General features: G+C 45.5%; 3 protein-coding genes across 4 annotated transcripts; 1 reads left to right on the top strand and 2 right to left on the bottom strand.

Annotated features, from left to right (window-relative positions):
• Nucleotides 1-63,144: 63,144 nt before the first annotated feature.
• On the bottom strand, nucleotides 63,145-147,194 carry LOC143768161 (uncharacterized). The gene is made up of 12 exons (XM_077256850.1): nucleotides 147,155-147,194; nucleotides 118,193-118,341; nucleotides 117,893-118,063; nucleotides 117,687-117,810; nucleotides 117,506-117,603; nucleotides 115,921-116,011; nucleotides 113,440-114,521; nucleotides 69,456-69,620; nucleotides 69,250-69,373; nucleotides 69,069-69,166; nucleotides 67,484-67,574; nucleotides 63,145-66,084 (listed from the first exon to the last, which is right to left on the bottom strand). Exons 2-12 carry the CDS (start codon nucleotides 118,268-118,270, stop codon nucleotides 64,997-64,999), a joined length of 3,210 nt encoding a protein of 1,069 aa, XP_077112965.1. The 5' UTR covers nucleotides 118,271-118,341; nucleotides 147,155-147,194; the 3' UTR covers nucleotides 63,145-64,996.
• Nucleotides 147,195-147,483: 289 nt separating this feature from the next.
• On the top strand, nucleotides 147,484-193,744 carry LOC143767350 (uncharacterized). 2 transcript variants are annotated; one of them, XM_077255601.1, is made up of 12 exons: nucleotides 147,484-147,676; nucleotides 155,678-155,818; nucleotides 186,501-186,647; nucleotides 186,777-186,956; nucleotides 187,039-187,162; nucleotides 187,246-187,343; nucleotides 187,997-188,146; nucleotides 188,276-188,455; nucleotides 188,538-188,661; nucleotides 188,745-188,842; nucleotides 191,177-191,267; nucleotides 192,284-193,744. In XM_077255601.1, exons 3-12 carry the CDS (start codon nucleotides 186,570-186,572, stop codon nucleotides 193,480-193,482), a joined length of 2,322 nt encoding a protein of 773 aa, XP_077111716.1. In that variant the 5' UTR covers nucleotides 147,484-147,676; nucleotides 155,678-155,818; nucleotides 186,501-186,569; the 3' UTR covers nucleotides 193,483-193,744. The 2 variants fall into 2 exon arrangements, with proteins under 2 accessions (XP_077111716.1, XP_077111715.1); XM_077255600.1 differs by lacking the exon at nucleotides 155,678-155,818 and having other exon boundaries at nucleotides 147,508-147,676.
• A 51,890-nt stretch (nucleotides 193,745-245,634) lies between these two features.
• Nucleotides 245,635-266,969, bottom strand: LOC143768160 (uncharacterized). Its single transcript, XM_077256849.1, has 15 exons — nucleotides 266,914-266,969; nucleotides 265,431-265,580; nucleotides 265,122-265,301; nucleotides 264,915-265,038; nucleotides 264,734-264,831; nucleotides 264,452-264,542; nucleotides 261,207-262,136; nucleotides 260,990-261,120; nucleotides 251,746-251,781; nucleotides 249,611-249,760; nucleotides 249,302-249,481; nucleotides 249,090-249,213; nucleotides 248,911-249,005; nucleotides 248,624-248,714; nucleotides 245,635-247,151 (listed from the first exon to the last, which is right to left on the bottom strand). Exons 1-15 carry the CDS (start codon nucleotides 266,938-266,940, stop codon nucleotides 246,211-246,213), a joined length of 3,348 nt encoding a protein of 1,115 aa, XP_077112964.1. The 5' UTR covers nucleotides 266,941-266,969; the 3' UTR covers nucleotides 245,635-246,210.
• Nucleotides 266,970-288,358: the final 21,389 nt, after the last annotated feature.

Genomic DNA, 288,358 nt, shown 5'->3' with positions numbered 1-288,358 from the left:
CTTTAGCCAAACGACCACCAGTTTTCAATGCCTATTATAAAGTAAATTAAGATTGACAAGCTTCAGTAATAAGAATTAAAAGTTTTTGGCATTAAAATGGGTACTGTTGGTGTTTTCCTGTCCTCCACTTACTGCCTACTTTGATTCCCCATTGACTTGAATTGGGTTTCGTGTTTCAGTCGGACCCCGACTTTTCGCAATAATCGGCCTATTTCACCCGACCTGACTTTTGACAAAGTCGGGTTTCGCGAAAACCGACTCGATCCAAAAAAAAGTAAAAGTCGCTCAACTCTATTCAATACTAAACATCGGGCTTGGTATTATCTATCTATAGATTCATCTATTATCTATCTATGTGTGTGTAAACATTATTCTTCAATGGAGTATATAAAGGAAAAGGTTGAACAAAAAATTACATCACTTTTTTGGGGGGTTAAATAATAGATCTTTATTTAGCTTACAAAAACGCACACAAAGCCGCATGAAAATCAGCATCAGATCTGCACGGATTTTTCTGCCAAGAGATGCCAAATCTGCACAGAAAATTCCACAGGCAGAACTGCAACGTGTGCACATACCCTAACACACATCCCCCCCCCCCCCAAATTGGTGCGAAAACAGGGTGCATCTTATAATCTGAACCTTTAAAAAAAAAAAAAAATTACTGAGGGGGGTTGCGGTGATGCAGCAGTGATGCATGCCCCCTCACACCAGCCCCCTGGATGCCCCTCTACATAACCCATGCCCCCCTCACACTATGCAACACAGCCCCCTGGATGCCCATCTACATACCCCCCCTCACACCAGCCCCCTCTACATACCCCATGCCCCCTCACACCAGCCCCTTGGAAGCCCCTCTACATGCCCCCTCACACCAGCCCCCTGGATGCCCCTCTACATACCCCATGCCCCCTCACAGTCACCAGCCCACTGGATGCCCCTCTACATACCCCCTCACACCGGCCCCTCACACTATGCAACAGAGCCCCCCCCGGATGCCCCTCTACATACCCCATGCCCCCTCACAGCAGCCACAAGGCCCCTTGGATGCCCCCCCATACACCAGCCCCTGGATGCCCCATCACCTACAAACCCCATGCCCCCTCACACCATCCACACAGCACTCTGGATTCCCCATGCCCCCTCTACATACCCCATGCCCACCCCTCACAACAGCCCCCTGGATGCCCCTCTACATACCCCATGCCCCCTCATAACAGCCACAAGGCACCCTGGATGCCCCTCTACATACCCCATGCCCCCTCACAACAGCCACAAGGCACCCTGGATGCCCCTCTATATACCCCATGCCCCCTCACAACAGCCACAAGCCACCCTGGATGCCCCCTCACAACAGCCACAAGGCACCCTGGATGCCCCTCTACATACCCCATGCCCCCTCACAACAGCCACAAGGCACCCTGGATGCCCCTCTACATACCCCATGCCCCCTCACAACAGCCACAAGGCACCCTGGATGCCCCTCTACATACCCCATGCCCCCTCCACAACAGCCACAAGCCACCCTGGATGCCCCTCTACATACCCCATGCCTCCTCAACAGCCACAAGGAACCCGGGATGCCCCCCTCTACATACCCCATGCCTCCTCACAACAGCCACAAGGAACCCTGGATGCCCCCCTCTACATACCCCATGCCCCCTCACAACAGCCACAAGGCACCCTGGATGCCCCTCTACATACCCCATGCCTCCTCAACAGCCACAAGGAACCCTGGATGCCCCCCTCTACATACCCCATGCCTCCTCACAACAGCCACAAGGAACCCTGGATGCCCCCCTCTACATACCCCATGCCTCCTCACAACAGCCACAAGGCACCCTGGATGCCCCTCTACATACCCCATGCACCCTCACAACAGCCACAAGGCACCCTGGATACCCTATGCCCCCTCACAACAGCCACAAGCCACCCTGGATGCCCCTCTACATACCCCATGCCCCCTCACAACAGCCACAAGCCACCCTGGATGCCCCTCTACATACCCCATGCCCCCTCACAACAGCCACAAGCCACCCTGGATGCCCCCTCACAACAGCCACAAGGCACCCTGGATGCCCCTCTACATACCCCATGCCCCCTCACAACAGCCACAAGCCACCCCGGATGCCCCCTCACAACAGCCACAAGGCACCCTGGATGCCCCTCTACATACCCCCATGCCCCCTCACAACAGTCACAAGGCACCCTGGATGCCCCTCTACATACCCCATGCCTCCTCAACAGCCACAAGGAACCCTGGATGCCCCCCTCTACATACCCCATGCCTCATCACAACAGCCACAAGGAACCCTGGATGCCCCCCTCTACATACCCCATGCCTCATCACAACAGCCACAAGGCACCCTGGATGCCCCTCTACATACCCCATGCACCCTCACAACAGCCACAAGGCACCCTGGATACCCCATGCCCCCTTACAACAGCCACAAGCCACCCTGGATGCCCCTCTACATACCCCATGCCCCCTCACAACAGCCACAAGGCACCCTGGATGCCCCTCTACATACCCCATGCCCCCTCACAACAGCCACAAGCCACCCTGGATGCCCCTCTACATACCCCATGCCCCCTCACAACAGCCACAAGCCACCCTGGATGCCCCCTCACAACAGCCACAAGGCACCCTGGATGCCCCTCTACATACCCCATGCACCCTCACAACAGCCACAAGGCACCCTGGATACCCCATGCCCCCTTACAACAGCCACAAGCCACCCTGGATGCCCCTCTACATACCCCATGCCCCCTCACAACAGCCACAAGGCACCCTGGATGCCCCTCTACATACCCCATGCACCCTCACAACAGCCACAAGGCACCCTGGATACCCTATGCCCCCTCACTACAGCCACAAGCCACCCTGGATGCCCCTCTACATACCCCATGCCCCCTCACAACAGCCACAAGCCACCCTGGATGCCCCTCTACATACCCCATGCCCCCTCACAACAGCCACAAGGCACCCTGGATGCCCCTCTACATACCCCATGCCCCCTCACAACAGCCACAAGCCACCCTGGATGCCCCCTCACAACAGCCACAAGGCACCCTGGATGCCCCTCAACATACCCCATGCCCCCTCACAACAGCCACAAGGCACCCTGGATGCCCCTCTACATACCCCATGCCTCATCACAACAGCCACAAGGAACCCTGGATGCCCCCCTCTACATACCCCATGCCTCCTCACAACAGCCACAAGGCACCCTGGATGCCCCTCTACATACCCCATGCACCCTCACAACAGCCACAAGGCACCCTGGATACCCCATGCCCCCTTACAACAGCCACAAGCCACCCTGGATGCCCCTCTACATACCCCATGCCCCCTCACAACAGCCACAAGGCACCCTGGATGCCCCTCTACATACCCCATGCCCCCTCACAACAGCCACAAGCCACCCTGGATGCCCCTCTACATACCCCATGCCCCCTCACAACAGCCACAAGCCACCCTGGATGCCCCCTCACAACAGCCACAAGGCACCCTGGATGCCCCTCTACATACCCCATGCACCCTCACAACAGCCACAAGGCACCCTGGATACCCCATGCCCCCTTACAACAGCCACAAGCCACCCTGGATGCCCCTCTACATACCCCATGCACCCTCACAACAGCCACAAGGCACCCTGGATACCCCATGCCCCCTTACAACAGCCACAAGCCACCCTGGATGCCCCCTCACAACAGCCACAAGGCACCCTGGATGCCCCTCTACATACCCCATGCACCCTCACAACAGCCACAAGGCACCCTGGATACCCCATGCCCCCTCACAACAGCCACAAGGCACCCTGGATGCCCCTCTACATACCCCATGCACCCTCACAACAGCCACAAGGCACCCTGGATACCCTATGCCCCCTCACAACAGCCACAAGCCACCCTGGATGCCCCTCTACATACCCCATGCCCCCTCACAACAGCCACAAGCCACCCTGGATGCCCCTCTACATACCCCATGCCCCCTCACAACAGCCACAAGCCACCCTGGATGCCCCCTCACAACAGCCACAAGGCACCCTGGATGCCCCTCTACATACCCCATGCCCCCTCACAACAGCCACAAGCCACCCTGGATGCCCCCTCACAACAGCCACAAGGCACCCTGGATGCCCCTCTACATACCCCATGCCCCCTCACAACAGCCACAAGGCACCCTGGATGCCCCTCTACATACCCCATGCCTCCTCAACAGCCACAAGGAACCCTGGATGCCCCCCTCTACATACCCCATGCCTCATCACAACAGCCACAAGGAACCCTGGATGCCCCCCTCTACATACCCCATGCCTCCTCACAACAGCCACAAGGCACCCTGGATGCCCCTCTACATACCCCATGCACCCTCACAACAGCCACAAGGCACCCTGGATACCCCATGCCCCCTTACAAAAGCCACAAGCCACCCTGGATGCCCCTCTACATACCCCATGCCCCCTCACAACAGCCACAAGGCACCCTGGATGCCCCTCTACATACCCCATGCCCCCTCACAACAGCCACAAGCCACCCTGGATGCCCCTCTACATACTCCATGCCCCCTCACAACAGCCACAAGCCACCCTGGATGCCCCCTCACAACAGCCACAAGGCACCCTGGATGCCCCTCTACATACCCCATGCACCCTCACAACAGCCACAAGGCACCCTGGATACCCCATGCCCCCTTACAACAGCCACAAGCCACCCTGGATGCCCCCTCACAACAGCCACAAGGCACCCTGGATGCCCCTCTACATACCCCATGCACCATCACAACAGCCACAAGGCACCCTGGATACCCCATGCCCCCTCACAACAGCCACAAGGCACCCTGGATGCCCCTCTACATACCCCATGCACCCTCACAACAGCCACAAGGCACCCTGGATACCCTATGCCCCCTCACAACAGCCACAAGCCACCCTGGATGCCCCTCTACATACCCCATGCCCCCTCACAACAGCCACAAGCCACCCTGGATGCCCCTCTACATACCCCATGCCCCCTCACAACAGCCACAAGCCACCCTGGATGCCCCCTCACAACAGCCACAAGGCACCCTGGATGCCCCTCTACATACCGCATGCCCCCTCACAACAGCCACAAGCCACCCTGGATGCCTCCTCACAACAGCCACAAGGCACCCTGGATGCCCCTCTACATACCCCATGCCCCCTCACAACAGCCACAAGGCACCCTGGATGCCCCTCTACATACCCCATGCCTCCTCAACAGCCACAAGGAACCCTGGATGCCCCCCTCTACATACCCCATGCCTCATCACAACAGCCACAAGGAACCCTGGATGCCCCCCTCTACATACCCCATGCCTCCTCACAACAGCCACAAGGCACACTGGATGCCCCTCTACATACCCCATGCACCCTCACAACAGCCACAAGGCACCCTGGATACCCCATGCCCCCTTACAACAGCCACAAGCCACCCTGGATGCCCCTCTACATACCCCATGCCCCCTCACAACAGCCACAAGGCACCCTGGATGCCCCTCTACATACCCCATGCCCCCTCACAACAGCCACAAGCCACCCTGGATGCCCCTCTACATACCCCATGCCCCCTCACAACAGCCACAAGCCACCCTGGATGCCCCCTCACAACAGCCACAAGGCACCCTGGATGCCCCTCTACATACCCCATGCACCCTCACAACAGCCACAAGGCACCCTGGATACCCCATGCCCCCTTACAACAGCCACAAGCCACCCTGGATGCCCCTCTACATACCCCATGCACCCTCACAACAGCCACAAGGCACCCTGGATACCCTATGCCCCCTCACAACAGCCACAAGCCACCCTGGATGCCCCTCTACATACCCCATGCCCCCTCACAACAGCCACAAGCCACCCTGGATGCCCCTCTACATACCCCATGCCCCCTCACAACAGCCACAAGCCACCCTGGATGCCCCCTCACAACAGCCACAAGGCACCCTGGATGCCCCTCTACATACCCCATGCCCCCTCACAACAGCCACAAGCCACCCTGGATGCCTCCTCACAACAGCCACAAGGCACCCTGGATGCCCCTCTACATACCCCATGCCCCCTCACAACAGCCACAAGGCACCCTGGATGCCCCTCTACATACCCCATGCCTCCTCAACAGCCACAAGGAACCCTGGATGCCCCCCTCTACATACCCCATGCCTCATCACAACAGCCACAAGGAACCCTGGATGCCCCCCTCTACATACCCCATGCCTCCTCACAACAGCCACAAGGCACCCTGGATGCCCCTCTACATACCCCATGCACCCTCACAACAGCCACAAGGCACCCTGGATACCCCATGCCCCCTTACAACAGCCACAAGCCACCCTGGATGCCCCTCTACATACCCCATGCCCCCTCACAACAGCCACAAGGCACCCTGGATGCCCCTCTACATACCCCATGCCCCCTCACAACAGCCACAAGCCACCCTGGATGCCCCTCTACATACCCCATGCCCCCTCACAACAGCCACAAGCCACCCTGGATGCCCCCTCACAACAGCCACAAGGCACCCTGGATGCCCCTCTACATACCCCATGCACCCTCACAACAGCCACAAGGCACCCTGGATACCCCATGCCCCCTTACAACAGCCACAAGCCACCCTGGATGCCCCTCTACATACCCCATGCACCCTCACAACAGCCACAAGGCACCCTGGATACCCCATGCCCCCTTACAACAGCCACAAGCCACCCTGGATGCCCCCTCACAACAGCCACAAGGCACCCTGGATGCCCCTCTACATACCCCATGCACCCTCACAACAGCCACAAGGCACCCTGGATACCCCATGCCCCCTCACAACAGCCACAAGGCACCCTGGATGCCCCTCTACATACCCCATGCACCCTCACAACAGCCACAAGGCACCCTGGATACCCTATGCCCCCTCACAACAGCCACAAGCCACCCTGGATGCCCCTCTACATACCCCATGCCCCCTCACAACAGCCACAAGCCACCCTGGATGCCCCTCTACATACCCCATGCCCCCTCACAACAGCCACCAGCCACAAGCGACTCTGGATGCCCCCTCACAACAGCCACAAGGCACCCTGGATGCCCCTCTACATACCCCATGCACCCTCACAACAGCCACAAGCCACCCTGGATGCCCCCTCACAACAGCCACAAGGCACCCTGGATGCCCCTCTACATACCCCATGCCCCCTCACAACAGCCACAAGGCACCCTGGATGCCCCTCTACATACCCCATGCCTCCTCAACAGCCACAAGGAACCCTGGATGCCCCCCTCTACATACCCCATGCCTCATCACAACAGCCACAAGGAACCCTGGATGCCCCCCTCTACATACCCCATGCCTCCTCACAACAGCCACAAGGCACCCTGGATGCCCCTCTACATACCCCATGCACCCTCACAACAGCCACAAGGCACCCTGGATACCCCATGCCCCCTTACAACAGCCACAAGCCACCCTGGATGCCCCTCTACATACCCCATGCCCCCTCACAACAGCCACAAGGCACCCTGGATGCCCCTCTACATACCCCATGCCCCCTCACAACAGCCACAAGCCACCCTGGATGCCCCTCTACATACCCCATGCCCCCTCACAACAGCCACAAGCCACCCTGGATGCCCCCTCACAACAGCCACAAGGCACCCTGGATGCCCCTCTACATACCCCATGCCCCCTCACAACAGCCACAAGGCACCCTGGATGCCCCTCTACATACCCCATGCCTCCTCAACAGCCACAAGGAACCCTGGATGCCCCCCTCTACATACCCCATGCCCCTTCACAACAGACACAAGGCACCCTGTATGCCCCTCTACATACCCCATGCCCCCTCACAACAGCCACAAAGCACCCTGTATGCCCCTCTACATACCCCATGCCCCCTCACAACAGCCACAAGGCACCCTGGATGCCCCCCTCTACATACCCCATGCCTCATCACAACAGCCACAAGGAACCCTGGATGCCCCCCTCTACATACCCCATGCCTCCTCACAACAGCCACAAGGCACCCTGGATGCCCCTCTACATACCCCATGCCCCCTCACAACAGCCACAAGGCACCCTGGATGCCCCTCTACATACCCCATGCCCCCTCACAACAGCCACAAGCCACCCTGGATGCCCCTCTACATACCCCATGCCCCCTCACAACAGCCACAAGCCACCCTGGATGCCCCCTCACAACAGCCACAAGGCACCCTGGATGCCCCTCTACATACCCCATGCCCCCTCACAACAGCCACAAGGCACCCTGGATGCCCCTCTACATACCCCATGCCCCCTCACAACAGCCACAAGCCACCCTGGATGCCCCTCTACATACCCCATGCCCCCTCACAACAGCCACAAGGCACCCTGGATGCCCCTCTACATACCCCATGCCCCTTCACAACAGACACAAGGCACCCTGTATGCCCCTCTACATACCCCATGCCCCCTCACAACAGCCACAAAGCACCCTGTATGCCCCTCTACATACCCCATGCCCCCTCACAACAGCCACAAGGCACCCTGGATGCCCCTCTACATACCCCATGCCTCCTCACAACAGCCACAAGGCACCCTGGATGCCCCTCTACATACCCCATGCCTCCTCACAACAGCCACAAAGCACCCTGTATGCCCCTCTACATACCCCATGCCCCCTCACAACAGCCACAAGGCACCCTGGATGCCCCTCTACATACCCCATGCACCATCACAACAGCCACAAGGCACCCTGGATACCCCATGCCCCCTCAAAACAGCCACAAAGCACCCTGTATGCCCCTCTACATACCCCATGCCCCCTCACAACAGCCACAAGGCACCCTGGATGCCCCTCTACATACCCCATGCCTCCTCACAACAGCCACAAGGCACCCTGGATGCTCCTCTCCTCACATGGCTCCATGCTGCAGCCCCTCGTTCCTCTTCTCACACGGCTCCATGCTGCAGCCCCTCGGTCCTCTCCTCACACGGCTCCATGCTGCAGCTCCTCGGTCCTCTCCTCACACGGCTCCATGCTGCAGCTCCTCGGTCCTCTCCTCACACGGCTCCATGCTGCAGCTCCTCGGTCCTCTCCTCACACGGCTCCATGCTGCAGCTCCTCGGTCCTCTCCTCACACGGCTCCATGCTGCAGCTCCTCGGTCCTCTCCTCACACGGCTCCATGCTGCAGCTCCTCGGTCCTCTCCTCACACGGCTCCATGCTGCAGCCAGCCTCTCATTTCCCGCGTCTCTTCTCCAGCAGTAACTTCCTTGCTCTCGGCTCGTCATAAAGGAGGCCCCGCCCCTTCCGGTGACATCATGATTTCAAGGAATCACTCCTCCCCCTCAAGAAATCAACTCCAATCTAGCCTCTACCGTAGTGTCTCCCCCTCACTAAAAGCAGACCCAGTGGGCTATTAAATGCATAAAGCGTGCGAGAGCATAATACAAGGAGCCTGGTTGGGCTGAAAGTTTGGATGCAGGGATAGTTAGGTTAATGCATTGAGGCAGTAGGCCAGTCTGAAGAAATACGTTTTTAGGGAACGCTTAAAACTGTGAGGATTGGGGATTAATTATATACAGTCAGCACAGCTGTAGTGGCTCCCGGGACACTGATAGAATGCTGTGCGGTGTATGTGTGGAATCGGCTGTCAGTGTGGCAGGGAGGGATTACAGCCCATTCACTGTATAGTGAGCGGTGACGGTAACAGCTCTCTGCACCACCCCGATGACTGGAAGCAGTGGCGGCAGCGAGATGGAAAGAAAAAGAGGAAAGAGAAGGAAAAGAGGAAAAACAGACAGACGCAAAAGAGAGAGAGAGAGGAAAAGATAGAGGAACAGATAAAAGAGAGAAGTAGTGTAGTAGACTACGCTATTGTATTACATTATTTGTACAAGCGTAGTTTTATAAAAAAAATCATAAATTTTGTTTTGTTAAAAAATATACGTAATATCCAAATCAAATAATGAATGTGGTGGGTAATACGAGTGGTGGGAATATGGTTCAGTCTCCGCTACTGAACATAATCATGCATAGCAGAGCTGAACATCACATACTGTAGTTGAACCATGTTACAACCATGAGATCAATGAAGACTTCGTAGGGAAGAGAGAGGACCCCACTTATCAAAAGAGCCTACACTCTACAGGAGAAATACAGAGAAGACCCCGGCTACCATAACATCTTATACTCTACAGGAGAGAGAGGAAACCCTACTGACCATAAGAGCTGACACTCTACAGGAGAGAAATGACTCCATTGACCATTAAAGCTTACACTCTACAATAGAAAGAGAGAAAGGACCCCATCTACCATAACATCTTATACTCTACAGGAGAACGAGCGAACACTGCTTACAAAAGGACACCTGTTGCTCAGTAATGGCGGACTATATGGCGGTATTAAGAGAATACACACACAGGTTAGCTTCACCCGGTATGAAGGAAGCGAACCCTGCTGCGTCACAGGGCCGCGATACCACACAGAGAGCGCAAGCAAGGACTCACAGAATTCTGCCCCAAGACTCAGGGTCAGAGTCCCTCGAGACCTCTTGCGCTCGACACCGCTACAGTGGTGTCAGGAGTAAACTAAACTCAAAATAGATTTAGCGCACTGGGTGCACGCAACGCCCCTCTGGGGAACACCACTAACTGCCCTAACTAGGGACAGGTAAGCGCACTGGTTGCGCACGGTGCCGCAGTGGCTAACGTTGCTGATAGACACTGTAGATTGTGCCTGGTGCTGGGTGGCAATGACTGGCGCTAGACAGCTCCAACATTCGTGAGCATTCATCAACACTAGGGATGGGAATGATTCAGAGCTTTCACCAGAACAGGCATACATCCACACACACAATAACTGATTTATACTAGCGCATGGCCATGCGGCCATGTGAACCTTTTATAGCTGTAGCTCTCCAGGACCTTCCTAGTGATCCAATAGGAGCCGCTACAGGACCTGAGCATGTGACCCCGACCTTCAATGAGAGGTCGACTCGTGGGCATGCTCAGTAAGGTTCAAGCAGGACATAGTGGCTGGAACGTCTGCTCCCCACTGATCAGTGCTGGCTACAAGGGCTGAGCCTGGAAAGGCAGCAGTAACTAAGCGCACAGTATCAGCTTTAGCCAGATGCTGGGCTCAACGTCTCAGCTGAGCAGGTTCCACTGCGGGTGGAGGAGAATGGGAGACCCCAGCGGACATGGTTCGAGATTCCCCCTGTGCAGTGGTGGGAACTCGACACCTAACAGGAGGTGTTGCATTGTATGTTAGAAAAGTGTATATCTACACAGAGATTGAAGCTTCAGAGACTGGGAGTTCTGTGGAAACTGTTTGGGTAAGATTACAAGGAGAGAACAACAGAAAGGACACCATTGTAAGCATTTACTACAGGCTGCCTGTGCAAGCTGAAGGTATGGATGAACTCTTTATTCATCAAATGGCCAAGATCTCCAAAAAATATGACATAATGGTCATGGGAGATTTCAACTATCCAGACATTTGTTGGGAATCTCTCTCAGGCAACAGTAACAGGTCAAGCAAATTCTTATCCTCTCTTGCTAACAACTTCATCTTCCAAAAGGTAGGGGAGAAAACAAGGGGATCTAATCCTTAGAAACAGGGGGAAATGGTTGAGGAGGTAAGAGTGGCTGGGACCCTAGGAGGTAGCGACTATGCTATTTTAGAATTTTGGATAACTAGAGGAGGAAGACCTGTGAAGACTCAGACTTCAAGGTTAGATTTCAGAAAGGCAGATTTTAAGGGACTCAGAAAGAGAATCAGAGGTATCCAATGGCTGGATATCCTTAACCCCTTCACCCCCAAGGGTGGTTTGCACGTTAATGACCGGGCCAATTTTTACAATTCTGACCACTGTCCCTTTATGAGGCTATAACTCTGGAACGCTTTGACGGATCTTGGCGATTCTGACATTGTTTTCTCGTGACATATTGTACTTCATGTTAAAGGTAAAATTTATTCGATATAACTTGCGTTTATTTGTGAAAAAAATGGAAATTTGGCGAAAATTTTGAAAATTTTGCAATTTTCCAACTTTGAATTTTTGTGCCCTTAAATCACAGACATATGTCACGCAAAATACTTAATAAGTAACATTTCCCACATGTCTACTTTACATCAGTACAATTTTGGAACCAAAATTTTTTTTTGTGACGGAGTTATAAGGGTTAAAAGTTGACCAGCAATTTCTCATTTTTACAACACCATTTTTTTTTAGGGACCACATCTCATTTGAAGTCATTTTGAGGGGTCTATATGATAGAAAATACTCAAGTGTGACACCATTCTAAAAACTGCACCCCTCAAGGTGCTCAAAACCACATTCAAGAAGTTTATTAACCCTTCAGGTGTTTCACAGGAATTTTTGGAATGTTTAAATAAAAATGAACATTTAACTTTTTTTCACACAAAATTTATTTCAGCTCCAATTTGTTTTATTTTACCAAGGGTAACAGGAGAAAATGGACCCCCAAAGTTGTTGTACAATTTGTCCTGAGTACGATGATACCCCATATGTGGGTGTAAACCATTGTTTAGGCGCATGGCAGAGCTTGGAAGGGAAGGAGCGCCATTTGACTTTTCAATGCAAAATTGACTGGAATTGAGATGGGACGCCATGTTGCGTTTGGAGAGCCCCTGATGTGCCTAAACATTGAAACTCCCTACAAGTGACACCATTTTGGAAAGTAGACCCCCTAAGGAACTTATCTAGATGTGTGGTGAGCACTTTGACCCACCAAGTGCTTCACAGAAGTTTATAATGCAGAGCCGTAAAAATAAAAAATCATATTTTTTCACAAAAATGATCTTTTCGCCCCCAATTTTTTATTTTCCCAAGGGTAAGAGAAGAAATTGGACCCCAAAAAATGTTGTGCAATTTGTCCTGAGTACGCTGATACCCCATATGTGGGTGTAAACCATTGTTTGGGCGCATGGCAGAGCTTGGAAGGGAAGGAGCGCCATTTGACTTTTCAATGCAAAATTGACTGGAATTGAGATGGGACGCCATGTTGCGTTTGGAGAGCCCCTGATGTGCCTAAACATTGAAACTCCCTACAAGTGACACCATTTTGGAAAGTAGACCCCCTAAGGAACTTATCTAGATGTGTGGTGAACACTTTGACCCACCAAGTGCTTCACAGAAGTTTATAATGCAGAGCCGTAAAAATAAAAAATCATATTTTTTCACAAAAATGATCTTTTCGCCCCCAATTTTTTATTTTCCCAAGGGTAAGAGAAGAAATTGGACCCCAAAAAATGTTGTGCAATTTGTCCTGAGTACGCTGATACCCCATATGTGGGTGTAAACCATTGTTTGGGCGCATGGCAGAGCTTGGAAGGGAAGGAGCGCCATTTGACTTTTCAATGCAAAATTGACTGGAATTGAGATGGGACGCCATGTTGCGTTTGGAGAGCCCCTGATGTGCCTAAACATTGAAACTCCCTACAAGTGACACCATTTTGGAAAGTAGACCCCCTAAGGAACTTATCTAGATGTGTGGTGAGCACTTTGACCCACCAAGTGCTTCACAGAAGTTTATAATGCAGAGCCGTAAAAATAAAAAATCATATTTTTTCACAAAAATGATCTTTTTGCCCCCAATTTTTTATTTTCCCAAGGGTAAGAGAAGAAATTGGACCCCAAAAAATGTTGTGCAATTTGTCCTGAGTACGCTGATACCCCATATGTGGGTGTAAACCATTGTTTGGGCGCATGGCAGAGCTTGGAAGGGAAGGAGCGCCATTTGACTTTTCAATGCAAAATTGACTGGAATTGAGATGGGACGCCATGTTGCGTTTGGAGAGCCCCTGATGTGCCTAAACATTGAAACTCCCTACAAGTGACACCATTTTGGAAAGTAGACCCCCTAAGGAACTTATCTAGATGTGTGGTGAGCACTTTGACCCACCAAGTGCTTCACAGAAGTTTATAATGCAGAGCCGTAAAAATAAAAAATCATATTTTTTCACAAAAATGATCTTTTCGCCCCCAATTTTTTATTTTCCCAAGGGTAAGAGAAGAAATTGGACCCCAAAAAATGTTGTGCAATTTGTCCTGAGTACGCTGATACCCCATATGTGGGTGTAAACCATTGTTTGGGCGCATGGCAGAGCTTGGAAGGGAAGGAGCGCCATTTGACTTTTCAATGCAAAATTGACTGGAATTGAGATGGGACGCCATGTTGCGTTTGGAGAGCCCCTGATGTGCCTAAACATTGAAACTCCCTACAAGTGACACCATTTTGGAAAGTAGACCCCCTAAGGAACTTATCTAGATGTGTTTTGAGAGCTTTGAACTCCCAAGTGTTTCACTACAGATTATAACGCAGAGCCGTGAAAATAATTTTTTTTTTTTTCTCAAAAATGATTTTTTTAGCCCCCAGCTTTGTATTTTTACAAGGGTAACAGAATAAATTGGACCCCAAAATTTGTTTTCCAATTTGTCCTGAGTACGCTGATACCCCATATGTGGGGGGGAACCACTGTTTGGGCGCATGACAGAGCTCGGAAGGGAAGGAGCGCCATTTGGAATGCAGACTTAAATGGATTGGTCAGCAGCCGTCACGTTGCATTTGCAGAGCCCCTGATGTACCCAAACAGTACAAACCCCCCACAAGTGACCCCATATTGGAAACTAGACCTCCCAAGGAACTTATCTAGATGTGTTTTGAGAACTTTGAACCCCCAAGTGTTTCACTAAAGTTTATAGCGCAAAGCCGTGAAAATAAAAATTCTTTTTTTTTTTTCACAAAAATGATTTTTTAGCCCCCAGTTTTGTATTTTCACAAGGGTAACAGGATAAATTAGACCTCAAAAGTTGTTGTCCAATTTGTCCTGAGTACGCTGATACCCCATATGTCGGGGGGAACCACTGTTTGGGCGCATGACAGAGCTCGGAAGGGAAGGAGCGCCATTTGGAATGCAGCCTTAAATGGATTGGTCTGCAGGCGTCACGTTGCATTTGCAGAGCCCCTGATGTACCCAAACAGTACAAACCCCCCACAAGTGACCCCATATTGGAAACTAGACCTCCCAAGGAACTTATCTAGATGTGTTGTGAGAACTTTGAACCCCCAAGTGTTTCACTACAGTTTATAATGCAGAGCCGTGAAAATAAAACATCTTTTTTTTCCCACAAAAATGGGGATTTTTTCCCAAATTTTTATTTTCCTAAGGATAACAAGAGAACTTGGACCCCAGAAGTTGTTGTTCAATTTGTCCCGAGTACGCTGATAACACATATGTTGGGGTAAACCCCTTTTTGGGCGCACGGGAGAGCTCGGAAGGGAAGGAGCACTGTTTTACTTTTTCAACGCAGAATTGGCTGGAATTGAGATTGGACGCCATGTCGCGCTTGGAGAGCCCCTGATGTGCCTGGACAGTGGAAACCCCCCAATTCTACCTGAAACCCTAACCCAAACACACCCCTAACCCTAATCCCAACGGTAACCCTAACCACACCCCTAGCCCTGACACACCCATAATTCTAATCCCAACCCTAATCCAAACGTAAATGTAATCCAAACCCTAACCCTAACTTTAGCCCCAACCCTAACTTTAGCCCCAACCCTAACTTTACCTCCAACCCTAGCCCTAACCCTACCCCTACCCCTAACCCTAAACGTGACTGAAATACGTGGCACTGAAATACGTGGCACTGAAATACGTGGCACTGAAATACGTGGCACTGAAATACGTGATACGTGGCACTTAAATACGTGGCACTGAAACACGTGGCACTGAAATACGTGGCACTGAAATACGTGGCACTGAAATACGTGGCACTGAAATACGTGATACGTGGCACTGAAATACGTGGCACTGAAACACGTGGCACTGAAATACATGGCACTGAAATACGTGGCACTGAAATACGTGGCACTGAAATACGTGGCACTGAAATAAGTGGCACTGAAATATGTGATATGTGGCACTTAAATACGTGGCACTGAAATACGTGGCACTGAAATACGTGGCACTGAAATACGTGGCACTGAAATACGTGGCACTGAAATACGTGGCACTGAAATACGTGATACGTGGCACTTAAATACGTGGCACTGAAACACGTGGCACTGAAATACGTGGCACTGAAATACGTGGCACTGAAATACGTGGCACTGAAATACGTGGCACTGAAATACGTGCAACTGAAATACGTGGTACTAAAATATGTGGCACTGAAATACGTGATACGTGGCACTGAAATACGTGGCACTGAAACACGTGGCACTGAAATACGTGATACGTGGCACTGAAATACATGGCACTGAAATACGTGGCACTGAAATACGTGGCACTGAAATACGTGGCACTATGACTGTCAGAAAATGTTCATTAAACGGTTAGGGGTGAGGTTAGGGGTAGAGTTAGGGTTAGGGTTTGGATCTCTATCACCTTGATGGTGGTGGGTGGCTTTTCAGTGTGTTTTCTGTTTTTTTCGATAAAAATGCATGCGTTTTTAACGCAAACAAACGCATGTGCTTAAAAACGCAAGAAAATACTGCAGGTTGTATTTCTGAAAATGAACGCATGCAGAAAAAAACCGCATGCGTTTGAAAACGCGACCAAACGCGTACAAAAAAAATGCATGCGTTTTCAATGTTAAATATAGGGAAAAAACGCATGCGTTTTTTTGTGCAAAAAACGCTGCAGACAAAAACGCAAGTGTGAAACCAGCGACGCTTTTTATAGCAAAAAAGTTTTTGCGTCTCCACATTTTGAGACCTATAATTTTTCCACATTTGCTCCACAGAGTCATGTGAGGTCTTGTTTTTTGCGGGACGAGTTGACGTTTTTATTGGTAAAATTTTCGGACACGTGACCGTTTTTGATCGCTTTTTATTCCGATTTTTGTGAGGCAGAATGACCAAAAACCTGCTATTCATGAATTTCTTTTGGGAGAGGCGTTTATACCGTTCCGGGTTTGGTAAAATTGATAAAGCAGTTTTATTCGTCGGGTCAGTATGATTACAGCGATATCTCATTTATATCATTTTTTTATGTTTTGGCGCTTTTATACGATAAAAACTATTTTATAGAAAAAATAATTATTTTGGTATCGCTTTATTCTCAGGACTATAACTTTTTTATTTTTTTGCTGATGATGCTGTATGGCGGCTTGTTTTTTGCGGGACAAGATGACGTTTTCAGCGGTACCATGGATATTTATATCAGTCTTTTTGATCGCGTGTTATTCCACTTTTTGTTCGGCGGTATGGTAATAAAGCGTTGTTTTTTGCCTCGTTTTTTTTTTTTTTTTTCTTACGGTGTTTACTGAAGGGGTTAACTAGTGTGGCAGTTTTATAGGTTGGGTCGTTACGGACGTGGCGATACTAAATATGTGTACTTTTATTGTTTTTTTTTTTAATTTAGATAAAGAAATGTATTTATGGGAATAATATATATTTTTTTTTTCATTATTTTGGAATATTTTTTTTTATTTTTTTTTACACATTTGGAAATTTTTTTTTTTACTTTTTTACTTTGCCCCAGGGGGGGACAATACAGATCGGTGATCTGCATAGCACTCTGACAGATCACCGATCTGCGAGAAGTGCAGGCTGCTTCACAGTGCCTGCTCTGAGCAGGCTTCTGTGAAGCCACCTCCCTCCCTGCAGGACCAGGATCCGCGGCCATCTTGGATCCGGGTCTGGAGCAGGCAGGGAGGGAGGTAAGACCCTCGCAGCAACGCGATCACATCGCGTTGCTGCGGGGGGCTCAGGGAAGCCCGCAGGGAGCCCTCTCCCTGCGCGATGCTTCCCTGCATCGCCGGCACATCGCGATCATGTTTGATCGCGGTGTGCCGGGGGTTAATGTGCCGGGGGCGGTCCGTGACCGCTCCTGGCACATAGTGCCGGATGTCAGCTGCGATATGCAGCCGACACCCGGCCGCGCTCCCCCCGTGAGCGCGGCCGATCGGCTATGACGTACTATCCCGTCGGCGGTCATACGGGCCCACCCCACCTCGACGGGATAGTACGTCAAATGTCGGGAAGGGGTTAAGAACAAAAATTTCCAGGAAGGATGGAAAATCTTGAAAAATGAGATTCTCAAAGCACAATCATTAACAATTCCAAAAAGAGGGAAGAATATGGAGCTTTTAAGGAAACCAAGATGGATTAACACAGAACTTAAACACATGCTAAAAAGGAAGAAATAAATGTTTATTAAATGGAAAGAGGGAGGCATATATAAAGAAGAATATAATGCTGTCTGCAGAACCTGCAGGGCACGAATCAGATTATCTAAGGTTAGTTTCACATTTGCGGTTGAATCCACAGCGTATCTTCCACAAACTGAAACGCACGATAAACCGCATGCAAACGCAGCGGTTTTTAGATGCATAAGCTTACGCATGCGGTCAAAAAAAAGCAGCGTTTGCCTGTTTTGCGGTTTTTGTGCGCATGGTGGTAAATTTTACAGGAGAAAAATCTAAATAAACAGACACCGCCAATGGGACAACAGTGGACACGTGTTATAGAATATCTTTATATAGACCCTTAGACAGCTGAAATCTTCAGAGTTTGCTACTGTATCCTGTGTCACGATGGATCTTCGCATGGAGAGCTTTTATTTCAACCAGGATTTAAGTATAAAGCTGTTTTTTGCCTATGTGTTTACTTGTGAGCAACAAAGAAATAGAGAAAGACAGAGAAGAACACGGCATCAGCGTTACTGAAGACACCCCATTATTGAAGTCCGGGAGAGCCGTGGAGCCTACCACACCCTATACAGCTCAATGCCAACCTGGACAAATTTCCGGAATATACCAGGATGTCTCAAGAGACCTTTTGGGATTTGCTTGGTCTTGTCCAAGGAGCCATCCGGAGACAGGTCATGTGCATGGGTTCACAAAATGCCGCACCACAGAGCACCGCAGCCATTTTCACCCACAGTGTCGCACATGGGAACACCCCCTCATCACAGCCTGCAGCCTGGATCAATACTCCACTCTTGCCTCCTCCAGCAGGGACCCTGCTCCAACGTGGCCAGTAAGATACACTCACCGGCCACTTTATTAGGTACACCATGCTAGTAACGGGTTGGACCCCCTTTTGCCTTCAGAACTGCCTCAATTCTTCGTGGCATAGATTCAACAAGGTGCTGGAAGCATTCCTCAGAGATTTTGGTCCATATTGACATGATGGCATCACACAGTTGCCGCAGATTTGTCGGCTGCACATCCCAAGGATGCTCCATACAAGGCAGGATGGATCCATGCTTTCATGTTGTTTACGCCAAATTCTGACCCTACCATCCGAATGTCGCAGCAGAAATCGAGACTCATCAGACCAAGCAACGTTTTTCCAATCTTCTACTGTCCAATTTCGATGAGCTTGTACAAATTGTAGCCTCAGTTTCCTGTTCTTAGCTGAAAGGAGTGGTACCCGGTGTGGTCTTCTGCTGCTGTAGCCCATCTGCCTCAAAGTTCGACGCACTGTGCGTTCAGAGATGCTCTTAGGCCTACTGTTGTGAATCCGCTTTTGGGCTCCCCTGGTGGTTGCTGGTGGTACTGGTGACTTGTGTGTCTTTGCTGTCTCAGTTCACCTGCTCCCATCAGTGTTTGGGAGTTTCCTATTTAGCCTTGCTCTCCAGTCATTTCCTTGCCGGTCATCATTGTAACCAGAGCCTTCGGTTGCATGTTCCTGCTACTAGTCTGCTGATCAGCTAAGTGGACTTTGTCCTTTTGTTTTGTATCTTTTGTCCAGTTTGCAGTTTTGTTATTCTCTGTAGCTGGAAGCTCTTGTGGGCTGAAATTGCCACTCCTGTGTCATGAGTTGACACAGGAGTCTTAAAGTAATTTCAGGATGGTTTTTTGATAGGGTTTTTAGTTGACCGTGAAGTCCTCTTTTGTATCCTTCTGCTATCTAGTAAGTGGACCTCTCTTTGCTAAATCTACCTTCATACTGTGTATGTCTTTTCCTCTAAACTCACCGTCATTACATGTGGGGGGCTGCTATCATCTTTTGGGGTATTTCCCTAGAGGTAAGCCAGGTCTGTTCCTTCCTCTACCAGGGGTAGTTAGTCCTCCGGCTGGCGCGTGGCATCTAGGGTTAATCAGGTATGCTCCCTGGCTACTATTAGTTGTGTGGTAGATTTAGCTCACGGTCAGCTCGAGATTCCATCACCCAGAGCTCGTCCGTTATCTTTGTGTTTTGATGTTTCCCTGCCATTGGGAATCATGACAGTATGACCGGCCCGTGTTAAAGTTACTGGCAGAAGAAAGGAGAGAAAAAGAAGTCTGTAGAGTTTTTTTTTTTTTTTCCTATGTTTGCTCCATAGTTGGATCAGTTGTATTTCAGCTCTAATTACAGCCTTTGCCTTTCTCTCCTTCTAATCCTTGAATGGCTCTGATCTCACCTGTTTAAAGATGGATCCTCAGAGCTTGGCTGCAGGTTTAAATAATCTTGCTACTAAGGTTCAAAATTTACAAGAATTTGTTATACATACTCCGATGTCTGAACCTAAGATTCCTACACCAGAGGTGTTTTCCGGAGATAGATCTCGGTTTCTGAATTTCAAATATAATTGTAAATTATTCCTTTCTCTCAGACCTCACTCCTCTGGAGATCCTGTCCAGCAGGTTAAGATTGTGATTTCTTTGCTGCGAGGTGACCCTCAAAACTGGGCATTTTCATTGACACCAGGGGATCCTGCGTTGCTCAATGTGGATGCCTTTTTTCTGGCTTTAGGCTTGCTTTATGAGGAACCTAATTTGGAGATTCAAGCTGAAAAAGCTTTGATAGCCCTATCTCAAGGGCAAGATGAAGCTGAGATATACTGCCAAAAATTTCGTAAATGGTCTGTGCTTACTCAGTGGAATGAGTGCGCCCTAGCGGCAAATTTCAGAGAGGGCCTCTCTGATGCCGTTAAGGATGTTATGGTCGGGTTCCCTGCGCCTACAGGTCTGAATGAGTCCATGACAATGGCTATTCAGATTGATCGGCGTTTGCGGGAGCGCAAGCCTGTGCACCATTTGGCGGTATCTTCTGAAAAGTCGCCAGAGAATATGCAATGTGACAGAACTCTGTCCAGAAGTGAGCGGCAGAATTACAGGCGTAAAAATGGGTTGTTTCTATTGTGGTGATTCTGCTCATGTTATATCAGCATGCTCTAAACGCACAAAGAAGGCTGACAAGTCTATTTGCACTTTACAGTCTAAATTTATTCTGTCTGTAACCTTGATTTGTTCATTATCAGTTATTACTGTGGATGCCTATGTGGACTCTGGCGCCGCCCTGAGTCTTATGGATTGGTCCTTTGCCAGGCGCTGTGGGTTTGATTTAGAGCCACTGGAAGTCCCTATACCTCTGAAGGGTATTGATTCTACCCCTTTGGCTAGTAATAAACCACAATTCTGGACGCACGTGACTATGCGTATGACTCCAGACCATCAGGAGGTGATTCGCTTCCTTGTGTTGTACAATTTACATGATGTTTTAGTGCTTGGATTACCATGGTTACAATCTCATAACCCAGTCCTTGACTGGAAAACAATGTCTGTGATAAGCTGGGGATGTCGGGGGGCTCATGGGGATGTACCTTTGGTTTCCATTTCGTCATCTACTCCCTCTGAGATTCCAGCATTTTTGTCTGATTATCGTGATGTTTTTGAAGAGCCTAAGATTGGTTCTCTCCCTCCCCACAGAGATTGCGATTGCGCCATAGATCTGATTCCTGGCAGTAAATTTCCAAAGGGTTGTTTGTTTAATTTATCTGTGCCTGAACATGCTGCTATGCGAGAGTATATTAAGGAGTCCCTAAAAAAGGGACATATTCGTCCTTCTTCATCTCCTTTAGCAGCTGGTTTTTTCTTTGTGTCTAAGAAGGATGGCTCTCTGAGGCCTTGTATTGATTATCGACTCCTGAATAAAATTACAGTCAAATATCAGTATCCGTTGCCTTTGTTGACTGATTTGTTTGCTCGCATAAGAGGGGCTAAGTGGTTCTCTAAGATTGATCTTCGTGGGGCGTATAATTTGGTGCGAATTAAGCAGGGGGATGAGTGGAAAACCGCATTTAATACGCCTGAGGGCCATTTTGAGTGTTTAGTAATGCCTTTCGGCCTTTCAAATGCACCTTCGGTCTTTCAGTCCTTTATGCATGATATTTTCCGTGAATATTTGGATAAATTTATGATTGTGTATTTGGACGATATTTTGATTTTTTCTGATGACTGGGAGTCTCATGTTCAACAGGTCAGGAGGGTTTTTCAGGTTTTGCGGACTAGTTCTTTGTGTGTAAAGGGTTCAAAGTGTGTTTTTGGGGTTCAAAAGATTTCTTTTTTGGGGTACATTTTTTCCCCTTCTTCTGTTGAGATGGACCCTGTTAAGGTTCGGGCTATTTGTGACTGGACGCAGCCTACTTCTCTTAAGAGTCTTCAGAAATTCTTGGGCTTTGCTAATTTCTATCGTCGATTTATAACTGGGTTTTCTGGTGTTGCTAAACCTTTGACTGATTTGACTAGAAAGGGTGCTGATGTTGCCGATTGGTCCCCTGCTGCTGTGGAGGCCTTTCGGGAGCTTAAGCGCCGCTTTTCGTCTGCTCCTGTGTTGCGCCAGCCTGATGTTTCTCTTCCCTTTCAGGTTGAGGTCGATGCTTCCGAGATCGGAGCAGGGGCGGTTTTGTCGCAGAAAAGTTCCGATTGCTCAGTGATGAGACCTTGTGCGTTCTTTTCTCGTAAATTTTCGGCCGCCGAGCGAAACTATGATGTTGGTAATCAGGAGCTTTTGGCCATGAAGTGGGCGTTTGAGGAGTGGCGTCATTGGCTTGAGGGTGCCAGACATCAGGTGGTGGTTTTGACTGATCACAAGAATCTGATTTATCTGGAGTCTGCCAGGCGCCTGAATCCTAGACAGGCACGCTGGTCGTTGTTTTTTTCTCGGTTTAATTTTGTGGTCTCATACTTACCGGGTTCTAAAAATGTGAAGGCAGATGCTCTTTCTAGGAGTTTTGAGCCTGACTCTCCTGGGGATTCTGAACCTGCTGGTATCCTTAAGGATGGGGTGGTTTTGTCTGCTGTCTCCCCAGACTTGCGACGTGCTTTGCAAGAATTTCAGGCAGATAGACCTGATCGTTGTACACCTGGTAGACTGTTTGTTCCTGATGATTGGACCAGTAGAGTCATCTCGGAAGTTCATTCTTCTACTCTGGCAGGTCATCCTGGAATTTTTGGTACTAGAGATTTGGTGGCTAGGTCCTTCTGGTGGCCTTCCCTGTCTCGAGATGTGCGTGTTTTTGTGCAGTCTTGTGATGTTTGTGCTCGGGCCAAGCCTTGTTGTTCTAGGGCTAGTGGGTTATTGTTGCCCTTGCCTATTCCGAAGAGGCCTTGGACGCACATCTCTATGGACTTTATTTCTGATCTCCCTGTTTCTCAGAAGATGTCTGTCATCTGGGTGGTGTGTGACCGTTTTTCTAAAATGGTCCATTTGGTGCCATTGCCTAAGTTGCCTTCCTCATCTGAATTGGTCCCTGTTTTTTCAAAATGTGGTTCGCCTGCATGGGATTCCGGAAAACATTGTTTCTGACAGGGGAACCCAGTTCGTGTCTAGATTTTGGCGGACATTCTGTTCCAGGTTGGGAATTGATTTGTCTTTTTCGTCTGCATTCCATCCTCAGACTAATGGCCAGACGGAGCGAGTTAATCAAACTTTGGAGACTTATTTGAGGTGTTTTGTGTCTGCGGACCAGGATGACTGGGTTGCCTTTTTGCCGTTGGCAGAGTTTGCTCTTAATAATCGGGCTAGTTCTGCCACTTTGGTTTCCCCTTTCTTTTGCAATTCAGGGTTTCACCCTCGTTTTTCATCTGGTCAGGTGGAATCTTCGGATTGTCCGGGAGTTGATGCTGTGGTGGATCGGTTGCATCGGATTTGGGGACAAGTGGTGGACAATTTGAAGTTGTCCCAGGAGAGGACTCAGCAGTTTGCTAACCGCCGGCGTCGTGTTGGTCCTCGCCTTCGTGTTGGGGACTTGGTGTGGTTGTCTTCCCGTTTTGTCCCTATGAGGGTTTCTTCTCCTAAGTTTAAGCCCCGGTTCATCGGTCCTTATAGGATTTTGGAGATTCTTAACCCTGTGTCCTTTCGTTTGGACCTCCCGGCATCTTTCGCTATCCATAATGTATTCCATCGGTCGTTGTTGCGGAGGTATGAGGTACCGGTGGTTCCTTCTACTGAACCTCCTGCTCCTGTGCTGGTAGGGGGTGAATTGGAGTACGTTGTGGAGAAGATCCTGGACTCCCGTATTTCCAGACGGAGACTTCAGTATCTGGTTAAATGGAAGGGCTATGGTCAAGAAGATAATTCTTGGGTAACTGCCTCTGATGTTCATGCCTCGGATTTGGTTCGTGCCTTTCATAGGGCTCATCCAGATCGTCCTGGTGGTTCTCGTGAGGGTTCGGTGCCCCCTCCTTAAGGGGGGGGTACTGTTGTGAATCCGCTTTTGGGCTCCCCTGGTGGTTGCTGGTGGTACTGGTGACTTGTGTGTCTTTGCTGTCTCAGTTCACCTGCTCCCATCAGTGTTTGGGAGTTTCCTATTTAGCCTTGCTCTCCAGTCATTTCCTTGCCGGTCATCATTGTAACCAGAGCCTTCGGTTGCATGTTCCTGCTACTAGTCTGCTGATCAGCTAAGTGGACTTTGTCCTTTTGTTTTGTATCTTTTGTCCAGTTTGCAGTTTTGTTATTCTCTGTAGCTGGAAGCTCTTGTGGGCTGAAATTGCCACTCCTGTGTCATGAGTTGACACAGGAGTCTTAAAGTAATTTCAGGATGGTTTTTTGATAGGGTTTTTAGTTGACCGTGAAGTCCTCTTTTGTATCCTTCTGCTATCTAGTAAGTGGACCTCTCTTTGCTAAATCTACCTTCATACTGTGTATGTCTTTTCCTCTAAACTCACCGTCATTACATGTGGGGGGCTGCTATCATCTTTTGGGGTATTTCCCTAGAGGTAAGCCAGGTCTGTTCCTTCCTCTACCAGGGGTAGTTAGTCCTCCGGCTGGCGCGTGGCATCTAGGGTTAATCAGGTATGCTCCCTGGCTACTATTAGTTGTGTGGTAGATTTAGCTCACGGTCAGCTCGTGATTCCATCACCCAGAGCTCGTCCGTTATCTTTGTGTTTTGATGTTTCCCTGCCATTGGGAATCATGACAGCCTACCTTGGTTGTAACGGGTGGCGATTTGAGTCACTGTTGCCTTTCTATCAGCTCGAACCAGTCTGCCCATTCTCCTCTGACCTCTGGCATCAACAAGGCATTTCCGCCCACAGAACTGCCGCTCACTGGATTTTTTTTCTTTTTCGGACCATTCTCTGTAAACCCTAGAGATGGTTGTGCGTGAAAATCCCAGTAGATCAGCAGTTTCTGAAATACTCAGATCAGCCCTTCTGGCACCAACAACCATGCCACATTCAAAGGCACTCAAATCACCTTTCTTCCCCATACTGATGCTCGGTTTGAACTGCAGGAGATTGTCTTGACCATGTCTACATGCCTAAATGCACTGAGTTGCCGCCATGTGATTGGCTGATTAGAAATTAAGTGTTAACAAGAAGTTGGACAGGTGTACCTAATAAAGTGGCCGGTGAGTGTATATCCACAATATAAGATGCACCCCCATTTTCCCCCCAAGTTTGGGGGGAAAAAAAGTGCGTCTTAGAATCTGAAAAATACGGTACATTCACATTGCAGGAAATGAAGACATTAACATTGGTAAATGACAAAGAACCGCATGTAATCCATGTGAACAGTGTTAAAAGAGGGGGAGGCATGTGACAACCTTGGTCATCTCCTTACACTCCCATCAGCAGCCGCCTGCTCTCGCTGCTATTAGCGGCAGCAGGCGTTGGCTGAGGAAAGTAGTAGTCCCATCAGCCGCACCAGTGACCGGAGGTAAACTTTTCACCTCCGATCACAGCTGCGGGCTCACACTGTCATTTGACAGTGTGTGAACCACTGCTGCATGACTAGAGGTGATTATTTTACCGCCAATCAGGAGCAGTGTTTGCTGTGCTGTCATGCACATGATAGCGTGACAAACACCCGGTGTCCAGTGGGCCAAAGCCAAACAGTAACACAGAGTTCCTGGGGAAGTACGTATTCGGTGTCTGTGCCCAAGCAATAGTTGTTTAGTACGGACACTGAACTTTACTGATCGAGTTCGCCCATCTCTAGTAACAAGTGAGAAAAAAAAAATTGTCTACTGCCTCTCTTCCTCTGAATCTGACGTGGGGAGATGCTACTGTACAGCCAGACAACTATTTGGTTCTCATCTGGTCTTATCCAGTGGCATACCAGCAATGATGACAAACCATGCTGCCACTATGAGGCCTAAAAGCTGGAGGGCTGTAGGCCCAATCCCGAACAGCCAGCTTCTCAGTTTCAAAAGGTTATACATTCTCATCTTGTAAGGGTATGTGCACACGTCAGGATTTCTTGCAGAAATTTCCTGAAGAAAACCGGAAATTTTCTGCAAGAATTCCCCCTTTTTTTTTTTTGCGATTTTTCCCCGTTTTTTTCGCGTCTTTTTTAGCATTTTGCAAGCGTAATTAGCTTGCAGAATGCTAAAGTTTTCCAAGCGATCTGTAGCATCGCTTGGAAAACTGACTGACAGGTTGGTCACACTTGTCAAACATAGTGTTTGACAAGTGTGACCAACTTTTTACTATAGATGCTGCTTATGCAGCATCTATAGTAAAAGATAGAATGTTTAAAAATAATTTAAAAAATGGTTATACTCACCTGGTTATCCTCAGCGGCGTCCGTTCCTAGATGGTGTGGTTCAGGACCTTCGATGACGTCGCGGTCACGTGAGCGGTCACATGACCGGTCTCGCGACCAATCACAAGACAGCGACGTCATCGCAGGTCCTGAACCACATCATCTATAGGAACCGAAGCGGCAGCATGCAGCGGTGAGAGGCGGGAACACTCCGGGGGCCATCGAAGGTGAGTATATCACTATTTTTTATTTTAATTCTTTTTTTTTGACCAATTATATGGTGCCCAGTCCGTGGAGGAGAGTCTCCTCTCCTCCACCCTGGGTACCAACCGCATATAATCTGCTTACTTCCCGCATGGTGTGCACAGCCCCGTGCGGGAAGTAAGCAGATCAATGCACTCCTAGGTGTGCGGAATCCCCGCAATTCCGCATTTTTAATGAACATGTTGCTTTTTTTTCCGCAATGCGATTTTTTCGCGGAAAAAAATGCAACATTTGCACAAAAAATGCGGAATACACTGTAAATAATAGGAGGCATATGTTAGCATTTTTGTCGCGTTTTTATCACGTTTTTATAGCGAAAAAACGCGAAAAAAACGCGAAAAATACTGAACGTGTGCACATGGCCTCAAGTTTATGATAAGTCTAATTGGGAAGTCACAGACATTTTTCACTGGGGTGTGTGTACTTTTTCCCCTGCATGATCTTGTCGAACCATAAACACGTGTTGTTATACAGTGGAAAGAACACTCTCTCAGAGGGTCAGAAGAATTTGTCTTCTCCTATGAGATGTAATGATGGACAGCTCTGCTCTCAGCTCTGATCTGTGCAGCTATTGTGCAGTATAGAGCAGAGTTGAGTGTAAATATAAACACCTCCAGCTTTTATCTCAAGCAAACAGCCTGTGTGGGGGAGGTAGAGTAAAGCTAAACTGAGTGTGACTACAAACACCTATTGCAGCTCACCGCTCACAGCACTAGCAGCTCAGCTGTGTCCTTCTCCAAAGATAAATGCGAAGAGGGATGATGATAATCAGGATTGAAAATAATAAGGTGCTATGAGAGAAGCCCACACAGCTGCTATGAGGAGAGCCTGTTACTGAATGGCCCTGCCCACTACGCGAGCGTTCCAATTTGAAATATTCATGTTTTCTCAGACTGCAGATATTGCTGAAAACAATGGTGGAGCAGGAGCCTTCAGCTCGTTCTGACCCATTCAGCCTGTGTGTCTGAGTTCCAGAGCAGCAGGCGTGATGATATCACTAGATCATGCCTGTTGCACAGAGCATCAATCCACATATAGCACAGACTAGATCATTGGATTGTGTGAACAATGATAGATACTTTTTGGACAGTACATTTTTCTGCAAGGTGAGTAGAGTACACCATACTGCGTTAGGGAGCATTTTAGGGTAATCACTGTATTAGAGAGCATGGTAGGGTACTCATACAGTACTGAGGAGCAAGGTTATGGCTTCAAAATATATTGAGATTCACTGTGGGGGAATTCAACTGTATTAGGGGTGACATACTGTACTAGGGAGAATGGAAATGGTCTCATACTGTAGTTGGGGCACTGTTAAATATTAATTAATTGAATTATTCTTAATCTCAATCCTGTACTGAGCACATTGCTTCTTGCTGACATTACAAAGAGCTATTTCTGTGTATAAAGCTCAGAGTATGAGTCAACACCATATACAGAGAACACATGGTCTGTAGAAAACATATATAAACGTCTCTTAGGAGGGTGTGGGGGCTTTTGTCACGTGGGACTGTCACCTCCTGCCTTTACCATCATTCTCTATGGACATCAGACAAGTCACTCAAGGAAGCAACAGCTGTTAGCTGGTAGCCATCATGACCTTCAGACTTCACACAGACGGCTTTTACCATTCAAACTTCGGGAAAGATGAGTATCAAGTGCTGATATCTACACATGGACAATCTGTTCGTAACTATTTCATCTATTTTTGTTTCACTAAATTGTGGTTTTTCTGTGGACAATTCAATAAACCACTACCTTTTTTATGAGAATATCATGACATTTTTCTTTAAGAGTAATGCACCTGGTGAATAGTCTTGATTAAATAAATGTGCAAAATAAGCATATTTAACATTGGCCAAGCCAGCCAGTTTTGATTTTTTGTGCTATTTTTGCGTGAATTTCCTTCTTCTTGCACACGGGGAACGAGTGAAGAGCTTCACTAAATATTGTGCAAGTTTTCAGGAATTCCACTTCAAAACTTCAAGTCACAAAGATCTCATACAAGAACCTAGGAAACTTAACAGAGACTTTAACAGGTGTCAGACGGATTGACAAGCACTAGCATTGGAAGTGCTGAAAATAGCCGTGCTGAAGTCCAGAGTCCAGCGTTGTAAAGACAAGCTGAGATATTTCAAAGGAACTCAAGGTAAGAAATGGATTTGATTAATTCATATGCTAAATCAAGTCAGATAGAATTTGTAAGTTCGTACAAATCTAGCTTAGAAATAATTTGGCTTAGTTTATTTGCAGAATGCAAGATAGCAAATCTAAAGTTAGATTCTAAGCTAATGTCTAGGAAAAAAGAAAAAGCAACTGAAAAATATATTACATATGGTTTATGTATTTAACGAGTTTGTTACAGAGAAGTCCAAAAAAGACTGTGTAGAAAGAATTTCTAAGGAAATGGAAATTAATGATGTTCCCAAGATTGACTGTGATGTGGAGAGTGAACAAGATGTGATGCACGTGTCATTAATGGCCACTCAAGGTGACTTTGTGTCTCATGATGAAAAACAAGATGGAGGACACGTAGGAGACATGACAACTGACAAAGATGATGTAGAAGGGTCACTAAAAATAGAAGACGACTCAGAGGCCCAACTCCAAACTAAATCTAGGAAAATCTTATTGCAATTATGCAAAATCATTCCTGCATATGATGACAAAATCCATGTGTGCAGAAATTCAGAGATATTTGAGAGTTTTGCTGATAAGTTTGATTTGACTAATCAACAGAAAAATCAATTGTTTAAAATTTGGCTTCCAGTAATTTTTTCCAGAAAATTCTCATTAAGAATGCAGGATGAGTTCCATGAAGAAATGACTGATGTAGAAAGATTAAAAATTTTGATATTTTGGGAATTAAAAGAAAATTATCCAGATCTTGATATTCTTCTAAAATTGAGGATTGGCTGGAAAGAATGTAGTTTTACATTCATGTCCATTTTTGAAAGGGTGTACAAATTGGTCATTACGAATTCCAAAAAACAATCAATGATAAATTGTTTTGTAAACAAATTTAGATTCCTAAATCCTGTATCTCGTGTTATTGCGTCACAAAAAGATTCTTTATTTGAATGTGCGCAATCCCTTGATTTTTCTAGAAAACATGAGAATCTTGAAAGGAAAACAAATCATACTAAGTTTTTGAAACCAGGCAGAATTATATCTTATCAGAAGCCAAAATCAAAATCTCCAAAACTGACCCAAAATCAAATCTATGAAGTACGAAGAAAATTACATATTTGCTACAAACCCTATGAGTCCATTAAAGAAGTTGCTCTGAAAGTGTTAAAAGCTGAAGGTTCAGATCTGTCTGTAAAGATGGCGGATAATGACAGACGGAAGCAGGTGAGTATAGGGGGTGCTCAGCTGAACACTCCATTATCACAGCTCTTCAAAGAGTCCATAGAGTTAAAAATGACCTTATTAACCCCTTAGTGACAGAGCCAATTTGGTACTTAATGACCGAGCCAATTTTTACAATTCTGACCAGTGTCACTTTATGAGGTTATAACTCTGGAACGCTTTATCGGATCCCGCTGATTCTGAGATTGTTTTTTCGTGACATGTTGTACTTCAAGTTAGTGGTAACATTTCTTCGATATTACTTGCGATTATTTATGAAAAAAATGGAAATATGGCGAAAATTTTTAAAATTTTGCAATTTTCAAACTTTGTATTTTTATGCCCTTAAATCAGAGAGATATGTCACAAAAAATAGTTAATAAATAACATTTCTCACATGTCTACTTTACATCAGCACAATTTTGGAAGCAATTTTTTTTTTTGTTAGGGAGTTATAAGGGTTAAAAGTTGACCAGCAATTTCTCATTTTTACAACACCATGTTTTTTTTAGGGACCACATCACCTTTGAAGTGATTTTGAGGGGTCTATATGATAGAAAATAACCAAGTGTGACACCATTCTAAAAACGGCACCCCTCAAGCTGCTCAAAACCACATTCAAGAAGTTTATTAACCCTTTACGTACTTCACAGGAACTAAAACAATGTGGAAGAAAAAAATTAACATTTTACTTTTTTTTGCAAACATTTTACTTCAGAACCATTTTTTTTAATTTTCACAAGTGTAAAAACAGAAATTTAACCACAAATTTTGTTGTGCAATTTTTCCTGAGTACGCCGATACCCCATATGTGGAGGTAAACCACTGTTTGGGCGCACCGCAGAGCTTGGAAGTGAAGGAGCACCGTTTGACTGTTTCAATGCAGAATTGGCTGGAATTGAGATCGGACGCCATGTCGCGTTTGGAGAGCCCCTAATGTGCCTAAACAGTGGAAACCCCCCACAAGTGACACCATTTTGGAAACTAGACCCCCCAAGGAACTTATCTAGATGTGTGGTGAGCACTTTGAACCCCCAAGTGCTTCACAGAAGTTTATAACGTAGAGCCGTGAAAATAAAAAATCGCATTTGTTTTCACAAAAATGATTTTTTCGCCCACAAATTCTTATTTTCACAAGGGTAACAGGAGAAATTAGACCACAAAAGTTGTTGTGCAATTTCTCCTGAGTACGTCGATACCCCATATGTGGAGGTAAACCACTGTTTGGGCGCACCGCAGAGCTTGGAAGTGAAGGAGCACCGTTTGACTTTTTCAATGCAGAATTGGCTGGAATTGAGATCGGATGCCATGTCGCGTTTGGAGAGTCCCTGATGTGCCTAAACAGTGGAAACCCCCCACAAGTGATACCATTTTGGAAACTAGACCCCCCAAGGAACTTATCTAGATGTGTGGTGAGCTGTTGTGAATTTGGATTCTGGGCTCCCCCGGTGGCTACTGGTGGAATTGAACTTGTGACATCATCTTCCCTGTTCACCTGTTCTGATTAGATCTGGGTGTCGCTATATAACCTGGCTTCTCTGTTAGATGCTTGCCGGTCAACAATGTTATCAGAAGCCTCTCTGTGCTTGTTCCTGCTCCCAGACATCTACTAGATAAGTTGGACATTCGTCCATGTTTTGTTTTTGTATTTTGGTTCCAGTTCACAGCTGCAGTTTCGTTACTGTGTCTGGAAAGCTCTTGTTGATCAGGAATTGCCACTCTGGTATTATGAGTTAATGCCAGAGTCCTAAAGTAATTTCTGGATGTGTTTTGTTAGGGTTTTCTACTGACCATGAAAGTATGCTTTCTGTCTTCTGCTATCTAGAAAGCGGACCTCAAATTTGCTAAAACTATTTTCCTGCTGCGTTTGTTGTTTCATCTCATATCACCGCCAATATATGTGGGGGGCCTCTGTCTCCTTTTTTTGGGCATTTCTCTAGAGGTGAGTCAGGTCTTATATTTCCCTCTGCTAGCATTATTTAGTTCTCCGGCCGGCGCTGGGCATATAGGGATAAAAAGTAGGACATGCTACCTGGCTACTTCTAGATGATGCGGTAGGTTTAGTTCATGGTCAGTATAGTTACATCTTCCAAGAGCTTGTTCCTATAGAGGCTTATGCTAGTTCTCTGGCCATGGAGATCATGACAGTTTGACCGGCCCGCTAAAGGGTTAAAATCCTTGGCTGAGAAAGGAGAGAAATAAGAAGTCTGCTGAGAGTTTTTTTTTTTTTTTTTTTTTTTTTCTCTGTGCTCTTAATTGGATCACTTGCCAGTCTGTCTATGCTGCAGTCTTTCTTTTTTTTTCTCTCTCCTTATAATCTTTGAATGGCTTTGTGTTCACCTGTTAATAATGGATCTTCAGAGTGTAACTGCAGGTTTGAATAATCTCACCACGAAAGTACAAAATTTGCAAGATTTTATTATTCATGCTCCGGTATCTGAGCCGAGAATTCCTTTGCCGGAATTCTTCTCAGGGAATAGATCTAGCTTTCAGAATTTTAGAAATAATTGTAAGCTATTTTTGTCCCTGAAATCTCGTTCTGCTGGAGACCCTGCACAGCAGGTTGGGATTGTGATTTCCTTGCTCCGCGGCGACCCTCAAGACTGGGCTTTTGCATTGGCACCAGGGGATCCTGCGTTGCGCAATGTGGATGCGTTTTTTTTGGCCTTGGGCTTGCTGTATGAGGAACCTCATTTGGAACTTCAGGCAGAAAAAACTTTGATGTCCCTATCGCAGGGGCAAGATGAAGCTGAAATTTACTGCCAAAGATTCCGTAAATGGTCTGTGCTTACTCAGTGGAATGAGTGTGCCTTGGCGGCTACTTTCAGAGAGGGTCTCTCTGATGCCATTAAGGATGTTATGGTGGGGTTCCCTGTGCCTGCGGGTCTGAATGAGTCCATGACAATGGCGTCTGCGGGAGCGCAAACCAGTGCACCATCTGGCGGTGTCCACTGAGAAGACGCCAGAAAGCATGCAGTGTGATAGAATTCTGTCCAGAAGCGAGCGGCAGAATTTTAGACGGAAAAATGGGTTGTGTTTCTATTGTGGGGATTCTACTCATGTTATATCAGCATGCTCTAAGCGTACTAAAAAGCTTGATAAATCCGTTTCCATTGGCACTTTACAGTCTAAATTTATTTTGTCTGTGACCCTGATTTGCTCTTTGTCATCTATTACTACTGACGCCTATATCGACTCTGGCGCCGCTTTGAGTCTTATGGATTGGTCCTTTGCCAATCGTTGTGGGTATGATTTAGAGCCTTTGGAAACTCTTATTCCTCTGAAGGGGATTGACTCCACCCCATTGGCTAATAATAAACCACAATACTGGACACAAGTGACTATGTGTATTAATCCGGATCACCAGGAGACTATTCGTTTTCTGGTGCTGTATAATCTACATGATGATTTGGTGCTGGGATTGCCATGGCTGCAGTCTCACAACCCAGTCCTTGACTGGAGAGCTATGTCTGTGTTGAGCTGGGGATGTAAGGGGACTCATGGGGACGTACCTTTGGTGTCCATTTCATCATCTATTCCCTCTGAAATCCCTGAGTTCCTGTCTGATTATCGTGACGTCTTTGAAGAACCCAAGCTGGGTTCACTACCTCCGCACCGTGAGTGCGATTGTGCTATAGATTTAATTCCGGGTAGTAAATACCCAAAGGGTCGTTTATTTAATCTGTCTGTGCCTGAACATACTGCTATGCGAGAATATATAAAGGAGTCCTTGGAAAAGGGACATATTCGTCCATCGTCATCTCCCTTAGGAGCCGGTTTTTTCTTTGTGTCAAAAAAAGACGGCTCTTTGAGACCATGTATTGATTATCGGCTTTTGAATAAAATCACGGTTAAATATCAATACCCATTGCCGTTGCTGACTGATTTGTTTGCTCGCATAAAGGGGGCCAAGTGGTTCTCTAAGATTGATCTCCGTGGGGCGTATAATTTGGTGCGGATCAGGCAGGGGGATGAGTGGAAAACCGCATTTAATACGCCCGAGGGCCACTTTGAGTATTTGGTGATGCCTTTTGGTCTTTCTAATGCCCCTTCAGTCTTCCAGTCCTTTATGCATGATATTTTCCGCGATTTTTTGGATAAATTTATGATAGTGTATCTGGATGATATTCTGATTTTTTCGGATGACTGGGACTCTCATGTCCGGCAAGTTAAGAGGGTTTTTCAGGTTTTGCGGTCTAATTCTCTGTGTGTCAAGGGTTCTAAGTGCGTTTTTGGGGTTCAGAGAATTTCCTTTTTGGGATATATTTTTTCTCCCTCTTCCATTGAGATGGATCCTGTCAAGGTTCAAGCTATTTGTGATTGGACGCAGCCCTCTTCTCTTAAAAGTCTTCAGAAATTTTTGGGCTTTGCCAACTTTTATCGTCGATTTATTTCTGGTTTTTCGGATGTCGTTAAGCCATTGACCGATTTGACTAGACAGGGTGCTGATGTTGCTAATTGGTCCCCTGATGCTGTGGAGGCCTTTCAGGAGCTTAAGCGCTGTTTTTCTTCTGCCCCTGTGTTGCGTCAGCCTGATGTGACTCTTCCTTTTCAGGTTGAGGTCGACGCTTCTGAGATCGGAGCTGGGGCAGTGTTGTCGCAGAAAAGTTCTGACTGCGCCGTGATGAGGCCTTGTGCCTTCTTTTCCCGTAAATTTTCGCCCGCTGAGCGGAATTATGATGTTGGGAATCGGGAGCTTTTGGCCATGAAGTGGGCGTTTGAGGAGTGGCGCCATTGGCTCGAGGGGGCCAGACATCAGGTGGTGGTATTGACTGACCACAAAAATTTGATTTATCTTGAGACCGCCAGGCGCCTGAATCCTAGACAGGCGCGCTGGTCATTATTTTTTTCTCGGTTTAATTTTGTGGTATCGTACCTACCAGGTTCTAAGAATGTTAAGGCGGATGCCCTTTCTAGGAGTTTTGAGCCTGATTCACCTGGCAACTCTGACCCCACAGGTATTCTTAAGGAGGGAGTTATCTTGTCAGCCGTTTCTCCAGACCTGCGGCGGGCCTTGCAGGAGTTTCAGGCGGATAGACCGGATCGTTGTCCGCCTGATAGGCTGTTTGTTCCTGATGATTGGACCAGTAAAGTCATCTCTGAGGTGCATTCTTCTGCGTTGGCAGGTCATCCTGGAATTTTTGGTACCAGGGATTTGGTGGCAAGATCCTTCTGGTGGCCTTCCCTGTCACGAGATGTGCGAGGCTTTGTGCAGTCTTGTGACGTTTGTGCTCGGGCCAAGCCTTGTTGTTCTCGGGCTAGTGGATTATTGTTGCCCTTGCCTATTCCTAAGAGGCCTTGGACACACATCTCGATGGATTTTATTTCAGATCTGCCTGTTTCTCAGAAGATGTCTGTCATCTGGGTGGTGTGTGACCGTTTTTCTAAGATGGTTCATTTGGTTCCCCTGCCCAAATTGCCTTCTTCTTCCGAGTTGGTGCCCCTGTTTTTTCAAAATGTTGTTCGTTTGCATGGTATTCCTGAGAATATCGTTTCTGACAGAGGAACCCAATTTGTGTCTAGATTTTGGCGGGCATTTTGTGCTAGGATGGGCATAGATTTGTCTTTTTCGTCTGCTTTTCACCCTCAGACTAATGGCCAGACCGAGCGGACTAATCAGACCCTGGAGACATATCTGAGGTGTTTTGTGTCTGCTGACCAGGATGATTGGGTTGCTTTTTTGCCATTGGCGGAGTTCGCCCTCAATAATCGGGCCAGCTCTGCCACCTTGGTTTCCCCGTTTTTCTGTAATTCGGGGTTCCATCCTCGATTTTCCTCCGGTCAGATGGAATCCTCGGATTGTCCTGGAGTGGATGCGGTGGTGGAGAGATTGCATCATATCTGGGGGCAGGTGATGGACAATTTAAAGTTGTCCCAGGAGAAGACTCAGCTTTTTGCCAACCGTCACCGTCGTGTTGGTCCTCGGCTTTGTGTTGGAGATTTGGTGTGGTTGTCTTCTCGTTTTGTCCCTATGAGGGTCTCATCTCCTAAGTTTAAGCCTCGGTTCATCGGTCCGTATAAAATATTGGAGATTCTTAACCCTGTTTCCTTCCGTTTGGACCTCCCTGCATCCTTTTCTATTCATAACGTTTTTCATCGGTCGTTATTGCGCAGGTATGAGGCACCGGTTGTGCCTTCCGTTGAGCCTCCTGCTCCGGTGTTGGTTGAGGGTGAGTTGGAGTACGTTGTGGAAAAAATCCTAGACTCCCGTGTTTCCAGACGGAGACTCCAGTATCTGGTCAAGTGGAAGGGATATGGCCAGGAGGATAATTCTTGGGTCACTGCATCTGATGTTCATGCCTCTGATCTGGTTCGTGCCTTTCATAGGGCCCATCCTGATCGCCCTGGTGGTTCTGGTGAGGGTTCGGTGCCCCCTCCTTGAGGGGGGGGTACTGTTGTGAATTTGGATTCTGGGCTCCCCCGGTGGCTACTGGTGGAATTGAACTTGTGACATCATCTTCCCTGTTCACCTGTTCTGATTAGATCTGGGTGTCGCTATATAACCTGGCTTCTCTGTTAGATGCTTGCCGGTCAACAATGTTATCAGAAGCCTCTCTGTGCTTGTTCCTGCTCCCAGACATCTACTAGATAAGTTGGACATTCGTCCATGTTTTGTTTTTGTATTTTGGTTCCAGTTCACAGCTGCAGTTTCGTTACTGTGTCTGGAAAGCTCTTGTTGATCAGGAATTGCCACTCTGGTATTATGAGTTAATGCCAGAGTCCTAAAGTAATTTCTGGATGTGTTTTGTTAGGGTTTTCTACTGACCATGAAAGTATGCTTTCTGTCTTCTGCTATCTAGAAAGCGGACCTCAAATTTGCTAAAACTATTTTCCTGCTGCGTTTGTTGTTTCATCTCATATCACCGCCAATATATGTGGGGGGCCTCTGTCTCCTTTTTTTGGGCATTTCTCTAGAGGTGAGTCAGGTCTTATATTTCCCTCTGCTAGCATTATTTAGTTCTCCGGCCGGCGCTGGGCATATAGGGATAAAAAGTAGGACATGCTACCTGGCTACTTCTAGATGATGCGGTAGGTTTAGTTCATGGTCAGTATAGTTACATCTTCCAAGAGCTTGTTCCTATAGAGGCTTATGCTAGTTCTCTGGCCATGGAGATCATGACAGTGAGCACTTTGAACCCCCAAGTGCTTCACAGAAGTTTATAACGTAGAGCCGTGAAAATAAAAAATCTCATTTTTTCTACAAAAATGATCTTTTTGCCCCCAAATTTTTATTTTCACAAGGGTAACAGGAGAAATTAGACCACAAAAGTTGTTGTGCAATTTCTCCTGAGTACGTCAATACCCCATATGTGGAGGTAAACCACTGTTTGGGCGCACCGCAGAGCTTGGAAGTGAAGGAGCACCGTTTGACTTTTTCAATGCAGAATTGGCTGGAATTGAGATCGGATGCCATGTCGCGTTTGGAGAGTCCCTGATGTGCCTAAACAGTGGAAACCCCCCACAAGTGATACCATTTTGGAAACTAGACCCCCCAAGGAACTTATCTAGATGTGTGGTGAGCACTTTGAACCCCCAAGTGCTTCACAGAAGTTTATAACGTAGAGCCGTGAAAATAAAAAATCTCATTTTTTCTACAAAAATGATCTTTTTGCCCCCAAATTTTTATTTTCACAAGGGTAACAGGAGAAATTAGACCACAAAAGTTGTTGTGCAATTTCTCCTGAGTACGTCGATACCCCATATGTGGAGGTAAACCACTGTTTGGGCGCACCGCAGAGCTTGGAAGTGAAGGAGCACCGTTTGACTTTTTCAATGCAGAATTGGCTGGAATTGAGATCGGATGCCATGTCGCGTTTGGAGAGTCCCTGATGTGCCTAAACAGTGGAAACCCCCCACAAGTGATACCATTTTGGAAACTAGACCCCCCAAGGAACTTATCTAGATGTGTGGTGAGCACTTTGAACCCCCAAGTGCTTCACAGAAGTTTATAACGTAGAGCCGTGAAAATAAAAAATCTCATTTTTTTCTACAAAAATGATCTTTTTGCCCCCAAATTTTTATTTTCACAAGGGTAACAGGAGAAATTAGACCACAAAAGTTGTTGTGCAATTTCTCCTGAGTACGTCGATACCCCATATATGGGGGTAAACCACTGTTTGGGCGCACCGCAGAGCTTGGAAGAGAAGGAGTGTCGTTTTACTTTTTCAATGTAGAATTGGCTGGAATTGAGATCGGACGCCATGTCACGTTTGGAGAGCCGCTGATGTGCCTAAACAGTAGAGACCCCCCACATATGACACCATTTTGGAAACTAGACCCCTTAAGGAACTTATCTAGATGTGTGGTGAGCACTTTAAACCCCCAGGTGCTTCACAGAAGTTTATAACGTAGAGCCGTGAAAATAAAAAAATCGCATTTTTTCTACAAAAATGATCTTTTTGCCTCCAAATTTTTATTTTACCAAGGGTAACAGGAGAAAATGGACCCCAGAAGCTGTTGTACAATTTGTCTTGAGTACGCCGACACCCCATATGTGGGGGTAAACCACTGTTTGGGCGCATGGCTGAGCTCGGAAGCAAAGGAGCGCCATTTGACTTTTCAATGCAAAATTGACTGGAATTGAGATCGGACGCCATGTCGCGTTTGGAGAGCCCCTGATGTGCCTAAACAGCAGAAACCCCCCAAAAGTGACCCCATTTTGGAAACTAGACCCCCCATGGAACTTATCTAGATGTGTAGTGAGAACTTTGAATGCCCAAGTGCATCACAGAAGTTTATAATGCAGAGTCGTGAAAATAAAAAATATATATTTTTTAACAATAAAGATTTTTTAGCCCCCAAGTTTTTATTTTCACAAGGGTAACAAGAGAAATTGGACCCCAAAAGTTGTTGTCCAATTTGTCCTGAGTATGCTGGTACCCCATATGTGGGGGTAAACCACTGTTTGGGCGCATGGCAGAGCTCGGAAGGGAAGGAGTGCCATTTTGGAATGCAGACTTTGATAGAATTGTCTGCGGGCGTTATGTTGCCTTTGCAGACCCCTAATGTAACAAAACAGTAGAAACCCCCAACAAGTGACCCCATTTTGGAAAATAGACCCCCCAAGGAACTTATCTAGATATGTGGTGAGAACTTTGAATGCCCAAGTGCTTCACAGAAGTTTATAATGCAGAGTAGTGAAAATAAAAAATATTTTTTTTCCCACAAAAAAGATTTTTTTAGCCCCCAAATTTTTATTTTCACAAGGGTAACAAGAGAAATTGGACCCCAAAAGTTGTTGTCCAATTTGTCCTGAGTATGCTGGTACCCCATATGTGGGGGTAAACCACTGTTTGGGCGCACGGCAGAGCTCGGAAGGGAAGGAGCGCCATTTTGCAATGCAGACTTTGATAGAATTGTCTGCGGGCGTTATGTTGCGTTTGCAGACCCCTAATGTACCTAAACAGTAGAAACCCCCACAAGTGACCAAATTTTGGAAACTAGACCCCCTAAGGAACTTATCTAGATATGTGGTGAGAACTTTGAAAGCTCAAGTGCTTCACAGAAATTTATAATGCAGAGTAGTGAAAATAAAAAAATATATTTTTTTCCAACAAAAAAGATTTTTAGCCCCCAAGTTTTTATTTTCACAAGGGTAACAGGAGAAATTGGACCCCAAAAGTTGTTGTCCAATTTATCCCGAGTACGCTGATGCCCCATATGTGGGGGTAAACCACTGTTTGGGCGCACGGCAGAGCTCAGAAGGGAGGGAGTACCATTTGACTTTTTTAGCGCAAAATTGGCTGTCGTGTTTGGAGACCCCCTGATGTACCTAAACAGTGGAAACCCCCCAATTCTAACTCCAACCCTAACCCCAACACAGCCCTAACCCTAATCTCAACCCGATCCATAATCCTAATCACAACCCTAACGATAATCACAACCCTAACCCCAAAACAGCCCTAATCTCAACCCTAACCATAACCCTAATCAAAACCCTAAATCCAACACACCCCTAACCCTAATCCCAACCCTAACCCTAATCCCAACCCTAATCCCAAACGTAACACTAATCCCAACCCTAATCCAAACCCTAATCCCAACTCTAACCCTAACTTTAGCCCCAACCCTAACTTTAGCCCCAACCCTAACCATAACTTTAGCCCCCGTCGTCACAAAAAAAGTTCAATGTAACCTTTTTTTTGTACGTCGCGTCCGCCATTTCCGCGGATGCGTGGCCGTAACTCTGCCCCCTCCTCCCCAGGACATAGACTGGGCAGCGGATGCGTTGAAAAACTGCATCCGCTGCCCACGTTGTGCACAATTTTCACAACGTGCGTCGGTACATCGGGCCGACGCATTGCGACCGCCCCGTACCGACGCAAGTGTGAAAGAAGCCTTAGGCTACTTTCAGACATAGCGCATTTTTGAGCGCTATTTTGCGGGCGCTTTTCAAAAATGCGCAATGTCATTTTCGTCTGCCGGCAAAGTGAATGAGAAATTCACTTTGCCGTTCAGACACACCGCAAAAAAACGCGGCGCTTTTGTCTGCAAACACGCCGGCGTAAAAAGAATTGACATGTCAATTCTTTACGCAGCGGCGTGTCTGCGTATCCCCCTAGGGCCCCATATTACCTTCCACACACAGCGCCTTTGTCCTGGGTGTCGGCGTCTTTGTACGGAGGGGTTGACACCCAGGACCGGACGTGACGTCGGACAGGAAGAGGGAAGCCCCCGCCCCCCAGTGAAGCAGCATGGAGTCCTTGTGTGCGTGTGTGTGCGTGTGTGTGCGTGTGTGTGTCCCCATGCGACGCTAGTGCCACCATTGTGCTAAGTCGCCGTATGGGACTACTACTCCCATCCGGTATTAGGATGGGAGAGTTGTCCCTGTGTCCGGCGACTTAGCACAATTGTAAAGTTACACAAAACACCTACACACAATACACATACATGACACACAGTACATACAACATATAACACAGAGTATATACTCACCAACAGCACACTTGTAGGCGAAGCCCTCGATCCTCCAGGAAAAAATCCAAAAATAATAAACCAAATTCATACTCCCTGTCCGCAGAATCCATAAAACGAGTGTCCCACGCCGATCGGCTGCTCTCCGGCGATACACTGCCAGGAGCGAAGCTCCTAGCAGTGTATCGCGTACTGTTCCGGAGTTCAATGACTCCGGCGTCTCGGTTAACAGCAGTACAGCTGCGTTGAACTTTCCCACGCAGCACTGCCGTTAAGCGAGAGTGCCGGGGTCAATGACCGCCGGTAAACTCGCTCGCGCATGCGCAGTGACACACCGACAGGAACTATGGCTCCTGTCAGTGTGTTGCTGCAGCCGTGGAGAGCAGACATATCTCTGGATGTGTCTGTTCTCCATGGAAAATCTTGATACGTGGCACTTAAATATGTGGCAATTAAATACGTGACACGTGGCACTTATACGTGATACGTGTCACTTAAATACGTGGCACTGAAATACGTGATACGTGGCACTTTGATACGTGGCACGTGTCACTTAAATACGTGGCACTGAAATATGTGGCACGTGGCACTTTGATACGTGGCACGTGTCTCTTAAATACGTGGCACGTGGCACTGAAAGATGTGGCACGTGGCATTTTGATACGTGGCACTTTGATACGTGGCACTGAAATATGTGGCACGTGGCACTTTGATACGTGGCACTTTGATACGTGGCACGTGGCACTTTGATACGTGGCACGTGGCACTTTGATACGTGGCACTGAAATATGTGGCACGTGGCACTTTGATACGTGGCACGTGTCACTTAAATACGTGGCACGTGGCACTGAAATATGTGGCACGTGGCACTTTGATACGTGGCACGTGTCTCTTAAATACGTGGCACGTGGCACTGAAAGATGTGGCACGTGGCACTTTGATACGTGGCACGTGGCACTTTGATACGTGGCACGTGGCACTTTGATACGTGGCACTGAAATATGTGGCACGTGGCACTTTGATACGTGGCACGTGTCACTTAAATACGTGGCACGTGGCACTGAAATATGTAGGACACGTCGCACAAAAAAGTTACATGTAGTTTTTTTTGTGTCGACGGTCCGCCGAAGCACGACGCATCCGTCGCACGACGGATGCGACATGTGGCAATCCGTCGCAATGCGTCGCTAATGCAAGCCAATGGAGAAAAAACGCATCCTGCAAGCACTTTTGCAGGATGCGTTTTTTCTCCAACGACGCATTGCGACGGAAGCCAAAAAACGCTAGTGTGAAAGTAGCCTAACCCTAACCCTAGCCCTAACCCTAAATTTAGCCCCAACCCTAACCCTAACTCTAACCCTAACCCTAACCCTAACCCTAATTTTAGCCCCAACTTGTCTTCTCCTGCCGGCCGGCAGATGGCAGCAGATGGCGGGCGCACTGCGCATGCGCCCGCCATGATGAAAAAGCCGGCTGGCAGGAGAAGACAGAAGAGGACCCAGGGACCCCGGGTGAGTATGATAGGGTCCCCGAATCCCCCTATTTCTCTGTCCTCTGATGTGCGATCACATCAGAGGACAGAGAAATAACTGATCGCTTTTTTTTTTTTTTTTTTTTTTTTTTGCGGTCGCCGGTAAACTGTTAATTACCGGCGATCGCAAAGCAGGGGTCGGTGCAAATCGACCCCGATCATGTTCTTTGGGGTCTCGGCTACCCCCGGCAGCCGAGACCCCAAAGAACATCCGGGTGCCGGGCGGCGGGCGCACTGCGCGTGCGCCCGCCATTTTTTCCCGGAAAAAAGATGGCGGCGCCCATGGGGAGACACGAGGAGCACCGGGGGAGGTAGGTAAGTATTGGGGGGCTATTGGGGGCCATCGGGGACCACATTTCTCTGTCCTCCGATGTGCGATCACATCGGAGGACAGAGAAATTAAACGGCAAATCGCGTTTTTTTTTTTTTTGTTGCGACCGCCGGTAAACGGTTAATTACCGGCGATCGCAACTCGGGGGTCGGTAAAAAACCCCCGAATCATGTTCTCTGGGGTCTCGGCTACCCTCGGCAACCGAGACCCCAGAGAAAATCCGACTCTGGGGGGCGCTATTCACTTTTTCCACAGCGCCGTTAATTAACGGCGCTGTGGTTTAAGTACCCTTAGCGGCCGCCGTTAAAAGGCGTATCGGCGGTCGTTAAGGGGTTAAATAGTGCTTTCCAACAAATTATTGACAGGGAGTTGAGATTTGGTTTAGGAATTGGCTAAAAATGTAATTATATGATGTGTAAATGAGTTATACAATGTATTATTTATTAATATGTAATTATTTTATACAATATAATTCTACAGATATATACTGTATATATTAATATAGTATATAGTAAATACTGTAGCATATTTATATAAGTAGAGATTATATTAACTGTATTTTTATATGTATAGTGAAATAATTAAAATTTACTCCAGTAATAATACTTAGAATTACATTAATTACATTTATTAAATATATACATATGTATAAGATATTTAAATGATTTTGTTTTTAAATAAATATGAAATTAACCTTGTCTTTTATTTTTCCTTAGAGCTTTCATTTCAAAGCAGGAATTGAAAAAAAACAAACAAAAAACTTCTTACATTTATGTCTTTTTTCACAGGAAGTTATAATAACTGCATGATTTATATATTTAATACTTAAGAAAAAATAATACATAACTAACAATCTAAAATTTGTGTACTGTAATTTTTGTTCTATAACAATTTAAAACATGTTTTTTTCCTCCACTGCATGGCATGACATGTCACACCGTTTTAATTTAGAGCTGTAAGAAGAAGCTTTAGAAGTTCCATGCCCTGTACCAGAAATAGCTGTGGAACAAACAAATGCTCAAGTTTTTTATGGATGAGTCCTATCTATAGGTTAGAACATAGTGTTAGTATTTGGGGAATATTCAAAAAAATATTAGAATATTAAATTTAATAGATTACAATGGGCATTGATTGATAATTAGGATACAATATTTTGGGTTAATATACATGTATTCTTATTCTTTGTATGTGAAATATGTAGTCTCAACTTCTATGTGTGTCAGTCTGAGTGACAGATAACAGATGAGCGTATGAGCAGCTGCTAGGAGTGCACTTAACGTAAGAGTGAAGTTAACGAAGGAGTGAATATAGCGTGAAATGTGCGGTATGTGAGAGGCCTCATGATTTATGGTATGTTGGAAAAAAAAAAAAAGGAAAAACTTGTGTTTATAAAATAATAAGATTCAGTTACCGTATATACTCGAGTATAAGCCGAGATTTTCAGCCCAAATTTTTGGGCTGAAAGTGCCCCTCTCGGCTTATACTCGAGTCACGGTCGGCGGTGGGGTCGGCGGGTGAGGGGGAGAGGGCGCTGAGGCATACTCACCTAGTCCCGGCGCTCCTGGCGCTCCCCCTGCCTGTCACACTGTCTTCGGGTGCCGCAGCTCTTCCCCTGTTCAGCGGTCACGTGGGACCGCTCATTAGAGAAATGATTATGGACTCCACTCCCATAGGGGCGGAGCCGCAAATTCATTTCTCTGATCAGCGGTGCCGGTGACCGCTGACAGAGGAAGAGCTGCGGCACCCGAAGACAGTGTGACAGGCAGGGGGAGCGCCAGGATCGCCGGGACTAGGTGAGTATTTTATATTCACCTGTCCACGTTCCAACCGCCGGGCGCCGCTCTGTCTTCGCGTCCTCTTGTTCTGACTGTGCAGGTCAGAGGGCGCGATGACGCATATAGTGTGCGCGCCGCCCTCTGCCTGATCAGTCAGTGCAGAGAGACGCCGGGACGGGACGCTGAGGAGCTGCAAGCAAGAGAGGTGAGTATGTGTTTTTTTTTTTTATTGCAGCAGCAGCGTTATATATGGTACAGCTTTATGTGGAGTATCTATGGGGCAACGGTGCAGAGCACTATATATGGCACAGATTTATATGGCACATCTATGGGGCAACGGTGCAGAGCATTATAGATGGCACAGATTTATATGGCACATCTATGGGGCAACGGTGCAGAGCATTATAGATGGCACAGATTTATATGGCACATCTATGGGGCAACGGTGCAGAGCACTATATATGGCACAGATTTATATGGCACATCTATGGGGCAACGGTGCAGAGCACTATATATGGCACAGATTTATATGGCACATCTATGGGGCAACAATGAACAGTGCAGAGCATATATGGCACAGATTTATATGGCACATCTATGGGGCAACGGTGCAGAGCATTATAGATGGCACAGATTTATATGGCACATCTATGGGGCAACGGTGCAGAGCATTATAGATGGCACAGATTTATATGGCACATCTATGGGGCAACGGTGCAGAGCACTATATATGGCACAAATTTATATGGCACATCTATGGGGCAACGGTGCAGAGCACTATATATGGCACAGATTTATATGGCACATCTATGGGGCAACAATGAACAGTGCAGAGCATATATGGCACAGATTTATATGGCACATCTATGGGGCAACAATGAACAGTGCAGAGCATATATGGCACAGCTTAATAAGGAGCATCTATGGGGCAATAATGAACAGTGCAGAGCATATATGGCACTGCTTTATAAGGAGCATCCATGGGGCCATAATGAACAGTGCAGAGCATATATGGCACAGCTTTATAAGGAGCATCTATGGGGCAATAATGAACAGTGCAGAGCATATATGGCACTGCTTTATATGGAGCATCTACGGGGCCATAATGAACGGTGCAGAGCATTGTATATGGGGCATCTATGGGGCCATAATGAATGGTGCAGAGCATTATATATGGCACAGCTTTATAAGGAGCATCTATGGGGCCATAATGAACGGTGCCGAGCATTGTATATGGCACAGCTTTATATGGAGCATCTATGGGGCAATAATCAACGGTATGGAGCATTATATATGGCACAGCTTTATATGGAACCTCCTTTGGGGCAATAATGAACGGTATGGAGCATCTATTTTTATTTTTGAAATTCACCGGTAGCTGCTGTATTTTCCACCCTAGGCTTATACTCGAGTCAATAAGTTTTCCCAGTTTTTTGTGGCAAAATTAGGGGGGTCGGCTTATACTCGGGTCGGCTTATACTCGAGTATATATGGTAAATTATTAGAATATTAAGATATATTTAAATATTATTTACTCAACATATAGTTCTATATTTCTTTAGTAATTATTATTTCTTGATTTAGTTAATAGTGAATAAGTGCAATCACACATCAATATGGTTTATCAAGAAAATCTACATTTAGAATAATTTTTCCAAATTATAATTTTATGATATTCAGTGTTTTTTTAATGGTTACATAGATGGGTAGACATTTTCAAACAAATTTATGGCACAAGCTGATATGACAGTTCTAAAAATGATTATTTTTTAATTTTGGTTTTTACAAATTAATTTTTTCATAAAATATTATTTTTTGATATTAAGGGGGAAATGTGTTTTTGATCTTGATTACATCATCACATTTCATCAATACCTCTTTTTCACACATTCTAATAAAGAAGAAATGTTAATAAGGTATTATTGGGTATAATAACATTAAGTGTTATAAAAGTCATTTTTCCTCTAATGAAGGATATTACATGCAAAGCTGCATAATTTCAATATTTCAGTAATCCAAGGTTATGACAACATCTAAATGATGAAAATATTAAGGGAATGTGTTATTGAGACATAACCTCTGCATTTATCATCAACATATAAAGGCCTTATTCTTATTTTTATTCTCATTATTATTTTTCACTTATTCTTATTTTTATTTTTTCTCATTTTTATTTTTAATTTTTTCACTTTTTCTTCAATTTTTATTCTTAATTTTTATTTTTTACTCCAAGAAAAAAAAATATCAATATTTAATAAAGTAATGTCTAAAACAAGAATATTGCTTTATCAAATATAGTGATCATATGGTTTCATTATATAAGAAATGTTTCAATTCTGAGTTAAATACAACAATTCTTTCACTCATTCATTCATTCATATATTTATATATATTCTTATTTTGGTTCATGGCTACACATTCTTACATATTATTGGTCTAATACATATAATTTATTAATAAAATTTTAGTAATAAAATACTTGTTACATAAAAGACACACTGACATCTATGGGTTCAAAAGGAAATTACACCTATGACATAAAAATGTCCTATCACATAAAGAATATGGTTAATAATGTATTATCATTTATTATTATTATTTTATTTTTTCCAAATATAAATTCCATATTAATATTCTTATAATAATTATATGAATATTATTGATTGCTATGGTAAGCTATGATATTATAGGTTAGGAAAATCACCAGATTTGGTATAGAATAGGGAATGAAGACTTCCATCAAGATACTGAAGTTACGTTAATACTTTTCATATTTTTAAATTCAATTGATTCTTAAAAGTTGCAAGAAGAAAGTCTTAGTTACTCACCGGTTAACGGTGTTTTTCGGAGTCCATGACAGCACTACGGAGAGAGGGGATCCGCCCTTAAGGAACAGGAAACCTACAGATACATAAGGGTGGCACCTCTCCCATGCATCAGTTGGTTTACAGAGCACAAGAGGACCACCAAGGTTAATAGCATATATAATAAACAATGATACAATAACTAACTATTCACTGCCCGTGAATTATATAAACAAAGGAAGAGGTGTACACCCAGCACTTAAGAAGATGGGAGGGTATGTACAGGTGCTGTCATGGACTCCGAAAAACACCGTTAACCGGTGAGTAACTAAGACTTTATCGATCGTCCATGACAGCACTACGGAGAGAATTACAGAGAGTAACTAACTAGGGAGGGACTACAGCTTGCAGCACCCTTACACCAAAAGAGAGGTCAGAAGAGGCACCCAGGTTCAACCTATAGTGGTTATAGAATGTGTTTGGGGAAGACCAAGTAGCAGCCTTACAAATTTGGTCGATCGACACCTCCAATCTTTCCGCCCACGAAGCCGCCATAGCTCTAGTGGAATGCGCTTTCAGACCTTCAGGCGCCGGCTTGCCCTTTGAGATGTATGCCAGCAAGATAGCCTCCCTGATCCATCTAGCTAAAGTAGATTTCGATGCTCTATGACCCTTCCTACTACCCTGATAGGACACGAATAGGGCGTTATCTATCTTTCAGGGATCAGTTACTGCTAGATATTCCAGGATACATCTTTTTACATCTAAAGTGTGTAGCTTCCTTTCCTTATCGTTAGTAGGATTGGGGAGGAAAGATGGAAGAACTATTTCCTGTGTTCTGTGGAATCTGGACACTACTTTAGGAAGATATGCTGGATCAGGGGATAGTATCACTCTATCATCCCTAAGCTGCATGTAAGGGGGAACCATGGATAATGCTTGGATGTCGCCTATCCTACGCGCCGATATAAGGGGCACCAGGAAGGCTACTTTAAAAGATAAATTTTTAATAGAGGCTGAAGAAATTGGCTCAAATGGGGCCTCTGTCATGGCTGAGAGGACTAGGTTAAGGTCCCATGGCATGACCCTATTCTTCACCATTGGCCTAGACCGTTTTGTCGTCCTGATGAATCTGCTGACCCAGTGATTCTCAGCAATGTTGCAGCCAAAGAGGGCCCCTAAGGCTGATACCTGCACTTTAAGAGTATTTGGGGATAACCCCATATCTAACCCCTTCTGTAAGAATTCCAAAATATGGTCTATCGGTATTGACTTATAGGAAAACACCGTGTGCACAGTCACGTTGTGGTGCATAGACTAGGTTCCCAAACCGTTGATATCAACAACAAAGAAGTCTAGCACTCAACTTCAGTGAACGTAAGTAACGTTTTATTTTGTAGCACTCGAAACGTTTCAGTCCTATCTTGGACTTTCATCAGTCACTACAATACCATAAAGAATAAAGTAAAACAGTACAGCCGGTACAAAAAAAATTATAACTCACTCACTTCTACAAGCGGCGACATGGTATCCCTTGTTATACCGGTACTAACTGGTGTCCTATTGCCCTCCCAGCTTATAGGTGCTACGTACCACCTTAGGTACTTTCTCTGACTTACCATTATTTTCTTTTCTGTGATGTATTGCATTTTATCACAGACCTTGGCCTACAGCCCTTACTTCCTCTCGTCTTACTGGCCCCTCAAGCCCACACTGGCACGGTATGTCTGAACTGCTCTTGTGTATCACGTTTTTTCGCTCCTCAGCACCATTTTCCAATCAATATCTGAGCCTATTTACTTGTTACTTTCCACTGCATACATGTGTCTTCCTCGCAGTGCAATATATTTTGACCTTTACTTCAAGTGAACCCTGCTTGTTTATTTGTTATGTTTATTATGTTTGTTGTATTGTATATACTTTATTTATAATTTTTTTTGTACCGGCTGTACTGTTTTACTTTATTCTTTATGGTATTGTAGTGACTGATGAAAGTCCAAGATAGGACTGAAACGTTTCGAGTGCTACAAAATAAAACGTTACTTACGTTCACTGAAGTTGAGTGCTAGACTTCTTTGTTGTTGATATCGGTATTGACTGACCAGCTATTACTCCCGAGTTCTGAAGAAATCTCTTCCAGATCCTGACATAAATTTTTGTGGTGATTATTTTTCTGCTCTTCAGCAGAGTGTTAATGAGGCCCGAAGAGAACCCCCTATCCTTTAACAGTGCCCGCTCAAAATCCACGCCGTCAGATGAAGGCCAACCGTCCGAGGATGGTAGACTGGGCCCTGGGATAGGAGATCCGGGATGTCTGGCAAGACCCATGGGTCGGGTATCGACATAGCCCTTAGGCATGGAAACCACGTCCTTCTGGGCCAGAAGGGGGCAATTACTATCACTGTGGCTTTGTCCTTCCTGATTTTCCTCACCACCAGAGGAAGTAGAGACAGGGGAGGAAAGGCGTAGGCTAGCCTGAAGTTCCAGTCTATGAGGAGGGCGTCTATTGACAGAGAATTTTCTCTGGGGTTCAGAGAGCAGACAAACAGGTCTACCTCCGGTTGACCCCACCTTTCCACGATGAGGTTGAAGATGGAGCCGTTCGGGGACCACTCTCCCTGCCTCAATGTGTTGCGGCTTAAGAAATCCGCCATAGTGTTTTCTGCTCCTCTTATGTGAAGAGCCGTCAATGAGAGAAGATGTTGCTCTGCTAGCTGGAACAGACGATCTGCTACGCACATTAGGGATTTGGAACGGGTCCCGCCTTGGTGGTTTATATATGCCACGGTGACCCGATTGTCCGAGAATACCCGCACGTGGTGGCCCTGTAGATAGACAAGGAGTGTTTTAACTGCCTGTTCTACTGCCGTTAACTCCTTCAGGTTGGAGGACATTTCCATCTGACACCGATCCCAAAGCCCCTGGACCAATGTATCCCCCATGTGAGCCCCTCACCCAGAAGGGCTAGCATCCGAGGTGACTATACGAGTTACATTATATTCCCAGGGGACCCCCGTGGACAGGTTCTCTCGGTCTAGCCACCATTCGAGGGATACAATAGCGTCTTGGGATAGGGTCAGCAGGCTCTCCAAACATCCCCCCAACCTTTTTTGTTGTAACAGCACCTCGCCCTGAAGTATCCTCGTATGATACTGGGCCCATCGGACCGCTGGAATACAGGACGAGAGAGAACCTAACAGAGACATGGCTCTTCTAAGGGATATGGTGGGGTTTTTAGAGGCGTTTAGCACCTGAAGGTGCAGGCGATCAATTTTCTCATGAGGCAAATGGCATTCCTGAACCTGGGAATCCAGGGTCAGGCCTAAAAATCGCTGCACCGTCATGGGCTGTAACCCATTTAGCATTTAACATTTAGCATCCACCCCAGACACTCGAGGGCAGACATTACTTTATGTAACTGCTCCAGACAGTGATCCGCCGTTTTACCTACGATAACGAGATCGTCCAGGTAGGGGATTATTAGAATGTCAGACTCATGTAGGTGTGCCATAACTTCAGCCATTACTTTGGTAAACACCCAAGGGGCGACCGATATACCAAAGGGGAGGGCCCTATGCTGGAAGTGTCTGACTACCACATCCAACCGTACCGCCACCCTCAGGTATCGTTGGTGTCCTGCATAAATGGGGATATGGTAATAGGCGTCCTTTAAATCCAATACTACCATAAAGCAGTTTTTAAACAGTAGCTTTATTGCGGTGTTAATAGTTTCCATTTTAAATGATTGTACGGTCAGGAAATTGTTAAGAGCCCTAAGGTTAATAATAGTTCTGAAGGAGCCGTCAGGTTTACGTATTAGGAATAGAGGAGATTAGAATCCTCTACCCCGTTCTCCTTCCGGAACCTCTGATAGGACATTCTTATTGAGCAGGTCGTGAACTTCCGTTTCCAGGGCCGCCTGTTCTGCTGGAGAGGATCTGAGTGGGGTAATTCTTAAGAAATTCTGAGGGATAGAGGAGAACTCAAGCCGCAGACCCGTAGCTATTATCCCCAAAATCCAATCGCTACTGGAGATTTTGGACCAGGCCGGGTAGAAGGCAGATAGTCTACCTCCCACCAGGGCGACTAGTCATTGGGGTGGTTTTTGGACCTCATGGGATGGCTCCTGACGTCCCCCTCCAAACATAAATCCAGTACCTTTCTTCTTTTTATCGTCCCATCTGCTCTGGTCTCTAGCTGGTCTCCTTCGAAAGAATCTTCCCTGCGAAGGGGCGCCTGTAAAAAGTAGTCGGTAGACTGGGAAATTTCTTCTTCTCGTCTCCGGCTTTCTCCAGCAGTTCGTCTAGGACTGTGTCATGTTCCCAATGGCAGGGAATTAAACACATAACACGGGCAAAAACAGGACGAGCTCTAGGGTGATGGAACCTGAGCAGACCGCGATCCTGAACCTCAACTGTTGTGAATTTGGATTCTGGGCTCCCCCGGTGGCCGCTTGTGGAATTGGACTTGTCATCCTCTTTCCTGTTTCACCTGGTTCCATCAGTAGTGGGTGTCGCTATTTAAGCTCATTTCTCTGGTGGTTTCTTGCCGGTCAACAATGTTATCTGATGCCTCTCAGTGCTTGTTCCTGCTTCTAGACAACTACTAGATAAGTTGGACTTTTGTCCATGTTTTGTTTTGCCTATTTGTTCCAGTTCACAGCTGAAGTTTTGTTACTGTGTCTGGAAAGCTCTCGTTGATCAGGGATTGCTACTCTGGCGTTATGAGTTAATGCCAGAGTTTAAGGTAATCTCTGGATGGTGTTTTGTTAGTGTTTTTCTGCTGACCATGAAAGTATACTATCTGTCTTCTGCTATCTAGTAAGCGGACCTCAAATTTGCTAAGACTATTTTCCTGCTGCGTTTGTTGTTTCATCTGAACTCACCGTCATTATATGTGGGGGGCTACTGTCTTCTTTGGAATATTTCTCTAGAGGTGAGCCAGGTCTTATATTTCCCTCTGCTAGCTATTTAGGTCTTAGGCCAGAGCTGGGCATCTAGCGATAAATAGGAAATGCTACCTGGCTATTTCTAGTTGCGCGGCAGGCTTAGTTCATGGTCAGTATAGTTCCATCTTCCGAGAGCTTGTCCCTCTATAGGCTTGCTATGATCTCTGCCTGCAGAGATCATGATAGTTTGACCGGCCAATAAAGTGTTAAAGACCCAGGTTGAGAAAGGAGAGTTATAAGAAGTCTGCTGGAATTTTTTTTTTTTTTTTTTTTTTCCTCCAGTCTGCCTTGCTGCAGTCTTTTTTCTCTCTCTCCTCCTAATCTCTGTATGGCTCTGTGTGCACCTGACAATAATGGATCTCCAGAGTGTAACTGCGGGTTTGAATAATCTCATCACGAAAGTACAAAATTTACAAGATTTTGTGGTACATGCTCCGGTATCTGAGCCGAGAATTCCTTTGCCGGAGTTCTTCACAGGGAATAGAGCTAGCTTCCAGAATTTCCGAAATAATTGTAAGCTTTATTTGTCCCTGAAGTCTCGTTCAGCTGGAGACCCTGCTCAGCAGGTTAGGATTGTGATTTCCTTGCTCAGGGGTGACCCTCAAGATTGGGCCTTCTCATTGCCAGCAGGGGATCCTGCGTTACGCGATGTGGATGCGTTTTTTCTGGCCTTGGGCTTGCTTTATGAGGAACCTCATTTGGAACTTCAGGCAGAAAAAACTTTGATGGCACTATCTCAGGGGCAAGACGAAGCTGAAGTTTTCTGCCAAAAATTCCGTAAATGGTCTGTGCTTACTCAGTGGAATGAGTGCGCCTTGGCGGCAACTTTCAGAGAAGGTCTCTCTGATGCCGTTAAGGATGTTATGGTGGGGTTCCCTGTGCCTGCAGGTCTGAATGAGTCCATGACAATGGCTATTCAGATTGATAGGCGTCTGCGGGAGCGCAAACCGGTGCACCATCTGGCGGTGTCTATGGAAAAGACGCCAGAAAGTATGCAGTGTGATAGAATTCTGTCCAGGAGCGAGCGACAGAATTTTAGACGGAAGAATGGATTGTGTTTCTATTGTGGGGATTCTACTCATGTTATATCAGCATGCTCTAGGCGTACAAAGAAGCTTGATAAGTCTGTTTCCATTGGCACCATTCAGTCTAAGTTTATTTTGTCTGTAACCCTGATTTGCTCTTTGTCATCCATTGCCACGGACGCCTATGTTGACTCTGGCGCCGCTCTGAGTCTTATGGATTGGTCCTTTGCCAATCGTTGTGGTTTTGATTTAGAGCCTTTGGAGACTCTTATTCCTCTGAAGGGGATTGACTCCACCCCATTGGCTAATAATAAACCACAATACTGGACACAAGTAACCATGCGTATCAATCCGGATCACCAGGAGATTATTCGTTTCCTGGTGCTGTATAATTTACATGACGATTTGGTACTGGGATTGCCATGGTTGCAGTCTCACAACCCAGTCTTGGACTGGAGAGCAATGTCTGTGTTGAGCTGGGGATGTAAGGGTATTCATGGGGACTTACCTTTGGTTTCTATTTCGTCGTCCATTCCCTCTGAAGTCCCTGAGTTCCTCTCTGATTATCAAGACGTCTTTGACGAACCCAAGCTTGGGTCGTTACCTCCGCACCGTGAGTGCGATTGTGCCATAGATTTGATACCGGGTTGTAAATATCCAAAGGGTCGTTTGTTTAATCTATCTGTGCCGGAACATGCTGCTATGCGGGAATATATAAAGGAGTCTTTGGAAAACGGACATATTCGTCCATCTTCTTCTCCCTTGGGAGCTGGGTTTTTCTTTGTCTCAAAAAAAGACGGCTCTTTGAGACCATGTATTGATTATCGGCTTCTGAATAAGATCACTGTTAAGTATCAATACCCATTGCCATTGCTTACTGATTTGTTTGCTCGTATAGAGGGTGCTAAGTGGTTCTCTAAAATTGATCTTCGTGGGGCGTATAATTTGGTGCGGATCAGGCAGGGGGATGAGTGGAAGACCGCATTTAATACGCCCGAGGGCCACTTTGAGTATTTGGTCATGCCTTTTGGTCTTTCTAATGCCCCTTCAGTTTTCCAGTCTTTTATGCATGATATTTTCCGCGATTTTCTGGATAAATTTATGATAATATATCTGGATGATATTCTGATTTTTTCTGATGACTGGGACTCTCATGTCCAGCAGGTCAGGAGAGTTTTTCAGGTTCTGCGGTCTAATTCTTTATGTGTGAAGGGGTCTAAGTGCGTTTTTGGGGTCCAGAAAATTTCCTTTTTGGGGTATATTTTTTCTCCCTCTTCCATTGAGATGGATCCCGTCAAGGTGCAAGCTATTTGTGACTGGACTCAGCCCTCCTCTCTTAAGGGTCTTCAGAGATTTTTGGGCTTTGCCAACTTTTACCGCCGATTTATTGCTGGTTTTTCGGATGTCGTTAAACCACTGACTGATTTGACCAGACAAGGCGCTGATGTTGCTAATTGGTCCCCTCATGCTGTAGAGGCCTTTCAGGAGCTTAAGCACCGTTTTGCCTCTGCCCCTGTGTTGCGTCAGCCTGATGTGAATCTGCCTTTTCAGGTTGAGGTTGACGCTTCGGAGATCGGAGCTGGGGCAGTGTTGTCGCAGAGAGGTTCCGACTGCTCCGTCATTAGGCCTTGTGCCTTCTTTTCTCGCAAATTTTCGCCCGCAGAGCGGAATTATGATGTTGGGAATCGGGAGCTTTTGGCCATGAAGTGGGCGTTTGAGGAGTGGCGCCATTGGCTCGAGGGGGCTAGGCATCAGGTGGTGGTATTGACTGACCACAAAAATTTGATTTATCTTGAGACTGCCAGACGCCTGAATCCTAGACAGGCGCGCTGGTCTTTATTTTTTTCTCGCTTTAATTTTGTGGTGTCATACCTACCGGGTTCTAAGAATGTTAAGGCAGATGCCCTTTCTAGGAGTTTTGACCCGGACTCTCCTGGTAATTCTGAACCCACAGGTATCCTTAGGGAGGGAGTAATTTTGTCGGCCGTTTCTCCTGATCTGCGGCGGTCCTTGCAAGAGTTTCAGGCGGATAGACCGGATCGTTGTCCGCCTGATAGACTGTTTGTTCCGGATGATTGGACCAGCAGAGTCATCTCTGAGGTACATTCTTCTGCATTGGCAGGTCATCCCGGAATTTTTGGTACCAGGGATTTGGTGGCAAGATCCTTCTGGTGGCCTTCCCTGTCACGAGATGTGCGAGTCTTTGTGCAGTCATGTGACGTTTGTGCTCGGGCCAAGTCTTGTAGTTCTCGGGCTAGCGGACTGCTGTTGCCCTTGCCTATTCCTAAGAGGCCTTGGACACACATCTCGATGGATTTTATTTCAGATCTGCCTGTTTCCCAGAAGATGTCTGTCATCTGGGTGGTCTGTGACCGTTTCTCTAAAATGGTCCATTTGGTTCCTCTGCCCAAGTTGCCTTCTTCTTCTGAGTTGGTTCCTCTGTTTTTTCAGAATGTTGTCCGATTGCACGGTATTCCTGAGAATATTGTTTCTGACAGAGGTACCCAATTTGTGTCTAGATTTTGGCGGGCATTCTGTGCTAGGATGGGCATAGATTTGTCTTTTTCATCTGCTTTTCACCCTCAGACTAATGGCCAGACCGAGCGGACTAATCAGACCCTGGAGACATATCTGAGGTGTTTTGTCTCTGCTGACCAGGATGATTGGGTTGCTTTTTTGCCATTGGCAGAGTTCGCCCTCAATAATCGGGCCAGCTCTTCCACCTTGGTGTCCCCGTTTTTCTGTAATTCGGGGTTTCACCCTCGATTTTCCTCCGGTCAGGTGGAATCCTCGGATTGTCCTGGAGTGGATGCGGTGGTGGAGAGATTGCATCACATCTGGGGGCAGGTTATGGACAATTTGAAGTTGTCCCAGGAGAAGACTCAGCGTTTTGCCAACCGTCATCGTCGTGTTGGTTCTCGGCTTTGTGTTGGAGATTTGGTGTGGTTGTCTTCTCGTTTTGTCCCTATGAGGGTCTCTTCTCCTAAGTTTAAACCTCGGTTCATCGGCCCTTATAGAATATTGGAGATTCTTAATCCTGTTTCTTTCCGTTTGGACCTCCCTGCGTCCTTTTCCATTCATAACGTTTTTCATCGGTCGTTATTGCGCAGGTATGAGGTACCTGTTGTACCTTCAGTTGAGCCTCCTGCTCCGGTGTTGGTTGAGGGTGAGTTGGAGTACGTTGTGGAGAAAATTTTGGACTCTCGTGTTTCCAGACGGAGACTCCAGTATCTGGTCAACTGGAAGGGTTACGGCCAGGAGGATAATTCTTGGGTCAATGCATCTGATGTTCATGCTTCTGATCTTGTTCGTGCCTTCCATAGGGCTCATCCTGGTCGCCCTGGTGGATCTGGTGAGGGTTCGGTGCCCCCTCCTTGAGGGGGGGGTACTGTTGTGAATTTGGATTCTGGGCTCCCCCGGTGGCCGCTTGTGGAATTGGACTTGTCATCCTCTTTCCTGTTTCACCTGGTTCCATCAGTAGTGGGTGTCGCTATTTAAGCTCATTTCTCTGGTGGTTTCTTGCCGGTCAACAATGTTATCTGATGCCTCTCAGTGCTTGTTCCTGCTTCTAGACAACTACTAGATAAGTTGGACTTTTGTCCATGTTTTGTTTTGCCTATTTGTTCCAGTTCACAGCTGAAGTTTTGTTACTGTGTCTGGAAAGCTCTCGTTGATCAGGGATTGCTACTCTGGCGTTATGAGTTAATGCCAGAGTTTAAGGTAATCTCTGGATGGTGTTTTGTTAGTGTTTTTCTGCTGACCATGAAAGTATACTATCTGTCTTCTGCTATCTAGTAAGCGGACCTCAAATTTGCTAAGACTATTTTCCTGCTGCGTTTGTTGTTTCATCTGAACTCACCGTCATTATATGTGGGGGGCTACTGTCTTCTTTGGAATATTTCTCTAGAGGTGAGCCAGGTCTTATATTTCCCTCTGCTAGCTATTTAGGTCTTAGGCCAGAGCTGGGCATCTAGCGATAAATAGGAAATGCTACCTGGCTATTTCTAGTTGCGCGGCAGGCTTAGTTCATGGTCAGTATAGTTCCATCTTCCGAGAGCTTGTCCCTCTATAGGCTTGCTATGATCTCTGCCTGCAGAGATCATGACACTCAACACTCAACTAACAGCAGCCGGGGAACGTTCCTGGGGGGACTCTAGACGTCTCGCGCCAGCCGGAGATCTAGCTACCCCTATCAGAAGAATCACAGACCTATCTTGCCTCCAGAGAAATATTCCCACAGAAATAGCAGCCCCCCACATATAATGACGGTGAAATGAGAGGAAAGCACAAACGTAGTTATGAAAACAGATTCAGCAAAATGAGGCCCGCTTAAGCTAGATAGCAGAGGATACAAAAGGTGAACTGCGCGGTCAGCTTAAAACCCTTCAAAATACCATCCTGAAATTACTTGAACTCATGTGCCAACTCATGGTACGTGAGTGGTAATTTCAGCCCACTAGAGCAACCAGCAGCAGAGAATTACATATCTGCAAGCTGGACTAAAAACATGAAAGCAAACATGAAACAGGGAAATCCAGACTTAGCTTGTCTTGAAGGCCTAGGAGCAGGTAGCAAAGGTAACAGAGACACACTGATACATTGATAGCCGGCAAGGGAATGACAGGAAAGCCAGGTTAAATAGGAAACACCCAGCCTCTGATGGACAGGTGGAAACCAGAGACCGCAACCCACCAAAGTCACCCAGTACCAGCTGTAACCACCAGAGGGAGCCCAAAAACAGAATCCACAACAGGACTGGACCGAACAGGTATTCCCCTTCGCATGGGATAGAGCACAGACGGGATCTGGATTGAAGGTCACTCGGCCAACATTTCAGCCATAGGGCCCTGCGTCCTGCGTTTGATAATCCTGCCGCTCTAGCCGCCATTCTTGCAGAATCTGCAGATGCGTCCGCGAGAAAGGCAGCGGCATTCTGAATTGTTGGCAGGAATTTTAACATAGAATCTCTGGAGACTCCCTCTTCCAATTTGGACCCTAGTTGATCCAGCCAGATTGATCTGGCTGCCCATGTCGCAGTTACTGCGGGTCTCAGGGCACCCGCCGACATCTCCCATGTCCCTTTAAGAAATGAGTCAGCCTTCTTATCGAGAGGATCCTTTAGGGAAGCCATGTCGTCAAAGGGAATAGATGATTTCTTAGACGCTTTAGCCACCGCTGCGTCCAATTTTGGTGCCTTGTCCCATGTGTTCACCAGGGGGTCCTCAAAGGGATATCTACGTTTAAAGGCCGGTGGAAAGGAACCTTTTTTCTCTGGCTTTTTCCATTCCCTTTTGATAAGGTTCTGAACCTTGTCATTAAGTGGAAATGACCTACGCTTTTTTGGGTCTAGACCGCCAAACATTAGGTCCTGCGCTGAAAGTTCTGGCCTTTCGTCAGCCACCCCCATGGTGGATCTAACTGATTTAATCAGTTTGTCCATCTGGTCCAACGGGAAACAGAAACGATTAGAATCCTCTTCCGAAGAGGACGCGGAGGAGACAGAGGTGTCTGAATCATTCTCTCTTCTAGGGCCAACGGACGTATCCGAATCTTCTTTTGGAAGGCTCCCCCCGGACAGGGATTTCAGGGAATCTTTCACCTCCTTCCTGATAATCTCCCGAAGATTTGACGTAAAATCAGGAGACTCTTCCGCCACCTATGGGAGCGGAGAAAAAGGCTATGTAATTTATCCGGTGCTACCGCTATCAGTGTTCCCATCAATCTATTCCCTACCGTCTGCCGCACACACGACTGACAAAGTCTCTTAGGGTAGGCGTCTGGCAAAGGGCAAGCGCATAGCGCGCACTCCTTGTTTTTTACCTTACCAGCGCATTTTTTCCCCTGCGGAAATAAACATAGGAAAAGACTGCATCAGGGTTCATTCACGAAGATCTCTAACCCAGGCAGTAGCGGTAGGTACCGCATTACTGGGGGGTTGGTCCAGATCCTTCTGTTTAGATCTGCGACTGGGCTGATCACTGCGTCCGCGGGTCTTCGGCTGGGGGTTCGCAAGGGACCTCTCAGAGGATCTGTCCTGCTCCTGCTCAAGCAGACCGACGGTAGCTTCCGGCTCATCCATAGCTGCAGATGGGCTCACAAGCAGCCCTGCAGCGTTCTGTTTGGCTATATATAGCCCTTCCCCCGGATCCGGAACATGTGTAGGTGCGTGGCCAAATCCACCCCCCACTCGCAGATCCCTGCTCCACCCCCCTCCGCCTCCAATCGCTCCCCCCTGCCCCCGCTGCATGCAGGACAGCGGCGTTCTTAGCAAAAAGCCGGTGTTTGGTTTCCGGTCCTGGCCCCACTCCCTGCGCGTCAACTCCGGTATCGGGCAGTGAGCTCAGGGATGCACCCGGAAGCCGGGGAACGGCGCCGCCGGACTACCCAGCCGCCCGCCGCTATACCATCGCCGCCTGCGGCCGCAGCACAGCAGCGATAGCGGCAGAAGCCGGCGTCCGACCCCCGGCTCCGGCCCCGCCCCCCGAACTGAAAGGAGGGCACAGGACGCTGCACCGCACCGACGGGGACCAGAGGCGGGGAAGACCGAGGTCCAGGGGGGTAAACGGACCCCGGGGGGACATACTCACCTCGCTGGCCACTGGGGACGGACCTCCTCCGGACGCCGCTCCACTCTGCACCGCTCACTGTTGTGGAGTCCTACCCGGACCCACCGTGGCGCTTCCAGGGACCCGCACTACCCGAGGTAGGAGACCCCCTCGCTACCTGGGTCGGACAGCCGGCCTGGGTATTGATAGGTGAATGAAATTGTATCTGAAGGGAATCCTGTCCTCCAGGAACAGGAAACCAACTGATGCGTGGGAGAGGTGCCGCCCTTATGTATCTGTAGGTTTCCTGTTCCTGAAGGGCGGATCCCCTCTCTCTGTAGTGCTGTCATGGACGACCGATAAAAAGCCGTTATCCAGAACTTCCACAAGGTAACAATGCCATGATTTCTCAATAATAATAGACTGTGTCAAATACAATTCATGTCACCACTCACAACTACAGCATCCATCACTGACAAGTATGAGTACAGTATCTAAACTGACAATCACAATTGGGACGATGATCCTATGATGCTAAGATGAACTGTGTTATTACGTTCCAGTGGTTTCCTATCACCTGTAAGACTTCCATGAAAGCTGGTGAACAATCAGGTAATGGTCAGGACGTTACAACCCTGACATGTGTCCTGTGCACTAAAGACTGGTTATGGTGCTATGTTTAGCAAGGAAGAGTCAATGTAACCCTTGCTTTGATGACCAAAGACGTCACACCTGTTCCAAGACCAATGCGGATGATATGGAAGAATTCCAGATGATTTCCAAGGCGAACCAATGTAAGTTCAGGTCTCTAAAGGTGACACTGCACAGATATTAAAGCTACATTTCATCTATGAACTTTGTTTTCTTATCAACATTTGAATCTATGGACTTTGACACATGACACAGTCTCTACAATATCTACATGCTATCATCTATTTCAAAAGAATTATAATAAAGATTGTTTTAAAAAGAACCAAGAAGAAGACATCAAGATGAAGACCAGATGACATCAGATGATGATCAGACCGGAGATGCTTCAAGTAGATATAGGGAAGTATATATATAAATTTTATATGAATATTAGTCACGGCTTACCATAACATGAATTTACATATCATTATATTATTGAGTACGTATAACAATATTATTATTATTATTTATATTATTATGAACACTAAACTATTTTGCCAAAGAAGAAGGAAAGAAGAAAGAAGATCTTATTAATATATTTTATTTGAGGGTTCCAATCAATGTCTGTCACCCTCAAAAGGGGGAATTGTTAAATATTAATTAATTGAATTATTCTTAATCTCAATCCTGTACTGAGCACATTGCTTCTTGCTGACATTACAAAGAGCTATTTCTGTGTATAAAGCTCAGAGTATGAGTCAACACCATATACAGAGAACACGTGGTCTGTAGAAAACATATATAAATGTCTCTTAGGAGGGTGTGGGGGCTTTTGTCACGTGGGACTGTCACCTCCTGCCTTTACCATCATTCTCTATGGACATCAGACAAGTCACTCAAGGAAGCAACAGCTGTTAGCTGGTAGCCATCATGACCTTCAGACTTCACACAGACGGCTTTTACCATTCAAACTTCGGGAAAGATGAGTATCAAGTGCTGATATCTACACATGGACAATCTGTTCGTAACTATTTCATCTATTTTTATGTTTCACTAAATTGTGGTTTTTCTGTGGACAATTCAATAAACCACTACCTTTTTTATGAGAATATCATGACATTTTCTTTAAGAGTAATGCACCTGGTGAATAGTCTTGATTAAATAAATGTTCAAAATAAGCATATTTAACAGGCACTGTGGAGGCCTCATACTGAAGTAGGAGCACTGTGGTGGTCTTATAATGTATTGTGTGGCACTGTGTGGGAATCATAAATTTTGAGTAGCACTGTGGGGTCTATATGTGCGTGAAGGTACTGTGTAAAGAATCATATTGTGTGAGATGGAACTTAGGGTGGGCATTGATATGGAAAGTTGCTCTGCTAGCAAAGACCTGATTTTCACAAGCGATTTGTAGAAAAATAAATTTATTTAGAATAAGAGTTACAATTATAAAGGGATAGGATAAAGGAAGAGATGAAAAGAAATAACTGTCTATGGAGAGTAGTCTACTTTGCTGCCTAAAGCCTACAGTGTTTAAAAGGGAACCTGTCACCTGATTCATGGTGCCCAAACTGCAGTCAGCATGAATTAGAGCCAAGCTGTATAATTGCAGCCCGGCATATTTTTCTCTGAAATGCTCTTCAATTTCAGAGAAAATATACTTTAAAAATCCACCTGATGACCGTAGCAAGAGATGAGACTAGTCAGGCTCTGCCCCTGGCCAGATTTTCCCAATGACAGGTGATTGACAATTCTCTCCCATAGTGAGAGACCTGTCAATCACTTCTAACAGCTCTGGGAAAATCTAGCAGAGGGTGACTATGGGAGAAACCTATCAATCACCTGGAGCAGAGCTGGGAGAAGCTGGACAGAGGCAAAGCTGGACTAGTCTTGTCTCCAGGGAGATCTTTAAAGTATGTTTTCTCTGAAATGGCAGAGAATTTCAGAGAAAAAAAAAATACCTGGCTGAAATTGAAGAGTCAGGCTTTGATTCATACTGCCAATGGTTTGGACAGTCAGTCAGGTTTGGAGTCAGTTAACAGGTTCCCTTTAAATCAAAATTCTCACAGCTGTGAGGTCTCTGAACTCGCTGAAACCAAAATATTTTGCACATTAGCAACAATTAATTGGTGTATAAAAAACCCACTCTTCTCATCAGTCAACAATGTTTGTCACAGACAATAAGTCATTCTTATCAAAACATTTTCACAGTTCAACAGAGAAAAGTACAACGTAGCTTATATATATATATATATATATATATATATATATATATATATATATATATTGTAAGACTATTCCTACTGAGTGTGTTGGGGGACACTCGCTTGGCCGCGATATTCAGCACACGGGCACGGGTTTTTAAAACAGAACAGTCCATACGGTTTATTATGCCTCATAAACCATACCATGAGCAGTCCATTTACATACTGAACCCGGACATCACTTCAGGTTTCAGGCCCTTATTCTGTGGTAACTAAACACGCTGGTCCTCCCTGACCAGTTGCCGTGGGTTACCATACAGTTCATGTTACAAGCACCAATAATTCATGGAGATACCTTATGGGAGCTCCTGCTCCGTCTGCTGACTCCTGGTCAGTCCTCTCTCCTGGGGAAACTGCCTTACGGGGTTCACCAACTTGCCTGGCCGGCACACCTCAGTCAGTCCAGAGCCACCGAAGGCCGGTAGCTTCCCCAACACCGATCAACGATCATCCAGATCCCCAGTCTCTCAGGTGCTCCAAGAAGACTCCACTCACAGGAGCTTCTAACACAGACTGTCCGGGACCATGATCACACTGTGGTCTTCAGAACGTCCATCCCACCTGGGACCGTCCAACCACAGAGGCATGTGGCCTGTCTGGGTGTTATTCAGGACTTAGTCCAACACCACAGGCCACCAGGTCCAAACCATGTGCTTTCCAGGAAGCCTCCTCCCAGGTCTTCCAACACAGGCTTCCAGGACCTTGCACTTGGACCTAACAGATCCAAACACTGGAACCACACAGGAACCACGTGACCCACACCCTGGCCACATTATGTACCCGTAAGCACACCCACAGTAATGGATCACCTGGGCTGGTCACGTGATCCTGACATCACTGCAGGTCGATTCTCATGGCCTCAATACGACTCCGTGCACATACCAGGGAGACCATGCAGCGCCCCCTACCTGTTACAGGGGTCACTGTATCACAATATACACTAGAAAGAACATATTAATTGAATAACAAGCAAATTAAATAATAGATATACAATAATTATTTTCATTATTAGCATCCACTGTGGGAGCATCATACTGTATGGGGGAATAATCCATCAGGGGCATCATAATGTGCATGTGGTGAATACTGTAGGGGAAAGATCTATGGATGCATCATACTGGCTAGAGGGTAGTGTGAGGGCATCATACTGTGTGGATAAAATCAAAGGGGTATTGTAGTGGGTGGTACACTAAAGATAAACACTTATGGTGCTACTTCAGTGTATTAGCCACAACACATCCCCCCCCCACAAGTTTAAAAGCTGGAAAGTAATATTTTCCATGACAGCACCTGAGCCAAGGATTCAGTACACAGGAACAGCAATGTCGTTTGAAGGAATAAGCAGGAATCATAGTCGAGGAAGCCAGAGGTCGATATCTGGAGCAGCAATATCGTTTGAAGAAGCAGCAGGTGGAAGGGAGCTTGACTAGTGGCTGGCAGCTCAATAATCACACAAGGAAAGGAGAGCAAAGCCAGGTTTAAATAGGATGTTCAATAAGGATGGAGACAATCAGAAACTCAGGGTGGTGACCAACATGAACTCAGGGTGGAGACATCAGCAACAACATAGGTATAAATATTTGGGTTAGCACAGAGCTGTCAATCGAGCTGAATAGCTCAGAGGGAAGAGCTGCTGTCTCATGCACAGGAGCTGCTGGGTTTGAATCCTGACAGCGCGTAGGCAATGTGACCCAATTTAATAATAGCTTCAGGTGTATTATTTGGATATTAGTTGCTCTTCCATAACAAAAGGTAATTGTATATATTTTTTAATGATCATTTAGTGCTCTACATAACTAACATTCCCCTTCTCTTGTAGACATGTGTCTTTACTTGACTATAAAGTTTATTCTTGTACATATTTGTCAATTAAATTGTACAAAAAAGAAAATGGCTACTTCCCTGTGTGAGTTCTTTGATGTCTAATAACATTTGACTTTTGATTAAAACACTTCCCACATTCTGAACATGAAAATGGCTTCTTTCCTGTGTGAATTTTAAGATGTGAAACAAGGGATGGTTTATTTATAAAACACTTCCCACATTCTGAACATGAAAATGGCTTCTCCCCTGTGTGAATTCTCTGATGTGTAACAAGATTTGATTTCTGATTAAAACATTTCCCACATTGTGAACATGAAAATGGCTTCTCCTTAGTGTGAGTTCTCTGATGTGTAACAAGATTTGTTTTCTTTGTGAAACATTTCCCACATTCTGAACATGAGAACGGCTTCTCTCCTGTGTGACTTCTCTGATGTATAACAAGATTTGTTTTCTCTGTAAAGCATTTCCCACATTGTGAACAAGAATATGGCATCTCCCCTGTGTGAATTCTCTGATGAATAACAAGATTTGCTTTCTCTTTAAAACATTTTCCACATTCCAAACATGAAAATGGCTTCTCCCCTGTGTGAATTTTTTGATGTTTAACAAGATTTGTTTTCTCTGTAAAACATTTCCCACATTCTGAACATGAAAATGCCTTCTCCCCTGTGTGAATATTCTGATGTTTAAAAAGATTTGTTTTCTCTGTAAAACATTTACCACATTCCGAACAACAGTATGGCTTCTCCCCTGTATGAATTCTCTGATGTATAATAAGATTTGTATTCCACTTAAAACATTTCCCACATTCCAAACATGAAAATGGCTTACCCCCTGTGTGAATTCTCTGATGTGTCACAAGTTGGTATTTCTCACTATAACATTTCCCACATTCTGAACATGAAAATGGCTTCTCTGTAATGTGAGCCATTTGATGTTCAGCAGTCCTGCTGTGACTTTTGTTTAGCATATCAGTGTTTGATGAAGCAGAAGAAATGACTTGTTGAAAAGGATTAGATGAAATATTTTTTCTTTGAAGGACTTGAGGCTTATCTGGGATAATGGCATTTTCTTCACATGTATCTGGTATAATACCATGATCTTCTGCTATGATATCTGAAAATATCAGAAATCCCCCTGGACTCTTGGTACAATCATCTGCCAAGAATTAAACAGATTTTTTTTTTTAATAACAGCCTGGAAAATACTGTATTTCATATATTTTATAATATTTCCTTACACATTTTAATGCAATTCGATTATTAACCCTAGAATGCATAACCCTGGCCTTTTAGGCCCAGTAGCTTACTTTTTGCAAACAATTATAATTACAATACGGTGCATTTTTCATATCTTACTTTGCAATTTTGAAATAAACTTGTAAAAGTTAATTTATTGGAGTTCCTCCATATGATTTGCACAAGGGCCTAAAAGGCCAGGGTTATGTGAAAGTGTATATTTCAGACGTCATGCGTAAGATAGCGGATTACAAAGCAGAGACAATTAAATTAAATTACGCCACCAGGTTGTGCTGTTTCAATTGTTCACAGCTCTTCTGAAGCCGTCTTTTCTATAGGTTCATGTTTCCTTGTGCCTGTCACCAATTATATACAGTTATATATTCACTGGAGTATCTTAATCCTCATTCAGATATACTTTTTTAAAATTATATATAAAAACTTACTGACTTTTCAATGTGATGGATCCATTTTTGATCTATGTTTCAGGTTTTTTTTTATCTATCTGACATCTTTTTTCTCATATATAAAAAGCCATAGGCTGTGTTCACATTTGGATTCTGGAGTTTTGTTTGTCTGTTCCATTTTAGAAACAATCAGAATTTATGTTCAAAACTGATCTGTTTCACAATTGAAGCAGATGGATGTAGAGTGGCCCCATTGATTATTATGGAGTCCATTTGGATTCAGTTATGTGCCATTTTACTGAAAGGGAAAAAGTTCTGAATTATGAGTTTTTATCACTCTAAAAAGTGAGCGATATAAAAGCAATTGTGCCATATTTATTCACGTCTTTTACGGATGACTAATAATATGTTCAATGTATGTTTATATTTATTGTAATTGTTTAGGAGCTTTAAAACTAACAGTAACTCTCGTAAGTTTTTACACGTATATTGTACCAGTGCATAGAGACGTATCTGTAGACACCAGTATATTTTGCATATAAAGAAGAATGCTATTGAGGTTTTTATGCTGAGAAAATTCTCATATATGACAGTGCATCCTGTGGTTAGTCGGTAATGTTTTTATCTCCGTTTCTCATTGGTCCTGAATTAGAATCTGTGAAAAGAACAAGCTTCAAAACTATATTTAGAGACAGCCACTGAGCACAACGTTCATGTTAGACAGTACTGTTAATGCCTAAGTATCTCCATACAGAACAGTGCAAGAAATTTTTCTTTAAAAAAGGAACTTTTCTGAGTAAAATCCACATGAAAAAAATGCCATGCGAACCTAAAAAATGTAACACAGAATTCTACAAGCCAGTGATCGAGAAAAAATTTGACTTCTCTTGACATCTAGTGGTCAATACTCACCGGAGTCATCATCTGCAGGAATCTTCTCCTTACAACGCTCAACACCCCTCACGCACATCTCTGTAGTATTATTATACGTCAGATCTTCACCCTAAAACAAATATTTACAGGTCACAGATGGAGAAGTCATGTTAAATGATTTTGAACAACGTAAAATGTAAAAGATCATAAATGAACATAATGATCAAAAATGCCTTGGCAGCAGTAGTTATCATATAGCTGTAGGTCTCCTGCATAAATTCAACCTGGCGGCTCCTAATTGTAACCAGTATTCTCCATAACCAGAGATTGTGAGAAGATCCTGACATCTAATGTCTATGATCAGTTTTATCCTGTCATCTCCACCAAGTAAAAAACATACAATGAATGGTCGCTTTACTAGAGACAAGTATATAGTATTGTATTGGACCTCTTCTGACCTTCAGAATCTCAGCTATTGATTGACTCTTAAATTGTACTAGGTGTTGAAATAATTCCGTATGAATATTGGCCCGCACTGATATGATGACTTCTTATACATGATGCAAACTAGAAGGAGAGTCTGATACACTCTGAACAAACCGCTCTACCTTCTTCCAGAAATGCTCTATGGCATTATAATCTGGGGACTGTGAAGGCCAACGAAACAGGAAAAACAACACTGTCATGTTCTTGGAAGCAATCCATGACTATGTGACCAATGTGGCATGGTGCACTGTCCTTCTACATAGGGTAAACGTCGGTTAATATGAAGTGATGAACTCAGTAGGCCAAAAATGGTTAATTAAACTCCAGTGTACAAACATCCATCAACAGTTATCAGAGGACCAAGTAAGAGCCATGAAAACATTCCCTGCAAAATTACTCCACCTCCAACAGTCTGACATGTTGTTACCTGAAACTAAAGAATACATGGAAACATGCTGTTTGTGCCAAATTCTCACACTCTCATCAGGACAGTGCAACATAAATCTGAATTCATGTGACCAATGTTTTTCCGCTGCTCAATAATAATAACCTTTCCTCTCTTTTCTCCTATTAAGTTTTCTTTTTTTTTCCTTTAGACAGCAATGGCACTGGCACTTGTCATCAGATGCTATAGCCCATTTATGTGAATCAACACCTAGTGAATTTGGACAAGTTAGTTGCTTTGTTTAGCTGCAATTTACGCAACCTGTTCCTAAGAATGGTTCTTGATATCTTCCTCGACAAGTTGTTTATGTGCACAAGATCCTCTTACATTGGATGCTTTTCTTCAATCACAACATTCTCAGTATATTCTAGACATTGCACGTAAAAGGGCAAATGGCAATTATTGAAGAAATGTCTGGGTTAATATATTATCAATTAGCATGCACTGTCGAAGTAACTCAATCTTCCCATTCCAGTGTGAATTCACATTGAAAACTGATCTTGTAATTTTATGCTTGACTCTGGAGTCCTGTGTCCATTGTACAGGAAGGTTTCAACTAAGAATGGACTGATATTTCTAATAAATTGGTCGTTCTGTATAGAATATTGATGGATAAAACAAGACTGAGCACAAGATCTTCACAGCCTTCTAAACATCATAGGGGAGACCTCATGACACCTTCTCTCCATCTACCTGATGGTCTTCAGGAACATTGGGATTTTCTTGCTTACAGTATTGTGGAAGAAGAGGATGGGGACATCTCTCTGGTGTTGTCCTCTTACTGGAAAGAACTAGAGGAAACACATACAGGGAGTGAATTCTTTCTTTACATACAGATAATTATAGGCAGTGTGTATTTAGTCCTGTCTATTACCTGGTGATGTGAGGGGCCGGGGAACCTCCATCATGAAGTCCTTGTACTGATCTTTGTGTGCTTCTAAATACTCCCACTCCTCCATGGAGAAGTAGACGGTGACATCCTGACACCTTATAGGAACCTGACACATGCAATCACACGGTCATCCGCAGATCTCTTAATAACATTACTGTATAATGTCACAGAATTCCCAGCAGTGTCACCTCTCCAGACAGCAGCTCAGTCATCTTGTAGGTGAGTTCTAGTATCGTCTGGTCCTTATGTATTAGCGGGTGAGGTGGCAGTCCAATGATTGGGCTCAGGGGTCTTCCCCATCCCTCAGACACAGGGTCCTGACAGTGTTCACTAGAGGTCTTCTTCACTACTGTATAATCCTGGTTATGGAGAGACACATTAATAAACCTCACTACAGACATTCCCAGAGTCCTCACCTCTCCAGTTCTGTTCATTTGTTATTCCCATAGATAAGAATGATGTAATGTGACGTCATCAGAATCTCTCACCTCTCCAGTAAGCCGGAAGAGGATCTCTAGGGTGAGGTGTAATATCCTCTCTGCCATCTTTTCCCTGTTCCTGTCCATTCTTCACAGGTCAATTTGGAAATTCTCTTATATAGAAAATCTCCACTGAGAGAATTCGATATTGTAGGGACCTGAATATGGAGAAGATGAGCAGATGTAACATCATAAAGAATCCCATGTAATAATACAATTATTAGTAGAGATGAGTGAGGACTAAAATGATTGGATGCTTGTTACTCGAACCAAGCAAATTGTAATGCTCTAGTGCTTGTTTCGAGTAACAAGTATAATGGAAGTTAATGAGAAATCCGAGCATTTTTTCGGCAGACCCTACAAAGAGTTCTAGGGGCTATGATTAATTTTAGGAGAACTAGAGTTTTTTTGTATAAAAATATTTTTTATTAGTTACAAAAAATTACAAGAAAAATAAATATATCACATAATATAAATATTTGACATGGATATAGAAGAACAGTGTGATCCCAATAGGTGCAAACGCACAGCGGTCACAGCCCTCGGCTGATAGGAGCGGCTATCAATAATATAACTAAAACATGGCCATGGCTGGTGGCATAGAAATAGCCATTACTACACATATATAAGTAAGGCAAGAGTTTTCCACCCCTCTGTTAGTACAGATATTGTAAACCAAATTGCCACATGTATTAATAAAGATTGCCGCCCAAAAAGCAATAAAGAAGTAAGAGGTTAATGGAGCGCCCCCACACCACCGCAGGGCCGAGGGGATACCCGGAGCCGGGCCTCTAATTCTCAGTCTCGGGGTTGTCACGGTGGCTAGACCCGGTCCGTGGCCCTGTCCGTCAGTGGGGGACGTCCGGTGTAATAGGTGGTAGTAACGGTAGCGATGGAGCGGTGCAGTTGTGGGGTGTAAGTCGCGGTAAATAACGAGGACACCAGGTTGCAGTCTCTTTACCTCTTTACTGGAGATCTCTGAGTCCTCAGTCCGGAACACGGTTCACCAGGCTACGCAAGTCCGGCCGGTCCAATGGCACCTCCAGAGTTCTCCTCTCAGGTGGAAATCTGTGCCTTCCTTCTAGCGCTATGTGTTGTAGTCCTTCCCTGCTGTGCTCATGGAAAGTAACCCCACAACGGTTGTGTCTGTTTCTTAAGTTCCCTCACAACTCGATTTGATGTTCCTCTGTAATCCACCCCTTCCCTGTATTCAGGTTGGAATGGCACCCGTTTGTCAGGTAGGCCTGGAGTTCTTCCGGGACCCTAGAGTCGCCCCTCTCCCGCAATTGCCCCCCAAGACTTCATAGGTGATATGTGGTAGACAGCCCGCCTGAGACCGACTGTCCTGCCGCTGTTTGGAGTATGGCTTGAAGCTGTATTCTAATCCACTCCCTCGGCGTTCCGGCCACCGGTATTGCGCCTCAGCAGGGTGCTGCCTCTTTCAGCACAACCCCTGCTGGTATTCTCCTTCTGCTTGATCTCGTTTCTCACTCAGCACAATCTATCTCGCTTCTAGTCCTTTCTTGAGTCCCGCCGCTTCCAGGAGCCTGCGCGGACCCGTTACGTTCTTTCAATGCCAAGCCTCTGCCAGGATCCCACCCTTGGCAGAGACCCTACAGTCTCTCCCTTCACAACACCCCCTGCCACAGGGTGTTGTTCCGTTCAATCCCGTCAGCGTTCTCTCTTAACTTCCTGCCTGACCCCCAGTTTACCCACTATGGTGGGGAGTGGCCTAATGAATAGCACCCTTAGCTCCCCCCGGAGGCCCAGCTGTGAAACATATTGGTGTCTGTGATACCTGATTGGAGGAACTCCTTCAGTGCCATCGAACGTACCATGGCTCCCCTTAGTGGCAGAGCCACAGTACTGCAACGACCAGAACTCTGGGGCGCTGCACTCCCCCCTGGTTAAACACAGTACTCCGGGACTGGGAAGAAAAACAACAATACAGATTAGCAAAAAGACATACAATTTTGTTGAGTGCAAACGATAAGTATACTTGAACAGGCTTCCCTTTATGGGAGGTGAGGACACTTTTAACGTTACAAACATGGTCAACATTATAAATTACAGGCTATGCATAACTCCTGTTACCCAACCGGGTATTCTACTTAGTGCAAATTCTGGAACAATAAGTTAACATTGCCTTTAAGAAACATACACTCTTAGTTTACCAAAGGCCTTCCTATAATCACATTACAGGGTAAGGTAACTTCACATTCTCCTACTTTGAACCTGCAGGACCGCCTGTCCCTATGGCACCAGACCTACTGCCTCTCCTTTCTTTTACAGGACCGCCCTGTTCATCCAGGGCCTACTGCCTTTCGCTACTATACATAGTATAGACATAACATTCCTTTCGTTTAAAGAACTCTGAGCCCGCTCTACTCGGCTCCTTTAAGGACTCACTCTCTAACCCCTACGGGTTCACTCTCTGTCCTTAGTAACAAAGTAACTTTCAATGGGGACGCGGGGTTTACCTTCTATCCTCACCTTCATTATTACTTCCTTACTTTCAGCTATGCAGATCTCTATCTCTACCCCTACGGGCTCTCTGCATCTTTTCTTTCTGCAAAACATTATTTAGATTTCACATTTCAACAAATTCAACACATATAACTTAGCATGTAAAACAGTTACATTTCTTTTCAAAGCATCATTATGGCATTACTGTTCTGCAACAGTATCTCTCTCAAGTTCAGTTTCTCACATCCCCTTTAAGAGGGGACCAAGTCTTTCTGAGGTAGCTCGTTTTCTCAGCCTACCAGTCCATGCAAAGGTTCCGGTATGGTATCTTCGCAAAGTGTCTTTAACTAGAACCGGTAGGAAAGGTATCTTCACAAAGTGTCTTTGGCTCAAACCAATAGGGCAAATATCTTCGCAAAGTGTCTTTGGCTAAAACCAGTAGGGAGCACCTTTAAGAAGGTGCAAACTATTTACAAAGGAAGTTCGAATCATGCACAGTCCATGATTTCTGCAGTTCTTTAAACTTTTGTGCAAAAACTTCAAGAAAAAGAAAAAAACAAACAAAGGGGATCCCAGGTCAACAAAGGGATCCATTAACCCTGGACAGGTTTAGCAGCAACTTTAAAAGAACAAACAGTAACTATTTACATTTTCACAAAGCGAAATCTTACTCTTCTTTCAGAAGTTTCCATGAGGCGCCACCTGGCGGGCGGACCCCTGCAATTCAGGTTTCAGGTCCACTCCCACTGCCAGATACACCCCATGGGTTCGGGTCTGTTGCACGACCAGGTCGTGCGCGGCGATCAAGGTCTGTGTCCCCACTTCTCTCTGTGCTGGTACATCCGGAACATCGGTCACTCGAAGGGGCACCTCCTTAGGCACGACGGTGGTGGCGGCGATCGGGTGGCAGATCGCAAGTTCTGTGGTCAGGCAGGTGGGGCCGACCAGGGTGGTTACAGATCGGTCACACGGCGGCACTTTGGCCACAGGGGCTGGTTTCTCTTTCTTGTAGACGTTCAGAGCGAACCACCCCTTTTCCCCAAGATGCCGGGTGTAAGTAACACTGTCTCCCGGATAGAGGTCTCGATCGGGGTGACCCTCTCTAAGGTGTGACTCGACATCCCGTCGGTTGACAAAGACCTCCGCATATAGCCCCGGTTCTTTAATGAAGCCCCAGCCTCCTTGGAGTTTAAAGATGGTGACGATGCCCTGCCTGCGCGGGGCCTGGTGAGTGGTGGGGTCCTTACGGGCCCGGTCCTTGACCGCCAAATCTTTTTGATGGTAGGCCTCCCGTTTAGCCTGATGTGCTTCCTCTTCCTCTCGCCACCGCTGTTCTAGTTGGATCTGGTATTCTTCCCAGCTTAGGGCCTGTACCATTTCTCCCTTCTGGGTCTCCACCCCGGGGAACCCCATGAGATTGGATCCAGGGTTCACCCAGCGGCACACCGTGCGCTCCGCGCTGACCTCACACGGCAAGGGAGTAGGGGTGATTGGGGCTCGCATACGGTGTTCCATGCCCGTGGCTTCCTCCCATGGTAACAGGCGCTGAAGTCTATGGGTCCCCGGGAGAGGTGGTGCTGCTACGGGGCCCACTAACACACCCTCTGCTGGTGGGGCAGGATCGGCGGACTCACCCACTGGTACGATTCCACTTTCCGCAACAGGTCCCGCTGGTTCTTCCGATGTCCGGGAATCCACTGCCGGTCCCACCTGATGCGGGGCCTGGACTCTTACGTGCAGTTGGAGGAGCTGGTTATATAAATCCTCCATCTCGGCTCTCAGGAATTTGGTGTTATCCACGGAGGACAGGCTGCTGGGCTCATCCGGGTAGTCAGGGGAGACTTCCACTTCAACCCCGCTGTCGGGTTCGGAGCTGCTGGCCATAGCGTCCTCCACGTGGGTCGCTTCCTGGTCTTTTTCCCGCTCTCTCCTGCGTGAGCAGTTTCGTTTTCTCTGCCTCCGCCCCCCATTAAGGATTAGGAGGCGGATCTCTGCTGCTGACGGACACGTCCTCACTGCACAGAAATATTTAGACTGGGCGGCCATTACTGTTCGCGCTCTCCAGCTCGTCTACGCCCACTCCACGCCCCTCTTCTCTTCCTGCGCTCTCCTCAGCGCTGCAATGGCGGCGGATTTTGGCGGCAAATGGCACAGCACACAGTCTTGCAATAAAGTACAGTCCAAGCACAACAAATCACAGTCTCTAGGCACACATGACCTGATTCTTCAGGCTTAAGTAGATCCTGTTCGTGACGCCAAGTTGGAGCGCCCCCACACCACCGCAGGGCCGAGGGGATACCCGGAGCCGGGCCTCTAATTCTCAGTCTCGGGGTTGTCACGGTGGCTAGACCCGGTCCGTGGCCCTGTCCGTCAGTGGGGGACGTCCGGTGTAATAGGTGGTAGTAACGGTAGCGATGGAGCGGTGCAGTTGTGGGGTGTAAGTCGCGGTAAATAACGAGGACACCAGGTTGCAGTCTCTTTACCTCTTTACTGGAGATCTCTGAGTCCTCAGTCCGGAACACGGTTCACCAGGCTACGCAAGTCCGGCCGGTCCAATGGCACCTCCAGAGTTCTCCTCTCAGGTGGAAATCTGTGCCTTCCTTCTAGCGCTATGTGTTGTAGTCCTTCCCTGCTGTGCTCACGGAAAGTAACCCCACAACGGTTGTGTCTGTTTCTTAAGTTCCCTCACAACTCGATTTGATGTTCCTCTGTAATCCACCCCTTCCCTGTATTCAGGTTGGAATGGCACCCGTTTGTCAGGTAGGCCTGGAGTTCTTCCGGGACCCTAGAGTCGCCCCTCTCCCGCAATTGCCCCCCAAGACTTCATAGGTGATATGTGGTAGACAGCCCGCCTGAGACCGACTGTCCTGCCGCTGTTTGGAGTATGGCTTGAAGCTGTATTCTAATCCACTCCCTCGGCGTTCCGGCCACCGGTATTGCGCCTCAGCAGGGTGCTGCCTCTTTCAGCACAACCCCTGCTGGTATTCTCCTTCTGCTTGATCTCGTTTCTCACTCAGCACAATCTATCTCGCTTCTAGTCCTTTCTTGAGTCCCGCCGCTTCCAGGAGCCTGCGCGGACCCGTTACGTTCTTTCAATGCCAAGCCTCTGCCAGGATCCCACCCCTGGCAGAGACCCTACAGTCTCTCCCTTCACAACACCCCCTGCCACAGGGTGTTGTTCCGTTCAATCCCGTCAGCGTTCTCTCTTAACTTCCTGCCTGACCCCCAGTTTACCCACTATGGTGGGGAGTGGCCTAATGAATAGCACCCTTAGCTCCCCCCGGAGGCCCAGCTGTGAAACATATTGGTGTCTGTGATACCTGATTGGAGGAACTCCTTCAGTGCCATCGAACGTACCATGGCTCCCCTTAGTGGCAGAGCCACAGTACTGCAACGACCAGAACTCTGGGGCGCTGCATTAATTACCCATAGTATGTTGGGTTCAGACCAGGACCGGGTCGCACTCCCCGACGTGCGTTTCGCGAGAATTACTCTCGCTTCCTCAAGGGGGCGTGGTCTCAAATGAATAAAGGTCGGCTTTAAATACACGGTCGTTCCGGTCAGATGACTAGGAAAAGGCCAATTGTATTTCTTGCCCTCGCGCATGCGCGGACGCAATTCCTCCGCACCGAAGCTGCAACCCCGCGTCACCAATGCACATGCCGGATACAGCGGCCGGTGCCGAGCCGCATTGTACCCGACACGAGACAAGGAGGCGCAAGGGGCACTGACGGCCAGGAGGAACTGCGTGCGCGAAGAAAAGAAGGACAACACATCAGGAAATGAGTCAATCATATATACAGAACATAAACAACGTAATAGATAAGTGTGAAAAACTCATGTTGGTATTATTAAAATAGATTACATACAAAGTGTACAATATTAACAATATTGTGCTACATGAACATGTTGTAAAAAAAAGGAAATATGAAATCACGTGCTTATTTGTAAAATTCACAGAATATCTCTATAAAAACAGAGAATATTATAGCTAAATCTGCACATTAATCCAAAATAAAAAATAATAATAATGATAAATTAGTGCGACACTGATACATAATAATGGCTTGCCATAATATTGTGAAATTGCCATAAAAGGTGACATAAAACCACCATGATTCATTTAAAAGACTGTGCTAATAGTGCATATCTAAATAGTGCAAATGAATAACAAGTGCCAACAATGCCAATTGAAAACTAAAAAATAGTGTAGTTACAAATACATAACGTATATACTCGAGTATAAGCCGACCCGAGTATAAGCCGACCCCCCTAATTTTGCCACAAAAAACTGGGAAAACTTATTGACTCGAGTATAAGCCTAGGGTGGAAAATGCAGCAGCTACCGGTGAATTTAAAAATTAAAAATAGATGCTCCATACCGTTCATTATGGCCCCATAGATGCTCGACATAAAGCTGTGCCACATATAATGCTCTGCACCGTTCATTATGGCCCCATAGATGCTCCACATAAAGCTGTGCCATATATAATGCTCTGCACAGTTCATTATGGCCCCATAGATGCTCCATAGAAAGCTGTGCCATATACAATGCTCTGCACCTTTGATTATGGCCCCATAGATAGCTGTGCCATATACAATGCTCTGCACCTTTGATTATGGCCCCATAGATAGCTGTGCTATATATTACCTCTGCACCTTTGATTATGGCCCCATAGATAGCTGTGCCATATATAATGCTCTGCACCTTTGATTATGGCCCCATAGATGCTCCACATAAAGCTGTGCCTTATATATAGTGCTCTGCACCGTTGCCCCATAGATGCTCCACATAAAGCTGTGCCTTATATATAGTGCTCTGCACCGTTGCCCCATAGATACTCCACATAAATCTGTGCCATTGCTGCTGCTGCTGCAATAAAAAAAACAAAACACATACTCACCTCTCTTGCTTGCAGCTCCTCAGCATCCCGTCCCGGCGTCTCTCCGCACTGACTGATCAGGCAGAGGGCGCCGCGCACACTATATGCATCATCGCGCCCTCTGACCTGAACAGTCAGAACAAGAGGACGCGAAGACAGAGCGGCGCCCGGCGGGTGGAACGAGGGAAGGTAAATATGTAATACTTACCTGCTCCCGGCGTCCCGCTCCTTCTCCCGGACAGCTGGTCTTCGGTGCCGCTGCCGCAGCCTCTTCCTCTGTCAGCGGTCACCGGCACCGCTGATTAGAGAAATGAATTATGCGGCTCCGCCCCTATGGGAGGTGGAGCAGCCTATTCATTTCTCTAATGAGCGGTCCCATGTGACCGCTGAACAGGGGAAGAGCTGCGGCACCGAAGACCGTGGGACGGGCAGGGGGAGCGCCAGGAGCCCCGGAAGCAGGTAAGTATGCCTCAGCGCCCTCTCCCCTCACCCGCCGACCGTGACTCGAGTATAAGCCGAGGGGGCACTTTCAGCCCAAAAATTTGGGCTGAAAATCTCGGCTTATACTCGAGTATATACGGTAATTCACAACATGACCACATAAATGCTTACACATAGACATTAATAATCATATATAATAATAATAAAGAAGAGGAAACTGTGATGAAATTAATGGATGAATTTTCCTGAGGATCGTCACTTGCGTAAAATGATGTTGAACCATTTGTTTAGTGTTTTTACATATTCGGATCACAATAAAGTATGAAACTAAAAAAGAAAGGCAAGAAAACAGAAGATTAAAAATAATAGTTAAAACATAACTTAAAAATGAGACCGAACCTAACAGGAGATGGCATATCTGGAGAAAGGTCAAACACCAAGAGGAAGGGGGGGAAGAGGAGAGGGAAACAGAGTACGCAATATCTATAAAAAAGAGGAGTAGCCCATAGTTTCATTTAATCCCTCCGGCACCATTGTGCCGAGAGTGAATATCCATTTACATTCTTTTTGGGCCAGGAGACGTTTGATGTCTCCACCCCTAACACCACATTGGACGTGTTCAATGCCTCTCACGAGAAGGTGTTTTGGATTGCAGTTATGAAATAAACGGAAATGGCGGGGTAGAGTATTTAAAACTGAAATTTCAGTTTCTGCTTCCGCAGCCACAATGTCCCGGACATGCTCGCGTGTACGGGTACCCAAACGTCTGGATGTCAGCCCAACATATATTTTTGGGCAAGTGCAAGTTGCATAGTAGATTACTTGTGTTGTATTACAAGTAATGTGTTGCCTGATGTTAAATAGCTTTTTTCCATCTGCTGATTGAAAATTTACTGAACGAAAAATGTTTTTACAAGCTATGCAATTTCCACAGGAAAAACATCCTTTGATGGGACCACCAGAACGAAGAAAAGTTCCACTGCGAGCTATGGCCGGGACATAATGGCTGCTCATCAGCAAGTCCCCCAAATTTCTACTTCGTCTTGGCGTCATAAGAGGGAAATCACCTACATTTTTAGCCAGTATCGGGTCCGTTTTTAATACACCCCAATGTTTTTGGATACAGGCTCTCATTTCCCGCCATTGTCCGTTATATGTTGAGATGTACCGAGTTTTATTTTCCATCCCAATTGGTTTAACCTTTGGACGTAAAAGATCTTCTCTTGCACATACTTTGGCCCGATTGTAACCTGCCTTGACACATTTTTTAGAATACCCTCTCTCTAGAAATCTTGCACGAAGATCATTAGCTTGAAATTGAAAATTAGACTCAGAGGAACAGATCCGCCTCATCCTAAGGAACTGACCAACTGGGATGGCCTTAATAGTATTGTAAGAATGACTAGAATTTGCATGCAGCAATGAATTAGTTGATGTAGGTTTTCTATAAACATCAGTTTGCAAAAAAAGATCTTGATCAACATAAATATTAATGTCCAAAAAATTGACTGAGTTCCTGCTAGTAAAATATGTCAATTTGATATTGAAATTATTGCAATTCAATTGCTGCATGAAATCTTGTAATTGTGTTTCCGTTCCTTGACAAATAATGAATAAATCATCAATATAACGTAGCCAGCACTGCACATGGTCCGCGCCCCTGGCGCCATCCCCGCCGAAAACTCCCTGTTCCCAGTAACCCAGAAAGAGGCTGGCGAAAGATGGCGCACAGGCCGCGCCCATGGCAGTGCCGCGTTTCTGTAAATAAAAAACATCTTTAAATACAAAAAATGTTTTGGTTAAAACAAAATCCAACAATTCTAAAATGAATTCACATGTTGGGCCATCCCAGTTGCTGGTTCCCAGGAAGAAGCGGACTGCCTCCAAGCCATCCTCGTGCCGAATACACGTATATAGGGTTTCTATGTCTGCGGTCACTAAAATCATATCCCCCTCTAACTGTATCCCATTAATTCTCGTCAGGACGTGAGATGTGTCTCTGGCATAGGAGGGAAGCGACTCATGTGTGAGTTGGTCAGTTCCTTAGGATGAGGCGGATCTGTTCCTCTGAGTCTAATTTTCAATTTCAAGCTAATGATCTTCGTGCAAGATTTCTAGAGAGAGGGTATTCTAAAAAATGTGTCAAGGCAGGTTATAATCGGGCCAAAGTATGTGCAAGAGAAGATCTTTTACGTCCAAAGGTTAAACCAATTGGGATGGAAAATAAAACTCGGTACATCTCAACATATAACGGACAATGGCGGGAAATGAGAGCCTGTATCCAAAAACATTGGGGTGTATTAAAAACGGACCCGATACTGGCTAAAAATTTAGGTGATTTCCCTCTTATGACGCCAAGATGACGTAGAAATTTGGGGGACTTGCTGATGAGCAGCCATTATGTCCCGGCCATAGCTCGCAGTGGAACTTTTCTTCGTTCTGGTGGTCCCATCAAAGGATGTTTTTCCTGTGGAAATTGCATAGCTTGTAAAAACATTTTTCGTTCAGTAAATTTTCAATCAGCAGATGGAAAAAAGCTATTTAACATCAGGCAACACATTACTTGTAATACAACACAAGTAATCTACTATGCAACTTGCACTTGCCCAAAAATATATGTTGGGCTGACATCCAGACGTTTGGGTACCCGTATGTTGTGAATTTGGATTCTGGGCTCCCCCGGTGGCTACTGGTGGAATTGAACTTGTGACATCATCTTCCCTGTTCACCTGTTCTGATTAGATCTGGGTGTCGCTATATAACCTGGCTTCTCTGTTAGATGCTTGCCGGTCAACAATGTTATCAGAAGCCTCTCTGTGCTTGTTCCTGCTCCCAGACATCTACTAGATAAGTTGGACATTCGTCCATGTTTTGTTTTTGTATTTTGGTTCCAGTTCACAGCTGCAGTTTCGTTACTGTGTCTGGAAAGCTCTTGTTGATCAGGAATTGCCACTCTGGTATTATGAGTTAATGCCAGAGTCCTAAAGTAATTTCTGGATGTGTTTTGTTAGGGTTTTCTACTGACCATGAAAGTATGCTTTCTGTCTTCTGCTATCTAGAAAGCGGACCTCAAATTTGCTAAAACTATTTTCCTGCTTCGTTTGTTATTTCTTCTAAAATCACCGCCAATATATGTGGGGGGCCTCTGTCTCCTTTTTTGGGGCATTTCTCTAGAGGTGAGTCAGGTCTTATATTTCCCTCTGCTAGCATTATTTAGTTCTCCGGCCGGCGCTGGGCATATAGGGATAAAAAGTAGGACATGCTACCTGGCTACTTCTAGATGATGCGGTAGGTTTAGTTCATGGTCAGTATAGTTACATCTTCCAAGAGCTTGTTCCTATAGAGGCTTATGCTAGTTCTCTGGCCATGGAGATCATGACAGTTTGACCGGCCCACTAAAGGGTTAAAATCCTTGGCTGAGAAAGGAGAGAAATAAGAAGTCTGCTGAGAGTTTTTTTTTTTTTTTTCTCTCTGTGCTCTTAATTGGATCACTTGCCAGTCTGTCTATGCTGCAGTCTTTCTTTTTTTTCTCTCTCCTTATAATCTTTGAATGGCTTTGTGTTCACCTGTTAATAATGGATCTTCAGAGTGTAACTGCAGGTTTGAATAATCTCACCACGAAAGTACAAAATTTGCAAGATTTTATTATTCATGCTCCGGTATCTGAGCCGATAATTCCTTTGCCGGAATTCTTCTCAGGGAATAGATCTAGCTTTCAGAATTTTAGAAATAATTGTAAGCTATTTTTGTCCCTGAAATCTCGTTCTGCTGGAGACCCTGCACAGCAGGTTGGGATTGTGATTTCCTTGCTCCGCGGCGACCCTCAAGACTGGGCTTTTGCATTGGCACCAGGGGATCCTGCGTTGCGCAATGTGGATGCGTTTTTTTTGGCCTTGGGCTTGCTGTATGAGGAACCTCATTTGGAACTTCAGGCAGAAAAAACTTTGATGTCCCTATCGCAGGGGCAAGATGAAGCTGAAATTTACTGCCAAAGATTCCGTAAATGGTCTGTGCTTACTCAGTGGAATGAGTGTGCCTTGGCGGCTACTTTCAGAGAGGGTCTCTCTGATGCCATTAAGGATGTTATGGTGGGGTTCCCTGTGCCTGCGGGTCTGAATGAGTCCATGACAATGGCCATTCAGATCGATAGGCGTCTGCGGGAGCGCAAACCAGTGCACCATCTGGCGGTGTCCACTGGGAAGACGCCAGAAAGCATGCAGTGTGATAGAATTCTGTCCAGAAGCGAGCGGCAGAATTTTAGACGGAAAAATGGGTTGTGTTTCTATTGTGGGGATTCTACTCATGTTATATCAGCATGCTCTAAGCGCACTAAAAAGCTTGATAAATCCGTTTCCATTGGCACTTTACAGTCTAAATTTATTTTGTCTGTGACCCTGATTTGCTCTTTGTCATCTATTACTACTGACGCCTATATCGACTCTGGCGCCGCTTTGAGTCTTATGGATTGGTCCTTTGCCAATCGTTGTGGGTATGATTTAGAGCCTTTGGAAACTCTTATTCCTCTGAAGGGGATTGACTCCACCCCATTGGCTAATAATAAACCACAATACTGGACACAAGTGACTATGTGTATTAATCCGGATCACCAGGAGACTATTCGTTTTCTGGTGCTGTATAATCTACATGATGATTTGGTGCTGGGATTGCCATGGCTGCAGTCTCACAACCCAGTCCTTGACTGGAGAGCTATGTCTGTGTTGAGCTGGGGATGTAAGGGGACTCATGGGGACGTACCTTTGGTGTCCATTTCATCATCTATTCCCTCTGAAATCCCTGAGTTCCTGTCTGATTATCGTGACGTCTTTGAAGAACCCAAGCTGGGTTCACTACCTCCGCACCGTGAGTGCGATTGTGCCATAGATTTAATCCCGGGTAGTAAATACCCAAAGGGTCGTTTATTTAATCTGTCTGTGCCTGAACATACTGCTATGCGAGAATATATAAAGGAGTCCTTGGAAAAGGGACATATTCGTCCATCGTCATCTCCCTTAGGAGCCGGTTTTTTCTTTGTGTCAAAAAAAGACGGCTCTTTGAGACCATGTATTGATTATCGGCTTTTGAATAAAATCACGGTTAAATATCAATACCCATTGCCGTTGCTAACTGATTTGTTTGCTCGCATAAAGGGGGCCAAGTGGTTCTCTAAGATTGATCTCCGTGGGGCGTATAATTTGGTGCGGATCAGGCAGGGGGATGAGTGGAAAACCGCATTTAATACGCCCGAGGGCCACTTTGAGTATTTGGTGATGCCTTTTGGTCTTTCTAATGCCCCTTCAGTCTTCCAGTCCTTTATGCATGATATTTTCCGCGATTTTTTGGATAAATTTATGATAGTGTATCTGGATGATATTCTGATTTTTTCGGATGACTGGGACTCTCATGTCCGGCAAGTTAAGAGGGTTTTTCAGGTTTTGCGGTCTAATTCTCTGTGTGTCAAGGGTTCTAAGTGCGTTTTTGGGGTTCAGAGAATTTCCTTTTTGGGATATATTTTTTCTCCCTCTTCCATTGAGATGGATCCTGTCAAGGTTCAAGCTATTTGTGATTGGACGCAGCCCTCTTCTCTTAAAAGTCTTCAGAAATTTTTGGGCTTTGCCAACTTTTATCGTCGATTTATTTCTGGTTTTTCGGATGTCGTTAAGCCATTGACCGATTTGACTAGACAGGGTGCTGATGTTGCTAATTGGTCCCCTGATGCTGTGGAGGCCTTTCAGGAGCTTAAGCGCTGTTTTTCTTCTGCCCCTGTGTTGCGTCAGCCTGATGTGACTCTTCCTTTTCAGGTTGAGGTCGACGCTTCTGAGATCGGAGCTGGGGCAGTGTTGTCGCAGAAAAGTTCTGACTGCGCCGTGATGAGGCCTTGTGCCTTCTTTTCCCGTAAATTTTCGCCCGCTGAGCGGAATTATGATGTTGGGAATCGGGAGCTTTTGGCCATGAAGTGGGCGTTTGAGGAGTGGCGCCATTGGCTCGAGGGGGCCAGACATCAGGTGGTGGTATTGACTGACCACAAAAATTTGATTTATCTTGAGACCGCCAGGCGCCTGAATCCTAGACAGGCGCGCTGGTCATTATTTTTTTCTCGGTTTAATTTTGTGGTATCGTACCTACCAGGTTCTAAGAATGTTAAGGCGGATGCCCTTTCTAGGAGTTTTGAGCCTGATTCACCTGGCAACTCTGACCCCACAGGTATTCTTAAGGAGGGAGTTATCTTGTCAGCCGTTTCTCCAGACCTGCGGCGGGCCTTGCAGGAGTTTCAGGCGGATAGACCGGATCGTTGTCCGCCTGATAGGCTGTTTGTTCCTGATGATTGGACCAGTAAAGTCATCTCTGAGGTGCATTCTTCTGCGTTGGCAGGTCATCCTGGAATTTTTGGTACCAGGGATTTGGTGGCAAGATCCTTCTGGTGGCCTTCCCTGTCACGAGATGTGCGAGGCTTTGTGCAGTCTTGTGACGTTTGTGCTCGGGCCAAGCCTTGTTGTTCTCGGGCTAGTGGATTATTGTTGCCCTTGCCTATTCCTAAGAGGCCTTGGACACACATCTCGATGGATTTTATTTCAGATCTGCCTGTTTCTCAGAAGATGTCTGTCATCTGGGTGGTGTGTGACCGTTTTTCTAAGATGGTTCATTTGGTTCCCCTGCCCAAATTGCCTTCTTCTTCCGAGTTGGTGCCCCTGTTTTTTCAAAATGTTGTTCGTTTGCATGGTATTCCTGAGAATATCGTTTCTGACAGAGGAACCCAATTTGTGTCTAGATTTTGGCGGGCATTTTGTGCTAGGATGGGCATAGATTTGTCTTTTTCGTCTGCTTTTCACCCTCAGACTAATGGCCAGACCGAGCGGACTAATCAGACCCTGGAGACATATCTGAGGTGTTTTGTGTCTGCTGACCAGGATGATTGGGTTGCTTTTTTGCCATTGGCGGAGTTCGCCCTCAATAATCGGGCCAGCTCTGCCACCTTGGTTTCCCCGTTTTTCTGTAATTCGGGGTTCCATCCTCGATTTTCCTCCGGTCAGATGGAATCCTCGGATTGTCCTGGAGTGGATGCGGTGGTGGAGAGATTGCATCATATCTGGGGGCAGGTGATGGACAATTTAAAGTTGTCCCAGGAGAAGACTCAGCTTTTTGCCAACCGTCACCGTCGTGTTGGTCCTCGGCTTTGTGTTGGAGATTTGGTGTGGTTGTCTTCTCGTTTTGTCCCTATGAGGGTCTCATCTCCTAAGTTTAAGCCTCGGTTCATCGGTCCGTATAAAATATTGGAGATTCTTAACCCTGTTTCCTTCCGTTTGGACCTCCCTGCATCCTTTTCTATTCATAACGTTTTTCATCGGTCGTTATTGCGCAGGTATGAGGCACCGGTTGTGCCTTCCGTTGAGCCTCCTGCTCCGGTGTTGGTTGAGGGTGAGTTGGAGTACGTTGTGGAAAAAATCCTAGACTCCCGTGTTTCCAGACGGAGACTCCAGTATCTGGTCAAGTGGAAGGGATATGGCCAGGAGGATAATTCTTGGGTCACTGCATCTGATGTTCATGCCTCTGATCTGGTTCGTGCCTTTCATAGGGCCCATCCTGATCGCCCTGGTGGTTCTGGTGAGGGTTCGGTGCCCCCTCCTTGAGGGGGGGGTACTGTTGTGAATTTGGATTCTGGGCTCCCCCGGTGGCTACTGGTGGAATTGAACTTGTGACATCATCTTCCCTGTTCACCTGTTCTGATTAGATCTGGGTGTCGCTATATAACCTGGCTTCTCTGTTAGATGCTTGCCGGTCAACAATGTTATCAGAAGCCTCTCTGTGCTTGTTCCTGCTCCCAGACATCTACTAGATAAGTTGGACATTCGTCCATGTTTTGTTTTTGTATTTTGGTTCCAGTTCACAGCTGCAGTTTCGTTACTGTGTCTGGAAAGCTCTTGTTGATCAGGAATTGCCACTCTGGTATTATGAGTTAATGCCAGAGTCCTAAAGTAATTTCTGGATGTGTTTTGTTAGGGTTTTCTACTGACCATGAAAGTATGCTTTCTGTCTTCTGCTATCTAGAAAGCGGACCTCAAATTTGCTAAAACTATTTTCCTGCTGCGTTTGTTGTTTCATCTCATATCACCGCCAATATATGTGGGGGGCCTCTGTCTCCTTTTTTTGGGCATTTCTCTAGAGGTGAGTCAGGTCTTATATTTCCCTCTGCTAGCATTATTTAGTTCTCCGGCCGGCGCTGGGCATATAGGGATAAAAAGTAGGACATGCTACCTGGCTACTTCTAGATGATGCGGTAGGTTTAGTTCATGGTCAGTATAGTTACATCTTCCAAGAGCTTGTTCCTATAGAGGCTTATGCTAGTTCTCTGGCCATGGAGATCATGACAGTGAGCACTTTGAACCCCCAAGTGCTTCACAGAAGTTTATAACGTAGAGCCGTGAAAATAAAAAATCTCATTTTTTCTACAAAAATGATCTTTTTGCCCCCAAATTTTTATTTTCACAAGGGTAACAGGAGAAATTAGACCACAAAAGTTGTTGTGCAATTTCTCCTGAGTACGTCAATACCCCATATGTGGAGGTAAACCACTGTTTGGGCGCACCGCAGAGCTTGGAAGTGAAGGAGCACCGTTTGACTTTTTCAATGCAGAATTGGCTGGAATTGAGATCGGATGCCATGTCGCGTTTGGAGAGTCCCTGATGTGCCTAAACAGTGGAAACCCCCCACAAGTGATACCATTTTGGAAACTAGACCCCCCAAGGAACTTATCTAGATGTGTGGTGAGCACTTTGAACCCCCAAGTGCTTCACAGAAGTTTATAACGTAGAGCCGTGAAAATAAAAAATCTCATTTTTTCTACAAAAATGATCTTTTTGCCCCCAAATTTTTATTTTCACAAGGGTAACAGGAGAAATTAGACCACAAAAGTTGTTGTGCAATTTCTCCTGAGTACGTCGATACCCCATATGTGGAGGTAAACCACTGTTTGGGCGCACCGCAGAGCTTGGAAGTGAAGGAGCACCGTTTGACTTTTTCAATGCAGAATTGGCTGGAATTGAGATCGGATGCCATGTCGCGTTTGGAGAGTCCCTGATGTGCCTAAACAGTGGAAACCCCCCACAAGTGATACCATTTTGGAAACTAGACCCCCCAAGGAACTTATCTAGATGTGTGGTGAGCACTTTGAACCCCCAAGTGCTTCACAGAAGTTTATAACGTAGAGCCGTGAAAATAAAAAATCTCATTTTTTTCTACAAAAATGATCTTTTTGCCCCCAAATTTTTATTTTCACAAGGGTAACAGGAGAAATTAGACCACAAAAGTTGTTGTGCAATTTCTCCTGAGTACGTCGATACCCCATATATGGGGGTAAACCACTGTTTGGGCGCACCGCAGAGCTTGGAAGAGAAGGAGTGTCGTTTTACTTTTTCAATGTAGAATTGGCTGGAATTGAGATCGGACGCCATGTCACGTTTGGAGAGCCGCTGATGTGCCTAAACAGTAGAGACCCCCCACATATGACACCATTTTGGAAACTAGACCCCTTAAGGAACTTATCTAGATGTGTGGTGAGCACTTTAAACCCCCAGGTGCTTCACAGAAGTTTATAACGTAGAGCCGTGAAAATAAAAAAATCGCATTTTTTCTACAAAAATGATCTTTTTGCCTCCAAATTTTTATTTTACCAAGGGTAACAGGAGAAAATGGACCCCAGAAGCTGTTGTACAATTTGTCTTGAGTACGCCGACACCCCATATGTGGGGGTAAACCACTGTTTGGGCGCATGGCTGAGCTCGGAAGCAAAGGAGCGCCATTTGACTTTTCAATGCAAAATTGACTGGAATTGAGATCGGACGCCATGTCGCGTTTGGAGAGCCCCTGATGTGCCTAAACAGCAGAAACCCCCCAAAAGTGACCCCATTTTGGAAACTAGACCCCCCATGGAACTTATCTAGATGTGTAGTGAGAACTTTGAATGCCCAAGTGCATCACAGAAGTTTATAATGCAGAGTCGTGAAAATAAAAAATATATATTTTTTAACAATAAAGATTTTTTAGCCCCCAAGTTTTTATTTTCACAAGGGTAACAAGAGAAATTGGACCCCAAAAGTTGTTGTCCAATTTGTCCTGAGTATGCTGGTACCCCATATGTGGGGGTAAACCACTGTTTGGGCGCATGGCAGAGCTCGGAAGGGAAGGAGTGCCATTTTGGAATGCAGACTTTGATAGAATTGTCTGCGGGCGTTATGTTGCCTTTGCAGACCCCTAATGTAACAAAACAGTAGAAACCCCCAACAAGTGACCCCATTTTGGAAAATAGACCCCCCAAGGAACTTATCTAGATATGTGGTGAGAACTTTGAATGCCCAAGTGCTTCACAGAAGTTTATAATGCAGAGTAGTGAAAATAAAAAATATTTTTTTTCCCACAAAAAAGATTTTTTTAGCCCCCAAATTTTTATTTTCACAAGGGTAACAAGAGAAATTGGACCCCAAAAGTTGTTGTCCAATTTGTCCTGAGTATGCTGGTACCCCATATGTGGGGGTAAACCACTGTTTGGGCGCACGGCAGAGCTCGGAAGGGAAGGAGCGCCATTTTGCAATGCAGACTTTGATAGAATTGTCTGCGGGCGTTATGTTGCGTTTGCAGACCCCTAATGTACCTAAACAGTAGAAACCCCCACAAGTGACCAAATTTTGGAAACTAGACCCCCTAAGGAACTTATCTAGATATGTGGTGAGAACTTTGAAAGCTCAAGTGCTTCACAGAAATTTATAATGCAGAGTAGTGAAAATAAAAAAATATATTTTTTTCCAACAAAAAAGATTTTTAGCCCCCAAGTTTTTATTTTCACAAGGGTAACAGGAGAAATTGGACCCCAAAAGTTGTTGTCCAATTTATCCCGAGTACGCTGATGCCCCATATGTGGGGGTAAACCACTGTTTGGGCGCACGGCAGAGCTCAGAAGGGAGGGAGTACCATTTGACTTTTTTAGCGCAAAATTGGCTGTCGTGTTTGGAGACCCCCTGATGTACCTAAACAGTGGAAACCCCCCAATTCTAACTCCAACCCTAACCCCAACACAGCCCTAACCCTAATCTCAACCCGATCCATAATCCTAATCACAACCCTAACGATAATCACAACCCTAACCCCAAAACAGCCCTAATCTCAACCCTAACCATAACCCTAATCAAAACCCTAAATCCAACACACCCCTAACCCTAATCCCAACCCTAACCCTAATCCCAACCCTAATCCCAAACGTAACACTAATCCCAACCCTAATCCAAACCCTAATCCCAACTCTAACCCTAACTTTAGCCCCAACCCTAACTTTAGCCCCAACCCTAACCATAACTTTAGCCCCCGTCGTCACAAAAAAAGTTCAATGTAACCTTTTTTTTGTACGTCGCGTCCGCCATTTCCGCGGATGCGTGGCCGTAACTCTGCCCCCTCCTCCCCAGGACATAGACTGGGCAGCGGATGCGTTGAAAAACTGCATCCGCTGCCCACGTTGTGCACAATTTTCACAACGTGCGTCGGTACATCGGGCCGACGCATTGCGACCGCCCCGTACCGACGCAAGTGTGAAAGAAGCCTTAGGCTACTTTCAGACATAGCGCATTTTTGAGCGCTATTTTGCGGGCGCTTTTCAAAAATGCGCAATGTCATTTTCGTCTGCCGGCAAAGTGAATGAGAAATTCACTTTGCCGTTCAGACACACCGCAAAAAAACGCGGCGCTTTTGTCTGCAAACACGCCGGCGTAAAAAGAATTGACATGTCAATTCTTTACGCAGCGGCGTGTCTGCGTATCCCCCTAGGGCCCCATATTACCTTCCACACACAGCGCCTTTGTCCTGGGTGTCGGCGTCTTTGTACGGAGGGGTTGACACCCAGGACCGGACGTGACGTCGGACAGGAAGAGGGAAGCCCCCGCCCCCCAGTGAAGCAGCATGGAGTCCTTGTGTGCGTGTGTGTGCGTGTGTGTGCGTGTGTGTGTCCCCATGCGACGCTAGTGCCACCATTGTGCTAAGTCGCCGTATGGGACTACTACTCCCATCCGGTATTAGGATGGGAGAGTTGTCCCTGTGTCCGGCGACTTAGCACAATTGTAAAGTTACACAAAACACCTACACACAATACACATACATGACACACAGTACATACAACATATAACACAGAGTATATACTCACCAACAGCACACTTGTAGGCGAAGCCCTCGATCCTCCAGGAAAAAATCCAAAAATAATAAACCAAATTCATACTCCCTGTCCGCAGAATCCATAAAACGAGTGTCCCACGCCGATCGGCTGCTCTCCGGCGATACACTGCCAGGAGCGAAGCTCCTAGCAGTGTATCGCGTACTGTTCCGGAGTTCAATGACTCCGGCGTCTCGGTTAACAGCAGTACAGCTGCGTTGAACTTTCCCACGCAGCACTGCCGTTAAGCGAGAGTGCCGGGGTCAATGACCGCCGGTAAACTCGCTCGCGCATGCGCAGTGACACACCGACAGGAACTATGGCTCCTGTCAGTGTGTTGCTGCAGCCGTGGAGAGCAGACATATCTCTGGATGTGTCTGTTCTCCATGGAAAATCTTGATACGTGGCACTTAAATATGTGGCAATTAAATACGTGACACGTGGCACTTATACGTGATACGTGTCACTTAAATACGTGGCACTGAAATACGTGATACGTGGCACTTTGATACGTGGCACGTGTCACTTAAATACGTGGCACTGAAATATGTGGCACGTGGCACTTTGATACGTGGCACGTGTCTCTTAAATACGTGGCACGTGGCACTGAAAGATGTGGCACGTGGCATTTTGATACGTGGCACTTTGATACGTGGCACTGAAATATGTGGCACGTGGCACTTTGATACGTGGCACTTTGATACGTGGCACGTGGCACTTTGATACGTGGCACGTGGCACTTTGATACGTGGCACTGAAATATGTGGCACGTGGCACTTTGATACGTGGCACGTGTCACTTAAATACGTGGCACGTGGCACTGAAATATGTGGCACGTGGCACTTTGATACGTGGCACGTGTCTCTTAAATACGTGGCACGTGGCACTGAAAGATGTGGCACGTGGCACTTTGATACGTGGCACGTGGCACTTTGATACGTGGCACGTGGCACTTTGATACGTGGCACTGAAATATGTGGCACGTGGCACTTTGATACGTGGCACGTGTCACTTAAATACGTGGCACGTGGCACTGAAATATGTAGGACACGTCGCACAAAAAAGTTACATGTAGTTTTTTTTGTGTCGACGGTCCGCCGAAGCACGACGCATCCGTCGCACGACGGATGCGACATGTGGCAATCCGTCGCAATGCGTCGCTAATGCAAGCCAATGGAGAAAAAACGCATCCTGCAAGCACTTTTGCAGGATGCGTTTTTTCTCCAACGACGCATTGCGACGGAAGCCAAAAAACGCTAGTGTGAAAGTAGCCTAACCCTAACCCTAGCCCTAACCCTAAATTTAGCCCCAACCCTAACCCTAACTCTAACCCTAACCCTAACCCTAACCCTAATTTTAGCCCCAACTTGTCTTCTCCTGCCGGCCGGCAGATGGCAGCAGATGGCGGGCGCACTGCGCATGCGCCCGCCATGATGAAAAAGCCGGCTGGCAGGAGAAGACAGAAGAGGACCCAGGGACCCCGGGTGAGTATGATAGGGTCCCCGAATCCCCCTATTTCTCTGTCCTCTGATGTGCGATCACATCAGAGGACAGAGAAATAACTGATCGCTTTTTTTTTTTTTTTTTTTTGCGGTCGCCGGTAAACTGTTAATTACCGGCGATCGCAAAGCAGGGGTCGGTGCAAATCGACCCCGATCATGTTCTTTGGGGTCTCGGCTACCCCCGGCAGCCGAGACCCCAAAGAACATCCGGGTGCCGGGCGGCGGGCGCACTGCGCGTGCGCCCGCCATTTTTTCCCGGAAAAAAGATGGCGGCGCCCATGGGGAGACACGAGGAGCACCGGGGGAGGTAGGTAAGTATTGGGGGGCTATTGGGGGCCATCGGGGACCACATTTCTCTGTCCTCCGATGTGCGATCACATCGGAGGACAGAGAAATTAAACGGCAAATCGCGTTTTTTTTTTTTTGTTGCGACCGCCGGTAAACGGTTAATTACCGGCGATCGCAACTCGGGGGTCGGTAAAAAACCCCCGAATCATGTTCTCTGGGGTCTCGGCTACCCTCGGCAACCGAGACCCCAGAGAAAATCCGACTCTGGGGGGCGCTATTCACTTTTTCCACAGCGCCGTTAATTAACGGCGCTGTGGTTTAAGTACCCTTAGCGGCCGCCGTTAAAAGGCGTATCGGCGGTCGTTAAGGGGTTAAATAGTGCTTTCCAACAAATTATTGACAGGGAGTTGAGATTTGGTTTAGGAATTGGCTAAAAATGTAATTATATGATGTGTAAATGAGTTATACAATGTATTATTTATTAATATGTAATTATTTTATACAATATAATTCTACAGATATATACTGTATATATTAATATAGTATATAGTAAATACTGTAGCATATTTATATAAGTAGAGATTATATTAACTGTATTTTTATATGTATAGTGAAATAATTAAAATTTACTCCAGTAATAATACTTAGAATTACATTAATTACATTTATTAAATATATACATATGTATAAGATATTTAAATGATTTTGTTTTTAAATAAATATGAAATTAACCTTGTCTTTTATTTTTCCTTAGAGCTTTCATTTCAAAGCAGGAATTGAAAAAAAACAAACAAAAAACTTCTTACATTTATGTCTTTTTTCACAGGAAGTTATAATAACTGCATGATTTATATATTTAATACTTAAGAAAAAATAATACATAACTAACAATCTAAAATTTGTGTACTGTAATTTTTGTTCTATAACAATTTAAAACATGTTTTTTTCCTCCACTGCATGGCATGACATGTCACACCGTTTTAATTTAGAGCTGTAAGAAGAAGCTTTAGAAGTTCCATGCCCTGTACCAGAAATAGCTGTGGAACAAACAAATGCTCAAGTTTTTTATGGATGAGTCCTATCTATAGGTTAGAACATAGTGTTAGTATTTGGGGAATATTCAAAAAAATATTAGAATATTAAATTTAATAGATTACAATGGGCATTGATTGATAATTAGGATACAATATTTTGGGTTAATATACATGTATTCTTATTCTTTGTATGTGAAATATGTAGTCTCAACTTCTATGTGTGTCAGTCTGAGTGACAGATAACAGATGAGCGTATGAGCAGCTGCTAGGAGTGCACTTAACGTAAGAGTGAAGTTAACGAAGGAGTGAATATAGCGTGAAATGTGCGGTATGTGAGAGGCCTCATGATTTATGGTATGTTGGAAAAAAAAAAAAAGGAAAAACTTGTGTTTATAAAATAATAAGATTCAGTTACCGTATATACTCGAGTATAAGCCGAGATTTTCAGCCCAAATTTTTGGGCTGAAAGTGCCCCTCTCGGCTTATACTCGAGTCACGGTCGGCGGTGGGGTCGGCGGGTGAGGGGGAGAGGGCGCTGAGGCATACTCACCTAGTCCCGGCGCTCCTGGCGCTCCCCCTGCCTGTCACACTGTCTTCGGGTGCCGCAGCTCTTCCCCTGTTCAGCGGTCACGTGGGACCGCTCATTAGAGAAATGATTATGGACTCCACTCCCATAGGGGCGGAGCCGCAAATTCATTTCTCTGATCAGCGGTGCCGGTGACCGCTGACAGAGGAAGAGCTGCGGCACCCGAAGACAGTGTGACAGGCAGGGGGAGCGCCAGGATCGCCGGGACTAGGTGAGTATTTTATATTCACCTGTCCACGTTCCAACCGCCGGGCGCCGCTCTGTCTTCGCGTCCTCTTGTTCTGACTGTGCAGGTCAGAGGGCGCGATGACGCATATAGTGTGCGCGCCGCCCTCTGCCTGATCAGTCAGTGCAGAGAGACGCCGGGACGGGACGCTGAGGAGCTGCAAGCAAGAGAGGTGAGTATGTGTTTTTTTTTTTTATTGCAGCAGCAGCGTTATATATGGTACAGCTTTATGTGGAGTATCTATGGGGCAACGGTGCAGAGCACTATATATGGCACAGATTTATATGGCACATCTATGGGGCAACGGTGCAGAGCATTATAGATGGCACAGATTTATATGGCACATCTATGGGGCAACGGTGCAGAGCATTATAGATGGCACAGATTTATATGGCACATCTATGGGGCAACGGTGCAGAGCACTATATATGGCACAGATTTATATGGCACATCTATGGGGCAACGGTGCAGAGCACTATATATGGCACAGATTTATATGGCACATCTATGGGGCAACAATGAACAGTGCAGAGCATATATGGCACAGATTTATATGGCACATCTATGGGGCAACGGTGCAGAGCATTATAGATGGCACAGATTTATATGGCACATCTATGGGGCAACGGTGCAGAGCATTATAGATGGCACAGATTTATATGGCACATCTATGGGGCAACGGTGCAGAGCACTATATATGGCACAAATTTATATGGCACATCTATGGGGCAACGGTGCAGAGCACTATATATGGCACAGATTTATATGGCACATCTATGGGGCAACAATGAACAGTGCAGAGCATATATGGCACAGATTTATATGGCACATCTATGGGGCAACAATGAACAGTGCAGAGCATATATGGCACAGCTTAATAAGGAGCATCTATGGGGCAATAATGAACAGTGCAGAGCATATATGGCACTGCTTTATAAGGAGCATCCATGGGGCCATAATGAACAGTGCAGAGCATATATGGCACAGCTTTATAAGGAGCATCTATGGGGCAATAATGAACAGTGCAGAGCATATATGGCACTGCTTTATATGGAGCATCTACGGGGCCATAATGAACGGTGCAGAGCATTGTATATGGGGCATCTATGGGGCCATAATGAATGGTGCAGAGCATTATATATGGCACAGCTTTATAAGGAGCATCTATGGGGCCATAATGAACGGTGCCGAGCATTGTATATGGCACAGCTTTATATGGAGCATCTATGGGGCAATAATCAACGGTATGGAGCATTATATATGGCACAGCTTTATATGGAACCTCCTTTGGGGCAATAATGAACGGTATGGAGCATCTATTTTTATTTTTGAAATTCACCGGTAGCTGCTGTATTTTCCACCCTAGGCTTATACTCGAGTCAATAAGTTTTCCCAGTTTTTTGTGGCAAAATTAGGGGGGTCGGCTTATACTCGGGTCGGCTTATACTCGAGTATATATGGTAAATTATTAGAATATTAAGATATATTTAAATATTATTTACTCAACATATAGTTCTATATTTCTTTAGTAATTATTATTTCTTGATTTAGTTAATAGTGAATAAGTGCAATCACACATCAATATGGTTTATCAAGAAAATCTACATTTAGAATAATTTTTCCAAATTATAATTTTATGATATTCAGTGTTTTTTTAATGGTTACATAGATGGGTAGACATTTTCAAACAAATTTATGGCACAAGCTGATATGACAGTTCTAAAAATGATTCTTTTTTAATTTTGGTTTTTACAAATTAATTTTTTCATAAAATATTATTTTTTGATATTAAGGGGGAAATGTGTTTTTGATCTTGATTACATCATCACATTTCATCAATACCTCTTTTTCACACATTCTAATAAAGAAGAAATGTTAATAAGGTATTATTGGGTATAATAACATTAAGTGTTATAAAAGTCATTTTTCCTCTAATGAAGGATATTACATGCAAAGCTGCATAATTTCAATATTTCAGTAATCCAAGGTTATGACAACATCTAAATGATGAAAATATTAAGGGAATGTGTTATTGAGACATAACCTCTGCATTTATCATCAACATATAAAGGCCTTATTCTTATTTTTATTCTCATTATTATTTTTCACTTATTCTTATTTTTATTTTTTCTCATTTTTATTTTTAATTTTTTCACTTTTTCTTCAATTTTTATTCTTAATTTTTATTTTTTACTCCAAGAAAAAAAAATATCAATATTTAATAAAGTAATGTCTAAAACAAGAATATTGCTTTATCAAATATAGTGATCATATGGTTTCATTATATAAGAAATGTTTCAATTCTGAGTTAAATACAACAATTCTTTCACTCATTCATTCATTCATATATTTATATATATTCTTATTTTGGTTCATGGCTACACATTCTTACATATTATTGGTCTAATACATATAATTTATTAATAAAATTTTAGTAATAAAATACTTGTTACATAAAAGACACACTGACATCTATGGGTTCAAAAGGAAATTACACCTATGACATAAAAATGTCCTATCACATAAAGAATATGGTTAATAATGTATTATCATTTATTATTATTATTTTATTTTTTCCAAATATAAATTCCATATTAATATTCTTATAATAATTATATGAATATTATTGATTGCTATGGTAAGCTATGATATTATAGGTTAGGAAAATCACCAGATTTGGTATAGAATAGGGAATGAAGACTTCCATCAAGATACTGAAGTTACGTTAATACTTTTCATATTTTTAAATTCAATTGATTCTTAAAAGTTGCAAGAAGAAAGTCTTAGTTACTCACCGGTTAACGGTGTTTTTCGGAGTCCATGACAGCACTACGGAGAGAGGGGATCCGCCCTTAAGGAACAGGAAACCTACAGATACATAAGGGTGGCACCTCTCCCATGCATCAGTTGGTTTACAGAGCACAAGAGGACCACCAAGGTTAATAGCATATATAATAAACAATGATACAATAACTAACTATTCACTGCCCGTGAATTATATAAACAAAGGAAGAGGTGTACACCCAGCACTTAAGAAGATGGGAGGGTATGTACAGGTGCTGTCATGGACTCCGAAAAACACCGTTAACCGGTGAGTAACTAAGACTTTATCGATCGTCCATGACAGCACTACGGAGAGAATTACAGAGAGTAACTAACTAGGGAGGGACTACAGCTTGCAGCACCCTTACACCAAAAGAGAGGTCAGAAGAGGCACCCAGGTTCAACCTATAGTGGTTATAGAATGTGTTTGGGGAAGACCAAGTAGCAGCCTTACAAATTTGGTCGATCGACACCTCCAATCTTTCCGCCCACGAAGCCGCCATAGCTCTAGTGGAATGCGCTTTCAGACCTTCAGGCGCCGGCTTGCCCTTTGAGATGTATGCCAGCAAGATAGCCTCCCTGATCCATCTAGCTAAAGTAGATTTCGATGCTCTATGACCCTTCCTACTACCCTGATAGGACACGAATAGGGCGTTATCTATCTTTCAGGGATCAGTTACTGCTAGATATTCCAGGATACATCTTTTTACATCTAAAGTGTGTAGCTTCCTTTCCTTATCGTTAGTAGGATTGGGGAGGAAAGATGGAAGAACTATTTCCTGTGTTCTGTGGAATCTGGACACTACTTTAGGAAGATATGCTGGATCAGGGGATAGTATCACTCTATCATCCCTAAGCTGCATGTAAGGGGGAACCATGGATAATGCTTGGATGTCGCCTATCCTACGCGCCGATATAAGGGGCACCAGGAAGGCTACTTTAAAAGATAAATTTTTAATAGAGGCTGAAGAAATTGGCTCAAATGGGGCCTCTGTCATGGCTGAGAGGACTAGGTTAAGGTCCCATGGCATGACCCTATTCTTCACCATTGGCCTAGACCGTTTTGTCGTCCTGATGAATCTGCTGACCCAGTGATTCTCAGCAATGTTGCAGCCAAAGAGGGCCCCTAAGGCTGATACCTGCACTTTAAGAGTATTTGGGGATAACCCCATATCTAACCCCTTCTGTAAGAATTCCAAAATATGGTCTATCGGTATTGACTTATAGGAAAACACCGTGTGCACAGTCACGTTGTGGTGCATAGACTAGGTTCCCAAACCGTTGATATCAACAACAAAGAAGTCTAGCACTCAACTTCAGTGAACGTAAGTAACGTTTTATTTTGTAGCACTCGAAACGTTTCAGTCCTATCTTGGACTTTCATCAGTCACTACAATACCATAAAGAATAAAGTAAAACAGTACAGCCGGTACAAAAAAAATTATAACTCACTCACTTCTACAAGCGGCGACATGGTATCCCTTGTTATACCGGTACTAACTGGTGTCCTATTGCCCTCCCAGCTTATAGGTGCTACGTACCACCTTAGGTACTTTCTCTGACTTACCATTATTTTCTTTTCTGTGATGTATTGCATTTTATCACAGACCTTGGCCTACAGCCCTTACTTCCTCTCGTCTTACTGGCCCCTCAAGCCCACACTGGCACGGTATGTCTGAACTGCTCTTGTGTATCACGTTTTTTCGCTCCTCAGCACCATTTTCCAATCAATATCTGAGCCTATTTACTTGTTACTTTCCACTGCATACATGTGTCTTCCTCGCAGTGCAATATATTTTGACCTTTACTTCAAGTGAACCCTGCTTGTTTATTTGTTATGTTTATTATGTTTGTTGTATTGTATATACTTTATTTATAATTTTTTTTGTACCGGCTGTACTGTTTTACTTTATTCTTTATGGTATTGTAGTGACTGATGAAAGTCCAAGATAGGACTGAAACGTTTCGAGTGCTACAAAATAAAACGTTACTTACGTTCACTGAAGTTGAGTGCTAGACTTCTTTGTTGTTGATATCGGTATTGACTGACCAGCTATTACTCCCGAGTTCTGAAGAAATCTCTTCCAGATCCTGACATAAATTTTTGTGGTGATTATTTTTCTGCTCTTCAGCAGAGTGTTAATGAGGCCCGAAGAGAACCCCCTATCCTTTAACAGTGCCCGCTCAAAATCCACGCCGTCAGATGAAGGCCAACCGTCCGAGGATGGTAGACTGGGCCCTGGGATAGGAGATCCGGGATGTCTGGCAAGACCCATGGGTCGGGTATCGACATAGCCCTTAGGCATGGAAACCACGTCCTTCTGGGCCAGAAGGGGGCAATTACTATCACTGTGGCTTTGTCCTTCCTGATTTTCCTCACCACCAGAGGAAGTAGAGACAGGGGAGGAAAGGCGTAGGCTAGCCTGAAGTTCCAGTCTATGAGGAGGGCGTCTATTGACAGAGAATTTTCTCTGGGGTTCAGAGAGCAGACAAACAGGTCTACCTCCGGTTGACCCCACCTTTCCACGATGAGGTTGAAGATGGAGCCGTTCGGGGACCACTCTCCCTGCCTCAATGTGTTGCGGCTTAAGAAATCCGCCATAGTGTTTTCTGCTCCTCTTATGTGAAGAGCCGTCAATGAGAGAAGATGTTGCTCTGCTAGCTGGAACAGACGATCTGCTACGCACATTAGGGATTTGGAACGGGTCCCGCCTTGGTGGTTTATATATGCCACGGTGACCCGATTGTCCGAGAATACCCGCACGTGGTGGCCCTGTAGATAGACAAGGAGTGTTTTAACTGCCTGTTCTACTGCCGTTAACTCCTTCAGGTTGGAGGACATTTCCATCTGACACCGATCCCAAAGCCCCTGGACCAATGTATCCCCCATGTGAGCCCCTCACCCAGAAGGGCTAGCATCCGAGGTGACTATACGAGTTACATTATATTCCCAGGGGACCCCCGTGGACAGGTTCTCTCGGTCTAGCCACCATTCGAGGGATACAATAGCGTCTTGGGATAGGGTCAGCAGGCTCTCCAAACATCCCCCCAACCTTTTTTGTTGTAACAGCACCTCGCCCTGAAGTATCCTCGTATGATACTGGGCCCATCGGACCGCTGGAATACAGGACGAGAGAGAACCTAACAGAGACATGGCTCTTCTAAGGGATATGGTGGGGTTTTTAGAGGCGTTTAGCACCTGAAGGTGCAGGCGATCAATTTTCTCATGAGGCAAATGGCATTCCTGAACCTGGGAATCCAGGGTCAGGCCTAAAAATCGCTGCACCGTCATGGGCTGTAACCCATTTAGCATTTAACATTTAGCATCCACCCCAGACACTCGAGGGCAGACATTACTTTATGTAACTGCTCCAGACAGTGATCCGCCGTTTTACCTACGATAACGAGATCGTCCAGGTAGGGGATTATTAGAATGTCAGACTCATGTAGGTGTGCCATAACTTCAGCCATTACTTTGGTAAACACCCAAGGGGCGACCGATATACCAAAGGGGAGGGCCCTATGCTGGAAGTGTCTGACTACCACATCCAACCGTACCGCCACCCTCAGGTATCGTTGGTGTCCTGCATAAATGGGGATATGGTAATAGGCGTCCTTTAAATCCAATACTACCATAAAGCAGTTTTTAAACAGTAGCTTTATTGCGGTGTTAATAGTTTCCATTTTAAATGATTGTACGGTCAGGAAATTGTTAAGAGCCCTAAGGTTAATAATAGTTCTGAAGGAGCCGTCAGGTTTACGTATTAGGAATAGAGGAGATTAGAATCCTCTACCCCGTTCTCCTTCCGGAACCTCTGATAGGACATTCTTATTGAGCAGGTCGTGAACTTCCGTTTCCAGGGCCGCCTGTTCTGCTGGAGAGGATCTGAGTGGGGTAATTCTTAAGAAATTCTGAGGGATAGAGGAGAACTCAAGCAGCAGACCCGTAGCTATTATCCCCAAAATCCAATCGCTACTGGAGATTTTGGACCAGGCCGGGTAGAAGGCAGATAGTCTACCTCCCACCAGGGCGACTAGTCATTGGGGTGGTTTTTGGACCTCATGGGATGGCTCCTGACGTCCCCCTCCAAACATAAATCCAGTACCTTTCTTCTTTTTATCGTCCCATCTGCTCTGGTCTCTAGCTGGTCTCCTTCGAAAGAATCTTCCCTGCGAAGGGGCGCCTGTAAAAAGTAGTCGGTAGACTGGGAAATTTCTTCTTCTCGTCTCCGGCTTTCTCCAGCAGTTCGTCTAGGACTGTGTCATGTTCCCAATGGCAGGGAATTAAACACATAACACGGGCAAAAACAGGACGAGCTCTAGGGTGATGGAACCTGAGCAGACCGCGATCCTGAACCTCAACTGTTGTGAATTTGGATTCTGGGCTCCCCCGGTGGCCGCTTGTGGAATTGGACTTGTCATCCTCTTTCCTGTTTCACCTGGTTCCATCAGTAGTGGGTGTCGCTATTTAAGCTCATTTCTCTGGTGGTTTCTTGCCGGTCAACAATGTTATCTGATGCCTCTCAGTGCTTGTTCCTGCTTCTAGACAACTACTAGATAAGTTGGACTTTTGTCCATGTTTTGTTTTGCCTATTTGTTCCAGTTCACAGCTGAAGTTTTGTTACTGTGTCTGGAAAGCTCTCGTTGATCAGGGATTGCTACTCTGGCGTTATGAGTTAATGCCAGAGTTTAAGGTAATCTCTGGATGGTGTTTTGTTAGTGTTTTTCTGCTGACCATGAAAGTATACTATCTGTCTTCTGCTATCTAGTAAGCGGACCTCAAATTTGCTAAGACTATTTTCCTGCTGCGTTTGTTGTTTCATCTGAACTCACCGTCATTATATGTGGGGGGCTACTGTCTTCTTTGGAATATTTCTCTAGAGGTGAGCCAGGTCTTATATTTCCCTCTGCTAGCTATTTAGGTCTTAGGCCAGAGCTGGGCATCTAGCGATAAATAGGAAATGCTACCTGGCTATTTCTAGTTGCGCGGCAGGCTTAGTTCATGGTCAGTATAGTTCCATCTTCCGAGAGCTTGTCCCTCTATAGGCTTGCTATGATCTCTGCCTGCAGAGATCATGATAGTTTGACCGGCCAATAAAGTGTTAAAGACCCAGGTTGAGAAAGGAGAGTTATAAGAAGTCTGCTGGAATTTTTTTTTTTTTTTTTTTTTTCCTCCAGTCTGCCTTGCTGCAGTCTTTTTTCTCTCTCTCCTCCTAATCTCTGTATGGCTCTGTGTGCACCTGACAATAATGGATCTCCAGAGTGTAACTGCGGGTTTGAATAATCTCATCACGAAAGTACAAAATTTACAAGATTTTGTGGTACATGCTCCGGTATCTGAGCCGAGAATTCCTTTGCCGGAGTTCTTCACAGGGAATAGAGCTAGCTTCCAGAATTTCCGAAATAATTGTAAGCTTTATTTGTCCCTGAAGTCTCGTTCAGCTGGAGACCCTGCTCAGCAGGTTAGGATTGTGATTTCCTTGCTCAGGGGTGACCCTCAAGATTGGGCCTTCTCATTGCCAGCAGGGGATCCTGCGTTACGCGATGTGGATGCGTTTTTTCTGGCCTTGGGCTTGCTTTATGAGGAACCTCATTTGGAACTTCAGGCAGAAAAAACTTTGATGGCACTATCTCAGGGGCAAGACGAAGCTGAAGTTTTCTGCCAAAAATTCCGTAAATGGTCTGTGCTTACTCAGTGGAATGAGTGCGCCTTGGCGGCAACTTTCAGAGAAGGTCTCTCTGATGCCGTTAAGGATGTTATGGTGGGGTTCCCTGTGCCTGCAGGTCTGAATGAGTCCATGACAATGGCTATTCAGATTGATAGGCGTCTGCGGGAGCGCAAACCGGTGCACCATCTGGCGGTGTCTATGGAAAAGACGCCAGAAAGTATGCAGTGTGATAGAATTCTGTCCAGGAGCGAGCGACAGAATTTTAGACGGAAGAATGGATTGTGTTTCTATTGTGGGGATTCTACTCATGTTATATCAGCATGCTCTAGGCGTACAAAGAAGCTTGATAAGTCTGTTTCCATTGGCACCATTCAGTCTAAGTTTATTTTGTCTGTAACCCTGATTTGCTCTTTGTCATCCATTGCCACGGACGCCTATGTTGACTCTGGCGCCGCTCTGAGTCTTATGGATTGGTCCTTTGCCAATCGTTGTGGTTTTGATTTAGAGCCTTTGGAGACTCTTATTCCTCTGAAGGGGATTGACTCCACCCCATTGGCTAATAATAAACCACAATACTGGACACAAGTAACCATGCGTATCAATCCGGATCACCAGGAGATTATTCGTTTCCTGGTGCTGTATAATTTACATGACGATTTGGTACTGGGATTGCCATGGTTGCAGTCTCACAACCCAGTCTTGGACTGGAGAGCAATGTCTGTGTTGAGCTGGGGATGTAAGGGTATTCATGGGGACTTACCTTTGGTTTCTATTTCGTCGTCCATTCCCTCTGAAGTCCCTGAGTTCCTCTCTGATTATCAAGACGTCTTTGACGAACCCAAGCTTGGGTCGTTACCTCCGCACCGTGAGTGCGATTGTGCCATAGATTTGATACCGGGTTGTAAATATCCAAAGGGTCGTTTGTTTAATCTATCTGTGCCGGAACATGCTGCTATGCGGGAATATATAAAGGAGTCTTTGGAAAACGGACATATTCGTCCATCTTCTTCTCCCTTGGGAGCTGGGTTTTTCTTTGTCTCAAAAAAAGACGGCTCTTTGAGACCATGTATTGATTATCGGCTTCTGAATAAGATCACTGTTAAGTATCAATACCCATTGCCATTGCTTACTGATTTGTTTGCTCGTATAGAGGGTGCTAAGTGGTTCTCTAAAATTGATCTTCGTGGGGCGTATAATTTGGTGCGGATCAGGCAGGGGGATGAGTGGAAGACCGCATTTAATACGCCCGAGGGCCACTTTGAGTATTTGGTCATGCCTTTTGGTCTTTCTAATGCCCCTTCAGTTTTCCAGTCTTTTATGCATGATATTTTCCGCGATTTTCTGGATAAATTTATGATAATATATCTGGATGATATTCTGATTTTTTCTGATGACTGGGACTCTCATGTCCAGCAGGTCAGGAGAGTTTTTCAGGTTCTGCGGTCTAATTCTTTATGTGTGAAGGGGTCTAAGTGCGTTTTTGGGGTCCAGAAAATTTCCTTTTTGGGGTATATTTTTTCTCCCTCTTCCATTGAGATGGATCCCGTCAAGGTGCAAGCTATTTGTGACTGGACTCAGCCCTCCTCTCTTAAGGGTCTTCAGAGATTTTTGGGCTTTGCCAACTTTTACCGCCGATTTATTGCTGGTTTTTCGGATGTCGTTAAACCACTGACTGATTTGACCAGACAAGGCGCTGATGTTGCTAATTGGTCCCCTCATGCTGTAGAGGCCTTTCAGGAGCTTAAGCACCGTTTTGCCTCTGCCCCTGTGTTGCGTCAGCCTGATGTGAATCTGCCTTTTCAGGTTGAGGTTGACGCTTCGGAGATCGGAGCTGGGGCAGTGTTGTCGCAGAGAGGTTCCGACTGCTCCGTCATTAGGCCTTGTGCCTTCTTTTCTCGCAAATTTTCGCCCGCAGAGCGGAATTATGATGTTGGGAATCGGGAGCTTTTGGCCATGAAGTGGGCGTTTGAGGAGTGGCGCCATTGGCTCGAGGGGGCTAGGCATCAGGTGGTGGTATTGACTGACCACAAAAATTTGATTTATCTTGAGACTGCCAGACGCCTGAATCCTAGACAGGCGCGCTGGTCTTTATTTTTTTCTCGCTTTAATTTTGTGGTGTCATACCTACCGGGTTCTAAGAATGTTAAGGCAGATGCCCTTTCTAGGAGTTTTGACCCGGACTCTCCTGGTAATTCTGAACCCACAGGTATCCTTAGGGAGGGAGTAATTTTGTCGGCCGTTTCTCCTGATCTGCGGCGGTCCTTGCAAGAGTTTCAGGCGGATAGACCGGATCGTTGTCCGCCTGATAGACTGTTTGTTCCGGATGATTGGACCAGCAGAGTCATCTCTGAGGTACATTCTTCTGCATTGGCAGGTCATCCCGGAATTTTTGGTACCAGGGATTTGGTGGCAAGATCCTTCTGGTGGCCTTCCCTGTCACGAGATGTGCGAGTCTTTGTGCAGTCATGTGACGTTTGTGCTCGGGCCAAGTCTTGTAGTTCTCGGGCTAGCGGACTGCTGTTGCCCTTGCCTATTCCTAAGAGGCCTTGGACACACATCTCGATGGATTTTATTTCAGATCTGCCTGTTTCCCAGAAGATGTCTGTCATCTGGGTGGTCTGTGACCGTTTCTCTAAAATGGTCCATTTGGTTCCTCTGCCCAAGTTGCCTTCTTCTTCTGAGTTGGTTCCTCTGTTTTTTCAGAATGTTGTCCGATTGCACGGTATTCCTGAGAATATTGTTTCTGACAGAGGTACCCAATTTGTGTCTAGATTTTGGCGGGCATTCTGTGCTAGGATGGGCATAGATTTGTCTTTTTCATCTGCTTTTCACCCTCAGACTAATGGCCAGACCGAGCGGACTAATCAGACCCTGGAGACATATCTGAGGTGTTTTGTCTCTGCTGACCAGGATGATTGGGTTGCTTTTTTGCCATTGGCAGAGTTCGCCCTCAATAATCGGGCCAGCTCTTCCACCTTGGTGTCCCCGTTTTTCTGTAATTCGGGGTTTCACCCTCGATTTTCCTCCGGTCAGGTGGAATCCTCGGATTGTCCTGGAGTGGATGCGGTGGTGGAGAGATTGCATCACATCTGGGGGCAGGTTATGGACAATTTGAAGTTGTCCCAGGAGAAGACTCAGCGTTTTGCCAACCGTCATCGTCGTGTTGGTTCTCGGCTTTGTGTTGGAGATTTGGTGTGGTTGTCTTCTCGTTTTGTCCCTATGAGGGTCTCTTCTCCTAAGTTTAAACCTCGGTTCATCGGCCCTTATAGAATATTGGAGATTCTTAATCCTGTTTCTTTCCGTTTGGACCTCCCTGCGTCCTTTTCCATTCATAACGTTTTTCATCGGTCGTTATTGCGCAGGTATGAGGTACCTGTTGTACCTTCAGTTGAGCCTCCTGCTCCGGTGTTGGTTGAGGGTGAGTTGGAGTACGTTGTGGAGAAAATTTTGGACTCTCGTGTTTCCAGACGGAGACTCCAGTATCTGGTCAACTGGAAGGGTTACGGCCAGGAGGATAATTCTTGGGTCAATGCATCTGATGTTCATGCTTCTGATCTTGTTCGTGCCTTCCATAGGGCTCATCCTGGTCGCCCTGGTGGATCTGGTGAGGGTTCGGTGCCCCCTCCTTGAGGGGGGGGTACTGTTGTGAATTTGGATTCTGGGCTCCCCCGGTGGCCGCTTGTGGAATTGGACTTGTCATCCTCTTTCCTGTTTCACCTGGTTCCATCAGTAGTGGGTGTCGCTATTTAAGCTCATTTCTCTGGTGGTTTCTTGCCGGTCAACAATGTTATCTGATGCCTCTCAGTGCTTGTTCCTGCTTCTAGACAACTACTAGATAAGTTGGACTTTTGTCCATGTTTTGTTTTGCCTATTTGTTCCAGTTCACAGCTGAAGTTTTGTTACTGTGTCTGGAAAGCTCTCGTTGATCAGGGATTGCTACTCTGGCGTTATGAGTTAATGCCAGAGTTTAAGGTAATCTCTGGATGGTGTTTTGTTAGTGTTTTTCTGCTGACCATGAAAGTATACTATCTGTCTTCTGCTATCTAGTAAGCGGACCTCAAATTTGCTAAGACTATTTTCCTGCTGCGTTTGTTGTTTCATCTGAACTCACCGTCATTATATGTGGGGGGCTACTGTCTTCTTTGGAATATTTCTCTAGAGGTGAGCCAGGTCTTATATTTCCCTCTGCTAGCTATTTAGGTCTTAGGCCAGAGCTGGGCATCTAGCGATAAATAGGAAATGCTACCTGGCTATTTCTAGTTGCGCGGCAGGCTTAGTTCATGGTCAGTATAGTTCCATCTTCCGAGAGCTTGTCCCTCTATAGGCTTGCTATGATCTCTGCCTGCAGAGATCATGACACTCAACACTCAACTAACAGCAGCCGGGGAACGTTCCTGGGGGGACTCTAGACGTCTCGCGCCAGCCGGAGATCTAGCTACCCCTATCAGAAGAATCACAGACCTATCTTGCCTCCAGAGAAATATTCCCACAGAAATAGCAGCCCCCCACATATAATGACGGTGAAATGAGAGGAAAGCACAAACGTAGTTATGAAAACAGATTCAGCAAAATGAGGCCCGCTTAAGCTAGATAGCAGAGGATACAAAAGGTGAACTGCGCGGTCAGCTTAAAACCCTTCAAAATACCATCCTGAAATTACTTGAACTCATGTGCCAACTCATGGTACGTGAGTGGTAATTTCAGCCCACTAGAGCAACCAGCAGCAGAGAATTACATATCTGCAAGCTGGACTAAAAACATGAAAGCAAACATGAAACAGGGAAATCCAGACTTAGCTTGTCTTGAAGGCCTAGGAGCAGGTAGCAAAGGTAACAGAGACACACTGATACATTGATAGCCGGCAAGGGAATGACAGGAAAGCCAGGTTAAATAGGAAACACCCAGCCTCTGATGGACAGGTGGAAACCAGAGACCGCAACCCACCAAAGTCACCCAGTACCAGCTGTAACCACCAGAGGGAGCCCAAAAACAGAATCCACAACAGGACTGGACCGAACAGGTATTCCCCTTCGCATGGGATAGAGCACAGACGGGATCTGGATTGAAGGTCACTCGGCCAACATTTCAGCCATAGGGCCCTGCGTCCTGCGTTTGATAATCCTGCCGCTCTAGCCGCCATTCTTGCAGAATCTGCAGATGCGTCCGCGAGAAAGGCAGCGGCATTCTGAATTGTTGGCAGGAATTTTAACATAGAATCTCTGGAGACTCCCTCTTCCAATTTGGACCCTAGTTGATCCAGCCAGATTGATCTGGCTGCCCATGTCGCAGTTACTGCGGGTCTCAGGGCACCCGCCGACATCTCCCATGTCCCTTTAAGAAATGAGTCAGCCTTCTTATCGAGAGGATCCTTTAGGGAAGCCATGTCGTCAAAGGGAATAGATGATTTCTTAGACGCTTTAGCCACCGCTGCGTCCAATTTTGGTGCCTTGTCCCATGTGTTCACCAGGGGGTCCTCAAAGGGATATCTACGTTTAAAGGCCGGTGGAAAGGAACCTTTTTTCTCTGGCTTTTTCCATTCCCTTTTGATAAGGTTCTGAACCTTGTCATTAAGTGGAAATGACCTACGCTTTTTTGGGTCTAGACCGCCAAACATTAGGTCCTGCGCTGAAAGTTCTGGCCTTTCGTCAGCCACCCCCATGGTGGATCTAACTGATTTAATCAGTTTGTCCATCTGGTCCAACGGGAAACAGAAACGATTAGAATCCTCTTCCGAAGAGGACGCGGAGGAGACAGAGGTGTCTGAATCATTCTCTCTTCTAGGGCCAACGGACGTATCCGAATCTTCTTTTGGAAGGCTCCCCCCGGACAGGGATTTCAGGGAATCTTTCACCTCCTTCCTGATAATCTCCCGAAGATTTGACGTAAAATCAGGAGACTCTTCCGCCACCTATGGGAGCGGAGAAAAAGGCTATGTAATTTATCCGGTGCTACCGCTATCAGTGTTCCCATCAATCTATTCCCTACCGTCTGCCGCACACACGACTGACAAAGTCTCTTAGGGTAGGCGTCTGGCAAAGGGCAAGCGCATAGCGCGCACTCCTTGTTTTTTACCTTACCAGCGCATTTTTTCCCCTGCGGAAATAAACATAGGAAAAGACTGCATCAGGGTTCATTCACGAAGATCTCTAACCCAGGCAGTAGCGGTAGGTACCGCATTACTGGGGGGTTGGTCCAGATCCTTCTGTTTAGATCTGCGACTGGGCTGATCACTGCGTCCGCGGGTCTTCGGCTGGGGGTTCGCAAGGGACCTCTCAGAGGATCTGTCCTGCTCCTGCTCAAGCAGACCGACGGTAGCTTCCGGCTCATCCATAGCTGCAGATGGGCTCACAAGCAGCCCTGCAGCGTTCTGTTTGGCTATATATAGCCCTTCCCCCGGATCCGGAACATGTGTAGGTGCGTGGCCAAATCCACCCCCCACTCGCAGATCCCTGCTCCACCCCCCTCCGCCTCCAATCGCTCCCCCCTGCCCCCGCTGCATGCAGGACAGCGGCGTTCTTAGCAAAAAGCCGGTGTTTGGTTTCCGGTCCTGGCCCCACTCCCTGCGCGTCAACTCCGGTATCGGGCAGTGAGCTCAGGGATGCACCCGGAAGCCGGGGAACGGCGCCGCCGGACTACCCAGCCGCCCGCCGCTATACCATCGCCGCCTGCGGCCGCAGCACAGCAGCGATAGCGGCAGAAGCCGGCGTCCGACCCCCGGCTCCGGCCCCGCCCCCCGAACTGAAAGGAGGGCACAGGACGCTGCACCGCACCGACGGGGACCAGAGGCGGGGAAGACCGAGGTCCAGGGGGGTAAACGGACCCCGGGGGGACATACTCACCTCGCTGGCCACTGGGGACGGACCTCCTCCGGACGCCGCTCCACTCTGCACCGCTCACTGTTGTGGAGTCCTACCCGGACCCACCGTGGCGCTTCCAGGGACCCGCACTACCCGAGGTAGGAGACCCCCTCGCTACCTGGGTCGGACAGCCGGCCTGGGTATTGATAGGTGAATGAAATTGTATCTGAAGGGAATCCTGTCCTCCAGGAACAGGAAACCAACTGATGCGTGGGAGAGGTGCCGCCCTTATGTATCTGTAGGTTTCCTGTTCCTGAAGGGCGGATCCCCTCTCTCTGTAGTGCTGTCATGGACGACCGATAAAAAGCCGTTATCCAGAACTTCCACAAGGTAACAATGCCATGATTTCTCAATAATAATAGACTGTGTCAAATACAATTCATGTCACCACTCACAACTACAGCATCCATCACTGACAAGTATGAGTACAGTATCTAAACTGACAATCACAATTGGGACGATGATCCTATGATGCTAAGATGAACTGTGTTATTACGTTCCAGTGGTTTCCTATCACCTGTAAGACTTCCATGAAAGCTGGTGAACAATCAGGTAATGGTCAGGACGTTACAACCCTGACATGTGTCCTGTGCACTAAAGACTGGTTATGGTGCTATGTTTAGCAAGGAAGAGTCAATGTAACCCTTGCTTTGATGACCAAAGACGTCACACCTGTTCCAAGACCAATGCGGATGATATGGAAGAATTCCAGATGATTTCCAAGGCGAACCAATGTAAGTTCAGGTCTCTAAAGGTGACACTGCACAGATATTAAAGCTACATTTCATCTATGAACTTTGTTTTCTTATCAACATTTGAATCTATGGACTTTGACACATGACACAGTCTCTACAATATCTACATGCTATCATCTATTTCAAAAGAATTATAATAAAGATTGTTTTAAAAAGAACCAAGAAGAAGACATCAAGATGAAGACCAGATGACATCAGATGATGATCAGACCGGAGATGCTTCAAGTAGATATAGGGAAGTATATATATAAATTTTATATGAATATTAGTCACGGCTTACCATAACATGAATTTACATATCATTATATTATTGAGTACGTATAACAATATTATTATTATTATTTATATTATTATGAACACTAAACTATTTTGCCAAAGAAGAAGGAAAGAAGAAAGAAGATCTTATTAATATATTTTATTTGAGGGTTCCAATCAATGTCTGTCACCCTCAAAAGGGGGAATTGTTAAATATTAATTAATTGAATTATTCTTAATCTCAATCCTGTACTGAGCACATTGCTTCTTGCTGACATTACAAAGAGCTATTTCTGTGTATAAAGCTCAGAGTATGAGTCAACACCATATACAGAGAACACGTGGTCTGTAGAAAACATATATAAATGTCTCTTAGGAGGGTGTGGGGGCTTTTGTCACGTGGGACTGTCACCTCCTGCCTTTACCATCATTCTCTATGGACATCAGACAAGTCACTCAAGGAAGCAACAGCTGTTAGCTGGTAGCCATCATGACCTTCAGACTTCACACAGACGGCTTTTACCATTCAAACTTCGGGAAAGATGAGTATCAAGTGCTGATATCTACACATGGACAATCTGTTCGTAACTATTTCATCTATTTTTATGTTTCACTAAATTGTGGTTTTTCTGTGGACAATTCAATAAACCACTACCTTTTTTATGAGAATATCATGACATTTTCTTTAAGAGTAATGCACCTGGTGAATAGTCTTGATTAAATAAATGTTCAAAATAAGCATATTTAACAGGCACTGTGGAGGCCTCATACTGAAGTAGGAGCACTGTGGTGGTCTTATAATGTATTGTGTGGCACTGTGTGGGAATCATAAATTTTGAGTAGCACTGTGGGGTCTATATGTGCGTGAAGGTACTGTGTAAAGAATCATATTGTGTGAGATGGAACTTAGGGTGGGCATTGATATGGAAAGTTGCTCTGCTAGCAAAGACCTGATTTTCACAAGCGATTTGTAGAAAAATAAATTTATTTAGAATAAGAGTTACAATTATAAAGGGATAGGATAAAGGAAGAGATGAAAAGAAATAACTGTCTATGGAGAGTAGTCTACTTTGCTGCCTAAAGCCTACAGTGTTTAAAAGGGAACCTGTCACCTGATTCATGGTGCCCAAACTGCAGTCAGCATGAATTAGAGCCAAGCTGTATAATTGCAGCCCGGCATATTTTTCTCTGAAATGCTCTTCAATTTCAGAGAAAATATACTTTAAAAATCCACCTGATGACCGTAGCAAGAGATGAGACTAGTCAGGCTCTGCCCCTGGCCAGATTTTCCCAATGACAGGTGATTGACAATTCTCTCCCATAGTGAGAGACCTGTCAATCACTTCTAACAGCTCTGGGAAAATCTAGCAGAGGGTGACTATGGGAGAAACCTATCAATCACCTGGAGCAGAGCTGGGAGAAGCTGGACAGAGGCAAAGCTGGACTAGTCTTGTCTCCAGGGAGATCTTTAAAGTATGTTTTCTCTGAAATGGCAGAGAATTTCAGAGAAAAAAAAAATACCTGGCTGAAATTGAAGAGTCAGGCTTTGATTCATACTGCCAATGGTTTGGACAGTCAGTCAGGTTTGGAGTCAGTTAACAGGTTCCCTTTAAATCAAAATTCTCACAGCTGTGAGGTCTCTGAACTCGCTGAAACCAAAATATTTTGCACATTAGCAACAATTAATTGGTGTATAAAAAACCCACTCTTCTCATCAGTCAACAATGTTTGTCACAGACAATAAGTCATTCTTATCAAAACATTTTCACAGTTCAACAGAGAAAAGTACAACGTAGCTTATATATATATATATATATATATATATATATATATATATATATATATATTGTAAGACTATTCCTACTGAGTGTGTTGGGGGACACTCGCTTGGCCGCGATATTCAGCACACGGGCACGGGTTTTTAAAACAGAACAGTCCATACGGTTTATTATGCCTCATAAACCATACCATGAGCAGTCCATTTACATACTGAACCCGGACATCACTTCAGGTTTCAGGCCCTTATTCTGTGGTAACTAAACACGCTGGTCCTCCCTGACCAGTTGCCGTGGGTTACCATACAGTTCATGTTACAAGCACCAATAATTCATGGAGATACCTTATGGGAGCTCCTGCTCCGTCTGCTGACTCCTGGTCAGTCCTCTCTCCTGGGGAAACTGCCTTACGGGGTTCACCAACTTGCCTGGCCGGCACACCTCAGTCAGTCCAGAGCCACCGAAGGCCGGTAGCTTCCCCAACACCGATCAACGATCATCCAGATCCCCAGTCTCTCAGGTGCTCCAAGAAGACTCCACTCACAGGAGCTTCTAACACAGACTGTCCGGGACCATGATCACACTGTGGTCTTCAGAACGTCCATCCCACCTGGGACCGTCCAACCACAGAGGCATGTGGCCTGTCTGGGTGTTATTCAGGACTTAGTCCAACACCACAGGCCACCAGGTCCAAACCATGTGCTTTCCAGGAAGCCTCCTCCCAGGTCTTCCAACACAGGCTTCCAGGACCTTGCACTTGGACCTAACAGATCCAAACACTGGAACCACACAGGAACCACGTGACCCACACCCTGGCCACATTATGTACCCGTAAGCACACCCACAGTAATGGATCACCTGGGCTGGTCACGTGATCCTGACATCACTGCAGGTCGATTCTCATGGCCTCAATACGACTCCGTGCACATACCAGGGAGACCATGCAGCGCCCCCTACCTGTTACAGGGGTCACTGTATCACAATATACACTAGAAAGAACATATTAATTGAATAACAAGCAAATTAAATAATAGATATACAATAATTATTTTCATTATTAGCATCCACTGTGGGAGCATCATACTGTATGGGGGAATAATCCATCAGGGGCATCATAATGTGCATGTGGTGAATACTGTAGGGGAAAGATCTATGGATGCATCATACTGGCTAGAGGGTAGTGTGAGGGCATCATACTGTGTGGATAAAATCAAAGGGGTATTGTAGTGGGTGGTACACTAAAGATAAACACTTATGGTGCTACTTCAGTGTATTAGCCACAACACATCCCCCCCCCACAAGTTTAAAAGCTGGAAAGTAATATTTTCCATGACAGCACCTGAGCCAAGGATTCAGTACACAGGAACAGCAATGTCGTTTGAAGGAATAAGCAGGAATCATAGTCGAGGAAGCCAGAGGTCGATATCTGGAGCAGCAATATCGTTTGAAGAAGCAGCAGGTGGAAGGGAGCTTGACTAGTGGCTGGCAGCTCAATAATCACACAAGGAAAGGAGAGCAAAGCCAGGTTTAAATAGGATGTTCAATAAGGATGGAGACAATCAGAAACTCAGGGTGGTGACCAACATGAACTCAGGGTGGAGACATCAGCAACAACATAGGTATAAATATTTGGGTTAGCACAGAGCTGTCAATCGAGCTGAATAGCTCAGAGGGAAGAGCTGCTGTCTCATGCACAGGAGCTGCTGGGTTTGAATCCTGACAGCGCGTAGGCAATGTGACCCAATTTAATAATAGCTTCAGGTGTATTATTTGGATATTAGTTGCTCTTCCATAACAAAAGGTAATTGTATATATTTTTTAATGATCATTTAGTGCTCTACATAACTAACATTCCCCTTCTCTTGTAGACATGTGTCTTTACTTGACTATAAAGTTTATTCTTGTACATATTTGTCAATTAAATTGTACAAAAAAGAAAATGGCTACTTCCCTGTGTGAGTTCTTTGATGTCTAATAACATTTGACTTTTGATTAAAACACTTCCCACATTCTGAACATGAAAATGGCTTCTTTCCTGTGTGAATTTTAAGATGTGAAACAAGGGATGGTTTATTTATAAAACACTTCCCACATTCTGAACATGAAAATGGCTTCTCCCCTGTGTGAATTCTCTGATGTGTAACAAGATTTGATTTCTGATTAAAACATTTCCCACATTGTGAACATGAAAATGGCTTCTCCTTAGTGTGAGTTCTCTGATGTGTAACAAGATTTGTTTTCTTTGTGAAACATTTCCCACATTCTGAACATGAGAACGGCTTCTCTCCTGTGTGACTTCTCTGATGTATAACAAGATTTGTTTTCTCTGTAAAGCATTTCCCACATTGTGAACAAGAATATGGCATCTCCCCTGTGTGAATTCTCTGATGAATAACAAGATTTGCTTTCTCTTTAAAACATTTTCCACATTCCAAACATGAAAATGGCTTCTCCCCTGTGTGAATTTTTTGATGTTTAACAAGATTTGTTTTCTCTGTAAAACATTTCCCACATTCTGAACATGAAAATGCCTTCTCCCCTGTGTGAATATTCTGATGTTTAAAAAGATTTGTTTTCTCTGTAAAACATTTACCACATTCCGAACAACAGTATGGCTTCTCCCCTGTATGAATTCTCTGATGTATAATAAGATTTGTATTCCACTTAAAACATTTCCCACATTCCAAACATGAAAATGGCTTACCCCCTGTGTGAATTCTCTGATGTGTCACAAGTTGGTATTTCTCACTATAACATTTCCCACATTCTGAACATGAAAATGGCTTCTCTGTAATGTGAGCCATTTGATGTTCAGCAGTCCTGCTGTGACTTTTGTTTAGCATATCAGTGTTTGATGAAGCAGAAGAAATGACTTGTTGAAAAGGATTAGATGAAATATTTTTTCTTTGAAGGACTTGAGGCTTATCTGGGATAATGGCATTTTCTTCACATGTATCTGGTATAATACCATGATCTTCTGCTATGATATCTGAAAATATCAGAAATCCCCCTGGACTCTTGGTACAATCATCTGCCAAGAATTAAACAGATTTTTTTTTTTAATAACAGCCTGGAAAATACTGTATTTCATATATTTTATAATATTTCCTTACACATTTTAATGCAATTCGATTATTAACCCTAGAATGCATAACCCTGGCCTTTTAGGCCCAGTAGCTTACTTTTTGCAAACAATTATAATTACAATACGGTGCATTTTTCATATCTTACTTTGCAATTTTGAAATAAACTTGTAAAAGTTAATTTATTGGAGTTCCTCCATATGATTTGCACAAGGGCCTAAAAGGCCAGGGTTATGTGAAAGTGTATATTTCAGACGTCATGCGTAAGATAGCGGATTACAAAGCAGAGACAATTAAATTAAATTACGCCACCAGGTTGTGCTGTTTCAATTGTTCACAGCTCTTCTGAAGCCGTCTTTTCTATAGGTTCATGTTTCCTTGTGCCTGTCACCAATTATATACAGTTATATATTCACTGGAGTATCTTAATCCTCATTCAGATATACTTTTTTAAAATTATATATAAAAACTTACTGACTTTTCAATGTGATGGATCCATTTTTGATCTATGTTTCAGGTTTTTTTTTATCTATCTGACATCTTTTTTCTCATATATAAAAAGCCATAGGCTGTGTTCACATTTGGATTCTGGAGTTTTGTTTGTCTGTTCCATTTTAGAAACAATCAGAATTTATGTTCAAAACTGATCTGTTTCACAATTGAAGCAGATGGATGTAGAGTGGCCCCATTGATTATTATGGAGTCCATTTGGATTCAGTTATGTGCCATTTTACTGAAAGGGAAAAAGTTCTGAATTATGAGTTTTTATCACTCTAAAAAGTGAGCGATATAAAAGCAATTGTGCCATATTTATTCACGTCTTTTACGGATGACTAATAATATGTTCAATGTATGTTTATATTTATTGTAATTGTTTAGGAGCTTTAAAACTAACAGTAACTCTCGTAAGTTTTTACACGTATATTGTACCAGTGCATAGAGACGTATCTGTAGACACCAGTATATTTTGCATATAAAGAAGAATGCTATTGAGGTTTTTATGCTGAGAAAATTCTCATATATGACAGTGCATCCTGTGGTTAGTCGGTAATGTTTTTATCTCCGTTTCTCATTGGTCCTGAATTAGAATCTGTGAAAAGAACAAGCTTCAAAACTATATTTAGAGACAGCCACTGAGCACAACGTTCATGTTAGACAGTACTGTTAATGCCTAAGTATCTCCATACAGAACAGTGCAAGAAATTTTTCTTTAAAAAAGGAACTTTTCTGAGTAAAATCCACATGAAAAAAATGCCATGCGAACCTAAAAAATGTAACACAGAATTCTACAAGCCAGTGATCGAGAAAAAATTTGACTTCTCTTGACATCTAGTGGTCAATACTCACCGGAGTCATCATCTGCAGGAATCTTCTCCTTACAACGCTCAACACCCCTCACGCACATCTCTGTAGTATTATTATACGTCAGATCTTCACCCTAAAACAAATATTTACAGGTCACAGATGGAGAAGTCATGTTAAATGATTTTGAACAACGTAAAATGTAAAAGATCATAAATGAACATAATGATCAAAAATGCCTTGGCAGCAGTAGTTATCATATAGCTGTAGGTCTCCTGCATAAATTCAACCTGGCGGCTCCTAATTGTAACCAGTATTCTCCATAACCAGAGATTGTGAGAAGATCCTGACATCTAATGTCTATGATCAGTTTTATCCTGTCATCTCCACCAAGTAAAAAACATACAATGAATGGTCGCTTTACTAGAGACAAGTATATAGTATTGTATTGGACCTCTTCTGACCTTCAGAATCTCAGCTATTGATTGACTCTTAAATTGTACTAGGTGTTGAAATAATTCCGTATGAATATTGGCCCGCACTGATATGATGACTTCTTATACATGATGCAAACTAGAAGGAGAGTCTGATACACTCTGAACAAACCGCTCTACCTTCTTCCAGAAATGCTCTATGGCATTATAATCTGGGGACTGTGAAGGCCAACGAAACAGGAAAAACAACACTGTCATGTTCTTGGAAGCAATCCATGACTATGTGACCAATGTGGCATGGTGCACTGTCCTTCTACATAGGGTAAACGTCGGTTAATATGAAGTGATGAACTCAGTAGGCCAAAAATGGTTAATTAAACTCCAGTGTACAAACATCCATCAACAGTTATCAGAGGACCAAGTAAGAGCCATGAAAACATTCCCTGCAAAATTACTCCACCTCCAACAGTCTGACATGTTGTTACCTGAAACTAAAGAATACATGGAAACATGCTGTTTGTGCCAAATTCTCACACTCTCATCAGGACAGTGCAACATAAATCTGAATTCATGTGACCAATGTTTTTCCGCTGCTCAATAATAATAACCTTTCCTCTCTTTTCTCCTATTAAGTTTTCTTTTTTTTTCCTTTAGACAGCAATGGCACTGGCACTTGTCATCAGATGCTATAGCCCATTTATGTGAATCAACACCTAGTGAATTTGGACAAGTTAGTTGCTTTGTTTAGCTGCAATTTACGCAACCTGTTCCTAAGAATGGTTCTTGATATCTTCCTCGACAAGTTGTTTATGTGCACAAGATCCTCTTACATTGGATGCTTTTCTTCAATCACAACATTCTCAGTATATTCTAGACATTGCACGTAAAAGGGCAAATGGCAATTATTGAAGAAATGTCTGGGTTAATATATTATCAATTAGCATGCACTGTCGAAGTAACTCAATCTTCCCATTCCAGTGTGAATTCACATTGAAAACTGATCTTGTAATTTTATGCTTGACTCTGGAGTCCTGTGTCCATTGTACAGGAAGGTTTCAACTAAGAATGGACTGATATTTCTAATAAATTGGTCGTTCTGTATAGAATATTGATGGATAAAACAAGACTGAGCACAAGATCTTCACAGCCTTCTAAACATCATAGGGGAGACCTCATGACACCTTCTCTCCATCTACCTGATGGTCTTCAGGAACATTGGGATTTTCTTGCTTACAGTATTGTGGAAGAAGAGGATGGGGACATCTCTCTGGTGTTGTCCTCTTACTGGAAAGAACTAGAGGAAACACATACAGGGAGTGAATTCTTTCTTTACATACAGATAATTATAGGCAGTGTGTATTTAGTCCTGTCTATTACCTGGTGATGTGAGGGGCCGGGGAACCTCCATCATGAAGTCCTTGTACTGATCTTTGTGTGCTTCTAAATACTCCCACTCCTCCATGGAGAAGTAGACGGTGACATCCTGACACCTTATAGGAACCTGACACATGCAATCACACGGTCATCCGCAGATCTCTTAATAACATTACTGTATAATGTCACAGAATTCCCAGCAGTGTCACCTCTCCAGACAGCAGCTCAGTCATCTTGTAGGTGAGTTCTAGTATCGTCTGGTCCTTATGTATTAGCGGGTGAGGTGGCAGTCCAATGATTGGGCTCAGGGGTCTTCCCCATCCCTCAGACACAGGGTCCTGACAGTGTTCACTAGAGGTCTTCTTCACTACTGTATAATCCTGGTTATGGAGAGACACATTAATAAACCTCACTACAGACATTCCCAGAGTCCTCACCTCTCCAGTTCTGTTCATTTGTTATTCCCATAGATAAGAATGATGTAATGTGACGTCATCAGAATCTCTCACCTCTCCAGTAAGCCGGAAGAGGATCTCTAGGGTGAGGTGTAATATCCTCTCTGCCATCTTTTCCCTGTTCCTGTCCATTCTTCACAGGTCAATTTGGAAATTCTCTTATATAGAAAATCTCCACTGAGAGAATTCGATATTGTAGGGACCTGAATATGGAGAAGATGAGCAGATGTAACATCATAAAGAATCCCATGTAATAATACAATTATTAGTAGAGATGAGTGAGGACTAAAATGATTGGATGCTTGTTACTCGAACCAAGCAAATTGTAATGCTCTAGTGCTTGTTTCGAGTAACAAGTATAATGGAAGTTAATGAGAAATCCGAGCATTTTTTCGGCAGACCCTACAAAGAGTTCTAGGGGCTATGATTAATTTTAGGAGAACTAGAGTTTTTTTGTATAAAAATATTTTTTATTAGTTACAAAAAATTACAAGAAAAATAAATATATCACATAATATAAATATTTGACATGGATATAGAAGAACAGTGTGATCCCAATAGGTGCAAACGCACAGCGGTCACAGCCCTCGGCTGATAGGAGCGGCTATCAATAATATAACTAAAACATGGCCATGGCTGGTGGCATAGAAATAGCCATTACTACACATATATAAGTAAGGCAAGAGTTTTCCACCCCTCTGTTAGTACAGATATTGTAAACCAAATTGCCACATGTATTAATAAAGATTGCCGCCCAAAAAGCAATAAAGAAGTAAGAGGTTAATGGAGCGCCCCCACACCACCGCAGGGCCGAGGGGATACCCGGAGCCGGGCCTCTAATTCTCAGTCTCGGGGTTGTCACGGTGGCTAGACCCGGTCCGTGGCCCTGTCCGTCAGTGGGGGACGTCCGGTGTAATAGGTGGTAGTAACGGTAGCGATGGAGCGGTGCAGTTGTGGGGTGTAAGTCGCGGTAAATAACGAGGACACCAGGTTGCAGTCTCTTTACCTCTTTACTGGAGATCTCTGAGTCCTCAGTCCGGAACACGGTTCACCAGGCTACGCAAGTCCGGCCGGTCCAATGGCACCTCCAGAGTTCTCCTCTCAGGTGGAAATCTGTGCCTTCCTTCTAGCGCTATGTGTTGTAGTCCTTCCCTGCTGTGCTCATGGAAAGTAACCCCACAACGGTTGTGTCTGTTTCTTAAGTTCCCTCACAACTCGATTTGATGTTCCTCTGTAATCCACCCCTTCCCTGTATTCAGGTTGGAATGGCACCCGTTTGTCAGGTAGGCCTGGAGTTCTTCCGGGACCCTAGAGTCGCCCCTCTCCCGCAATTGCCCCCCAAGACTTCATAGGTGATATGTGGTAGACAGCCCGCCTGAGACCGACTGTCCTGCCGCTGTTTGGAGTATGGCTTGAAGCTGTATTCTAATCCACTCCCTCGGCGTTCCGGCCACCGGTATTGCGCCTCAGCAGGGTGCTGCCTCTTTCAGCACAACCCCTGCTGGTATTCTCCTTCTGCTTGATCTCGTTTCTCACTCAGCACAATCTATCTCGCTTCTAGTCCTTTCTTGAGTCCCGCCGCTTCCAGGAGCCTGCGCGGACCCGTTACGTTCTTTCAATGCCAAGCCTCTGCCAGGATCCCACCCTTGGCAGAGACCCTACAGTCTCTCCCTTCACAACACCCCCTGCCACAGGGTGTTGTTCCGTTCAATCCCGTCAGCGTTCTCTCTTAACTTCCTGCCTGACCCCCAGTTTACCCACTATGGTGGGGAGTGGCCTAATGAATAGCACCCTTAGCTCCCCCCGGAGGCCCAGCTGTGAAACATATTGGTGTCTGTGATACCTGATTGGAGGAACTCCTTCAGTGCCATCGAACGTACCATGGCTCCCCTTAGTGGCAGAGCCACAGTACTGCAACGACCAGAACTCTGGGGCGCTGCACTCCCCCCTGGTTAAACACAGTACTCCGGGACTGGGAAGAAAAACAACAATACAGATTAGCAAAAAGACATACAATTTTGTTGAGTGCAAACGATAAGTATACTTGAACAGGCTTCCCTTTATGGGAGGTGAGGACACTTTTAACGTTACAAACATGGTCAACATTATAAATTACAGGCTATGCATAACTCCTGTTACCCAACCGGGTATTCTACTTAGTGCAAATTCTGGAACAATAAGTTAACATTGCCTTTAAGAAACATACACTCTTAGTTTACCAAAGGCCTTCCTATAATCACATTACAGGGTAAGGTAACTTCACATTCTCCTACTTTGAACCTGCAGGACCGCCTGTCCCTATGGCACCAGACCTACTGCCTCTCCTTTCTTTTACAGGACCGCCCTGTTCATCCAGGGCCTACTGCCTTTCGCTACTATACATAGTATAGACATAACATTCCTTTCGTTTAAAGAACTCTGAGCCCGCTCTACTCGGCTCCTTTAAGGACTCACTCTCTAACCCCTACGGGTTCACTCTCTGTCCTTAGTAACAAAGTAACTTTCAATGGGGACGCGGGGTTTACCTTCTATCCTCACCTTCATTATTACTTCCTTACTTTCAGCTATGCAGATCTCTATCTCTACCCCTACGGGCTCTCTGCATCTTTTCTTTCTGCAAAACATTATTTAGATTTCACATTTCAACAAATTCAACACATATAACTTAGCATGTAAAACAGTTACATTTCTTTTCAAAGCATCATTATGGCATTACTGTTCTGCAACAGTATCTCTCTCAAGTTCAGTTTCTCACATCCCCTTTAAGAGGGGACCAAGTCTTTCTGAGGTAGCTCGTTTTCTCAGCCTACCAGTCCATGCAAAGGTTCCGGTATGGTATCTTCGCAAAGTGTCTTTAACTAGAACCGGTAGGAAAGGTATCTTCACAAAGTGTCTTTGGCTCAAACCAATAGGGCAAATATCTTCGCAAAGTGTCTTTGGCTAAAACCAGTAGGGAGCACCTTTAAGAAGGTGCAAACTATTTACAAAGGAAGTTCGAATCATGCACAGTCCATGATTTCTGCAGTTCTTTAAACTTTTGTGCAAAAACTTCAAGAAAAAGAAAAAAACAAACAAAGGGGATCCCAGGTCAACAAAGGGATCCATTAACCCTGGACAGGTTTAGCAGCAACTTTAAAAGAACAAACAGTAACTATTTACATTTTCACAAAGCGAAATCTTACTCTTCTTTCAGAAGTTTCCATGAGGCGCCACCTGGCGGGCGGACCCCTGCAATTCAGGTTTCAGGTCCACTCCCACTGCCAGATACACCCCATGGGTTCGGGTCTGTTGCACGACCAGGTCGTGCGCGGCGATCAAGGTCTGTGTCCCCACTTCTCTCTGTGCTGGTACATCCGGAACATCGGTCACTCGAAGGGGCACCTCCTTAGGCACGACGGTGGTGGCGGCGATCGGGTGGCAGATCGCAAGTTCTGTGGTCAGGCAGGTGGGGCCGACCAGGGTGGTTACAGATCGGTCACACGGCGGCACTTTGGCCACAGGGGCTGGTTTCTCTTTCTTGTAGACGTTCAGAGCGAACCACCCCTTTTCCCCAAGATGCCGGGTGTAAGTAACACTGTCTCCCGGATAGAGGTCTCGATCGGGGTGACCCTCTCTAAGGTGTGACTCGACATCCCGTCGGTTGACAAAGACCTCCGCATATAGCCCCGGTTCTTTAATGAAGCCCCAGCCTCCTTGGAGTTTAAAGATGGTGACGATGCCCTGCCTGCGCGGGGCCTGGTGAGTGGTGGGGTCCTTACGGGCCCGGTCCTTGACCGCCAAATCTTTTTGATGGTAGGCCTCCCGTTTAGCCTGATGTGCTTCCTCTTCCTCTCGCCACCGCTGTTCTAGTTGGATCTGGTATTCTTCCCAGCTTAGGGCCTGTACCATTTCTCCCTTCTGGGTCTCCACCCCGGGGAACCCCATGAGATTGGATCCAGGGTTCACCCAGCGGCACACCGTGCGCTCCGCGCTGACCTCACACGGCAAGGGAGTAGGGGTGATTGGGGCTCGCATACGGTGTTCCATGCCCGTGGCTTCCTCCCATGGTAACAGGCGCTGAAGTCTATGGGTCCCCGGGAGAGGTGGTGCTGCTACGGGGCCCACTAACACACCCTCTGCTGGTGGGGCAGGATCGGCGGACTCACCCACTGGTACGATTCCACTTTCCGCAACAGGTCCCGCTGGTTCTTCCGATGTCCGGGAATCCACTGCCGGTCCCACCTGATGCGGGGCCTGGACTCTTACGTGCAGTTGGAGGAGCTGGTTATATAAATCCTCCATCTCGGCTCTCAGGAATTTGGTGTTATCCACGGAGGACAGGCTGCTGGGCTCATCCGGGTAGTCAGGGGAGACTTCCACTTCAACCCCGCTGTCGGGTTCGGAGCTGCTGGCCATAGCGTCCTCCACGTGGGTCGCTTCCTGGTCTTTTTCCCGCTCTCTCCTGCGTGAGCAGTTTCGTTTTCTCTGCCTCCGCCCCCCATTAAGGATTAGGAGGCGGATCTCTGCTGCTGACGGACACGTCCTCACTGCACAGAAATATTTAGACTGGGCGGCCATTACTGTTCGCGCTCTCCAGCTCGTCTACGCCCACTCCACGCCCCTCTTCTCTTCCTGCGCTCTCCTCAGCGCTGCAATGGCGGCGGATTTTGGCGGCAAATGGCACAGCACACAGTCTTGCAATAAAGTACAGTCCAAGCACAACAAATCACAGTCTCTAGGCACACATGACCTGATTCTTCAGGCTTAAGTAGATCCTGTTCGTGACGCCAAGTTGGAGCGCCCCCACACCACCGCAGGGCCGAGGGGATACCCGGAGCCGGGCCTCTAATTCTCAGTCTCGGGGTTGTCACGGTGGCTAGACCCGGTCCGTGGCCCTGTCCGTCAGTGGGGGACGTCCGGTGTAATAGGTGGTAGTAACGGTAGCGATGGAGCGGTGCAGTTGTGGGGTGTAAGTCGCGGTAAATAACGAGGACACCAGGTTGCAGTCTCTTTACCTCTTTACTGGAGATCTCTGAGTCCTCAGTCCGGAACACGGTTCACCAGGCTACGCAAGTCCGGCCGGTCCAATGGCACCTCCAGAGTTCTCCTCTCAGGTGGAAATCTGTGCCTTCCTTCTAGCGCTATGTGTTGTAGTCCTTCCCTGCTGTGCTCACGGAAAGTAACCCCACAACGGTTGTGTCTGTTTCTTAAGTTCCCTCACAACTCGATTTGATGTTCCTCTGTAATCCACCCCTTCCCTGTATTCAGGTTGGAATGGCACCCGTTTGTCAGGTAGGCCTGGAGTTCTTCCGGGACCCTAGAGTCGCCCCTCTCCCGCAATTGCCCCCCAAGACTTCATAGGTGATATGTGGTAGACAGCCCGCCTGAGACCGACTGTCCTGCCGCTGTTTGGAGTATGGCTTGAAGCTGTATTCTAATCCACTCCCTCGGCGTTCCGGCCACCGGTATTGCGCCTCAGCAGGGTGCTGCCTCTTTCAGCACAACCCCTGCTGGTATTCTCCTTCTGCTTGATCTCGTTTCTCACTCAGCACAATCTATCTCGCTTCTAGTCCTTTCTTGAGTCCCGCCGCTTCCAGGAGCCTGCGCGGACCCGTTACGTTCTTTCAATGCCAAGCCTCTGCCAGGATCCCACCCCTGGCAGAGACCCTACAGTCTCTCCCTTCACAACACCCCCTGCCACAGGGTGTTGTTCCGTTCAATCCCGTCAGCGTTCTCTCTTAACTTCCTGCCTGACCCCCAGTTTACCCACTATGGTGGGGAGTGGCCTAATGAATAGCACCCTTAGCTCCCCCCGGAGGCCCAGCTGTGAAACATATTGGTGTCTGTGATACCTGATTGGAGGAACTCCTTCAGTGCCATCGAACGTACCATGGCTCCCCTTAGTGGCAGAGCCACAGTACTGCAACGACCAGAACTCTGGGGCGCTGCATTAATTACCCATAGTATGTTGGGTTCAGACCAGGACCGGGTCGCACTCCCCGACGTGCGTTTCGCGAGAATTACTCTCGCTTCCTCAAGGGGGCGTGGTCTCAAATGAATAAAGGTCGGCTTTAAATACACGGTCGTTCCGGTCAGATGACTAGGAAAAGGCCAATTGTATTTCTTGCCCTCGCGCATGCGCGGACGCAATTCCTCCGCACCGAAGCTGCAACCCCGCGTCACCAATGCACATGCCGGATACAGCGGCCGGTGCCGAGCCGCATTGTACCCGACACGAGACAAGGAGGCGCAAGGGGCACTGACGGCCAGGAGGAACTGCGTGCGCGAAGAAAAGAAGGACAACACATCAGGAAATGAGTCAATCATATATACAGAACATAAACAACGTAATAGATAAGTGTGAAAAACTCATGTTGGTATTATTAAAATAGATTACATACAAAGTGTACAATATTAACAATATTGTGCTACATGAACATGTTGTAAAAAAAAGGAAATATGAAATCACGTGCTTATTTGTAAAATTCACAGAATATCTCTATAAAAACAGAGAATATTATAGCTAAATCTGCACATTAATCCAAAATAAAAAATAATAATAATGATAAATTAGTGCGACACTGATACATAATAATGGCTTGCCATAATATTGTGAAATTGCCATAAAAGGTGACATAAAACCACCATGATTCATTTAAAAGACTGTGCTAATAGTGCATATCTAAATAGTGCAAATGAATAACAAGTGCCAACAATGCCAATTGAAAACTAAAAAATAGTGTAGTTACAAATACATAACGTATATACTCGAGTATAAGCCGACCCGAGTATAAGCCGACCCCCCTAATTTTGCCACAAAAAACTGGGAAAACTTATTGACTCGAGTATAAGCCTAGGGTGGAAAATGCAGCAGCTACCGGTGAATTTAAAAATTAAAAATAGATGCTCCATACCGTTCATTATGGCCCCATAGATGCTCGACATAAAGCTGTGCCACATATAATGCTCTGCACCGTTCATTATGGCCCCATAGATGCTCCACATAAAGCTGTGCCATATATAATGCTCTGCACAGTTCATTATGGCCCCATAGATGCTCCATAGAAAGCTGTGCCATATACAATGCTCTGCACCTTTGATTATGGCCCCATAGATAGCTGTGCCATATACAATGCTCTGCACCTTTGATTATGGCCCCATAGATAGCTGTGCTATATATTACCTCTGCACCTTTGATTATGGCCCCATAGATAGCTGTGCCATATATAATGCTCTGCACCTTTGATTATGGCCCCATAGATGCTCCACATAAAGCTGTGCCTTATATATAGTGCTCTGCACCGTTGCCCCATAGATGCTCCACATAAAGCTGTGCCTTATATATAGTGCTCTGCACCGTTGCCCCATAGATACTCCACATAAATCTGTGCCATTGCTGCTGCTGCTGCAATAAAAAAAACAAAACACATACTCACCTCTCTTGCTTGCAGCTCCTCAGCATCCCGTCCCGGCGTCTCTCCGCACTGACTGATCAGGCAGAGGGCGCCGCGCACACTATATGCATCATCGCGCCCTCTGACCTGAACAGTCAGAACAAGAGGACGCGAAGACAGAGCGGCGCCCGGCGGGTGGAACGAGGGAAGGTAAATATGTAATACTTACCTGCTCCCGGCGTCCCGCTCCTTCTCCCGGACAGCTGGTCTTCGGTGCCGCTGCCGCAGCCTCTTCCTCTGTCAGCGGTCACCGGCACCGCTGATTAGAGAAATGAATTATGCGGCTCCGCCCCTATGGGAGGTGGAGCAGCCTATTCATTTCTCTAATGAGCGGTCCCATGTGACCGCTGAACAGGGGAAGAGCTGCGGCACCGAAGACCGTGGGACGGGCAGGGGGAGCGCCAGGAGCCCCGGAAGCAGGTAAGTATGCCTCAGCGCCCTCTCCCCTCACCCGCCGACCGTGACTCGAGTATAAGCCGAGGGGGCACTTTCAGCCCAAAAATTTGGGCTGAAAATCTCGGCTTATACTCGAGTATATACGGTAATTCACAACATGACCACATAAATGCTTACACATAGACATTAATAATCATATATAATAATAATAAAGAAGAGGAAACTGTGATGAAATTAATGGATGAATTTTCCTGAGGATCGTCACTTGCGTAAAATGATGTTGAACCATTTGTTTAGTGTTTTTACATATTCGGATCACAATAAAGTATGAAACTAAAAAAGAAAGGCAAGAAAACAGAAGATTAAAAATAATAGTTAAAACATAACTTAAAAATGAGACCGAACCTAACAGGAGATGGCATATCTGGAGAAAGGTCAAACACCAAGAGGAAGGGGGGGAAGAGGAGAGGGAAACAGAGTACGCAATATCTATAAAAAAGAGGAGTAGCCCATAGTTTCATTTAATCCCTCCGGCACCATTGTGCCGAGAGTGAATATCCATTTACATTCTTTTTGGGCCAGGAGACGTTTGATGTCTCCACCCCTAACACCACATTGGACGTGTTCAATGCCTCTCACGAGAAGGTGTTTTGGATTGCAGTTATGAAATAAACGGAAATGGCGGGGTAGAGTATTTAAAACTGAAATTTCAGTTTCTGCTTCCGCAGCCACAATGTCCCGGACATGCTCGCGTGTACGGGTACCCAAACGTCTGGATGTCAGCCCAACATATATTTTTGGGCAAGTGCAAGTTGCATAGTAGATTACTTGTGTTGTATTACAAGTAATGTGTTGCCTGATGTTAAATAGCTTTTTTCCATCTGCTGATTGAAAATTTACTGAACGAAAAATGTTTTTACAAGCTATGCAATTTCCACAGGAAAAACATCCTTTGATGGGACCACCAGAACGAAGAAAAGTTCCACTGCGAGCTATGGCCGGGACATAATGGCTGCTCATCAGCAAGTCCCCCAAATTTCTACTTCGTCTTGGCGTCATAAGAGGGAAATCACCTACATTTTTAGCCAGTATCGGGTCCGTTTTTAATACACCCCAATGTTTTTGGATACAGGCTCTCATTTCCCGCCATTGTCCGTTATATGTTGAGATGTACCGAGTTTTATTTTCCATCCCAATTGGTTTAACCTTTGGACGTAAAAGATCTTCTCTTGCACATACTTTGGCCCGATTGTAACCTGCCTTGACACATTTTTTAGAATACCCTCTCTCTAGAAATCTTGCACGAAGATCATTAGCTTGAAATTGAAAATTAGACTCAGAGGAACAGATCCGCCTCATCCTAAGGAACTGACCAACTGGGATGGCCTTAATAGTATTGTAAGAATGACTAGAATTTGCATGCAGCAATGAATTAGTTGATGTAGGTTTTCTATAAACATCAGTTTGCAAAAAAAGATCTTGATCAACATAAATATTAATGTCCAAAAAATTGACTGAGTTCCTGCTAGTAAAATATGTCAATTTGATATTGAAATTATTGCAATTCAATTGCTGCATGAAATCTTGTAATTGTGTTTCCGTTCCTTGACAAATAATGAATAAATCATCAATATAACGTAGCCAGCACTGCACATGGTCCGCGCCCCTGGCGCCATCCCCGCCGAAAACTCCCTGTTCCCAGTAACCCAGAAAGAGGCTGGCGAAAGATGGCGCACAGGCCGCGCCCATGGCAGTGCCGCGTTTCTGTAAATAAAAAACATCTTTAAATACAAAAAATGTTTTGGTTAAAACAAAATCCAACAATTCTAAAATGAATTCACATGTTGGGCCATCCCAGTTGCTGGTTCCCAGGAAGAAGCGGACTGCCTCCAAGCCATCCTCGTGCCGAATACACGTATATAGGGTTTCTATGTCTGCGGTCACTAAAATCATATCCCCCTCTAACTGTATCCCATTAATTCTCGTCAGGACGTGAGATGTGTCTCTGGCATAGGAGGGAAGCGACTCATGTGTGAGTTGGTCAGTTCCTTAGGATGAGGCGGATCTGTTCCTCTGAGTCTAATTTTCAATTTCAAGCTAATGATCTTCGTGCAAGATTTCTAGAGAGAGGGTATTCTAAAAAATGTGTCAAGGCAGGTTATAATCGGGCCAAAGTATGTGCAAGAGAAGATCTTTTACGTCCAAAGGTTAAACCAATTGGGATGGAAAATAAAACTCGGTACATCTCAACATATAACGGACAATGGCGGGAAATGAGAGCCTGTATCCAAAAACATTGGGGTGTATTAAAAACGGACCCGATACTGGCTAAAAATTTAGGTGATTTCCCTCTTATGACGCCAAGATGACGTAGAAATTTGGGGGACTTGCTGATGAGCAGCCATTATGTCCCGGCCATAGCTCGCAGTGGAACTTTTCTTCGTTCTGGTGGTCCCATCAAAGGATGTTTTTCCTGTGGAAATTGCATAGCTTGTAAAAACATTTTTCGTTCAGTAAATTTTCAATCAGCAGATGGAAAAAAGCTATTTAACATCAGGCAACACATTACTTGTAATACAACACAAGTAATCTACTATGCAACTTGCACTTGCCCAAAAATATATGTTGGGCTGACATCCAGACGTTTGGGTACCCGTATGTTGTGAATTTGGATTCTGGGCTCCCCCGGTGGCTACTGGTGGAATTGAACTTGTGACATCATCTTCCCTGTTCACCTGTTCTGATTAGATCTGGGTGTCGCTATATAACCTGGCTTCTCTGTTAGATGCTTGCCGGTCAACAATGTTATCAGAAGCCTCTCTGTGCTTGTTCCTGCTCCCAGACATCTACTAGATAAGTTGGACATTCGTCCATGTTTTGTTTTTGTATTTTGGTTCCAGTTCACAGCTGCAGTTTCGTTACTGTGTCTGGAAAGCTCTTGTTGATCAGGAATTGCCACTCTGGTATTATGAGTTAATGCCAGAGTCCTAAAGTAATTTCTGGATGTGTTTTGTTAGGGTTTTCTACTGACCATGAAAGTATGCTTTCTGTCTTCTGCTATCTAGAAAGCGGACCTCAAATTTGCTAAAACTATTTTCCTGCTTCGTTTGTTATTTCTTCTAAAATCACCGCCAATATATGTGGGGGGCCTCTGTCTCCTTTTTTGGGGCATTTCTCTAGAGGTGAGTCAGGTCTTATATTTCCCTCTGCTAGCATTATTTAGTTCTCCGGCCGGCGCTGGGCATATAGGGATAAAAAGTAGGACATGCTACCTGGCTACTTCTAGATGATGCGGTAGGTTTAGTTCATGGTCAGTATAGTTACATCTTCCAAGAGCTTGTTCCTATAGAGGCTTATGCTAGTTCTCTGGCCATGGAGATCATGACAGTTTGACCGGCCCACTAAAGGGTTAAAATCCTTGGCTGAGAAAGGAGAGAAATAAGAAGTCTGCTGAGAGTTTTTTTTTTTTTTTTCTCTCTGTGCTCTTAATTGGATCACTTGCCAGTCTGTCTATGCTGCAGTCTTTCTTTTTTTTCTCTCTCCTTATAATCTTTGAATGGCTTTGTGTTCACCTGTTAATAATGGATCTTCAGAGTGTAACTGCAGGTTTGAATAATCTCACCACGAAAGTACAAAATTTGCAAGATTTTATTATTCATGCTCCGGTATCTGAGCCGATAATTCCTTTGCCGGAATTCTTCTCAGGGAATAGATCTAGCTTTCAGAATTTTAGAAATAATTGTAAGCTATTTTTGTCCCTGAAATCTCGTTCTGCTGGAGACCCTGCACAGCAGGTTGGGATTGTGATTTCCTTGCTCCGCGGCGACCCTCAAGACTGGGCTTTTGCATTGGCACCAGGGGATCCTGCGTTGCGCAATGTGGATGCGTTTTTTTTGGCCTTGGGCTTGCTGTATGAGGAACCTCATTTGGAACTTCAGGCAGAAAAAACTTTGATGTCCCTATCGCAGGGGCAAGATGAAGCTGAAATTTACTGCCAAAGATTCCGTAAATGGTCTGTGCTTACTCAGTGGAATGAGTGTGCCTTGGCGGCTACTTTCAGAGAGGGTCTCTCTGATGCCATTAAGGATGTTATGGTGGGGTTCCCTGTGCCTGCGGGTCTGAATGAGTCCATGACAATGGCCATTCAGATCGATAGGCGTCTGCGGGAGCGCAAACCAGTGCACCATCTGGCGGTGTCCACTGGGAAGACGCCAGAAAGCATGCAGTGTGATAGAATTCTGTCCAGAAGCGAGCGGCAGAATTTTAGACGGAAAAATGGGTTGTGTTTCTATTGTGGGGATTCTACTCATGTTATATCAGCATGCTCTAAGCGCACTAAAAAGCTTGATAAATCCGTTTCCATTGGCACTTTACAGTCTAAATTTATTTTGTCTGTGACCCTGATTTGCTCTTTGTCATCTATTACTACTGACGCCTATATCGACTCTGGCGCCGCTTTGAGTCTTATGGATTGGTCCTTTGCCAATCGTTGTGGGTATGATTTAGAGCCTTTGGAAACTCTTATTCCTCTGAAGGGGATTGACTCCACCCCATTGGCTAATAATAAACCACAATACTGGACACAAGTGACTATGTGTATTAATCCGGATCACCAGGAGACTATTCGTTTTCTGGTGCTGTATAATCTACATGATGATTTGGTGCTGGGATTGCCATGGCTGCAGTCTCACAACCCAGTCCTTGACTGGAGAGCTATGTCTGTGTTGAGCTGGGGATGTAAGGGGACTCATGGGGACGTACCTTTGGTGTCCATTTCATCATCTATTCCCTCTGAAATCCCTGAGTTCCTGTCTGATTATCGTGACGTCTTTGAAGAACCCAAGCTGGGTTCACTACCTCCGCACCGTGAGTGCGATTGTGCCATAGATTTAATCCCGGGTAGTAAATACCCAAAGGGTCGTTTATTTAATCTGTCTGTGCCTGAACATACTGCTATGCGAGAATATATAAAGGAGTCCTTGGAAAAGGGACATATTCGTCCATCGTCATCTCCCTTAGGAGCCGGTTTTTTCTTTGTGTCAAAAAAAGACGGCTCTTTGAGACCATGTATTGATTATCGGCTTTTGAATAAAATCACGGTTAAATATCAATACCCATTGCCGTTGCTAACTGATTTGTTTGCTCGCATAAAGGGGGCCAAGTGGTTCTCTAAGATTGATCTCCGTGGGGCGTATAATTTGGTGCGGATCAGGCAGGGGGATGAGTGGAAAACCGCATTTAATACGCCCGAGGGCCACTTTGAGTATTTGGTGATGCCTTTTGGTCTTTCTAATGCCCCTTCAGTCTTCCAGTCCTTTATGCATGATATTTTCCGCGATTTTTTGGATAAATTTATGATAGTGTATCTGGATGATATTCTGATTTTTTCGGATGACTGGGACTCTCATGTCCGGCAAGTTAAGAGGGTTTTTCAGGTTTTGCGGTCTAATTCTCTGTGTGTCAAGGGTTCTAAGTGCGTTTTTGGGGTTCAGAGAATTTCCTTTTTGGGATATATTTTTTCTCCCTCTTCCATTGAGATGGATCCTGTCAAGGTTCAAGCTATTTGTGATTGGACGCAGCCCTCTTCTCTTAAAAGTCTTCAGAAATTTTTGGGCTTTGCCAACTTTTATCGTCGATTTATTTCTGGTTTTTCGGATGTCGTTAAGCCATTGACCGATTTGACTAGACAGGGTGCTGATGTTGCTAATTGGTCCCCTGATGCTGTGGAGGCCTTTCAGGAGCTTAAGCGCTGTTTTTCTTCTGCCCCTGTGTTGCGTCAGCCTGATGTGACTCTTCCTTTTCAGGTTGAGGTCGACGCTTCTGAGATCGGAGCTGGGGCAGTGTTGTCGCAGAAAAGTTCTGACTGCGCCGTGATGAGGCCTTGTGCCTTCTTTTCCCGTAAATTTTCGCCCGCTGAGCGGAATTATGATGTTGGGAATCGGGAGCTTTTGGCCATGAAGTGGGCGTTTGAGGAGTGGCGCCATTGGCTCGAGGGGGCCAGACATCAGGTGGTGGTATTGACTGACCACAAAAATTTGATTTATCTTGAGACCGCCAGGCGCTTGAATCCTAGACAGGCGCGCTGGTCATTATTTTTTTTCTCGGTTTAATTTTGTGGTATCGTACCTACCAGGTTCTAAGAATGTTAAGGCGGATGCCCTTTCTAGGAGTTTTGAGCCTGATTCACCTGGCAACTCTGACCCCACAGGTATTCTTAAGGAGGGAGTTATCTTGTCAGCCGTTTCTCCAGACCTGCGGCGGGCCTTGCAGGAGTTTCAGGCGGATAGACCGGATCGTTGTCCGCCTGATAGGCTGTTTGTTCCTGATGATTGGACCAGTAAAGTCATCTCTGAGGTGCATTCTTCTGCGTTGGCAGGTCATCCTGGAATTTTTGGTACCAGGGATTTGGTGGCAAGATCCTTCTGGTGGCCTTCCCTGTCACGAGATGTGCGAGGCTTTGTGCAGTCTTGTGACGTTTGTGCTCGGGCCAAGCCTTGTTGTTCTCGGGCTAGTGGATTATTGTTGCCCTTGCCTATTCCTAAGAGGCCTTGGACACACATCTCGATGGATTTTATTTCAGATCTGCCTGTTTCTCAGAAGATGTCTGTCATCTGGGTGGTGTGTGACCGTTTTTCTAAGATGGTTCATTTGGTTCCCCTGCCCAAATTGCCTTCTTCTTCCGAGTTGGTGCCCCTGTTTTTTCAAAATGTTGTTCGTTTGCATGGTATTCCTGAGAATATCGTTTCTGACAGAGGAACCCAATTTGTGTCTAGATTTTGGCGGGCATTTTGTGCTAGGATGGGCATAGATTTGTCTTTTTCGTCTGCTTTTCACCCTCAGACTAATGGCCAGACCGAGCGGACTAATCAGACCCTGGAGACATATCTGAGGTGTTTTGTGTCTGCTGACCAGGATGATTGGGTTGCTTTTTTGCCATTGGCGGAGTTCGCCCTCAATAATCGGGCCAGCTCTGCCACCTTGGTTTCCCCGTTTTTCTGTAATTCGGGGTTCCATCCTCGATTTTCCTCCGGTCAGATGGAATCCTCGGATTGTCCTGGAGTGGATGCGGTGGTGGAGAGATTGCATCATATCTGGGGGCAGGTGATGGACAATTTAAAGTTGTCCCAGGAGAAGACTCAGCTTTTTGCCAACCGTCACCGTCGTGTTGGTCCTCGGCTTTGTGTTGGAGATTTGGTGTGGTTGTCTTCTCGTTTTGTCCCTATGAGGGTCTCATCTCCTAAGTTTAAGCCTCGGTTCATCGGTCCGTATAAAATATTGGAGATTCTTAACCCTGTTTCCTTCCGTTTGGACCTCCCTGCATCCTTTTCTATTCATAACGTTTTTCATCGGTCGTTATTGCGCAGGTATGAGGCACCGGTTGTGCCTTCCGTTGAGCCTCCTGCTCCGGTGTTGGTTGAGGGTGAGTTGGAGTACGTTGTGGAAAAAATCCTAGACTCCCGTGTTTCCAGACGGAGACTCCAGTATCTGGTCAAGTGGAAGGGATATGGCCAGGAGGATAATTCTTGGGTCACTGCATCTGATGTTCATGCCTCTGATCTGGTTCGTGCCTTTCATAGGGCCCATCCTGATCGCCCTGGTGGTTCTGGTGAGGGTTCGGTGCCCCCTCCTTGAGGGGGGGGGTACTGTTGTGAATTTGGATTCTGGGCTCCCCCGGTGGCTACTGGTGGAATTGAACTTGTGACATCATCTTCCCTGTTCACCTGTTCTGATTAGATCTGGGTGTCGCTATATAACCTGGCTTCTCTGTTAGATGCTTGCCGGTCAACAATGTTATCAGAAGCCTCTCTGTGCTTGTTCCTGCTCCCAGACATCTACTAGATAAGTTGGACATTCGTCCATGTTTTGTTTTTGTATTTTGGTTCCAGTTCACAGCTGCAGTTTCGTTACTGTGTCTGGAAAGCTCTTGTTGATCAGGAATTGCCACTCTGGTATTATGAGTTAATGCCAGAGTCCTAAAGTAATTTCTGGATGTGTTTTGTTAGGGTTTTCTACTGACCATGAAAGTATGCTTTCTGTCTTCTGCTATCTAGAAAGCGGACCTCAAATTTGCTAAAACTATTTTCCTGCTTCGTTTGTTATTTCTTCTAAAATCACCGCCAATATATGTGGGGGGCCTCTGTCTCCTTTTTTGGGGCATTTCTCTAGAGGTGAGTCAGGTCTTATATTTCCCTCTGCTAGCATTATTTAGTTCTCCGGCCGGCGCTGGGCATATAGGGATAAAAAGTAGGACATGCTACCTGGCTACTTCTAGATGATGCGGTAGGTTTAGTTCATGGTCAGTATAGTTACATCTTCCAAGAGCTTGTTCCTATAGAGGCTTATGCTAGTTCTCTGGCCATGGAGATCATGACACCCGTACACGCGAGCATGTCCGGGACATTGTGGCTGCGGAAGCAGAAACTGAAATTTCAGTTTTAAATACTCTACCCCGCCATTACCGTTTATTTCATAACTGCAATCCAAAACACCTTCTCGTGAGAGGCATTGAACACATCCAATGTGGTGTTAGGGGTGGAGACATCAAACGTCTCCTGGCCCAAAAAGAATGTAAATGGATATTCACTCTCGGCACAATGGTGCCGGAGGGATTAAATGAAACTATGGGCTACTCCTCTTTTTTTTATAGATATTGCGTACTCTGTTTCCCTCTCCTCTTCCCCCCCCCCCCCCTCTTGGTGTTTGACCTTTCTCCAGATATGCCATCTCCTGTTAGGTTCGGTCTCATTTTTAAGTTATGTTTTAACTATTATTTTTAATCTTCTGTTTTCTTGCCTTTCTTTTTTAGTTTCATACTTCATTGTGATCCGAATATGTAAAAACACTAAACAAATGGTTCAACATCATTTTACGCAAGTGATGATCCTCAGGAAAATTTATCCATTAATTTCATCACAGTTTCCTCTTCTTTATTATTATTATATATGATTATTAATGTCTATGTGTAAGCACTTATGTGGTCATGTTGTGAATTATGTATTTGTAACTACACTATTTTTTAGTTTTCAATTGGCATTGTTGGCACTTGTTATTCATTTGCACTATTTAGATATGCACTATTAGCACAGTCTTTTAAATTAATCATGGTGGTTTTATGTCACCTTTTACGGCAATTTCACAATATTATGGCAAGCCATTATTATGTATCATGCATGTAAAGTAAGCTGCGGAGACACCATCACGTGTTTCTCAACGCAAGCAATGAATAGCCAGGCCTTTCTCCGGGAAGGAAGAACCACGGGAAGGGCAGCATCCAATAAAGGAGAATATCCAATAAAGGAAGACCACCTATGCCAAGCATGGTATCCATCCACAAACAGCTGTTTCGGGGTTTTTGCCCCTCATCAGTGTGGAGTAGGAAACTGGCTATTAGGAGCAGTGCCTGGTGAAAGGCTATGGAGGAACAGATGAATGACCTCGGGGAGACCAAAACATCCAACACTGCGGAGACACCATCACGTGTTTCTCAACGCAGTGATCCAGAACACTGCCCCCATCCCTTATGGGAAATATGCAAACGCATGTAAAGTAAGCTGCGGAGACACCATCACGTGTTTCTCAACGCAAGCAATGAATAGCCAGGCCTTTCTCCGGGAAGGAAGAACCACGGGAAGGGCAGCATCCAATAAAGGAGAATATCCAATAAAGGAAGACCACCTATGCCAAGCATGGTATCCATCCACAAACAGCTGTTTCGGGGTTTTTGCCCCTCATCAGTGTGGAGTAGGAAACTGGCTATTAGGAGCAGTGCCTGGTGAAAGGCTATGGAGGAACAGATGAATGACCTCGGGGAGACCAAAACATCCAACACTGCGGAGACACCATCACGTGTTTCTCAACGCAGTGATCCAGAACACTGCCCCCATCCCTTATGGGAAATATGCAAACGCATGTAAAGTAAGCTGCGGAGACACCATCACGTGTTTCTCAACGCAAGCAATGAATAGCCAGGCCTTTCTCCGGGAAGGAAGAACCACGGGAAGGGCAGCATCCAATAAAGGAGAATATCCAATAAAGGAAGACCACCTATGCCAAGCATGGTATCCATCCACAAACAGCTGTTTCGGGGTTTTTGCCCCTCATCAGTGTGGAGTAGGAAACTGGCTATTAGGAGCAGTGCCTGGTGAAAGGCTATGGAGGAACAGATGAATGACCTCGGGGAGACCAAAACATCCAACACTGCGGAGACACCATCACGTGTTTCTCAACGCAGTGATCCAGAACACTGCCCCCATCCCTTATGGGAAATATGCAAACGCATGTAAAGTAAGCTGCGGAGACACCATCACGTGTTTCTCAACGCAAGCAATGAATAGCCAGGCCTTTCTCCGGGAAGGAAGAACCACGGGAAGGGCAGCATCCAATAAAGGAGAATATCCAATAAAGGAAGACCACCTATGCCAAGCATGGTATCCATCCACAAACAGCTGTTTCGGGGTTTTTGCCCCTCATCAGTGTGGAGTAGGAAACTGGCTATTAGGAGCAGTGCCTGGTGAAAGGCTATGGAGGAACAGATGAATGACCTCGGGGAGACCAAAACATCCAACACTGCGGAGACACCATCACGTGTTTCTCAACGCAGTGATCCAGAACACTGCCCCCATCCCTTATGGGAAATATGCAAACGCATGTAAAGTAAGCTGCGGAGACACCATCACGTGTTTCTCAACGCAAGCAATGAATAGCCAGGCCTTTCTCCGGGAAGGAAGAACCACGGGAAGGGCAGCATCCAATAAAGGAGAATATCCAATAAAGGAAGACCACCTATGCCAAGCATGGTATCCATCCACAAACAGCTGTTTCGGGGTTTTTGCCCCTCATCAGTGTGGAGTAGGAAACTGGCTATTAGGAGCAGTGCCTGGTGAAAGGCTATGGAGGAACAGATGAATGACCTCGGGGAGACCAAAACATCCAACACTGCGGAGACACCATCACGTGTTTCTCAACGCAGTGATCCAGAACACTGCCCCCATCCCTTATGGGAAATATGCAAACGCATGTAAAGTAAGCTGCGGAGACACCATCACGTGTTTCTCAACGCAAGCAATGAATAGCCAGGCCTTTCTCCGGGAAGGAAGAACCACGGGAAGGGCAGCATCCAATAAAGGAGAATATCCAATAAAGGAAGACCACCTATGCCAAGCATGGTATCCATCCACAAACAGCTGTTTCGGGGTTTTTGCCCCTCATCAGTGTGGAGTAGGAAACTGGCTATTTATTGGATGCTGCCCTTCCCGTGGTTCTTCCTTCCCGGAGAAAGGCCTGGCTATTCATTGCTTGCGTTGAGAAACACGTGATGGTGTCTCCGCAGCTTACTTTACATGCGTTTGCATATTTCCCATAAGGGATGGGGGCAGTGTTCTGGATCACTGCGTTGAGAAACACGTGATGGTGTCTCCGCAGTGTTGGATGTTTTGGTCTCCCCGAGGTCATTCATCTGTTCCTCCATAGCCTTTCACCAGGCACTGCTCCTAATAGCCAGTTTCCTACTCCACACTGATGAGGGGCAAAAACCCCGAAACAGCTGTTTGTGGATGGATACCATGCTTGGCATAGGTGGTCTTCCTTTATTGGATATTCTCCTTTATTGGATGCTGCCCTTCCCGTGGTTCTTCCTTCCCGGAGAAAGGCCTGGCTATTCATTGCTTGCGTTGAGAAACACGTGATGGTGTCTCCGCAGCTTACTTTACATGCGTTTGCATATTTCCCATAAGGGATGGGGGCAGTGTTCTGGATCACTGCGTTGAGAAACACGTGATGGTGTCTCCGCAGTGTTGGATGTTTTGGTCTCCCCGAGGTCATTCATCTGTTCCTCCATAGCCTTTCACCAGGCACTGCTCCTAATAGCCAGTTTCCTACTCCACACTGATGAGGGGCAAAAACCCCGAAACAGCTGTTTGTGGATGGATACCATGCTTGGCATAGGTGGTCTTCCTTTATTGGATATTCTCCTTTATTGGATGCTGCCCTTCCCGTGGTTCTTCCTTCCCGGAGAAAGGCCTGGCTATTCATTGCTTGCGTTGAGAAACACGTGATGGTGTCTCCGCAGCTTACTTTACATGCGTTTGCATATTTCCCATAAGGGATGGGGGCAGTGTTCTGGATCACTGCGTTGAGAAACACGTGATGGTGTCTCCGCAGTGTTGGATGTTTTGGTCTCCCCGAGGTCATTCATCTGTTCCTCCATAGCCTTTCACCAGGCACTGCTCCTAATAGCCAGTTTCCTACTCCACACTGATGAGGGGCAAAAACCCCGAAACAGCTGTTTGTGGATGGATACCATGCTTGGCATAGGTGGTCTTCCTTTATTGGATATTCTCCTTTATTGGATGCTGCCCTTCCCGTGGTTCTTCCTTCCCGGAGAAAGGCCTGGCTATTCATTGCTTGCGTTGAGAAACACGTGATGGTGTCTCCGCAGCTTACTTTACATGCGTTTGCATATTTCCCATAAGGGATGGGGGCAGTGTTCTGGATCACTGCGTTGAGAAACACGTGATGGTGTCTCCGCAGTGTTGGATGTTTTGGTCTCCCCGAGGTCATTCATCTGTTCCTCCATTATTATGTATCAGTGTCGCACTAATTTATCATTATTATTATTTTTTATTTTGGATTAATGTGCAGATTTAGCTATAATATTCTCTGTTTTTATAGAGATATTATCTGTGAATTTTACAAATAAGCACGTGATTTCATATTTCCTTTTTTTTACAACATGTTCATGTAGCACAATATTGTTAATATTGTACACTTTGTATGTAATCTATTTTAATAATACCAACATGAGTTTTTCACACTTATCTATTACGTTGTTTATGTTCTGTATATATGATTGACTCATTTCCTGATGTGTTGTCCTTCTTTTCTTCGCGCACGCGGTTCCTCCTGGCCGTCAGTGCCCCTTGCGCCTCCTTGTCTCGTGTCGGGTACAATGCAGCTCGGCACCGGCCGCTGTATCCGGCATGTGCATTGGTGACGCGGGGTCGCAGCTGCAGCGCGGAGGAATTGCGTCCGCGCATGCGCGAGGGCAAGAAATACAATTGGCCTTTTCCTGGTCATCTGACCGGAACGACCGTGTATTTAAAGCCGACCTTTATTCATTTGAGACCACGCCCCCTTGAGGAAGCGAGAGTAATTCTCGCGAAACGCACGTCGGGGAGTGCGACCCGGTCCTGGTCTGAACACAACATACTATGGGTAATTAACCTCTTACTTCTTTATTGCTTTTTGGGCGGCAATCTTTATTAATACATGTGGCAATTTGGTTTACAATATCTGTACTAACAGAGGGGTGGAAAACTCTTGCCTTACTTATATATGTGTAGTAATGGCTATTTCTATGCCACCAACCATGGCCATGTTTTAGTTATATTATTGATAGCCGCTCCTATCAGCCCAGGGCTGTGACCGCTGTGCGTTTGCACCTATTGGGATCACACTGTTCTTCTATATCCATGTCAAATATTTATATTATATGATATATTTATTTTTCTTGTCATTTGTTTGTAACTAATAAAAAATATTTTTTTACAAAAAAAACTCTAGTTCTCCTAAAATTAATCATAGCTTTAACTGAGTTAGTATATTGATTAAGTTTTGCATCTTGCTGGTTTTCCGTATATATTAAAGAGTTCTAGGGGCAGTGGAAATTTTGAAATGGATGGAAAAAGTGATGAAATTAAGGAGAACAGGATGGGGAAGACCCCTGGAAGCATCTCAGACTCCCAGATCGCTGCTGAGAACAATCATGTCACATTATTACTCCACTTTAAGGACTGACAAAAAAAGACATTCAAAATTGACAAGAAATTGGAGTTTACAGGAAAAAAAAAGTTAAGAAACATTCTTTCCTGTACAACTACTTTTATATAAGGCAAAATTTGAAAGGGATTTAAAAAAAATAAATAAATAAATAAAGTAAGTAAACCAAAACTGCAATTTTAAGTAAAAAATTGGAAATTTCAGTGTAACTTATGAAGGAAGACATAACTGCCAAAATGTGATGTATGAGGGACTGAGGTACCCACTGTTTTAGTCATATAGGGAGGCCTCATATTCATTCTGTTCAAATTGTCATGTAGTGGCACTCCTAGACTCATAAAGGCTATGCACTAAGTGCAAAGACTGCCGAAAATTACAAGCAAGGTTATCCATTCACCATTGAGGGCACCAACTGTAGTGCCTCATTCAATTTTTGTGAGCAAAGTATTGTTATGGTACTGCTACACTCCTAAAAGTTATGCAGAGTGCAAAGCCTTCCAAAAATTACAAGCAGGGTCGCCCTTGAAGGCAACAACTGAATGGGCTTATTAAAATATTAAGAAAATATACATCTGTAGCAGGAAAATTTGGGTTTTTATTATAAACTGACAGCCAGCACAGAGAAGCTGCAGCGCACCGGCTCCCAGTGTTCTATTGTACTCGCATCTTACAGTCGCAAGTACAACTGAAGTTCTGACTGGCGGGTCAGAGCGATGCCAGCAGCGTGATGAGATCATGTGATCACGCTGCTGACGTCACTCGCTGGTGCTGCAGAGACATAGATGAATGGTAAGTGTTCCGGTGGTGCTGAAGACACTGAAGATTAAGTGCACAGAGGGGGGGAGATTTAATGTGTGTGGGAAGAATTTGAGTGGGATGGGAGGATTTATTGTGTGAGGGAAGAATTGGAGTGGGCATGGGAGGATTTATTGTGAGAGGGGAGAATTGCAGTGGGGATGGGGAGATTTATTGTGTGTGGGGAGAATTGGAGTGGGGATGGGGGATGATATGTGTGGGGGGAGAATTGGAGTGGGGATGGGAGGATTTAATGTGTGGGGGAGAATTGGAGTAGGGATGGGGAGATTTATTGTGCGTGGGGAGAATTGGAGTGGGGATGGGAGGATTTAATGTGTGGGGGAGAATTGGAGTAGGGATGGGGAGATTTATTGTGCGTGGGGAGAATTGGAGTAGGGATGGGGGATTAAATGTGTGGGGGAGAATTGGAGTGGGGATGGGGAGGATTTATTGTGTAAGGGGAGAATTGGAGTGGGGATGGGGGATTAAATGTGTGGGGGGAGAATTGGAGTGGGGATGGGGGGGATTTAATGTGTGGGGGAGAATTGGTGTGGGTGTGGGGATGGGGTATTTATTGTGTTGGGGGAGAATTGGAGTGGGGATAGGGGAATTATTGTGTGTGGTGAGAATTGGAGTGGGGATGGGGGGATTTATTGTGTGAGGGGAGAATTGGAGTGGGCATGAGGGGATTTATTGTGTGTGGTTAGAATTGGAGTGGGGATGGGGGATTTATTGTGTGAGGGGAGAATTGGAGTGGGCATGGGGGATTAAATGTGTGGGGGGAGAATTGGAGTAGGGATGGGGGGATTTATTCTGTGGAGGGAGAATTTGAGTGGGGATGGGGGATTTATTGTGTTTGGGGAGAATTGGAGTGGGGATGGGGGGATTTATTGTGTGTGGGAAGAACTGGAGTGGGGTTGGGGAGATTTCTTGTGTGTGGGGAGAATTGGAGTGGGGATGGGGGGATTTATTGTGTGGGGAGAATTGGAGTGGGGATGGAGGGATTTATTTTGTGTGGGGAGAATTGGAGTGGGGATGGGGAGATTTATTGTGTGTGGGGAGAATTGGAGTGGGGATAGGGGAGTAAATGTGTGTGGGGGAGAATTGGAGTGGGGATGGGGAGGATTTATTGTGTGAGGGGAGAATTGGAGTGGGGATGGGGGGTTTATTGTGTGTGGGGAGAATTGGAGTGGGGATGGGGGATTAAATGTGTGGGGGGAGAATTGGAGTGGGGATGGGGGGGGATTTAATGTGTGGGGGAGAATTGGTGTGGGTGTGGGGATGGGGGATTTATTGTGTTGGGGGAGAATTGGAGTGGGGATGGGGGGATTTATTGTGTGAGGGGAGAATTGGAGTGGGCATGGGGGGATTTATTGTATGTGGTTAGAATTGGAGTGGGGATGGGGGATTTATTGTGTGAGGGGAGAATTGGAGTGGGCATGGGGGATTAAATGTGTGGGGGGAGAATTGGAGTAGGGATGGGGGGATTTATTCTGTGGAGGGAGAATTTGAGTGGGGATGGGGGGATTTATTGTGTTTGGGGAGAATTGGAGTGGGGATGGGGGGATTTATTGTGTGTGGGGAGAATTGGAGTGGAGTTGGGGAGATTTCTTGTGTGTGGGGAGAATTGGAGTGGGGATGGGGGGACTTAATGTGGGGTGAGAACTGATGTGGGGATGGGTGCAGACAGTATGGAGAGCAAACAGGGGAATGTATGTGGACAGTATGAATAGCGATGTGAAAAATGTATGTGGACAGAGTACGGGGAGTGAGGGTGATGGGATGTGTGCAGACACAGTATGGGGAGTCAAGTGAGCAGTTAGTATAGAAAGTGAGGGGGTAAATATATGAGGAGTCAGTATGGTGAACAGGGGGGATGTGAGAGGAAACAGTATTAGGAGGGAGGGGAATAGTGTTAGGAAACAGAATGGGTGTCACGGCGCCACCTGCCACCGCGCCTGCCGCTTACTCTGCGCCGACATACTCACCCATCTCGGCGCGCTGCAGCGGTGTGCGCACGCTTTCCGGTCTCTTCTCCTGACTCGCCGCCGGTCCCTGGCTCTTGTCGGGTGTGCGTGCGCGCCTCTCACTGCGCACGCGCACTTCCTCTCTCTGGTCTGCAGACACTCCGTTCCTCCACTCTATGATTTAGGAGGATCTTGACCCGGAAGTTCTGCAGCACTCGGTCTATTTAAGGTAACTCTTTCCTCTGCTCCATGCCTGATTGTCATTTGTCCTTACTTGACCCAGGTCCCTCTGTGCTTTGTTCCTCTTCAGTGCGATACTCTGTCCGTCTTGTGTCTACGCCTTACCCTGTCAGTCCTGGTCATCCGCCATATGCTGCTTGTCCATCGTTTTCACCATATCCAGTCTGTCTGCCATATCCTGCCCGTCCTGTGTTTCCGCCATATCCTGCTCGCCCTGTGTCTCCGCCATTCCCTGTCTGTTCGCCATATCCAGTCTGTCCGCCATATCCTGCCCGTCCTGTGTCTCCGCCATACCCTTTCTGTCCTGGGCATCCGCCATATCCAGTCCACTCTGTGTTTCAGTCACTGTCACTCTGTCCTGTGTCTCCGCCTTAGCCACTTCTGCGTCTTTCCTCTCCTACTTCCTGTTCCCCAGTATTAGTTTCTGCGGCAATAGTCTCCCTTGGGCCTGCCCCTAATGCTCCCTATATTGGGGGTGGTCCACCAGGCCAGCTCACGCATGGGAGGTTCGTTGTCGTGGTTCTGCGGGTTCACGTTTAGGAGATCCATAAGATCTGACAATGGGGGAGAAAAGTGAGTGGGCACAGAATAGAAACTGAGTAGTGGGGACGTAGCATGGGGGGGACAGTGTAAGGACACAGCCAAGAGCGGACAGTATCCCAAGGAGGGGGAGTGTGATGAGAGAGTATAGTATAAATAATAGGCCCTATAGGGGGGGACACAGTATGAGAGGACAGTGTGAAGAGGAGGGCCGGTATGGAAAGGAGATATCAGTTTGATGAGCATGTACCATAAGAGGGACAGTGTGGGGGTCATACTTTGTGCATACAATATAGTGAGGGGCATTTTTTTTTTATTCAGGAGCATTATAATGATACTTCTATCTTTAAGGGCAGGTGGAGATTTTCTGCAAAAGAGCGGAGAATTTGGAAGTCTGCAGAGACGAGCTCTGGAGGAGAAAACTCAACATGAGGTCGGGACAAGATGAAGAAAAGAAGGAGAACGACTCCAGAGACGACGTCATCTTTAAGGTACCTGGATGTAAATGTTATTTGTGATACTAACTAATTCTCATGTTTTATTAAAGGGTATGTCCATTTTTGTAATGAGTCTGCAGTCATTCTTTGTGACTGCAGACTTCTGAATTCTAACAGTGCGCACTGCACGCTGTCAGGATTCTCTTGTGCTGGCGATTTACATACATGCGGTCACGTGCTGACTAGACATGTGTGGCTTTTATGCTTGTTGCTATCAATGTTATATTGTCTGCGTATTTAAGCTTGCTGTTGATATGTCTAACAATTTTGTTTCCTTCTTATTCAGCAAGTCCAGTCTTCCTGAAAATATCTTTTGCATATAAATTGAAACAAAATGGTGACAGAATGCAGCCTTGTCTTTGAATCATGCCGTGTGACAGTGTTCCGTTTGGACTGTTGCTTCTTGATCTAAGTAAAGGTTCTTAATGAGACAAATCAGATGGTTCAGCATGCCCATATCCTTCATGGTATCCAAAGTTTCTAGTGATCAACACAGTTGAAGATTTTACTGTAGTCGAAGCAAAAATAGATCTTGTTGTATAATTTGGCCTTTTACATTATCCACCTAATGTTAGCAATTACATCTCTTGTTCCTCTTCTTTTTCTGAATCCTGCTTGCTCCTCTGGCAGCTCTTTGTCAGAGTAAGACTAACCATCTTTGTAGGATCTTCAGTAGCATTTTGCAGGCTTGAGCGCAATAGTCTGTCCTACTCTTGGGCATCCGTTGTTGGTGAGTAGTATTGTATGCAAGACCACGGGGTTTTTGCTCCAGGCTACACACATTCTCCCTTTTTTGACAGATCACCAGATGTAAGTACAGTCCTTCTTCATAAATTAACACATCTGTCTGTTTGACAGTCCAAGCACATAGCAGTAATCAATATCTATTAACTGCCATGATTCTTCGGTATACTATGTGTGAATTGATCCATTTTTGGAATACTCTATTTTTTGCATGTATTCTATTTAATTATAAATAAAGATGAATATTTTATGAGACTTTATAGAATCAGTTTTCCTTTCGTCGGTATTATGTTGCATCTCTGCCTTGTTCTCGTATTTTTTCTGCTCTATTTTTGTAGTTTTTTATAATATCTTTGCAGCTTTTGATCTTCAGTTTCAACCAAGCAATATCATCCCCAAGACGTCCTTCCTGCTTTAATCCTGGTGCTTCATGAGCATTGATCATTCTCAACGACGACCATTGTCTGTTCCTCAGTAGCCTGTTGAGAGCCTTCCGACCGATCAAGGGGTGCATCTTCTGGCAGTATATCGAATTCCTTTAGTTGTTCTCGCCATAAAGTTTTCTTGGCATAATATGGAAGTAAATTGCCAGACCTTTCTTTTTAGTGCAGTAATGTGGCATCTGAGGAAGTCACAATGAACCAGCATTGTATGCTGTCTAACCACCTGATCATGCAATGACCTCCTGCCGACGCTGGGCTGTATACTTAGTCTGGCACAAGAATACACAGCATAAATGCAAAGCGTGATGAAACTGGGAGGCGGCCATGTAGGGGAATTACAGGAATGAATAATTAAATCTGCTACAATTATAAATGTCGCCTCAAAAATACACTTAAGAGATAAAGTAGCAAAAAGTGAGGATTCCTGTGCCACCCTGCCCTGATTTAGGAGTATAGTCAAAATATTCCTTGTATGATATGATGACACTTTATTAATATGTAATGAATGCATTTTATGCCGATCCCTTTGTCAGGACATTAAAATATGCTATACAGATACTGTATATAGATAACATAACAATTACAAAATGGTCACCAAAGAAACCAGGTCATCTGATGATGTGCAAGAGGCGTTAACAAATAATTAAAATTCAAAGAAGTCAAATATCGGTTTCAGAAATACATAAATAACTATAAATGTAGACAGAAAAGCAATCTGGACATACATATAATATGGATCTGTGCATAACATAAAAGTTTTTGCAATAAGTATAAAGTACCAAATGTATTACTATAAAACACTGCTCTGTATTTGTCATTTATAAAATAATGATGATAATGAGAACAAAATCTTTCATTCTCTTCAAGTGAGCCAAAAAAAGCTGTGGAAATATGGCTACCTTTCCGTTGGATAGGCGAGAACTTACTGAATGGTGGTTGTCGACCACTGGGAGCCACACCGATCATCAAAATTGGGAACCTTTACACCCAGTTAGAATGGACCAGCAGTGCGCGTGCTCGACTGTTGCTTTGTTCATTTCCTACGGGGCTGCTAAGCTCAACTCAGCTTTTTTTTGGCAGCCCCATACAGCATTAATGGTGTGGCATTTGGACATCTGACATGCCACAAAAAATGTTCACGTCATGCAAAAAAAGTTTCCTTATCTGCCAATTGGTGTAGATCTGACAGACTCTCACTGATCAATAATCCCTTTAAAATAGTTTGTCCGATCTATTTCTATACAAGATATTGTGTCCGTCTGTTTTGATCACTCATAAGGGGCGTTTGTTTCCATGATTTGCACCTCACATACGTTCAAATAATGTGTTCGATATGTTGCTATAAACATACAAACGTAACAAAAGGAGTTTTCAATTCAGGTGGAGGCAGGAGGTAAAGGAACAACTTTCGTAATTTATTTTTGATACTGTTCACGCTGTAACAAAATGTCACCTATCAAACGGTAGCCTGGTATCATGTATAATGATGGCTGATATAGCCGTTTGTCATCTTATCAAACGTCCTCCTCCATGTTTGACATGAAAACACGTCACTGCTACAAATGAACATTACCTATTAATCACTGGCGGCAGCATGTGGAGGAACAGATCTCGGTGAACCATCATGGAGCAGAACAGTCACATCACAGACATACTGGGTATCACCACAGCAACCAATATGGTCATTGCGGCAATGAAACCGGAGACTGAAGGAAACCACAGAGGCATGAGCGCTGGAGTGGTGGGGATAGAACACAAATGCACTGGATTGCTGCAGAAATGGCTGTCAGTCAGTGCTTGACTGTATATGGAGCAGTAACAAGCCGTACCAGCACTCCCTCATGACTGTCAGAGGCTGCTGGGAGGAATAAAGTTAATTTTCTCCCAGTAGCCGGGTTTTGTATATTAATCCTATATCTGCAGGTTAATAGCGTTTGGAGACATGGCAGGTTCCCTTTAATTATAACCCATAAATTATTATTATTTATTGTTATAACGCCATTTATTCCATGGCGCTTTACATGTAAGGAGGGGTATACATAATAAAAACAAGTACAATAATCTTAAACAATACAAGTCACATACACAGCCGTCAGTAAGTTTTATGGGAGCGAGACTAGGAATATCACCAGTACTGAGGGGGTTACTGCCCCCTACCCAGTAATGGGGGATCTCCAGCACCTACCTCCACCTGCAGAGCCGCACACCACATATATGGCTGTTCTGTGCGCACAGGACCTGTGGTGAGGTCACAGGAGGGGAGGAGTCAGGGTTCACATGATCAAGGTCTCAGACTGTGACGTCATAAGGTCCTGTACACACAGACCAGCCATATATCTAGTGATGGGCAGTCTGGTTGTCTTTGTGATCTGGATCTCTTCTCTCCTCTCACCATAAACTGTCGGCTCTTTTGGATTCCAAGTGGATCACTATCACATTTGTGTTCACCTCTATATATTTAAAGTAAAATCATTGCAGCTAAAACCCTTCCCACCCCCAGGTAGCCAATGAAGTGCTGGCTGGGAGGGGTTTGGCTGCCAAACATTGTCATTTTACCCACCCTGGTGAGAACCATTCAGACACTATAAGTGGCTGTCACCAGGGTGCTGGCTCCCATTGTTTCCAGAAGGAAGCCGGCGTTTTGTACCAGATCATTCAGGAACGACCCATCACTACATATATGTGGTGTGCGGCTCTGCAGGTGGAGGTAGGTGCTGGAGATTCCCCATTACTGAGCATAGGCCACATTAACTCATTGAGCGCTGGTAAGGTGCCTCCCACACAGTATAATGCCCCCCACAGTGACGCATCCCCCAAACAGGATGGTGTGCGCTCAACCCCACGCAGAATGCTACATGGAGTAATAAAATCCTCTGCGGTGATCTAGACATCCAAGGGCACAGCGCTAATAGACCATGAGGTCTGTGGGTTAGGGGGCCACGTACAAATACACTTGAAAATAATGATGGCATGGGAAGTAGTGATAATAATAATAATCTTTATTTTTATATAGCGCTAACATATTCCGCAGCGCTTTACAGGTTGCACACATTATCATCGCTGTCTCACAATCTAAATTCCCTATCAGGATGTCTTTGGAATGTGGGAGGAAACCGGAGTACCCGGAGGAAACCCACGCAAATACAGGGAGAACATACAGACTTCTTGCAGATGTTGTCCTTGGTGGGATTTGAACCCAGGACTCCAGTGCTGCTAACCACTGAGCCACCGTGCTGCCTGGTGATGAGCGAGCATGCTTGAATAAGATGTTATCAGAGCATGCTCCGATGCTAACTGAGTGACTTTGGCGTGCTGAAATAGTATGTTCGAGTCCCCGCTGCTGCAGGTCTTGCCTAAATAACAGTCAATCCCTGCATGTGTTGAGGCTTTCAAGCAGCCGTGGGGACGTAAACATATTTTTTGAGCCTCCGAAGAGACTCGATTAGAACCCGAGCGTGGAGGATAGCACCTTATTCAAGCATCTTTGCTCATCACTACAGGGAAGCCGTCAGGCACTATGGTGGCATCCTACTGTGTTGTGGGCACTGTGAAGGCATTATACTAAGCTTGTGGTGGGTCCTGTGGAGGCATTCACTCACTGAGTTTAGGGGTCATTTTTGTTGGTATCATACTTGGCCTTGGCCAGCATAGGGGTATCACAGTGGCTGGGAACACTGAGGGGCACAAATACTTTGTAAGTGCCTCAATACTTTTCTCACTTTCGGTCTTTAAAGGGAACCTGTCACCTGAATTTGGCCTTGAGCTGGCGTGTACTCCGGAGGACAGAGAATGAACTTCAATCCAATATTGCGGCCAGCATGCAGCCAGCGGGTAAGGAAAGGGTGAATCAAACACCCGAAAACCCCGCCCATATGACCCAAAACTGGTCCCACCAAATTCAGGTGACAGGTTCCCTTTAAACGATGGGAGCTATGCCCTTCTGTGACTGCCTTTATGCGCCTTGACCATGATTTCTATGCACGTACCTGGTGACGTCATTGCACCTATAATATTGTAAATGGTGATGTAGGTGAAATAGGTACATACCACTGCCCTGGAGCAGGCTTCCTAATCCTGGAATGTCCCATGGATCCAGGATGGTAGGGGGATATTGTTAATGTATGAGGAGTGGTTATTTGTATTATGAGATGCACATCCTAATAGAAGCATGTTGGGTACATGCAATTCCAGAAGAGGGCTACACAGGAGAGTGGGGAAACACATTGGAGATATCAATAATGCTCAAGATACTCCTATTTTAAGGCACGTTAGAGATGTACATGGTGGGGACTTGGACTGTTGTCACTTCATGGTAATGGAAGTAGTTACACCACCTAGCGGGGGGGATTGGGAACGGTTGATATTACAGAAGGAGGATGTGGATCTACCGTATGAGAAGTGTATCTCCTGCTGGTCCCAATGAGCAGTTGCAATTTGGCTGTTTTCTGTGATCCCCCACTCTTCTCCTGACTGCATTATTGGGTTGGCACCTTTTTGCCTGTTTTTCCAACCCATGAGAGGAACCCACTATATAAGCCCGATGACCTGGATAGGTCCTGGCCAGTATTATTTACGGTTATCGCATCATAATATTCATGGTATTTGACTCCTATGCACTTTTTCCTTTTTACAGAGATTTATAGGTTCAGCAACCTCACTGTGATATTTGATCCCTTGGTATATAGAATCCTTGGGTAATATATACACACACACAGCAGGGAAAAAGATGAGAGGCATGTAATTGACATCATAGGTGGACCACAACTATGAGAGTCAAAATTAGAAAACAAATCCAATCACCTTGTCTGACTTGGCAAGATTTATTTTGCAAATTATGTTGGAAAATAAGTATTTGGTCATTATCAAAAGTTCATCTCAATATTTTGTTATATATCAATTGTTGGCATTGACAGAGGTCAAACGTTTTCTATAAGTCTTCACAAGGTTGGCACACACTGTTGGTGGTATGTTGGCCCATTCATCCATGCAGATCTCCTCTAGAGCAGTGATGTTTTGGGCCTGTCACTGGGCAACGTGGACTTTCAACTCCCTCCAAAGGTTTTCTATGGGCTTGAGATCTGGAGACTGGCTAGGCCACTCCAGGACCTTCATATGCTGCTAATGAAGCCACTCCTTCATTGCCCTGGCGGTGTGCTTGGGATCATTATCATGCTGAAAGACCCATCCACGTTTCATCTTCAATGCCCTTGCCGATGGAAGGAGGTTTGCACTCAAAATCTCACAATGCATAGACCCATTCATTCTTTTATGTACATGGATTAGTTGTCATGGTCCCTTTTCAGAGAAACAGCCCCAAAGCATGATGTTGCCACCCCCATGCTTCACAGTAGGTATGTTGTTCTTTGGATGCATTCTGTCTCCTCCAAACACGACGAGTTTTGATCCTACCAAACAGTTCTACTTTGGTTTCATCAGACCATATGACATTCTCCCAATACTTTTCTGGATAATCCAAATGCTCTCTAGCAAACTTCAGATGGGCCCAGACATGTACTGGCTTAAGCAGGGGGGCATGTTATGTTATGGTGGTCCCAGCTCTATGCAGGTCATTCACTAAATCTCACGTGTGGTTCTGGGATTTTTGCTCACCGTTCTTGTCATCATTTTGACCCCACGGGGTGAGATCTTGCGTGGAGCCCCAGATCTTGTATGTCTTCCATTTTCTTATTATTGCTCCCACAGTTGATTTAATCACACCAAGCTCCTTGCCTATTGCAGATTCAGTCTTCCCAGCCTGGTGCAGGGCTACAATTTTGTTTCTGGTGTCCTTCGATAGCTTTTTGGTCTTCACCATAGTGGAGTTTGGAGTGTGACTGTTTAAGGTTGTGGACAGGTGTCTTTTATACTGATAACAAGTTAAAATAGGTGCCAATACTACAGGTAATGGGTAAAGGACAGAGAAGCCTCTTAAAGAAGAAGTTACAGGTCTGTGAGAGCCAGAAATCTTGCATGTTTTTAGATGACCAAATACTCATTTTCCACCATAATTTGCAAAATAAATGTTGCCTTATCAGACAAGGTGATTTTCTGGATTTGTTTTCTCATGTTGACTCTCATAGTTGTGGTCTACCTATGATGCCAATTACAGGCCTCTCTCATCTTTTTAAGTGGGAGAACTTGCACAATTGGTGGCTGACTAAATACTTTTTTTCCCACTGTGTATTAGAAGTAGGGTACTATGTTATTATTAGTATTATTATTATACATTTTTATAGCGCCATTTATTCCATGGCACTTTACATGTGCAAAGGGGGCAAATATAGACAAATACAATAAACATGAGTAAAAAACAAGGCACACAGGTACATAAGGAGGGAGGACCCTGCCCGCAAGGGCTCATAGTCTGCAGGGGATGGGTGAGGATACACTAGGAGAGGGTAGAGCTAGTCGTGCGGCGGTTCAGTAGGTTGAGGATCAATGCAGGCTGTAGGCTTTTCGGAAGAGGTGAGTCTTCAGGTTCTTTTTACCCTTCGCCACGACAGCACCCCACATGAGAGAGAGGGATCCGCCCCATAGGAACAGGAAACCTACAGAATAAAAGGAGGCGGTCCCCTCTCCTCCTCAGTTTAGGTTTCCTGTTCCTACAGGGACCCGGCTTACCTACAGATGAAGAGGATCCCTGGGCCATGCACCCACCTGCGTCGGTATCTGAGGGAACGGCAGGGGCTGCGGTTCCAGAAGCAGCGGCGGGGGAGCCCCTGCTTGCAGCTTCCCCCCTCGTCTGGCCAAGTATCTACGGTCCGGGTCCAGTCACCGTGGGTCCGCCCGGCACTGTGAGGACGCGCGCGCTGCAGCGGCCGGCTTAATATCCCTGGCCGCCGCATGGTTACTGATAGCGGCGCGTCTAACCCGGAAGTCGCTGGAGCACTTCCGGGTTGATCCGGGGAGGCAGGAGAATGGGCGGCAAATTTAAAAATGCAGCGCTAGCGTCGGGCCGGTGTGTGTAAGATAGCTTCACCGGACGACGATGCGCACTTGCCCGCAGTGCAACAGCGTTCTCCCAGCAAGGAGAGAAGCGCTAGGAGCAGCACAAAGAGTGGTGGTCGACCTCCAGAGAAGGGTTCTACCACCAAACGAAATCCGCCTCCAGAACCGGTACCTGTCAGCTTCACTGGGTGAGTTTTTGAAAGAGTCACTTCCTATATGCTGATATATGTTCCTCCTGTATCCTTCCTCTAGACTAAGAAAAGGACACACAAGTCCAAGCACAAGGAATGTGCTTTATGTACGCAGCCCCTCCCGGATAATTACGTTAAAAAACTGTGTTCGGAGTGTATCATGCAAACCTTACGGCAGGAAAACATAATGACTCCATCAGATGTCAGAGCTATAATCCGGGAAGAAATGCAGGGGTTGGCACAGACAAGTAACACCAGTACCCGTCAGCTTAGTAGGTCCAAATCTCCAGTCAGTTCAGAGTCAGAGGATATACGTATATCCTAAGGCGAAGCGGAATCCCAGCTGAGCTCATCCGAGACTGAAGGGGGACTTTGTCTTCCCAACAGCAGTGTGGACAATTTAATAAAATCTGTCAGAAGCACGATGGGGTGCTCAGATGAGAAGGAAAGTAAATCAGCTCAGGACATCATGTTCGCGGGGTTAGGACAGAGGAAACGTAGGTCCTTCCCCGTCATAAAAACTATTAAAGAGATCGTTAAAAAAGAGTGGGATAAGCAAAACAGAGGTTTCCTACCATCATCCTCTAAAAGACGCTATCCCTTCAGTGACGAGGAGCTAAATACCTGGTCAAAGGTGCCGAAGGTTGATGCCGCTGTAGCCTCCACAACCAAACAGTCGGTCTTACCGGTGGAGGATTCAGGAGTCCTGACAGACCCGCTGGACCGTAAAGCGGAAGCTTTACTAAAAAGGTCGTGTGAAGGCAACACGGGGGGCGTTCAGGCCCGACATATCTAGTACCTGCACTGCGAGGTCACTACTAGTATGGATGGAGCAACTGGAGGAACAGATTAGAGGTAGAACTTCGAGAGAGTCAATCCTGCTGAAATTCCCTCTAATTAAAGAAGCAGTAGCATTCATGGCTGATGCCTCCGTGGATTCGCTACGCCTAGCAGCCAGGTCAGCCGGCCTAGTGAACACAGCCCGGTGAGCACTCTGGCTAAAAAACTGGAAAGGGGACGCACAGGCCAAAGCAAAACTTTGTGCGATCCCCTGCCAGGGTGAGTTCCTTTTCGGAAAAGCGCTGGATGAAGTCCTGAGTAAAGCAGGAGAAAGGAAAAAAGGCTTCCCTAACCAGTATCTTCCATCTTACAGGAGAGCCTTCAGAAGACGCCCCTTTTCCAGGAACAAGCCGTTCGAACAAAGGGAGCGGTGGGAGTCGAAGGACCCGAAGCAAAAAGGTGCCTTTTTTAGCGGGTCCCATAACCCGAAACGCAAATACCGCTAACCAGGAAGTGGGCGGCAGATTAAAATTCTAAAACAAATAACATCCAGCCAGTGGATTCTGGACATTGTGCAATACGGCCTAAAATTGGAATTTGACCGAATCCCTTGGGATTCCTTTATAGTAACATCTCCAAAAGGTCAAGACCAACAAAGGGCTCTGGAATCAGAGATCCTATCCCTTCTGTCTAAAAAAGTCCTGATAGAAGTTCCCCAGGATCAAGAAGGGAAGGGGTTCTATTCCCCTTTATTCTTGATCAATAAGCCTGATGGTTCATTTAGAACCATCATAAATCTCAAGAGATTAAACGCCTTCCTGCGTAATCATACCTTCAAAATGGAATCCATTGGTTCAACCATAAAACTCTTATTTCCTAGGTGTGTCATGGCCGGAATAGACTTAAAGGATGCCTATTATCATCTTCCCATACATGCCAAACATCAGAAGTACCTAAGGGTAGCAGTCACCCTGGAAGGACAGGTTCGTCACTTTCAGTATGTTGCAATGCCGTTTGGGCTTTCTATGGCTCCCCGCATCTTCACTAAGGTGATATTGGAAGTGATGGCTCATCTACGCCAACGAGATACCTTGATAATACCCTACCTAGATGACTTTCTAGTGGTGGGAAACTCTATACTTCAGTGTAAAACTCGTCTATCTAATACGATCTCGTCCCTACAGGAATTAGGTTGGATCGTCAACTTCGAAAAATCTCGGCTGAATCCAGAAACCGTTCAGACATTTCTAGGAATCCAGCTAGACTCCGTAAGTCAAAGATGCTTCCTCCCCCAGTCAAAAAGACTGACTATACAATCAAGGGTATCAGACGCAATACGACTGATATTCCATGATCGGATAGTCCTAAAACCAGACCCCTCATACCTCCCTAAGGTAGCGTCCACCTACCACAGGTCACAAGAGATATTTCTCCCTTCCTTTTTTTGATTCACCTATAACTCCAGAACAGCATAAGTTCCACACCTTAGATGTCAGAAGAGCCATCCTGACTTATATAGAAAGGTGTCAGACATGGAGGGAGAGTAGGGCTCTGTTTATCTCCTTTCAGGGCCACAAGAAAGGACATGGGGTCACGAGAGCTACCATATCTCGATGGATCAGAGATGCTATCTGCTTGGCCTATACGTCAAAAGGCGAGATTCCTCCAGCGGGTATTAAAGCGCACTCAACACGAGCCATGGCTTCCTCCTGGGCGGAACAAGCAGATGTACCGATCCATTTAATATGTAAGGCCGCAACTTGGTCTACACCTTCTACCTTTTACAACCATTATAGACTTGATCTATCTACATCTTCTGATCTGACCTTTGGTAGAGCTATTCTTAATACAGTAGTCCCACCCAAATAATGACTCTCTGAAAATCTCTCATGTGGGGTGCTGTCGTGGCGAAGGGTAAAAAGCCGGATTACTCACCGGTAATGCTCTTTTAATGAGTCCACGACAGCACCCATTTACTACCCTCCCTAAGTTATGCACAGCTCTTCCTTTTAAATTCACAAATAATGGTTGTATAGAGTTTAAGATATTTATGTTGCTGAATAAGAATTAATACTAAAGCTTTTGCGGTTCCCTTTTTGTACTCTGTAAACTAAACTGAGGAGGAGAGGGGACCGCCTCCTTTTATTCTGTAGGTTTCCTGTTCCTTTGGGGCGGATCCCTCTCTCTCATGTGGGGTGCTGTCGTGGACTCATTAAAAGAGCATTACCGATGAGTAATCCGGCTTTTTGACTTGATTATAAACATATAGTACCTTATCGTTGAATGCACCTTATATCTTTACAACAGGGTCATTTAGGGAGAGAGAGGGATAGGCGCTGACGAGTGGGCACACCTGAACAGGTTTAGGGTGCCAAGCTCCGCAGATCGGCAGGGAGATAACAGCAAAATATTAGGGTGATTTTCCATCCCCCCCTCAAAGTACAGACAAATTACCTTGTTGTTGGAGTCATGATTATAATTTTTTATATATACACAAAATAATAAGTTTTTAACGCTAATAATAAAGGTTATATTTTATGATTTATTTACTTTCCTATCTAACATATGGTGATTTTGTGGCCTGAATATTGGACACCCCTTTACATTAATGTCAGTTGCAACTGCCAATATCAACGGATTCAGCAGATAATCTAATATGTATGGGGGCGCTAAGTAGCTAATTGTCAAGGGACATATCCATCAGACATGTCCGATTTTAGAATGTAAATCACTCTGTTCTCCTGGTAACATGCCACCGGCTGAGATGTCTGTTGGCTGCTTTCTCATAGAGGAAATAGGAATGCTTGGAGTAGGAGTAGGCTTTATCTCTGTCCGTGACGCCTCCTGACGAAGCCAAGGCGGTAAAACGCGCGTCAAGGCTCCTTGTATGCTGCCGGCACGCCCCCACTCTTTTGCCACGATGTCTCAAGGTATTAATACTTAGCCAAGCTTGGCATGATTTGAACCTCTTTATACCTTGTATCATATTCTATGTTTTAGTAATTTATGACTCCGGGTGTTCAGCGGGACTACTGTTAGTCTATTTATCCATTCCTCCTTAATGAAGCCCCACTGACACCATGTTTGTTATATCTAAGACGTCGTTGCATTATGTATTGCGGGCATTGCAGCAGTGATATTTGTGCTATCTTTCAGCGCATATTATAGCATCTGATACGCTGACCATTTTAGCTGTTATTGCTCATCTATTCCTCCACTGTTGTCTTTGTGATTTATTAATATAATCTTTTATAATAAACTTTGTATCAAATAATTACCCCCTATTGGTATGGATTTTGTGTACTATCACACTGTTAATACACTATAACTTACAGCTATAATATTGATCCATTACCGTGTGTTTTTTCGGTTTATATTTATCTCTGTCCATGACCTTAGATAAAATGGAGGAGGCTCTATCTCTGTCAGTAACCTCAGAAATAATGGAGGAGGCTCCATCTCTGTCACTAACCTCAAGTTTAATGGAGAAGGCTAAATCTCTGTCAGTTACCTCAGATATAATGGATTAGGCTCTATCTCTGTCAGTGACCTCAGATATAATGGAGGAGGCTCTATCTCTGTCAGTGACCTCAGATATAATGGAGGAGGCTCTATCTCTGTCAGTGACCTCAGATATAATGGATTAGGCTCTATCTCTGTCAGTGACCTCAGATATAATGGAGGAGGCTCTATCTCTGTCAGTGACCTCAGATATAATGGAGGAGGCTCTATCTCTGTCAGGGACCTCAGATATAATGGAGGAGGCTCTATCTCTGTCAGGGACCTCTGATATAATGGAGGAGGCTCTATCTCTGTCAGTGACCTCTGATATAATGGAGGAAGCTCTATCTCTGTCAGTGACCTCAGATATAATGGAGGAGGCTCTGTCTCTGTCAGTGACCTCAGATATAATGGAGGAGGCTCTATCTCTGTCAGGGACCTCTGATATAATGGAGGAGGCTCTATCTCTGTCAGTGACCTCAGATATAATGGAGGAGGCTCTATCTCTCTTAGTCACCTTAGATATAATGGAGGAGGCTCTGTCTCTGTCAGTGACCTCAGAGATAATGGAGGAGGCTCTTTCTCTGTCAGTGACCTCAGAGATAATGGAGGAGGCTCTATCTCTGTGTAACACCAAGGCAGGCAGAGCAAGGTTCGTGAACCCACTAGACCACAGAGGACTCTGTGGAAGTTGAATCCTAGGAACCAGCTGGACAAGGATGTCACATAAATCAGCAAAGCTTTATTCAGGTTATAAAGCAGGTAAACCCACAAGCGAGAACCCCCTGGGCTTAACCCCTTAAGCCCCGAGGGTGGTTTGCACGTTAATGACCGGGCCAATTTTTACAATTCTGACCACTGTCCCTTTATGAGGTTATAACTCTGGAACGCTTCAACGGATCTTGGCGATTCTGACATTGTTTTCTCGTGACATATTGTACTTCATGATAGTGGTAAAATTTCTTCGATATAACTTGAGTTTATTTGTGAAAAAAATGAATATTTGGCAAAAATTTTGAAAATTTCGCAATTTTCCAACTTTTAATTTTTATGCCCTTAAATCACAGACATATGTCATGCAAAATACTTAATAAGTAACATTTCCCACATGTCTACTTTACATCAGCACAATTTTGGAACCAAAATTTTTTTTTGTGACGGAGTTATAAGGGTTAAAAGTTGACCAGCAATTTCTCATTTTTACAACACCATTTTTTTTTAGGGACCACATCTCATTTGAAGTCATTTTGACGGGTCTATATGATAGAAAATACCCAAGTGTGACACCATTCTAAAAACTGCACCCCTCAAGGTACTCAAAACCAATTTCAAGAAGTTTATTAACCCTTCAGGTGTTTCACAGGAATTTTTGGAATGTTTAAATAAAAATGAACATTTAACTTTTTTTCACACAAAATTTATTTCAGATCCAATTTGTTTTATTTTACCAAGGGTAACAGGAGAAAATAGACCCCCCAATTTGTTGTACAATTTGTCCTGAGTACGCTGATACCCCATATGTGGGGGTAATCCACTGTTTGGGCGCATGGCAGAGCTCGGAAGGAAAGGAGCGCCATTTGACTTTTCAATGCAAAATTGACTGGAATTGAGATGGGACGCCAAGTTGCATTTGGAGAGCCCCTGATGTGCCTAAACATTGAAACCCCCTACAAGTGACACCATTTTGGAAAGTAGACCCCCTAAGGAACTTATCTAGATGTGTGGTGAGCACTTTGACCCAACAAGTGCTTCACAGAAGTTTATAATGCAGAGCGGTAAAAATAAAAAATCATATTTTTTCACAAAAATGATCTTTTCGCCCCCAATTTTTTATTTTCCCAAGAGTAAGAGAAGAAATTGGACCTCAAAAATTGTTGTGCAATTTGTCCTGAGTACGCTGATACCCCATATGTGGGTGTAAACCATTGTTTGGGCGCAGGGCAGAGCTCGGAAGGGAAGGAGCGCCATTTGACTTTTCAATGCAAAATTGACTGGAATTGAGATGGGACGCCATGTTGCATTTGGAGAGCCCCTGATGTGCTTAAACATTGAAACCCCCCACAAGTGACACCATTTTGGAAAGTAGACCCCCTAAGGAACTTATCTAGATGTGTGGTGAGCACTTTGACCCAACAAGTGCTTCACAGAAGTTTATAATGCAGAGCCGTAAAAATAAAAAAATCATATTTTTTCACAAAAATGATCTTTTCGCCCCTATGTTTTTATTTCCCCAAGGGTAAGAGAAGAAATTAGACCACAAAATTTGTTGTGCAATTTGTCCTGAGTACGACGATACCCCATATGTGGGTGTAAACCACTGTTTGGGCGCATAGAAGAGCTCGGAAGGGAAGGAGCGCTATTTTACTTTTCAATGCAAAATTGACTGGAATTAAGATGGGATGCCATGTTGCGTTTGCAGAGCCCCTGATGTGCCTAAACATTGAAACCCCCCACAAGTGACACCATTTTGGAAAGTAGACCCCCTAAGGAACTTATCTAGATGTGTGGTGAGCACTTTGACCCAACAAGTGCTTCACAGAAGTTTATAATGCAGAGCCGTAAAAATAAAAATTCTTTTTTTTTTTCACAAAAATGATTTTTAGCCCCCAGTTTTGTATTTTCACAAGGGTATCAGGATAAATTGGACCTCAAAAGTTGTTGTCCAATTTGTCCTGAGTATGCTGATACCCCATATGTGGGGGGGAACCACTGTTTGGGCGCATGACAGAGCTCAGAAGGGAAGGAGCGCCATTTGGAATGCAGACTTAAATGGATTGGTCTGCAGGCGTCACATTGCATTTGCAGAGCCCCTGATGTACCCAAACAGTACAAACCCCCCACAAGTGACCCCATATTGGAAACTAGACCCCCCAAGGAACTTATCTAGATGTGTTGTGAGAACTTTGAACCCCCAAGTGTTTCACTACAGTTTATAACGCAGAGCCGTGAAAATAAAAATTCTTTTTTTTTTTCACAAAAATGATTTTTTAGCCCCCAGTTTTGTATTTTTACAAGGGTATCAGGATAAATTGGACCCCAAAAGTTGTTGTCCAATTTGTCCTGAGTATGCTGATACCCCATATGTGGGGGGGAACCACTGTTTGGGCGCATGACAGAGCTCGGAAGGGAAGGAACGCCATTTGGAATGCAGACTTAAATGGATTGGTCTGCAGGCGTCACGTTGCATTTGCAGAGCCCCTGATGTACCCAAATAGTACAAACCCCCCACAAGTGACCCCATATCGGAAACTAGACCCCCCAAGGAACTTATCTAGATGTGTTGTGAGAACTTTGAACCCCCAAGTGTTTCACTACAGTTTACAACGCAGAGCCGTGAAAATAAAAAATCTTTTTTTTCCCACAAAACTTATTTTTTGGCCTCCAGTTTTGTATTTTTCCAAGGGTAGCAGGAGAAATTGGACCCCAAAAGTTGTTGTACAATTTGTCCTGAGTACGCTGATACCCCATATGTGGGGGTAAACCACTGTTTGGGCGCATGGGAGAGCTCGGAAAGGAAGTAGCACCGTTTGACTTTTCAATGCAAAATTGACAGGAATTGAGATGGGACGCCATGTTGCGTTTGGAGAGCCACTGATGTGCCTAAACATTGAAACCCCCCACAAGTGACACCATTTTGGAAAGTAGACCCCCTAAGGAACTTATCTAGATGTGTTTTGAGCGCTTTGACCCACCAAGGGCTTCACAGAAGTTAATAATGCAGAGCCGTAAAAATAAAACAAAAATTTTTTCCCACAAAAATTATTTTTTAGCCCCCAGTTTTGTATTTTCCCGAGGGTAACAGGAGAAATTGGACCCCAAATGTTGTTGTCCAATTTGTCCTGAGTGCGCTGATACCCCATATGTGGGGGGGAACCACCGTTTGGACGCATGGAAGGGCTCGGAAGTGAAGGAGCGCCATTTGGAATGCAGACTTAGATGGAATGGTCTGCAGGCGTCACATTGCGTTTGCAGAGCCCCTAATGTATCTAAACAGTAGAAACCCCCCACAAGTGACACCATGTTGGAAAGTAGACCGCCTAAGGAACTTATCTAGATGTTTGGTGAGCGCTTTGACCCACCAAGGGCTTCACAGAAGTTTATAATGCAGAGCCGTAAAAATAAAAATAAAAATTTTTCCCACATAAAATATTTTTCAGCCCCCGGTTTTGTATTTTCCCGAGGGTAACAGGAGAAATTGGACCCCAAAAGTTGTTGTCCAATTTGTCCTGAGTGCGCTGATACCACATATGTGGGGGGAACCACCGTTTGGATGCATGGGAGGGCTCGGAAGGGAAGGAGCGCCATTTGGAATGCAGACTTAGATGGAATGGTCTGCAGGCGTCACATTGCGTTTGCAGAGCCCCTAATGTACCTAAACAGTAGAAGCCCCACACAAGTGACCCCATTTTGGAAACTAGACCCCCCAAGGAACTTATCTAGATGTGTTGTAAGAACTTTGAACCCCCAAGTGTTTCACTACAGTTTATAACGCAGAGCCGTGAAAATAAAAAATCTTTGTTTTTCCCACAAAAATTATTTTTTAGCCCCCAGTTTTGTATTTTCCCAGGGGTAACAGGAGAAATTGGACCCCAAAGGTTGTTGTCCTATTTGTCCTGAGTACGCTGATACCCCATATGTTGGGGTAAACCCCTGTTTGGGCACACGGGAGAGCTCGGAAGGGAAGGAGCACTGTTTTACTTTTTCAACGCAGAATTGGCTGGAATTGAGATCGGACGCCATGTTGCGTTTGGAGAGCCCCTGATGTGCCGAAACAGTGGAAACCCCCCAATTATAACTGAAACCCTAATCCAAACACACCCCTAACCCTAATCCCAACAGTAACCCTAACCACACCTCTAACCCTGACACACCCCTAACCCTAATCCCAACCCTATTCCCAACCGTAAATGTAATCCAAACCCTAACCCTAACTTTAGCCCCAACCCTAACTGTAGCCTTAACCCTAGCCCCAACCCTAGCCCTAATGGGAAAATGGAAATAAATACTTTTTTTTTATTTTTCCCTAACTAAGGGGGTGATGAAGGGGGATTTGATTTACTTTTATAGCGAGTTTTTTAGCGGATTTTTATGATTGGCAGCCGTCACACACTGAAAGACGCTTTTTATTGCAAAAAATATTTTTTGCGTTACCATATTTTGAGAGCTATAATTTTTCCATATTTGAGTCCACAGAGTCATGTGAGATCTTGTTTTTTGCGGGACGAGTTGACGTTTTTATTGGTAACATTTTTGGGCACGTCACATTTTTTGATCGCTTTTTATTCCGATTTTTGTGAGGCAGAATGACCAAAAACCAGCTATTCATGAATTTCTTTTGGGGGAGGCGTTTATACCGTTCCGCGTTTGGTAAAATTGATAAAGCAGTTTTATTCTTCGGGTCAGTACGCTTACAGCGATACCGCATTTATCTCATTTTTTTATGTTTTGGCGCTTTTATACGATAAAAACTATTTTATTGAAAAAATAATTATTTTTGCATCGCTTAATTCTCAGGACTATAACTTTTTTATTTTTTTGCTGATCATGCTGTATGGCGGCTCGTTATTTGCGGGACAAGATGACGCTTTCAGCGGTACCATGGTCATTTATATCAGTCTTTTTGATCGCGTGTTATTCCACTTTTTGTTCGGCGGTATGATAATAAACCGTTGTTTTTTGCCTCGTTTTTTTTTTTTTTTTCTTACGGTGTTTACTGAAGGGGTTAACTAGTGGGCCAGTTTTATAGGTCGGGTCGTTACGGACGCGGCGATACTAAATATGTGTACTTTTATTGTTTTTTTTATATATTTAGATAAAGAAATGTATTTATGGGAATAATATTTATTTATTTTTTTTCATTATTTTGGAATATTTTTTTTTATTTTTTTTTACACATTTGGAAATTTTTTTTTTAACTTTTTTACTTTGCCCCAGGGGGGGACAATACAGATCGGTGATCTGTCAGTTTGCATAGCACTCTGACAGATCACCGATCTGAGAGAAGTGCAGGCTGCTTCACAGTGCCTGCTCTGAGCAGGCGTCTGTGAAGCCACCTCCCTCCCTGCAGGACCCGGATCCGCGGCCATCTTGGATCCGGGTCTGGAGCAGGCAGGGAGGGAGGTAAGACCCTCGCAGCAACGCGATCACATCGCGTTGCTGCGGGGGGCTCAGGGAAGCCCGCAGGGAGCCCCCTCCCTGCGCGATGCTTCCCTGCACCGCCGGCACATCGCGATCATGTTTGATCGCGGTGTGCCGGGGGTTAATGTGCCGGGGGCGGTCCGTGACCGCTCCTGGCACATAGTGCCGGATGTCAGCTGCGATATGCAGCTGACACCCGGCCGCGATCGGCCGCGCTCCCCCCGTGAGCGCGGCCGATCGCCTATGACGTACTATCCCGTCACCAGGAATTAAGTCCCAGGTCACCTTGACGGGATAGTACGTCATACGGGATTAAGGGGTTAAACACAGAATACCCCCGAGAGAGCTCCGGCGAGCGAATCCCTATACAGAGATAGACCCGGCGCAGCAAAGGAAGCTTACGTGCAACAGCTCCAGAGACCAGAGGGTCAGACCCAAATGGGACTGTTGTACTGGGAGAGGAGGAGCGACAGGTCCAGGGAACCGGAGAATGAGAACCAGCAGGGCCCAAGGAATACCGCCAGTGTCTGAAGATAGATAGTAGGTATTTGGGACAACGGCACTAGGGAAAAAACACTGGATATTAGTTCAGGCAAGACAAGGCAAGACAGAATAAGCAAGTGCTAATCTGGGACCTGAGAACGGCAACTAAGAACAAAACAAAAAGTTGCTCATGCACCTCCCAAAGGAAATGAGGACCTTAAGTATACACAGACCATCACAGCACCGACAGCCCACAGACAGCAGGTGGCCTGCTGCTTAAAGTATGTGCACGAAGCGGAGCACGCCTCCTAAGAGCATTTCCAGGAGACCTGCCAAGGGGATGCAGGTTCCTAGCAGAGAATGGAGCCGCTCATCGTCTGGAGCCATGGACAGGGTGAGTGAGGTACATAGCGCCGCGTGAGGAGCGCCAGTCTCCCAGTTTATGAGAGGCCAGGCCCACGGCTGAGAGAATGACACTCGGTCAGTGACCTCAGATATAATGGAGGAGGCTCCTTCTCTGTCAGATACCTCAGAAAAATCTGTAGGAGGCTCTTTTCAAGTATACCTCAGATGTATAGGAAGATGTTCCCACTATTCCTCAAATCAATAGAGTATGTTCTTTCCTTATATAAAACAGAAGACTCGCAGTCAGACTTCTATAGTGGATCCTCTCTTCTCTCAATTATCTTCCTGACAGGACTGTCTGACATCTCTCCAGAATACTCTTTCTCTTCACTTTTCTGGCTCCTCTCTGTTCCTGTCTCACTCCTGGGGTTGATAGGAAATGTAGTTCTTTCCCCCCACAGGCTTATATACAGAGAATAATTATTTCCCTCCACTAAATGTTTCTGCCAGTCACGTACAGTATAACTGTCTCTGTGCTGGAGAACGTGGGCTTCATCTCTTTGGTTCAGCCTCCTATAGTTCGGCAGCTCCACAGTAGGGGTTATAGAAAAATGAAAAAATAATTGATTTTCTTTCTTTACTATTTTATGCCATTCACTATGAAGAATTGTCAGGAAGATATGAATTATTTTCCATTGTTCTGGGGCACAACCAAACCTGGCCTACTACTCCTCCCACCATTGGTTTCGGTAGGACCAAATCCTACATACAGCCCCCCCTCCCCTCTGTGAATTTCCATCCCCCCCTTTCAGGCAAATGGTCAGTGTGGAATGCAAGAGTTTTATTGCCTGCCACCACTAGCAGAGCTGAATGCGTTTTCCCTCCAAAAATCTCTTTACCAATTGACTCCCGTGGTGTACCGTAAAAAGTTCCGGAACCTCCAACATGGACCATATGACAGCTACAGCAATGTGGTGCACTGGCTCAGAACCTACTTTGAACAGTGAGTCCAAGGACAGTTAGTGACCACCTTTGAGCAGCTAAAGGACCTGATGGTGAAAGACCAGTTCCCACATCTTTGTCCGGCTGAGGTGCCACAGTTCATGATGAACCGGGAATCATACCCCAATCCAGCGGACATCCTATCGAATCTTGGATGAGGTGCAGCACCTCAAGAGCCAGGATATCGATGAGATGCTAAAGTTAGAGGTGATTAAATGGTCTAAGAGCACGTGGGCCTCACCTCTAGTCCTGGTGCCAAATGATAATAATAATAATAATCTTTATTTTTATCTAGCGCTAGCATATTCCGCAGCGCTTTACAGTTTGCATACATTATCATCGCTGTCCCCAATGGGGCTCACAATCTAAATTCCCTATAAGTATGTCTTTGGAATGTGTTAGGAAACCGGAGAACCTGGAGAAATCCCACGCAAACACGGGGAGAACATACAAACTCCTTACAGATGTTGTCCTTGATGGGATTTGAACCCAGGACTCCAGCGCTGCAAGGCTGCAGTGCTATCCACTGAGCAACCAAAAAGGATCGGACCACCCGGGTCTGCATGGACTACAGGGGGGCTCAATGCCATAACGGCCTCCGAAGGATACCCAATGCCACGCATTGAGGAGCTGCTTGAACGGTTAGCGCGAGCTATCTATCCATTATGGATCTGAGCTGGGGATATGGGCAGATTCCCCTGAGCCTTGAAGCATAGGAGAAGTCTGCCTTTATCACCCCTTTGGACTGTATGAGTCCACGGTCAAGCCTTTTGGCATGAAGAATGCTCCTGCCACTTTCCAGCAGATGGTCAATGACCTGTCCAGGGACTGGAGAGGTGCGCAGTGGCATACCTGATGACATTGCCGTCTTCAGCCCCACCTGGGAGGATCAACTCGAGCATCTGCAGCAGGTGCTCAGGTGCATTCACCAAGCAGGCTTGACTATCAAGCCTGGAAAGTGCCATATGGGCATGAGTGAGGTCCACTACCTGGGCACCAGTTAGGCGGGGGTACTCTGAAGCCAGAGCCTGGGAAAGTAGATGCTATTGCTTCCTGGCCCACCCCCAGAACCAAGAAACAGGTGATGTCCTTCTTGAGCACTGCAGGGTACTATAGGCACTTTGTACAAAACTTTAGTAGCCTTGCGAAGCCCTTGATGGACCTCACCAAGAGGAACCTACCCCATACAGTCGATTGGATAACTGACTGTGAGAGGGCCTTTCGGGCTCTGAAGACTGCCCTGAGCAGCTCCCCTGTGCTAAGGTCAGTCAAGTGCAGTCGACCGTTCTTAGTACAGACCGACACCAGCAAGTTTGGCCTCAGTGCTGTGCTTACCTAGGTCGACTCAAGGAACCAAGAGCACCCCGTGTTGCACCTAAGCCAGAAGCTCTTGCCGAGGGAAGTGGCCTATTCCACTATAGAGAAGGAGTGCCTGGCCATGGTATGGGTCCTGCAACGCTTGCAGCCCTACTTGTACGGTTACTAGTGATGAGCGAGTGTCCTCGTTGCTCTGGTTTTCTCGCGCACACTCAGGTGGTCTTCGAGTATTTGTTAGTGTTCGCAGATTTAGTTTTTGTCAAAGCAGCTGAGTGATTTACAGCTACTAGCTAGGCTGAGTACATGTGGAGGTTGCCTGGTTGCTAGGAAATTCCCACATGTATTCAAGCTGGGCAGTAGCTGTAAATCATTCAACTAAATCTCCGAGCACTTACAAGTAAACCCAAGCAACGAGTACACTCGCTCATCACTAACGGTTACACTTCACTGTTGTGACCGACCACAACCCCCAGAGTTGGCTGCACACCATGTCCGGTACCAACGTAAGGTTGCTACACTGGAGCCTCGCTGTCCAGCAGTATGACTTTACCGTTCAAGACAGAAAAGGCAGCGAGCATGGCAATGCAGATAGGCTATCCCAGTGGAGAGAGCCCGCAGAGATGCGCAGAGCCCGCAGAGATGCGCATGGAGGAGTACCAAGAGCTCCTGCCTCCTTAGCGTGGTCAAAAAGGGGGAAGTGTCAGGAAGATATGAATTATTTTCCATTGTTCTGGGGCACAACCAGAGCTGGCCCACTAGACCTCCCACCATTGGTTTCGGTAGGACCAAGTCCTATATAAACCACCCCCTCTCTCTGTGAATTTCCACCCCCCCATCCCTTCAGGCAAATGGTCAGTGTTGAACACGAGTTTTATTGCCTGCCAGCACTAGCAGAGCTGAATGCATTTTCCCTCCAAAAACCTCCTTGTCTTCCAAGCAAAATGCCCAAAGTCAAATTCAATAAGTCACATTAATCCCAAAAACATAAAAATTACATTTCCAGGATTTGGGCACTTGGGGTTATGCATGGCAGCGTTTTGCGGCATTTAGGGCTATCAGAAATCTTGGAAATGAATCTCTGCCCACAAGCAAATTACAGACATACCGTGTGTTGACTCTAAAAAGCAGTAAAATCGCAAGGGAAAAAATAATGTCAATACCTTTGGCTTGTGAGCTTCCAGGCCAAAGATATGAAGAAAAGGAGTTATTGATAACTTTCAAAGTTATGTGTACCTCCCAGAAAACGGCCCATATGTGAGGTCAGCAAAGTGGGAGTTCCTAGTTTTATAGCCGAAGCATAAAACCGGAACGTGCATCTTTGGCTTGCATTCAGAGCCAGGAGAGACAGCTAGACACCATGTTTTGGTACTGGATAATTTCTTTGGAATTTCTCCTCCCCTTTATCGACACGTCATACTTGTGATCCACATTTAGTAAGTTTCGTATTTTTATCCCATTTTATAACTGTTTGTACATATTTGTATTCTATCTCTTTTGTAATATTATTTGTATCTTTTGTAAACACTGCCGATTTCTTCCGGAGCAAAATTATAAATTTGCTAGCTTTGTTCTTCTTGTTTGATGAGAGATCCGCCACATACTCCGTGCAAATTTATGCTACCAAACGGGTGTCCAATCCACCTAAAAGAGGTAGGTGGTGGCAGCATAATTTTCGTTTTTGTGTGGTATTGGGGACTTGATGGTGACTGGATTAAGGTATGCATGTATTCCTACCAGGAACCGGTGGTATATATACATTCCGTCACATCACAAACCGAATTATTCAACAAAAATTAGAGCAGCTGCGCTCATTTTCTTATGCTCTGTCAATACCCTTATTGGCCAGCAGGGTAAGGGGGTGCCAGAGAGCTGAAAGTTCCTGACTAAGTTCGTTACAAGAATGAATAATGATAGTTTCATAATACAGGTCATAATGGGTGCGACTGTAACGAATATTAGCATTTTTTTCCTGTGTTTATTTTCCTTAAAGCAACCTTATTGGTAAAATTTTGATTTTTGTGTTTGTTTTTTAACACAATTTTTTTTTACATTTTTTCTACAAAACTTAAAGGCCTACTCCAGCATTTCTTTTTTCTTATTTTACTGCCGGACTGGTATTACTAATATCTGAAGCCATCTGTCTTCTGCTCTACCCGGTTCCTGTTCCGCTATTTTGTGATCGCAACTTCTGACTGACTGGAAACCAGAGCTAATGGTCACAAGCTTTCAATATAAATATGAGAACCACGTTTTGGCTCTTATAGACTTACATTGAGTTGTGACTTATAGTTCATCCAGCAAACACTGGAGTAATCCAGGAGATCACAATCTGCAGAAGAAGACTGGGGTGGTGCCGAGAATAGAAGGAGGTGTCTGATAAGTACAGCTTTTTGAAAAAGTGATACCCGTTTCTTGATTTCTTATTCTTTTGCATGTTTGTCACACTTAAGGCTGTGTTCACACGTTGCAGATTATTCGCGGTTTTTTCGCGGTTTTTCCCTATAAAAACGCTATAAAACCGCAAATAATCTGCTTATATTATGCATCCTATCATTTTTAATGAATTCTGCACTTTTTGTACACATGATGCGTTTTTTCCGCGGTAAAAACGCATCGCGGTAAAAAACGCAGCATGTTCATTAATTTTGCGGTTTTTTTGCGGATTTCCCACTTAAAATGCATTGGGAAGTGTCCGGAAAAAACCGCGGCAAAAACGCGTCAAAACCGCGGCAAAAACGTGTCAAAACCGTGGCAAAATCGCGGCAAAAACGCACGCGGTTTTCTTGCGGATTTCTTGCAGAAAATGTCCAGAATTCTCCAGAATTTTCTGCAAGAAATCCTGAACGTGTGCACATAGCCTAAATGTTTCAGATCACCTAACAATTTTATATATTAGACAAAGATAACACAAGTAATCACAAAACGCAGTTATTAAACGAAGGTCTTTATTATTAAGGGAAAAATAAATCCAAACCTACAGGGCCCTGTGTGAAAAAGTGTTTGCCCCCCACCCCCTCCTTAAAACATAAATTATCATTGGTTTATGACATCTTTGGTAAGCTGAGTTCAAATTCCTTAGCCTCATCCAGGTCTATTTACTGCCACACCTGTTCTCAATCATTGTATAGGACCTGCCTGACAAAGTGAATTAGACCAAAAGATAACCAAAAGCTAGCTTATGAAACAAATAACAAACAAATTAATTGAGATCTATCAGTCTGGAAAAGGTTATAAAGCCATTTCTAAAGCTTTGGTACTCCGGTGAACCACAGTGAGATCCATTATCCACAAATGGCAAAAACATGGAACAGTGGTGAACCTTTCCCTAAGAGTGCAGCGACGACTCATCCTAGAGGTAATAAAAAATACAAAAGAACATCCAAAGAACTGAAGGCCTCACTTGCTTTAGTTAAGGTCAGTGTTCATGACTTCACCACAAGAAAGAGACAATATTCTGTGGACTGGCGAGACAAAAGGTGAACTTTTTGGAAGTTGGTGTATGTCCCATTATGTCTGTCGTAGAAGTAACTCAGCATTTCAGAAAAGGAACATCATTCCAACAGTAAAATGTGGTGGTAGTGTTATGGTCTGGGGATGTTTTGCTGCTTCAGGACATGGAAGTCTTGCTGTGATAAATGGAACTATGAAATCTGCTGTCTACCAAATAATCCTGAAGGAAAATGTCTAGCCATCAGTTTGTGACCTCAAGCTGAAGTTTACTTGGGTTATTCTGTAGGACCATGATCCAAAACACACCAGCAAGTCCATCTCTGAATGGCTTAAGAAAAACAAAATTAAGACTTTGGAGTGGTGTAGTCAAAGTCCTGACCTTAATCCGATTGACATGCTGTGACATGACCTCAAAAAGGCGGTTCATGCTCGGAAACCCTTCAATGTGGCTGAATTACAACAATTCTGCAAAGTTTAGTGGGCCAAAATTCCTTCAGAGCATTGTAAAAGACTCATTGCCAGTTATTGCAAAAACTTGATTGCAGTTGTTGCTGCTAAGTGTGGCCCAACCAGTTATTAGGTTTAGGGGACATTCACTTTTTCACACAGTGCCCTGTAGGTTTGGATTTCTATTTCCCTTTAATAATTAAGACCTTCATTTAAAAACTGTATTTTGTGTTTACTTGTGCTATCTTTGCCTAATATTTAAATTTGTTTGGTGATCTGAAATATTTAAGTGTAACAAACAAGAAAAAAGAATAGGATATCGGGAAGGGGGCAAAAACTTTTTCACATAACTGTATATTACCGTGGGAAGGGAACTAGTATTAGTGATACCACTTCAGCAGGGAAACTGGAGTGGCGCCGACAACAGAAGAAGAAGACGGAGTCTGGTAAGTATATTATTGTGGGAAGGGAACATGTATTAGTGATATCACTCCTGAAGGGAAATTGGGGCGGCGCCGAGAACAGAAGAAGACTGCTTCTGGTAAGTATAATACTTGGGGAAGGGAGCATGCATCAGTGATACCACTCCAGCCAGCAGGGAAATTGGGGCGGAGCCAAGAACAGAAGAAGACTGTCATGCCGTTCTGTCTGTATCTGGTTTTCGGCGTGACAATGCATATGTTTGCTTTAACCCTTTACTCTTTTCCCCCTAATTTGAGCTGGGATACTGTTGGCTGTTACCTGGATGGAGATTTCTCAGTTCCCTGCTCTGCTGCGCAGCCGTACATGGTGGTTAGGTCTTTTCTGTTGTAGGACCATCCGCATGTGCGGTCCCTGGTTGCTGCTGTGGAAGTTGTCCGCAGGTTGTGAGGTAATTTGCAGCTGGTGCATGACTTTCCACGTGGGTCAGTGCATGCAGTTTCAGTCAGGTGCCCTGAGCCTCAGATCCTGCACTGATTGTGCTGTAATGGTTTCTGTTTGTGCTTAGGGCGTGCGCGGCCACACCTCCCCTGTTTTTATCAGGGTTAAGGTGTGTACTTGAAATGCTGTCCCCAGCCAATTGCTGAGGGGCAGCTCCTATATAAAGTTCCCCAGCCCTATGGGCGGGACCTGAGCTACTCACAGAGCTCCTGAACTTTGCTATGTGTGTTTGTGTTTCTGCACCTCTCCTGTCTATGTTTTGGTACCAAAGTCCTTGCCTTGATTCCTGTTTTGTCCTGTTCTGGTGCCTGTCCTGGAGGTGGTATATCCTGGCGCGAATCCTTGATCCTGTACCTGTCCTGTACCTGAACCTGTCTGAACTGTGTCTGCTGTGATTATGTTCCTGGAATCCCTTTGCATCTGGATCCTCACTCCCAGTGACTTTGAGTCTCTTGAAACCGGTGTTTCTGCTGAGCATCTACTACTCTGTGCTCTGGCTACCATGCGGTGTTAACCCCATCTGGCTCATGTCCAGTACGGCGGTGCTTGCACCATCACGCTTGAGTTCCTTCCTAGGTCCGATGCCTGGAGCCTGATGACCGCAGTCTGGAACCTGATGACTGCTGCCTGGAGCTTGGAGCCTGATGACTGGTGGTGTCTGTAGGTCATGTCGGATGTCCGGAAACAAACGACTCCTGTCTGATGTCTGCCGGTGACCCTGGGTCCAGATGTCCTGATGTTCTGTCTGTACCCTGATGTCCTGCCTGTGTCCTGATGACCTCATGGACCCTGATGTCCTGATGTTCTCGTGTGTCCTGATGTCTTACCTGCATCCTGATGACCTCATGTTCCCTGATGTCCTGATGTCCTTCCTGTGTTCGATGTCCTGATATAACAGATGACCTGGGCTGCCACGCCAGTGTCCCAGCTGATGACCTGGGCTGCCACGCCAGTGTCCCAGATGTCTATCCAGTATTCCTGTGTCCTGATGTCCTGAGGTCTTTCCTGAGTCCAGATGTCCTGATGTCCTGTCTGTATCCTGATGTCTTGCCTGCGTCCTGATGTCCTCGTGTACCCTGATGTCCTGCCTGGGTCCTGATGTCCTGCCTATGTGTGCTTCGGTGATCCGTTGGTGTTTTGGGGTCCACTGGGTGGTACCCTTCTGGAGGTGTGGAATCGAGAGCCTGTTATCGTCATGTTTTGTTTATGTACTGTGTGACTTTACTTTAGTAAACTTTACTTTCTCTATACCTGAAGTTGTGCGGTGTAATCAAGTCCTACGTGTCTCTTTCCTTGTCCACATGCTCAGCTGCCACAGAATCCCGGTCTCTGCCCTCCCCTAGTTCGGGTAGGCCCGGGTCCCCCTCTGCGGTTTAAAGGGTCCGTATTGCGTCCCCGGGGGACGCGCGCCCAACGCCTTCTGAGGTTGGTCGGCTTGGGGGCGTCTATGGACTGGGCCGCATCTGCGGCTGCAGCTGATCGTGACAAAGACGGTGTCTGGTAAGTATATTACTTGGGGAAGGGAACATGTATTAATGATACGACTCCAGCAGGGAAATTTTTTTATAAAAAGGCCCTAGTGGTGCTTTAATAGAGCGATCATACAATATACAAGCCTTTGATCACTTAGAAATTATGCAGTGCAGTGTATGATCCCTACTTGTGCCTCTTATAGACCCCACTTCTGGCAGGGACTAATAGTCATTTGTGCACAACCATTGTGAGGCCTTCAGCTTCCATAGCAACCTTGGAGCTCCTCACAATCACACACTGGCAGGGACAGTGGCTTATGTAGGGACACCACTTCTCCATGAACCTTAGTACGCCCTAGATACTGTGGTTGTGATTTGGCAGTGGCAGGTTGTTAAATTGCCTGGATTGGAGTTAGTGTTGTGCCCATGCCATCCCTGTACATTATAAGCAGATTAAAATTACCAAAGGGGTTAAACATTTGTAAAAAAGAAATGCCATTTATCTAATGATTTTCACATTTTTTTCCCTTTTTTTTAATACATACTTTATTCACGTCCCATAGGAAAGCTTATCAGGGTTATCTGGGACTATTTTACTTTTTGTCTCATGGAGACATAACAGTCAGACAGGTAATTAACCATCTGCCTGTTCTGCCCATCAACAGCTTAAAGATGTCATGGACCCCTCCTGCAGGTGATTCTGCTTCCTCATTTGACCTCACGCTAACAGAGCAGCCCTTCTTCTTCCAGGCTGCTCTTTTGATGGGGCGTCACTGCCAATGTCCTGCCGATTGACAACTGTCACATTCGTGATGGGAAAGTCCGGCGGAAGGCACAACACACACAAACAACGGGATGGAAAAAGGGAGTGGAAGACCCTAACAGTATGGAGCGAGGGATGGGACACCTCCTAACAACAATATGAGCCTATCCCTAAGCTCCCCTAACACCCTATGTGGGTCCTTATCCCTGCCGCCATCACATGCCTAGTCCCTAGCTGTCACCTTACTGCACCCTGGCTAGTGCACTGGTCAGCAAGAACGCTAGCCTCACCACTGCAGATGGTATCAACACAGGGGGTAGTGACAAGCATGAGACAGACAAAGGAACAATGAAACTTAGCTCAAGCCTTTGTTGCATGGCTAACAGAGGGAGAGAAGTTCATATGAGAAGGAGAGTTGGAGGAGTTATCAGTGACTGTTGCTTGGTTTGTATGTGTGGTAATTCCTTTGTCATATGTGAGTGAACATTTTGTATGGCTGGAGCTTTCTGTTAACCCATGTTTGGTTGCCTTGTTTGTCGGGTTGGTGTACTACAGTGCACAGTAGCACCCCTCTTCCCTGTGTGGGGGAAGAGAACAGAGAGAAGGCTAGCTCAGGAGATAAGGCAAGGGTGGAGGCCCTGGCATCTTCACCTTCAGAAGTATCCCGGGGAGAAGGGTGAGTTAGGGAACCCCCTAGTGTTAGGGACAGGGAAGGAGCCCCTGGTCACCCGATGGCTGTACCATGACAACAACTGGTACTCCGCAGATTGGGATTTTCACTCCCCTCCATCCTGAGACCTCACATAGGTATTCTCCTCCTTGTCTATATTCTGCTTTATTCTGCTATTTTGCACCATTGATTTGTTGTGGTGCCTCATACTGCCCTGTACTTTATACATACTGTTGCACATGATTGAAATTTGACCTTTACTCTAATATAAAAATGTGGCAGTAATTTACTATTTGGCTTCTGTCACTCACCATTGCCTCATACACAGCTATTTTTTACTGCGTATAACCATTTACCGTATATACTCGTGTATAAGCCGAGATTTTCAGAACATTTTTTTTTGTGCTGAAAATGCCCCATCGGCTTATTCACGAGTCATTGTCCAGAAAGCCAGCGGGGAAAAGGGAGCAGCGGCAGGAGCTGGCGGCTGTGACATCATACTCATCCTCCTCGCACGGTCGCTGCACGTCCCTGCATCTCCACTGTCCCGGCGTGGCAGGTCTTCCTGTGCTCAGTGGTCTCGTTGTACTGCTCAATAAGGTAATGAATATGCACTCGTCTCCACTCCCATAAGCGTGGAATGCATATTCATTACATTAATGAGCAGTAACATGTGACCGCTGAGCACAGGAAGAGCTGCCGCAGCGGGACACTGGAGATGCAGAGACGTGCGAGGAGGGTGAGTATGACTGGGGAGGACGCAGAGCCATGCATACAAGGGGGAGGGGGTGATGAGGACGCCGAGCCATGCATAGAAGGTGGACGGCGGGGGAGGACATCGAGCCATGCATAGAAGGAGGAGGACGCCGAGCCATGCACACAAGGTGGAGGACGCCGAGCCATGCATACAAAGGGAGGAAGGGGGAGGATGCCAAGCCATGCATACAACTAGGAGAGAGCCACACATAGCAGGACAGGGATGAGTGGATAATGCATACCCGGCTTATACTCGAGTCAATACGCTTACCCAGTTTTCCGTGGCAAAATTAGGTGCCTCGGCTTATACTTGGGTCAGCTTATACTCAAGTATATACACTCACCGGCCACTTTATTAGGTACACCATGCTAGTAACGGGTTGGACCCCTTTTGCCTTCAGAACTGCCTCAATTCTTCGTGGCATAGATTCAACAAGGTGCTGGAAGCATTCCTCAGAGATTTTGGTCCATATTGACATGATGGCATCACACAGTTGCCGCAAATTTGTCGGCTGCACATCCCAAAGATGCTCCATACAAGGCAGGATGGATCCATGCTTTCATGTTGTTTACGCCAAATTCTGACCCTACCATCCGAATGTCGCAGCAGAAATCGAGACTCATCAGACCAAGCAACGTTTTTCCAATCTTCTACTGTCCAATTTCGATGAGCTTGTGCAAATTGTAGCCTCAGTTTCCTGTTCTTAGCTGAAAGGAGTGGTACCCGGTGTGGTCTTCTGCTGCTGTAGCCCATCTGCCTCAAAGTTCGACGCACTGTGCGTTCAGAGATGCTCTTAGGCCTACCTTGGTTGTAACGGGTGGCGATTTGAGTCACTGTTGCCTTTCTATCAGCTCGAACCAGTCTGCCCATTCTCCTCTGACCTCTGGCATCAACAAGGCATTTCCGCCCACAGAACTGCCGCTCACTGGATTTTTTTTCTTTTTCGGGCCATTCTCTGTAAACCCTAGAGATGGTTGTGCGTGAAAATCCCAGTAGATCAGCAGTTTCTGAAATACTCAGACCAGCCCTTCTGGCACCAACAACCATGCCACGTTCAAAGGCACTCAAATCACCTTTCTTCCCCATACTGATGCTCGGTTTGAACTGCAGGAGATTGTCTTGACCATGTCTACATGCCTAAATGCACTGAGTTGCCGCCATGTGATTGGCTGATTAGAAATTAAGTGTTAACAAGAAGTTGGACAGGTGTACCTAATAAAGTGGCCAGTGAGTGTACGTAAACCACAGGTGTTTTATACTGCCTTACATTTTACATTTTTGCCTTATATTATTGCGATTTTACCCTTATCTCATATAAAAATACAACAGCTATTAATTATATACCGTAAGCAGGTGTCCGGAAGGCGCTGCCCTAAAAACTGAGTCAATTGGCAGCAAATATAATGATGAAGACCACCCTGTTCATCAAAAGAATAAACACTATAAAAGATAAATTAAAATATATATTTGCGCTAAAACTTCAGTATAAAAATATAAATAAATATATAACATCCTTTGAACCAAGTGTAAGGTGCATTCACGTGTGGCATACCTTGGTCATTGTGCGCTGTGTGTAAACGTATGTCCCCTTGTGGTGAGAGGTCCTGTAGATGCTGTTCTTGAATGCTGATCTTGGACGGCCAAAATATAGCTAATGAAAGAACTGTATAACTCTTGCCGATATATCGGGGGTCGCCGTCCCGGCCGGTGACAGGCGTACCTCCCCGCAAAAGACTGAACAAAAACGTGCCGTGCACAGGCACAGAAAAGCTCTATCAGAGAAATAGAGCCGGCAAGGTGCAGGACGGCTGCAGGACCTTGTGTGACGTCACTACCACGTGATGAGTCACGTGACCGGCTACGGAACGCACACCAGACCAAAAACCAACGCGTTTCGTAATCGCTGATTCCTTCTTCAGGGATGGTAAGGTGTGCGGTGTGTGCGTCCTATATAGAGCGCCGGATCATACATTATTAACTCATTGGTTGAAAGCAAAAAGCTCCACTTCACTATTTAGGCCGTATGGTACTAAAGTGTTCATCTGAAAAATGCATTTTGTTTCGGCCCTGGACATCTGGTGGATAAAATTGCCACCACGTCCATCTCTTTTAACAATTTTTAGTCCCGTGACCTTAATGTCCTTCACTGAGCTCCCATGATGTGTCATAAAATGCATGGATAGGGGATGTCCAATAAACTTGTTGGTAATATTCCTCAAATGCTCCCCAATTCTAACATGCATCGCTCTTATAGTGCGGCCTATATAAAGTTTTCCACAGGGGCAGGTTATTCCATAAATAATTCCCTTAGTGGAACACGTAATAAAGTCCTGAATATCCATAGTAGCTGATTTATTAGAAATAGATGTTTGTTTCTTTATATTCAGTTTCTTACATGGTACACATTTTTTACAGGGGAAGAAGCCATTAAGGCAGTTTGACGGTGCAGAATTGTACCTATTTGTCAACATGCCACCCGTGGGAGCTATTATATTACCCAGATTGTTCGCCTTTCTATAAATGAATCTGGGACGTGCAGACAGGAGGTCACCAATCACTTTATCCTCCCTTAACCCCTTCCCGACCCATGACGCCACATAGGCGTCATGAAAACCCGTGCCAATCCGACCCATGACGCCTATGTGGCGTCATGGAATGATCGCGTCCCTGCAGATCGGGTGAAGGGGTTAACTCCGATTTCACCCGATCTGCAGAGACAGGGGGAGTGGTGCTTCAGCCCAGGGGGGGTGGCTTCACCCCCCCGTGGCTACGATCGCTCTGATTGGCTGTTGAAAGTGAAACTGCCAATCAGAGCGATTTGTAATATTTCACCTGAAAAACTGGTGAAATATTACAATCCAGCCATGGCCGATGCTGCAATATCATTGGCCATGGCTGGAAACACTAATGTAACCCCCCCCCACCCCACCGATCGCCCCCCCACCGCTCCGTTATGGGGTCCGGTCCCCTCGGTGCTGTGCTCCGCTGCCCCGTGCTCCTGCCCGCTCCCCCCGTGCTGCTGTGCCCCCCCCTGTGCTCCGACGCCCCCCCCGTGCCCCGATCTCCCCCCCTTATACTCACCGAGGCTCCCGGTGTCCGTCCGCCTCCTCGCTGGGCGCCGCCATCTTCCAAAATGGCGGGCGCATGCTCAGTGCGCCCGCCGAATCTGCCAGTCGGCAGATTCGTTAAAAGTACATTTTGATCGCTGTGACAGGTTCTATCACAGCGATCAAAATAAAAAAAATAATAAATAAACCCCCCCCTTTATCACCCCATAGGTAGGGACAATAATAAAATAAAGAAAATATATATTTTTTTTTTTCTTTTTCCACTAGGGTTAGGGTTAGAACTAGGGTTAGGGTTACGGGTAGGGTTAGGGTTAGGGGTAGGGTTAGGGTTACAGGTAGGGTTAGGGTTAGGGGTAGGGTTAGGGTTATGGCATGTGCGGATTTGGCTGCGGATCCGCAGCGGATTGGCCGCGGATCCGCAGCGGATTGGCCGCGGATCCGCAGCGGATTGGCCGCGGATCCGCAGCGGATTGGCCGCTGTGAATTCGTAGCAGTTTTCCATCAGGTTTACAGTACCATGTACACCTATGGAAAACCAAATCCGCTGTGCCCATGGTGCGGAAAATTCCGTGCAGAAACGCTGCGTTGTATTTTCCGCAGCATGTCAATTCTTTGTGCGGATTCCGCAGCGTTTTACACCTGTTCCTCAATAGGAATCCGCAGGTGAAATCCGCACAAAAAAACACTGGAAATCTGCTGTAAATCCGCAGGTAAAACGCAGTGCCTTTTACCTGCAGATTTTTCAAAAATCGTGCGGAAAAATCTTACACGAATCCGCAACGTGGGCACATACCCTTAGGGTTAGGGTTGGAATTAGGGCTAGGGTTGGAAATAGGGTTAAGAATAGGCTTGTGGTTAGGGTTACAGATAGGGTTAGGGGTGTGTTGGGGTTACAGTTGTGGTTAGGGTTGGGATTAGGGTTAGGATTAGGGTTGGAATTAGGGTTACGGGTGTGTTAGGGTTGGGATTAGGGTTATGGCTACAGTTGGGATTAGGATTAGGGGTGTGTTGGGGTTAGTGTTGAAGTTAGAATTGAGGGGTTTCCACTGTTTAGGCACATCAGGGGCTCTGCAAACGCAACATGGCGCCACCATTGATTCCAGCCAATCTTGCATTCAAAAAGTCAAATGGTGCTCCCTCCCTTCCAAGCCCCGACATGCGCCCAAACAGTGGTTTACCCCCACATTTGGGGTACCAGCGTACTCAGGACAAACTGAGCAACAACTGTTGGGGTCCAATTTCTCCTGTTGCCCTTGCAAAAATAAAAAATTACTTGCTAAGACATAATTTTTGAGGAAAGAACAATTATTTTTTATTTTCATGGCTCTGCGTTATAAACTTCTGTGAAGCACTTGGGGGTTGAACGTGCTCACCACACATCTAGATAAGTTCCTTCGGGGGTCTAGTTTCCAAAATGGGGTCACTTGTGGGGTGTTTCTACTGTTTAGGCACATCAGGGGCTCTGCAAATGCAACGTGACGCCCGCAGACCATTCCATCAAAGTCTGCATTTCATATGTCACTACTTCCCTTCCGAGCCCTGACGTGCGCCCAAACAGTGGTTTACCCCCACATATGGGGTATCACTGTACTCACAACAAACTGGGCAACAAACATTGGGGCCCAATTTCTCCTGTCACCCTTGTGAAAATAAAAAATTGCTTGCTAAAACATCTTTTTTGAGGAAAGAAAAATGATTTTTTATTTTCACGGCTCTGCGTTGTAAACTTCTGTGAAGCACTTTGGGGTTGAACGTGCTCATCACACATCTAGATAAGTTCCTTGGGGGGTCTAGTTTCCAAAATGGGGTCACTTGTGGGGTGTTTCTACTGTTTAGGCACATCAGGGGCTCTGCAAATGCAATGTGACACCCGCAGACCATTCCATCAAAGTCTGCATTTCAAATGTCACTACTTCCCTTCCGAGCCCTGACGTGTGCCCAAACAGTGGTTTAACCCCACATATGGGGTATCAGCGTACTCACAACAAACTGGGCAACAAATATTGGGGTCCAATTTCTCCTGTTACCCTTGAGAAAATAAAAAATTGCTTGCTAAAACATCTTTTTTGAGGAAAGAAAAATGATTTTTTATTTTCACGGCTCTGCGTTGTAAACTTCTGTGAAGCACTTGGGGGTTGAACGTGCTCACCACACATTTAGATAAGTTCCTTGGGGGTCTAGTTTCCAAAATGGGGTCACTTGTGGGGGGTTTCTACTGTTTAGGCATATCAGGGGCTCTGCAAATGCAACGTGACGCCCGCAGACCATTCCATCAAAGTCTGCATTTCATATGTCACTACTTCCCTTCCGAGCCCTGACGTGCGCCCAAACAGTGGTTTACCCCCACATATGGGGTATCACTGTACTCACAACAAACTGGGCAACAAACATTGGGGCCCAATTTCTCCTGTCACCCTTGTGAAAATAAAAAATTGCTTGCTAAAACATCTTTTTTGAGGAAAGAAAAATGATTTTTTATTTTCACGGCTCTGCGTTGTAAACTTCTGTGAAGCACTTTGGGGTTGAACGTGCTCATCACACATCTAGATAAGTTCCTTGGGGGGTCTAGTTTCCAAAATGGGGTCACTTGTGGGGTGTTTCTACTGTTTAGGCACATCAGGGGCTCTGCAAATGCAATGTGACACCCGCAGACCATTCCATCAAAGTCTGCATTTCAAATGTCACTACTTCCCTTCCGAGCCCTGACGTGTGCCCAAACAGTGGTTTAACCCCACATATGGGGTATCAGCGTACTCACAACAAACTGGGCAACAAATATTGGGGTCCAATTTCTCCTGTTACCCTTGAGAAAATAAAAAATTGCTTGCTAAAACATCTTTTTTGAGGAAAGAAAAATGATTTTTTATTTTCACGGCTCTGCGTTGTAAACTTCTGTGAAGCACTTGGGGGTTGAACGTGCTCACCACACATTTAGATAAGTTCCTTGGGGGTCTAGTTTCCAAAATGGGGTCACTTGTGGGGGGTTTCTACTGTTTAGGCATATCAGGGGCTCTGCAAACGTAACATGATGCCCGCAGACCATTCCATCAAAGTCTGCATTCCAAAACGTCACTACTTCCCTTCCGAGCCCCGGCATGTGCCCAAACAGTGGTTTACCCCCACATATGGGGTATCAGCGTACTCAGGAGAAACTGGACAACAACTTTTGGGGTCCAATTTCTCCTGTTACCCTTGCAAAAATAAAAAATTCTGGGCTAAAAAAATATTTTTGAGGAAAGGAAACACATTTATTATTTTCACGGCTCTGCGTTATAAACTTCTGTGAAGCACTTGGGGGTTCAAAGTGCTCACCACACATCTAGATAAGTTCCCTTGGGGGTCTAGTTTCCAAAATGGAGTCACTTGTGGGGAGTTCCTACTGTTTAGGCACATCAGGGGCTCTGCAAACGCAACCTGACGCCCGCAGAGCATTCCATCAAAGTCTGCATTTCAAAACGTCACTACTTCCCTTCCGAACCCCGACGTGTGCCAAAACAGTGGTTTACCCCCACATATGGAGTATCAGCGTACTCAGGAGAAACTGGACAACAACTTTTGGGGTCCAATTTCTCCTGTTACCTTTGGGAAAATAAAAAATTGTGGGCTAAAAAATCATTTTTGAGAAAAGAAAAATTATTTTTTATTTTCACGGCTCTGCGTTATAAACTTCTGCGAAGCACTTGGGGGTTCAAAGTGCTCACCACACATCTAGATTAGTTCCTTGGGAGGTCTAGTTTCCAAAATGGGGTCACTTGTGCGGGAGCTCCAATGTTTAGGCGCACAGGGGCTCTCCAAACGCGACATGGTGTCCGCTAATGATTGGAGCTAATTTTCCATTCAAAAAGCCAAATGGCGTGCCTTCCCTTCCGAGCCCTGCCGTGCGCCCAAACAGTGGTTTACCCCCACATATGGGGTATCATCGTACTCAGGACAAACTGGACAACAACATTTGGGGTCGAATTTCTCCTATTACCCTTGGGAAAATAAAAAATTCTGGGCTAAAAATCATTTTTGAGGAAAGAAAAATTATTTTTTATTTTCACGGCTCTGCGTTATAAACTTCTGTGAAGCACCTGGGGGTTATAAGTGCTCACTATGCATCTAGATAAGTTCCTTTGGGGGTCTAGTTTCCAAAATGGGGTCACTTGTGGGAGCGCTCCAATGTTTAGGCACACAGGGGCTCTCCAAACGTGACATGGTGTCTGCTAGCGATGGAGATAATTTTTCATTCAAAAAGTCAAATGGCGCTCCTTCCCTTCCGAGCCTTACCATGTGCCCAAACAGTGGTTTACCCCCACATGTGAGGTATCGGTGTACTCAGGAGAAATTGTCCAACAAATTTTAGGATCCATTTTATCCTGTTGCCCATGTGAAAATGAAAAAATTGAGGCTAAAATAATTTTTTTGTGAAAAAAAAGTACTGTTTCATTTTTACGGATCAATTTGTGAAGCACCTGGGGGTTTAAAGTGCTCACTATGCTTCTAGATAAGTTCCTTGGGGGGTCTAGTTTCCAAAATGGGGTCACTTGTGGGGGAGCTCCAATGTTTAGGCACACAGGGGGCTCTCCAAACGCGACATGGTGTCCGCTAACGATTGGAGCTAATTTTCCATTCAAAAAGTCAAATGGCGCTCCTTCCCTTTTGAGCCCTGCCGTGCGCCCAAACAGTGGTTTACCCCCACATATGAGGTATCAGCGTACTCAGGACAAATTGGACAACAACGTTCGTGGTCCAGTTTCTCCTTTTACCCTTGGGAAAATAAAAAAAATTTCGCTAAAAGATCATTTTTGTGACTAAAAAGTTAAATGTTCATTTTTTCCTTCCATGTTGCTTCTGCTGCTGTGAAACACCCGAAGGGTTAATAAACTTCTTGAATGTGGTTTTGAGCACCTTGAGGGGTGCAGTTTTTAGAATGGTGTCACTTTTGGGTATTTTCAGCCATATAGAACCCTCAAACTGACTTCAAATGTGAGGTGGTCCCTAAAAAAAATGGTTTTGTAAATTTTGTTGTAAAAATGAGAAATCACTGGTCAAATTTTAACCCTTATAACTTCCTAGCAAAAAAAAAAATTGTTTCCAAAATTGTGCTGATGTAAAGTAGACATGTGGGAAACGTTATTTATTAACTATTTTGTGTCACATAACTCTCTGGTTTAACAGAATAAAAATTCAAAATGTGAAAATTGCGAAATTTTCAAAATTTTTGCCAAATTTCCGTTTTTTTCACAAATAAACTCAGAAATTATCGACCTAAATTTACCACTAACATGAAGCCCAATATGTCACGAAAAAACAATCTCAGAATCGCTAGGATCCGTTGAAGCGTTCCTGAGTTATTACCTCATAAAGGGACACTGGTCAGAATTGCAAAAAACGGCAAGGTCATTAAGGCCAAAATAGGCTGGGTCATGAAGGGGTTAAGATGTTCCAATGCCTGTTCACAATTTTATGTAGAAATTTGCTGTTCGAATTGTACTGTGTGATCATTGGGATCTCGCCAATTTCTCATTCTTCCTGGATATTTTTGGTTCTGTCCCTCTGAATCAATAATTCTGCTCGTGGGCACTTCCCCACTTGTTCTCTAGTTTCTAATAGGGTTTGTTTCTTATATCCTTTTGCTACAAACCTTTCTACTAACATATCGGACTCCAAATCATAATCCTGTTTCCTTGAGCAGTTCCTATGAGCTCTTATAAATTGGCTCCTGGGGACATTTAATAACCAACTTGGAAGGTGGCAGCTGTCCAAAGCAATATAGTTATTAGAATCCGTGGGTTTATGGTACATTTGCGTCTGAATGGTATTATTAATTATAAAAAATTTTAAATCTAAAAAGTTAATTTCTTTATTACTGGTCGTAGCTGTAAAATTTAAAAAATATTCATTTTTATTTAAATCTTGAATAAAATTGTTCAATAAAATAGGGCCTCCAAACCAGATAAATATAATATCATCTATAAATCTCTGCCATAGGACCAGGCCCGCCCGCAGGGTGCCATTGTGGAAAATGGTTTCCTCCTCCCACTTACCCACATACAGATTGGCATAGCTGGGGGCGAACCTGGTACCCATGGCAGTACCCCACTTCTGGGAGTAGTAGTGTGCCCCAAATTTAAAATAGTTGTGTTTTCACCCCGTTCAAGAATATTCAGAAGCTTTCCAGAATAACGTCATACGTGACATCAGGAACATTTCAGACAAAAAATGCTCTAAATTTAAATTTAATCTATCCAATCAAGAACGAAGGGCTATTCAGCAATTTCAGAATAACAAAAATCTGACTATTAGGCCCGCCGATAAGGGTGGTGGGATTGTTGTTTTGAATACTGATGATTACAACAAAGAATCCCTACGTTTATTGGGCGACACACGGACTTATGAGATGCTCAAGGCTGACCCAACGGATCAATATTTAGGAGAGATGCAAGTTTTAATTAGAATGGGCTTTCAAAAAGGGTTTTTGAATAAGCATGAACGTGACTTCATAAACTCTACACATCCAAGAATCCCATATTTTTACTATTTGCCGAAAGTACATAAAGACCCCACTAATCCACCCGGTCGACCAATTATCTCTGCCATAGGGGCACTCACATCGAACCTTTCAAAATTTGTGGACTGTTATTTGCAAAAGCTATATCCTAAGCTCCCCTTATATTTAAAGGACAGTACGCATATTTTAAATATTTTACAGGATATAACATGGGAGGAGTCCTATATTATAGGCACTTTAGACATCACCTCCCTATACACCATCATTGAACATGAAAAAGGGTGCGCATCAGCAAAACATTTTATGTTGAATGGTCACATCCCAGAAGATCAGACCTCTTTTATTTTAGAATGCGTTGATTTTATATTAAAACACAACTATTTTAAATTTGGGGCACACTACTACTCCCAGAAGTGGGGTACTGCCATGGGTACCAGGTTCGCCCCCAGCTATGCCAATCTGTATGTGGGTAAGTGGGAGGAGGAAACCATTTTCCACAATGGCACCCTGCGGGCGGGCCTGGTCCTATGGCAGAGATTTATAGATGATATATTTATCTGGTCTGGAGGCCCTATTTTATTGAACAATTTTATTCAAGATTGAAATAAAAATGAATATTTTTTAAATTTTACGGCTACGACCAGTAATAAAGAAATTAAGTTTTTAGATTTAAATTTTTTTATAATTAATAATACCATTCCGACGCAAATGTACCATAAACCCACAGATTCTAATAACTATATTGCTTTGGACAGCTGCCACCTTCCAAGTTGGTTATTAAATGTCCCCAGGAGCCAATTTATAAGAGCTCATAGGAACTGATCAAGGAAACAGGATTATGATTTGGAGTCCGATATGTTAGTAGAAAGGTTTGTAGCAAAAGGATATAAGAAACAAACCCTATTAGAAACTAGAGAACAAGTGGGGAAGTGCCCACGAGCAGAATTATTGATTCAGAGGGACAGAACCAAAAATATCCAGGAAGAATGGGAAATTGGCGAGATCCCAATTATCACACAGTACAATTCGAACAGCAAATTTCTACATAAAATTGTGAACAGGCATTGGAACATCTTAAGGGAGGATAAAGTGATTGAATCTGGGACGTGCAGACAGGAGGTCACCATTTATAGAAAGGCGAACAATCTTGGTAATATAATAGCTCCCACGGGTGGCATGTTGACAAATAGGTACAATTCTGCACCGTCAAACTGCCTTAATGGCTTCTTCCCCTGTAAAAAATGTGTACCATGTAAGAAACTGAATATAAAGAAACAAACATCTATTTCTAATAAATCAGCTACTATGGATATTCAGGACTTTATTACGTGTTCCACTAAGGGAATTATTTATGGAATAACCTGCCCCTGTGGAAAACTTTATATAGGCCGCACTATAAGAGCGATGCATGTTAGAATTGGGGAGCATTTGAGGAATATTACCAACAAGTTTATTGGACATCCCCTATCCATGCATTTTATGACACATCATGGGAGCTCAGTGAAGGACATTAAGGTCACGGGACTAAAAATTGTTAAAAGAGATGGACGTGGTGGCAATTTTATCCACCAGATGTCCAGGGCCGAAACAAAATGCATTTTTCAGATGAACACTTTAGTACCATACGGCCTAAATAGTGAAGTGGAGCTTTTTGCTTTCAACCAATGAGTTAATAATGTATGATCCGGCGCTCTATATAGGACGCACACACCGCACACCTTACCATCCCTGAAGAAGGAATCAGCGATTCCGAAATGCGTTGGTTTTTGGTCTGGTGTGCGTTCCGTAGCCGGTCACGTGACTCATCACGTGGTACTGACGTCACGCAAGGTCCTGCAGCCGTCCTGCACCTTGCCGGCTCTATTTCTCTGATAGAGCTTTTCTGTGCCTGTGCACGGCACGTTTTTGTTCAGTCTTTTGCGGGGAGGTACGCCTGTCACCGGCCGGGACGGCGACCCCCGATATATCGGCAAGAGTTATACAGTTCTTTCATTAGCTATATTTTGGCCGTCCAAGATCAGCATTCAAGAACAGCATCTACAGGACCTCTCACCACAAGGGGACATACGTTTACACACAGCGCACAATGACCAAGGTATGCCACACGTGAATGCACATTACACTTGATTCAAAGGATGTTATATATTTATTTATATTTTTATACTGAAGTTTTAGCGCAAATATATATTTTAATATATCTATTATTTATATAGCCACTAGGAGTAATTTTTTGTGCCATATATTGTCTCCTACACGCTGTGGCATATGAATGTGAGCCATAGTATATAATATTTTCCATTAGACAGGTCCTGGATATAGGGGATATCTGTTGTCCTTTTTATACAAAGTTTTTACTGTTTTTTTAGCATGGTTTTTCTCAGTAAAGTTTGTTATATTTTCTCATTATTTAGGCTATCATTGCTTCCCTCTTTTTGGTCATTTTTTTCTCCCCACAGTTAGGTAGTCTTACTGTCTGGTCTAAAATAAATTGGTTTTATCAGTAGATGGATATAAAGAAAATACTTTCAGAATGCTGTAAAATAATACACAGTAAAACTCACACTAAAGATCACTCAGAGTTCCTGTTTCCACGCTACCTGGGTCTTCAGCCTCTGTAATTCCTGCTCTAACATATAATCAGTAGAGCCAATTAGTGGCCAAGACAGTGTTAATCCTTATGAGAAGAAAATATGTTCCTTCATATTTCCCTTCATTTTCTCCAGTAATTGTATTATCATATGGCATTCGCTAGGATTTTACATTGGCATATCTGCTTCCCATTCAGGTCCTTACATTATTTGAGCCTCTCAGTGGATATCTATATAGGATAATTTTCCTCATTGAGTCATCAAGGATGAATAGAGACAGAGACAAGATGGTAGAAAGGATATTACACCTCAACCTAGAGATCCTCTTCCTGCTTACTGGAAAGGTGAGAGATTCTGATGACGTCACATTACATCATTCTTATCTATGGGAATAACAGATGGACAGAACTGGAGAGGTGAGGACTCTGGGAATGTCTGTAGTGAGATTTATTAATGTGTCTCTCCATAACCAGGATTACAAAGTAGTGAAGAAGACCTCTAGTGAGCGCTGTCAGGCCCCTGTGTCTGAGGGATGGGGAAGACTCCTGAGCCCAATAAAGTGGCCTCCACCTCACCCCCTGATACATGATGACATCAATGACCAGAAGATCCTAGAACTCGCCTACAAGATGATTGAGCTGCTGACTGGAGAGGTGACACTGCTGGGAATGCTGGGACATTATACAGTAATGCTATGGAGGGATCGGGGGATGATGGTATCATTGTATGTGTCAGGTTCCTATAAGGTGCCAGGATGTCGCCGTCTATTTCTCCATGGAGGAGTGGGGGTATTTAGAAGGACACAAAGATCTGTACAAGGACGTCATGATGGAGGTTCCCCACCCCCTCACATCACCAGGTAATAGCCAGGACTAAATACACACGGTCTATAGTTATCTGTATGTAAAGAATGAATTCAGTCCCTGTATGTGTTTCCTCCAGTTCTATACAGTAAGAGGACAACACCAGAGAGATGTCCCCGTTCTCTTCTTCCACAGGACTGCAAACAAGAAGATCTCGATGTTCCTCAGGATCATCAGGTAGGTGGAGAGAAGGTGTCATGAGATCTCCCCTATCATGTATAGAAGACGCTGAAGGTCTTGTGTTCAGTCTGTTGTGATTGAGGAAAAACATCCATTGATCTGTCATCTTGTGGACATACACAACTTGTCGTGGAAAATATCTAGAATTATTGTGTGTTACTAAAATTGTTGTATAAAATGAAAATGTCATCCTCATCACATAGTAGTTATTTGTGAACATGGTAACTACAGTATTAGTGATGCCGAATTCAGGATATGTAAAAGAGACACAAATGAGTTTTATGGGAGTTGAATCTATCAGGGACATATTCAGATGTCGCCACCAAGGACAATTCTTCCTGTTACTGTGTGTGGTTTAAAATACATTGTTTTTAATTGTAGCTAGACATGAAGAAAAAATTCTCAGAATGCTGTAAAATAGTAGAAATAGTAATATTAACATAACCAGTATGTTTCAGCTCCTGCCCCAATGCTACCTGGAACCTCAGTCTGATTTTGTAATTTCTGTTTGATGAAATGATCATTATAGCCAAATATTGTTTTAGTCCTTACAAGGAACAATGTTCCTTTATGTTTCTCATTATTATGTTTCATAGTTGTGTTTTTATATGGTACTGTTTATGATTTTCGCTCATTTTCTTCCAATTAAGGCCCCTACAATATCAGATCCTCTTAGTGGAGATCTTCTATATAAGAGAATTCTCCTGAGTGACCCAACAAGGATGGATAGGGACAGGGACAAGATGGCGGAGAGGATATTACACCTCACCCTAGAGATCCTCTTCCGGCTTACTGGAGAGGTGAGAGATTCTGATGACGTCACATTACATCATTCTTATCTATGGGAATAACAGATGGACAGAACTGGAGAGGTGAGGACTCTGGAAATGTCTGTAGTGAGATTTATTAATGTGTCTCTCCATAACCAGGATTACAAAGTAGTGAAGAAGACCTCTAGTGAGCGCTGTCAGGCCCCTGTGTCTGAGGGATGGGGAAGACTCCTGAGCCCAATCACGGGGCCTCCACCTCACCCCCTGATACATGAGGACATCAATGACCAGAAGATCCTAGAACTCACCTACAAGATGATTGGGCTGTTGACTGGAGAGGTGACACTGCTGGGAATGCTGGGACATTATACAGTAACGCTATGGAGGGATCGGGGGATGACGGTATCATTGTATGTGTCAGGTTCCTATAAGGTGTCAGGATGTCGCCGTCTATTTCTCCATGGAGGAGTGGGAGTATTTAGAAGGGCACAAAGATCTGTACAAGGACTTCATGATGGAGGTTCCCCAGCCCCTCACATCACCAGGTAATAGACAGGACTAAATACACACGGTCTATAATTATCTGTATGTAAAGAATGAATTCAGTCCCTGTATGTGTTTCCTCCAGATCTATCCAGTAAGAGGACAACACCAGAGAGATGTCTACATCCTCTTCTTTTACAGGACTGTAAACAAGAAAACCCTAATGTTCCTCAGGATAAACAGGTAGATGGAAAAAATGTGTAATGAAATCTCCCCTATTACCGTATGTGTAGGAGCCTGTGAAGGTCTTGTGTTCAGTCTTATTTCATCCAGTAGTATTATACACTTTATGTCCAGTTTATTGGAGACTCCAGCCTTTTCATGGTTGCAGCTTCCCTATGCGGAAATTAGACCCATAACCATGGATTACAGTAAATTGAGGTGGTAGTTTCAGGGTGACTTTTCATTAGAATGGGAAAATTAAGCAATCCAAGGTGCTTTAAATGAGACATGATCATTGTTGATAGATCAGTTTTATTTTTAACTTGACACTTTTGCTTGTAAAAATTCAAGAGTATGCAGAGAAAGTTGTGATCAAGAAAAAACATCCAATAAAAGGGGATCCAGAAAATGTAAACAAGGGAAAGGAATCAATTAATAGGAGCTGCTAAGACATGCAAAATGGAGCTAAATACAGCGCTGGTGTCCAACTGACCAGTCTGAATACACTTGTGGATCCTCAGCACAGAAGGGCTATAACAGCGAACGACCAGTGCCATTGTTGTCTAGGGTAAGCAAAAAGGAAGGGGGGAAGGTTTGCAAAAGAGCGCAAAAATTATATCACTGAACAGTGAAAAAAACATTTTCCAGTCCGATGAATCCAGATTTCTGTTGCACCATCCTAACGGGAGCATCATAATTTGGCGCAAGCAGCATGCATCCATGTACACTCACCGGCCACTTTATTAGGTACACCATGCTAGTAACGGGTTGGACCCCCTTTTGCCTTCAGAACTGCCTCAATTCTTCGTGGCATAGATTCAACAAGGTGCTGGAAGCATTCCTCAGAGATTTTGGTCCATATTGACATGATGGCATCACACAGTTGCCGCAGATTTGTCGGCTGCACATCCCAAAGATGCTCCATACAAGGCAGGATGGATCCATGCTTTCATGTTGTTTACGCCAAATTCTGACCCTACCATCCGAATGTCGCAGCAGAAATCGAGACTCATCAGACCAAGCAACGTTTTTCCAATCTTCTACTGTCCAATTTCGATGAGCTTGTACAAATTGTAGCCTCAGTTTCCTGTTCTTAGCTGAAAGGAGTGGTACCCGGTGTGGTCTTCTGCTGCTGTAGCCCATCTGCCTCAAAGTTCGACGCACTGTGCGTTCAGAGATGCTCTTAGGCCTACCTTGGTTGTAACGGGTGGCGATTTGAGTCACTGTTGCCTTTCTATCAGCTCGAACCAGTCTGCCCATTCTCCTCTGACCTCTGGCATCAACAAGGCATTTCCGCCCACAGAACTGCCGCTCACTGGATTTTTTTTCTTTTTCGGACCATTCTCTGTAAACCCTAGAGATGGTTGTGCGTGAAAATCCCAGTAGATCAGCAGTTTCTGAAATACTCAGACCAGCCCTTCTGGCACCAACAACCATGCCACGTTCAAAGGCACTCAAATCACCTTTCTTCCCCATACTGATGCTCGGTTTGAACTGCAGGAGATTGTCTTGACCATGTCTACATGCCTAAATGCACTGAGTTGCCGCCATGTGATTGGCTGATTAGAAATTAAGTGTTAACAAGAAGTTGGACAGGTGTACCTAATAAAGTGGCCGGTGAGTGTACACTTCACATCAACTAGAAAGGTTTTTTTGGAGCATGTCGTTGCCTTTATGTAATTTGCAGCAACTGCGTGAAGCTATCCTGTCCTCATGGGCCAATATTTCTGTGTAACTATTTCATCACCTTGTAGAAGCTATGACATGATGAAGTGCTTAGGTTCTGAAGGCCAAAGGTGATCCAACATGCTAGTTGACAGCTGTCTGTAATAATGATGAGCGAGCATGCTCTGATAACGTCTTATCCGAGCATGTTCAGCTCAGTTGTGATCTGAGTATCTTGTAGTGCTTATATATTACGTCTGCATCCCTGTGGCTGCATGATTTGCCTCTTTTAGCCTAACCAACAGGCAATCCCCACATGTTTTGAGGCTGTCTAACAGCCACAGGGACGTGAACATAATATTCGAGCACTCCCAAGATACTCGGATAACACACGAGCGTGCTCGAATAATACATTATCCGAGCATGTTCGCTCATCACTAGTCTCTAATAATGTGAACATTCAATGTATATTTTATACCTGGTGGAGATGACAGGATAAAGCTGATCACAGACATTAGATGTTGTCTGGATCTTCTCACAATTTTCTGGTTATGGAGACTGATGGTTGGAAAAAGGAAAAAATAAATTTGATTGATATAGGAGAGTTGCAAATATTTTATCTGTTTTATCTTTGAAATCATTTTACCAAACGTCTTCATCTCTCTTTGACTTTTACAATATTTCTTTCAGGCTAAAGATGTGACCCATATTAATACTACAGAAACATATGTGAGGGGCGATGAGCCTTGTAAAGAGGAGATTCCCACAGATAACCGCACAGGTGAGTAGTGACCACTAAATGCAGAGAAGTCACAGGTTCTACTCAGTCAGTGGCTCGTTTGCTCAATGGTAGAGATGGTTTGATCAATTTGCAGGACTCCAGTCCTTGGCCAGGTCAGCATGGCCCCTTCTTTACACCTGGATGTTTGAAGAAGGGGTAATGCCCCATAAAACATCTAGGTGTGTTGCTCTGTCTAATCCACACTGCATGGCTCCTCGTATGTTATTCTATTCTTTGACTTTTTTTATTGGACATGTTGCAATGATTATTTGAAATGTCTTTGGTATGGAAAGAGTTTGTGATATGGCTTTGAATTGAAAAGAAATACATTTCACAATTGTAATGGAAGCCAATGTTTCCATCAGCTTTTGTCAAATATAAAGGCCTTATTTTAATTTTGCTAAAAAAACTAAATAAAAAAAGGGTACACACTTGCCCAAAAGTCATGACTTTACTTGCACATGACGACTCTTCTCTCGTATGCCCTGCTCTTTGCTGTAAAGCATGTAGTCGTCTGGGAGTGTATGAAATGGACACATAATAACACTGACTTACAGGCACATTAATGATTTTCCACTGATAAAGTCTCAAAAAAAGATTGTTCACAGGCACATTTAAACATGAGTCTTTAACCCCTTCCTGATCAGGTCGCCTGTATGTAGTAGAATTACTCAATTGCTATGAGCGACGACCACCTGGTGGCGCTTATAGCAATCAGGCAGTGACAACCATATAGTTCTTTAGGAGACCTCTGGTTGCCATGCCAACCCATTGGTAACCCATGATCACGTGACGAGGGTCACAGATGGGCAGATTTCCGGCTCGCAGGCAGGAAGCACGTGTTAAATGCCACTGTCAGACATAGAAGTAAAAAACTTAAAGCGCAACCTTAGTTGACCATTTGCATTTAAATTTTTTTATGGAAATGTAATAAAATCTGTAATACACTATAAGTAATACGATATGAAGGAAATGTCATTGAAAAAAAATAATAAATTAACTTTTATTTTTGACAGTTGATCATTGTGTCACACCAGGAACATATGAAGTTCACGAAGTTACCATAGCTAAACCTGCAGCCCATCTCATTAAAAATCTGTCATCTGATTCGCTTCAACAGCTTCTATCTTCTAATTCATTGAAATCTGTTAAGTCTAATAAAACTCACAGAAAGGATGTTGAACATCAAAGCCCATGCAAAAGAAAGAAACGATATTCATGTCCAGAATGTCGAAAATGTTTTTCTCAGAAATCAGAACTTGTTAGACATCAGAAAATTCACACAGGAGAGAAGCCATTTTCATGTTCAGAATGTGGGAAATGTTACAGTATTAAATCAGAACTGGTTAGACATCAGCGAAGTCACACAGGGGAGAAACCATTTTCATGTTCAGAATGTGAGAGATGTTTTATAGAGAAATCACATCTCGTCACGCATCAGAGAACTCACACAGGGGAGAAGCCATTTTCATGTACAGAATGTGGAAAATGTTTCATTCAGAATTCAGACCTTGTTCGACATCAAAAAATTCACACAGGAGAGAAGCCGTTTTCATGTTCAGAATGTGGAAAATGTTTTAATCGGAAATCAAATCTTGTTACACATCAGAGAATTCACACAGGGGAGAAGCCATTTTCATGTTCAGAATGTGGGAAATGTTGCACTAACATATCTGATCTTGCTCACCATCAGAGAATTCATGTAAGGGAGAAGCCCTTTTCATGTTCAGAATGTGGAAAATGTTTTATTCGGAAAGCAAATCTTGTTACACATCTGAGAACTCACACAGGGGAGAAGCCATTTCCATGTTCAGAATGTGGGAAGTGTTTTACACAGAAAACAATTCTCGTTCAACATCTGATAATTCACACAGGGGAAAGGCCATTTTCATGTTTACAATGTGGGAAATGTTTTTATAGCAAATCATGTCTTGTTACACATCTGAGAATCCACACAGGGGAAAAGCCATTTTCATGTTCAGAATGTGGGAAATGTTTTAATCAGAAATCACATCTCATTGCACATAACAGAATTCACACAGGAGAGAAACTATTTTCATGTCCAGAATGTGAGAAATGTTTTTATACCAAATCATGTCTTATTACACATGTGAGAATTCACACAGGGGAGAAACCATTTTCATGTTCAGAATGTGGAAAATGTTTTAATCAGAAATCTCATCTTGTTTTACATCAGAAAATTCACACAGGCTAGAGAATATTTCCATTCCCCTAGTTTGGGAAATATTGTTTGTTGCACATCAAGGGAGAAATACATATTAATATCCAGAATAAAAGTCACCTCCTCTTAAAGTTGTTAGACTTGGAAAAAAAATGCAACAGGTTCTAATTAAAGGCTTATGTCTACATGAGAATTGAAAAGTAATTTAGTGTACTACTTGATGATTAGGAAATGGATGCAATTACCATGAAACCGCCTTTATTGAAAAGCAAATAAAATCCAAATAATACCTGTATACAGTGTGTCTTGTAACTTTATGAAACTTTCAGAATTTTCTATATTTCTACATAAATATGATCTAATACTACATCATATAAATAATTGAAAAAGTAAATAGAAAGAACCAAATAAAATAAATGAGTCAAACATATTATCATTTGGAAATTTTAATGAGGAAAATGATCCAATATTACATGTATATGAGTAAAAAAAGAACGCAAACATTGTGGATTAGCAGATGATTTGAAGACGAGGTTAGAATCTGCGTAAAAGAACTTTGTGTTTTTTTCATATTTGGTAGGCACTTTAATTGCCTGCAGATTGGTGAGGGGTACAGGTCTTGAAACCCCCACCAATTGCTTAATTGTATCCCGAACAGTGTGCAGCTCAGAAGACAGGAATGCACATCACACAGCACAGTACAGAGTCAATACAGAGCATAGACTTTCAAATCCTGCAAATATGAAAAACGCTGCAAAAGTTTAGTTTCTTTTTAAAGAACCAGGACCAATGTTTGATCTTCACGAGACATGTTTGTGGAAGTGTATCATGGCATGAACAAAAGTAATTTCTGAAGATAACAGAAGAAGAATTGTTGAAGCTAATGTTAAAGGAAGTCACTGGTCACATCACTATTTCCCTCCCCTTTTGGGTGTTTAACAACACCCAAAAAGGAGGCGGAAGAATAAAAACTAGAATCACAGAGCAGCAGCATTTTGTTGGTGACTGCACTATAATCTAGACATGATACTGGACCAGAGTAGCAGCGAGAACCAGAGTAGCAGCAAAAGTGGCGTGGACTGTGGAGGAGTAAGGACGGGAGGAACAGAGAGGACAATGGAGCAGCAGGCACTGTATGAGCAGCATGGACCGGAGAAGCAAACAGCATTGATGATGGAGCAGCGTGGACCGGAGGATCAGCAGAGAGAGGAGCAGGGCGGGTGACGTCATCCATTAGTAAGCATCAGGGCTGCGGCAATGAAGGTCCAGGCATGTGAGAGGGGGAGAGACATGCCATATGAGAAGGGGAGATGGCATATGAGAGATGGTATATGAGAGAGGGGAGAAAGATATGCCAATGAGATGTGACATGTGAGAGGTGGCATATAACAGGGAACAGAGATGGCATATGAGAGGGGGGACAGATGTCATGTGAAAGATGGTGAAGGAAGGTCCAGGGGGTGCTAAAGTGGTGCCATGGCCGACATCAGACCCTGTATCACTCGCTGGACCTCTTCCTTTAAAGTACCTATGTGCTGCTTCTCTCTGCCATCAGGGCCTTCTCGATACGGGTCAGTTACCTCTGCAGATGATTCCAAGAATAAAGAGTCACAGTCCGGTTTCACTTCAACTTCAATATCTTTACTCAGCAATTTGTCATCCAGGGCACACATTGTTGCAGCAATGGGCATCGGTGTCTATGTCCCTTGCCTGTCGCTTAGCCTGTATTCGGGGTGGTCCATACTATACGGTTCCACAGTTTCCTTAATGTCCAATATTTCTGCCTTTCGTGGGGGCATTCCCTGCCGTTTCGCCCCGGTTCTGAGAATGGCGGCCCACGCAAAAGTCTGCCACAACTTGGTGCCCTTTTTCCCAAATAGCTCAGCCTTCTTCTGTTCAGTAGCTGCAGTCCCACTAATGCAAAATAATCCCAAAATATTCTTTAACTATATAAATAGTAAGAAACTAAAAAATGACAGTGTTGGTCCCCTTAAAAATAGTCTGGGTGAAATGGTGGATGAGGATGAGGAAAAAGCCAATATGCTAAATGACTTTTTTTCATCAGTATTTACAAAAGAAAATCCCATGGCAGCCAATATGACTAGTGATAAAAATTCCCCATTAAATGTCACCTGCTTAACCCAGCAGGAAGTACAGCGGCGGCTAAAAATAACTAAAATTGACAAATCTCCGGGCCCGGATGGGATACATCCCCGAGTACTGCAGGAACTAAGTACAGTCATTGATAGACCATTATTTTTAATCTTTAAAGACTCCATAATAACAGGGTCTGTACCACAGGACTGGCGTATAGCAAATGTGGTGCCAATATTCAAAAAAGGGGCAAAAACTGAACTCGGTAATTATAGGCCAGTAAGCTTAACCTCTACTGTGGGTAAAATCCTGGAGGGCATTCTAAGAGATGCTATGCTGGAGTATCTGAAGAGGAATAAAATAACCTCATGACCCAGTATCAGCACGGGTTTACTAGGGACCGTTCATGTCAGACTAATTTGATCAGCTTCTATGAAGAGGTAAGTTCCGGACTGGACCAAGGGAACCCAGTGGACGTAGTATATATGGACTTTTCCAAAGCTTTTGATACGGTGCCACACAAAAGGTTGTTACATAAAATGAGAGTAATGGGGATAGGGGAAAATATGTGTAAGTGGGTTGAGAGCTGGCTCAGGGATAGGAAACAAAGGGTGGTTATTAATGGAGCACACTCGGACTGGGTCACGGTTAGCAGTGGGGTACCACAGGGGTCAGTATTGGGCCCTCTTCTTTTTAACATATTTATTAATGACCTTGTAGGGGGCATTCAGAGTAGAATTTCAATATTTGCAGATGACACTAAACTCTGCAGGGTAATCAATACAGGGGAGGACAATTTTATATTACAGGATGATTTATGTAAACTAGAAGCTTGGGCTGATAAATGGCAAATGAGCTTTAATGGGGATAAATGTAAGGTCATGCACTTGGGTAGAAGTAATAAGATGTATAACTATGTGCTTAATTCTAAAACTCTGGGCAAAACCGTCAATGAAAAAGACCTGGGTGTATGGGTGGATGACAAACTCATATTCAGTGGCCAGTGTCAGGCAGCTGCTACAAAGGCAAATAAAATAATGGGATGTATTAAAAGAGGCATAGATGCTCATGAGGAGAACATAATTTTACCTTTATACAAGTCACTAGTTCGACCACACTTAGAATACTGTGCACAGTTCTGGTCTCCGGTGTATAAGAAAGACATAGCTGAACTGGAGCGGGTGCAGAGAAGAGCGACCAAGGTTATTAGAGGACTGGGGGGTCTGCCATACCAAGATAGGTTATTACACTTGGGGCTATTTAGTTTGGAAAAACGAAGACTAAGGGGTGATCTTATTTTAATGTATAAATATATGAGGGGACAGTACAAAGACCTTTCTGATGATCTTTTTAATCATAGACCGGTGACAGGGACAAGGGGGCATCCTCTACGTCTGGAGGAAAGAAGGTTTAAGCATAATAACAGACGCGGATTCTTTACTGTAAGAGCAGTGAGACTATGGAACTCTCTACCGTATGATGTTGTAATGAGTGACTCATTGCTTCAATTTAAGAGGGGACTGGATACCTTTCTGGAAAAGTATAATATTACAGGGTATATATATTAGATTCCTTGATAAGGCGTTGATCCAGGGAACTGGTCTGATTGCCGTATGTGGAGTCGGGAAGGAATTTTTTTTCCCCATGGTGGAGTTACTCTTTGCCACATGGGGTTTTTTTGCCTTCCCCTGGATCAACATGTTAGGGCATGTTAGGTTAGGCTATGGGTTGAACTAGATGGACTTACAGTCTTCCTTCAACCTTAATAACTATGTAACTATGTAACTATGTAATGCTGCACTGCTGATTCTGCTGTTGTGTTCTTCCTCTCTCTAGTTCTGGCCCCCTGGATATCTTTGCCGGGACTACTCCTTCCTAAGGAACGTTACGGGGCACAAAATGTCCTGGGCTAACCAGCCCCAGTATGAGCTGCACGGATGCCCAGGCCCCAACTGACTAAAACAGGAAGCTACATTATACTTATCCCCATCGTGCCCCTCCTATTCTAACTATACCTATCACTATGTCTATGTTCTATAATGCCCCCATCTAGTGGCCAACTTGGGGTACTACTCCCCCTAACACTATAGGGGCCCAGGGCACTTACTTTCCCTAACCAACATGTGTGTGCAAAGCATGTTGACATATGTACACAATCAGAGCAATATGTAATATAATATGCAGAGTAATACTACTCTTGTACACGGTGGCAATACACTTTATGTGTAGCAGTGCCACCATGTATCAACACATTAACAATCAACACTGTACAAGTTTAAAGGGGGTTGGGGAGAAGGAGGAACAATATGAATTTACATTCCCTACAATGGCATACAGTGTATGTCAGGGAGGGAGATGGCATACACACATGGTCAAAATTGTTGGTACCCCTCGTTTAATGACAGAAAAACCCACAATGGTCACAGAAATAACTTGAATCTGACAAAAGTAATAATAAATAAAAAATCTATGAAAATGAACAAATGAAACGATTCCTGTAATTGTCAATGAGACTTCTGCACCTCTCGGCAGGTATTTTGGCCCACTCCTCAAGGGCAAACTGCTCCAGTTGTCTCATGTTTGAAGGTTGCCTTTTTCAGACGTCATGTTTCAGCTCTTTCCAAAGATGCTCAATAGGGTTTAGGTCAGAGCTCATAGAAGGCCACTTCAGAATGGTCCAATGTTTTCCTCTTAGCCATTCTTGGGTGTTTTTAGCTGTGTGCTTTGGGTCATTATCCTGTTGCAAGACCCATGACCTGCGACTGAGACCAAGCTTTCTGACACTGGGCAGCACATTTCTCTCTAGAATCCCTTGATAGTCTTGAGATTTCATTATACCCTGCAGATTCTAGACACTCTGTGCCAGATACAACAAAGCAGCCCCAGAACATAACAGAGCCTCCTCCATGTTTCACAGTAGGGACAGTGCTCTTTTCTTGATATGCTTCATTGTTCCATCTGTGAACATAGAGCTGATGTGCCTTATCAAAAAGTTCAATTCTCCCAGAACCTCTGTGGTTTGTCAACATGTAGTTTGGCAAATTCGAGTCTGGCTTTTTTATGATTTTTTTTTTTCAACAATGCTGTCCTCCTTGGTCGTCTCCCATGAAGTCCACTTTGGCTCATACAACAACAGATGGTGCGATCTGACACTGATATTCCTTGAGCTTGAAGTTCACCTTTAATCTGTTTAAACATTTTTCTGGGCTCTTTTGTTACCATTCGTATTATCTGTCTCATTGTCATCAATTTTCCTCCTGCGGCCACATCCAGGGAGGTTGGCTACAGTCCCATGGATTTTAAATTTCTGAATAATATGTCCAACTGTAGTCACAGGAACATCAAGTTTGGAGATGGTCTTATAACTTTTACCTTTAACATGTGTGTCTATAATTTTCTTTTTAGTCTCCTTAGACAACTCTTTCCTTCACTTCCTCTGGTCCATATTGAGTGTGATACACACCATGTCAGTAAACAGCACAGTGAGTATCTGTAGCCCTATATACAGGCCCACTCACTGATTCCAAGATTGTAGACACATGTAATGCTAATTAGTGGACACATCTTGATTTATCATGTCCCTTTTGTCACATTATTTTCAGGGGTACCATCATTTCTGTCCAGGCCTATTTCATGAGTTTTATTATTTTTTTTAATTCTGTGGAAGTATGGTTGAAAAGCAATGTCTGACTTTCATTTATTTATTTTCATAGATTTTTTATTTATTACTTTTGTCAGATTCAAGTTATTTCTGTGGCCATTGTGTGTTTTTCTGTCATTAAGGTCCGGATGACACATACGCGAGATACGGCCGAGTCTCGCAGGTGAAAACCCAGTTCTGGCTCCGGCACTCCGGAGCGGGGTGTGCAGCTCCACCATGTATTGCTGTGCGGCTGCACGCTCCGCTCCGGAGTGCCGGCGCCAGAGGAGGGATTTCACCTGCGAGACTCGGCCGTATCTCGCGTATGTGTGATCCTGGCCTAAACGAGGGGTACCAACAATTTTGACCACGTGTCTGAGAAATGGTATGTGAGAGATGGCATATAAAAGGTGGGGAGATGTCATATGACTAAGGGAGTATGGTATATGAGAGATGCCATTTGAGAGATGGCATATATGTGGGGGGGAGAGAGAGGTCATATGAGAGGTAGAAGATGGCATATTAGAGGGGGGAGACACAAGACGCCTTCTATTTAGTAACCATGTTATTTCTTTCTCTATTTTCTGTGTATGAACATCTCAATAAATTTAAATGTTGTGTGTAATTTCACCTTTTCATTGCTAATAAAAAAAACCTCCACATTATACTTTTCATACACTGCTCAATGATCAGTCTCATTCTTGATGTGTCTATAGAAAGAAAACACGTGCAAGAGTAGTGTATAAGATTCTGCAAGGAGGAGGGAGGGACACGTTATGTCAGCTAGGAGGAAGAAAAAAAGGGGTTTGGTACCATGTTAGCCAGTTGAAAAAAGAATGCTCTCAGTGGGAAAAGCAAGATAATCTTGTAGTTATGATACCTTTTAATGGGTAACAAAAATAAAATAAATGATGTTACAAAGCAAGCTTTCGAGGCATGGTAGAGGAGGAGGCATATGTCTTGTCAGGAGGAAGCACATGTCGTGTCAGCTAGGAGGAGGCACATGTCGTGTCAGCTAGGAAGATGCACATGTCGTGTCAGCTAGGAAGATGCACATGTCGTGTCAGCTAGGAAGATGCACATGTCGTGTCAGCTAGGAAGATGCACATGTCGTGTCAGCTAGGAAGATGCACATGTCGTGTCAGTTAGGAGGAGGCATATGTAGTGTCAGCTAGGAGGAGGCACATGTTGTGTCAGTTAGGAGGAAGCACATGTTGTGTCAGTTAGGAGGAAGCAGATGTGTCAGTTAAGAGGAAGCACATGTCGTGTCAGCTAGGAGGAAGCACATGTCGTGTCAGTTAGGAGGAGGCATATGTAGTGTCAGCTAGGAGGAGGCACATGTGTCAGCTAGGAGGAGGCACATGTGTCAGCTAGCAGGAGGCACATGTGTCAGTTAGGAGGAAGCACATGTGTCAGTTAAGAGGAAGCACATGTCGTGTCAGTTAGGAGGAAGCACGTGTCAGCTAGGAGGAGGCACATGTGTCAGTTAGGAGGAAGCACATGTGTCAGCTAGGAGGAGGTACATGTTGTGTCATTTAGGAGGAGGCACATGTCGTGTCAGCTAGGAGGAGGCACATGTCGTATCAGCTAGGAGGAGGCGCATGTCGTGACAGCTAGGAGGAGGCACGTGTCGTGACAGCTAGGAGGAGGCACATGTGACAGGAGGCACATGTCGTGACAGCTAGGAGGAGGCACATGTCGTGTCAGCTAGGAGGAGGCACATGTGTCAGCTAGGAGGAGGCACATGTCGTGTTAGTTAAGAGGAAGCACATATCGTGTCAGTTAGGAGGAAGCACATGTTGTAACAGCTAGGAGGAAGCACATGTCGTGACAGCTAGGAGGAGGCACATGTCGTGACAGCTAGGAGGAAGCACATGTCGTGACAGCTAGGAGGCACATGTCGTGACAGTTAGGAGGAGGCACATGTCGTGTCAGCTAGGAGGAGGCACATGTCGTGTCAGCTAGGAGGAGGCACATGTGTCAGCTAGGAGGAGTCACGTGTCAGCTAGGAGGAGGCACATGTCGTGTTAGTTAAGAGGAAGCACATATCGTGTCAGTTAGGAGGAAGCACATGTCGTAACAGCTAGGAGGAAGCACATGTCATGACAGCTAGGAGGAGGCACATTTCGTGTCAGCTAGGAGGAGGCACATGTCGTGACAGCTAGGAGGAGACATGTCATTTAGGAAGGAGGCAAACATGTCAGCTAGGAGGGGGGACACAACATGTAAGGCCTCCTCCACAAATTCAGTGTGTCTGGTACATGTGATCACAGTTTTTACATGTGCTGGAGTTACACATGTGACACCCCAGGGCCGTCACAGTGGCATTGCTTTCCCCACAGGGAGAGTGATGTCACCAGCGTCTGACTGGAGTACCTTGGGCCCACCAGAGAAAAATCATTCTTGGGGCCCACCTTGCAGTTATATAGAAATAATACCAATTATGTTGCAAAATGATGTAATATCAAACGTAGTGTTTATTAACCTCTATACACTACACCACCCGGGACACATCCTCTATATACTGCACAGCACAGGACACATCCTCTATATACTGCACAGCACAGGAGGTCCTCTATATCCCACTGCGGATTCCGTCTGTGTGTGTGTATACAGTGTATATATATATATATATATATATATATATATATATATATATATATACATACACACACAGCCCTCCAGACTCAGGCTTGTAACTCTCCTTGATTCCAATTACCAGTACAGAACCCAACACTGTAGAATGGAATGTCATTTTACAGCACCGGCTCCAGTACGGCTATGGAAATAAAGAAGACAGAGCAGGACACAGGACTAATGCAGAGTTAGGCCCTTTTGTATTTTGGTCACCATTCAGCACTGGGATTTGTAAGACAAAACTCAGAGCTGAACCCACGCAGAATATAATAGAAAAATTCACATGTATTCTTCAAATTACTGACGAAAACATGTCAGTGCAGATGAGGCCTAATAAGCAGCTCACTGCACAGACCAGGACTATATTTTATGGGTTCGCTCACACTAGCGTATGACATGGCCGAGAGCTATGTGATGTTGTATCGGATAGCACTAGGCCCAGTGTTCTACTATGGGATAGTGCAGATGTGCAATTATGGCAGCACGGTGCAAGTGCATCTGATATTTGGATGACACGTACCCATACAAGTCTATAGGTGCATGCAGTAGTATAACTAAGGATAGGGGTCAGAGGGTGCTGTTGGCCTGGGCCCCGCGCTCTGAGGAGCCCACCTGGAGCTACACTACATTTAACTATCGGTGTGCACAGCGCGCCACTACAGTTAAACTCTGCGACAGAGCGGGGAGAGTTTGAGTCGGACCAATTCTTTTGCATGACAGAATTGATGGCCGTGTGAATGAACCCTAAACCTCACATGATTGAAGATGTAGAGAACCCTGTTCCTAAATGTGAATATCAAGAAAACAATGACATCCCATCTATAAAAACATGAATGATCATTATTAATAATGGAAACAGGGGCACTACTCACAATTCTGAGGCTGAGATCTTGAAATTGAACTCACCCGTTAAGATTGTCTGGTGTCGGCTCACTATGGCAAGAAAAAGATAGAAGTGAGCAGAAAACAAAATACAGGTTAAGCTCCTGACATAATGACATTAGGCTTCCTATACAGGGCGGGCCATTTATATGGATACAGCTAAATAAAATGGGAATGGTTGGTGATATCAACTTCCTGTTCGTGGCACATTAGAATATGGGAGGGGGTAAACTTTTCTCCCACTCTTGACACACTGGTAGCAACACCTCAGAGGAAATGCTAGCACAGGCTTCCAGTATCCATTGTTTCAGATGCTGCCCATCTCGTATCTTCATAGCATAGACAATTGCCTTTAGATGACCCCAAAGATAAAAGTCTAATGGGGTCAGATCTGGAGACCTTGGTGGCCATTCAACTGGCCCATGACAACCAATCCACTTTCCAGGACACTTTTCATGTAGGAATGCTCGGACCTGACACCCATAATGTGGTGGTGCACCATCTTGCTGGAAAAACTCAGGGAACGTGCCATATTCAGTGCATAAAGAGGGCAACATACAGGGGTGGGATTCAAATTTTTAACAACAGGTCCTCTAAGTCGCGGCGGCCGGAATTTTGGCCACGCCCATTTTCAATAACACCGCCCATACTAATAAGCCACGCCCAGTGGCACGATTCATATTTTTGGAAGCAGTTTGTCTCCCTTAATGACAAGAATACGTTGTGACATGCGGTATTAAAGTCATGGACCATACTGTATAACGGCCACACGATGCTCCATACTGTATAGTGGCCACACATGATGCTCCATACTGTATAATGGCCACACATGATGCTCAATACTGTATAATGACCACACATGATGCTCCATACTGTATAATGGCCACACATGATGCTCCATACTGTATAACGGCCACACGATGCTCCATACTGTATAACGGCCACACGATGCTCCATACTGTATAATGGCCACACATGATGCTCCATACTGTATGATGGCCACACATGATGCTCAATACTGTATAACGGCCACACATGATGCTCAATACAGTATAATGACCACACATGATGCTCCATACTGTATAATGGCCACACATGATGCTCCATACTGTATAACGGCCACACGATGCTCCATACTGTATAACGGCCACATGATGCTCCATACTGTATAATGGCCACACATGATGCTCCATACTGTATAACGGCCACACATGATGCTCAATACTGTATAATGGCCACACATGATGCTCCATACTGTATAATGGCCACACATGATGCTCCATACTGTATAATGGCCACACACAGTTCTCCATACTGTATAATGACCCCCCCCCTGTATGCATGGCTCATACTCCCCCCCCGTATGCATGGCTCATACTCCCCCCCCGTATGCATGGCTCATATTCACTCCCCCCTGTATGCATGGCTCATATTCCACCTCCCCCCTGTATGCATGGCTCATCTCTCCACCCCCCACCCCCCGTATGCATGGCTCATCTCTCCACCCCCCCCTGTATGCATGGCTCATAATTCCCCCCCCCCGTATGTATGGCTGATGGCTCATATTCCCGTATGCATGGCTCATAATTCCCCCCCCCCTGTATGCTGGCTAATGGCTCATAATTCCCCCCCCCCTGTATGCATGGCTGATGGCTCATAATTCCCCCCCCTGTATGCATGGCTGATGGCTCATATTCCCCCCCCCCATATGCATGGCTGATGGCTCATACTCCCCGGTATGCATGGCTCATCTCTCCACCCCCTCCCCCGCTCCTTCTCCCATCTTGCATGGCTCGGGCGGCTTACCTTCCTCCTTCATCCCTCCGCCCCCCATACTCACCTGTCAGCTGTCCCACACACCGCGCCGACATCCTCCCTCTGGCTCTGTCCTGCCGCAGCGCCTTCTTCCTGAGTGAGCGGTCATGTGGTACGGCTGATTAAGGTCATGAATATGCGCATATTCATGACCTTTAATGAGTGGTACCACGTGACCGCTCACTCTGGACGCGCTACAGACGCTGAGACCAGGCATCGCTGGAGCAGGGTGAGTATCGTCTTCAAGGAGGGAGGGTGGGACTCGGAGGCGGGCGGGGGCGGTCGGTCGCGTTTGTGACCCGGGACTAAAAAAAAACAAAAAACCTTGCTCAGGTGCCGCCCCCCCCCCGCAATGTCGCCGCCCTAGGCACGTGCCCTCGCGTGCCTAGTGGCAAATACGGCCCTGTGTGTGATCCCGGCCTTAAGGGCACAAAAATTGAGTTTGAAAATTGCTAAATTTGACAAAACCTTGTAAGTTATGCAGTGTCCAGTTGTAGAACTACAACTCCAAGCATGCCCTGGCAGATTCATGCTGGGGACTATAACGTCCGGAGAGGTATGTTTGGGTAATTACTGCACCAGTCCTTCACATAATTCATAGGAAATATTGCAAATCCCTAAAGGTACCGTCACACTGGGCGAGGTTGCAGCGATATCGCCAGCGATCCGTGACGTTGCAGCGTCCTGCATAGCGATATCGCTATGTTTGGCACGCAGCAGCGATCTGGATCCTGCTGGGATATCGCTGGTTGCAGGGAGAGTGGACGAACTTTCTTTCGTCGCAACTCTCCCGCTGACATCGCTGGATCGCCGTGTGTGACGCCGATCGAGCGATGTCTTCACTGGTATCCATGGTAAACATCGGGTTACTAAGTGCAGGGCCGCGCTTAGTAACCCGATATTTACCATGGATACCATGGTAAAAGTAAAAAAAAAACACTACATACTCACCGTCTGTTGTCCGTCACGTCCCCTGGAGCTTGCCGTACTGACTGTCTCAGCGCCGGCCTGCCGTAAAGCAAAGCCCAGCGGTGAACCTGCAGTAACAGCGGTTCACCGCTGGGCACCGCTGTTACGGCCGGCCGGCGCTGAGACAGTCAGTGCGGCAAGCGCCGAGGGACATGAAGGACGACAGAAGGTGCGTATGTAGTGTTTTTTGTTTTTTTTACATGGGGACTTCGGCATCGCTGAAGACAGTTTCAGCGATGCCGAAGTCGCTTGGTCGCTGGAGAGAGCTGTCTGTGTGACAGCTCCCCAGCGACCACACAGCAACTTACCAGCGATCACGTCGCTGGTCGCGATCGCTGGTAAGTTACTCAGTGTAACGGCACCTTAAGTGACAAGTACACAGCGGCGCACTCACCCTTAAATCCAGCCTTATTCCTGGCAGCCTGAAATACAGAAGTCAGCAGTGAATCCCAGGCGCCGGTCACATGACCCTGGAGGACCCCAGATGATGGGCTCACTCACCATAGCGCAGCGCCGGGCCGCCTCATACACGGCTCCTGCTGGGAGTGGGACTCATAACAAAGCCGCGCTCAGGCCGGAACCGCAGCTGCTGCACAGCACGGGGCGTCTCACTGTTACCATGGCAGCCGATAGCTCCCAGTCTCCTCCCACCATGCCACTGCGTTTACTAGTTATCTCGGCCACTCACATTAACCGCCACTCTATCCGTGCCCTGCAGTAGAGGCGCTTCCGGTGTGAGCGAACTGCATTATGGGGATTGTAGTTTACACCCTCCCGGGGTGAACAATCCCCACCAGCAGCACAGCAACCCGTCCGGGGGCGGTCCGGAGGCGGTCCGGGGGCGTGGTAACCATTTTCAATTACCGGAACGCTGGCAGATAGAAATTTTAGTAAACGGCTGCCCCGTACCGGGTCGTACCGGCTGAATCCCACCACTGGCAACATATCATCATGTAGCAATTTCAGATATCCAGTGGCATTTAGGTTTCCACTGATGAAGAATGGCCACACTATCTTTGTACCATCTCATATACCTCCCCATACAAAGATAGTGGGGCCATTCTTCATCCTCTTCTATATTGGTGGGAAAACCTTCTCTCCTCCAGACGCAGAGAATGCCCCCTTGTGACCGTCACCTTCCTTGGTATAAACAGATCCTCGGAAAGATATTTGTGTTGTCCCCTTATATACTTATACATAGTTATTAGATCGCCCCTCAGTCATCTTTTTTCTACACTAAATAATCCTAGTTTTGCTAATATCTCTGGGTATTGTAGTTCTCCTATCCCCTTTATTAATTTTGTTAACCCTTTCATGATGGTGAAATTTTCCAGCTTTGAGCTCGAGTTTTGTGCTTCCTTTTTTTTTCAAGAGCCATCATTTTTATTTTTAGGTTCATATAGACAAGGGGTGGGCAATTAATTTTCCCAAGGGGCCACATGAGACCGTGGCTGCTGTGGAGGGTTGAACCAATAGGCCAAAATTAATTCTGCTCAATTTTAATATCAATATATTATAATTATTATACTATTGATCATTTTATTAATATTAATTATATCACAATATTGAGCAGAACTAAGTATGTTGACATCCCCCTATATATCATTTGAACCTGAGCACAGCCCCTTCTGCATATCATATGAGCCTCCCATAGCCTCCCCATATGCGGCATGAGCTCCACACAGCCTCCCCATATACACTGCATGTCGCCCCCATAACCTCCCCATGTGCAGCATGTCACCCTCTTATGCAGCACCATGTCACACACCACCATAGCCCATGCCCACCCAAATAGCCCATACACATGAGTAAAAAAAAATGAACACCATGTACTCACCTCGGTCCCGTTCCCTGGAGCTCTGCTTCTCTCCCTGCCTCCAGTGCGCTGACTCTTCGGGGTACACAGCTGACACAATGAAGTGATGTCATCGCATCAGCTGTTTCACACGCTGATTGGTGGAGGAATTGGCAGGAATGTCCTGTATTTACCTTGAGTCGCGGTGATGCGCCCTCTGCTGGATGTCCTCATATGACCTCGAGGCTGGGAAAATATTCTGAAAAGTTCCCACGCTCGAGGTCATATGAGGACATCCAGCAGGGGGCGCATCACAAAGACTGAAGGTAACTACAGGTCATTCCCCTGCATTCCCTGGCTTCATTCCCCGGGTTTTTACATCCACGAGCACAGCTGCATTAGCAGAGCTCCTGGCTGTAAAATGATTTAACCCATTCAGATGGATTTACATCGTGGGACGTGACTGAACGACAGAAGGTATGAGATATTGTTGATTTTTTATTTTTCCTTTGTCACAGAACAAGGGTCATCAGGTGGATTAAGAGTCTAATAAAATATTACAACACCCTGTGTCTTTATTTCATTAAAATACTTTGTAATAATGTGTGTGTGTTTTATTAACCATTTCGTTCTATTGGATTAATAATGGATAGGTGTCATAATTGACGCCTCTCCATTATTAATCTGGCTTAATGTCACCTTACAATAGGAAGGTGACATTAACCCTTCATTACCCCATATCCCACCGCTACACGGGAGTGGGAAGAGAGTGGCCAAGTGCCAGAATAGGCGCATCTTGCAGATGTGCCTTCTCTGGGGTGGCTGGGGGCAGATGTTTGTAGCCAGGGGGGCCAATAACCATGGACCCTCTCCTGGCTATTAATATCTGCCCTCAGTCACTGGCTTTACCACTCTGGCGGAGAAAATTGCGCGGGAGCCCACGCCATTTTTTTCCACCATTTAACCCTTTAATTTAATAGCTAGATAGGCCAAATTTTGCACATACACACACACTACTAACATTAGTAGTGTGGAATATGCACAAAAGGGGGAGGGGACCACAGGAAATTAGAAATTCTCTATGGGGGACCCCCACCTTGTGTCACCTTCAGATTGCAGGGGGGCCTCCCATTAACTGTCTCAGTGTCTCGAACTATGCTGCAGGCATATTTTACTTACACCTGACCTTACTGACTGGCTGCAATCATCAAAAAAAATGTGACGTCCCTCAGCTCCAGGCAGCCTCCGATCGTAGTATTGCAGACAGTGCGCGCCTGTGCTGCTTGGGCAGGAGGACAGACAACCAATCACAGCACAGCTCATTGACGTTGCTGTGACCTGTGTGACTGTGAGGTCACACAAAGAAAACTAATGCTGATTGGCTGCTCCTGCCTGCATCTGTCAGCCAATCAGCATTAGAACACCCTTAGTCCAGACTCCAGAGTCACTCAGACAGAGAGGCGGTGTCGAGGGCGGGCAAAGTAACAAGAAACAGGTCAGTGATGACCCGTGCTGCAGACTCACTCAGTGCAGTGTGTGCGTGCGTCCCTGTCTTCTCCTCTCTGACTCTGAGTCACACACACAGTCAGTCAGCTCAGCTGTTTCCTTGGACTGTGCTGGCAGAAGTCAGTGAGGTGAGGTCGGCACTCGCACCACGCTGCGCATGGGCTGCAGCCTGCTCTTATCAAGAGCACAGACTCGGCGCCGTCGGCAGCAGTGCGAAAGATGATCATTTCATCATGTGAAGGAGCGAGCAGCTGCTTGCACAGCACTTCAATCACATCACATTCTTCCTCTTCGGTACAGCCTGCTGTGCGCCGGGCCCCGGCTATAGAATAAATAAACTATGCTGCACGTGCACCGCATGCAGGGACAAATCACAAATGAAGGAGGCTGGGGGCGGGGCCCACCGGAGGATTCTCCGGTGTCCCGGTGCCCCAGTCCGAGCCTGGATGTCACGCTTTGAGGCGATGAAGGATAACTTTCACCAGGTAAATCTCACATACAACACGTTCAAACTCCAGGCCAGAAGTGGGAGCTCTGAACCCGGATTAAGGGGAGCTGCCCTTATATATTCTGGCTGGAGGGGAAGTTAGAGAGGAGTTGGTCGAGAGAGACCAAGGGAGCAGAGAGTGCCTGACAGCAGACTGAAGCAGTCTGGTGATAGGAACGTGTTTGGAGCCGTGCAGCCGGAGGTGCTGCAGCTCAAGCATTGAAAGGATTAAGGCTGCTTTCACACTAGCATCGTACGACGCATGTCGCAATGTGTCATTTTGGAGAAAAAACGCATCCTGCAAAATTGCCTGCAGGATGCGTTTTTTCTCCACTCTTGCATTAGCGACGCATTGCCACACATTGCATCCATCGTGCGACGGATGTGTCGTGTTGTGGCGGACCGTCGGCACAAAGAAACGTTCCATGTAAAGTTTTTTTGTGCGTCGTGTCCGCCATTTCCGACCGCGCATGCGCGGCCGAAACTCCGCCCCGCCTCCCCGGACATCACAATGGGGCAGCGGATGCATTGAAAAACTGCATCCGCTGCCCCCGTTGTGTTTTTTTTCCACTGCATGCGTCGGTATGTCGGCACGTCGCATTGCGACGTGCGTCGTACGATGCTAGTGTGAAAGTAGCCTAAGAAAGATGAACAGATTGTGGAAGAGATTGCAGAAGGGAGAAGCACAGGAGAATAGCGGCAGTGGACAGAGCTGAGAAGTGGCTACCTCCCTGGCTAGTGCAGATTCCAGGAGCTGGAAGACCGTGGCCGTGCTGAACTATATAGTGGCATAGCAGAAACCGTCAGGACAGCTGGATTGTAGATCACCTGTCCGCATTGATACCCAGGAGACACAGTGATACCTATAGGGCCCGGGTCATGATAGAGACCCTGTAAAACGTCCCAGTTCACCTGTCATACGGGTTGTGTCCTAACCTTTTTGGGGGACAGAGAGGAACTGTGAGGACCTTATTTGAAGCCTTAGGTAGTAAGGAACCACATCACCACCGCACTTTTAGGAAGGCTTTGATCTCCACCTGGAGAGAGGACTCTGGAGTCGCCTCCAAACCGGCCGGACCTTGCCTGTACCTGTTTTCCGGTGCCCTGGACTGCGGTTGCCTGAAGCTACAGTAAACCAGGTAAAGACATTGCAAACCTGTGTCCTCGTTCTTCATCACACCATTCACCATCTTCACCTATACACCGGGAGCCCTGGGGACCTACTTCCCCTGTGGGAAGTTATACCATCTAGCTGCCATACCATCACCCCAGAGGACTCCTTTAAGCAGCGTCAGCCCCTACTGACCGAATACCACAGGTGGCGTCATGAACATAAACTTGAATCAATATCCCTTTTACATGGGCGCCCAGGGCCACGGACCGGGTCACTGCCGTGACATGTCCCCTTATGTACTGGACCCGGTTCCGGAATCTATGGCTAACATGTTCATGTGTTAACACAGTTTGTGTGAGCCAAACATAGACTTAACCTTTTTTTTATTACGTTAGCTGTTGTTTTTCACATCCTACAACTACCAGCAATCAATTGTAAAGGAATTGGTGCATCATATTTGATGCTCCAATTTTGGCGTATTGCCCAGCTCCTTCCGATTGCCCTGGAGTGGTGGCAATCAAGTTAATGGTAGTTGGGGTTGATAGCAATTATGAATTGTCCAAAATAACAGCTGTCAAAAAGCCCTGGGGTTATGAATCAGAGACCCCCATTACTATCCCAGTAATAAAAAAAAAAAAAAACACACACACACACACACACTGAAAAAAAAGATTTATTTGAATAATTATTTAAACTTATTTATTTGAAATTATTATTTAATTTCTCATATGCCATGTCTCACATGCCATTTCCCCCCATCATATGCTGTCTTTCATATTACATCTCTCCCCTCTCTCACATGCCACCCCCTTGTCATATGCAATTTCACATACCATGTCTCATATGCCATCTCTCACAGGCCATGTGTCCTACACAATCTCTCCGTTCTCATATGCCATCTCCCCCGTGACATGCCATCTCTAATAATCAAAGTCTCATATGCTATTTGCCCCCTCTCATAAACCATCCAATACGCCATCTCTCATACACCATCTCCCCATCATATGCCATCTCTCACACGCCATCTCCTCTGTCATATGCCATCTCCCACATGATATCTCTCCCCTGTCATATGCCATCTCTCACACGCCATCTCCCCGGTCATATGCCATCTCTCACACGCCATCTCCCCGGTCATATGCCATCTCTCACACACCATCTCCCCCATCATATGCCATCTCTCACACACCATCTCCCCATCATATGCCATCTCTCACACACCATCTCCCCATCATATGCCATCTCTCACACACCATCTCCCCTGTCATATGCCATCTCTCACACACCATCTCCCCATCAAATGCCATCTCTCACATGATATATCTCCCCTGTCATATGCCATCTCTCACATGCCATCTCCCCTGTCATATGCTATCTCTCACGCCATCTCCCCCGTCATGCCATCTCTCACAAGCCATCTCCCCCGTCATATGATATCTCTTCCATGTCATATGCCATTTCTCACATGCAATCTCCCTGGTCATATGCCATCTCTCACACACCATCTCCCCCTCATATGCCATCTCTCATACGCTATCTCCCCCATCATATGCCATCTCTCACACGCCATCTCCCCCATCATATGCCATCTCTCACACACCATCTCCCCCGTCATATGCCATCTCTGACACACCATCTCCCCCGTCATATGCCATCTCTCACACGCCATCTCCCCGTCATATGCCATCTCTCACATGCCATCTCCCCAGTCATATGCCATCTTGACAAAATATTTAACGACAACATCTATAATTGAATTGTTCGTTCAACCCCCGGGGATTGCAGGTGTCCAGTTGAAATATCCACCTTGCCTCCATCTGTAATAACTAGTGTTGAGCATTCCGATACCGCAAGTATCGGGTATCGGCCGATACTTGCGGGTATCGGAATTCCGATACCGAGATCCGATACTTTTGTGGTATCGGGTATCGGTATCGAAACAACATTAATGTAAAAATGTGTAAAAGAGAGAATTAAAATAAAAAATATTGCTATACTCACCTCTCCGACGCAGCCTGCACCTTACCGCGTGTCCAGCCTCCCGGCTTGTGATTGGTTGACCGCGACGCAACCAATCACAAGCCGGGACGTCACAGGAGGCTGGACAAGCGCGCATTTTAAAATGTGCGCGTGTCCAGCCTCCCGGCTTGTGATTGGTTGACCGCGACGCAACCAATCACAAGCCGGGACGTCACGGGAGGCTGGACAAGCGCGCATTTTAAAATGCGCGCGTGTCCAGCCTCCCGGCTTGTGATTGGTTGACCGCGATGCAACCAATCACAAGCCGTGACGTCACGGCTTGTGATTGGTTGCGTCGCCCATGTGACTGCGACGCAACCAATCACAAAGCCGGGACGTAATTTTAAAATCCTTAAGGGCCTGAAATTACGTCACGGCTTGCTGTGATTGGTTGCGTCGCCCATGTGACTGCGACGCAACCAATCACAAAGCCGGGACGTAATTTTAAAATCCTTAAGGACCTGAAATTACGTCACGGCTTGCTGTGATTGGTTGCGTCGCCCATGTGACTGCGACGCAACCAATCACAAAGCCGGGACTTCACGTAAGGAAAGAAAACCGCGAATTTTAAGCAAACAACGCTGCCGGTTCCCTCGGAGAGGTGAGTATAGCAATATTTTTTATTTTAATTCTTTCTTTTACACATTAATATGGTTCCCAGGGCCTGAAGGAGAGTTTCCTCTCCTTCAGACCCTGGGAACCATCAGGAATACCGTCTGATACTTGAGTCCCATTGACTTGTATTGGTATCGGGTATCGGTATCGGATTGGATCCGATACTTTGCCGGTATCGGCCGATACTTTCCGATACCGATACTTTCAAGTATCGGACGGTATCGCTCAACACTAGTAATAACATCTTATCATAGTCTTCTCCCCTAATAGATGTTTGGACCTTATCAATGCCCATAAAACGTATTACCCTTACATCTCCTCCGTGAAATTCCTTTACATGTTTAGAAATTAGTGTATCCCTTTTATTCCGACTGTCTCCAAGTGTCCCCCACCCTCCTCCTGAATTCCCTAATAGTCCAGTCAAAATACAGTTTGACCCGGAAGAAATTCCAAGAAAGCGTTTTATGATTTTTTTATATGTGGGGAACAACATATTAAAAGTTTTCCAAAAATTGATCACCACAAAGGTCCTAACTATGACGTCATAAGACGATGACAGCCATCGCACTAAAAATAACGAATATTTCCCTATTTCAAAGCTGTAGCTTTAACTTACAGAAGAGTTTGCATTTTGTATACTATATATTTTCATATAACAATTTTTATACAAAGTTTTATACTAACTACATGGACAGGCGAGGTCATGACGTAATCAATGACATCATGACATATATGTACATTTCTAGAAATTATAGAATTAATACACAGTGCATTTTAAGACCTACTTCATCACTGAATAAGCGTGTCAGGTCAATAGTCACTATTTTCATCATCAGACACTGCTTCCTCACTCATATTGTCACAATGCCCTTCTTGACATGGTCCGCATACCTGTGAACAGGTAAGTCCGTGTCTTTTGCAAGTGCACCGAAGTGTACTACAACCACGAGAACAATTGCAGTGAATTATTTTCAGAAGTGTTTCTGGTGCGGGTGAAGTATCCATCATCACTGGAACTAGACTGTTGTTCTGCAATTCCCATCCCCATTCAGTAGTGTCCATGGCCTCACCATTGTCCATCCAAAGCATCACTTGGAGGTAACCCCGAGGGGCATGATACTTTGTTGCAGAGGATGTCGGTGGCAGTCGTTCAGGTGTAACAAAGATTTTGGCTGAACCAACTTTTTTGCAGAGAGTAGAATACCTCATTGCAGACAGATTGTCTCCAGGTTTGTTCCCGAACAATGCCACCATCGCTTTACACCCAGCGTCTTCAATCTCAGCTCTGTTTTTGTTAGGTGTGGAAAAGATTTTAGCACAGCTATTTAAGACCGAGTCTCCCTTCAAAACCTTGTGTAGACCGAGTTTTTTTCCGATTCCAAAATACGCGGAGGTGGTATCACAACCCGTGAATGCATGAAGGAACAGAAGACTGCTGCAGACATGGTTTCCCAGGAACTTCTTCATAATCTTAATGTCGTATACTGTTGCAGGACTCCCTTTATCCGAGAAATAAAGCTTGTTGCCATCGCTGGTTGACGCGTGATGAAGTAACAACACCAAAAGATCTGTATCTTCGCCAATGAGACTAGTACTTTTGTTGGATGACATTGACACTGCTGCCTTAACAATCTCCACATTTGCATCCCCCTCTGATTGTATTACGTGGCAACCTCTGTCATTCATGCGCTGTGAAACGAGATTGATAAGAGACTGTTTGTTCTCCACATTCGAAAGGAAGTCCTCCTTTTTCCCAACAAATTTCGTTCCTTCAGCAATGTTCACTTTGTTACTTGTTCGTTTTTTGCGCCGTCGCTGATGGGTAATGTCCTTAGTGTTTGGTCCTCCAATGTAACCATGAAATACTATCATAGCCTTACCATAGTGCTTTAGTGTGAAAGATGCATAGTCTTCAGCGATTGAACAATATGTCTTTCCTTCTGACCACTTCAGTCAATGGAGAAGAGAACCTCTGTCAAGAACATAATGTTCCACTTCTGGTACATCCTTGAGTACTGCACCATCTGAACTCTGTTCTTTTATAGCCGCCATCAGTTGTGTTTGTTTGGTATGCATAAGAAATGTTTTGCCTCAAAGAGGGATGGTGGGTATGGTGAAAGTTCATAGGCCATCACCTCATCAAGGGAAAGATCAGCAGTTTGAGACACCACAAGAAACCTTTGGAACAAAAGAGCGGGGTCTATTGTTTTGTCCATAGCAACGTCAATAGCCTCACTGGATGCCAGGGTCTTGGCTTTCATTGACCGCTTGTACTTAACTGAAAACAGTGATTGACCCTCCATTGTTGCCACTATTTCTCTGCCAATGGTGAACAGGTTATGGACATTCACATCCTTATTTGCATTGACACCGGTGATAATGTTACGAAGAGACACTTTATCAGATAAAGGTGAAAAGGTCTTGAGTTTATCTGCAATTTTCTCCAGGTCTTCACGATCTCTTCTCGTCCATGACGTTCTTGCCTCCTTGTGTTGTTCACTGGTGACAAAGCTCTGGCGAGTGAAACCCTGCATTGCATCACTGTAGGAAGAGGACACTGGCACAGACAGAGTCCACAAGGCCCTCTGATGTTCGGACATTCCACTTCCTCTAGTGAGTCCTCCTGCAGTTTTTAGGGAGCGCATCAGAGCTTGCTCGATGACTAGGTCGCAACCCAGGCCTGCCCAGTAGTGATCAGTCTGCCTTACAACATGCAAGCCATTCATAAATCTATGGCAGACTGATGGCATATCATCTGGAGGTAAAGGTAGGCGGCCTTCACATAGTTCCCATGCCCAGCAGCTGCAAGAATGGGCAAACATTCGGCTACAGCATGAAGGTGCATCAGCCAGATCCTGTACGATCGGCCTCAATAAGCTCCCTTGCAATTCCAACCATCTGTTGGTAATTCAGCCATAGTTTACTGGTGAAAGAGTGAGCGGATAATCCGTTTCTTTTGGTGGACAAGAGGTGGACAATTTCACTAAGGCAGGTAGAAGTGATGACCGAATTCAAGTCACTCTCCCCTGTCAGTGTCCGAGCATATGCAGCGCCCCAGAGTCCTGGTCGTTGCAGTACTGTGGCTCCGCCACTATGGGGAGCTATGGTGCGTCCGAAGGCACTGAAGGAGTTCATCTGATCAGGTATCACAGACACCAATACATTTCACAGCCGGGCCTCCGGGGGGAGCTAAGGGTGCTATTCATTAGGCCACTCCCCACCATAGTGGGTAAACTGGGGGTCAGGCAGGAAGTTAGATCAGAAAGCTGACTGGGTTGGAACCAGGCAACACCTTGTGGCAGAGGGTGTTGTAGGGGAAGATACAGTAGGGTCTCTGTCAGGGGTGGGATCCTGACAGAGGCTTGGCAACGAGAACAAACGTAACGGGACCGTGCCTGCTCCGGGTAGCGGCGGTGCCCAAGAAAGGATTAGAAGAGAGATAGATTGTGCTGAGTGAGAAACGGGATCACGCAAAGGAGAAATACCAGTAGGAGTCGTGCTGTAAGACCGAAGCAACATCCTACTGAGGCGCATAACCGGTGGCCGGAACGCCGAGGGAGTAGAATAACATTCAGCTTCAAGCAATACTCCAAACAGCGGCAGGACAGTCAGTCTCAGGCGGGCTGTCTAACTCAAATCACCTATGAAGTCTTGGGAGGCAATTGTGGGAGAGGGGCGTCTCTAGGGTCCCGGAAGAACTCCAGGCCTACCCGTCAAACGGGTGCCGTTCCTACCCGAACCTCAGGGAGGGACGGAGGATTAGCAGAACATCATCTAGTCGAGTTGTGAGGGAACTTAAGAAACAGACACAACAGTTGTGGGGTACTTTCCGTAAGCACTGCAGGGAAGGACTACAACACATAGCGCTAGGGGGAAGGCACAGATTTCCTCCTGTGAAGAGAACTCTGGAAGTGCCATTGGACCGGCCGGACTTGCGCAGCCTGGTGAGCCGTATTCTGGATTGAGGACTCAGAGATCTTCAGTAAAGAGGTAAAGAGACTGCAACCTGGTGTCCTTGTTATTTATTGCGACCTGCACCCCACAACTGCACCGTTACAACACCACTTATTGCACCGGACGTCCCCCACTGACAGACAGGGCCACGGACCGGGTCTAGCCACCGTGACAACCCCAGGACTGAGACCCAGAGGCCCGGCTCCGGGTACCCCTCGGCCCTGCGGCGGTGTGGGGGCGCTCCAACTTGGCGTCACGAACAGGATCTACTTAAGCCTGAAGAATCAGGTCATGTGTGCCTTGGAACTGTGATTTGTTGTGCTTGGACTGTACTTTATTGAGTGGACTGTGCTGTGCTGTTAACCGCCAAAACCGCCGCCATTGCAGCGCTGAGGAGAGGCGCAGGAGAAAAAGAGGGGCGTGGAGTAGGCGTAGACAAGCTAGAGAGCGCGAAGGGCAATGGCCGCCCAGTCTAAACATTTCCTGGTCCTGAGGACGTGTCCGTCAACGGCTGAGGTCCGCCTCCTGATCCTGTTTGGAGGGTGGAGACCATGGAGACGGGGCCGCCCACGAAAGAGACCGCGGGAAGAGGACACCGAAGGAGGAGAAAAGATGGCGACACCGAGAGCACCGCGTGGGACTGCCCCGATCCAGCCTGAGGCTGCACCGCTCGACACAGCCCCAGATGCGCCAGCGTTGCGGGAGCTGACCCTTACGGAGCTACCGATGGGCCGATCCCCCTTGCCGCCGTCGGCGGAGTGTGTTGCTGCAGCCGAGGCCCGCCAGCTAGCGCGCCGTGTGGAGGCCGAGGCCCGCGTGCTCGCTCGGCTGGGCCAACCCACGGAGGTCCGTTTAACTCCGGTGTCCCCTGCTCCTCCTGGCCCGGCCGCGGCTGAAGGTGCGCTGCAAACACAAGGCCTGAAGATTATGCCAGAGGCCGAGCACCTGCGGCGCTTGATGGCTGCATGGCGGAACCGACCGCAACCGGCAGCCCAGATCGATTTAACCACCGTCGCGGAGGTCCCATCGTCCCACTGGGGTGTAGTGGTCTCCTTCAACCCCCGATATGGAAGAGGGGTTATCCAGGAGATCGGGGAGCCGCTACAAGTCCACGTGGACCGGAAGGAGGTCGAGCACTGCGGAGGAAGGTTTGCTCGCGACCTGGAGCCCGGTGATGCCGTGACTTACACCCGGTGGAGGAGAGCAACAGGCGAAGCTGGCTGGATGGCACGGGGCGTCCAGCGATGCGTTGCGCTCCAGGCCGCCGCTGAAACATCTGATGACGAACCTCCTGCCGAAAAGGCCAAAGAACCTGACCCGGCAGAACAGCAGAGAACCCGGACCCACCATGTGCCTTGGGGGCGTGCAGGATCCTCGGTGAGAAGGGCATCACGGCGAGGGATCTTGTCGTTGCTGGGACCAGAGCCACTTCCTGGTGAGGCAGCGCGGCCCGTTGGCCTGGTGAGGCCCGGAAGGAAACCACCTGCTGCGCCAAAAGAGTAAGCATGAATGCTTTAAGAAAGTGTAAATAGTTCTTCTTTTAACTGTTTGTTGACTGTTTGCTGCTAAACCCGTCCAGGGTTAATTCCTCATGGATCCCTTTGTTGACCCGGGATCCTTGTTGTTTTGTTTATTTTTTCTAAGTTTTTGCACAAGTCTTAAGAACTGCAGTAATCATGGACTGTGCATGATACAAACTTTTCCTTGTAAATAGTTCGCACCTTATTAAAGGCGCTTCCTACTGGTTTTACTTAGAAAGAGACTCTTTGCGAAGATACCACACCGGAGCCTTTGCTGAGTATGGACTGGTAGCTAGAGAACAAATGCTACCTCCTAAAGACTTGGTCCCTTCTTAAAGGGGACATCCACGTGTATATTTGAAGAACCGTATTGCTTTAAGATTGATGGATAGCAATAATGTCTTGATGAGCGAGAGTGATGATAATTCTTACATGTAAAAGTTATAGGTATTTGATTGGTTAAATGTAAAGAAATGCAGATGATGTTTCCAGAAAGAGAGTAGTAATGAGGATTGATGTTATAAGGGGATAGTTGATAATGTTGATAAGAAACTGGGGACAGAAGGTAAACCCTGAGTCCTCCATAGTAAGTTAGTTATTGTAAAGAAAGAGTTAATAATGTGTTACAGAGGACAGAAAGTGAACCCGTAGGGGTTAGGTAGTGAGTCCTCCAAGGAGCCATACGTAGATGGCTCAGTGTTTCTAAAATTGAAAGTAATGTTATGATCTATACTGTGTATAGAAGTTGAAAAGGCAGTAGGCTCTGGCTGAACGGGGCGGTCCTGTAACAGAAAGGAGAGGCAGTAGGTCTGGTGCCGATAGGACAGGCGGTCCTGCAGATTCAAAGAAGGAGAATGAAAAAGTTAACTTACCTTATAATGTGATTATAGGAAGGTCTTTGGTGGATACAGAGTGTATGTCCTTAAAGGCAATGTTAAAGTATTGTTCAGCAATTTTTGCACTTAGTAGAATACCCGGTTGGGTAACAGGAGTTATTTATAGCCTGTAATTTATAATTAACCATGTTTTGTAACGTTCAAGTGTCCTCACCTCCCATAAAGGGAAGCTTGTTCAAGTATACGTATTGTTATTTGCACTCAACAAAAACTGTATGTCTTTTTGCTAAACTTGTATTGTTGTTTTCTTCCCAGTCCCGGAGTACTGTGTTTAACCAGGGGGGAGTGCAGCGCCCCAGAGTCCTGGTCGTTGCAGTACTGTGGCTCCGCCACTATGGGGAGCTATGGTGCGTCCGAAGGCACTGAAGGAGTTCATCTGATCAGGTATCACAGACACCAATACATTTCACAGCCGGGCCTCCGGGGGGAGCTAAGGGTGCTATTCATTAGGCCACTCCCCACCATAGTGGGTAAACTGGGGGTCAGGCAGGAAGTTAGATCAGAAAGCTGACTGGGTTGCAACCAGGCAACACCTTGTGGCAGAGGGTGTTGTAGGGGAAGATACAGTAGGGTCTCTGTCAGGGGTGGGATCCTGACAGAGGCTTGGCAACGAGAACGAACGTAACGGGACCGTGCCTGCTCCGGGTAGCAGCGGTGCCCAAGAAAGGATTAGAAGAGAGATAGATTGTGCTGAGTGAGAAACGGGATCACGCAAAGGAGAAATACCAGTAGGAGTCGTGCTGTAAGACCGAAGCAACATCCTACTGAGGCGCATAACCGGTGGCCGGAACGCCGAGGGAGTAGAATAACATTCAGCTTCAAGCAATACTCCAAACAGCGGCAGGACAGTCAGTCTCAGGCGGGCTGTCTAACTCAAATCACCTATGAAGTCTTGGGAGGCAATTGTGGGAGAGGGGCGTCTCTAGGGTCCCGGAAGAACTCCAGGCCTACCCGTCAAACGGGTGCCGTTCCTACCCGAACCTCAGGGAGGGACGGAGGATTAGCAGAACATCATCTAGTCGAGTTGTGAGGGAACTTAAGAAACAGACACAACAGTTGTGGGGTACTTTCCGTAAGCACTGCAGGGAAGGACTACAACACATAGCGCTAGGGGGAAGGCACAGATTTCCTCCTGTGAAGAGAACTCTGGAAGTGCCATTGGACCGGCCGGACTTGCGCAGCCTGGTGAGCCGTATTCTGGATTGAGGACTCAGAGATCTTCAGTAAAGAGGTAAAGAGACTGCAACCTGGTGTCCTTGTTATTTATTGCGACCTGCACCCCACAACTGCACCGTTACAACACCACTTATTGCACCGGACGTCCCCCACTGACAGACAGGGCCACGGACCGGGTCTAGCCACCGTGACAACCCCAGGACTGAGACCCAGAGGCCCGGCTCCGGGTACCCCTCGGCCCTGCGGCGGTGTGGGGGCGCTCCACATACAACTGCTCAAGTTCTTGCAACAGGTCTGAAAAACCGGGATGATCGCAAAGTACTTTGTCTGCAACTTGCTGCGTAAGACACTGATCAAGGAGGAGATGGCAACGAACGGTACGCTGAACTGCCTTTCCAGTCATGATGTGTTGCACAGCGTTGTCACCGGAAATTGTTCCCAAGATCTCTTTGATTCCACTCCCATCCATCAACGTTCCTATGGCACCCATAATATTCATCAATGTGTGGAAGCTCCCAAGCATCGGGACAACATCTTGCTGTCATGTCGGACGCTGTTCACACTAGGGCGTCCGACAGACAGCGGTAATTCCACTTACGTCCACTACACGCTCAGTGGCGTTGGCTAGACTTTATCCAGCTTGCTCGGGGTTAATCTAGCTGGTAATTTGGTTGGAGGCTGGGTCACGCCCACAGCCTTTAAATAGTTGTGCTGGACTTTGGGGCGTCGCCGATTATAGCTTGTGTCTTGTGCCTGGTGATCTCGGTCTGGAGTGGTGGTCTAGGAGAAGGAATATCGTATCTGGTGGTGTATTATCCTTTGTCATATTTCTCCTTCCTATATTTGTATTTGTTTTGCCCTGTGCACATTGTAGTGTATTCCTGTGTGACTGCGGTGTGGTGCGTTTTTCAGTTTTCCCTGTCTGTGCTTTCTGTGGGGATTGGTGTGTGGTCTCTTCACTGGGTAGCGGGTGGTGGTTTCAGCTTAGGGCTGAAACAGGAGACAGGGTCAGGCCTGGCGGCCCAGACATGCACACCTTTAGTGTAACTTCTGGGAGAGGGACAGACAGGGTTTCCCTAGTCTGAGGGATATCACAGGGGCCCGGGTAACCAGCCTTAGTCTACCCAGTACTCCCGTGACACTCGCAACATCTCAAACTGGGCTGTCTTCGGGCACCTCGTGTTTGATTTCTGACGCTTTCCAGTAGAGTGGCTGATCGAAGGTAACAACTGCAGCGGATCGGTGTTTATCAGCAAGGTTGCACAGATACTCAAGAGTAGAGAAGATGCATGACTTGTCTCCGGAATACATGTCAATGATGGGCAGGAAGATTACAGAAGATGACCCCGGATGATCAGAGTCTTTATGTAGCATGTGCATCATTCCATTCCAGCTCAGTGCAGGCTGTTTGAAGCATAAAGACATCTCCCACAATACATCAACACAATGGTCAATGGCGTCGAGAAATGGCAAGGGCTTGAATGTTATGTTTTGGCGAGTGTGTTTTGCGAAACGGTATTCCCTTACATCAACTCTGCTTTGTTCAACTATCTCCAAGTCCGCAGTCTTCTGTCTGAGAACAGTGCGACTGACCTTCCTTCCTGGAATCACAGTAGCTACCATCCCCATGCCGTGGAAAGTCCCCTTCCCATCTAACGTGATGATATTATGATCGACGTTGTCCGCAGCGAACAGCAGTGCCGTATCCAGTCTGTCTATGGTACCACTGAGTACATCTTGGCCAACAGAAGCGGCAGCGTTTTCCTCGAATCACTGAACTTCCCAATATGATGAACAATATCCCATGGCTGAGAGACTGTCTACAAGAAATCGAGACCTGAAATGATGATGGAGCTGGACTGCTAACCCAAGCTGCAATGGAGCTACTACAGCCCTGGGACGTACAGCCTGAACAACTGATTGTCCAATGCTTGTGACCTTCCTGTGAATGTCCTTTCCAACGAAGAGGGTTTCAAGCAAGCAAAGCAAACTCAGGGGGAGATAATCTAAGGCAGACTGACATTCAAGCGAAGAAGTCTTCGGATATTCATCGGTTGAAGATGGGATCTTAGACTTGATATCGCTCTTGATTAGTTTGGCCGCAGTCTCTATGATGGCTCTCTTCTGGGCTTCTTCATCCATTTCCTGACTACGGAAATAGTCCCTCAGGATTATTCTGGTCTTTTCACGGACCGTTACAATGTTAGGCAACCCATCACACTCTGCTATGAGTAGTGAATTGCCATGCCTCTCCTCCAGCCTATACCTCAGCCATTTATTACTATAGGCAGCACTGTCTCCTTCTACAAGATACTCCGTCATTTACTTTGCAATATCTGTGACAGTCAGTTGCTCTTCATCGTTGTCCTTGAGAAATGCACACATTCTCAAGAACGCTTGCTCTTGGTCCATGTTCATCGGCCTCCCTACCTTCCGCGGTTTCTTTGTAGTAGATCCACCACCATGACGCATAGGAATTCCGTAATTTGTCCGAAAGTTAATGTCACATGAACGATGATACAGACAGTCTGCAGCATGTAAGTCCTTCCCAAAGTACGCGATTCTCCCTTGAATGGTGATTGCCCAGTTTTAACAAAGCTATAGTCATCGAAATCACTACTAGATCTTGTCTTCACCACTTCATGTCCACATAACAAACACTGCGTTGTGCTATCATAGGATACAGTAGACACCCGTGTACCTCTCTTGGCAGGTGAATAATGAATGGAAGTAGCTTTCTTATGCAAGTCTATTTGCTTCTTGTTTATGTAGTTCATACGACATCTCTTGTGCACCACTGCTCCAGCAGCTACCACAGTGCTAACACCCCTCTCAATACTGGCTTTATTGATCCCTTCAGATCCTTTCGCACCAATCACCACTCTTTCTCCGTCATCTTCTACTTCATGGCTGCATAAGGGGCAAGTTTCTTGACTTTTCATCATTCTCAGCTCTGTAAAAGAAGATAAATAAATCGTTAAATAATAAATATAATAATAGTAGTAATTGTAAAAGAAATATGATAGACATTGAAAGGCGAGTCACATTCAACATTTTACAGCTTTGTCGGCCATATTCTTTGACGTCACATTTGGACCCTTTGTGGTAACCGTATCTTGGTAATCTTTAGTATGTTTTTCCCTACATGTAATACTACCAAAAAAAAACAATAAAACGCTTTCTTGGAATTTGTTCAGGGTAAAGTATTTTTTTTTTCATATTTTGACTGGACTATAATGGTCTTCCCTAGGTATGTCATGCCGCACTCACACTCAGCTCTATATATGACCCCCTTGGTCTTACAATTGATAAATTCCTTAACTCTATACATTTTTTGCATGTTCTCATTGTAGAATTACTTTCCCACCTGGAAGGATTCACTGGCCACACAGACACCGCATTTGAAGCACCCCATAGGTCTTTTAGGCAGCCAGGTCTCCCCTTTCGGTGAGCTGGAGTGGCTGTGCACCAATTGGTCACTCAAAGTCTTACATCTTCTGTACGTAATTTGTGGTCCCTCTCCCACAATGTCTTTGATGTCCCCATCCATTCTCAAGACATCCCAGTGTTTCTTGAGGATTTGTTTGGCAAATGGTGCCCCATTGTCAAAATACCAATCTTGTTCTTTTATCTGTCCCCACATTCTAATCTTGTGGTGTTAGGAGTGCTCCCCTGTTTTGTCTGCTCGCATGATGGTAGGCCTCCCTCAGTACCCGGTCAGGGTACCCCCTTGAGATGAATCTTTGTCTAAGATCATCCGCTTTGGCCCTGAACTCTCTCCCATTTGAGCAATTTCATCTAAGTTTTAAATATTGCCCATTGGGTATGCCCTTCTTCTGTGAGTATGAATAATGGCTATCCCACCTCAATAGTGAATTAGTGGAAGTTGGCTTCCTGTAGATGGTACTCTCTAGGGCATCCCCCCTCCCCAACTGTGCAATCATTATGTCCAGAAATGGCAATTTGTGCTCTTCAACCTCATAAGTAAATTTCAACCCAATGTTATTGGTATTTCCAGATGCCACAAAAAACACTGATACCAAAAAATCGTCAATAAATCTTACCCATAGATCAATGTTGATCGTATAGTCCTCATGGTTTTCATAAAAGTGGTTTTGTGTCACTTTTTGTCCAAGTCTTATTTAAATAATCATATTAAAGGTTAAGTTTTAACATTAAGGGAGACTCTCCAAGCTACACTTCTGCTCGACTCCTGAGGGTACTATAATAGTGTGGTATACAGTGTAGCTGATTGTGTGTACATTTAGTTAGGTTATGGCTGGTTTCCTATCAGCAGGCCCAGACACGGAATTATGGCTGACAGAGGCCAGGGATATATTTTCTGAGAAAGCGTTCTCCCAAAACAAATATACACCAACATATGCTGCGGCTTTTAATAGGGTGTATAAGGAGCAGATAGTCTCTTGTTGGGATCTATAAAACCTTGAGAACTATATTAAGGATGGAATAGTTCCCAGGGGCCTACGCATTACCCGACTCCAAGCACCCTGCTGTAGGAATCCCCACCTTATGAGCTTTTGGGAAAAGGAAGCAACCTGTAGTTCCATGAGGTTTATGCAAATTTTGGTAAATGAAGAGAAAGCTAATCTAGAAAGACTCAATGAAAAACTTAGAGCGCAAATAGAGATTACCAAAAAATGTAAAACTGAGAGTGACATCAGCACAAAGGAAAGTCAGTTACAAAATTCCATTGAGAAGTTTCAGTATAATCTCAAAGAAAGGAAACATAACAATACCTCAGGGACCTACAGGACTTCAAGGACAATAAAATATACCAGTTGGTGGGGGACAGACAAGAGAGAGGGGACAGAGATACCGAACTGTCCTCTACAGAGACAGATCTATCTGATACAGAAACAAGGTCAAATACATCCAGGGGATGACAGAGGGGGAGAAATAGAGGGTATCAAAGAGGAGACAGATATCAATCGTCCATCTGTAGACCAGGTTTCTTAGACCGGCTGTCCGGGCATATCCACTGCAGAATCGCAACTCTTTCAACAGGGATTAGATTCGCAGGTGATAAACTTTTCAGATAGACAGATCAATTCAATTGAAATGTCAGTCCTTGCCAAGTGACTCTCTTTCATACCCAAGATAGATTTTGTTATTTTCGATATGATTAAGGATCTCAACCTCTTTGTTAGGAAGTTGAGATGGCACAAGTTCTTCAAACAACGTGACAGGAGGATTTGTGCCAATCTCAATATTACTTCAGACCTACTACAGGATGTACAATTGCTGGCGGACCTAGACCATGTTTCGGAAACAATGAGGGGACTTGGTCCATTTACACAATTGGAAAACCCCAGTAATAAGATGGCACCCATTGGAGTTGACCTCTCGGCTATAGATGTTTTTTGAATTTGACTACCAATGAGATTAAACAACTGACCCGGATTCAATCTAGGCACAATCTCAGTAGAGAGCAGATTGTAGCGCTCCAAAATGTAGAGACAGCTAAATCAATAATTTTGAAACCCTCTGACAAAGGGGGAAATGTGGTAGTCATGGGGGTTGAGAGGTACAAGGATATGTGCTTATCTCTACTCAGTGACCATGCCACATATGCCCAACTCACACAGAACTCCACATCTAGATGTATTGCAGATTTGGAGGTTATTCTATCAAAAGCTAAAATAGACAACCTCGTCAGGATGAATTTTCCTTCCTCCTCCCTCAGCACCTGGTCATGGCAACCTTCTATGCCTTACCTAAGGTTTACAAGGGCCTTGAGCCCCTGAATGGGAGGCCCATCGTGTCCGGGATAGGGAGCGTTGGCCAGAAAAGGGGGAATTTATATTGATAGTATCCTTAGGCCACTTTTTACGTCGCTCCCATCCTACATTAGGGACACGATTTTATTATTATTATTAGACATTTTTATAGCGCCATTTATTCCATGGCGCTTTACATGTGAAAAGGGGGCAAATATAGACAAATACAATAAACATGAGCAAAAAACAGGACACTAACAGGTACAGAAGGAGGGAGGACCCTGCCCGTGAGGGCTCACAGTCTGCAGGGGATGGGTGAGGATACACTAGGAGAGGGTAGAGCTGGTCATGCGGGGGTTCAGTAGGTTGAATATCACTGCAGGCTGTAAGATTGTTGGAAGAGGTGGGTCTTCAGGTTCTATTTGAAGGTTTCTATGGTAGGCGAGAGTCTGATGTGTTGGGGTAGAGAGTTCCAGAATATGGGGAAGCACAGGAGCAGTCTTGGATGCGTTTGTGGGAAGAAGAGATAAGAGTAGAGAAGGAGATCTTGTGAGGATCGCCGGTTGCGTGTAGGTAAGTATCGGAAGACCATGTCACAGATCTATGGAGGAGACTGGTTGTGGATGGCTTTGTATGTCATAGTAAGGGTTTTGAATTGTAGCCTCTGGACAATAGGAAGCCAGTGAAGGGTTTGGCATAGGGGACAGGCTGAGAAATAGTTGGGAGACAGGTAGATTAGTCGGGCAGCAGAGTGTAGGATGGATTGGAGTGGTGCCAGAGTGCTAGAGGGAGGCCAGAGAGTAGGAGGTTGCAGTAGTCAAGGCGGGAGATGATAAGGGGCGTGCACTAGTGTTTTTGTGGTTTCATTGTCGAGGAATGCGCAGATCCAAGAAATATTTTTGAGTTTGAGATGGCAGGAGGAGGTAAGGGCTTGGATATGTGGCTTATATACAAGTCATTAACCTGGAAAGGATGTCCCTTAACATATTTCCCAGGAAAATCCATTTTGGTTTCGTTTTTGTATGTTTTATTGTGAGTCTGTAAAAATGGCGTAAGACTTTGACAACATTGCTTACAGCTGTGACCCAGGAGTCAGAAATGCTTCCAGGGGTCTTCCCCATGCTGTTCCCATGTCATTTGAGCACTGTTCCCATCGATTTCTGCAATTTATAGTCCCTCTACAGACCGCCAGGGATCTGTCAGAAAAATGTTCGATTTTCCCATAGACTTACATTGAGCTCGTTGCTCAGGTCGAGCCTTCGAGCATTCCAATTTGCTCGATCCGAGCAACGAGCACCCGAGCGCGTCTCGCACATCACTATTTGTCGTCTTTTTCTTTCTAATATCAGCTACATGCTCAGCAATTCTGACCTTTCACTTTGTGGTGTTCCAACCTATACACATAAGATCGCATTTTGTGTACCTCACTGTTATGATCTGGTGGCCTAAGAGCAGCATGAGACGTACTCTGGAGAAGGTGGTACCTGTACTGACCGCAGACCCTGAACCTAACACCGCAACTAGAAGTAGCCGTGGAATGTACCTAGCGCTCCCTAGACATCTCGACACAGCCGGAGGACTAATTACCCCTAGAGATAGAAAAGGGAAAACAATCTTGCCTCAGAGAAAATCCCCAAAGGATAGACAGCCCACCACAAATATTGACTGTGAGAGGAGAGGGAAAAAACATACACAGACTGAAATGAGAATTTAGCAAAGGAGGCCACTTCTAGCTAGAAAATACAAAATCTCCACAGCTAACTAAAGATATGGAGGGTATATCTGCATCTCCAGAGATACCAGCTTGGCTAAACAAATCCTTAAACAGACCAAGCTGGACAAGACAAAAACATGGAAAAGAACTGAACAATAAGGCCACAGCATGTGGACAGCAAAAAGCAAGGCCAGAACTTATCTTTGTTGAAATGAACTGCAAAGCAGAAGAGACCAGGCAGGGATGTGAATCCTCCAGGAACAATGGACAACTGGCACTGACTAAAGGGTGAAGCAAGACTAAATAGCCCAGTCAAAATTGCAAAAAAGTGAACACACCTGACAAATGCTGTGATTCAGAGACAGCAGCGCTACCACTTACAACCACCGGAGGGAGCCCAAGAGCAGAATTCACAACACCTCACCACATATACACCATGGATGATGTCACAAATGATGCATCACCGACACGATGGACCTCTTCCAGAGACTGAAGGGATATTCATAGAATCGGTTGTTCTATTGACGAGTATTGATGTTGAATCCCTGTACTCCTCGATCCCACATGAGCATGGGATCCAGGGAGTTAAACACTTCCTTGTGACAAGGGACCATCAGTTTGTGTTACACAATGAATTGGTGGTCACCCTCCTCGACTTTGTACTCAGAAACAACTATTTCTCATTTGATGGTAAAATTCTCCACCAGCTCAGGGGCACCGCCATGGGGAGCCCCTGGGTGCCAAGTTATGCAAAATTGTTCTTGGGCTGATGGGAGGATACCATTTTTTTTTCTGAAACCCATGAGGACTATGCGGTCAACACTGACCTTTGGGTAAGATTTATTGACAATATTTTGGTGCGCACTATGTCCCGGAAGTATTTTGCTGTGTTCCAGGACATAGTGCGCTGGCGCATGCGCAGTAATCCTTTTTGGCTTTGCCCGCAGTAGGGCAAAGCATACTGCGCGTGCGCCTCCAAAGACTGCATGCTCTTATTCCCGAAAATAATGCGGAAAATAGGGACGGACAGGGTGGAGAAATAAAGAGGATACACCGCCCATCTGACCGGTAAGAAATCATTTTAATATCCCGCCAATTTCAGCTGACAGAGTCCCTTTAAGCAGTCTCTAAGGCGCACATGACCCACTTCCATGGGTCGGTTCATCCTGTTTGTGATGCCAAAAATGAGTCGCCAGCCAGGGCCGTGGGATACTCGGTACCGGGTCCAGTACTTAAGGGGACAAGTCACAGGGGCGACCCGGTCCGTGGCCCTGGGCGCCCATGTAAAAGGGATATTGAATAAAGTTTATGTTCGTGATGCCACCTGTGGTATTCGGTCAGTAGGGACAACGCTGCTTAAAGGGGTGCTCTGGGGTGATGGTATGGCAGCTAGATGGTATAAATTCCCACAGGTGAAGTATGTCCTAGGGGCTCCCGGGGAGTAAGTGAAGATGGTGAAAAGTGCAGTGAAGAAAGAGGACACAGGTTTGCAGTCTCTTTACCTGGTTTACTGAAGCTTCAGGCAACCGCAGTCCAGGGCACAAGATCACAGGATAGGCAGGATCTGGCCAGCTTGGAAGCGAATCCAGAGTCCCCTTCACCAGGTGGAGATGAAAGCCTTCTTCAAAGCGCGGTGGTGTTGTAGTCCCTTACTGCCTATGGCTTCTGATAAGGTCCTCACAGTTCCTCTCTGTCCCCCATAAAGGTTAGGACACAACCCGTATGACAGGTGAAGCAGGCATTTTTATAGGGCCTCTATCACGACCCGGGCCCTATAAGTATCACTGTGTCTCCTGGGTGTAAAGGCGGACAGGTAACTTGAAGTTTAGCTGTCCTGCGGGTTTCATCTATGCCACTTAGAGTTCAGGACAGCCACGGTCTTCCGACTACCGGAATCTGCGCCAGCCAGAGAGGTAGCTAATTCACTGCTCTGCTCTGCTAGTATCACTCTCCTGTGCCTTTTCTCTCCTGCACACTTTCCACAAGTTGTTCATTTTTTCTAAGTTCTCTTTTCTCCAGGAGCTGTAGTACCTCAGACTACATGGCCCCTTCAGAGCTTCTGACACTCTATGTCTGCTCTCTTCCCTGTCCTTTGACAGTCTGACTGAAATATCTCCCTTTCCCTCCAGACCAGAATGTATTTATAGGTGAGTTCACCCTTACCAGGTTTAGAGCTCCCCCTTGTGGCCTGGAGTGTGAACATGTTGTGTGTATGTGATTACCTGGTGAAAGATATCAGTCATCGCTTCCAAGCGTGACATCTCTCTCCCCGTGGGGAAAGCAATGCCACTGTGACGACCATGACCCTGGGGTGTCACATTCCTGTTCTAATCTTAAAACATGAGAGCCTGGGGTAACATCTGTTTGAGGCCTCAGGCTCAAACAGACTATCTTGGCACAAGCAAATCCAACTGGCAGGCTCCAGAGAAACCCCAACTGTTGTGAATTCTGCTCTTGGGCTCCCTCCGGTGGTTATAAGTGGTAGCGCTGCTGTCTTTGGATCGCTGCAGTCATCAGGTGTGTCCACTTATTGCAATCCTGACTGGGCTATTTAGTCTTGCTTGACCCTTTAGTCAGTGCCAGTGGTCCATGGTTCCTGGAGTATTCACATCCCTTCCTGGTCTCTCCTGCTTTGCTGTTCATTTCAACAAAGATAAGTTCTGGCCTTGTTTTTTGAAGTCCACATGCTGTGGGCCTTATTGTTCAGTTCTTTTCCATGTTTGTCTTGTCCAGCTTGGTCTGTATAAGGATTTGTTCAGCCAAGCTGGTAGCTCTGGAGATGCAGATATACCCTCCATATCTTTAGTTAGATGTGGAGATTTTGTATTTTCTGTGGTGGATATTTTCTAGTGTTTTAATACTGACCGCATAGTACTCTGTCCTATCCTTTCTATTTAGCTAGAGCGGCCTCCTTTGCTAAATCCTGATTTCAGTCTGCGTATGTTATTTCCCTCTCCTCTCACAGTCAATATTTGTGGGGGGCTGTCTATCCTTTAGGGATTTTCTCTGAGGCAAGATAGTTTTCCCTTTTCTATCTCTAGGGGTATTTAGTCCTCCGGCTGTGTCGAGATGTCTAGGGAGTGTTAGGTACATTCCACGGCTACTTCTAGTTGGGGTGTTAAGTTCAGGGTCTGCGGTTAGTACAGGTACCACCTTCTCCAGAGTACTTCCCATGCTGCTCCTAGGCCACCAGATCATAACACCCAACACCCTTTAACCCCATAGCGGTTCCTTTACACTGTAGGAAAATAATTTGTTGGAATCTTCAGTGCAGGAGTGATTTTGGAGCTCTGTGATTAACTGTGTGGAATCCCTAAAAAAATGGGTGAGGATAAAACATGTTTCTGTATTTGGACTATCCTTTGAAGAGACGTAAGAAGTCTCAAAAGCTTGCTTTGTAAAATCATTCACTATATTTTGTTATCCATTAAAAGGTATCACACCCACAAGATTCCTATTTTGTTTCTCCCACTGAGAGCACTCTTTATCTGTATTTGGATAAATTCTCAATTGGTGATTGGATCCCTCTAATAATAGGTCTATCTGAGTGGGACAGAGTGTTAATGTTGGAGGAAATAATGTTGGAATAAATAGTCCACTTCATTTTTATTCAAGATGAATGTTATACGTTGCGAATTTGATGCAATCGTTTGACTATGGAAGGGGTTGGACCTTGATGCAATGGTAAGTAGTATTCTGTCAGAGAGATTATGTAAAGCTTCCCGTATATAGTGTGAGATAGCGCTACCTGAGTGGGTTGGGGGACACTCGCTTGGCAACGAGATTAAAGCACTCAGGCATGGTTTCTCACAAAAACAGTCTATCCGGTTTATTAAACATCATAAACCGCACCCCAAACAGTTCATTATTTACATCAACGGAACACATTAACTACCAACAGTCTGTTCCAATGTTAGATACTTCTCTGCCCGTAACCCCCTTTATCTGGAGTTACCTTACAGGAGCTCAAGCTCCATATATTGACTCCTGTCAGTCCTGGTTCCCAGGGGAAAGTGTTGTGAATTCCGTTCTCGGGCTCCCTCCTGTGGTCATGAGTGGTACTGTGTGAGTTTGTTCTTGGGCTCCCTCTGGTGGCCTTTAGCGATATGCTGGGCCTATTTAACTCACCTGGACCTTCATTTGTTGCCTGCTGTCGGTGTATTCAGTCCTGTTTCTGAGAGCTCCTGAATATTCCTTGTGACCAGTCTCCTGCTGGAGAAGTTAAGTTTGTTTGTTCATTTTGCTCATTATTTCCTTGAAAACGTTTCTCTGTATATGATGAGTTCTGTCCAGCTTGCTTATATGTGATTTTTCGCTTGCTGGTTAGTTCTGGGGTGCAGAGTGCGCCCCTCACATCGTGAGTCGGTGTGGGGGTTCTTGTATTCTCTGCGTGGTTTATTTTTGATAGTTTTTGTACTGACCGCACAGACTCCTATCTATTTTCAGTCTATCTAGTGTTAGCGGGCCTCATTTGCTGAACCTGTTTCATTTCTACGTTTGTCTTTTCCCCTTAACTCACCGTTATTATTTGTGGGGGGCTGACTATAACTTTGGGGTTATTTCTCTGAGGCTAGTGAGGTCTTTGCTTTCTCTCTAGGGGTAGTCAGTTTCTCAGGCTGTGAACGAGGCCTCTAGGATTTTAGGAACGCTCCACAGCTGCCTTTAGTGTTTGTGGATAGGATCAGGATTGCGGTCAGTATAGCTTCCACATCCCCAGAACTTGTCCTATATTCTGGTCATATGTGTCAGGTCAGTTTTGAGATCCTACCACCGGATCATAACAGTACAGCAGGCCACAAAGTGTTAATGCAGCAGAAGAGGGAGAAGAGAAATCCTGAAGTCATTTTTTTTTTTTCCTCTGCACTGTGTTTAGTTTCTCTCCTCCCCTTAATCTCTGGGTGGTTCTCAACTCAGCTGCAGATATGGACATTCAGAGTCTGTCTTCTAGTGTGGATCATCTCACTGCAAGGGTACAGGGCATTCAGGATTATGTAGTCCGCAGTCCTATGTCAGAGCCTAAAATACCAATTCCTGAGCTGTTTTCCGGAGATAGATCTAGGTTTTTGAACTTTAAGAATAATTGTAAGTTATTCCTTTCTCTGAGACCTCGCTCCTCTGGTGATTCTGTTCAGCAAGTAAAAATTGTTATTTCTTTGTTACGTGGTGACCCTCAAGGTTGGGCATTCTCTCTGGCGCCAGGAGATCCTGCATTGCTAAATGTGGATGCGTTTTTTCTGGCGCTTGGAGTACTTTATGAGGAACCTAATCTGGTAGACCAAGCAGAGAAGGTTTTGCTGGCTCTCTCTCAGGGTCAAGATGAAGCAGAGGTTTACTGTCAGAAGTTTAGGAAGTGGTCTGTGCTCACTCAATGGAATGAGTGCGCCCTAGCGGTGATTTTCAGAAAGGGTCTTTCTGAAGCCCTTAAAGATGTTATGGTGGGGTTCCCCACGCCTGTGGGTCTGAATGAGTCTATGTCTTTGGCCATTCAGATAGATCGGCGTCTGCGGGAGCGCAAACCTGTGCACCATCTGGCGGTATTTTCTGAGCAGAAACCTGAGCTTATGCAATGCGACAGGATTCTGACCAGAGTTGAACGGCAAAACCACAGATGTCAGAATGGGTTGTGCTTTTACTGTGGTGATTCTACTCATGTTATCTCAGAGTGTTCTAAGCGCACAAAAAGGTTCGCCAAGTCTGTCACCATTGGTACTGTACAACCTAAATTAATTTTGTCTGTTACTTTGATTTGCTCTCTGTCATCCTACTCAGTTATGGCTTTTGTGGATTCAGGTGCCGCCCTGAATTTGATGGATTTGTCATTTGCCAGGCGCTGTGGTTTTATTTTGGAGCCTTTACAGTTCCCTATCCCACTAAAGGGAATTGATGCTACGCCATTGGCCAAGAATAAACCTCAGTACTGGACCCAAGTGACCATGTGCATGGCTCCTGCACATCAGGAGGTGATTCGCTTTCTTGTGCTACATAATTTGCATGATGTTGTCGTGTTGGGTCTGCCATGGCTGCAGGCTCATAATCCAGTCCTGGATTGGAAAGCAATGTCTGTGTCAAGTTGGGGTTGCCAGGGAATTCATGGCGATGCTCCTCTGGTGTCAATTGCTTCTTCTACTCCTTCTGAAGTCCCTGAATTTTTGTCGGACTACCAGGATGTATTTGATGAGCCCAAATCTAGTGCTCTACCTCCTAATAGGGATTGTGATTGTGCTATAAATCTGATTCCTGGTAGTAAGTTCCCTAAGGGACGACTTTTTAATTTATCTGTACCAGAACATGCCGCTATGCGGAGTTATATAAAGGAGTCCTTGGAGAAGGGGCATATTCGCCCGTCCTCGTCCCCTTTAGGTGCGGGGTTCTTTTTTTGTGGCCAAGAAGGATGGTTCTCTGAGACCCTGTATAGATTATCGCCTTCTAAATAACATCACGGTCAAATTTCAGTACCCCTTGCCACTGTTGTCCGATCTGTTTGCCCGGATTAGGGGGGCCAGTTGGTTCACCAAGATAGATCTTCGAGGAGCGTATAATCTTGTGCGCATAAAGCAGGGCGATGAATGGAAAACAGCATTTAATACGCCCGAAGGCCATTTTGAGTACTTGGTGATGCCTTTTGGGCTTTCTAATGCCCCCTCTGTGTTTCAGTCCCTCATGCATGACATCTTCCGAGAGTATCTGGATAGATTTATGATTGTGTACCTGGATGATATTTTGGTCTTTTCTGATGATTGGGAGTCTCATGTGAAGCAGGTCAGGATGGTATTTCAGGTCCTGCGTGCCAATGCCTTGTTTGTGAAGGGCTCTAAATGTCTCTTCAGAGTCCAGAAGGTTTCCTTTTTGGGCTTTATTTTTTCTCCTTCTACTATTGAGATGGATCCAGTCAAGGTCCAGGCTATTTATGACTGGACTCAACCTACATCTGTGAAGAGTCTTCAGAAGTTCTTGGGTTTTGCTAATTTTTACCGTCGCTTCATCACTAATTTTTCTAGTGTGGTTAAGCCTTTGACGGATTTGACCAAGAAGGGTTCTGATGTGACGAATTGGTCTCCTGCGGCCGTGGAGGCCTTTCAGGAGCTGAAACGTCGATTTTCTTCGGCTCCTGTCTTGCGCCAGCCCGATGTCTCTCTTCCCTTTCAGGTCGAGGTTGATGCTTCTGAGATTGGAGCAGGGGCTGTCTTGTCGCAGAGAAGCTCTGATGGCTCTGTGATGAGACCATGTGCTTTCTTTTCAAGAAAGTTTTCGCCTGCCGAGCGGAATTATGATGTTGGTAATCGTGAGTTGTTGGCAATGAAGTGGGCATTTGAGGAGTGGCGACATTGGCTTGAGGGAGCCAAGCATCATGTGGTGGTCTTGACGGATCACAAGAATTTGACTTATCTCGAGTCTGCCAAACGGTTGAATCCGAGATCACCGGATCATAACAGGAAAGCTGCCTCACTGGGATCACCATCCTTGTGACCAGGGCACCTCAGATAGACCCACAGTAGGAACTGTAGCTTCCCCAACACAGTAGCCATCCCAGGCTCTGCAGGTAAGGCCCCTCCGTGCGCTATTCAGGAAGTCAAGTCCCATGCACTTCCAACACAAAGGCCTTCAGTCCATGGTCTCACCATGTGCTTTCAGGAATCCAGTCCACTCCAGGACATTCCAACACAGACCATCCAGGACTTTACACACTGACCATTCTCGTCCACACACTCTGAACATGTGACCCAAACCCTGGTCACATTATGTAGCTGTAACCACTCCCATAGATGGGTGCTGTGTGTGGTTAGCTAGCTCTCCAGCTAACCCTGCAAGCCTCCCTTTAGAAACTATACAAATACTTGTGGGACTACAGGTCCCAGAACAACAACATTACAGGCTTACCATGCAGACTCCCTCTGTGACACATACCGGCCATTTACAATCATGCCGGACACTGTTTCATTATCACCATTACAGGTACGCCTCCATGCGTATCCCGAGGAGCACATACAGTACCCCCTGGCTGTAACATGGGTCACTGCATCACAATAGTCCTTACTATCTTAAATAATAAACCCTCCCCCCCCTTGACGGCTGCTCTAATAACAATGTTGTGATTTTCACTTAAGTTTCTAATATAATTTCTTTCATTATGGGTGAAGCTATAATTATGTTGGTGGCAGATGGATATTGTCTTTTTATACAGTAGATCTTCCTCTACCAGGCTATGAAAGGTCGAGATGCAGTGGCCCTATTATTCAATGAGGTAAAAAGAGGATTTAGGTTTTAAATCTGTATGAGTATATGAGGCATTTATGTCCTATTATAAATATATGGGATTAGATGTGATATTGCTGGAGGTATTCTTACTCTCATTAGTAGTGTCTTTTTAAAGTTAATTTTCTGGTCACTCAGTGGAGGTCAAGAAACAAACCAAATTCTTTAGAATTAGAGGAGGGGTACAAATACAGTCCTTTGTTAAGCACAGAGCGTTCTTGGGTAATAGCATGCTGAACAGGGTCATATTAAGAATAGCCAGACACACACACACACGCAAGCAATATTTTTCAATACCTTGACCAGAAAAAAAAACTAACAAGGACACGGTCAAAGTGAATGGTGGAGATTTACGGGTGAGAACTGGTGAGCTGGCAGTTCAAAGCGCAGCGAATACTGGTTGATAAACCCTCGGCATTGCTTTGGATCCCCATCAAAACATGGTGGTGCAGAAAGGCGAGGTGCATGACTTGCTGACTGAATATTCACTGCCAAGGTTGCCGCAGCTTGGACTGGAACAGTTCCAGCAGCTGACATCAGAGCATCTAAGCGAGTGATTACGGTCTGCAGATAAGACAAGATTTTATCCTGCTGATCTCTTTGGCGGGTCATCTCCAGAAATAACTTCAGGACCAGAGGAGTAGTGTAGTCAGCGGGTTCCATGGCCCGAGCAAACTGTCACGATTGGTGGTTGTGGATCCACTGTGCCACAGACTGCGGAGAGCCTGGATGTGTGCAACACAGTGTTCTTCACTAGAGTCCCTGAGGGTGTGGTTAGATTTGAGCCACAGATGGGCGCCAGATGCTACACCAAGACAGTCCACAGAGCCGAAGCAGCTGACCCCAAAGGGGCAGGGAACCAGGGATGGACTCAGGCTAGCCAGGAAATGGTTAACTGTTCGGCTGGCTGGTGAGAAGATACCGGAAGAGGTCCAGACAGGGCAGGATCAAGAACACAAGGTGAATTCAGGTAAATAATCGCAGGTGCAGATTCAGACTGGACAGGAGTAAAGGTACAAATATGGAGAAGGCAAATCATGATCACAACTAAGTATAGGCAAGGGAATTGCTATTGCTAGGGAGTCCCCACATGTACTTATGCTGGCTAACAGATGTAAATCATTTAGCTGCGGCGCTGAAAACTAAATCTCCGAGCACTAAAAAATACTTGGAGGACACTCGAGCGTGCTCGGGAAATCTCGAGTAATGAGTATATTCGCTCCTCACTAGAGGTTACCTTAAGTATCTGATGTCTCCTAGCTATTGGCTGGGGACATTTCAGAAGTGCACACGCTGATCTTTACAGAAGTGGAGAGTGCGCTCATGCCCTAAGCATACTTCCAGGAAATCTGAGCGCTGCGCACAAGTCCTGGGAGAAAGCAGATGCAGCGGTGACCAAAGAAGACTGGGTGAGTGGGTGAGATTATCGGCGCCCCTGTCGGGAGAACGAAGGGGGATCGTGCAGCTACACTGGCACTGACATTACACACTGGTTGCATATTGTTCAAACCGGATCTCATGTTCCTCCATTGACATTGGTCAAGCTCAGTCACAGCGCCTATTATTAGATCATTTTTTCTTTTTTATTGGATATGGCACTTAATGACAGCCTTTTTCATTACACACTGCACTGACACGTATTTTATCCTAGTTGAAATGTGAAAAAAAACCTCTAGAAATAAAAACATTTCTGTGCTGTGAATGAAATTTCCTGTGGTGGGGATGACCAGCTTAAAGCTTCAATAAATGACCTATTAACAAACGAGTTACCAGATGACCATCCATTTCGAATAGACTTCAGTATTTAAAAAAATAAATAAAATAAAGACAAGTCTAGTAGCTATTAGTTAGTCCTCCATATAATATAATGTGCCCCATAGTCCTCCATATAGTATAATACACTCCCCATTGTCCTCCATATAGTATAATACACTCTCCATAGTCATTCATATAGTATTATACACTCCATATAGTCCTCATTTATTAAAGTACACTTCTCAGTCCTCCATATATTATACACTACACATAGTCCTCCATGTACAGTAGTATAATACACTCCCTATAGTCCTCCATATATTAAAATACACTGCTCAGTCCTCCATATAGTATAATACTTGCCTCATAGTGCTCCATATAGTATAATACCCTCCTCAGTCCTCCATATAGTATTATTGTTGTGAATTTACCTTTTTGGCTCCCTCTAGTGGTTACTAGTGATTTGACTCTGGGAATGTCTGCCATCCCTTGTATGCTCACCTGGGTCGTTAGGTCAGGGGTGTTGCTATATAAGCTCCCTGGACCTTCAGTTCAATGCCTGGCAACGTTGTAATCAGAGCTAATCTGTTGTGCTCTTGTCTACTGATCCTGGTTCCTGCTAGATTAAGCTAAGTCTGCTTTCTTGCTTTTTGCTATTTGTTTTTGTTTGCATTTTTGTCCAGCTTGTACATAATCTGTATCCTAACCTTGCTGGAAGCTCTAGGGAGGCTGGAGTTCTCCCCCCGGGCCGTTAGACGGTTCGGGGGTTCTTGAATTTCCAGTGTGGATTTTTGATAGGGTTTTTGTTGACCATATAAGTTATCTTACTACATTCTGCTATTAGTAAGTGGGCCTCTCTTTGCTAAACCTAGTTCATCTCTGTGTTTGTCATTTCCTCTTACCTCACCGTTATTATTTGTGGGGGGCTTGTATCCAACTTTTGGGGTCTATTCTCTGGAGGCAAGAGAGGTCTTTGTTTTCCTCTTCTAGGGGTAGTTAGTCCTCCGGCTGGCGCGAGACATCTAGCGACCAACGTAGGCATGTTCCCCGGCTACTTCTAGTGTTGGCGTTAGGAGTAGATATATGGTCAACCCAGTTACCACTGCCCTATGAGCTGGATTTTTGTACTTCGCAGACTTACTTGTTCCTCTGAGACCCTCGCCATTGGGGTCATAACAATTATACACTCCTCAGTCCTCCATATAGTATAATACACTCCTCATAGTCCTCCATAAATTAAAATACACTGCTCAGTCCTCCATATAGTATAACACACTCCTCAGTCCTCAACATAGTATAATACAATCCTCATAGTGCTCCATATAGCATAATAATACACTCCTCATAGTGCTCCATATAGTATAATACACTCCTCAGTCCTCCATATAGTATAATACACTCCCCTTAGTCCTCCATATATTATATACTTCTCAGTCCTCCATATAGTATAATACACTCCACAGTCCTCCATATATTAAAATACACTGTGCAGTCCTCATATAGTATAATACACTACTCATATTGATCCATATATTAAAATACATTCCTCAGTCCTTCATATAGTATAGTACACTCCTCAGTCCTCCATATAGTATAATACACTCCTCAGTCCTCCATATAGTATAACTAGCTGTTTCCAGCCAGCTAACGCTCGGCACGCTCATTGTTATCTAATTAACTCTGCTGGTGATTAAGCTAAAGTAAATAATGACAACATTCAATAGTGCTTAAAATTAAGTTAATAACAATAATAATCATTGAAAATCTGAACAATACTAATAATACATTTTATTCAGTGTAAAATCAAAAATAAACTGGATTCAGTAAGATGTGCATTTTTTATTCATGCCAGCATCTAAACAAATTTCATAATGAAACATAAATTAAGTTAAAATTTGTGGAGGGATGGAGCCTCGTGTGTTAATGGGTGAGGACGGATCCTCGTATGGTAATGTGTGGGGACAGAGCCTCGTGTGGTAATGTGTGGGGACGCAGCCTCGTGTGGTAATGTGTGGGGGCAGGATTATGTGTAGTAATGTGGTGTGGGATTATGTGGGGTGATGAGGTGGGTATTAGGGGTCGAGTTCCTGCCTCTGCACAGGGGGAATCTCGATCCATCTCCGCTGCGGTCTCCCATTCTTCTTCTGCCGCAGTGGAGCCTGCTCAGCGGAGGCGTCGGTCCCAGCATCATGCTCAGTCTGACACTGTGCGAAGGGTTACTGCTGTCCTTCCAGCTTCTGCCATTGTGGCCAGTACTGGTCAGCAGCAAGCAGACATCTTTGGGACTAAGTCCTACTTTTCCTCTTCTGAGCATGCCCAGGGTAAGATCTCTCATTGGAGATCAAGGGTCACATGCTCAGGTACTGCAGCAAATCCTATTGGTCCTCTAGGAAGGTCCTGAAGGTGTTCAACGACTGTGGCAGTCTCTCATTGGTCCTTCTAGGAAGGTCCTGTACTTGCTGCAGCTATAAGAGGTGTGCATGACCGCACAGCCATGCGCTAGTGTCAATTTATGTACGAGCTCAGCGCCAGTGTGGTCTTGTTTGTGTGTGTATTCAGGGACCCGGCTGAAATAAGCCCCTAGAATGCTGGCACCTCCGGCGAGGAGTTTGGTGTGTGTGTATTCAGGGACCCGGCTGAAATAAGCCCCTAGAATGCTGGCACCTTCGGCGAGGAGCTGCGTGTTTGCATTTGACTGCATGACCACCATCTGCTCTACTAAGTAGCTGTGTTCCTCTGTGAGTCAAACAGGGCACAGCGTTATCCTTGCTAACAGACTCTGTGAAGTAACAGAATCTGTTTATATTACTAAATTGTACCGCCATATCTAGCTGCAGGTGCTTTCCTGCACGGTGGATCCCGGGTTGCGAACGCACCAACTTCTTCTAATAAATATATATATTCGGTGCGTTCCGCCAACCCTAACAGTGGGGGTGTGGGATTGTGTGTGGTGATGGGGGGGCGGGATTATGTGTGGTGATGGGGGGGGTGGGATTATGTGTGGTAATGTGGTGAGGGCGGGATTATGTGGTAATGTGGTGGGGGGGCGGGATTATGTGTGGTAATGTGGTGGCGGGCAGGATAATCTGTAGTGATGTGGTGGGGGCGGGATTATCTGTGATGTGGGGGGCGGGATTATCTGTGGTGATGTGGTGGGGAGGCGGGATTATGTGTGGTGGGGGGCAGGATTATCTGTGGTAATGAGGTGGGGAGCGGGATTATGTGTGGTAATGTGGTGGGGGGCAGGATTATGTGTGGTAATGTGGTGGGGGGCGGGATTATGTGTGGTAATGTGGTGGGAGGGCGGGATTATGTGTGGTAATGTGGTGGGAAGGCGGGATTATGTGTGGTGATGTGGTGGAGGTGCAGGATTATGTGTGGTGATGTGTTGGGGGGCGGGATTATGTGTGGTGATGTGGTGGGGCGGGATTATGCGTGGTGATGTAGTAGGGGGTGGGAGTATGTGTGGTAATGTGGTGGGGGGTGTGGTAATGTGGTGGGGGGTGGGATTATGTGTGGTAATGTGGTGGGGGGGCGGGATTATGTGTGGTAATGTGGGGGGGCGGGATTATGTGCGGTAATGTGGGGGGGGCGGGATTATGTGTGGTGGTGGGTGGGATTATGTGTGGTGATGTATTGGGGGGCGGTATTATGTGTGGTGATTTGGTAGGGGGGCGGGATTGTGTGTGGTGATGTGGTGCTGATTGTGTGGTAATGTGGTGGGGGCGGGATTATGTGTGGTAATATTGTGGGGGGCGGGATTGTGTGTGGTGATGTGGTGCTGATTGTGTGGTAATGTGGTGGGGGCGGGATTATGTGTGGTAATATTGTGGGGGGCGGGATTGTGTGTGGTGATGTGGTGCTGATTGTGTGGTAATGTGGTGGGGGTGGGATTATGTGTGGTAATGTTGTGGGGGGGTGGGATTGTGTGTGGTAATGTGGTGGGGGCGGGATTGTGTGTGGTAATGGGGTGGGGGGCGGAGCTACTGTGCAGGGGTCGGGATTAGCAAGTAATCACGATGCCTCTTGTATATATAGAAGTGGGGGCGGGATTATGTGTGGTGGGATTGTTTGGTGATGTGGTGGGGGGCGGGATTATGTGCAGTAATGTGGTGGGGGCGGGATTATGTGTGATAATGTGGTGGGGGGGCGGGATTATGTGTGGTGATGTGGTGGGGGGCCGGGATTATGTGTGGTAATGTGGTGGGGGCCGGGATTATGTGTGGTGATGTGGTGGGGGGCGGGATTATGTGTGGTAATGTGGTGGGGGTGGGATTATCTGTGGTAATGTGGTGGGGGGCGGAATTATGTGTAGTAATATGGTGGGGGGAGGGATTGTGTGGTGATGTGGTGGGGGTGGGATTATGTGTGGTGGGGGTGGGATTATGTTTGGTGATGTGGTGGGTGGGCGGGATTGTGTGTGGTAATGTGGTGGGGGCGGGATTGTGTGTGGTAATGAGCTGGGGGGAGGGATTATGTGTGGTGATATGGTGGGGGTGGAGCTACTGTGCAGGGGGCGGGATTAGCGAGTAATCACGATGCCTCTTATATGTATAGATACACTCCTCACAGTCTTCCATATATTAAAATATACTGATCAGTCCTCCAAATAGTATAATACACTCCTCATTCCTATAGTATAATGCACCGCCAGTCATCCATGTAGTACAATTCACTCCCCATAGTATAATGCACCCCATAGTTCTTCATATAGTATAATGTATTCCCCAAAGTACTCGATACAGTATAATGCAGCCCACATATAGTATAATGCAGCCACCCCAGAGTATAATGCAGCCACCCGACAAACGTATAATGCAGCCATGCCATAAATATAATGTAACCCCATAGAACATAATGCTGCCCCCTCATAGTGTAATGCAGCCCCTCCATACAGGGGCAGTGAGAAAGACATGGGAAAACGGTGACTAGGGGGCAGGGGAGCACATAAGGAGGCTAGGGGAGACAGGCACAAGGGTGACAAAGGGGGGCTAGGGAGCAAGGAAGACAGGCACAAGGGGACATACGGGGCTAGGAGGCAGGGGAGAAGGGCACAAGCGGACTCACGGGGGCTAGTGGGCAAGGGAGACTGACACAAGGGGACACCCTTGACTAGTGGGCTAGGGAGACTGACACAAGGAGACACACAGGGACTAGTGGGAAAGGGAGTCTGACACAAGGGGACACATGGGGACTAGTGGGCAAGGGAGACTGACACAAGGGGACACACAGGGACTAGTGGGCAAGGGAGACTGACACACTGACACAAGGGGACACATGGGGACTAGTGGGCAAGGGAGACTGACACAAGGGGACACACTGGGACTAGTGGGCAATGGAGACTGACACAAGGGGACTAGTGGGCAAGGGTGACTGACACAAGGGGACACATGGGGACTAGTGGGCAAGGGAGACTGACACAAGGGGACAAGAGACACAAGCACAAGAGGACAAGGGAGACAGGCACAAGGGTACTCATAGGGATTAGGAGGAAGGGGAGAAGGGCACAAGGGGACACACAGGGACTAGGGGGCAAGGGAGACAGGCACAAGAGGACACAAGGGGACTCTGAGGGCAGAGTTGATAGGGACGCATTGGGAGACGGGGCTGCAAGTGGACAGGGGAAGACGGGGGAGACAGGAGCAGGGAAGAAGGGGCACAGGGATTACGAGGACAGGGTAGATGGGGGACACACGGTGAGAAAGGGGAGAAGAGAGATGGGGGAACAAGGGGATGCAGGGGAGACTTCAGAGCAGGGCAAATGGGTCACCCAGGGACAGGGAATGCATGGGGGGGTGCAGGATGACTCAGGGCATTGGAGAGCAGGGAGCAAGGGCAGAGCATGGAGAAAATGGGGCTGCTGTCACAGGGGGCCGGAGACGCTGGGGGCCGAGGACGGCGAAACACAAGCAGCAGACACACCTCACTGCTGCCGATCCATACACCTCCATGTTCATCCCCAGATCCTCCAGATGGCTAAGCCTCTGCGGCATCCCCCTCCTGGGCAGCTTGGTCCGCGTGCACTCCGCCAGCTCCGGAGCCAACTGTTCCCGGTCCCAGCAGCCGCCACAGGCTCCCTGAATATGGCGGCCGACATCACCTGTGCAGATGCTGCACTGCCTGGAACACAGCGGGTGCGCGATTAAGTGACATCATCGAGCACCCGCAGTGTAAGAGGCAGATGGGGAATGATGTGAGGAGCGTCAGCTGACGCTCTCTCCTCCATCATTGCTTTGAACTGTACTGGCGTCATAGACACCGGTGTAGTTAAATGTGGCGGCGGCAAGGGGAGTCGGCGCTGGCAGCAGGCGGGCCCCCCTGACCCACGGGCCCCATAGAGGCTGCATGATGTGCCGCTATTAGCGGCACGCCACTGGCTGGGGGCCCCTGGGGGGGCGTGGGCCCTAGGCCTGGTCTGCCTGCCGCTAACACCGGCCCTGGCCACTATTTATTTTGTTATAAATATTTTGTTTTGTGTCAACCTCATTTCCTCTCAGACTGCATGCTTACGAGCAGGAACCTCACTTTTCTTGGTATGTGTTGTACTATATGATACTCTGTAATGTTTTATCTTGTTTGTACAAATTCCCACTGAATTGGGCAGCACGGTGGCTCAGTGGTTAGCACTGCATCTTTGCAGCGCTGGGTTCAAATCCCACCAAGGACAACATCTGCAAGGAGTTTATATGTTCTCCCCGTGTTTGTGTGGGTTTCCTCCGGGTACTCCTGTTTCTTCTCACATTACAAAGACATACTGATAGGGATTCTAGATTGGGAGCCCCATTGGGGACAGTGCCAATAATATTTGTAAAGTGCTGTGGAATTAATAACGCTATATAAATGAGTAAAATAAATAAATTAAATAAAAATAATGTGTAAAGTCTGTTGGCACTATAGAAAAAAAAATCATTATTATTGTTTTTTTATTTTTTTTTAGGTTATCCAACAAAGGTATAGAGTAAAAACATGAAAAGGCATTCTGTGCATAAAGACAACTTAGGCTGGTTTCACACTTGCGTTTTTGTAAGCTGCGTTTTAGCGCTAAAAAACGCAAAAAAACGCATGCGTTTTTTTTCCTATACTTAACATTAAAAACGCATGCGTTTTTTCGCATGCGTTTTGACGCGTTTTCGGCAATGCATGCGTTTTTTGACGCGTGCGTTCATTTGCAGAAATGCAACCTGTAGTAATTTCTAGCGGCGTTTTTTTGCCGCAAAAAAACGCATGCGTTTTTTCGCGGCAAAAAAAATGCATTGCTGTCTATGTAAACGCATGCGTTTTTATAGAAAAACACAAGAAAACACAAAAAAAACAAGAAAACCCTAACCCTAACCATAGGGATCCAAACCCTAACCCTAACCGTAAGGTTAGGATCCCTAGTAATCCTAGGGATCCTAACCCTAACCCTAGGGATCCTAACCCTAACCCTTAGGGTTAGGGTTAGGATCCTAACCCTTAGGGTTAGGATCCCTAGGGTAACGGCTAGGGTTAGGATCCCTAGTAACCCTAGGAATACTAACCCTAACCCTAGCCCTAGGGATCCTAACCCTAACCCTTAGGGTTAGGATCCTAACCCTTAGGGTTAGGATCCCTAGGGTTATGGTTAGGGTTTGGATCCCTATGGTTAGGGGTAGGGTTAGGGTTTGGATCTCTATGGTTAGGGTTTGGATCCCTTTATCACCTTGATGGTGGGGGGTGGCTTATCAGTGACCTGGTGACCAGGACATTCTAATAAAAAGCTACCCCTAACCCTAACCCTAGGGATCCTAACCCTAACCCTAGCTAATTCTATTAATAGTGTTTTCTAGTTGATTTTGATGATTGGCAGCTGTCACACACTTCTCAGCATGAGTTTCAAAAACGCAAACGCGGGAAAAAACGCATGTAAATGCGGGAAAACGCCGCGTTTTGCTGCGTTTTTTTTTGCCGCAAAAACGCATGCGTCTAAAAAACGCACCGTTTGCATGCGTTTTCATGCGTTTTTTCACCACATGCGTTTTTTTTTTAAAACACTGCAGATCAAAACGCAAGTGTGAAACCAGCCTTATAAGGCTATAAATTAAAACCAAAGAAAACATTTCCAATTTAAAAATTTGCCATACTCTCAACATGAGAATGGCTTCTCTCTTGCATGAATACTCTGATGCCTAACAAGTATGGATTTCTCTGTAAAATATTTTCCTCATTCTGAACATGAAAATGGCTTTTCCCCTGTGTGAATTTTTTGATGAGTAGAAAGTTTTGTTTTGTGATTAAAGCATTTCCCACATTCCGGACATGAAAATGGCTTCTCACCGGTGTGAATTCTCTGATGTCTAACAAGACTTGATTTCTCTGTAAAACATTTCCAACATATTGAACATGAAAATGGCTTCTCCCCTGTATGAATTCTCTGATGTTTATCTAGATCAGATTTTGTAGAACAATATCGCCCACAGACCGAACATGAAAATAACTTCTCCCCTGTGTGTAATATCTGATGAATAACAAGATGTGATTTCACTGTAAAACACTTCCCACATTCTGAACATGAAAATGGCTTCTCGCCTGTGTGAATTCTCTCATGTGTAACAAGATGTGATTTCCTTGCAAAAGATTTCCCACATTTTGAACATGAATATGGTTTCTCACCCGTGTGTCTTTTCTGATGATTAATAAGAGTTGATTTATCTGTAAAACACTTGCCGCAGTCTGAACATGAAAATGGCTTCTCACCTGTGTGAATTCTCAGGTGTGTAGCAAGATTTGTTCTTTGAGTAAAACATTTCCCACATTCTGAACATGAAAATGGCTTCTCCCCAGTATGAATTCTTTGATGTTTAGCAAGAACAGATTTTGTAGCACAACATTTCCCACATTCTGAACATGAAAACCGCTTCTTTCTTGTATGGTCACTTTCATATTCACCATCCCTTTTGTTAAACTCATTGTGCTTATCAGTCTGTGATGAATCAGTGGATAGAACCTGTTCAAAAGGACTAGATGAAAGATCTTTACTTTGATGGGCTGTAGATAATTCTAGAATACTGGCATGATCTTCATAAATATCTGGGAGAATACCATGATCATTTGCTTTAAAATTTGAATATATCAAATATTTCTCAGAGCTCAATGTCCAGTAATCTGCCAAAAAATGAAAATGAAATATTTTGTTTTTATTTTTCAATAATACTTCCTTGAACATATATTATTTCTAACATATTATTAAATACAACTTAAAACTATAGATAATTTGGAATAAAATTAAATTTTCAACGAACTAGGACAGTGATGACAACAGTAGACCTTCTATCACCACTAGAAGTGGATCTTGGTTTGTTTCTTACATGACTCCTGCCTCATCCCCTGCTTAAATGACCATTTGCTTGACTTTTTTTGTATAATGTCATCCGTGGGATGATTAGGACATTTCCTGCAGCGAAGTCCAAAGCCCTGTTAAGGTATGACTAACAAGGATCCCTTAGATCCACTGTCTGTTTTGGCCAGCATTGAACTCTTCAAAGCTTGTTTCACTTTACTTGTAAGCATAATTATAACAGGATAACTGACCAATATAATTAGGATGGACCAGATGCAACCTGTGATGAATCAAGTGATTGATTCTTTCAGGTGGAGCATGAAGAGGCTAACTTTGGAATTTTCCTTTAAATCTGCAGCTTTAGCACCACTGCCCTCTATTGAACACAAGGACAATGTATCTGATGAATTACCGAGACATTACAGAAAAATGTTGTGCTTTTCAATTATTTTAAGATTCATCCTCTGCTCTGAACAATAAGCTAGACCATGCCCGCTCCTGGCATGAGATGAGATAAGCATCTTGCCTCAGGTGACGGCAATTTCCCTATACCTGGGAGCAGAGCCGGACAGGCCACTGGGCAAATGTTAAAAGGCATGATCCAGTTTATATTTTTCTTCTCGTTTCCAAGAGCCATAACTTTTATTTTGTATTTTTCTGGAACAAGTTGTAGTTTTGTATGTCAGCCTTAATTTTACCATAAAATTTACTGAAATACATGAAAAAAAATTCCAAGCAATGATGTAAAAATTTCCGCCATTGTTGGAGGCGGTTTATTTTTACTACTTTATTTTTACAAAGCATGACCAATACACATGGGTGACTAATGTATAGTCTTTAAGGTTTTTTTCTGGTGATATATTTTTATTATTAATATTTTGCAAAGAGCTGATACTCTTCTTCCCATGCTGGCCATGTGCCCCGCCAGTCTCTGTGCTTCATCATCCAGTCAAACACATGATCGTTTCTACCCATCACTGATTGCAGCAGAGACTAATGCATCTATGCTGCGGCCAGAGATGCCTGTAGTAATTACATATCTATACGACCAAGAATGTTTATGTGTTTTTCTGTTGTAAAAAAAGAGCCATTTTGATTTCAGCCATTGATAGTTGTAGCTAAAATGCATTAATAAAAAGAAAATTGTAAAACAGCAGTTTTTGTTCAAAAACAAAAAATCTTTCTGTCAGTAAAATCCACAAAAAAAATCTTTGCATAAACAAAGATTAAAATTTTTTTGCAAGTCAGTGACTGAGTAGCATCTGTGACTTCTCTGAATTTAGTGGTAACTACTCACCTGTGCGGTTATCTGTAGGAATCTCCTCTTTACACCACTCATCACCCTTCACATATGTCTCTGTAGTATTAATATGGGGAAGATCTTTATCCTGAGAAAAATACTGTAAAAGTCAGACAGATGAAGAAGACACACCTATGATCAGCTCTAATCCTGCCATCTCCAACATTCTTATTACATAAGTATAAAACATATAATATTGGTGGATAAAACAAAACTGAATACAAGACCTTCACAGCCATCTACACATCATAGGGGAGATCTCATGACACCTTCTCTCCATCTACCTGATGATCCTGAGGAACATTGAGATCTTCTTGTTTACTGTCCTGAGGAATAAGACGGGGACATCTCTCTGGTGTTGTCCTCTCACTGGATAGAACTGTAGGAAACACATAAAAGGGACTGAATTCATTCTTTACATACAGATAATTATAGGCCTTGTGTATTTAGTCCTGTCTATTACCTGGTGATGTGAGGGGCTGGGGAACCTCCATCATGACGTCCTTGTACAGATCTTTGTGTCCTTCTAAATACTCCCACTCCTCCATGGAGAAATAGACGGTGACATCCTGACACCTTATAGGAACCTGACACATACAATGATATGATATCATCATCCCCCAGATCCCTCCATAGCGTTAATGTATAATGTCCCAGCATTCCCAGCAGTGTCACCTCTCCAGTCAGCAGCTCAATCGTCTTGTAGGTGAGTTCTAGAATCTTCTGGTCATTGATGTCCTCATGTATCAGGGGGTGAGGTGGAGGCCCCGTGATTGGACTCAGGGGTCTTCCCCATCCCTCAGACACAGGGGCCTGACAGTGCTCACTAGAGGTCTTCTTCACTACTGTGTAATCCTGGTTATGGAGAGACACATTAATAAACCTCACTACAGACATTCCCAGAGTCCTCACCTCTCCAGTTCTGTCCATCTGTTATTCCCATAGATAAGAATGATGTAATGTGACGTCATCAGAATCTCTCACCTCTCCAGTAAGCCGGAAGAGGATCTCTAGGGTGAGGTGTAATATCCTCTCCACCATCTTGTCCCTGTCCCTCTCCATCCTTGTAGGGTCACTCAGGAGAATTCTCTTATATAGAAGATCTCCACTGAGAGGATCCAATATTGTAGGGACCTGAATGGGGAGAAGATGACAATGTAACATCATAACGATCCCATGTAAGAAACCTCCGGAGCTGTTACCGGCGTCACATGATCACTACATCCAGTCATTGGTCTCGTCCTGCCCCAGTATAAAACACAATACAATTTTAGTCTGATGACAATCAGGTCTACCTGTCTGGTCCAGATGTCACCTCTTTGCTGTCCAGAATCACAGAGTATCTATCAGCCATATTCTCCTTATTCTCATAAAACTTCCTTAAACTCAATGTAGGAAAAACTGAACTCATCATGTTTCCTCCATATCATCTCACCACCTACCCAATCTATCACAATAAATGACATCACGCTTTTCTCTGTACCGCAAGTCCGCTGCCTATGAGTAAGCCTCGACTCTGCCTTGCCCTTCAAACTGCACATCCAAACTCTCACCACCTCCTGCTGACTCCAACTCAAAAATATTTTCTGAATCCATCCTTTCCTCAATTTCCAATTTACTAAAATGTTAGGGGATGCTCTCAACATCCTTACCATTATCTCCCGCCTCGACTACTGCAATATCCTCCTCTGTGGTTTTCCTGCACCTCTCCAATCTGTCCTTAACTCTGCTGCCCAACTCATCCACTTTTCTTCTTGCTACTCCTCTGCTTCTCCCCTCTCCCCTTCACTGGCTCCCAATTCCACAATGTATCCAGTTCAAACTACTAACATTGACCTACAACGCTGTCTATAATCTGTCTTCCCCATATATCTTTGAACTAATCTCCCAATATCTTCAGACACGTAATTCAAAAATCTTCTCTTCTTCACACTTATACGTTCCTCACAAAATCATCTCCAAGACTTCTCCCAAGGCTCACCTCATTATCTGGAATTCTGTGCCCCTGTCATGGGGTTACCGTGACAGTGTAGAGCCAAAAGACCACAGCGCCTGATTGCTCCTAGGGGCTGAGAAGATGCACTTCTTCATTTTAAATGTGTTTATTTCTTCTGGCAGAACTGTGGTTAATCTGCCATGTTGGAAATCGCTGTGTTCACAGCTGTGCTCGGTTAGCCACTCCTTTTCCCTTTATAATCTGGGCTCTGTTACTAATCCTGGTCAGAGATAGCATTTGCTGCATGGCTAATTGTGGGAGAGGAGAGTTGTAGGAGTAATCTGTGACTGTTGCTTGGTTTGCATGCATGGTAATTCCTTATCTTTCTGTTTTTGTTTATTCCCTTACCTTCACACCCCGGTGCATTCCTCTGTTATATATGAGTGAATATTTTGTATGCCTGGAGTTTTTTCTTAACCATTGTACGTTACCTTGTTTGTCGGGTTGGTGTACAGTAGCACCCCCTCTTCCCTGGGTGGGGGAGGAGAACAGATGGAGGGTCTGACTTTGGAGATAAGGCAAGGACAGAGGTCCCGGCCTCTTCGCCATCTGAAGTGTCCCGGGGAGCAAGGCAATCTAGGGTGCCCCCTAGTGTTAGGGACAGGGAAGGGGCCCTTGGTCCCTGGTCAACTGACAGCCCCAACAGATCTGATTATCCACTGATGGAACATTCAGACAGAACCTAAAAACCCATCTCTTCAAGAAAGTTACAGCCTGCAATGACCTCGCTGCCACCTCAACACCATTGGAGCTGCCACTACCCTCGACCTACTGTCTCCTTCCCCACCATCCTGTAGAATGTAAGCCCGCAATGGCAGGGTCGTCACCCCTCTGTACCAGTCTGTCATTGTTAGTTTGCTCATTGTCATTTATATTTTGTATGGAACCTCCTTGTGTATAGCACTATGGAATCAATGGTGCTCTACAAATAAATAATAATAATATTATATAGTCACACAGATTTAGCACAGAATTTCTCCAATCCAGCACCAATAACACGGAACAAATAAAAATAAAATCTTATGTATCTTGGAATGGAGCAACACAAATATACCTAAACAGAGACAGCACTGAGGGGGTTAATGTCCCCTGCGCCCAGTAATGGGGAATCTCCAGCACCTACCTCCACCTGCAGAGCCGCACACCACATATATGGCTGTTCTGTGCGCACAGGACCTGGGATGAGGTCACAGGAGGGGAGGAGTCAGGGGTCACATGATCAGGGACCTCAGTATGTACCATATATCTAGTGTGGGGCTCTGCAGGTGGAGGTAGGTGCTGGAGATTCCCCATTACTGGGCCGGCGCAGGGGACAGTAACCCCTCAGTGCTGCGGTCACATTCCTGGAGGCAGAACATGTTCCCTTCTGAGTCGCTATATCAGGATCTCTGTCTGTATTGGATTAGAGTGGAAGAATCATAAATAATTTCATTCTCTTCTATTGCAGTTATTTAGGGAGGTGCATTTTTATTTTTTCACCTTTTTCAATGTATTTTTTTTTATTAATTTTCAATTTAATATACATAAGTACAAACATACCAATAAATCACTGCCACTAATATAGTACAATCGCACCAATGCACATTAAAAGGAATACACATAACCAGCTGTCGTTTGTTTTCCCAGTTCCTCTTGCAATGTGAAATTGCACAAAAAGCTTTTCGACTTTTGCCAATTTTCTGGCAGATTTGCCCAACTCACAATGGTTGGAGCACAAGCGGGACTGGAATCTGATGCAAGATTTGTGGCGAGAAACTCCTGATTCATTAAGAGGCTTGTAAACATTAGCAATTAGAGATGGGCGGACACCTGGATGTTCGAGTCCGGCTGGTTCGGCTGACCAATTACAAAAAGTTCGGGTTCAGGAACCAGAACAGTACCCGGACCCCATTCACTTGAATGGGGGGCCCAAACTTCCAGTCAAGTGCATGGCAGCGCAGCAAACACCGCTTCTGATCAGCGGTGAAATCATTCCCACGTGTAAGAGAGCCGCGGTTCCCACACTGTCAAAGACAGCGTGAGTGTGCAGCTGTGATCGGAGGTATAAAGTTTACCTCCGGTCACTGGTGTCAGCTGATGGGACTACAGCTCCCATAATCTGACACCTGCTGCCACTAATAACAGAGAAAGCAGGAGCAGCAGATGGGTGTATTCATTCGCTGGCTCCCGTGCTGCAAATAAATATTTTTTTTTTAAATAACGGCGTGAGTTCCCCTGTATTTTTGATAACCAGCCAGGCAAAACTCACAGCTGAGGGCTGCAACCCTCGGTTGTCAGCTTCAGCTAAGCTGGTTATCAAGAATAGAGCTGTTGAATAATGCTGTTTTTTAAATTATTTATATTCATAATTTTCAAAAAAGGCATGAGGTCCTCCAAAGGATAGCAAGGAAAATTAGGTCATCCAGAGTAGAAATAGTGTCTCAACCTACCAGTTCATCCTTGATCCTTCTGGACAATCCCTCTCAGAAGGTGTCTTCCAGCGCCTCATTGTTCCAGCCAAGTTTAGAAACAATGGTGCAGAACTGGATGGCATATTGGCTTAAAGTCAGGCTTGCCTTAGGAGGGAGGATGCAGCAAAGATGACACGACCTAGCTCATCAAACACCTTGCAGAACGCCCCTGGGAAGGCCTGCAGATAAGGGATTGAGCCACGCCACGGCCTCTCATCCAAGATGGGACATTAAGAAGGCTACTTTCACCAGATTGGAGGGGAACTGATGAGCTGGCAGTTCTAAGTGCAGTGAATACTGGTTGATAAACCCTCGGCATTGCTTCGGATCCCCGTCAAAACGTGGTGGTGCAGAAAGGCGAGGTGCATGACTTGGTGGCTGAATACCCACTGCCAAGGTTACCGCAGCTTGGACTGGAGCAGTTGCAGCAGCCGACATCAGAGCATCTAAGCAAGTGTTTACTGTCTGCAAATAAGACAGGATTTTATCTTGCTGATCTCTTTGGCGGGTCATCTCCTGGAATAACTCCGGGACTGGAGGAGTATTGTAGCCAGCAGGTTCCATGTCCTGAGCAAACTGTCACAACTGGTGGTTGTGGATCCACTGTGCCACGGACTGCGGAGAGCTTGGAGGTAACTAAGCAACCACCTGGTTCTTCACTAGAGTCCCTAAGGGTGTGGTTAGATTTGAGCCACAGGTGGACACCAGGTGCTACTCCAAGACAGTCCACAGAGGGCAGCAGCTGACCCCAAAGGGGCAGGGAACCAGGAATGGACTCAAAGAGTCAGGCTGGCCAGGAACTGGTTAATAGGAGGAATGAATGCTGTATGGCTGGCTAGGCAGAGAAGATTCCGGAAAAGGTACAGACAGGGCAGGATCAGGAACACAAGATTAATTCAGGTAAAGAATCGCAGGTGCAGATTCAGACTGGACAGGAGAAGGTAAAGGTGCAAATGATGAGAAGGAAGATCAGGATCAGGACTAAGTAAAGGCAGTACGGGCTAAAGATCGGGTTCATACAGGACGGTCAGGATTAGGTTCAGGAAGCACAGATACAGGGACCTTACAACTAAGACAGTATTGTACACACTAATAACTAAAGTTGCTCAGTCACCTCCCTATCAGGGAGGGTACCTTAAGTATCTGATGTCTGCCAGCTATTGACTGGGGACATTTCAGAAGTGCACACTCTGTTAGGGTTTGCAGAACGCACCGAATATATTTATTGATGTGATTGGTGCGTTTGCAACCCGGGATCCACCGTGCAGGAAATATCCTGCCGCTAAGTGAATGGCGGCACAATATGGCGGTATTAACCAACTCTGTTAGCTTCACAGAGTGGCCGAGAAAGCAAAGCTCTGTGCCCTGTTAACTCTCACAGAGACACAGGCTAACTACCCAGAAAGAGCAGTCAGTGGTCATGCATGCACACAACACTCCTCGCCGGAGGTGCCAGCATTCTAGGGGCTTATTTCAGCCGGGTCCCTGAATACTCTCATACACAATCTCCTTGCCGGAGGTGCCAGCATTCTAGGAGCTTATTTCAGCCGGGTCCCTGAACACATTCACCCATATGACCACAGTGGCGCAAAGCATGTAACTTTAGAAGATACTAGCGCATGGCCGTGCGGCCATGCGAGCCTTAAATAGCTGCAGCACATACAAGACCTTCCTAAAGAGGACCAATGAGAGACTGCTACAGAGCCTGCGTACCTACAGGACCTTCCTAGAAAGACCAATAGATTTGGCTGCAGTACCTGAACATGTGACCCTTGATCTCCACTGAGAGATCTTTCCCTGGGCATGCTCAGTGTGTGCAAAGCAGGACTTAGTCCCAGAAAAGCCTGTTCGCCGCAGATCAGTGCAGGGTACAATAGCAGAGCCTGGAGAGGCAGCAATAACCCTTTGCACAGAATCAGACTCAGTGAGACGCTGGGACCGACGTCTCCGCTGAGCAGGCTCCACTGTGGCCGATGGAGAATGGGAGACCGCAGCAGACACGGATCGAGATTCCCCTGTGCAGCAGAGGAAACTCGACTCCTAACATTGCCCCCCCTCCTTGAGCCTCGCTACGCTCAAAAGCCGCAATGAGCAGCGGAGCCCGAATGTGCTCCACAGGCTCCCAGGTTCTATCCTCTGGACCGTGACCCTTCCAATCCACCAGATAAAATTTCTTGCCACGTACCACCTTGCACCCCACGATAGCATTCACCTCAAACTCATCCGTGGATGAACCCGATGTCCCGGCAGATGACTCAGAAAACCGGGACAAATGAACGGGCTTTAAGAGGGAAACGTGAAAGGTATCGGTGATACCAAGGCGTGGAGGAATAGCCAAACGGTAGACCACAGGGTTCACCTGTTCCAGAACCTAGAACGGGCCAATGTAGCAAGGCGCAAACTTAGTGGACTCGACTCGCAGCCTGATGTTACGGGCAGAGAGCCACACTAAGTCGCCAGGAGCAAAGGTCGGAGCGGGGCGCCGGTGTGTATCAGCCGAGACCCTCATTCTCTCCTTGGAGGCCCGGATGGCATTCTGTGTGCGGTCCCAGATGTCACGTGCCTCCACCGCCCAGTCTGCCACCCTAGAATCGGTGGATGACACGGGCATGGGCACAGGGACACGCGGATGCTGGCCGTAATTAAGGAGAAAAGGAGTCTGACCAGTGGAATCGGCTACGGCATTGTTCAAGGCAAATTCCACCCAAGGTAGCAAAGATGCCCAGTCATCCTGCCTAGCAGAGACAAAATGTCGTAAGTATGTCACCAGAGTCTGATTGGTTCTCTCTACCAACCCATTCATCTCGGGATGATATGCAGAGGAGAGATTCAGCTCTATGCTGAGTAAACGGCAGAGCTCTCTCCAAAACCGAGACGCAAACTGGGGACCCCGGTCGCTGACAACTTTATCAGGCATTCCATGTAAGCGGAAAATATGTTTAATGAACAACACCGCCAAGGCCCGTGCAGAAGGTAACCGTGGTAGCGGCACCAAATGCACCATTTTCGAGAAATGATCGGTGATGACCCAAATGATGGTACAGCCGCGAGACTTGGACAAACCCACCACAAAGTCCATCCCGACCATCTCCCAGGGCCTGTCTGGCACTGGCATGGGGTAAAGTAACCCAGCAGGCCGTTGCCGTGAAGACTGATTCTGGGCGCAGGAGACACATGCCCGAATATAGTCCCCGACGTCACGAGCCATATGCGGCCACCAGTACGTCCTCGCCAAAAGCTCAGATGTCCTCTTGGTTCCAAAATGTCCACCCACTCTGGACAAGTGAGCCCAAGAGAGAACCTCCGGTCGCAAATTCGCTGGTACGAAAGTCTGGCCCGGGGGCACGGACTCTAGCGAAACCGGAGCCACAGTTCTCAGGCTCTCAGAGGGGACAATAAGCCGAGGCTACTCATCGTCCTCCTCAGATGACACTACGGAGCGAGAGAGAGCGTCGGCACGAATGTTCTTCTCCCCAGAGAGAAAATGGAGAGTAAAATGGAACCGGGAGAAGAACAGGGACCATCTGGCCTGGCGAGAATTCAGCCGCTGGGCCGTCTGTATATACACCAAGTTTTTGTGGTCGGTGAATACTTGGAAGGGAAAGCGAGCTCCCTCCAAGAGGTGTCTCCACTCAGAAAAAGCCAACTTCATTGCTAGCAACTCCCTGTCCCCGATGGAATAATTCCTCTCCGCTGGTGTGAAGGTCTTGGAGAAGAAGAAGCAAGGATGCTTCCGACCTTGAGCATCCTTTTGGAAAAGGACTGCTCCAGCACCAACGGATGAGGCATCCACCTCCATTATAAATGGCTTATCTACATCGGGGCGATGTAGAATAGGAGCGCTAGCGAAGTGTGACTTAATCGAAAGGAATGCCTTGGAGACATCCTCCGACCACAACTTGGGATTTGCTCCCTTCTTGGTGAGGGCAACCAAGGGAGCTACAAAAGTTGAAAAGTGTAGGATGAACTGGCGATAGTAATTGATGAACCCCATAAAGCGCTGCACCGCTTTAAGTGAATGGGGTTCCTGCCAGTCCATCACAGCCTGTAGTTTGGCAGGATCCATAGCCAAACCCTGGGCAGAGATGATATAACCAAGGAATGGCAAGGACTCCTGCTCAAACACACACTTCTCCAACTTGGCGTAGAGGGAGTTTGCCCATAAGAGGTCGAAGACTTTGCAAACATCTCTCCGGTGGGAGTCAATATCTGGAGAGTAGATGAGAATATCATCCAGATAGACTACGACCAAGGTGGTGAGCATCTCCCGGAAGATGTCGTTCACAAAGTCTTGGAAAACGGCTGGGGCATTACAGAGCCCGAAGGGCATCACCAGATATTCATAGTGCCCATCCCTGGTGTTAAAAGCCATCTTCCACTCGTCCCCCTCACGGATTCGATTCAGGTTATAAGCACCCCGCAGATCTAATTTAGTAAATACCCTTGCTCCCCGTAGCCTATCAAAGAGCTCAGATATCAGGGGTAGTGGGTACTTGTTTTTAACGGTGATGGCGTTAAGACCCCTGTAGTCAATGCATGGACGTAATTCTCCACTCTTCTTCTGCACGAAGAAGAACCCAGCCCCTGCAGGTGACACTGACTTCCTAATAAAACCTCTTGCCAGATTCTCTTGGATATACTGAGACATTGCCTCCGTCTCCAGGAGAGATAACGGATAGACTCGACCCCGGGAATCTCAGCACCAGGCAAGAGATCGATAGGACAGTCATAGGGGCGGTGAGGCGGAAGGGTCTCCGCAGCCCTTTTGGAGAACATGTCCGCATAAGGCCAATAGTGCTTGGGGAGAGAGGAAAGATCTGCGGGTACCTCAGTTGTAGCAACCTGAACGCACTCCCTCTGACATCTACCCTCACAGGATTTACTCCATCCCAAAATTTTCCCTGAGGACCACTCTATATGAGGAGAATGAAAACGAAGCCAGGGTATCCCCAACAGGACCTCATCAACTCCCTCAGGAAGGACCAAAAGAGAAATAATCTCCTGATGTGATGGAGATACAGAAAGAGTGAAAGGGATGGTTTGGTGTGTAATCTGTGAAGGTAGTGTCGACCCATTTACCACTCGAATGGTTATTGGCTTGGCGAGCATCACCAGGGGTATTGCGTGTCGCTGAGCGAAAGCGGATGACATAAAATTACCCTCCGCCCCAGAGTCCACGCAAAGCTCTACCATAAGAGTGGATGGGCCTATGGTAATTGTCCCCTTGAAGGACAATTTTGAGGTAAATGTCGCCGTGTCTAATGTACCTCCTCCAACTGCCACTAGACGCTGACGTTTCCTCGACCGCTGCGGACACTTGGAGGCAAGATGTCCGGACTGCCGGCAAACATGACAGACCTTAAGGGCACGAGCGGCCTGGGACTTAGACCCCGCTCGCGACCCCTCTATGGCCTCATGTGACTCGGGCGCCTGGACCGGAGATTCCAAAGGTCTGGCGAAGGTGGGAGCCAGCCGAGACCTCTGCTTACACTGGGCTCGCTCCAACCTTCACTCGTGAAAACGAAGGTCTATGCGAGTTGATATAGATATGAGCTCCTCCAGTGTAGCGGGAATCTCCCTAGTGGCCAAAGCGTCCTTCACATGGTCAGCCAGCCCCCTCCAAAATACTGGGATGAGGGTTTTATCTGACCACTCCAACTCAGATGCTAAAGTCTGGAAGAGAATGGCAAATTGGCTGACCATGGTCGAACCCTGAGTCAATGCCAGCAGTTGGAGCGCCATATCATGGGTGACTTGAGGTCCTACGAAGACCTGCTTCAGAGTGCCCAGAAACCGAGGAACACTCTGCACCACATGATCGTTGCGCTCCCACAGCGGCGTAGCCCACTCCAAAGCTCTGTCCAACAGGAGAGAAATTACAAATCCCACCTTTGCCCGCTCTGTGGGAAAACGTGCAGCCAGGAGCTCGAGATGTATACCGCACTGGCTCACGAATCCCCTACAGGACTTACTGTCCCCAGAGAATTTTTCAGGCAACGGAAGGTGGGATAAGGTCGAAACAGAGGTGGCAGTGGGTAAAGCTGCTGCAGCCATGCTAGCAGCCTGAACAGCAATTGCGGTAACATCCACCGCCGAGGTTGCACGCTCGAGAGATGCCAACCGGCCCTCCAGCAGCTGGATGTACCCCTGCAATCGCTGTTCATCCATTACTTAGCCAGATCGTTCGCAACCCGGGATCCACCATGCAGGAAATATCCTGCCGCTAAGTGAATGGCGGCACAATATGGCGGTATTAACCAACTCTGTTAGCTTCACAGAGTGGCCGAGAAAGCAAAGCTCTGTGCCCTGTTAACTCTCACAGAGACACAGGCTAACTACCCAGAAGAGAGCAGTCAGTGGTCATGCATGCACACAACACTCCTCGCCGGAGGTGCCAGCATTCTAGGGGCTTATTTCAGCCGGGTCCCTGAATACTCTCATACACAATCTCCTTGCCGGAGGTGCCAGCATTCTAGGAGCTTATTTCAGCCGGGTCCCTGAACACATTCACCCATATGACCACAGTGGCGCAAAGCATGTAACTTTAGAAGATACTAGCGCATGGCCGTGCGGCCATGCGAGCCTTAAATAGCTGCAGCACGTACAAGACCTTCCTAAAGAGGACCAATGAGAGACTGCTACAGAGCCTGCGTACCTACAGGACCTTCCTAGAAAGACCAATAGATTTGGCTGCAGTACCTGAACATGTGACCCACTCCACTGAGAGATCTTTCCCTGGGCATGCCCAGTGTGTGCAAAGCAGGACTTAGTCCCAGAAAAGCCTGTTCGCCGCAGATCAGTGCAGGGTACAATAGCAGAGCCTGGAGAGGCAGCAATAAACCTTTGCACAGAATCAGACTCAGTGAGAAGCTGGGACTGACGTCTCCGCTGAGCAGGCTCCACTGCGGCCGATGGAGAATGGGAGACCGCAGCAGACACAGATCGAGATTCCCCCTGTGCAGCAGAGGAAACTCAACTCCTAACACACGCTGATCCTTTCAGAAGCAGAGCGTATGTCCATGCCCTAAGTATACTTCCAGGAAATCTGAGCGCTATGCACAAGTCCTGGGACCAAGCAGATGTGGCGGTGACCAAAGAAGAGTGGGTGAGAATATCGGCGCCCCTGTCGGGAGAACGAAGGGGGGATCGTGCAGGGACGCTGGCACTGACATTACACACTTGTTGCGTATTGTTCAAAATGGATCTCATGTTCCTTTATTGACATTAATCACGCTCAGTCACAACACCTATTATCAGATCATTTTTTATTGGATATAGCAGGTCTTCTTTATTTTTTACATGAATATGGATCCCAGGGCCTGAAGGAGAGTCTCCTCTCCTCCAGACCCTGGGAACCATACGTACCGCACATGCCTGGGAACTTATAGGAACTTCCGATTCCGATTTCCGATATCACAAAAATATCGGAACTCGGTATCGGAATTCCGATACAGCGAATATCGGCCGATACCCGATATTTGCAGTATCGGAATGCTCAACACTACCAAACACACAATTCAATGTTCCTTAGCATGAGTAGACAAGAACAACAAATTACCAGTTGAAGTGCCATTGATGCCAAAGGGACAAGTAAATCAAAGACTCAAACACAGAGTGATCCAATTTTTCAAGCTTATGTGAGAAGCGATTCTTTCTGCATGGGCAAATATTTCTATGTTTGAAGTCTATTTCATGATGAATTAGTGCAATTAAAAAGGCCAAAGGTGGTCTAACCAATAAAGTTCCAAAACAGGCGCTTTGTTTGAATTCCAATAGCTTTTTTTTTATAACAGATGTTTAATGATAATTGCATACATTTATAATTACCATTTAGTTCTTTAAATTGATTTTCCTTTTTTTTGTAGGATATACAGTATGACTTTACATTGACAGTAACTAATATATTTTTTCTTTTGCCTTAAACAATTTGCCAAGTAAATGATTCAAAAAGAAAATGTCTCTCTCTCTGTGAATTCTCTGATGTGTGGCAAGATTAAATGTGTAGGTAAGACTTTCCCTATATTCTGAACACAGAAAGGGCTTCTCCCCTGTGTCAATTATCAGATTTATAGCAAGGCTATAAATTAAAACAAATGAAAACATTTCCAATTAAAACATATGCCATACTCTCAACATGAGAATGGCTTCTCTCTTGTGTGAATATTCTGATGCCTAACAAGTTTGGATTTCTCTGTAAAATATTTTCCACATTCTGAACATGAAAATGGCTTCTCCCCTGTGTGAATTTTCTGATGTGTAGAAAGATTTGTTTTGTGATTAAAGCATTTCCCACATTCCGGACATGAAAATGGCTTCTCACCGGTGTGAATTCTCTGATGTCTAACAAGAGTTGATTTCTCTGTAAAACATTTCTCACATTCTGAGCATGAAAATGGCTTCTCCCCTTTGTGAATTTTTTCATGTGTAACTAAAACTGATCTATGTTTAAAACATTTCCCACATTCTGAACATGAAAATGGCTTCTCCCCTGTATGAATTCTCTGATGTTTATCAAGATCAGATTTTGTAGAACAATATCTCCCACAGACTGAACATGAAAATAACTTCTCCCCTGTGTGAAATATCTGATGTGTAATAAGATGGGATTTTACTGTAAAACACTTCCCACATTCTGAGCATGAAAATGGCTTCTCACCTGTGTGAATTCTCAGGTGTGTAGCAAGATTTGTTCTTTGAGTAAAACATTTCCCACATTCTGAACATGAAAATGGCTTTTCCCCTGTGTGAATTCTTTGATGCTTAGAAAGATCAGATTTTGTAGAACAACATTTCCCACATTCTGAACATGAAAATAGCTTCTTTCTTGTATGGTCATCTTCGTGCTCACCATCCCTTTTGTTAAACTTATTGTTCTTAACAGTCTGTGATGAATCAGTGGATAGAACCTGCTCAAAAGGATTAGATGACAGATCTTTACTTTGAAGGGCTGTAGGTAAATCTAAGATACTGGCATAATCTTCATATATATCTGGGGGACTACCATGATCAATTGCTTTAAAGTTTGAATATATGAAATATTTCTCTGAGCTCAAGGTCCAGTGATCTGCAAAAAAAAATGAAAATGAAATATTTTGGGGTTTTTTCAATAACACTTCCTTGAAAATGCATTAATTCTAACATTATTAAATACAACTTAAAACTATAGATAATTTGGAATAAAATTACCGTATATACTCGTGTATAAGCCGAGATTTTCAGCACAATTTTTTTGTGCTGAAAAGGCCCCCCTCGGCTTATACACGAGTCAATTGTCCAGAACACTGGTGGGGTGAGGGGGTTCAGACATCATACTCACCCTCCGTTGCTGCACCTCCATCCCTGCATCTCCATTGTCACGGCGTCGGCGGCTCTCCTGTCCTGAGCGGTCACGTGGTACCGCTCATTAAGATAATGAATATGGACATGTCTCCACTCCTATATGTGTGGAGCGCATATTCATTACCTTAATGAGCCATCTGACCCCTGAACAGAGGGGAGGAGAGCCACCAGCGCCGGACAACAGAGATGCAGGGACGGAGATGCAGTTGCGAGGAGAGTGAGTATGACTTGGGGGCAATGTGAGCCATGCATATACAACCAGGGGAAGGGGAGAGCCGAGCCATGGGGATGGGGGAGCCAAGCAATGGGGTACCGGGGGAGCTGAGCAATGCAGGACCGGGGGAGCCATGCATACAACAGGGGAAGCCACACTTACTAGGACAGGACAGGAGGAGCCACACATTCCATGACAGGGGGAGCCACATACCAGGACCGGACAGGGGGAGCCACATACCAGGACAGGATGAGGGGAGCCACATACCAGGACAGGGGGAGCCACACATAGCAGGACAGGGATGAGAGGACAATGCATACCCGGCTTTTGCTCAAGTCAATAAGATTACCCAGTTTTCCGTGGCAAAAATAGGCGCCTCGGCTTATACTCGGGAAGGCTTATACTCGAGTAACTGACTAGGACAGTGATGGCAACAGGAGACATTCTATCACCACTAGAAATGGATCTTGGTTTCTTACATGACTCCTGCCTCATCCCCTGTTTAAATGACCATCTGCCTGACTATTTTTTATAACCTGTATCAATCTTTGATGATGACTTCCTCAAAAACTAAAAAATGGCATCCGTGGGGTGACTAGGACATTTCCTGCAGCGAAGTCCAAATCCCTGTTAAGGTGTGACTATCAGGGATCCCTTAGCTCAGACGACTATTTTGACCAGCATTGAACTCTCCAAATTTTGTTTCACTTTACTTGTAAGCATAATCATAACAGGATAACTGACCAATACTATTAGGATGGACCGGCTGTAACCTGTAGGGATCAAGGAACTTATTCTTTCAGGTGGAGCATAAAGAGGTCAACTTTGGAAGTTTCCTTTAACTGCAGCTTTAGTATCAGTGCCTGCTATTGAACCCAAGGAAACTTTATCTGATCAATTACCAGGAGATTACAGAACCATGTTGTGTTTTTCCATTATTTTAAGATTCAACCTCTGTTCTGTACACCAAGCAAGACCATGCCCGCTCCTGTCATGAGATGAGATAAGCATCTTGCCTCAGGTGGCGGCACTTTCTCTATGCCTTAGCGCAGAGCCGGACTGGCCATTGGGCAAATGCTAAAAGGCACGGTCTAGTTTATATTTTCCTCCCCTTGTTTCCAGAGCCATGACTTTTATTTTTCTATTGACATAGCTTTATCATAACTTGTAACTTGTAATTTTCTGGAACAAGTTGTTGTTTTGTATGTCAGCATAAATTTTACCATATAATTTACCGAAATACATGAAAAAAATTCCAAGCAATGATGGAAAAAATTCTGCCACTGTTGGACGGGGTTTATTTTTACTACTTTATTTTTACAAAGCATGACTAATACGCATGGGTGTCTAATGTATGCATTTAAGGAGTTTTTTTTCTTGTAATATATTTTTCTCATTAATATTTTGCAAAGAGCTGATGCTCCTCATCCCATGCTGGCCATGTACCCCGCCAGTCTCCGTGCTTCATCTTCCAGCCAAACACATGATCGTTTCTACCTATCACTGACTGCAGCAGAGACTAATGCATCTCTGCTGTGGCTGGAATATTGTCTGCAGCAGTTACATATCTATACGGTCAAGAATGTTTATGTGTATTTTTCTGTGTGAAAAAAGAGCCATTTTGATTTCAGCCATTGATAGTTGCAGCTAAAATGCATTAATAAAAACGAAATTGTAAAACAGCATATTTTGTTCAAAATCGCAAAATGTTTTTGTTAGTAGAATCCACACAAAAAATACTTGCATAACCAAAGCGTAAAAAAAAATTACAAGTCAGTGACTGAGTAGCATCTATGACTTATCTGCATGTAGATTTAACTACTCACCTGTGATGTTATCTGGAGGAATCTCCTCTTTACACCACTCATCACCACTCACATATGTCCCTGCAGTATTAATATGGGACAGATCTTCACTCTGAAACAAATATTGTAAAAGTCACAGACAGATGGAGCAGTCACATCAGCTCTAATTCTGCCATCTCCACCGTTCTCATTACACAAGTATAAGATATACAATACTGGTGGATAAAACAAGACTGAGCACAAGACCTTCACAGCCATCTACACATCATAGGGGAGATCTCATGACACCTTCTCTCCATCTACCTGATGATCCTGAGGAACACTGGGTTCTTCTTGTTTACAATCCTGTGGAAGAAGAGAACGGGGACATCTCTCTGGTGTTGTCTTCTTACTGGATAGAACTAGAGCAAACATATACAGGGACTGAATTTAATATTCACATACAGATAATTATAGGCCGTGTGTATTTAGCCCTGTCTATTACCTGGTGATGTGAGGGGCTGGGGAACCTCCATCATGACGTCCTTGTACAGATCTTTGTGTCCTTCTAAATACTCCCACTCCTCCATGGAGAAATAGACGGTGACATCCTGACACCTTATAGGAACCTGACACATACAATGATACCATCATCACCTCGATCCCTCCATAGCATTACTGTATAATGTCCCAGCATTCCCAGCATTGTCACCTCTCCATTCAGCAGCTCAATCATCTTGTAGGCGAGTTCTAGGATCTTCTGGTCATTGACGTCCTCATGTATCAGGGGGTGAGGTGGAGGCCCCATCATTGGGCTCAGTGGTCTTCCCCATCTCTCAGACACAGGGGCACGACAGTGCTCACTAGAGGTCTTCTTCACTACTGTGTAATCCTGGTTATGGAGAGACACATTAATAAACCTCACTACAGACATTTCCAGAGTCCTCACCTCTCCAGTTCTGTCCATCTGTTATTCCCATAGATAAGAATGATGTAATGTGACGTCATCAGAATCTCTCACCTCTCCAGTAAGCCGGAAGAGGATCTCTAGGGTGAGGTGTAATATCCTCTCCGCCATCTTGTCCCTGTCCCTATCCATCCTTGTAGGGTCAATTAGAATAATTCTCTTGTACAGAAGATTTCCACTCAAAGGATCCAATATTGTAGGGACCTGAATGGAGAGAAGATGGCAATGTAAATTCATAAAGATGCCATGAAAGAAATCTCCGAAGCTTCATATAATCACTACATCCAGTTATGGGCCTCGCCCTGCCCCAGTATAAAACACAATACAATTTTAGTCAATCAAGTCTACCTCCTTGGCCCAGATGTCACCTCTTTGCTGTGTAGAATTCCAGAGTGCCCATCAGCTGTATTCTCCTTATTCTCATCACAGTTCCTTAAACTTAATGTAGACAAAACTGAACTCATCACCTTCCCTCCATCTCACCTAACCCCCCTAACCTGATCAACCTATCACAATAAATGACATTACGCTTTCCTCTGTACTGGAAGTCAACTGCCTGTGAGTAACCCTTGGCTCCTTCAAACTGCAAATCCAAACCCTCAACACCTTCTCCTGCTGCCTCCACCTCAAAAATATTTCCAGAATCTGTTCTTTTCTCAATCCTCAATCTACTAAAATGATAGTGGTGCCCTCATCATCTCCTGTCTCGACTACTGCAATATCCTACGTTGCTTTCCTGCTAACTCTCTCGCACCTCTCCAGTCTGTCCTTAATTCTTCTGCCTGACTAATCTACTTCTGTCTTCGCTACCCCTCCTCTTCTCTAATCTGCAAAACCCTTCCCTGTCTCCCAATTCCCCAATGTGTCCGGTTCAAACTACTAACACTGATCTACAAAGCCATCCATAATCTGTCTCCCCCATGTAACTTGGAACTAATCTCCCAATATCTTCACACACGTAATTCAATGATCTCTTCTTCACACTTTTATGGTCCTCACAAAATCTTCTCCAAGACTTTCAAAGTATCTCCCTAACCCTCCCAAGTATCTCCCCATCCTCTGGAATTCTGTGCCCCAACCCATCTGATTATCCACCACTGATGGAACATTCAGACAGAACGTGAAAACCCTTCTCTTCAAGAAAGCTTACAGCCTGCAATGACCCCGCTACCACCGGAGCTGCTGCAACCCCATGACCCCATACTATCTTCCCTCCCCATTATTCTGTAGACTGAAAGCCCATGAGGGAAGAGTCCTTTCCCATCTGTACCAGTCTGTCATTGTTAGTTTGTTCACTGCTATTTCTATTTTGTATGGAACCTCTTCATGTACAGCACTATGGAATCAACGGTGCTCTAAAAATAAATAATAGTAATGATATATAGTCACATACAGAGATTTATCACAGAATATCTCCAATCCAGCACCAATAACACAGAAAAAGAAAAATCTTATGTATCTTGGAATGGAGCAACACAAATGTCGTAAAGGGGTTAATGTCCCCTGTGCCCAGTAATGGGGAATCTCCAGCACCTACCTCCACCTGCAGAGCCGCACACCACATATATGGCTGTACTGTGCGCACAGGACCTGGGATGAGGTCACAGGAGGGGAGGAGTCAGGGGTCACATGATCAGAGGCCGCCTCAGTATGTACCATATATGTGTGGTGTGCGGCTCTGCAGGTGGAGGTGTGTGCCGCGGTCACGAACGTGTACAAACATGCCAATAAATCACTGCCCCTAATATAGTACAGTCGCACCAATGTACATTAAAAGGAATACACATACCCAGCTGTCGTTTTCCCAGTTCTCCTTGTTGCACAACAATTTACTTTACTTTGGCCAATTTTTTGTCAGGTTTGCCCAGTTCGTTCACAATTGTTGGAGCACAAGCGGGACTGGAATCTGAGGTAAGATTTGTGGCGTAGCATACGCCACTCGTCAGAAACTCCTGATTCATTGAGTTGTGTAAACATCAGTAAACACCACAACACGGAAAAAAATATCAAAATGGCAGAATTGTAATTTTTCGATTCCCACAACTGTTTTCACAAACACAATAAAAAGCGCTTAAAATGTCTCACGGACCCCAAATTGGTATAAATAAATAAAAAGGAAGCCCACTATGCAAAGAACAAGCCCTCACACAGCTCCCCTGATGGAAAAGTACAGCTCTCAGAAAAGGGATATAAACCAAGTTTCTTTTTTCTTTTTACATTTTTTTTCCACCACTTTAAAAAATGCAAGTTTGGTATTACTGTAATTTTACTATCCTGTAGAATCATGCTTCCGGCTTATTTTTACCAGTATGATGGATACTGTATAATGTGAAACCAAAATCAATGGCAAAATTGCATATTTTTCATCATTTCACCCCACTTGCTTTTTTCCCCATTTTCCATGTGGTGCCATTGCTGAGAGTAATGCCCTTTAAGTCAACTGTCTGCTGGACACCTATTAAATGAATAATTACTGTAGACTTACCTGTTGTTCTTGTTAATCAGAGTCTCATAGTCTAAAATTTAGCTTTGCTAAGAAAATTACTTTTTTGGGTGTGCAAAATAACAAATCTTGTTTTCAATTAAAGGCCCTCATTTCTGGAACTATTTTGTGGTATCAAATCCCATAAAAAAATATTGATTCTGAAAGGAAACTAAATTTTTTGTAACAAATCTCTTGGGGTGTATTCATTTATGCAGAGCACTGTAAGTCTAAGGCCATCAATCAGCACAGCGCAAGTTGCACAAAATTGCATTTATATGGTACTGAGAATCTACTGTAAAACAATAATAAAGAGGTTTTCAGGGCCAGGACAAATTTTCAGAAAGCAATGTAATATACTCTGCTAAAGATTGTCGTGCCAGGGCAGTGAGATGCTGAGTGTTCGACCTAACGGAAGGGTGAGGAAGCTGGTAAAGGAAAGCCCTGATGACAGAGAGAGGGGGAAGATGGTGACCCCTCAACAATCACCTAATGCTGAAGCTAGCACTCTCTATCGCTCTACCTGGGTTCTTCCCTTTGTGCACCATCACATGCCTAAGCCCTGACTGATCCAGCATCTTGCCCTGACTAATGTGCAGGATCATAAGACACTAATCTTACTACTGTAGTAAAGACAACACTGGGATTGAGACACACAGGTGAAAACACACAGACAAATAAAAATCCACAAGCTTCAAAGAAGCACAACAGTTTCCACAAGAACACCTTCTCCAGAGTAGTCAGGAACAGAATAGTAATTCTACAGCAGGCATGAGAGAAAGTCAGTAGCAGAATAATGAAAGGGATGTAGTTCCAACAAGCAGCAGCTGACACGAGCCAATAAAAAATCTCAGCAGAGTTACAAGGAACTCTTAACCGCTTCTAAACCACAAAAAAACATAAAACTGTTTAACTTATGAATTGCCATTTTTGGTGGACTACAAGTTCCAGATATACTAAGCGAGGGCTGTTGAGTGGAGGGAGAGCTGCCTTTAAGTCCGGGGCTGCAGATAAGTGTATAGTTAAACAGGATTATATCTTAATTAACCAGATGACTATTTTTTAGCAAACCAAGAAGAATAGACTGTTATCTGTATATTGGCTTTTGAATTTAAGTGTTGATTTCTGGTTGGTCAAGAAAACAGACTTTTGTTTGTGTAAGCCTGGAATATTGACTTGTAAGCTGATATTTCATATAACATAGTGTGACTAGTGATATGCTAATTATGCATTGGGTAGCTGAGATAGTTTGTAGATTTTTAAAACAGAGGAGGAAAATTTATGCAAATAGATTACATAATCAAACAAGGCGACTTGGTCATCACCATTCTTCCCCTTATCTGTGATGCTGGACACTTGTTAAATATAAAAATAGGTTGCATGCCTCTGTAGAGAGAGACAGAGACACAGAGAGACTGAGCGAGAGCCAGAGATTCTTCCAAGACATCCAAACATCCAGGGGACACTACAGGACTGCTGCCAGTACATCATGGCCCCATCACGAGGGACACAGATCTATGATTCTACAGGAAACAACCTAGGAGACCACGGCCCTGGTTGGAAGAATACAGATCTGCTCCACTGACCATCTCTAAACCATGGATACATTTGGACAAAGCCAGGATTGGGACCCGCCAGTCACCTGGCTCCATGGAGATTTTCTGAGAGCCAGGTTGCGACCCTTGGGTCAACTGGCCCTGTACCTGCATGGACTGTCATCTTTCTACGTTTCTCATTACCTCCTCTCTGTGTGCATGTTACAGCTAGGGTAGCAACCCTAGGAGCTCTGAAGTAACAGCTGCCATTATCCTGGTGAGTCAGCGGGTGAGACAAGTATGGACCATCTTAGGGTATTTTGCTGGGACAGTTCTACATGTTATCTGCATGTTTTGTGGTTCAATAAAGCATTGCCACACTGTTTTACCCTCACCCTGTGTTGTCTGAGTAGCGTTATGCTCACGTTTAAAGGGAGAACGGGCATTTGACGAGACGATCCCTGGTCCATGCGGTTCCGGCTAGCAGACCTGGGCGCCCACCAACCCCCCTTGTCTTCACAGCAGTATCATAGTTTAACACAAGAACATAGTTTGGTGTTTTCCTTACTAGCTTTCCATTGTTTTTTTCTGCTTTTATCTGTACGGTTAAGCCCCATTTATTATGTGCTCCATGGACAATGCGACCAGGTGTGCATCTTGTGAGATGTATACACGCCATGAACAGCCATTTGAGAGTGAATATATCTGCACTCGTCAGCAAGTTAAATGTTTTGAAGCCCAAGTAATGCATTTGAATGTGCAGCTTGCAACACTCAGGAGCATTGCAAACCTGGAGAGGAGTTTAGAGCTCAGCTTGTGCGGGCTGGGGCCAGTGGAGGAGGGAGGAGGTGGGGAAGATAATAATAATAATAATTTTATTTCTATAATGCCAACATATTCTGCAGCACTTAGGTTAGGTGAGTGGTTACAGCAGGGGAAAGGGACAGGAGGAGATGTGACAGAATAGGGTCACTGGTGCAAGTAGCAGAAGATGCAAGGAGCCTGATCACTTCTTCTGTGACTGGTTCAAAATCAGAGAGTGAGCTATGTGCGGTGGGGGAGGGAGAACAGTGCATGGTATGAAAGGATTGAGAGAAAATTTCCTATCAGATATGGTCAATTTTTTCTTTGAAGTAATTGGCCAGATCGCCAGAGCGGAGATCCGTGATTAGGGTCTACACTCTTTGGTTGAGTAGGGAATGAAAAGTGTCAAAGAGACATTTAGGGTTATTGGATAGTGAGGTGATGAGTGTGTTGAAATAGGTTTGTTTGGAGAGGTGAAGGGCAGAAGTGTATGATTTAAGCATAAACTTATAATGGATGAAATCTTCGGGTAGATTGGATTTTCTTTATTATTATTATTATTATTATTATACATTTCTTATAGCGCCATTTATTCCATGGCGCTTTACATCTGAAAAGGGGGCAAATATAGACAAATACAATAAACATGAGCAAAAAACAAGGCACTAACAGGTACAGAAGGAGAGAGGCACATGCCCGTGAGGGCTCACACTTGTGAGGCAGTGACCCCTGTTACACCTAGGGGGCACTGTTTGTTCTCCCTAGGATGCGCACAGAGGCGTAGGTCATGAGGGGGTGTTGTAGTCACAGGCGATTACAATTGTTAAAAGCCCTGTAGTATGTAGAGTTGACGCTAAGGAGTCTCAGGAATGTCAAGGCCAGAGTGAGGCCTGACAACCCAGAGCATACACAGTGGTGCTGCTGTCCATGATGACTGGTCACGGATGTGGACAGGTCTGGTGCCTGGAGGTGAACCGGAGGTAGACTGTCCTGTGCCTGAAGGAAGGACTGGCGTGTGTCACAGCTGTAGACAGGAGGATGTCAAGGTCTGTGTATGGCTGTGAGCACAGACTGTGATACAGCGGTGCAGGGCACCCACAGAACTAGTCAGAGGAGGACTAGCATGTGTAGTGACTGCAATCTAAAGGATGCTGTTATGAACTGGTGTGAATTGAACACTGAAATTATATGCACTGAAGTTATATGCATTTGTGTGGATTGGATCCTTTTCTGTGTGAAGATAACATATTAAAGAAGCTTTTATGTTTGAACTTTGTGGGCCACTGCCTATTCACTGCTACTGGTGCACTACATATGGTGGAAAGAATGCGGGACGTGTGAACTGAGGCATACCCCAGAGAGTGCTGCAGATTGTTGTGCAAGTTGGCTGGAGAAATGGCAGAACTTTTGGAGCAGGTTGTGCTCAATCAGCAAAGGCTTCAGCAAGAGACGCTGCAGTTTCAGAGGTCTCAGCAAGAGGTTCTGCAGCAGCAGGAACTGCAGTTGCAGCAGTGGCAGCAAGAGGCACTGCAGTGGAAGCTAGTAGAGCTTCAGCACGGTAAAGAGGAGACCACTAAGGTGAGGGGTGATCATTGGGTGTACCAGTGGTCCTACTGTATGTAGTGTCTTGGCCTGCCAGGTCTCAAGCAAATGACTTACTGCAGTTGGTGGAGGAGTGGCTCCAGCCTGAGTTCTGTTCCCAGTACGAGATGATGGAGAGAATCGTGGTTGATTGGATGGAATGGTCTCTGCCGGCCGCCATGCAGTGTTGGGTCAGGCTAAGCGACCTAGGCACCCTGGAACTGCTGATAGAATTGATTGAGGGGTATAAACCCACTCAGGACATTGCATCAGAGCCCAGGCATGGGGCTAGGAACTGTTCGGTGACATCTAAGCACATGGCCTGTGGGAACACTTGCAGTGAGTCTATGTGTGCCCAGCCAGTCTGTATCACCACTAAGGGCACAGATGGCAGTGAACCGCGATTGTGCCAGGTACTCGTGAACGGGTACCAAACAGAGGCTCTCCTGGACATGGGGTAATGTGACTTTGGTCCATAGGTCTCTTGTTCCCAAGGACAACCCCAAAGGACCGAAAGTGAAGGTGATGGGTATCCACGGGGAAACCCATGAGTACCCGACCGCGGAGGTTAATTTTTCCACACCATGTGGGGACTTTAAACAGGTGGTGGGACTGGCGAAGACCCTTCCATATGGGACATTGGTGAGGAGAGATTTGCCCGTTTTGGTCCCTGTGGGAGACCAGGGTCAACCCTCTTACAGAAAATGTTGTGCTGGGTGCAGAACCAAAAGATATTGAAATACCTGCCATAGGGGTCGCTAACCTAGGGACAGAGTGTAATCCTGATAGGCTCCCCCTAGAGGTAATAGCAGGAGAAACTGAAGATGTTGTTTCGGGCATAGAACCCGAAGATGCTAAGATGTCTGCCACAGGGGTCACCAACTTAGGGATAGAGTGTAACCTCGATAGGCTCCCCCCTAGAGGTTGTGGCAGTAGAGGTTGTGGAGACTCCATTGAACCCCGAGCTGGAGGTGTTCCCTGGTAAGTTCGGGACAGCTCAGATCCAGGGTCTCACACGGAGACGCAGGTATAAAAAAACGTGCAAATAGAAAGGGCGCTGAGAAGAGCCGGGAGTGTATGGTTGAGGAGGCGACTGGGGAAGTGCGCACGAGGAACCCTCTGGCACCGACCAAGGATGGGGCGGGGGGTCAGGGTAAATTAGATAGAGCACTCGCTAGACAGCAGTGTCAGGAGGCTCAGGTTCGGGTGCGACGTAATACAGACATATGCTCGGAGTTGCCGGCACGGTCTGCAGCGTTTCAGCGTGACATAATCACCGGGGCACGAGCAAGGGTACAGAAGATCCGGTACCAGGGGCCCAAAGGCAGGTATTTTGGTGACAGGATGAGCTGCGGGGTTAGTGAACCCAAAGTAAACAAGGTCGAGACCACCCGAAACCGGCCTAAACCTACGGTAAAACATGAAAGTGGGCATGTCGTCAGCAACGGACACCGGGGTGGTGGATTGTCCCGTAAGGAAGTATGGAGGAGAAACACAAAGGGGAGGGATGCATGCACCGATCGATGGTTTCAGTCCCTACTTTGGTTTCTTAGTGTAGTGTCGGGCGGGGATGTCATAGGGGCATGCAGATGCCCTTTCTCGCACCCATGTGGGGTAACAGGTGTTCAAACCCACGGGTTTGCACAGGGGAGGGGGATATGTGAGGCAGTGACCTCTGTTAAAGCAAGGTGGCGCTGTTTGTTCTCCCCCATGATGCGCACAGTGAGGCCATGAGGGGGCGTTGTAGTCGCAGGTGTAGCTGTGATTACAATTGTTAAAAGCCCTGTAGTATGTTGAAGATGAGGAGTCTGAGGTGTGTCAAGGCCAGAGTGAGGCCTAACAACCCACAGCATACACAGTGGTGCTGCTGTCCATGATGACTGGTCACGGATGTGGACAGGTCTTGTGCCCGGTGGTGAACCGGAGGTAGACTGTCCTGTGCCCGAAGGAAGGACTGGCGTTTGTCCCAGCTACAGACAGGAGGATGTCAAGGTCTGTGTACGGCTGTTAGTAGAGACTGTGATACAGTGCAGGACACCCACAGAACTAGTCAGAGGAGGACTAGCGTGTGTAGTGACTGCAATCTAAAGGATGCTGTTAATGCTGTTATGAACTGGTGTGAATTGAACACTGAAGTTATATGCACTGAAGTTATATGCATTTGTGTGGATTGGAACCTTTTCTGTGTGAAGATAACATATTAAAGAAGCTTTTATGTTTGAACTTTGTGGGTCATTGCCTATTCACTGCTACCGGTGCACTACATAGTCTACAGGGGATGGGTGAGGATACAATAGGAGGGGGTAGAGTAGGTTGTGCGGCGATTCAGTTGGTTGAGGATCACTGCAGGCTGTAGGCTTGTCGGGAAGAGGCGAGTCTTCAGGTTCTTTTTGAAGGTTTCCATGGTAGGCGAGAGTCTGATGTGCTGGGGTAGAGAGTTCCAGAGTATGTGGAAGCACGGAAGAAGTGTTGGATGCGGTTGTGGGAAGAAGAGATAAGAAGGGAGTAGAGAAGGAGATCTTGTAAGGATCGAAGGTTGCATGAAGGTAAGTACCGGGAGACCATGTCACAGATATATGGAGGAGACAGGTTGTAGATGGCTTTGTATGTCATAATAAGGGTTTTGAACTGGAGTCTCTGGATTATAGGAAGCCAGTGAAGGGCTTGGCATAGGGGAGAGGCTGGGGAATAGCGGGGAGACAGGTAGATTAGTTGTGTAGCAGAGTGTAGGATGGATTGGAGTGGTGCCAGAGTGCTAGAGGGGAGGCCAGAGAGTAGGAGGTTGCAGTAGTCAAGGCGGGAGATGATAAGGGCGTGCACTGGTGTTTTTGTGGTTTCGTGGTCAAGGAATGTGCGGATCCAGGAAATATTTTTGAGCTTGAGATGGCATGTGGAGGCAAGGGCTTGGATATGTGGCTTAAAAGAGAAGGGAGAGTCGAGGATCACCCCGAGGCAAGGGCATGTGGGACTGGGGAAAGTGAGCAGCCATTGACATTGATGGATAGGTCTGGTGGAGGGGTAGAGTGAGATGGGGGAAAGCTGATGAATTCTGTTTTGTCCATGTTCAGTTTTAGAAAGTGAACAGAAAAGAAGCTGAGATAGCAGACAGACAGTGTAAGATTTTGGTGAGTAAGGAGGTGAGGTCAGGTCCAGATAGGTAGATCTGCGTGTCATCGGCGTAGAGATGATACTGCACACCGTGGGATTCTATGAGCTGTTCCAGGCCAAAGGTGTAGATGGAGAAGAGTAGGGGTCCTAGAACTGAGCATTGAGGAACACCGACAGACAAGGGGCGAGTTGAGGAGGTGGTGTGGGAGAGGGAGACACTGAATGTTTGGTCTATTAGATATGACGAGATGAGAGAATCTGTAGTAGGAGGGAGTGGTCCACAGTGCCAAAGGAAGAAGACAGGTCCAGGAGAAGGAAGACAGAGTAGTGTCGCTTGCCCTTGGGGGTTAGTAGGTCATTGGTGACTTTATTTAGGGCAGTTTCAGTTGAGTGATGGGGTCGGACGCCAGATTGTAACTGGTTAAAGAGGGAGCATGAGGAGAGGTGGGAGCACAGTTCAAGATGGACATGTTCCAGTAGTTTTGAGGCATAAGGGAGAAGAGTTATTGGGCAATAGCTAGACACAGAGAATGGGTCGAGGGAGAGCTTTTTGAGGATGGGTGTGATTGAGGCATGCTTGAAGGATAAGGGGAAGACACCAGTTGTGAGTGAGAGGTCGAAGAGGTGTGTTAGGGTTGGGATGAAGACTGTGGAGAGGTTACGGATGAGGTGGGATGGGAGCGGGTCAAGTGTGCAAGTGGTGAGATGTGATCTTGACAGGAGGGTGGAGAGCTGATCTGTCATGGTGGAGAAGCTGGTTTTGGAGTAACAGGGTTGAGCAGCTAAGAGGGGCATTGGGCGCTGCAGGCCAAAGCTTTCTCCGATTGCCTCTTTCTTTAAACAGAAGATCGATACAAAGTCTTCAGCAGAAATGAGAGGAGAGGGAGGAGGTGATGGGGGACGGAGTGGAGAATTGTGTCCGATCTTGGGGTATGAGAGAAGTGTAGTTCACCATATGAAAGAGCAGCAGCAGCGGTCGTGTCTGACTGCTGGATCCAGGTTTCAGTAAGAGCCAGGAGGTTAAGAGAATCAGAAAGGAAGAAGTCATGAATGAAGGAGAGTTTATTACACACTGAGCGAGAATTCCAAAGGGCACAGTTAAAAGAGACAGAAGGCATGCAGGGAATATTAATGAGGTTTGAGGGGTTTCTGAGTGTAGTAGGTGAGGGGTTCGACTTACTATAACATGAGGGGCCAGGGTTGGGAGAGATATCTCCTGCGACTAGAAGGAGGCTAGAAAGAGTGAGCAGATGGTAAAGTGATTTGTGAGAGCATCTCTTGTGTTGATGGTGGGACTGAATGGTTCTGTGCAATTTAGCAATGTGAAAGAAGCATGAGTGCTATACATAGGAGAGGACTGAGGGGCCAATATGGATAGAGTATGTAAAGAGTTAATGCAAGAATGGTGGATGTGAGTGAATGCAGCAACCAGGATATAAATTATACAAATGCATATGGTGAATGTTTGTTGTAATCCAAAAATTCTGGGAATAGGTTTGTTTAAATGTCTTACCTGTCTCCTGCCCTGTCTAACTGCCATGTATAACTGCAAGGTACTTTGAAAAAATGTACTTGGAATAAAATGTACATAAATGCTACCCCTACTTCAAGACAGAGAAGTATGTAGCTGGGTAAATGATACAAGAAGGGGTAGGGTTAGGGGGAAAAGACAAGGGGGCCCTGTCCTGATCTGACACAGCCTAGTAAATATGCCTGTTTGGTTGATAGTAGGAATGCAAGCCCAGGACTGGTATCATCACAGCAGGGTATTGCTCCTAAAAACCAAGAAAACAGCTTCTGTAGGAAAGAGGGAATTAGGAGTACAAGCAAAGGCCAAATGCCAAACTGTGTTGTCTGCTGCGTGCTCAGGTTCGACATATTCCGGATCGGATAGATAGATTGCTGTGTGGGGCTGGGGAAAAGCCAGTAGTCATGTTACACATTGGCACCAATGAAAAGTTAGCAGGAGGTGGAAGGTCCTAAAGAATGATTACAGTGAACTAGGAGAGAAGCTGAATGCCAGGACCTATAAGGTGGTGTTTTCAGAAATACTGTCAGTGCCACGAGCGTCACTAGAAAAACAGCGGGAGCTTAGGGAGTTAAATAAGTGGCTTAGAAATTGGTGCAGGAAGGAAGGGTTTGGGTTTCTGGAGAACTGGGCCGACTTCTCTGTCGGCTACAGGCTCTACGGTAGGGATGGGTTGCCCCTCAATGTGGAAGGTGCAGCTGTTCTTGAGGAAATAGTAAGATGGATGGAGGAGCTTTTAAACTAGGATCTTGGGCGAGGGAGGGTAGTTTGAACCCAAAAAAAGGGGATACTTGGGTTTGTGGTGAATTAGAGGGGTTGGAATATGCAGGGAAAGCAGGGATCTGAGTAGGAGTAACAAAACTGCCAATAATATTAAATACACAAAAATGTCCATAAACATAGTAATGCTAATCAAAGGGTTCCTCCACCATGAAAGGAAATCCCGTAGGAAGCATGAAAGGGGTGTGGAAACCTTACACTAGCCCAAAAAGATACAAAGTATCATAACACACCACTCAGGAGACAAAATAAAAGTATAACAAATTTTATTGAAATATATTAATGCTAAATGATGTAACAACAAAACAATAAGCAGTAAGAGGAAGGATTATTTAAACCCGAGTAGAGTGCACAAAATTTGAGAATGAGGTAGAGAGTACACCAAGCTCTGGAATGAAATAGGTATATATACTCTAATGGCTCCATAGTAGCATGCATAAAGAATTAGCCATCCTATTATCAAGATGAAAAAGTGCAAGTGCAAAAACGGTCAGTATAAATACCGAAAGATACCCATAGAGTCCGCCTGTCCTCAGTCTCAAAGAAAGCCCCGACGCGCGTTTCGCGTTCTTGCTTTATCAAGGGGAATAAAAGTTGTGCAAGTCATGATATATAATATTAAATGTCTTGCAAATGCAAGAAGTCTTGCAAACAAAATTAATTAGCTGGGGACTCTTATGTTGGTCACAGAATACGATGTTGTGGGTATTACGGAAAACTGGCTGGATGAAAGCCATGACTGGGTAACAAGCGTAGAGAGTTACGCTGCATTTAATAAAGGCTGGAAATACAAAAAAGGTGGAGGGGTATGCATCTTTGTAAAATCCAACTTAAAACCTGTACTCAATGAAGACATTGGGGGAAGTTACAGCAATGTAGAGTCAATACGGGTAAATGTACATGGGAGAGCAATAATGGAAAGCTGTTATTTGGAGTTTGCTACAAGCCTCCTAACATAGCTCAAGAGATCTACATGACAGGGAGCATTTGGGATGCAGTGACCATAATATGGTAAGCTTTAATGTAATTTTAAATCAAACATTCAAAAGGGGAAATGACAAAACCTGGAACTTTAGGAAAGCTGATTTCAATAAATTAAGGGCAGAGCTTAATCGTGTAAACTGGGATCATGTCATGGTAACTGGCAATACCAAACAGAAATGGGGCATTTTTAAGGAAATACTACTAGATTCCTGTTAAAAACTTATACCCTCTGATAATAAACTGTCGAGGAATAAAAAGAAACCATTATGGGTGAATAAGACAGTGCAAAGTTTAATGTGGCAAAAACAAACAGCATTCAAAACCTTGAAAGCCGAGAACACTGAAATAGCATTTCAGGAGTATAAAGATCTAAATAATAAATGTAAAAAGAAATCAAGCTAGCAAAGTTATCTACAGAGAAACAAGTCGCCAACAACATTAAAATAAATACCAACATTTTTTATAAATACATCAATGCCAAAAAGAAAAAATAGATGGTATCGGCCAATTAACAGACGAAAAAAACAAGATAATTGTAGCGGACAAAGAAAAGACTGAGATATTAAACAGGCACTTTTCATGGGTGTTCACCAATAAATTGTCTGTTCCAGGGATCATTCAACAAAAATCAAAGTTCACCACCTGATATAACTAGTTTAACAAAAAAAGAAGTATACCTACATCTAAGCAATTTAAACATTGACAAATCCCCAGGACAAGATAGCATTCATCCATGGATACTGATGGAATTGAGCTCAATAATTGATAGACCACTGTCTCTCATAGTTTTAGGCTCTCCCCATAAGGGGTGGTACCACGGGATTGGAAGGTGGCTGATGCATACCTCCCAACCGTCCCGGATCCCGCGGGACTGTCCTGATTTTGACAGTCAGCCCCGCGATCCCGGGAGGGACATTAGTTGTCCCGCACTACGTGCCTAGGGCGGGGACAATGCAGGGGGCGGCACCTGAGCAAGGTGTGTGGCTGTTTTTTTTTTATTTTTTATAAACGTTGGGTCACCTCCCGAACCCCCCCGCCCCCGCCCGCATCCCACCCACCCTCCTTGAAGACAATACTCACCCTGCTCCAGCGATGGCTGGTCTCGGCTTCTGCAGTGCTCCTGAATGAGCGGTCACGTGGTACCGCTCATTTAAGGTCATGAATATGCTCATATTCATGACCTATAATAAGCGGTATCACATGACCGCTCACCCAGGAAGAAGGTGCTGAGCCGGGAGTCGGGACACAGAGCGAGAGGGATGACCGCGCGGTGAGGAACAGGTAAGTATGAGGGACGGGGGACAGGGCAGGGGGGATGAAGGAGGATGGTAAGCAAGCCGCGCCGTCACCATTCAAGATGGGAGCGGGGGGGGGGAATATGAGCCATGCATCATACAAGAGGGGGAAATATGAGCCATGCATAGGGTGGGGGGGAATATGAGCCATGCATAGGGTGGGGGGGAAATATGAGCCATGCATAGGGTGGGGGGGAAATATGAGCCATGCATAGGGTGGGAGGGAAATATGAGCCATGCATAGGGTGGGGGGAAATATGAGCCATGCATAGGGTGGGGGGGAAATATGAGCCATGCATAGGGTGGGGGGGAAATATGAGCCATGCATAGGGTGGGGGGGAAATATGAGCCATGCATAGGGTGGGGGGGGAAATATGAGCCATGCATAGGGTGGGGGGGAAATATGAGCCATGCATAGGGTGGGGGGAAATATGAGCCATGCATAGGGTGGGGGGGAAATATGAGCCATGCATAGGGTGGGGGGGAAATATGAGCCATGCATAGGGTGGGGGGGAATATGAGCCATGCATAGGGTGGGGGGAATATGAGCCATGCATAGGGTGAGGGGGGAATATGAGCCATGCATAGGGTGGGGGGGAATATGAGCCATGCATAGGGTGGGGGGGAATATGAGCCATGCATGGGGGGAATATGAGCCATACATACAGGAGGGGGGTTAGTATACAGTATTAAGCATCATGTGGGATCATTATACAGTATGGAGAACTGTGTGGCCATTATACAGTATGGAGCATCATGTGCAGTCATTATACAGTATGGAGCATCATGTGCAGTCATTATACAGTATGGAGCATCATGTGCAGTCATTATACAGTATGGAGCATCATGTGCAGTCATTATACAGTATAGAGCATCATGTGCAGCCAGTATAGAGTATGGAGCATCATGTGCGGTCATTATACACTATGGAGCATCATGTGCGTTCATTATACAGTATGGAGCATCATGTGCGGTCATTATACAGTATGGAGCATCATGTGCGGTCATTATACAGTATGGAGCATCATGTGCGGCCAGTATACAGTATGGAGCATCATGTGCGGTCATTATACAGTATGGAGCATCATGTGGGGTCATTATACAGTATGGAACATCATGTGCAGTCATTATACAGTATGGAGCATCATGTGCGGTCATTATACAGTATGGAGCATCATGTGTGGTCATTATACAGTATGGAGCATCATGTGCGGTCATTATACAGTATGGAGCATCATGTGGGGTCATTATACAGTATGGAGCATCATGTGCGGTCATTATACAGTATGGAGCATCATGTGGGGTCATTATACAGTATGGAGCATCATGTGCGGTCATTATACAGTATGGAGCATCATGTGCGGTCATTATACAGTATGGAGCATCATGTGCGGTCATTATACAGTATGGAGCGTCATGTGTGGTCATCATACAGTATGGAGCATCATGTGTGGCCATTATACAGTATGGGGCACTGTGTGGCCATATTTTTTTGTTTATAATTATTGTATATGAAAGTGTGATCGGCAGTGCTAAATGGGTGTGGTTGAATCGTGGATATGGGTGTGATTAATTATGAATGGGTGTGGTCAGAGGCGTGGCCTAAAATATACCTCGGCGCGCTTCGCGCGCCGCAAACTTTGTCCCTCTTTCCCATCTTCAAAAGTTGGGAGGTATGCTGATGTGGTATCGATATTTAAGAAAAGGTAAGAAGGTGGATCCAGGCAACCACCGTCTGGTAAGCCTGACATCAGTAATGTGTCAAATTTTTGAGGGCGTTGTAAGAGATGACCTGCAGAAACATATTGTAGATAATAATATAATGACTGACAACCAGCGTGGATTCATGAAGAATAAGTTATGTCTAACTAACATGTTGGGTTTCTATGAGGAGGTAAGTGCAAATCTGTCATCATAAATGGTACATTCTCCAAATGGGCTATAGTCAGCAGTGGTCACCGCAGGGATCTGTGCTAGGACCTCTTTATTAATGACCTTGTGGATGAGATTGAGAGTAAAGTGTCAGTCTTTGCTGACAACACCAAACTATGTAGGATATTAAAATCTGACCTTGACATTACAATATTGCAAAACGATCACAGCCCACACCAGAGTTAAGACCTCCAACTTGAATTAACTATAGTTGTTATTACTCTTTTCAGCACCTTGTAGGTTTCGGCTGGCATATGCTATTACATGCTCTTTGCCGTTTTGAGTTTGAGATAATACTGCACCAAGACCTTGGAAGCTGACATCCGTATTAAGTTGGAACGGTTGGCTGTAATTAGGATACAACAGGATTGGGGGTTGAGTCAGCAATGACTTCAGCATCTGGAATGCGGTCTCTTGTCTTTCAGACCTGTCAATAGGAAGTCTTCAATTACAGTTCTCCTTGGGGCTTCCGCATAAGAATTCTGTCAATAGTTTAGCTACTTGCGCAGAGTGGGGAATGAAGCGGCGATAATAGCTGGCAAAACCCAGAAAGCTTATGACTTCTTTGACAGTTGTTGGAGATGGCCAATTCTGCACAGCAGCAAGCTTTTCAGGATCAGGCTGTATTCCTTCAGCACTGACTACGTGGCCCAGGTAGCGGACTCTTGGCTTTAACAGGTGGAGACCCGAGCAACAATGCTATTCGCTAATCACTAATCATGATAGGTGCGGTAGTAAACTATGACATCATCAAGGTAGAGTAATACACTTTGAAAGTTCATATGTCCAAGACATCTTTTCATAAGTCGCTGGAATGTAGCGTGGGCATTACAAAGTCCAAATGGCATACTGTTAAATTCAGAGAGTCCCGTTGGGGTGGTAAAAGCAGTTTTCTCTCTGTCCTCAGGTGCCAAAGGCACTTGCCAGTATTCACTGGTCAAGTCCAAAGTGGAAAAGTAGGCCTCAGAACCGAGAGCTGTAAGAGACTCTTCGATGCGTGGAAGAGGATATGCATCTTTGTGTGTGATGTTCTATTTTCTATAATCCACACAGAACCTTATAGAGCCATCTTTCTTTTTCACTAGGACTAATGGTGCAGCCCAGGGACTTTGGCTTTCCCTGACATTAGTATCCTTCATCTCCTTTATCAGCTTCTTCACAGGCTGGTACATTGTTGGTGCTAAAGGATGATGTCTTTCCTTGCTAGCAGGTTGATCACCTGTGTTGATATGATGCTGGAGTAAAGTTGTCTTTCCAATATCTAATGGATGCTTGCTAAATGCTTGGTGGTGACGTTTGGCAACATTAAGAACTCCATTGATTCTGTCTACAGGGGTGGTAGCATCTCCCACATTCAATTCAGTCCACCAAGGTGTAGAAACAGGTTTGTTAGAATCTTGGGTGCAGACTTTAGTTGACTGTTGGTAGTCAATGACTTCTTCAGACAGGACATCGTCTGGATCAAGGCGGTATAGCTGTGCAATAGGGTGGAACTTGTGCCCTTCTACTGGTGCATCACTGAGGTTTACCAGACATACAGGAAACTTACCATTGGAGACTATAACAATACTCCTTGCTCCTTTAACCAATGACTGACCATCAATTTGGATGGAGTCAAGGAAGGCTTCATAGTCCTTGGTTTCAATGCCTGGATGGGGACGGCACCAAACAAGAGACTCACTGTTGGGCGACAGATTCACTGGACGTACATCCTGTATGCGGACACGGGAAATCCTTCCATCCTGAGTGGCAAGCTTCTGCTGGGCACAGAGCTTTTGGATGGTTTGTTGAATTGTTTTCCTACTGGAGGAGGAAGCAGTAGAGGGAGGCATGCAAAGCATCAATCAATTCAGTAAAACAGTGATGAATTACTTTTATTCCTAACACTACAGTGGAAGTAACTCCTTCTCTTGCCTTGGTGACAATCAATCCCTGTGTTTACAAGTTGTGGTCACTCACTTGTATGGTGGGTACCCAATAACCCAGTTGAGAAATAGGATGTCCATTGCTAGCCAACAGACACAATTTGACCTTAGGAACAGTACTTAATTGACTATGATCCCAATACGTCCCAAAAGTACTCTTTTAATCGGTGGTCATCTGTGATCCAGTGTCTCCTTGAACATCCAATGGAACACCATTAATACGCACAGTTATGTATGGGCAGGCCAAGAGGAATTGGGATTCCCATTGTGTTCTCTCTGGACCTTCTGATTCTCCACCAGAGGGGTGGTCCTCTGCCTCGGGGGTTTCCATTTAACTGGAAGCATTGGGACCGCAGGTGTCCAGTCTGATGGCAATAAGTGTAGTAAAGGCGTTCACCTCTCCATTTACCTCTTGAAGAAGGCCGTCTAGGATTTGGATGGGTAAAACGAGGCTCCAGTGACAATGCTCTGCTGGGGGACGAATGACAGGACGGAAGTGTAGGCTGAACGGTCAACTCTTTGAGGGTCTGGCAGACCTGCTCAAGGGTCCTGGACATTGCATCTACTCGTTCGTGTAGTAAAGTAGTAGTAATGGAACCTGAGGCTTCTGCCACCTGACAAGCTGGAGTGGATAAAACATGAGACAGTGGAGGGACAGTAAGGGTTCCACCATAAGGTGAGTCAGTACCTAAAACAAGGCTTGAGTCTTGAACTCAGAAAAAGACATTCCAGGATTCTGACCAGCAAGAATACGGAGTTAGCTCTGTAGTAGCCTACACTCTTTATAAATCTGTACAGAATCATATGCTCAGCCTCTGCAGGGGCTAGAATATCCACTTGCCGCAGGGCCTTGAAAGCAGTTTGGAGGGTCAAAGCATAGTCTCTAAGAGTCTCACTTAGTTTCTGTCGTCGCTCATAAAAATGAAGCCTGACCTCTGTTGGTGACTATAGTTCAAACTGCTCCTTTAGGCTGTGTGCACACGATGCGGAATTACTGCGGATCCGCAGCGGATTTTTCCGCTCAGAAACTCTGCAGTTCCGCACAGTGATTTACAGTACAATGTAAATCAATTGAAAAAATAAAAGCTGTGCTAATGGTGCAGAAAAATCTGCATGAAAACCGCTTCGGAACAAAAGAAGTAGCATGCTACTTCTTTTGTGCGGAACTGCAGCGTTTCTGACCCCTTCCATAATAGAAATCCGCAGGGGTAAAAACGCAGAAAATCCACACAAAATCCGCATCAATTCTGCACAAAATCCGTGGAAAATCTGCACCTGCGTTTTCTGCCAGGAGATGCGGATTTTGTGCGGAAAATTCTGCACCCCAATCCGCAACGTGTGCACATAGCCTTAGTTTGTTGAGGAACTGTTGTACCCTGGTCTTGTCTGTAGGCAGCCAGAAACGTACTTCTTTTGCCGCAGGTCCTTCAAGTTGTCCCAGTAAAAGTGGTACCTGCTGGATGGGAGAGAGTGATACAAACTCAAGTGTCCTGGATATTTTCTCCCTAAAATCTACGAAGGTATGCGATTCCCTCTGTAAACTGGCAGGATAGAAGTCCCAATAAATATTGCGTGCTAGCTTTGAGTCCCTCACACTGAGCCCTTACAGCCTCTTAGTGTGTGTGCGCAGTTTCAAGGGTATTAACGTAATCAAAAGGGAGTCTTTACTGTATTCACTTCAAAATACATAGTCCATAGTGATGGTATCACAGTCTTTCAGACAAGCTTGAAACTTTAGGTAGCATGAGAGATGGTCATCGTGACGTTTAAGATGGAATCTTCCCATGGCTTAAATAAAGTGATCGGCTGAATGCCGGTTATATACCGGGTTACTATATTAATTCACACAGTCCTTCAGTTATATGACTATCAAGGGTGAGCCTACACTGTTTGGTTCACTGTGGAAATAGTGTTCACTACTTACGATTAAGTCCTGATACCGTTCCCTGTCGCAGGGCTTACAGTAGAAGATGCAGTAGAACATGAGACACTTGCACTGGCAGAACCATTAAAGGCGTGGAGTGCAGCAGAAGAGCCCCTGTACAACTCTATCTCTTTGTCTATTAAGATTGAAATTTAAAATGCCCTCCTGGCATAGGCTGTTGCAGTTCCCTGGCCGATTGAAGATTAAGGGAAGCGGGACCTAGGCTGAAGGCAGAGCAGCCTAGGAAGTAGACTACTCCTCACAGGAAGGACCGGTACTCCTACCCGACTCTTCTCTCAGCAGCTTCTCCAGGCTTCTGCAGGAAACCAAGCTGAGAGAGTGTCATGTGACCAAACTTTTGCACCTTTACACTTTGGACAGTAGATAGATGGCAGTATAGGACAATTTATCGAATAAACCACATAACAGGACATAGGTGTTTGGTAACCATCCATCAACTATATTTTGTAACTGATAGGACAAGGTACTGGGACACTACAGAAGAACTGGGTCATAAAACATAGTAAAGATCTGCAACAAATCGTATACAGAATAATCACCACCAGATAAGATAAAGCTTACTACACAGTGTATACCAATGTGAAATAGGTGATAGATACACACACAGCTCCGCTCTGCACACCTCATACACACGCGGCTCCGCTCAGTACACGCCGCACACGCGGCTCCGCTCTGTACAACTTATATGCACACGGCTCCGCTCCGTACACACACAGCTCTGTTCCGTTCACTTTGTACAGATACGGCTCCGCTTCTTACAACCGTACACACACGGCTACGCTTTGTGCATGTCCTACACACACACGGCTCCACTTTGTGCATGTCCTACACGCATGGCTCCGCTCCGTGCATGTCGTTACACACAAACATTGCTCTTCTCAATACAACTCGTACACACACAGCTCCGCTCTGTACACACACGACTCTGCTCCGTTCACATCCTAAACATACGGCTCTGCTCCTTACACCCGTACACACACGGCTCTGCCCCGTGCACGTCCTACACACACACGCGGCTCCACTCCGTGTATGTTGTTACACACACACTGCTCTTCTCAGTACAACTTGTGTACACGGCTCCGCTCCGTACACCTACTACAGACGGCTCCACTCCATATACTTCATACACACTCGGCTCCGCTCCGTACACCTCGTACACACGCGGCTCCACTCCATCCACCCTATAAACTCCTTTTGACCCCACACAGAAACTTCCCCTCATCCAGCACCATGACAACCAGCACAGCAGAGTCCTGCATATACTGAGGCCCCTGATCATGTGACCCCTGACTCCTCCCCTCCTGTGACCTCATCCCAGGTCCTGTGCGCACAGAACAGCCATATATGTGGTGTGCGGCTCTGCAGGTGGAGGTAGGTGCTGGAGATTCCCCATTACTGGGCGCAGGGGACATTAACCCCCTCAGTGCTGTGGTCACATTCCAGGAGACAGAACGTGTTCCCGTCTGTGTCACTATATCCAGGTCTCTCTCTGTATTGGATTACATTGGGTCACTTCCCTCCTGACGGCGCTCGCTGCTCTGTTACTGTACAGTCTCCATTATGGCCGTCGCCCACTCCATGTTGTCACTATCAGGAGATATTAATGCTATATCATTATCTATTACTGACGTCCCCGGTTTCTGTAGATGACTTTATGAAATAAGGGTTATTCCCACAATCCCATTTTTGCATGGAGAACACTAACTGCGTACTTACTAATATACAGATCAAGTCCCACAAAGTTCCTGTCGTGTGCCTTTGTGTCTATGTTCTATCTATTCCTCTGTGCATCCAGATTCATACAGCAGAATGCACAGTCCATATCTCATGTGCTAAAACGACATTTCCCAGCAGCTCCCTGCTCCTCCTCAGCACTGCAGACCCCTGTTTCCTGTGTGCCCCTCATTAGCCCCACTTCTGGGTGTTCACCTTACGCCTCTGTGTACTTTCCGCTCTTGTATACTTCTCTGCATAGCCGATTTTTATCTTCTGCCATCGACAACAAAGTAGCTGCAGTGTGGTTTTATATCATTTTGTCTGATTTCTAGCGAAGCTCAACTCTCCTGTACTATGGAGCTTGTAATGCTTGGGCAGAGCTGAGCTGTTTGTTGTCTTCTGCTGGGAGGTCAGTGATGTAAAACTGTCGAGGGGTTCGAGAGAGGCCTGGATGTCTTCCTGGAGCGTAACAATATTGTGTCTTACAGTTATTAGGCTCTTTAGAAGGCCGTAGATCTGGGGATTTATTCTGATGGAATATAGACTGATCTGGATGGACAAATGTCTTTTTTCGGCCTTTCTAACTATGTGCTATGATGCAAATGGCAGAGAGCAGCATTTGCCATTTCACACCACTGTAATATCAAAAGTAGGCAACAAACCCAGCTCAGCTCTGCACTGCCCACTCATTACAATATCTGTTGTACAGGAGAGTTGAACTCTGCTATAAACAATCTAACAATGATATAAGAACACACAGGCAGCTATTGATGTACTGTAGACAGCATCAAATTAAAGTAGATAGGCAGGCTATTGTATAGGTAGAATCCACTGTTGTCAGTGCTTGAGGCAAATTAGAACTATGCTGGCAGGAAGGGAGGAGAGAGATGGCACGGTCTATCAGGAGCACCAGCACTATAGCTCGATAAATTCAGTGGCGCCTAAAGGAGCATAATTTGGGGGTTAGAAGTACAAAACAGATGAGATTTAAAACTGAGTAATATTAGCACAATTGAATAAATAAATGTTTGTATTATCATGAGATCACATTGTAATTTTGGGAATTACCTTTTAAGAAAGATTCAGCTGTTTTTAGCCCCTTTACCCCCGAGGGTGGTTTGCACGTTAATGACCAGATCAATTTTTACAATTCTGACCACTGTCCCTTTATGAGGTCATAACTCTGCAACTCTTCAATTGATCCCGGTGATTCTGAGACTGTTTTCACGCGACATATTGTACTTCATGTTAGTGGTAACATTTCTTTGATATGACTTGCGTTTATTTGTGAAAAAAAAAACATTTTGCAATTTTCCAACTTTGAATTCTCACGCAGAGATATGTCTCACAAAATACTTAATAAGTAA

The sequence above is a fragment of the Ranitomeya variabilis genome, chromosome 4 (genome assembly GCF_051348905.1).
Source record: "Ranitomeya variabilis isolate aRanVar5 chromosome 4, aRanVar5.hap1, whole genome shotgun sequence".
NCBI lineage: Eukaryota > Metazoa > Chordata > Amphibia > Anura > Dendrobatidae > Ranitomeya > Ranitomeya variabilis.
This window is presented reverse-complemented; position numbering and strand designations above follow the sequence as displayed.

What these genes read in the sequence shown, in the direction of transcription:
- LOC143768161 (XM_077256850.1), bottom strand. Translation starts at nt 118,270, where the DNA reads ATGGACAGGAACAGGGAAAAGATGGCAGAGAGGATATTACACCTCACC. An exon ending in TCTTCCGGCTTACTGGAGAG is followed by an intron (nt 118,064 to 118,192) that starts GTGAGAGATTCT and finishes CTCCATAACCAG; the next exon opens with GATTATACAGTAGTGAAGAA. An exon ending in TCCTGCAGATGATGACTCCG is followed by an intron (nt 114,522 to 115,920) that starts GTGAGTATTGAC and finishes AATTCTTGGCAG; the next exon opens with ATGATTGTACCAAGAGTCCA.
- LOC143767350 (XM_077255600.1), top strand. Translation starts at nt 147,650, where the DNA reads ATGTGGTGTGCGGCTCTGCAGGTGGAG. An exon ending in TCTTCCGGCTTACTGGAGAG is followed by an intron (nt 188,147 to 188,275) that starts GTGAGAGATTCT and finishes CTCCATAACCAG; the next exon opens with GATTACAAAGTAGTGAAGAA. An exon ending in CCAGCCCCTCACATCACCAG is followed by an intron (nt 188,662 to 188,744) that starts GTAATAGACAGG and finishes TGTTTCCTCCAG; the next exon opens with ATCTATCCAGTAAGAGGACA.
- LOC143768160 (XM_077256849.1), bottom strand. Translation starts at nt 266,940, where the DNA reads ATGTGGTGTGCGGCTCTGCAGGTGGAG. An exon ending in TCTTCCGGCTTACTGGAGAG is followed by an intron (nt 265,302 to 265,430) that starts GTGAGAGATTCT and finishes CTCCATAACCAG; the next exon opens with GATTACACAGTAGTGAAGAA. An exon ending in TCTTCCGGCTTACTGGAGAG is followed by an intron (nt 249,482 to 249,610) that starts GTGAGAGATTCT and finishes CTCCATAACCAG; the next exon opens with GATTACACAGTAGTGAAGAA.